Source organism: Oncorhynchus gorbuscha, linkage group LG14 (genome assembly GCF_021184085.1).
Source record: "Oncorhynchus gorbuscha isolate QuinsamMale2020 ecotype Even-year linkage group LG14, OgorEven_v1.0, whole genome shotgun sequence".
In the NCBI taxonomy this organism is placed as follows: domain Eukaryota; kingdom Metazoa; phylum Chordata; class Actinopteri; order Salmoniformes; family Salmonidae; genus Oncorhynchus; species Oncorhynchus gorbuscha.
The window spans coordinates 23,480,152-23,754,395 of record NC_060186.1 but is presented as its reverse complement, the minus strand read 5'-3'; the positions used below and the strand labels follow the sequence as shown (position 1 = coordinate 23,754,395).

General features: G+C 43.3%; 12 protein-coding genes, 1 long non-coding RNA gene and 1 pseudogene across 39 annotated transcripts in view; 5 read left to right on the top strand and 9 right to left on the bottom strand.

Moving 5' to 3' along the window:
- The first annotated feature begins 34,191 nt into the window (after window positions 1-34,191).
- On the top strand, window positions 34,192-38,444 carry LOC123995324. Its single transcript, XR_006831810.1, has 3 exons — window positions 34,192-34,350; window positions 37,970-38,076; window positions 38,354-38,444. It is a non-coding gene; the product is annotated as an uncharacterized LOC123995324 (long non-coding RNA).
- Window positions 38,445-40,072: 1,628 nt separating this feature from the next.
- Window positions 40,073-45,156, bottom strand: LOC123994667 (aldo-keto reductase family 1 member B1-like). Its single transcript, XM_046297549.1, has 10 exons — window positions 44,905-45,156; window positions 44,254-44,421; window positions 43,807-43,923; window positions 43,664-43,741; window positions 43,419-43,541; window positions 43,195-43,301; window positions 42,840-42,921; window positions 42,090-42,173; window positions 40,780-40,862; window positions 40,073-40,683 (listed from the first exon to the last, which is right to left on the bottom strand). The coding sequence occupies exons 1-10, from the start codon at window positions 44,974-44,976 to the stop codon at window positions 40,641-40,643; spliced, it is 957 nt and encodes a 318-aa protein (XP_046153505.1). The 5' UTR covers window positions 44,977-45,156; the 3' UTR covers window positions 40,073-40,640.
- A 3,465-nt stretch (window positions 45,157-48,621) lies between these two features.
- LOC123994666 (short transmembrane mitochondrial protein 1) lies at window positions 48,622-51,048 on the top strand. Its single transcript, XM_046297548.1, has 3 exons — window positions 48,622-48,768; window positions 48,921-48,974; window positions 50,463-51,048. The coding sequence occupies exons 1-3, from the start codon at window positions 48,754-48,756 to the stop codon at window positions 50,535-50,537; spliced, it is 144 nt and encodes a 47-aa protein (XP_046153504.1). The 5' UTR covers window positions 48,622-48,753; the 3' UTR covers window positions 50,538-51,048.
- A 2,075-nt stretch (window positions 51,049-53,123) lies between these two features.
- Window positions 53,124-88,527, bottom strand: LOC123994665 (striatin-interacting protein 1 homolog). 3 transcript variants are annotated; one of them, XM_046297547.1, is made up of 22 exons: window positions 88,406-88,527; window positions 84,912-84,981; window positions 84,109-84,183; window positions 78,906-79,040; window positions 76,519-76,639; window positions 69,509-69,577; window positions 67,790-67,896; window positions 66,058-66,185; window positions 65,600-65,788; window positions 65,059-65,109; window positions 64,001-64,233; window positions 63,205-63,270; window positions 63,022-63,085; window positions 62,471-62,542; window positions 61,974-62,048; window positions 61,708-61,805; window positions 61,384-61,510; window positions 59,608-59,708; window positions 59,329-59,395; window positions 59,035-59,139; window positions 58,668-58,872; window positions 53,124-56,108 (listed from the first exon to the last, which is right to left on the bottom strand). In XM_046297547.1, exons 1-22 carry the CDS (start codon window positions 88,424-88,426, stop codon window positions 55,858-55,860), a joined length of 2,430 nt encoding a protein of 809 aa, XP_046153503.1. In that variant the 5' UTR covers window positions 88,427-88,527; the 3' UTR covers window positions 53,124-55,857. The 3 variants fall into 3 exon arrangements, with proteins under 3 accessions (XP_046153503.1, XP_046153501.1, XP_046153502.1); XM_046297545.1 differs by having other exon boundaries at window positions 88,310-88,489; XM_046297546.1 differs by lacking the exon at window positions 65,059-65,109 and having other exon boundaries at window positions 88,310-88,489.
- A 2,072-nt stretch (window positions 88,528-90,599) lies between these two features.
- Window positions 90,600-139,599, bottom strand: LOC123994664 (putative adenosylhomocysteinase 3). Of its 7 annotated transcripts, none has more exons than XM_046297538.1 (17): window positions 139,209-139,598; window positions 109,627-109,738; window positions 107,523-107,666; window positions 106,258-106,358; window positions 105,927-106,029; window positions 105,739-105,833; window positions 105,510-105,616; window positions 105,155-105,271; window positions 104,972-105,035; window positions 103,965-104,053; window positions 103,797-103,867; window positions 101,798-101,892; window positions 100,162-100,260; window positions 95,168-95,236; window positions 94,870-94,948; window positions 93,875-93,995; window positions 90,600-93,175 (listed from the first exon to the last, which is right to left on the bottom strand). In XM_046297538.1, exons 1-17 carry the CDS (start codon window positions 139,527-139,529, stop codon window positions 93,169-93,171), a joined length of 1,794 nt encoding a protein of 597 aa, XP_046153494.1. In that variant the 5' UTR covers window positions 139,530-139,598; the 3' UTR covers window positions 90,600-93,168. The 7 variants fall into 7 exon arrangements, with proteins under 7 accessions (XP_046153494.1, XP_046153495.1, XP_046153500.1 ...); XM_046297539.1 differs by having other exon boundaries at window positions 109,627-109,735; window positions 139,209-139,597; XM_046297544.1 differs by lacking the exon at window positions 139,209-139,598 and adding an exon at window positions 125,805-125,988 and having other exon boundaries at window positions 109,627-109,735.
- A 1,017-nt stretch (window positions 139,600-140,616) lies between these two features.
- Window positions 140,617-145,725, bottom strand: LOC123994663 (transmembrane protein 209-like). The gene is made up of 14 exons (XM_046297536.1): window positions 145,586-145,725; window positions 145,416-145,474; window positions 145,016-145,147; window positions 144,634-144,860; window positions 144,204-144,396; window positions 143,635-143,810; window positions 143,443-143,514; window positions 143,242-143,338; window positions 143,024-143,149; window positions 142,721-142,818; window positions 142,512-142,626; window positions 142,328-142,425; window positions 142,128-142,201; window positions 140,617-141,715 (listed from the first exon to the last, which is right to left on the bottom strand). The coding sequence occupies exons 1-14, from the start codon at window positions 145,723-145,725 to the stop codon at window positions 141,661-141,663; spliced, it is 1,662 nt and encodes a 553-aa protein (XP_046153492.1). The 3' UTR covers window positions 140,617-141,660.
- LOC123994662 (PR domain zinc finger protein 4-like) lies at window positions 145,458-157,865 on the bottom strand. 4 transcript variants are annotated; one of them, XR_006831689.1, is made up of 14 exons: window positions 157,776-157,865; window positions 157,003-157,059; window positions 156,768-156,883; window positions 156,461-156,649; window positions 155,591-156,325; window positions 155,218-155,367; window positions 154,134-154,252; window positions 153,902-153,987; window positions 153,250-153,800; window positions 148,094-148,262; window positions 146,806-147,825; window positions 146,540-146,675; window positions 145,586-145,707; window positions 145,458-145,474 (listed from the first exon to the last, which is right to left on the bottom strand). XR_006831689.1 is itself a non-coding variant. In XM_046297534.1 (11 exons), exons 3-11 carry the CDS (start codon window positions 156,880-156,882, stop codon window positions 147,477-147,479), a joined length of 2,463 nt encoding a protein of 820 aa, XP_046153490.1. In that variant the 5' UTR covers window position 156,883; window positions 157,003-157,059; window positions 157,776-157,865; the 3' UTR covers window positions 146,665-147,476. The 4 variants fall into 4 exon arrangements, 2 of the variants coding, with proteins under 2 accessions (XP_046153490.1, XP_046153491.1); XR_006831690.1 differs by having other exon boundaries at window positions 146,540-146,635; XM_046297534.1 differs by lacking the exons at window positions 145,458-145,474; window positions 145,586-145,707 and having other exon boundaries at window positions 146,665-147,825.
- Window positions 157,866-162,180: 4,315 nt separating this feature from the next.
- On the bottom strand, window positions 162,181-164,586 carry LOC123995942 (suppressor APC domain-containing protein 1-like). Its single transcript, XM_046299599.1, has 4 exons — window positions 164,138-164,586; window positions 163,051-163,233; window positions 162,651-162,815; window positions 162,181-162,468 (listed from the first exon to the last, which is right to left on the bottom strand). The coding sequence occupies exons 1-4, from the start codon at window positions 164,237-164,239 to the stop codon at window positions 162,373-162,375; spliced, it is 546 nt and encodes a 181-aa protein (XP_046155555.1). The 5' UTR covers window positions 164,240-164,586; the 3' UTR covers window positions 162,181-162,372.
- An 18,567-nt stretch (window positions 164,587-183,153) lies between these two features.
- Window positions 183,154-195,357, top strand: LOC123994661 (cyclin-dependent kinase inhibitor 1-like). 3 transcript variants are annotated; one of them, XM_046297532.1, is made up of 3 exons: window positions 183,154-183,303; window positions 190,923-191,425; window positions 192,067-195,357. In XM_046297532.1, coding segments are annotated over exons 1-3 (564 nt in total). In that variant the 5' UTR covers window positions 183,154-183,301; the 3' UTR covers window positions 192,126-195,357. The 3 variants fall into 3 exon arrangements, with proteins under 3 accessions (XP_046153488.1, XP_046153487.1, XP_046153489.1); XM_046297531.1 differs by lacking the exon at window positions 183,154-183,303 and adding an exon at window positions 184,356-184,597; XM_046297533.1 differs by lacking the exon at window positions 183,154-183,303 and adding an exon at window positions 184,977-185,290.
- Window positions 195,358-207,664: 12,307 nt separating this feature from the next.
- Window positions 207,665-221,422, bottom strand: LOC123995621 (sugar phosphate exchanger 3-like). 3 transcript variants are annotated; one of them, XM_046299258.1, is made up of 15 exons: window positions 221,297-221,422; window positions 221,025-221,160; window positions 220,489-220,603; window positions 219,682-219,796; window positions 219,203-219,295; window positions 218,878-218,961; window positions 218,535-218,680; window positions 216,755-216,851; window positions 216,422-216,506; window positions 212,478-212,689; window positions 211,930-212,071; window positions 209,861-209,962; window positions 209,375-209,574; window positions 209,195-209,260; window positions 207,665-209,044 (listed from the first exon to the last, which is right to left on the bottom strand). In XM_046299258.1, exons 3-15 carry the CDS (start codon window positions 220,563-220,565, stop codon window positions 208,952-208,954), a joined length of 1,512 nt encoding a protein of 503 aa, XP_046155214.1. In that variant the 5' UTR covers window positions 220,566-220,603; window positions 221,025-221,160; window positions 221,297-221,422; the 3' UTR covers window positions 207,665-208,951. The 3 variants fall into 3 exon arrangements, with proteins under 3 accessions (XP_046155214.1, XP_046155215.1, XP_046155212.1); XM_046299259.1 differs by having other exon boundaries at window positions 221,029-221,160; XM_046299256.1 differs by lacking the exon at window positions 221,025-221,160 and having other exon boundaries at window positions 221,297-221,395.
- A 75-nt stretch (window positions 221,423-221,497) lies between these two features.
- On the top strand, window positions 221,498-224,584 carry LOC123994659 (dnaJ homolog subfamily B member 9-like). The gene is made up of 3 exons (XM_046297528.1): window positions 221,498-221,644; window positions 222,106-222,345; window positions 223,134-224,584. The coding sequence occupies exons 2-3, from the start codon at window positions 222,129-222,131 to the stop codon at window positions 223,574-223,576; spliced, it is 660 nt and encodes a 219-aa protein (XP_046153484.1). The 5' UTR covers window positions 221,498-221,644; window positions 222,106-222,128; the 3' UTR covers window positions 223,577-224,584.
- Window positions 224,585-225,025: 441 nt separating this feature from the next.
- LOC123994660 lies at window positions 225,026-238,532 on the top strand (annotated as a pseudogene).
- Window positions 238,533-243,212: 4,680 nt separating this feature from the next.
- LOC123994658 (troponin T, cardiac muscle-like) lies at window positions 243,213-255,727 on the bottom strand. 3 transcript variants are annotated; one of them, XM_046297525.1, is made up of 14 exons: window positions 255,601-255,727; window positions 252,990-253,025; window positions 252,846-252,853; window positions 248,495-248,512; window positions 247,963-247,981; window positions 247,786-247,849; window positions 247,556-247,672; window positions 246,860-246,937; window positions 246,640-246,753; window positions 246,396-246,508; window positions 246,058-246,148; window positions 245,282-245,322; window positions 244,947-244,984; window positions 243,213-243,427 (listed from the first exon to the last, which is right to left on the bottom strand). In XM_046297525.1, exons 2-14 carry the CDS (start codon window positions 253,007-253,009, stop codon window positions 243,246-243,248), a joined length of 903 nt encoding a protein of 300 aa, XP_046153481.1. In that variant the 5' UTR covers window positions 253,010-253,025; window positions 255,601-255,727; the 3' UTR covers window positions 243,213-243,245. The 3 variants fall into 3 exon arrangements, with proteins under 3 accessions (XP_046153481.1, XP_046153483.1, XP_046153482.1); XM_046297527.1 differs by lacking the exon at window positions 245,282-245,322 and having other exon boundaries at window positions 255,601-255,719; XM_046297526.1 differs by lacking the exon at window positions 244,947-244,984 and having other exon boundaries at window positions 255,601-255,716.
- Window positions 255,728-256,000: 273 nt separating this feature from the next.
- The window catches only part of LOC123994656 (caldesmon, smooth muscle-like), a 53,440-nt gene continuing 35,196 nt past the window's right edge, over window positions 256,001-274,244 (bottom strand). For 6 of the 10 annotated variants that reach the window (XM_046297524.1, XM_046297522.1, XM_046297519.1 and 3 more), the window contains 12 exons: window positions 270,888-271,278; window positions 270,763-270,792; window positions 269,707-269,780; window positions 269,005-269,272; window positions 267,880-268,020; window positions 265,789-265,832; window positions 265,596-265,671; window positions 265,269-265,403; window positions 264,966-265,058; window positions 262,707-262,775; window positions 259,272-259,308; window positions 256,001-257,915 (listed from right to left, as the gene is read on the bottom strand). In XM_046297524.1, coding sequence (XP_046153480.1) covers window positions 257,896-257,915; window positions 259,272-259,308; window positions 262,707-262,775; window positions 264,966-265,058; window positions 265,269-265,403; window positions 265,596-265,671; window positions 265,789-265,832; window positions 267,880-268,020; window positions 269,005-269,272; window positions 269,707-269,780; window positions 270,763-270,792; window positions 270,888-271,278 — 1,378 coding nt within the window. In that variant the 3' untranslated portion in view covers window positions 256,001-257,895. Of the gene's footprint in view, window positions 257,916-259,271; window positions 259,309-261,114; window positions 261,181-262,706; window positions 262,776-264,965; window positions 265,059-265,268; window positions 265,404-265,595; window positions 265,672-265,788; window positions 265,833-267,879; window positions 268,021-269,004; window positions 269,273-269,706; window positions 269,781-270,762; window positions 270,793-270,887; window positions 271,279-274,244 lie in introns of all 10 variants that reach the window. The other 4 variants (XR_006831688.1, XR_006831687.1, XM_046297520.1 and 1 more) reach the window with 4 other exon arrangements.

Genomic DNA, 274,244 nt, shown 5'->3' with positions numbered 1-274,244 from the left:
TAAGGATGCAGTAGGTGATATAGAGTACAGTATATACGTATGCATATGAGATGAATAATGTAGGGTATGTAACATTATATTAGGTAGCATTGTTTAAAGTGTCTAGTGATATATTTACATCATTTCCCATCAATTCCCAATATTAAAGTGGCTGGAGTTGTGTCAGTGTCAGTGTGTTGGCAGCAGCCACTCAATGTTAGTGGTGGCTGTTTAACAGTCTGATGGCCTTGAGATAAAGCTGTTTTTCAGTCTCTCAGTCCCAGCTTTGATGCACCTGTACTGACCTCGCCTTCTGGATGATAGCGGGGTGAACAGGCAGTGGCTCGGGTGGTTGTTGTCCTTGATGATCTTTATGGCCTTCCTGTAACATCGGGTGGTGTAGGTGTCCTGGAGGGCTGGTAGTTTGCCCCCGGTGATGCGTTGTGCAGACCTCACTACCCTCTGGAGAGCCTTACGGTTGTGGGCGGAGCAGTTGCCGTAACAGGCTGTGATACAGCCTGCCAGGATGCTCTCGATTGTGCATCTGTAGAAGTTTGTGAGTGCTTTTGGTGACAAGCTGAATTTCTTCAGCCTCCTGAGGTTGAAGAGGCGCTGCTGCGCCTTCTTCACGATGCTGTCTGTGTGAGTGGACCAATTCAGTTTGTCTGTGATGTGTATGCCGAGGAACTTAAAACTTGCTACCCTCTCCACTACTGTTCCATCGATGTGGATAGGGGGGTGTTCCCTCTGCTGTTTCCTGAAGTCCACAATCATCTCCTTAGTTTTGTTGACGTTGAGTGTGAGGTTAGTTTCCTGACACCACACTCCGAGGGCCCTCACCTCCTCCCTGTAGGCCGTCTCGTCGTTGTTGGTAATCAAGCCTACCACTGTTGTGTCGTCCGCAAACATGATGATTGAGTTGGAGGCGTGCGTGGCCACGCAGTCGTTGGTAAACAGGGAGTACTGGAGAGGGCTCAGAACATACCCTTGTGGGGCCCCAGTGTTCAGGATCAGCGGGGTGGAGATGTTGTTGCCTACCCTCACCACCTGGAGGCGGCCCGTCAGGAAGTCCAGTACCCAGTTGCACAGGGCCGGGTCGAGACCCAGGGTCTCGAGCTTGATGACGAGCTTGGAGGGTACTATGGTGTTGAATGCTGAGCTGTAGTCGATGAACAGCATTCTCACATAGGTATTCCTCTTGTCCAGATGGGTTAGGGCAGTGTGCAGTGTGGTTGAGATTACATAGTCTGTGGACCTATTTGGGCGGTAAGCAAATTGGAGTGGGTCTAGGGTGTCAGGTAGGGTGGAGGTGATATGGTCCTTGACTAGCCTCTCACAAAGCACTTCATGATGACGGAAGTGAGTGCTACGGGGCGGTAGTCGTTTAGCTCAGTTATTTGAAAACAGTGTAATGCTACACTGCTCTATCTCTGTGTTTACATTTTCCTCTGTTAGTTTAACTTGTTGATTTATTTGAGGACAGTCCTTTACCCAATGGTAAGTGCTTTGACAAATAGCACATTTTGATCTCCTTCCATATTTGTCCAGTGGATTTGTGCTGGGAAATGGCGCCCTCTTCTGGTTGTCTTGAGAACGTGACTTGTTGGCGCCTTTAAAAAATATATATTTTATGATACATTTATTTTATTCATAATACATCATTGTTGGTGCCTTTTCTCTGCTGCTCAGTGTATTATGCTGCGTCGCTCACTTGCATTCCATCTGTTATTGGCTCGACAGATGTCTTTTCACCAAAAATGATTTTTAGTGCCGACTCCATTGATGCAAAAGTCAGCACAGTACAAGCAGTCAAAGCAAACTGCTTCTCCCTACCATCTAGATAGGCAGTATCTAGCAACTTGAAAGCTAACACTGTATCCGGGAGAACCGTGTCGTACTTGCGCATCCTATTGTACCTCTGTTCGAAATCAATGATGTAGTCCGTCATTGCAACCGAAATATATCTCATAACACTGTCAGTGTTATGCCTCGTAGGCTCGGTCTTTCTCTTCTTTAAGAAATACAGAATCCAGTGCTCTTATCAAAGTTCCCATACCATCATCCTTGTTCAAATCCTCAACAGATATTTCCAGTGCTGTATCTCTCGCTCTTTCGAGTCCAGATTCCAAGTTCATTTTTCCAACTTTCGTACGACCTCTTCTCGTTGAAGCGAAATGGCACATTGTAGTTATTAGCCATCCTCTGCTACCAATGTTAACTCGAAATGACACAACGACAAGGTTGCAGTTTAACAAAGTTTACTATACCGTATGAACACAATACAAGGTAGCCATTACACTCAAGGCTAGGTCCATCAACAACAAGGCTCCCTGCGCATGCGCACTCTTGACTGAATGAATTGAACATTTAATACCGGCAACTAAATACATTCACTATAACCTATATACTATTTTGAAGGTGTTACTGTGCATACCCCGTACAGAATTTCAAAGATTTTCTACATTCCCACCTTTACAGCACCTTCTTTTGACTTAAACAAATCAAATAGTGTTGGTGTATATTCGTCCAGCTTCTGGATAAAGGTGGACTCAAGAGAGACAATTGTAATTCTTCTGAACTCTTCCTTAATCTGAGAGAGAGAAAGAGAAGGGGGAGGAAACATCTTCTGAACAGATAAGGACAAAAGATGATCTGAGAGCCAGAATGCTATTGGGAAACCCCTCCCAAAGCATGTGCAGAGTGAGAATGTTCAGACTAGAGGTCGACCAATTAATCGGAAATGGACGATTAATTAGGGCCGATTTCAAGTTTTCATAACAATCGTGTTGGACAACGATTAGGCCGATTTTAAAAATATATATATATTTTTTACACCTTTATTTAATCTTTATTTAACTAGGCAAGTCACGTAAGAACACTATTTTCAATGACGGCCAAGAAACAGTGGGTTAACTGCCTTGTTCAGGGGCAGAACAACAGATTTTTATCTTGTCAGCTCGGGGGATTCAATCTTGCAACCTTACAGTTAACTAGTCCAACTCTCTAACCACCTGATTACATTGCACTCTACGAGGTGCCTGCCTGTTACGCAAATGCAGTAAGCCAAGGTAAGTTGCTAGCTAGCATTAAACTTATCTTATAAACAACAATCAATCAATCATAATCACTAGCTAACTACACATGGTTGATGATATTACTAGTTTATCTAGCGTGTCCTGCATTGAAAATAATCGATGCGGTGCTTATCGTTGCTCCATGAACATCAATGCATTTCTTAAAATCACCTCTTGTGACTAGGGGGCAGTATTTTCATTTTTGGAAAAATAACGTTCCCAAAGTAAACAGGATATTTTGTCAGGACAAGATGCTAGAATATGCATATAATTGACAGCTTAGGATAGAAAACATTAAAGTTTCCAAAACTGTAAAAATATTGTCTGTGAGTATAACAGAACTGATATTGCACGCGAAAGCCTGAGAAAAATCCAATCCGGAAGTGACTCATGTTTTGAAAGCTCTGCATTCCGATGCGTCCCTATTGAGCAGTGAATGGGCTATCAACCAGATTACTTTTTCTACGTATTCTCCAAGGTGTCTACAGCCTTGTGACGTCGTTTCACGCCTTTATGTTGAAGAAATAAGCGGCTATATTGTGTAAGTGGTCACCTGATGGCTCTCAGAGTGATTCTTGTGTAAAATACAGAGGTAGCCATTTTTCCTCTCGGTCCTACTGAAAAACCAATTGTCCCGGTGGATATATTATCGAATAGATATTTGAAATACACCTTGAGGATTGATTATAAACAATGTTTGCCATGTTTCTGTTGATACTATGGAGCTAATTTGGAATATTTTTCGGCGTTGTCGTGACCGAAATTTCCAATCGATTTCTCAGCCAAACGTGAAGAACAAACAGAGCTATTTCGCCTACAAAAATAATATTTTTGGAAAAAAGGAACATTTGCTATCTAACTGGGAGTCTCGTGAGTGAAAACATCCAAAGCTCATCAAAGGTAAACGATTTCATTTAATTGCTTTTCTGATTTTCGTGACCAAGTTACCTGCTGCTAGCTGGACATAATGCTATGCTAGGCTATTGATAAACAAATGCTTGTCTTTCTTTAGCTGTAAAGCATATTTTGAAAATCTGAGATGACAGGGTGATTAACAAAAGGCTAAGATGTGTTTCAATATATTTCACTTGTGATTTTCATGAATAGGAATATTTTCTAGTAATATTTATGTCCGTTGCGTTATGCTAATTAGTGTCCGTCGATGATTACGCTCCCGGATCCGGGATGGGTAGTATCAAGATTAATATGGTCGAATCCGGAAACTATCATCTCGAAAACAAGACATTTATTCTTTCATTGAAATATGACCATTCCGTATTTTATCTAGAGGGTGGCATCCATAAGTCTAAATATTCCTGTTACATTGCAGAACGCAAGAGCGCAAGAGAAGTGACACAATTTCACCTGGTTAATATTGCCTGCTAACCTGGATTTCTTTTAGCTAAATATGCAGGTTTAACAAATGTATACTTCTGTGTATTGATTTTAATTAATGACCTAAGGCTCATATTTCTGTGTGTTATTATGTTATAACTAAGTCTGTGATTTGATAGAGCAGCCTGACTGAGCGGTGGTAGGCAGCAGCAGGCTGGTATTCATTCAAGCACTTTCGTGCGTTTTGCCAGCAGCTCTTCATTGTGTGTCAAGCATTGCACTGTTTATGACTTCAAGCCTATCAACTCCCGAGATTAGGCTGGTGTAACCGATGTGAAATGGCTAGCTAGTTAGCAGGGTGCACACTAATAACGTTTCAAACTTCACTCGCTCTGAGACTTGGAGTAGTTGATCCCCTTGCTCTGCCTGGGTAACGCTGCTTCGAGGGTGGCTGTTGTCATTGTGTTCCTGGTTCGAGCCCAGATAGGAGCGAGGAGAGGGACGGAAGCTATACTGTTACACTGGCAATACTAAAGTGCCTATAAGAACATCCAATAGTCAAAGGTTAATGAAATACAAAGGGTATAGAGAGAAATAGTCCTATAATTCCTGTAATAACTACAACCTAAAACTTCTTACCTGGGAATATTGACGACTCATGTTGAAAGGAACCACCAGCTTTCATATGTTCTCATGTTCTGAGCAAGGAACTTAAACGTTAACTTTCTTACATGGTACATATTGCACTTTTACCTTCTTCTCCAACACTTTTGTTTGCATTATTTAAACCAAATTGAACATGTTTCATTATTTATTTGAGGCTAATTTGATTTTATTGATGTATTATATTAAGTTAAAATAAGTGTTCATTCAGTATTGTTGTAATTGTCATTATTACAAATAAATCAAATTGTTTAAAAAATCGTACGATTAATCGGTATCGGCTTTTTTGGTCCTCCAATAATCGGTATCGGTGTTGAAAAATCATAATTGGTCGACCTCTAGTTCAGACTAATCTTTAATGCATATATCTTCGATATCTCTGCCCATTCTGCCCGACTCTCTGCCCATTCATTGCCATTTTACCTGTTGTTGTTTTAGCTGATTAGCTGTTGTTGTTGTCTTAGCTAGCTCTCCAAATCAACACCTGTGGTTACTTTATGCCTCGCTGTATGGCTCTCTCATATGTCAATATGCCTTGCATACTGTTGTTTAGGTTAGTTATCATTGTTTTAGTTTACATGCGGTGACCTCACCCATTATAACCAGCTTATCCAGAGATACAACCTCTCTTACCATCACTCAGTGCCTGGGCTTACCTCCACTGTACCCGCACCCCACCACATCCGTCTGCACATTATGCCTGAATCTATCCTACCACGCCCAGAAATTTGCTCCTTTTATTCTTTGTCCCCAACGCTCTAGGCGACCAGTTTTGATAGCCTTTAGCCGTACCCTCATCCTACTCCTCCTCTGTTCCTCAGGTGATGTGGAGGTAAACCCAGGCCCCGCGTGTCCCCAGGCACCCTCATTTGTTGACTTCTGTGATCGAAAAAACCTTGGTTTCATGCATGTCAACATCAGAAGCCTCCTCTCTAAGTATGTTTTACTCACTGCTTTAGCACACTCCACCAACCCTGATGTCCTTGCAGTGTCTGTATCCTGGCTTAGGAAGGCCACCAACAATTCTGAGATTTCCATACCCAGCTACAACATTTTCCATCAAGATAGAACTGCCAAAGGGGGAGGAGTTGCAATCTACTGCAGAGAGAGCCTGCAAAGTTCTGTCATACTTTCCAGGTCTATACCCAAACAGTTTGAACTTCTAATTTTAAAAATGAACCTCTCCAGAAATAAGTTTAGGTAAACTGGGATATGCTTAACACCCCGGCAGTCCTACAATCTAAGCTAAATGCCCTCAATCTCACACAAATCATCAAGGAACCCACCAGGTACAACCCTAAATCCATAAACATGGGAACCCTCATAGACATTATCCTGACCAACTTGCCCTCAGTGCCTATATCTGCTATTGGTCCGCGGTCAAACAACCACCTCTCATCACTGTCAAACGCTGCCTAAAACACTTCTGCGAGCAGGCCTTTCTAATCGACCTTGCCCGGGTATCCTGGAAGGATATTGACCTCATCCCGTCAGTCAAGGATGCCTGGTCATTCTTTAAAAGTAATTTCCTCACCATCTTAGATAAGCATGCCCCATTTAAAAAATGCAGAATTAAGAACAGATATAGCCCTTGGTTCACTCCAGACCTGACTGCCCTTGACCAGCACAAAAACATCCTGTGGCGGACTACCATAGCATCGAATAGCCCCCACGATATGCAACTGCTCAGGGAAGGCAGGAACCAATACACGCAGTCAGTCAGGAAAGCAAAGGCTAGCTTTTTCAAGCAGAAATTTGCATCCTGTAGTTCTAACTCCAAAAAGTTTTGGGACACTGTAAAGTCCATGGAGAACAAGACAACTCCTCCCAGCTGCCCACTGCACTGAAGCTAGGTAACACGGTCACCACTGATGAATCCATGATAATCGAACATTTCAATAAGCATTTCTCAACGGCTGGCCATGCCTTCCTCCTGGCTACTCCAACCCCGGCCAACAGCTCCGCCCCCCGGCAGCTGCCTCGCTCAAGCCTCCCCAGCTTCTCCTTCACCCATATCCAGACAGCAGATGTTCTGAAAGAGCTGTAAAACCTGGACCCGTACAAATCAGCTGGGCTAGACAATCTGGACCCTCTCTTTCTAAAACTATCCACCACCATTGTTGCAACCCCTATTACCAGCCTGTTCAACCTCTCTTTCGTATGATCCGAGATCCCTAAAGATTGGAAAGCTGCCGCGGTCATCCCCCTCTTCAAAGGGGGTGACACCCTAGACCCAAACTGTTACAGACCTATATCCATCCTGCCGTGCCTATCTAAAGTCTTCAAAAGCCAAGTTAATAAACAATAATAATCACTGACCATTTCGAATCCCACCGTACCTTCTCTGCTGTGCAATCCGGCTTCCGAGCCGGTCACGGGTGCACCTCAGCCACGCTCTAGGTACTAAACGATATCATAACCGCCATCGATAAAAGACAGTACCGTGCAACCGTCTTCATCAACCTGACCAAGGCTTTCGACTCTGTCAATGACCGTATTCTTATCGGCAGACTCATTAGCCTTGGTTTTTTAAATGACTGCCTCGCCTGGTTCACCAACTAGTTTGCAGACAGAGTTCAGTGTGTCAAATCGGAGGGCATGTTGTCCGGACCTCTGGCAGTCTCTATGGAGGTACCACAGGGTTTCATTCTCGGGCCGACTCTTTTCTCTGTATATATCAATGATGTCGCTCTTGCTGCGGGCGATTCCCTGATCCACCTCTACGCAGACGACACCATTCTGTATACTTCTGTCCCTTCCTTGAACACTGTGCTAACTAACCTCCAAACGAGCTTCAATGCCATACAAGACTCCTTCCGTGGCCTCCAACTGCTCTTAAAATGCTAGTAAAACCAAATGCATGCTTTTCAACCATTTGCTGCCCACACCCACCCACCCGACTAGCATCACCACCCTGGACGGTTCCGACCTAGAATATGTGGACAACTATAAATACTTAGGTGTCTGGCTAGACTGTAAACTCTCCTTCCAGACTCATATTAAACATCTCCAATCCAAAATCAAATCTAGAATCGGCTTTCTATTTCGCAACAAAGCCTCCTTCACTCACAGCACCAAACTTACCCTAGTAAAACTGACTATCCTACCGATTCTCGACTTAGGCGATGTCATCTACAAAATAGCTTCCAACACTCTACTCAGCAAACTGGATGCAGTCTATCACAGTGCCATCCGTTTTGTTACCAAATCACTTTATACCACCCACCACTGCCACCTGTATGCTCTAGTTGGCTGGCCCTCGCTACATATTCGTCGCCAGACCCACTGGCTCCAGGTCATCTATACGTCTATGCAAGGTAAAGCTCTGCCTTATCTCAGTTTACTGGTCACGACATCAACACCCACCTGTAGCACACGTTCCAGCAGGTACAGTGGGGTAAAAAGTATTTAGTCAGCCACCAATTGTGCAAGTTCTCCCACTTAAAAATATGAGAGGCCTGTAATTTTCATCATAGGTACACTTCAACTATGACAGACAAAATGAGAAAAAAAATCCAGAAAATCACATTGTAGGATTTTTAATGAATTTATTTGCAAATTATGTGCAAGTAGAAATACTGGTGTGAAAAAGAGCAGAAAAGTAAATAAAAACAATATGGGGATGAGGTTGGTAGATTGGATGGGCTATTTACATATGGGATATGTACAGCTGCAGCGATCGGTTAACCTCTCTGATAGCTGATGTTTAAAGTTAGTGAGGGAAATATAAGTCTCCAATATCCTGTGTATCCTGTCCGAGGGGGTACCTGTATTGTTTACATTTCTGGATTCCATAGGATTCCGTCTGAGTTTTCCGCAGAGTGGAAATCATGGGGCCTACAAGCCGTTATATAAATTACAATGAACATATTTAAAATGTATTACTATTTAATATATTGACATACCTTGTCAATGTGTTCTGGAAAATATGGTCTGTCCAGTACTCAGGAATGTCTGAATATGTGAATACCTATACCTAAAGAGGAGAAGTTGTATTAAAATCTATGACAATGTCAGGAAAATAACACTCAAATGACTACAGCTTTAGATAGCTAACGTAAACTCACCCCCTTCCGTACAAATGTGCGCAACCGCGACATTCAAACGAGGCTGCAAAGAAAACTAATGGGACTGTAGCGACTGTGTTGACTTCAAAATCTGGGGTGTGAACTACGTTTCTATTCAAGCGTTGATCGACATGGTAATGGCTCTATAATTTGGAGAAAAGTTGAAAAAACGGACCCTCCCTTACATTGTTACATTCTCTCATTGTTTAAAAACAAGAAATGGACAGTGACGGGGATAAAGGGGAATACCTAGTCATATTTTGTGTCATCACTGCATGTGATCATAATAATAATAATAATAATAATATATGCCATTTAGCAGACGCTTTTATCCAAAGCGACTTACAGTCATGTGTGCATACATTCTACGTATGGGTGGTCCCGGGGATCGAACCCACTACCCTGGCGTTACAAGCGCCATGCTCTACCAACTGAGCTACAGAAGGACTCTCAAAGCCGCTATTTACTTCTGAAGATCACTTTAACACCGCCCTAAAAACACGATTCAAATTCGACACAAACCTTCAAATATGTATGTAATGACACATTATATAAACTCTTTATGGTGTTTTATTTACATTTTAGAGGCGATAAATTGGACAGATCATTTTCCCAACTGTCCTTCTCACTATATCACGCATTAGTTTCGCTTCCCAACACGCCATTTTTAAAAAGACCCGACGGAGCTCATTGCCTTCTTGAATTATGCAGAAACGGCCATTGTTTAGGTCATGTAATTGATTATGTTGCAAAGGGGAGAAATTGTGCTTTACAATGGTATTGACATTACAGTTGATCTGTAAGTATTATGTTTTTGGGGCGCTAAAATAAGGTCAATTGTACGGACCATGGCGATGTACAAAAGTGAGTGAGTTTACGTTAGCTAGCTAAAAAAACGTAAAAGCAAGCTGACTTGGAAGAGCTGCTTGTTATCCATTTTACTAGCCAGCCCAATTATTTAATTTCGCTAGTTTGGCTGTTAGATATTGTAGAGGACTGCTAATTCCTTATGTAGGTGACATTACACTACTATAGCTGGGACAACGTATTTTCATAGTAAAACAGGTTGGGCCCCATACAGGATACTCCTAGCCACAGGTGCTGGCCGGGAGTTCGGCCATAACTCCTCTGAAGATAGGGACGCACACACATTACACACTGACTCCTCTGAAGACAGGGACGACGCACACACATTACACACGGACTCCTCTGAAGACAGGGACGACGCACATACAATACACACTAACTGCCGAGGACACACAGATAAGACATACACCCACACATTGGGAAGAAGAGACACAGCCTTGACTTGCAGACAAACTAGCACACACACATAATCTCCCTCCCAGCCGAACATTGTGTGACTGAAGATAGCGCACACACCAGATCCCCTTTTCAGCTGAACATGGTGTGACGACCAAGAACAGGCATGGCAGGATTCTACGATGAAGGACAGACAACAGAGCCAATGCCGGACGACTACACCCCAGCCTGATCCAATCCGAAGATCCGATCTCCTAGAAATCAACCTACTTTATGTTGTGTATATGAAGCTTGTACTCACTGTTAGCAAGGTGCCCTTTTTTGCTAGTCTCTGATGAGCTAACAGAGGGGCCCGTATATACGTGTACCAGATATCTTTACTCTTAATAAACCTGTCGCTTGTCGTACAATCTACCACCTTGTCTGAATCGATCCTTAACCGGCTCATCCTTCTACATATCCTTTTATCAACAATATTGACTAGATAACTACTACACAATGTCAACGTTTGCAGTGCTGCTTGAACATGTTGTGGATACCGGAACAACAAGGTTTCTGCAATGACAGGTGTTGTTAGCTAGCTAGCTACGTATTGTTCCTACCCGTCTCTTCCTGGGTAGCTTGCCTAGCAGGCAAACATGACCTTGTAGGGGCACATGTGTTCAGTTCTACTGTAATGTTTGCTGACGATGCATTTTTTTTGGTAAGCTAGGTAGCTAATATGTTACATAGCTATTTCGGTTAATATAAAACGTACACATAAATGACAACAGCGCTGAGGCGAGTAAATGCGCTGCTAACTTACTAGCTAGTTGCGCACCCACCACTTGCTAACTAATGTTATACAGACATCATGACCGTTAACGAGCTAGCTTATCAACGTGCAAATATATAACGTACTCTGGCAATATAGCTAGTTAAAGTATTTTCGTACTTGAAGAATATTATTTAACGAATATTTTTTTACATTTCGTTGACAATATGTGTAGAGAGATCCAAACTACTTTCCAAGTTATAATTTGGTCCTTACCTGCCGCATGGCCGAAATTTTAAGTAAAAATCATTGATTTTCTTTTGCAATATTTACTAAGCCCGTGGGTCATTTTTTACAGTGCATGGTAAAGGGGTGAACTAAGTATTCTGAGAGGTTCAGAGTGGTCCGTTTATGGATCATTTGATAAAGTTAAGGTTCAGTATTATATGACTGGGTAATAGTCTCAGAAAATAGTTGGCGTACTTCCATTTTTGGCATGGGAAACTGATTTACCTCATCTAAATGCTTATGGGATTTTCTCCGTCTGGGTACTACCCATACGGCCTGACATTTTTATTTTTACGCAGTATGAGAGAAGATACTGAATTTAAAAAAAAATTCATACAGTTGCAGCGAATTAAGATGGAATCTCGACGTCATTTATAACATAGTACAAAGCCTAACTTGTGTTTTTTTCATAAAACAAATTATCATTGCGGAGTTAATGTGATGTCGTAAAGTAATTTAAATATGTCGCATGAGAAAACAATCCGCTTGTATTAAAAGGCGCTAGATCTGTGATAGAGGAATTCCCTTATGTTTTATTGCCAAAACCAATTTAATTCGCACTCATTTCTAATTCATGATAAGTTGTAAGTTTATCATTTGCATGAATTAGCAAGAGACCAGTCTTAAAAAACAAGTTCAGCATTTATTCTTGATGAGTACTGAATGCTCACACACATTACCACAGGTTATAAACTGAAAATGACGTCAGCGTTTTCCAAACGTTCCGTTTCACAAACAGAGGGCCCCTCTAATTCTCAAGCCTCCGCGTTATCAGCACGAAGTCAAGGCCAGTCAGCATAAATCAACATTCCCGACCATTTTGGAGATGGCCCGTTCCCACCACCTAGAGATTTGTACAACTGAATGAACTTAAAGAACAGACCTTCATTGTTACTTAACTTCCTGACTACATTATATACAATTGTGAAAGGGAGCAAGAGGGACAGTACATTATAGCATTTGGACTAGTCAGTTTCTGATTGGAATGTATACATAATTAGTCATTTCAAACATATTTTCCTCTATCAATCCTCCCTTTGATCAAATATTATACATTCAATTCTACATCTAGTTTTATTTAATCATAAAAAATGAAAGTATAAACGAACTTATCTAACCTTTTTATAGAGGTTTATCAGATTATCATATGAATAGACAAATAATCAACAAATCAATTATAAATGTTTATCCAACTCTCCACATTTCATTAATCAATTCTAACCTTAACTCCAACTGTTTTTAAACCTACATCAGAATCATAACTCCTCCTTCCAGGATTCTTTTTTTTTTCTTTTTACAAACTTTATCAAAAAACAGTTTAATCATTGAAACAAATTACAATCTAATTCCCCTTCATCTCAACACTATTCTCATCAAACATAAATTCCCCACAAATGACAGATCCGGATTCGTCCACTTCCTCTGTAGACATGCCTTCAGTCCTCCACAGGTCAGAATCTGGAATCGGCCCATAACGCACCATCCGTTGGGTCATTGATCTTTCCAGAGTCCTGGAAACAAGGCCTCGCACACAGGGAATTAGACAACTGCCGCATAAAATTAAAACAGTCATACAGGTTGATACAGCCCAAAACACCACATTTTTCCATAAATACTGTCTACCCAATTTAGTTCAGAGAAGTATCCACCCCAGAGTTTCTGCCAACCCGTGAGCCAGGGTGGTCAAACCAGCTGAGGCTTCGGGCACTGATTCGTCCGGAGCCGTGTTACCCGGGATGTAAGACATGGTCCTGATTACCACGCCCACTTCCCCCTTTTATCTAATGCAATTCTATTCTGTCAGGTCTTCCAGCTGGTTGCTTCAGTCTGTTCTACAAAACCTTTAACAACACCTTTGGTATTCCTGCTAAAGCGCTGTTGATTACCATAACTATAATTACACACCTCGTGGAACCCCAATGTTATCAATATATACTCTGTCGTCAAAAGACCCAGATGGAGCATCTCTCTCGTTTTGGCTAACTTCACGTCTTGGTGTTGTATGAGTGTAAAAGGCATTCCTAACCCGTCCAATCAGTCAAACTCATTCCCCCGCACAACCACCAGATGGCGACACTGGCCCATTTTATTTCATTGAAATCCCCAGAGTTCAACCAGCCTGTCAATTCAGACATGGTCTCGTCAGTGGTCATTCTCTCTGTCTTATTGCAGGTACCAACTTCCCCCACGTATTTCCCGTGTGTACTGTATCTGGCCAAACAGTAATATTCTCCTCTCATCACGGTAAAGGGAGGAAGTCTTGATTTAAATGGAACCTGGGGATGTAAATAGTGTAAATCAATACAGCTATCATTACTTGGCATTCCTGCTTTCATGAACAGCTTTTTCTGTTCGCTGCTCTGGCTCCCCAATGGTGGAACAAACTCCCTCAAGACGCCAGGACAGCGGAGTCAATCACCACCTTCCGGAGACACCTGAAACCCCACCTCTTTAAGGAATACCTAGGATAGGATAAAGTAATCCTTCTCACCCTCCCCTCCCCCCCCTTAAAATATTTAGATGCACTATTGTAAAGTGGCTGTTCCACTGGATGTCATAAGGTGAATGCACCAATTTGTAAGTCGCTCTGGATAAGAGCGTCTGCTAAATGACTTAAATGTAAATGTAAATGTTACTTAACTTCCTGACTACATTATATACAATTGTGAAAGGGAGCAAGAGGGACAGTACATTATAGCATTTGGACTAGTCAGTTTCTGATTGGAATGTATACATAATTAGTCATTTCAAACATATTTTCCTCTATCAATCTGGTTTTACGTCAAAAGTTGTCGATTTAATTTGTTTGACTGCAATGATTGTGAATACATCCCCTTTTATCACGTGAATATTATTAGGGTTGCGTCAATTGGAATCTGGTATCAGGATAAATATGACAACGAGTCACCCCATTGTATGCTATGTATTTTTTATTAGCTAAGCAATAAGTGGTAAATGCAATTATCGTATATACGGGCTCTCTGTCCCACCTCGCAGGGCAAACAGAGAACTGACCTGTTCTTGACAAAGATATTATAAATATACTCTGACATAGGTAGTACCTGCTTCCGAGCCGGCCTGTCACAGAGTAGAGACTGGGCGTGGTTTAGACTCACCCAGCCTATCGTTGATTGTTGGCGCAGAGGCTGGTCCCAGCCCCTTAAGTGCTTCAGCGGTCAGTCGCTGTAGCTGTGTAGAATATACAGTTATCAGGCACCTGGCTCCTGTTATCAAACAAAAGACTGTTTGTTCTCGCAACACTACATTCTGAATGTGCCCCCCCAACTCATTGCACAGTTCCTGTCTTCATGTTATTCTGTATTTTTCCATCATGAGAAAGGCCGATGGCCCTGAAACTGTTAACAGTGTTTCAAGTCAGCTATGTTGCATAACACATACAGTGGGGCAAAAAAGTATTTAGTCAGCCACCAATTGTGCAAGTTCTTCAACTTAAAAAGATGAGAGAGGCCTGTAATTTTCATCATAGGTACACTTCAACTATGACAGACAAAATGAGAAAAACAAATCCAGAAAATCACATTGTAGGATTTTTAATGTATTTATTTGCAAATTATGGTGGAAAATAAGTATTTAGTCAAGAACAAAAGTTATCTCAATACTTTGTTATGTACACTTTGTTGGCAATGACAGAGGTCAAACATTTTCTGTAAGTCTTCACAAGGTTTTCACACACTGTTGCTGGTATTTTGGCCCATTCCTCCATGCAGATCTCCTCTAGATGATGTGTTGGGGCTGTTGCTGGGCAACACAGACTTTCAACTCCCTCCAAAGATTTTCTATGGGGTTGAGATCTGGAGACTGGCTAGGCCACTCCAGGACCTTGAAATGCTTCTTACGAAGCCACTCCTTCATTGCCCAGGCGGTGTGTTTGGGATCATTGTCATGCTGAAAGACCCAGCCACGTTTCATCTTCAATGCCCTTGCTGATGGAAGGAGGTTTTCACTCAAAATCTCACGATACATGGCCCCATTCATTCTTTCCTTTACACTGATCAGTCGTCCTGGCCCCTTTGCAGGAAAACAGCCCCAAATCATGATGTTTCCACCCCCATGCTTCACAGTAGGTATGGTGTTCTTTGGATGCAACTCAGCATTCTTTGTCCTCCAAACACGACGATTTGAGTTTTTGCCAAAAAGTTATATTTTGGTTTCATCTGACCATATGACATTCTCCCAATCTTCTTCTGGATCATCCAAATGCTCTCTAGCAAACTTCAGACGGGCCTAGAAATGTACTGGCTTAAGCAGGGGGACACGTCTGGCACTGCAGGATTTGAGTCCCTGGCGGCGTAGTGTGTTACTGATGGTAGGCTTTGTTACTTTGGTCCCAGCTCTCTGCAGGTCATTCACTAGGTCCCCCGATGTGGTTCTGAGAATTTTGCTCACTGTTCTTGTGATCATTTTGACCCCACGGGGTGAGATCTTGCGTGGAGCCCCAGATCGAGGGAGATTATCAGTGGTCTTGTATGTCTTCCATTTCCTAATAATTGCTCCCACAGTTGATTTCTTCAAACCAAGCTACTTACCTATTGCAGATTCAGTCTTCCCAGCCTGGTGCAGGTCTACAATTCTGTTTCTGGTGTCTTGGCCTATTAGAGTTTGGCGTGTGACTGTTTGAGGTTGTGGACAGGTGTCTTTTATACTGATAACAAGTTCAAACAGGTGCCATTAATACAGGTAACGAGTGGAGGACAGAGGAGCCTCTTACTTATTTTCCACCATAATTTGCAAATAAATTCATAAAAAATCCTACAATGTGATTTTCTGGATTTTTTTTCCCATTTTGTCTGTCATAGTTAGTGTACCTATGATGAAAATTACAGGCCTCTCATCTTTTTAAGTGGGATAACTTGCACAATTGGTGGCTGACTAAATACTTTTTTGCCCCACTGTATATCCACACAAGCCAACAGCAGATAATATTCATTCACATATATGGTAACAGGCTATATTGCATAACACAGAATGCTCATAATCCCCCCTTTTACACCCCCAAGGGGTGTAACCATACCATCCGATATACTAGGTTGCTGATGAACCCAGGAACTTTAAACCTTTATTTTGTGAATGTATGAAGTGATGCACGTCCCTTAGTGGATTAATATATATATATATAGCATTTAATGAAAATCATAAAAAGTTTTTTTATTTTTTAACAGAAAAATGGAAAATCAACAAAGAAAAATAGAAATAAAATCAGCAAATGATATATGCTTTTGTCTCCCCCTTTTGATACCCACAAGGGTGTCACTTACCAAAAATAGAATAAAACTGTATTGTTTATTGACATGTTAGATATAGGATAAAACTTTGGTCATGGAAAACAGAGTAAAGCAAAGCAAAGCAAAGCATTATTATAAACCATCTGGTCCTCTCAGCTACTCCTATCCTGTACCAGGTGGGCTCCTTGCCACCCAGGGACTCTAAACCTTCACATAAGAGAGGACAAGTTATATCGTACACATTATGTATTTAAGAAGTTATCATTCCACGACCTCACCCACAGCAAACCAGGGGTCATCCTCAGTCAGCCCCACCTTTTTCCGGAAGTTAGATTCCGTATCTGCATCTCCTTCAGGAGCATCAAGCAAGGGCATCATACCTGAAGCCTGTACCACATCTGTAAAAGATTTCTTCAAACAAGGTATGATGCAAGCAGCACAACACATCAATAATAAAAATACAAGAATTAGGGTCAGAAATCCAGTAACCACCAGTGATGCATACTCAACAAGCTCATCCAAGACATACAGCCAGACTCCTCCACCCCAGCCACGCCATTCATTTCTGCCGAAAGCTTGTCCAACCCAACCAATGCTTTTGATATACTCCCAACAGGACTGGTATTATTAGGTATAAATGTACAATATTGTTCAAACATTTTGCAAACCCCTCCCTGACTGGCCAGGATCATATCTAAAGTCAATCTATTCTGCCTGGCGGTCCTGGTAGTAGCCTCCAATTGCTCAGCCATACCAGTAAGGGCAGAGCGGGTATAGTTAACAAAACGTTGTTGATTATAGTATATATAATTTATCCATGAGGTCTGTTTGGCATCCACAATAGCAGGGCCAAGAATTGGTAGTAGATGCCATAAACCATCATTCCTGTTGGAACCTACTAGCACACCTGGTAGGTTGAAATGTATATTATCTGTTTCCTCAGACCAAGGTGTATCACGCTTATATCTGGAGTACTGGTGAACATCATTAGGTGCATTCGTTGTTATACGATAAGAGCGATCGATCAGTTCAAAATTGCATTTACCACTATATATTCCTTATGATCCTTTACCAATATAAATTAATAGAATTTGGTTACTTACATCAAACAGTTGTCTCACAAAACTACATTTGGATAACGCCAATATGCAGAACTTTAGTTTTTCCACAACAGGTGTCTGCTTACCTTTTTTAGTTGACCGGTCAGGATTTGTGAGACACACCGTCCGACTACAGTACTGGCCAATCGGCTGGCACACCAATGTCCAGCGATGTCCTTCACCAGATCACATCGGGGTCCACAATTGTTAGGGTTGCGTCAATTGGAATCTGGTATCAGGATAAATATGACCATGAGTCACCGCATTGTATGCTATGTATTTTTTATTAGCTAAGCAATAAGTGGTAAATGCAATTTGCGCACTGTTTCTCTATGTCCTGTAGCCTGGGTTCGTGATCGACTGTCCTCTGCTCAACCTCATGCACCCTTCTCTGAGTTGCCTTCACAGTTTCCGCCAAAGTCCCAATACTTTGTTCCACCTCGCAGGGCAAACAGAGAACTGAGCAGGAAAGGGATAACTGCAAACAGTATTATCCAAAAGAAGACATTCTAATGAATGTTATAAATACATTTGATTGATTGATTGATCAGGTTGTTGATTTTGGCCTGTGGAATGTTGTTCCCCTCCCCCCCCTCCTCCCTCTCTGCAGATGACTTCGTCAACCATTTTGAAAAGAAGGTCGACGACATCCGATCCTCGTTTGCTAAGTCAAACGACACCGCTGGTTCTGCTCACACTGCCCTACCCTGTGCTCTGACCTCTTTCTCCCCTCTCTCTCCAGATGAAATCTCGCGTCTTGTGACGGCCGGCCGCCCAACAACCTGCCCGCTTGACCCTATCCCCTCCTCTCTTCTCCAGACCATTTCCGGAGACCTTCTCCCTTACCTCACCTCGCTCATCAACTCATCCCTGACCGCTGGCTACGTCCCTTCCGTCTTCAAGAGAGCGAGAGTTGCACCCCTTCTGAAAAAACCTACACTCGATCCCTCCGATGTCAACAATTACAGACCAGTATCCCTTCTTTCTTTTCTCTCCAAAACTCTTGAACGTGCCGTCCTTGGCCAGCTCTCCCGCTATCTCTCTCTGAATGACCTTCTTGATCCAAATCAGTCAGGTTTCAAGACTAGCCATTCAACTGAGACTGCTCTCCTCTGTATCACGGAGGCGCTCCGCACTGCTAAAGCTAACTCTCTCTCCTCTGCTCTCATCCTTCTAGATCTATCGGCTGCCTTCGATACTGTGAACCATCAGATCCTCCTCTCCACCCTCTCCGAGTTGGGCATTTCCGGCGCGGCCCACGCTTGGATTGCGTCCTACCTGACAGGCCGCTCCTACCAGGTGGCGTGGCGAGAATCTGTCTCCTCACCACGCGCTCTCACCACTGGTGTCCCCCAGGGCTCTGTTCTTGGCCCTCTCCTATTCTCGCTATACACCAAGTCACTTGGCTCTGTCATAACCTCACATGGTCTCTCCTATCATTGCTATGCAGACGACACACAATTAATCTTCTCCTTCTCCATGTCTGGCAGACATATCAGTGTGGATGACGGATCACCACCTCAAGCTGAACCTCGGCAAGACGGAGCTGCTCTTCCTCCCGGGGAAGGACTGCCCGTTCCATGATCTCGCCATCACGGTTGACAACTCCATTGTGTCCTCCTCCCAGAGCGCCAAGAACCTTGGCGTGATCCTGGACAACACCCTGTCGTTCTCAACCAACATCAATGCGGTGGCCCGTTCCTGTAGGTTCATGCTCTACAACATCCGCAGAGTACGACCCTGCCTCACACAGGAAGCGGCGCAGGTCCTAATCCAGGCACTTGTCATCTCCCGTCTGGATTACTGCAACTCGCTGTTGGCTGGGCTCCCTGTCTGTGCCATTAAACCCTTCAACTCATCCAGAACGCCGCAGCCCGTCTGGTGTTCAACCTTCCCAAGTTCTCTCACGTCACCCCGCTCCTCCGTTCTCTCCACTGGCTTCCAGTTGAAGCTCGCATCCGCTACAAGACCATGGTGCTTGCCTACGGAGCTGTGAGGGGAACGGCACCTCAGTACCTCCAGGCTCTGATCAGGCCCTACACCCAAACAAGGGCACTGCGTTCATCCACCTCTGGCCTGCTCGCCTCCCTACCACTGAGGAAGTACAGCTCCCGCTCAGCCCAGTCAAAACTGTTCGCTGCGCTGGCCCCCCAATGGTGGAACAAACTCCCTCACGACGCCAGGACAGCGGAGTCAATCACCACCTTCCGGAGACACCTGAAACCCCACCTCTTTAAGGAATACCTAGGATAGGATAAGTAATCCCTCTCACCCCCCTTTAAGATTTAGATGCACTATTGTAAAGTGACTGTTCCACTGGATGTCATAAGTTGAATGCACCAATTTGTAAGTCGCTCTGGATAAGAGCGTCTGCTAAATGACTTAAATGTAATGTAAAATGTAAATGTAATGACAAATAAATCAAATCAAATCAAATTTTATTTGTCACATACACATGGTTAGCAGATGTTAATGCGAGTGTAGCGAAATGCTTGTGCTTCTAGTTCCGACAATGCAGTGATAACCAACAAGTAATCTAACTAACAATTCCAAAACTACTGTCCTATACACAGTGTAAGGGGATAAGGAATATGTACATAAGGATATATGAATGAGTGATGGTACAGAGCAGCATACAGTAGATGGTATCGAGTACAGTATATACATATGAGATGAGTGTGTAGACAAAGTAAACAAAGTGGCATAGTTAAAGTGGCTAGTGATACATGTATTACATAAGGATGCAGTCGATGATGTAGAGTACAGTATATACATATGCATATGAGATGAATAATGTAGGGTAAGTAACATTATATAAGGAAGCATTGTTTAAAGTGGCTAGTGATATATTTACATCATTTCCCATCAATTCCCATTATTAAAATGGCTGGAGTTTGGTCAGTGTCAATAACAGTGTGTTGGCAGCAGCCACTCAATGTTAGTGGTGGCTGTTTAACAGTCTGATGGCCTTGAGATAGAAGCTGTTTTTCAGTCTCTCGGTCCCAGCTTTGATGCACCTGTACTGACCTCGCCTTCTGGATGATAGCGGGGTGAACAGGCAGTGGTTCGGGTGGTTGATGTCCTTGATGATCTTTATGGCCTTCCTGTAACAACGGGTGGTGTAGGTGTCCTGGAGGGCAGGTAGTTTGCCCCCGGTGATGCGTTGTGCAGTCCTCACTACCCTCTGGAGAGCCTTACGTTTGAGGGCGGGAGCAGGAGTTGTGCATCCGTACCAGGCGGTGATACAGCCCGCCAGGATGCTTAGGTTTCTCACCATCAGATTGTGCATCTGTAGAAGTTTGTGAGTGCTTTTGGTGACAAGCCAAATTTCTTCAGCCTCCTGAGGTTGAATCCAGGCGCTGCTGCAACGTTCTTCAAGATTTCATCTCGCTGTCTTAGTGTGAGTGGACCAATTCAGTTTGTCTGTGATGTGTATGCCGAAAGGAACTTCAAAACTTAGCTTTTATGTAAGTTTACCCTCTCTTGCAAGACAAACTACTGTTCCATCGATGTGGATAGGGCGCCGACTGAGATGGCCGCCTCGCTTATGCTCAGAGATGTAGTCAAGAATAGAGAATAGGTCAGGGAAATCATTCATATTCCAAATCATAATTACCAACGCAACTATTTAGCCAACCAAAATGTAGAATGAAATTCCTCAGTGATTCAAATTGGTCTTATCACTCAAAGTAAAAACCTCAATTTAACACACAAAAATACTAGCAGAATTTGCATTCAGTATAATTATCCTATAATTCTACTATTAACTTTTTTAATCATGATTATAATACAGATCAGTATCTCAATGCATTCTTAATCTAAATGACTATAATTTTACATGGTGTAGACCTCTACAATCAACCTAATACCACAAAAGTATAAAACAATTTTATTGACACAGTTGACCAACCCCCCCTCTCAGGCACTGATTCTTCTGGCGTCCTTTTCGTTCTACTTCAGATAGACCCATGATAATGTCCCAATTTCAATGTCTCATCTTTACCACTCATGTCTTGTCCATTCTTCAACCAATATACCAGCATCATGAGAAAACAGATCTGGACTCTTACACTCCTGAGAGAAACATGAAAGAAAAGCAGTTGATAGCTTAGATCGGATACTACACCGATTTCTGGCTTGGTTCCTTTCTCTCGGTGGAAGTGGTTCAGAAGGGCCTTATTCAACGCCTTTGTCACTCCTCTTCAGCCAGTTAGAGGGGGTTTTGAGGAACACACACTATTCGGTCCAATTATCTCTTCCATGCATTAAGATACCGTCTGATGTCACTTTTCATGATAACCTCGATAGAACAGATCAGAACAGCAGTTTAGTTCAGTTCATTAACTACATGATAAATTATTACTTTTACCAATTATTCTTAATACACATATTTAAACATATTTCACAGAGAATATCAACACATTCCATGGAAACTATTCTTTCAAATTGGTTTATACTCCCCATCTCACTGTCAACTCCATCGTAGAGCCAAGGATCAAAAAGTTAGACCTATACCCCTCGGGAATAGAACAAAACAAACACGACAATACAATACACTCAACAATACAATTCACTCCTTCACATATCACTCAAGGTGTATAACTTCAATTCAAAACTTCAAAAAACTGAATCCTCCCCAATTTTTTTACACATATCTCTCCGTATGAGAGTAATGTAAAACTAAACTGGAAAAAATATAAAACAATATTTCAACTAACCTAATCAAATTAAAATCACTAAACTAAAAAAACTCCACAAAATAAAAATTATTTAACCCATGTGGTCATAGGAAAATAGACTTAAAGAAGCATACCCTTAGTTAAAAGCAATGCCCTCTCCTTCTTCACAGTGGTCTAAATTACAAATATGGCTAAGAACTATAAACTCAAACATATTTACCAATTACACAAATGATCTTGAAAGCAGTATTACAAATGACCATAAATTCATTATCCAAATGGCTTCCCAATGCGGGTGATCAAGCCGCAACGGAAAGTCATCATAGAGGTCATAGGACATACAAATCCCTTCAAAGAAGTGTTTTTCACTATACTAGACTAATTGCAAACAACAGTCAAATAGTTCCTACATGTTGTATCCCAGGTTCCCAGAACATTAATTTATCAAAAGAATTGACGTGTGTAATTAAAACTCAGAAAATAAAAACTCATTTTTTATTTTTTTATTTCACCTTTATTTAACCAGGTAGGCTAGTTGAGAACAAGTTCTCATTTGCAACTGCGACCTGGCCAAGATAAAGCATAGCAGTGTGAACAGACAACACAGAGTTACACATGGAGTAAACAATTAACAAGTCAATAACACAGTAGAAAAAAGGGGAGTCTATATACAATGTGTGCAAAAGGCATGAGGAGGTAGGCAAATAATTACAATAATGCAGATTAACACTGGAGTGATAAATGATCACGTACAGGTAGAGATATTGGTGTGCAAAAGAGCAGAAAAGTAAATAAATAAAAACTGTGGGGATGAGGTAGGTGAAAATGGGTGGGCTATTTACCAATAGGTTATGTACAGCTGCAGCGATCGGTTAGCTGCTCAGATAGCTGATGTCTGAAGTTGGTGAGGGAGATAAAAGTCTCCAACTTCAGAGATTTTTGCAATTCGTTCCAGTCACAGGCAGCAGAGTACTGGAACGAAAGGCGGCCGAATGAGGTGTTGGCTTTAGGGATGATCAGTGAGATACACCTGCTGGAGCGCGTGCTACGGATGGGTGTTGCCATCGTGACCAGTGAACTGAGATAAGGCGGAGCTTTACCTAGCATGGCCTTGTAGATGACCTGGAGCCAGTGGGTCTGGCGACGAATATGTAGCGAGGGCCAGCCGACTAGAGCATTCAAGTCGCAGTGGTGGGTAGTATAAGGTGCTTTAGTGACAAAACGGATGGCACTGTGATAAAATCCCATGTGTGTGTGTGCCCCTTTAAGATACCTTTGCACTAAAACAAAAACTTCCAGGCCCTTTTCAATGTGGTAGTTTATGGCCTCAATCTCACTCACTCTCCCCAAGAGTATAGTCCCTGGAAACATTCCAAAGAGGGACAATGAAACACCCATTTTCCCAGAAAAAAACACAAAATATTTTGTAAATATTCATTACACTATATCGATTCAGAAACTCAAAAGTGAACTATAAACCAAACCTAATGATAATTCCACTGTACCTCAAATCATTAATCATAAGTTTTAATCAACATCAATGTATGTGTATGCTTAATTGAACATGTTACCCTTAGATACAATAATTGTTACTATCTAAATACTTTTTCCTCTGTCGCAAACGTAGTACATTTCTCAGCGTAAGAAATCAGTAATTTAATCCCAGGCATTTAATAAAAATGTAGACGTGTTCTCCTATGGCTCCTTCAACTTACATATTTAGATAACTTCCATCCATCCCGGAATAAAGAATCCTACTCAAACACATCAGAATACAATGTTTAATTAAGTTAAATCAACTCCTAAAATAAACAATAAACAGTAACCAAATAAACAAACCACTTTAATCAGCAAAAACAAACTACACAATAACTCACTACTATAATGGTTCAGATGACAACATTTCTCAGAGACTCATGTTTACATCTCAATAAAATAAAACACAGTCTGCATGTTTTAAAAAACAACAACAACTGATGCCCCTGAGACAGATGTCTAAGTATCAGTTGAAAAGCACAAATAACCAAATTCAACCTAGCTAATTTCCCAAAACATATGCAATTGTTTTTTATGATAGAGGTTGCTTTTCAACATTAATACCCTGGCATTCTTCCACATAATGGAAACAGATTATAATGTTAGACTACATTAACTTTCCTGCTCAAATTAACTGGTGTTACTTAAACAATCAAACCAAGAATCAATAACCATCAGAATCCATTATCACAATGTTTACGATTCAAACATTCAGATCTCCCTTTCTTACAGCCAAATATAGCCCAATGAACATAGTTGGTCACAAATGTTTGATCTTGAACAGAATTTACAACAGCAATCAACATCTCTCAATCAAAATTGTACTGCCAAAAGTACAGAAATTAGTGTACCTGAACAACGGTCAAAACAATTTGAGTAATGTTATTGTATATTCAACGTAATGACGCAGTTTTACGTTATTCTACAACAGTCTACCTGCCTCTAGCAATTTACCCTGAAAATTAGTAGGCAACACTGCAACTAACTCTCTTCCTTACTTTCAGCTCAGCATATCCTATTCCTTTTTTCCCAGTGGGCAAAAATATATAACCCCTCTCATTTCAACATTTTTCCTTACCTCTCTCGTAAGATTAAAAACCAACCTTTATAACGTCCTCTTCTCTTTGCTCTTCACACTTATGAAATGTATCCTATTTCTTTAAAAATAACACACACATCGCCAAAATTATAACATGTATCAGTCAATCTATAAGAAAGAAAAACATTTCAGTAAATCACTTTCTATCGCCATTATTCTCAGCTATTAATTCAGAATTGATTTAACTTAGGTAACTGTCTTCTCTATTGATACAGTAATTTAAATACGACTCAATTCTAAATACATTATTCCAGTAGATAATTTAGTGAACAGACATCGTCTTGCATCGCTACGTTATTATTTTAAGTTGAATTAGTCTATCAATTTAACCTAAACAATCTATTAAAAACGTTCAATTTATCCCTTCTATCAATTTGAACCAAACAAGCTATTAAAACGTTCAGTTTATATCTTATTCAAACACTAGCGACCATAACTTTCCAGGCTACACAACAAATAGATTAATTACAATCAAAAACTGAAAAACTGATTTCAGTTAGCGCAATGGCTGGGAACAGAACCCGAAGCTCCAGCTTGGAAGGCAGTTATGCTCACCACTACACCACCAAAGCTATGTAAATAACAAAAATTCTCAGCAAATAAACCCACTTTACAAGTCAAATCAGGACACGTCACTATCAGCAATTCCCAGAGAAATAATAGCCCAAGTTTAATAGTACAAACGTTACTCCAGCTATGATTCTCATATGCCAAATGAATAAATTAGCAATCAAAGAATGAAATCGACATTTATTGACTAGGAAACAGATCTTGCGCCTTTTAATAAAAGTAGATTATGTTTACTTATGCAACGTATTTCAATTACTTTACTACATCACATTAATCACGCAATGATAATTTGTTTGATGGAAAACCTTAGGCTTTGTACGACATTATAAATTACGTCGAGATTCCCTCGAATTCTCTCTAACTTTATGGAAAACAGTTTATTCAATAAATCCCGCAACTTCTCTCATACTGGGAAGAAAAAAATATAACATTTTCAGACCTTAAAGGCAGTTTTATTTCAAAGGTTGTACCCAGACGGAGATAATCCAATATGCGTTTTATAGTTACATCGTTAGGGTAAAATGGACACACTCTAATCCGTTTCTAGAGCTCAATTTCCCAGATTTTGTAGACTAGTTTAATAGTGCTTAAAAACCTCATCTTTATCAAATTATCCATTTAAGATACCAACTCAAAACTTACGTACGTCTACGAATGGGTGGTTTAAATTGTATCTAATTATATCCCCAGCATTACTTTATCAAATCTTCCTTCCTTACACAGGAATTCACGCTCAGAGTATACGTTACAGGCATATTTTAAAAACAAACTCGACTTCAAATCTGTGTGTTGTTCGCTCACCTTTTTCATAAAAGAAAAACTCAGTTCGAGATGTGGTATCCACTCGGCTCTCTTATTGGCACAGTTGACCAACCCCCCCCTCTCAGGCACTGATTCTTCTGGTCCATCTGCTTCGTTCCCAAAGTGTGGTTTCCCTAAGATCCCAAGTTTGGGGGATTCCTCGTGCACAATTTATTTACCTAGATCGTCTGGAACGGTCACCGAGTGAAGATTCACATTCCATCCTCATCGCCAAATGTAGTGGACATTTCCTGTATTACCAAATATTGAGAGAGCAAACCACACACAAGTCAGAGTTATCATAAAGTCCATCTTTAATTATATGAGCTCCATCACAACCCTGTGACTCTCAGATCAATTCAGTGTCTATAAATGAATTCTCTGAGAATGTCAACATAATGGCAACTGAGAGCAAAGATCCACCCCCCTAGACGACATGACAAATAACAGATCTTAAGAACATTATACAAAGAAAGCCACCAATCTGATTCCCCATTTATCACACCATCCCTTCACATGGTTTAGGAATAGTTTACAGACACATTCACAGATAAGACTAACCTTTCCCCTCTCTGGGGCCCAATGTAACTTAGCCCTAGCAGGAAAGGGATAACTACAAACTGCAAACAGTATTATCCAAAAGAAGACATTCTAATGACAAATATCTCACATAAGCAGTAATAAACAACATCTTATTTATAAATGTTACCTAAAGAATTCTGATTCTGCCACGACAAGGGTGAGAATCTGTTTCACTTGTTCTTTGAATGTAAATTTGTGTCAGAATTTTGGGAAAACCTTGCAAATTCTTATTTACCATTGTGAATACTACCAATGTTTTTGACATGAAATATATATGTTACTAATCATGACACGACCACTGAAATTATTGTGATTTTTTTTATTATTGTTGCCAAATACTTCATACACAAACAAAAATTCCAAAATCTATACCAAAATTACACTTTTGTTGATTGAATTTAACTATTTTATTAAAACATTAGCCCTATGTCTTGTTTTGCACGCTTTGTACAAAATAATAAAATGCAGTACTACAGGATATTTCTTAACGTAGCTCTTTATTAGCTAGCTACAACTTTTTTTAAATGTTTAATTTTTTTTATTAACAACAAATCAATACATAAAGCACATGAGGGAACACAAGCATACATAGATTACAAACAATGGACAATCGAGCTAGGGGGTACAATATCACATTACAATTACACAAGGACCTTAAGGGACATGCATATACTTACAATTCTAACAGCTTTTTTGTTAGTAGAGCATTTAACCGTCTTAAAATACAGTTCAATTTCTTTTTGTAGGATACGAAAATGTGGTTTTCTGTTTGTAAATTTACATTTGTGTATATGAAATTTGGCCAAAAGAATAATGAAATTAATTACATAAAAATGATTCCGCTTATTTCTATTGTATGTAAAGAATCCAAACAGTACATCTCTCCACAATAGTGTAAAATCTTCATAAATGTGTTCAATTATAAACCTACTGATGTCTTGCCACAGTTTTCTTACATGCATACAATGCCAAAAAAGATGCACAACTGTTTCTGGGTGGTCATTACAAAAGGAGCAATTTGAGTTGATGTTTTCCTTAAACTTCTTCATATAGTGGTTGGCAGGATAATATTTATGAATAATTTTAAAGGAAACTTCCTTAATTTTGTTAACAAGTAGGTATGTTTGTGGCAACATCCAAACTTTTTTCCAACAGATATTATCAATAAATCCATTCCAATAAGGCATGACATAAGGTATAGATACAACATCCTGCTGAAACAAGGATCGTATCGCTCTGTTGTTGAATGGACCAAAAGAGAAACAAATCTTTCCTACTGATGAGTCAACAGGGTCAATAGAAGGTAGGCTCTGAGGGTCAGGTCTTGACATGTTCCTGAATAACATAGCAACACCTGAGGGAATGGCATCTAAAACAATTGCAAAATCTTTAGGTGTTACAGGGACCTTGTAAAGTGATAAGAATTCTTTATAACTGAGTAAAAGACCCTCTGCATTTACCAGTTGGCTCACCAATAGGATATTATTTCTGAACCAATATTCTAAAAACAGAGAGGTATTTTTATACAATATATCCCGATTATTCCATATATAATATCTGTGTGGAGAAAATTTGTGTTTATAAATTAAGGACCATGACAAGAAAACCTGCCGATGAAAAGCAGAAAGTTTCTGTCATGTTTGTCATTTATTATCATGTCTTGTCCCTGTGCTCCCCATTCTGTTCGTTTCCCTCTGCTGGTCTTATTGGGTTCTTTCCCTCTTTCTATCCCTCTCTCTCCCCCTCCCCCTCTCACTCTCTCGCTCTCTCTTCTCTCTATCGACTAGTTCCTGCTCCCAGCTGTTCCTATTCCCCTAATCATCATTTAGTCTTCCCACACCTGTTCCCGATCCTTTCCCTGATTAGAGTCCCTATTTATTCCTTTGTGTTCCGTTCCTGTCCCGTCGGTTCCTTGTTTAGTATTCACCGTGCTGTGATTGTGTTTCGCCCTGTCCTGTCGTGTTTTTTGCCTTCATCAGATGCTGCGTGTGAGCAGGTGTCTCTGTCAACTACGGCCTGCGCCTACCCAAGCGACCTGCAGTCTGTGGCCGCTTCTCTTGTTATTCCCCTCTACAGACTAGAGGATTTCTGTTATTCCCTGTTTGGACTTGAATAAACTCTGTTTCTGTTAAGTCGCTTTTGGGTCCTCTCTCACCTGCATGACAGAAGGAACCGACCAAGGAATGGACCCAGCGACTTCAGACGCTCGTTAACTGCCGTCAAGATCCAAGGAGCCATGCTCGGCAGACACGAGCAGGAATTGTCTGCTGCTCGCCATGCCGTGGAGAACCTGGCCGCTCAGGTTTCCGACCTCTCTGGACAGTTCCAGAGTCTACGTCTCGTGCCACCTGTTACTTCCTGGCCTGCCGAGCCTCCAGAACCTAGGGTTAATAACCCACCTTGCTACTCCGGGCAGCCCACTGAGTGCCGCTCCTTTCTCACGCAGTGTGAGATTGTGTTTCTCTCCAACCCAACACATACTCTAGAGAGAGCTCGGGTTGCTTACGTCATTTCACTCCTTACTGGCCGGGCTCGAGAATGGGGCACAGCTATCTGGGAGGCAAGGGCTGATTGCTCTAACAAGTTCCAGAACTTTAAAGAGGAGATGATTCGGGTTTTTGACCGTTCATTTTTGGTAGGGAGGCTTCTAGGGCCCTGGCTTTTATGCCAAGGTGAACGGTCCATAACGGATTATTCTATTGAGTTTCGCACTCTTGCTTCTAGTGAGTGGAACGAGCCGGCGCTGCTCGCTCGTTTTCTGGAGGGACTCCACGCAGTGGTTAAGGATGAGATTCTCTCCCGGGAGGTTCCTTCAGATGTGGACTCTTTGATTGCTCTCGCCATCCGCATAGAAACGGGTAGATCTTCGTCACCGGGCTCGTGGAAGAGAGCTCGCATCAACGGTGTTTCCTGCTCCGCATCGCAACCATCTCCCTCCTCTGGCTTTGAGACTGAGCCCATGCAGCTGGGAGGGATTCGCATCTCGACTAAGGAGAGGGAACGGAGGATCACCAACCGCCTGTGCCTCTATTGCGGAGTTGCTGGACATTTTGTTAATTCATGTCCAGTAAGAGGCCAGAGCCCATCAGTAAGCGGAGGGCTACTGGTGAGCGACTACTCAGGTCTCTTCATCTAGATCTTGTACTACTATGTCGGTCCATCTACGCTGGACCGGTTCAATAATACATGCAGTGCCTTGATTGACTCTGGGGCTGAGGGTTGTTTCATGGGAAGCATGGGTTCGGAAACATAACATTCCTTTCAGACCGTTAGACAAGCCTACGCCCATGTTTGCCTTAGATGGTAGTCATCTTCCCAGTATCAAATTTGAGACACTACCTTTAACTCTCACAGTATCTGGTAACCACAGTGAGACTATTTCTTTTTTGATTTTCCGTTCACCGTTTACACCTGTTGTTTTGGGTCATCCCTGGCTAGTATGTCATAATCCTTCTATTAATTGGTCTAGTAATTCTATCCTATCCTGGAACGTTTCTTGTCATGTGAAGTGTTTAATGTCTGCCATCCCTCCCGTTCTTCTCTCCCTACTTCTCAGGAGGAACCTGGCGATTTGACAGGAGTGCCGGAGGAATATCATGATCTGCGCACGGTCTTCAGTCGGTCCCGAGCCAACTCCCTTCCTCCTCACCGGTCGTATGATTGTAGTATTGATCTCCTTCCGGGGACCACTCCTCCTCGAGGTAGACTATACTCTCTGTCGGCTCCCGAACGTAAGGCTCTCGAGGATTATTTGTCTGTGTCTCTTGACGCCGGTAATAGTGCCTTCTTCTTCTCCGGCCGGGCGGGGTTCTTTTTGTTAAGAAGAAGGACGGTACTCTGCGCCCCTGCGTGGATTATCGAGGGCTGAATGACATAACGGTTAAGAATCGTTATAAAGCCCCTTATGTCATCAGCCTTCGAGATTCTGCAGGGAGCCAGGTGCTTTACTAAGTTGGACCTTGTAACGCTTACCATCTCGTGCGCATCAGAGAGGGGGACGAGTGGAAAACGGCGTTTAACACTCCGTTAGGGCATTTTGAGTACCGGGTTCTGCCGTTCGGTCTCGCCAATGCGCCAGCTGTTTTTCAGGCATTAGTTAATGATGTTCTGAGAGACATGCTGAACATCTTTGTTTTTGTCTATCTTGACGATATCCTGATTTTTTCTCCGTCACTCGAGATTCATGTTCAGCACGTTCGACGTGTTCTACAGCGCCTTTTAGAGAATTGTCTCTACGTAAAGGCTGAGAAGTGCTCTTTTCATGTCTCCTCCGTTACTTTTTCGGTTCCGTTATTTCCGCTGAAGGCATTCAGATGGATTCCGCTAAGGTCCAAGCTGTCAGTGATTGGCCCGTTCCAAGGTCACGTGTCGAGTTGCAGCGCTTTTTAGGTTTACTAATTTCTATCGGCGTTTCATTCGTAATTTAGGGGTCAAGTTGCTGCTCCTCTCACAGCTCTTACTTCTTCAAGACGTGTTTTAAGTGGTCCGGTTCCGCCCAGGGAGCTTTTGATCTTCTAAAAGAACGTTTTACGTCCGCTCCTATCCTCGTTACTCCTGACGTCACTAGACAATTCATTGTCGAGGTTGACGCTTAGGTAGGCGTGGGAGCCATTCTATCCCAGCGCTTCCAGTCTGGAATACAGGTTCATCCTTGCGCTTATTTTTCTCATCGCCTGTCGCCATCTGAGCGCAACTATGATGTGGGTTTGAACTCTGCCATCCGCTTAGCCCTAAATGGCGACAGTGGTTGGAGGGGGCGACCGTTCCTTTTGTCGTTTGGACAGACCATAAGAACCTTGAGTACATCCGTTCTGCCAAACGACTTAATGCCCGTCAAGCTCGTTGGGCGTTGTTTTTCGCTCGTTTCGAGTTTGTGATTTCTTATCCGGGTAGCAAGAACACCAAGCCTGATGCCTTATCCCGTCTGTTTAGTTCTTCTGTGGCTTCTACTGATCCCGAGGGATTCTTCCTTATGGGCGTGTTGTCGGGTTAACAGTCTGGGGAATTGAAGGACAGGTTACTGATGCACTCACGCACTGCGTTTTCTTTGTCCTAGTAACCTCCTTTTCGTTCCTGTTTCCACTCGTCTGGCTGTTCTTCAGTGGGCTCACTCTGCCAAGTTAGCTGGTCATCCCGGTGTTCGAGGCACTCTTGCGTCTATTCGCCAGCGCTTTTGGTGGCCGACTCAGGAGCGTGACACGCGCCGTTTCGTGGCTGCTTGTTCGGACTGCGCGCAGACTAAGTCGGGTAACTCTCCTCCTGCCGGTCGTCTCAGACCGCTCCCCATTCCTTCTCGACCATGGTCTCACATCGCCTTAGGCTTCACTACCGGTCTGCCTTTGTCTGCGGGGAAGACTGTGAGAGCCGCCAATAAACGCAGGATTAAGAGTCCAAGGTATTGTTGCGGCCAAGAGTGTGGCTTTTCGCAACCTTCCTCTTACGACAGCTTCTCGTAAGTTGACTCCGCGGTTCATTGGTCCGTTCCGTGTCTCCCAGGTCGTCAATAAGGCTTCCGCGACATGACGTCCATCCTGTCTTCCATGTCTCCTGTGTTAAGCCCTTTCTTCGCACCCCCGTTCGTCTTCCCTCCCCCTCCCCCGTCCTTGTCGAGAGCGCACCTATTTACAAGGTACATAAGATCATGGACATGCGTTCTCGGGGACGGGGTCACCAATACTTAGTGGATTGGGAGGGTTACGGTCCTGAGGAGAGGAGTTGGGTTCCGTCTCGGGACGTGCTGGACCTTTCACTCTGATGATTTCCTCCGTTGCCGCCAGGGTCCTCAGTGCGAAGGAGGCGCTCGGTGAGTGGGGGGTACTGTCATGTTTGTCATTTATTATCATGTCTTGTCCCTGTGCTCCCCATTCTGTTCGTTTCCCTCTGCTGGTCTTATTGGGTTCTTTCCCTCTTTCTATCCCTAAAGTGATGATCTCCCCCTCCCCCTCTCACTCTCTCGCTCTCTCTTCTCTCTATCGTTGCATTTCCTGCTCCCAGCTGTTCCTATTCCCCTAATCATCATTTAGTCTTCCCACACCTGTTCCAATCCTTTCCCCTGATTAGAGTCCCTATTTATTCCTTTGTGTTCCGTTCCTGTCCCGTCGGTTCCTTGTTTAGTATTCACCGTGCTGTGATTGTGTTTCGCCCTGTCCTGTCGTGTTTTTGCCTTCATCAGATGCTGCGTATGAGCAGGTGTCTCTGTCAACTACGGCCTGCGAGAACCTGCAGTCTGTGCTTCTCTTGTTATTCCCCTCTACAGACTAGAGGATTTCTGTTATTCCCTGTTTGGACTTGAATAAACTCTGTTTCTGTTAAGTCGCTTTTGGGTCCTCTATCACCAGCATGACAGTTTCACTGGAACTTTGTCAATATTATAATTGCAAAACAACATGAAGTTAAGGCCACCAAAAGTTAAGAAGACATGACGAGGAATAAAATTCCAGATAGAAGTGGGTCTTCTTAGGAATTGTTTTATCCAATTGATCTTGAAAGTATTATTTAAAGTAGTAAAATCCAGAAAATTCAGTCCACCATTCTCATAAGTGTTCATTACAACAGTTTTCCTAATGTAAAGGGGACGGTTTCTCCAAAGAAAGTTGAAAAGCATCTGGTCTATCTCCTTGCTTATTTTACGGTCAAGATATAAAGATAGAGCACCATATGTTAGTCTAGAGATACCTTCAGCCTTGGTAGCTAGCTACAACTTGCATGTTCACTTATCTCCATGACCTAACCATCTGGGTGGTCTTAACCAATAATAGCACAGTATGATACGGCGGTAAAATGCATCCAATTAGAATTCAGTATGTTTACACATATGAATATTACACCCTCGTGAACAATAACAAGAATAACATTTTACTACATAATTATAATAAGATGTTTTCAGAGTGATTACAATGGCACTAGATTTTTATTAATTTATTTTTGATATACTATTTGTTTGTTCCAATATTTTCTCATTAATACCTGCGTTCTGTTTTGATGTAAGAATGTACATTGTTCTGTATTTTGATGTATTTTTTTAAACATTTTTTTTTAAAGATAGGCCTTTTCAAAAATATATATATATTTTTAAAGATGAGACCTTTCAAAAAAAATGTTTTTGTCATTATCCGTTCTCAATGGACATTGTTAAATGGGGTGCTTGGTAAATTCATTCTGACTTATTGTACCAGAGCGCAGAATAACTGATGAGTTTACGAACGATCAAGGGTGTCAGTAAGCGTTAGGGAAAATAAGAATTTAAATTATTGCCAGCAGCACAGTTAATCACCAACGTTTTGAATAACATGAAAAAAGCCTAACCAGCTTTGCTTGGTGAGTAGAATGGTCTGAGTGATGATGTGTTCTCCTGTTTATATCTGGAAGTAGCTAGCAAGCCAGCCAACTTTAGCCAGTTAGCTTGGGTGCTTAACCCTGCTCCTTGGCCTATTTTGGGGTTGAATAATCATTGTGAGAATCAAGGAGAGTTGATATTAGGTAACATATTCAAATTGACAGTATATATGGGTGAGAGCACGAATGATGTTTACAAATAGTCAAACTTTGCACCACGCCGCATTTAAACAATCGCTAAAGGGCGAGGGTTCTGTGTTGATGTAGTGAATTTGTTATTGGTGTAAAAAAAGACGAAGAAACTCATATGCCAAACATCACCACATTAGTAAACTATTTGGTAGAGCAGGGTCACAAGACATCATATGGGAAAGTACAACCAGCGAAACATTGTAACACAACAGCAGGGGAGCAGGTGTCGAACTCTCGACCTTCTAGCCCGAAGTCCAGCGCGCCATCGACAGTGCCACAAAAGCATGCTCCAGCGGCAGAGTCGATATCAGCGCTTATAAACCCAGTGTTGTTAAAATAGTAAGTAAAGCCTCCCTGTGAACAGAAGTTATGATTATTTTGACTATAATTGTTTTATTCTTCACCTGGTAACATAACGTTAGACGAAACGACAGCGGTATAGTAGAGGTCTTTCTGAGTTTAAGATAACAGAGATGGAGACTAGTTTTTTTTGTTATTTAACTAGGCAAGAACAAATTCTTACTTACAATGACGGCATAGGAACAGTGGGTTAACTGACTTGTTCAGGGGCAGAAACGAGCGAAAATATTAATCAATTCAATGGCCTTGGAGTAAGTCTCTTTGTCAACATGAATATTAAAAATCGCCCAACACAATGATTTTATCATAGTCCTCAAGGACAATAGACAATAGTTCAGAGAAATCAGTAAAGAAAGTGGGGCAGTGTTTTTTGGTGGTCACCAGTGCTGGCTATAACCCTATATAGCCAGCACTGGGGGCTGACATTTAAACAGTATAGCATGATAAATGAAATGTCCTTACAGCTAAGTGCATTAGTAAAATGCTCAGAATGATGCATTACACACAGATATCTACACAAAGTCCACAGACCGCAATACCCTGCTATGTGCGGATAGTATGCATCCTCTTCCCCTCAAGAATGGTCTACCATATAGCCAGTTATGCAGGTTTAAACAAATCTGTGACAACCAGACGGATTTTGACAGCAATGATAAAACAATGACAAATTCAAAATGAGAGGCTACAAGGACAAAACTCTTGACACTGCAATGATGAAAATATCTCATCCAAGAGAGGAATTACTAAAAACTCAACCAAGGAAGAAAAACAACGCAACTGTCTTTTGCACTAAGTACACCAAGGGTTCAGAGAAAATTAAAGCAATCCTGAAAAAGCACTGGCATATTCTGCAATCAGACAACAACAAAAATCGCACACCTCTTCAAGAAACCCACACTCGTGGTTTATAAGCGTGGTCGTAATATTGGAGGTTACTTGGTGAGATCTGACATTACCCCTGAGCCCACTCAGACACTCTTGACACCCATTCCAAATGGGAACTACAAATGTCGCTCATACGCACAGTGTAATAGCACTATAAAAACATCCTTCTTCAGACACCCACATATGGGTCGAAAAATCCCTGTTAGTGGTATCATCTCATACAAGACCAGGGGAGTAATCTATCTCATCACCTGTTCGTGTGGAAAAGCCTACGTAGGACAAAGGAAAAGACAATTAGAACAACACATAGCTGAACACCAGAGCTCAATCAGGTGTAAGAGCGTTGACTATCCTGTAGCAGCTCACTTTGTTGAAGCTAACCATCCAATCTCCTCCCTCGAATACACAGGCATTGAGAATGTTGCTCTACCAATGAGAGGAGGTAACATTGAGATCCTACTACTACAAAAGGGAGGCTTACTGGATATCCTACTCTGCAAATATTGACCCCTAGTGGTCTGACTATTGACTTTGATCTCAGGCCTTTCTTATAAACAATTATTTATTTTATGAACAAGTATCGTAAATTGATATATTCTCTCTACAGCTTATTAGCATACACCTATGTTTCTATATGATAACAATAGCCTAATATATTTAATATGCCATAAACTATTGTTTTTTTTAACAGTTTCACTAATTCATTCTAATAAATGTCATCATTATGACACACCCCTCACTATTGTCATTAGTTGCACTAATTGCACTGTTTGTCATAACCTGGGTCAAGTACTCATGACATTGCCCTGAAGAAGGCACCGTGATGCCAAAACATTGGTAAATACCCAATAAATTACTGGGAGTTTATATATGGAGTCTGCGACTCTTTATTTCGATAGTTAATAGTTTATTCACCGCTAGTCAGCACTTCCAACAAACTACTTTTTTCTGGGTGTGTGCCAGCTGATGTTTAAATGTTGAAAATTCTAAATTAATTTGCTGCATTTTTCCATCCAGTTTTCTTTATTTTTGTAATACACTGAGTTTTCAAAACATTAAGAATACCTGCTCTGACCAGGTGAAAGCTATCATCCCTTCTTGATGTCACTTGTTGAATCCACTTCAATCAGTGCAGATGAAGGGGAGGAGACAGGTTAAAGAAGGATTTTTAAGCCTTGACATGGATTGTGTATGTCTGCCATTCAGAGGGTGAATGGGCAAGACAAAAGTGCCTTTTGAACAGGGTATGGTAGTAGGTGCCAGGCACACCGGCTTGTGTCAAGGACTACAATGCTGCTGGGTTTTTCACGCTCAACAGTTTCCCGTCCACCATTCAAAGGACATTCAGGCAACTTGACACAGCTGTGGGAAACATTCGAGTCAACATGGGCCAGCATCCCTGTGGAACGCTTTCGACACATAGAGTCAATTCCCGACGAATTGAGGCTGTTCTGAGGTGCAACTCAATATTAGGAAGGAGTTCATAACATTTAGTATACTCAGTTTATATTACACTTGATCGTTCTTGAGTAAGCTTCTCCAGTTCTTTTTGTTTTACTCTGTGCCTCTATGGTAGTGTTTTTATTTACATTATTTGTTGTTATTTTTGTACTTTCCCCCTTTTTCTCCCTAATTTCAATCATGTCTCATCACTGTAACTCCCCAACGAGTTCAGGAGGCGAAGATCAAGTCATGCATCCTCTGAAACATAACCCACCAAACCGCGCTTCTTAACACCTTAACGCCCACTTAAACCAGAAGCCAGCCGCACCAATGTGTCAGAGGAAATACTGTTATTAAACTGACGACCAGAGTCAGCTTGCAGTCACTTGGCCCGCCTCAAGGAGTTGCCAGAGTGCGATGAGCGAAATTAAGCAAAGTAAAGTAAAGTGGACAGACCCTCTTGTGCTTTCTATTGTCACCACACTGAACAACTTCCCAGGCTTCCCGAATAAACAGCAAAACTTTATTGGGCTTATTTGAACGTAATACACAAAGGGTCTTAATTAAAATAGATGTTTTTTAATTTGTAATTCACCATATAATGTAATTATTTCTCAAGATAAAATACCACCACTAATTCACTTATAATACAGTACATCCCGTGTGTTGTAATAAGAACTGTAGGTGAAGTTGAATAACCTCACATTCTTTCTACTGCCAGATTGAATGCCACCCCTATCTGAACCAGGAGAAGTTGATCAGCTACTGTCACTCTAAGGGCATCTCTGTGACAGCCTACAGCCCCCTGGGTTCCCCAAACAGACCATGGTGAGGGTGTATACTTCAACGAATAATACCTGAGAGATATACACTCAGCATACAAAACATTAAGAACACCTGCCCTTTCAATGACAGACTGATCAGGTGAAAGCTATGATCCCTTATTGATGTCACTTGTTAAATCCAATATTTCAACTCGATATTAGGAATGTGTTCCTAATGTTTGGTAAAGTCCATGTACATTCACCTTGTACATGAATTCTGAACATACACAGCCATTTACAGTTGTCCCTGTGAAAAGATTGTAACACTGTGTCAATATCAGGGCCAAAGCAGAGGACCCTTCCCTACTGGAGGATCCCAACATCAAGGCCATCGCTGAGAAGCACAAGAAGACCTCTGCCCAGGTACTGTACTCCCTTTTCACCTGCGCCGCTTCCTGTGTGAGGAGGTGCGAGGTTCGAAAGCAGCCAACCCGAACCGTACTGATATTTTCTTTAACCTGGGATCCCATTTACATGTCCTGGTCATCAGAAGGGGGAAAGGAGAAGATTAATTGTTTCGTCTCTCTCCGTCATCCTCACTTCAGGTCCTGATCCGCCTTCCATATCCAACGGAACACGGAGAGGGTGGAGAGGAGGATCTGATGGATTCGATAGATCCAAGTCTATCAGCGCCCCCAGAGGAGACACATATCCAGGAGAATTTCAAGAAGGTCATTTATCTCCCAAGAGTTTTGGAGAGAAAAGAAAGAAGGGATAAATTATCCATTATTTGAAGAGGGTGTTGTCATCTGATTTAGGTTGTTTCATTTCGATGAGGTGTGGCTGTGGGGTAATTGTCTTTTTGAACCATGCAGGTGTTTGACTGTGTTGAGCGACGAGGAAATGAAGACCATTCTGGGCTTCAACAGGAACTGGAGAGTCTGCCCAATGACAGGGTGAGGCCCCATGTGGTTTATTTTGACCAATGGGCTGTAGTTTACAGTATACACTCTCTCTGCAGAGGCTCAAACTGTTTAAATAAGTATTATGAAGTCAAATCATCATTTTAATGTGATGACAGCTATGTGTATTATGCTGTTACTTTCCTTTGAATTAAAATATACTTAGTGTTCAATTGATTCCTGAACATGTGTACAACTGTACTGTCTCTCTGAATGGTGTTTTTTGTTTTTCTTTTGTCACCCAGGAGCATGAAGCACAAGGATGCTGCCCTTCAATGCTGAATTTTAAGGAAACGGTGGATTTGCAAAGTTCCATCTCTGGTGCTGTGACTCGCTTGAGATGTCTGCCCTCTTTCTGTTCTCGTTTAGATTCATTCTTATTTCTCCCTTTAAGACAATGTGCAGAAATACCCATACATACTGTGATTTAGTATCTGTGTGTTGCAGTATTGTATTTCTCACGAGATATACACCCTGACCTATATAATTGCCTTCTTTCATAGCACAATGGTCATTATTTTTCAACAATCATGGAAACATCATTTGACATAGGATCGATATTAGTGAAGTATAAAAAAAGCTTTTGGTTCCTGGTTTGATACTGTAGCAAATCCAAGGTGCCAGGCTTCCTAACGCGCACAATATGGTGTTTCTGGCTTCTCACATGACCCAGTTTGTTTGTTTCTCTTTGGTCACTCGCAAGCTTTTTCATCAATTAGCATCCACATATAATCGTATGACTTTAAATAATTGATGTTAACCATAGGAATTCATAGTTCAACCATAGGAGCTGGGTATGTCATACCTGGTCTTACTGAAGTAAGTTACAGAAATATCACATGGACATTGGTGTGTGTGATGTACAGTATTACATATCAACTGTGAGCTGTTTCCTCCGTTTCCTTTTTGTTTCAGAGATTAAAAAATGTAGAATATAAATAGTATCGAAATAGCTGATCCTCATAGTACATTGACCTATGACCTATGTTCATGAAGATGTGTTGTTGAACACTCCTTCCCTCCAATGCCTAGTCATAGGAGCCTAGAATGAGTCATCCACACTCTTTGCCTTACAGGATGATAAAGCACTTCTACTCATTGACATAGTACTGTGTTCTTTATTATATCTGCAGATGAGGAAATATTCATAGATCAAGGTAGTCGGCAGTTTATATTTCAGGATTAGAATCTTGTTTCAAATATGTAGAAATGCATAATATCTAAGGGCAGAACATTGAGGCATTCTGGAATGAGTCACATTTGACTGTGTATGTTGTCAATGTTAACATATTGTTTGAGATATATCTCTAAAGAGCTGTCTAAGGACTGATTTTAATATAATTTCATATTTGAACAAGACGAACAGCATGTGTATCATGCTTTCAAAGGCACTTTCCAACATGCAAGTTAACTTACAACTATGCAACATGTTTAAACTTTGAACAAGTAAAGGCACTATTTGCCACTTATTACATTACACTGACACGTTCTGTTCGCCTCCTGAACTGTTCGGTCTCATGAACAATGTTAATGTAGTGGTTGAATCTATATACAACTACTGTATGTCCCCAGTGTTTTTCACAGACAGGAAGACGGGCGTTACAGTATAGGAATGTGGGTGTCAGTGTCCGTTCTCTGTCTTTAGCTCCAGTTCCACGCTGAGGTTTCAGTACTCTGCATGCAGAGGGAAGTCTTTGTGCTTGTTGCCCCTGCAGTGAGGAGGAGGAGGGTACGTCAGGGAAGAACAGGTAAAAGAGATTGAGTTGAAGTCAGCATCTAGACACTCTGGAACTCCGTGGACTCACCATTCCATAGCGAATCCTCTCCAGTTCCTGTTGAAACCAAGGATGACTTTCATGTCTGCGGGACTTAACTTGAAGTCCAACACCTGTTTTCGAAGGTGACAAAATAATAATTTAGGAGTGTGAAGGAAACAGTGGCTCTGGGGTTATATCCCTGCCTTGAAACCAAGAGATTGTGGGTTCAAATCCCACAATTTCTCTTTTTGCATGCAACTCTCAATGTGAAATATACAAAAAGAAAAGGTAACGGTGTCAGTGGCTCCCAGGTTAAATCCTTGCCTTGCATGTAGGTTCAAAACTACTCTTGCCTGTTTGTGTACGACTTTCAATATCATATACACTGAGTGTACAAAACATTAGGAACACCTGCTCTTTCCATGACAGACTGACCAGGTCATCCCTTATTGATGTCACTTTGTCTTGCCCATATTTAAGTAGTCAACATGGGCCAGCATCCTTGTGGAACGCTTTCGAACACCTTGTAGAGTCCATGCCCCGCCGAATTGAGGCTGTTCTAAGGGGGGGTGCAACTCAAATTAGGGAGGTGTTCCTAATGTTTTGTACACTGTATACAAAGAGAAGGGTAACAAGTGTGAAGGGGTCTGTGGCTCTGGTTTAAGGATCTTTCTCCCCCCCCAAAGCACAAGGTTGTAAGTTTGAACTCTTGTGCTGGCTCTTGAGCATGTTTGGCTACTGAGGACTCTGCTGGTCAGTGAGTCATGGCCACTTCAGGGAGTGGCTGCCACACATTTGATGCCCGGAGGGCACTGGCATTGGCTGGAAGAGCGTGACAAGCGGACGGGCTAAACCACTCCTGGAAAAGGTGGGCACTTAGTTTTAAATGAAGACGTGCCTATATTTAAACAAAGTGCCCACTTTTTCCAGGAGGGGACACCAGGTATTTACCACCATGAGTTGTGACAGCCTTCCAACTATCCCAGAGTGAACGCAACTACATTCAGGAGCTGAGCCTGGGATCGAACCTACAACTCTGTACATCGAGGTAAGATTCTTACCAGAGCCAACAGCTCTTCCACACTTAGAACACTGCCCTTTGTATATTTGACATTGAAACAGAGAAGAGAGGAAATTTAAACCTAGAACCTCTAGGTTGGGAGGCAGGGATTTAACCTCTGAGCAACCAACTCCTTCAGGATTCTGTGTAAGCACGCCCTTAGAATGCACTTAGTGGCTTCCACATCTCTACCTAGGCAATTATGTTTGAATGGAAAAGACACTGTCAAAGTTCAATGAAGTGAAACATTTTATTTATTGAATCGCTTCCAGTCACAATTGTAATTGTCAAAAAATACCTGGAAATTTTCCTTGATCCGGGAGGGCGTAGCCGACTTGGGAATGACGATCACATTCCTCTGGATATGAAAGCGGATAAGGACCTGTGGAGAGGACAACAACAGGGATTGGTCATTTGACTGACCCTAGACCAAGACTCCTTTTACCCAGCCAAAGAATTTAATGTTACCATGCGAGTGTTGGACCCACACCCCGACGACGTGGTTTCAAAACAATGATTCTTACGTTAGAAGATACATGTCTTGGAAAATAGCAGCCAAAACCTTGACAATTGATTGTCTCCATTCTAACCCCTAGCCATTTTCTTTCAAATCTACATAAGGGACCAATATCCAATTTCATACATAGGCTAATCAATGTTTATAAATCTATCAGCATATATAATTGTACTGTTCTTTGAAGAGTGGTATATAAGCCATGTTAACCTCAACTTGAATGGACTCTTGTTGAAAACTCAGAACTTCACAGGAGTAAGCATGTTTGAGAACACTGTTTGTTCTGTTCTTTGTATTCCCTATATCTAGGACCATGTGTTTGGTGCAGTCATGTGACATGCCTGAATTTGAACCTTTTCATCAAAAGTGTCCTCTTTTCCTATTACGTCAGATGGTCCAGCACCATTCTCAGACGATTTCTTTCATTTTCGGTGTAATTCAATATTTCTGGATAAGGCTTAAAATACAGGATCAAATCTTGCTACAGTATGTCACTAAAGGCAGAATTAAGGGAAAGTGTTGACTCTCTCATACCTGTGCTGTGGTCTTATTGTGCTTAACAGCGATGGCCTTTATCTTTGGGTCCTCCAGCAGGGACGGCTCACCAGGTTTCGCCCTGTTGAAAATGTAATTTATTTTATGTTGACGTGAAGTCAAACACACGTCATTGTTTGTGGTGGGTGTGGCCTGAAAAAAAATCTAGGGAAAGAGTAGGGTCCGACACTGAACGCACTCATGGAAACGTTGTCTATAACAAATTCAACACAATACATGTTTTGGATCATTTCAGTGTACAGGTTGGGTGTATTTTAATTCTAGAACCTTCTATTTGACCCAAAGTGACTGTATACACATCAGGAATATCTTAGAAAAGTGTGATCTGTCTCACCATGGTCTGTCTGGGGAGCCCAGGGGGCTGTAGGCTGTCACTGAGATGCCTTTAGAGTGACAGTAGTTGATCAGCTTCTCCTGAGTCAGATAGGGGTGGCATTCAATCTGAAGGGACAAATACAAAGATGAGCCGTTGGTAATAAAGAGAGATGGGGCCATAATGCCTTGATACAAACTGTACGGACTTGTTTTGTCTGTCTTGATCACCACAGGCTACAGTACCTGGTTGTTGGCAGGTTTATACTTGAGGCCTGGCTTGTTCAGGATGGATTCAATCTGCTCTTTGTTAAAGTTGGAGACACCGATAGCCTTGACCAGTCCAGCATCCACCAGGTCCTCCATAGCCTATACAATAGGTCAAGATCTAGCTCAGTAACCTGTCAAATATCTTACAGTATAATGTTGTTCGCTGGTGTCCGGGGGATGTTTTGTTTTGAAATACAGTATACAATTTTTGTCTTCCTTACCTCCCAAGTGTCCAGGAAGTTGCTGTCACCTGCGATTACTTGTCCGTCTTCACCAAAAGGAAATAGATTCTCTCCAGGCTGCATTGACAAACAGATCAGTCACAGGGACAATGGTCCTTTATTGACAGAGACACACACAGTACCTGAAAGCACATCGGGGAGTGTATTAGGTAGAGGTCCAGGTAGTCTAGTCTGAGGTCACTCAGAGTCTTCTGACAGGCTCCCTTCACCATAGACTTCTGATGGAGGGTACACCACAGCTATTTGGGAGAAACAGTTATATTAGACTGCTGCAAGTGCATGTTGAAATACAACATTATCCTGTGGACAAATTGAAGTGTCACGGTGACGTGTGGCAGTTGAGTAAGAGTACGCCCAGAGGAAATGATAGTACTAGCATGACATTGGTGACTATACAGAGCATGCGCATGCACATGACATCCCTTCAGCCCGTAATGGAGCTCTTTGTCTGCCTGGCGTCTAGTGGGAAATCATATGACCAAATCTACAAACATGACTAATGAGTCTTGTGATTCATGACACGTTTTCCACTTTTTGACACAGTGACCCAAGTCGATAATCGTCCTCACCTTACTGACGACGAAAAGCTCCTCTCTCTTCACCACCCCCTGGCCAATCATGGTGTGAATGCCATCCCCCACCTCATCCTCATTCTGGTAACAGTAGGCTCCGTCTATCTGTCTGTAGCCTGCAGAGATGGCCGCTTTCACTGCCTCTGCCACCTTGCCCGCATCTGCCTGCACAGGGATTCAGAGGAATTACAGAGTAGGGCCTGGATATTGTGTTCTATTGTGGTTACCTCACACTTGATTTGAGCCTCTGTCGTGAAAGGTTACAGAATACTGTAGAAATACTAATCATGATAGATGTATGATTACACTGTATAATATAATCATCATCATCAATATCACAGAGTTAGGCTATAATTTTACCTATGTGGGTAAATTCAAGTGTAGGCTAAACCACAATTCCAAGTGTGACATTAAAACATTAGTGCAAAAAATATGCTGCTAATCTTGGCCATCATCATAGTTCATTAAAACTCCCAGGATATATGGCAAATGAGAAGACTGTCATTTATTTGAACATAAACATACCAGTAGCTGCCAAAGGAAATAAACAGTTAACTGCCTACTGTTGATTCCATGAGTTTAGTTCAACAATGATCAATGCCATCCATGCAAGAGGACTAGAAGAAACATAATCACACTTTATCTTACCCTCCATGTCCCCAAGCCTACGATAGGCATGCTGGCCCCGGTGTTGAGAGTTACAGTTGGTGTGGGTGTCATCTTTAAAGATCTGCTGTAGTATCAATCCTAGGATCCTGGGTTGTGAGAGGAGAGGATCCCTGTATTCAGAGTGGAAGGAATAAGGAATCAGTATTCTCAGTGCAGCACACAAAGAGCTGAAACACAGATGCGAGGAGGGTTTATGTAGAGGGAGAGCGCCTGTTTGTTTGGTTACGCCTGCAACCCTACATCTAAAGCAGTGAATGGGGACAGAAAATGGGCAGTGAAGGAGTGGCTGAATGAATCAGCGTGTGTACGTGCGAAAGAGGGTTTGCTTGTCACAATGACAAGGGAAACGTTTGTTTAAATCATTCCGGATGTGATGCAGGAGGCAATTCATGCTAATGTCGATTGAGTTGAAGAACATATGATATAACAAGGTCAAGTATACAGCTTTTTGTTGGTGTTGATCAGTATTTGTAGGTTGCCTAGAGGCAAATCATCTTCCTTATACAAGGTAACAAATAGGCAAGGTTTTAAATACAATATTGGAGTGATTTTTGACCTTGCAATCAATGATTGTGATAAAAAGGGCAAGTCATTGGGATTTCAGCAGTCAGAGACTCATGGTACAAAGCTGACTGTTGAAATCAGCATCCTGTGCATACAGTTTTGTATGCAGGTGTGACTAGCATAAAAACACAATAGATTAAACGCAACAGACGCAGAACCACAGACTCCATATTTTGCTTCAGATCTGCAACACAAGCCTCAAACACATAGCTTGTAGGTTCACATTTAGTAACCTAGCTATCTAGGTTAGGCATACTGTTAGCAGTGTGGTTAAGGTTAGGTTTAAAGTCCAATTTTAAGAAGAGAAATTGTAGAAACGGGCAGGGTGTAAGACTTTGACAACTGCTGACGGGCCTGAAGAGCCTGTCTGGATGTCTCTGGAGCCACAAACTATCTAGCTAGCGTCTGCAGTCCACACATTGTTTCATGCACGTTTATCTGAACTTGAGAAAAGTGGAAATGTACAAACAAAGGATGAAAAGCTGAGGGCGGAGGATAAGTATTAGCGTTACTTTAAATTATTAGGTACGTACAATCCTGTTACTCTGGTTGTGTAAAATGCCTTTTGTCACCAAACTCTGTATCTAAATCAACCACGGCGGTGCACATCTCGTGCTCTTGACCTCACCCCCTGTAAGTCTGAAACGTGCATGTTCGGAATGAGGTCTCTCTGTTCCGAACAAGTCTCTTCTTATCCTCTACTCTAAGGACAAAGTAGTGCGAGAACACAGGAGACAATGGGTTGGTTTGACACATTGAGACAGTTGTAGTGGATTAATGTAAATGTAACAAGGTTGGGCTATATAAGGCAAGTCCCAACTCAGAATCATTAGGCTTTCACCCTGTCTACGTCTGTGTGTGTATTGTGACCAGCCCCCTTTATCAATACATTTTTAATAAAGTTCATATCCTGATAGACCTGGTCTCTCCTCCTTATTGGTAATTTAAAATATCCACCACACACCTTTATTTGCCAAGGTAGAGTACATGATCAGTGAATATATTCAATGTACTCGCTACATTGTGGGGATCTCATTGTATGGTAATAACTACATGTATATACGACTTGCATCCTTGGCACAAAATTATTATATTCTACTCAATCCATGTGGTCCTTCTGTAGCTCAGTTGGTAGAGCATGGCGCTTGTAACGCCAGGGTAGTGGGTTTGATCCCCGGGACCACCCATACGTAGAATGTGTGCACACATGACTGTAAGTCGCTTTGGATAAAAGCGTCTGCTAAATGGTATATATTATTATATATATTATAAGTTTCATTAATGTCATTCAGACTGTTTTGAGGTTGATACAATCGGCTATGAGAGCTGAGGTTCACAGCTAGGCTCTGAACTAATATTTATACCAAACGTTTTAAGGTCCATTCACAGATCGGCTACATAGCCGATCTGACGGTTGAGCTAACATATGCTAATCAGATTAGCCTGAGGTTGTAAGAAACAAAAAAGAAATCCCAGGACATAGACATATCTGATATGGGCAGGAAGCTTAAATTCTTGTTCATCTAATTACACTGTCCAATTTACAGTAGCTATTACAGTGAAATACTACCATGCTACTGTTTGAGGAGAGTGCACAATTATGAACTTAAATTAATAAACCAATTAGGCACATTTGGGCAGTCGATACAACACTGAACAGATATGCAATGGTTCATTGGATCAGTCTAAAACTTTGCACATACACTGCTGGCCAAAATCGAAATTGCGCCTGGGCTCGCATAATACATTATGGCCGTTCTCTTGCATTTCAAAGATGATGGTACAAAAAAATACAAAAAACATGTTTTTTTCATTGTATTATCTTTTACCAGATCGAATGTGTTATATTCTCCTACATGAATTTCACATTTCAACAAACTTTAAAGTGTTTCCTTTCAAATGGTATCAAGAATATGCATATCCTTGCTTCTGGTCCTGATCTACAGGCAGTTAGATAGGGTACGTCATTTTAGATGAAAATTGAAAAAAAGTGTCTGATCCTTAAGAGATTTTTAAACAACCAGATTTACAATGTCATACTCATGTCACAACGCCCATAAAGCTAACCTGCTAGATGACTTATGTTAGCCAGTCAGCTAGCTTGCTAAATAACTTAGCTTTGACAAAAAAATATGCATAATCATTTGTCTCTACATTAACTAACAAATTAACATATTCCTCACAACTGTCAATTATTTAAGTGATAATGCCCGAGAAGCCGGTGTTTGGAGGATATATTGGCACGGGTGTTGTTAGACCCCAACTGTTGTCACCCAGGCGAAGGATATTACAGTCGTGGCCAAAAGTTTTGAGAATGACACAAATATGAATTTTCACAAAGTCTGCTGCCTCAGTTTGTATGATGGCAATTTGCATATACTCCAGAATGTTATGAAGAGGGATCAGATTAATTGCAATTATTTGCAAAGTTCCTCTTTGCCATGCAAATGAAGTGAATCCCCCAAAATCATTCCTACTGCATTTCAGCCCTGCCACAAAAGGACCAGCTGACATGTCAGTGATTATCTCGTTAACCGGTGTGAGTGTTGACGAGGACAGGACTGGAGATCAAATAACAGACTGGAAGCTTCAAAAGGAGGGTGGAGCTTGGAATCATTGTTCTTCCTCTGTCAACCATGGTTACCTGCAAGGAAACATGTGCCGCCATCATTGCTTTGCACAAAAAGGGCTTCACAGGCAAGGATATTGCTGCCAGTAAGATTGCACCTAAATCAAGCATTTATCATCGGATCATCAAGAACTTCAAGGAGAGCGGTTCAATTGTTGTGAAGAAGGCTTCAGGGCGCCGAGCAGTTGAATAGAGATACTAAGGGCATGCATGTATTTCAAGTACAGAGGAAAGTCGGGGATACAGGAAATTAGTTTAAAACATATATTTAGAACTTCATAAAATATAGTCCATCATATTTTAGATTTTTTAAGAGCAACGGAGCTGGCAGGTAGGATTTAATTTATCAGTCTCTGGTCCACACTCCAGTACAGTAGGTGGAGGTAATGCACCATAACTTTGTATGTCACCCTCCGCTCAACCCCGCCGAAGAAGAAGTAGCGGGTTTGATCACACAGCGCCCCGCGTAGATGACAGAAACCTTACAGACAGGAGTCGTGGCCAATGAAAATGCTTTTTGAAGGCGACATGACATGCGCATTATACACTGTTGATGACTTCGCTAGCTGTATCGACCGAGGTTTGAAACAGGATCGCTAAAATATATTAAACAGTCTCCTTCGTTAGACACGACCATGCTACAGTTTTTGGTGAGTTGATATCGAAATGAAAACAATGTATTACTGTTTACTGATGGGCTAATTCTGGTGTATGCTAGCTATATAACCATCAGTGCTGCTGACCTAGCTAGTAAAAATAACATGTGTTCCGTCTTGATTAACACTTATTTATAATCTTGCAGGCTGGGTTTACCTTGGGAAACGTTGTTGGGATGTACCTCGCTCAAAACTACGAGGTACTAAGAGGAACAGCTATCGCCGCGGACTAAACTCCACTACCAACCGAGCAGAGTAAGGCTTTGGAGTCAAACTACATCGACAAGGTCAATACTTAAAAATATATATTATGAAACATCTACCCTGTACCAATGTTTGTCCTCTGTAGTTGCGTGCCTTTATTGTTTGCTGAAATCCATACTTTTCCAATTAATGTTAATCAAATACAACCACCGTCTTTCCTTGTTGAGATTCAATGGGCGGCATTTGCGCAGTTGCCATCTTACAGGCTGACCACACCGCTCGTTGCAAAATAAATTTAGAAATCTGTTATTCAATTATTGCGCACCAACGAGCGTTGGCAAGGGATAAAATATATAAATCAGTTCTATTTCTAACGCAGATCGCGCTGCAAGTCCTGCCTCTCCCATCTCCTCATTGGTTTATAGAAGCAGGTACCCATGTGCCATCTCCTCATTGGTTATATCCATGTGGGTGACTGAAAGATGAACAGGTCAGTGGTGGTAATGCACCTAATTTATAAAGTTCCTAATCGCAATATAAAGTCAAGAGAAGAAAAGGCCTGGAAGGAAGAGAGATGACTGGAAACGATTCGGTTGACCGTTTTATGTGTGGATTAATTGGCAGAGTAGAGGAACTTGTGCATTTCAGGTAAAATAATAACTCGATGTTTATATCCCAGGACAAATTAGCTAGCATCAGCAAGCTAGCTAAATAGGACAAATTAGCTAGCAAGTACTAGCTAAATTTCCATAAATGTTTAATACTTTTTGACCTGTCCCCAAATTAATGTAATTGGTACAGAGTTTGTTTTTATATTTTATCCTGCGTGTCGTGATCGCGTTTGGTCTGGGGGGGACAAAATAAATGTAGGCACGATGGCGCACGCGAGCAGCCTGTTTGGGTTCTGTGTTAGAGCAACAACAATGAGCAAACAGTCGGTTGTAGTGGGTTAACTTTGATTGAAAGAGTATGGTATTCAGAAAAAGAAAAGCATGCAACCAGGACAAACATAGGTAATAATAATAATATAATATAATAATAATAATATAATATAATAATAATAATAATATATGCCATTTAGCAGACGCTTTTATCCAAAGCGACTTACAGTCATGTGTGCATACATTATACGTATGGGTGGTCCCGGGGATCGAACCCACTACCCTGGCGTTACAAGCGCCATGCTCTACCAACTGAGCTACAGAAGGACCACAAGGTAGGCATTTCATAATTCACATTTTTTTTTAAGTATTGACATTGGGTCGAATCGATGTAGTCAGAGATATTCCAAATAGCCAGATCTCTGCTCCAATTTCCTGGACGGTGGAGTTAAGTCCGCTAGGAAACAACCCACTATATATGTCAGTCGGTGTCAATGTTTCCCCTGTGTATTTGCCAAAACAAAAAAAACCACAATAGGCCTATGCCATTGAACTCTTTCCTTCTTTGCCCACTTCTCTGATTACTCCACTTCCGTTTTTAAGGTCCCCAACATTTCCAAAAAGATAGAAGCCTTCAAAAAGGACGTGGAGGCAAAGAAGAAACCTCCAGCAGAGTGAAGAAGAGAAGCTCAACAACATGGAAAGAAAGAACCGGGCAGATTTGAAGAGGTGGGGGACTATTGGAACAGCAAGATGCACACTGCAGAGGATATATACCAAATGTTAATCTCATTTAATATTTTCTATCAAAAGCAGTATGTGTACTAAGGTTACACTGGCAGAGGAATAAATGGTAAAAATGTATTCTCTAAGCAGGGTTTTCACAGTGCCTGGACTGGACCAGTGTTTTTGTTGTTTTGTGTTCTTAAAGTAATTGGCTACTTAACATTATCTTGACATGATGGTGCTATTTATGAGTGTATATGCAAAGATGACTAACTGCTGTGGGACAACATCTACACTTCAGAAACCTTGGCCTTATCCTTGCAAGAAGCTTGGCAGGGCAGGCCTTAGCGTTCATGTCTGAACATGGCATTTTTACCACATGCGCTTGGCAATTTTGACAACTAAACAGAGTGCAGTTACTGCTTTTGAGTGATGTTATCATATAAATAGAATTGAATTGCGAGGCCTGGTCTATGGATTGTATTTCTGTGGGTGTTATGGTATTGAGAATGAGTAGCTCATGTAAATGGCGTTGTTTGCAATTCTAATCTAAATGCTGGTCTCTTAACATTGTAGGCCTCACTCAGATGTTAATACATTTTCTGAATTTGGTTCTGTCATAAATTGAAAATAGGTGTTACATCACATAAGATAGTGTTGTCTAGCAAGGGACCGATCTCAATACTTCCTCACCATTCAGTAACATAGATTATTTTGTAGGGCAGTTATTCTAGCTCGCCATGTTTTATTCTTAACATCCATTATCCAGAGAAGCATTCTTTACACACGTCACAGAACTCTTTCCTGGGAGCATCAGGGTATGGTGCGCCAGTAGGCCAGCAGAGGTCAATGTATTCCCATGTTTTCTTTCCACTGTTCTCTGGAAATAACAACCAATCCATCAGAGGTAACCAGAGTTCTATTTTGAATTTGAACAGACTAGATCAACTAAAATATACATTATAATTAGGGATTTATTCAATCTGTAAAGCTGAAGCGTTACAGATTCTGCCATAGAAATGTAAAGGTCATTTCCGATTTAGCCAACATAAGCAGTGTTTAGCATGAATGCAGTCTGATAAATCTGGAATAGTGGTGTTTGCTTAGGGCTGGAATGAAGAGTAATTGTTGGAAGGGAGTTAATGCAATGGTATCAAACGTGAAACCAGTCCATTCTGGCCATGTATTATGAGCCGTCCTCCCCTCAGCAGCCTCCACTGATCGGGAACAGCGCCTTAACATTTATATCACGCTGAAAAGCTGGATTTCCACCATGTGGATTGAATAGAGCCGTACTAAACTGACAATGTTTGCTTTGGTCTTGGCAAGGTTTGTGGTAGAGTCACTTTTTGTTTTTTGGTTTCTTGCCCTTCATTCCTCCTGTTTTCTTTTGAGTTGACTTAGGCCATCCAAAGCCTCGGAACGCCAGACAGTCAACTGCATTGTGGGAAATGTAGTAAACGTTCTGCATGGCTGCTGGACTGAGAATGTCCACTTCTGATTTGGTGGCTTTGGCACTGACTGATCCATTCTTGGGTGACCTCCTCTCGGCCTTTTTGACAGGCCTTTTTGACCTTGATTTTCTGGATTTTGTTGATTGCGTAGGCTGCGGACAAACCATTTGATAATCACTATAGATAACATGGGAAAGTTCATGTTAAGCAGTATGTTTAGTAATGTAGGCTACTTGCTCTACACTGCACCCTAGACCAGTGATCAATGTATGCAACAACTGCATCAATGCTTCAAAAACTACATCCAATTTACTGTACCATTGTGTGGACATTCCTCTCCTATTTGATCTGTGAGATCATCTGTTCATTCTCTGCAAATGTGTCACCGAAGAAACCTGGAAATATCAGGGACATCACACGAATAGGTTACTTTTCAAGTAAAGAATGCACACCCCAAAACTTACCAAGTGGCATTTTTATATTAGGTCCTTGTGAACAAGTGAAAACACTTTTTTTTTTAATGTCAAATGAAATCACACCAATATTGAAATAACCTAGAATTGTAATCGAAATAGTTACGCTTACCAACCTTTCAGTGTAAACGTCTGGCAGAGAGACGACTTCCCGTGCGTTTGTATCCCGTTGCCGTAGAGACTAGGCTTGTTCTTGGTGTTTGAATAGGCAGCGGCTTTAACAAGGTTGTCCTCCGTCTCTGTGCTGCTGGGCATGGCGTTAGTTGCTGTCTCACATGTCCTTTGTCTCCCACAAAGAATGTCTGTTTACATCACCATGGTAATCTGCTGATTATCTCCTGGCATCATGAATATTATATTACAAAAACACCATTCCTTATTCACAATCAATAAATTGACCTATACCAAGGGGGGGGGGGGTATTTTGCTTACCTTTAACTTCGGGATTAAAAAAATAAACACTTTCAGACAATAAATCCTCATGTATTCTCACACTACCGGTTCTCCAGGGAAACTATGTGGAATGCACATAAGTCAGACAACACTATCCTGAATAGTGGATTAAGAGTCAAGAGAGTCGACTTCCTAAACATTAAACATAGAAAAGGGTATACTAATTAAAACCATTCATCTCTTTATTTAGAAAATACAGTATAATGAAGGACAGAATTATCTTACAAGTTTCAACTCTGATGTCTTTCAACGGAATAATGCTGCTGTACAGGACAGTCATTTCACATACCCCTGAACAAAATCAATATTATTATTTTTACACTCCTATAATTATGACACAAAAAAAAACCACACAAATAGCAATATCCAAACACTGTAAAACACATCTAGGAACACATCCTCCAACTGCCAGAACTCATACATACATGTACTGTAGAGTATTTCCAGTGATTTTATGTAGAAAAAGAGAGATTGCATTGTTTTGAATGAGAGGTGCTCTGAGTAAGGCATTCATTTATAATCAAAAACTGGCACTCATTACATTGGCACAAGGTTATAGGGTTTCTGAAACAAAGTCAGGAGCAACTGCAACAAGTGTAAAGAAATTATCAACATTGTGTTAGGTTACTGCATGTGTCAATCAAAGTATAGACTACTTTTCAATGCTTAGATTGTGATTGGATCATATTATTGCTATTCCAGCAGTTCCACTCGTACTTACATACTGTATAGGTAGTGAGGAGGAAGCCATAGTTGTTGATCTTTACAATTATTGTACATTCTGAACCTGAGAATCCTCAAGATAAGCAGTTATTTTTGAAAGCTTTTGCATTCAAGAAAACTCAGAAAGTCAAATGACTTTGTCTTCACCTGTGTGGGACAAACTTGACATGTCTTTTGAGACATGGTGCTGACTCGATAGACATTTACCAAAACACCCTACATATACCAAATCATGGGTGAGAGTACATTTTGAATTTGTGTTCTAAAAACGGAATTTCAACAAAAGTCACATTTCGAAATATTGTATAAAATTTCAGAATACAGTTTTAAACATGACATATTCAAACAGAAATATAAAACTGCAGCCATGCACACTTAGATTCCACAAAGAAGCACAACACAGTTACACAATCATCATCGTTCAATACAAATATAATACAACCAAGTACATCTCGGCCGCCTACACAAATTCCCCGGAGAGAAACACTAAAGACTACACTAGATAATATGAAAAAGGATGATGTCTTATGTGCTTGTGTCATCAGAGAATGTTCTATAACCTTAAGAGAAAGTTACAGAACACTCAGAGAATACTTAATGGCCTTGACAGCCCACGGTAGTTCTGCTTTACAATGAAAGAAATTGACTAGACAACAGATCTCGTAAAAAATCAGCACCATTGTGTGACAACTACTGTTTATTCAGCGAGGGAGATCAGCCTCACGAGGTCGCGTGTATCCCTTCAGCTGTTATTCAAGGTTAGCTGCTGTGGGGAGGTGGATTGAGGGCTAAACCAAGGCAGCCATGACACCTTTGGGAGGACAGAGAGTGAAGCCCACAGGACTCGTTGGGTTCCCAGAGGGAGTCAGGGACACTGCCCTCGACTTACCCAGAGACAGCCTTCCCACGTTGGGCCGATGAACCCCCTCAAGCCTCCAAACCCTGGTCAAACCCTTCAGATCAGCCTCAAAAAGGTTTTCCACGGCCGGGCCGTGGGTCGAATTTGGCCCGCGGGTGATTTAATTTCTTGTCATTGTTGGACATAAAAAATAAAGTTTTAAACACCAGGAAATCAGCTCCATGTGACTTTAATTGTGGAAATCTGTTCCCAAGTATTCCCACGCATAATAGAGACAGGATCGCATACAAATGTAAGCAAGTTTGGAAGTTATTATCTTTGTCAAACCCTATATGTGTTTGAGGTTTTTGCAGTCAATTTTATGTATACAAATGATTTGCAATTATGTTGTTTCGGCCCCTTGACCATCCGCTCAAGAAGAAAAAAACATCCCGCGGCTGGATCTAGTTGATGATCAATGACTTATAGGAATATCTGTGTGATTACATAAACTAAAATACTATTAACCTAGGAAGGGGAAATGTGGTTCAATTCTCCCTTAAAGCTCAGTGCAGTCAAAAATGTGATTATCCTGTGGTTTATACACATTTCCACACTACGAGGTTGGAATAATACTGTGAAAATGATGATAATGCCCCTTTCAATGTATGTGCTGTTTCTTCCTGTTTCTTTGGGATGGAGTTATGGTCTGCCTAGCGACATCCGCAGGCGGGGAACATGAGTTAATAGACCCATAAAAGAGTTCAAAACCTGTCTGCCAATAACAGCTACTTTTCCCCTCCCTACTCAGACCACTCCCAGACAGTCTTTCCAAAAATGCCCTTTTTTTCTAGAAATATACAGATCAGCCACAATATCATCTGCACCTATGAGATTTACGAACTAAAACATAATGGCTGTGATCATGAATAAATACACATGCAAAACATTACAACATAAACTAAGAACAGTGTCAGTGCTTAATTCGTTTAAAGAAAGGACATGCCACGGTTTTAAAATGAATTATTCCACAAAGCACAGAAGCGAATCAAATTGAGTGAGAGAAGAAAATGAACTGGTGGTTTGGACATAGTGGTTGGATTGGATGTTGTGACTGACAGAATAGTGACAGTATTCCACATAGCTTGTACTGTAAGAGCCTGCTCCTGCCAAGTTGCCATGACATCGTTATTACTGTCTATACCATTACTGTACAATTTCTGCATGGATACAGGTGACTACAAACTGATGTTCTATTTCTGCCACATATTTACATGAAGATCACAGTAGTCGTAGGCTTGTGTCCCTGGTATGCGTGTCCTCCCCGCTCATTAGGCCTGTTGTAGTAGACCCTCCCATTGGATAGGCTGTGAAAACACCTCTCTCTCCAGCCACATTTCATAGCTGTAGTGGAAGTCCTCCGGCAGCTCAACACGCTGGCCCAGAACGCTTTGCAGGCAGTTGTCCACCGGGGCGAACTCGCCGTTCTGGTTCTTGTCGTAGCGACGGCTGTTGAACTTCTCGATGCTCTCCCTCAGGGCGCACTCCTCCGCCTGGAAGTCCCACGGCCGCGCGTCGATATCTGGAGGACAAAAAGAACAACAGAGTTTTATTCTCAGGTCTATTAACTCGATGAACAGCACCACATAACCCTATCCACTGTCTCTGTCGATTTTCTGTTCGGGAAAATACGTTATACGGTTGTTAAAGGACAATAGACCTCAATGATCAATCAATCAATACAGAGAAAACAGTGAATTCTGGGATTTAAATGACATCAGAGGGACATCCTGTCGGTCTGTATCGCCACCGTGGAAGGCCAACTGCACCGTCCTCAACCGCAAGGCTCTCCAGAGGGTGGTGCAGTCTGCATAATGCATCACCGGGGGCCAACGACCTGCCCTCCATGACACCTACGGCGCCCGATGTCACAGGAAGGCCAAAAAGATTATCAAGGGCATCAACCACCCGAGCCACGGCCTGTTCACACCACTACCATCCAGAAGGCGAGGTCAGTACAGGTGCATCAAAGCTGGGACCGAGAGACTGAAAAACAGCTTCTATCTCTAAACAGCAATAACTAACTTAAAGAGGCTCCTGCCTATATGTTATATTTATTTAACTAGGCAAGTCAGTTAAGAACAAATTCTTATTTTCAATGACGGCCTAGGAACAGTGGGATAACTGCCTGTTCAGGGACAGAACGACAGATTTTTACCTTGTCAGTTCAGGGATTCGATCTTGCAACCTTTCGGTTACTAGTCCAACGATCTAACCACTAGGCTACCTGCCGCCCCATTGAGACCCAATCCCTGGCAACTTTAATAAATGGATCACTAGACACTTTATACAATGCCACATTAATAATGTTTACATATCTTACATTACTCATATCACATCTACAGTTCAAGTCGGAAGTTTACATACACCTTAGCCAAATACATTTAAACTCAGTTGTTCACAATTCCTGACATTTAATCCTCGTAAAAATTCCCTGTCTTAGGTCAGTTAGGATCACCACTTTATTTTAAGAATGTAAAATGTCAGAAAAATAGTAGAGAGAATGATTTATTTCAGCTTTTATTTCTTTCATCACATTCCCAGTGGGCGAGAAGTTTCATGGTTGGGATGATGTCCTTCGGCTTGCAAGCCTCCCCCTTTTTCCTCCAAACATAACGATGGTCATTATGGCCAAACAGTTCTATTTTTGTTTCATCAGACCAGAGGACATTTCTCCAAAAAGTATGATCTTTGTTCCCATGGACAGTTGCAAACCGTAGTCTGGCTTTTTTATGGTGGTTTTGGAGCAGTGGCTTCTTCCTTGCTGAGCGGCCTTTCAGGTTATGTCGATATAGGACTTGTTTAACTGTGGATATAGATACTTTTGTACCTGTTTCCTCCAGCATCTTCACAAGGTCCTTTGCTGTTGTTCTGGGATTGATTTGCACTTTTCGCACCAAAGTACGTTCATCAATAGGAGACAGAACGCGTCTTCTTCCTGAGCGATATGACAGCTGCGTGGTCCCATGGTGTTTATACTTGCGTACTATTGTTTGTACAGATGAACGTGGTACCTTCAGGCGTTTGGAAATTGCTCCCAAGGATGAACCAGACTTGTGGAGGTCTACACATTTTTTTTCTGAGGTCTTGGCTGATTTATTTTGAATTTCCCATAATGTCAAGCAAGGAGGCACTGAGTTTGAAGGTAGGCCTTGAAATACATCCACAGGTACACCTCCAATTGACTCAAATTATGTCAATTAGCCTATCAGAAGCTTCTAAAGCCATGACATAATTGTTTTGAGTTTCCCAAGCTGTTTAAAGGCACAGTCAACTTAGTGTATGTACACTTCAGACCCACTGGAATTGTGATACAGTGAATTATATGTGAAATAATCTGTCTGTAAACAATTGTTGGAAAAATTACTTGTGTCATACAGATGCCCTAGATGTCCTAACCAACTTGCCCAAACTATAGTTTTTTAACAAGAAATGCGTGGAGTGGTTGAAAAACAAGTTTTAATGACTGTAAATACTGTATTTTATACCATCTATTGCACCTTGCCTGTGCCGCTCGGCCATCGCTCATCCAATATACTTACATGTACATATTCTCATTCACCCCTTTAGATTTGTGTCTATTAGGTAGTTGTTGGGGAATTGTTAGATTACTTGTTAGATATTACTGCACTGTCGGAACTAAAAGCACAAGCATTTTGCTACACTAGCATTAACATCTGCTAACCAGGTGTACGTGACCAATAACATTTGATTCAAAGAACCAATGGAGCTCTCTCCTCTCTTTCCCTCTGTCCATCTGGTCCATTGAGAATAGAACCTGAGACATGTGATGACAGACAGTCGTCTCTTTTTCTCGGAGGGCCTCTCACCCCTAGCTGGTCCCTGGTTTGGTTGCTATGGCAACACGTCCTTAGTTACCGGCCTTCATCTTACAGCAGTTGGCTGATTGGACTTTCCGTTACGGAGATCAATAATCAAAGGCACATAGTGTGTACCTACCGCATTTCATTTCACATTCATCATCACATTCTGATCCATTGCATAGCTTTCACATCTCCTACAGACCAGTGAATTAAGAGTTGACTTCAGGTATGCGTTCAAAAGTTTATTTGCATCTTACCGTTGCCATAGGCCCAGTCGTCATTGAGCCTGTGTCGTACTTTCTGGTAGATGGCTGACATGGTCTTCATGTTGCTCTTCCTCCACTGGCGGCCCAGGTACTTGGTCTGGATCTTGAGCAGCTTGAGGACATACAGCTGCATCATGGCCTGTTTGACCTTCAGCGCCCTCTTCAGGATGGGAGCAGACTTGAACACCACCAGCATCTGAGAGAGGAGGTGGAAGAGAAGGACACAGTGGATCTCAAAAATGTTCCGTCACAAATCTTTTTCATTCTAAACTGTCCTCTAGCCTGTACACCCTAGGCAAGTTGGTACTGAATAAGGGACATGTGATCATAAAGAGACGCAGGACCAGGTCTCTCTCACCATGGTCCTGGAGTGTTTCCACTTAGTCAGCTTGTTGAGGATCCTCAGCAGGTTGATGCAGGAGAAGAGATTACGCCAGCAGAACTGATTACTGTCTCCAGCTTCCTACAAATCACAGGCAGCAACAGGGTTTGGAGAATTGAAAACGCCCACAAAGAATACATGTATAACGGCCTAGTGTTTAGGATGGGTAGCCGGACACGGCCAGTGTCTAATCACAGCCAACAGATTAACCAAACCCATTAACATGCGAACAGTCTGATGTAAACACATGGGTTTGCGATCTGAACTCACCAAGCTCTCAGCCGTGAGCTCAGGCATCTCGTGGACCACACAGTGAGGGAAGTCCAGCACACATATACTACAATGAGAGCACAAACGAGAGTATTTACAGCCCATCTTTGTGTCAACAGTGGCGTTACACCTGTCATTGAGGTGAGAGAGACACATTTGCCAACCACACCTGAACCCCCCCCTCCCCTCCCCCACCCCCCGCCTTTATGTCGGTGCAGATGCACCTCTGGCACTGTGGCAGAATCTAAGTGGTAGTCAGTTGTAGTCAGTGAGTCCTACCTGTTTTTGGCACTGATGTAAGACATGATGTTCTGGTTGAAGAACTTGAGGATGAGTGGGATGCAGTTAGCGAACACCAGGTGTTGAGAGACAATCTCAAACTGGAGGGAGAGAGAGAGAGACAGGATGTACAAGGTCACTGCAAAGTCACTGACTGTCTTTAGTGCACAGGAACCATGGTGGACCAGATAAAGCACAAAGGCCCACTAGCCCTTTAACTCCTAATAATAAAAAATCATATCCATTAAATAATAAAAGATTAATCCTCCAACCCCGAGTCTTTTTATATTTTATGAGCAGCCTGCAGAGTTCAGGAATAGACCGATTTCTTTTCTACATTCTATGCAATCGTTTACGATCATCAAAAGACCGTTCAAGACCACTTTTTGTTAGCACAGCTACTATTACTGCTGTGTGCCTATGAATTCAAAGCAGGAACAATGATGAGCATTCCGTCATCTGACTTTTGGGGTGTAAAAGACACTCTGAAATGACAACCCCTTTACACTCTCACGATGGGAATGACGGGGGTTCCAATCAGAGGATTTAGCCAATCTGCTCTCCCTGGAAGTACTCAGCTCTGCGGCACGGCCGTCTAAGAGCCAGCAGGATAGGAGCCATAGGCAGACTCATTTAACCCTTTCACTCAGCTGGGTTCTGCCGTTGCAATAATGCATCTTTGTAACAAGCTTCATTTGGCAGTAGGTCATGGGAAATAAGAGTGAAGGTAATCATTTTGGGCAGTAGATGGCGCTACTATAATTTTACATCCAGCTTTGTTCATCTTTCATCCTATTAAATGGGGAACTAGCTCCTTTTTCATGTAGGATTTGACAGAACAGTCCTGACCTGCTGCCAGGTATAAGCACACTATTGTCAAAAGAGCAGATGCTCCATTTCTCTCTGAAGACGATTCACTACCTATCAATAGTGGTTGCGTGCCAAAAAGTCAACCTTGAACCAATCCCTTTTAAAAAAGGTACATGGTTTCGTGTGCTGAAGAGAGACACACTCTCTCGTCTCAGGGAGAAGCAGCAGTAGGACGACGATACATGAAGCTAATAGGCCCAAAATAGGAATTATAATCCTCCTTTACAAGAGCAGATTTTGGAAGGAGCTCAGCTTTGCATTTTGGAAAATGGATTGGGCGGCTATGTACCCATTTCTTGTCTGATGGTACTTCTCCAACCCTCCTCCTCCTGCCTCCCTCTATCCTGCCTCCCTCTATCCTGCCTCCCTCTATCCTGCCTCCCTCTCTGTGTGCAGGGGGATGTATGAACCTTTGACTGTGTGCCTATCATTCCAGTGCAGGATCTGTGTTGTCGGCTGCCAGGAGCCAAATGGGTGGGGGATGTGAGAGGAGATGAAGACAGAAAGCGAGAGAAATGTGGTGGTGAATGTGGAAGGCAGGGAGATGAGAGAGAATGGAGGCTGACTTAGTGTGTGAGGGTGGGAAAGGTGTGTGTGTGTGGGGGGGGTGGGGTAAACTGTTCGCCTGCTATGGTGTAAAAAAAAAAGTAATGCTTCCTATATTTTCAATGCATTTTTCTGCAAAAGTGGTTAAACTGTGTTTACCCTCCACTACCCCACTGGAAGAGATGAGAGCGAGAGAGCAGCGGCAGACCTGAGGGGGCGGGGGAGAGAAAGGGATGGAGAGCGAGAGATAGTGGCTGACCTGGGGTGTGAGGGGGGGGGGGGGGGGGGGGGGGGGGAACAGAGAAAGAGAGAGAGAGGTAGAGAGAAAGAACGACCGGTAGGGGTGGTAGGTGGGCTTACTTGGTAGATGTGATTGAGTTTCAGGTGCTTGAGGAGCAGCAGCAGAAGTGCAGAGATGGCCTTGACAATGATCTCCTTGTGTCTGTTCACGTCAATACCCAGCTTCATGCTCTGGAGGACCGTGATTCTGCCATCACACACACACACACCTTTTATGTGATTCATAGCAACAAATTCCCTTGACATGACAAATCTATAGTCATTGACTTTATCTATGAACAAAACTATATTACATGTCCTCCTTATCGCCATCACTCAACTTTAGCATGAACGGCAAAGATGGCCGTGAGGGAACAAGGAGAGGCACAAGGCTATTACACTCACGGCATCTCCTCTGGCAGCACGTCAGCCAGTATGTTGATGGAGTCCGTCTTGGCCTTGGAGGTGGGTGCTGCAGCCAGCAGCAGCTTCAGAAGGGCAATCTGAGAAATACAACGTGGGTTTTTAGCTTTCAACCTCTCAGCTCGGAAACACGACAGGTCTAGACAGCAACTACTTAGTAACAATCTATGATTTGTGAGATGCAAAGTAAGAGATGATGCCATGTGAAGTGTCTTGGTAGAGCAGAATATAACCGTAGATGTCCTCACCACATACTGAGACAGGTTAGGAAGCATTCCCAGATACAGGATCTCTGTTGGGGTCTCATCCACATCCTCTTGTCCCTGACACAACACAACACCACACCACACGATATGAGTTACACACCGTCTCTAGTCATCTTGTTTCCAATCACAGAGCCCTGTTCCAACACGTAGAAAATGAAAGATCATATTTCTATTTGACCAGGTTAGTCTCATTGAGATTAAGAATCTATTTTAGAAGAGAGATAGAATTCAAATGTTATTACAAAGACACATTCACAACATAAAACACAAAAAGACCTACAGTTTTAAAATGTAAAAATGTAGACATTGAGCAGACATGATGCTTTTGGGAGGTGTGGTGCAACTAGGGGTCAAAACATTGACAGCCCCCCCCCCCCCCACTTCATTTTCCAGTATAGTTTTAGCCTAGCATTAAACTCATTCAAATAGAGGAGTTCCTGTCATTTCATATAAAGTAAACAGTGAGAAGCGTCACCGACCAGGGTCATGGGGCACTGTTGAAGCTCCTCTTCCCTCTTGATCTGCATCTCAGCTATAGAGACATATTTGTGCTGGAGGGAAAAGAGAACATGGTGTTGGATAGGGTGAGTTAGCCACAATACAATATAAAGCACTAGGAGAGCCAGCGCAAAGCACTTCATAACCACAATCCATTCTATTCCACTTCACACCTTTTCAATGAGACATCACCATCACCATATACCATAGTATTCCGACATTATCTCGTCAGGCAGCGCCCGGTGTGTAAACAGAAGCGGCTTTGAACGGGCGTTCATTAGTATTCACAGGTTGACACACAGAAGGGCATTCCTCAGTGTAACGGTGTTTCACAGTCAGTTCAAAACACACAATTAGATGTCCAAGTGGGATGTCAACGTCCAGGGATATTGACCAGCTAGGTCAAATAAACGGTCAATGCTTCGTCACCGGTGTAACACTCGATCCTGGTGGAGCGAGAGCGACGGAGGGATCGAGAGGAGAGGGAGAAAGGACAGAAGAGGAAGGACAAGAGAGATTTATCTCCCCTTACCTGTTTGAGGGTCTTGACACTCTCGTGTATGGGCCTAGGAAGACCGACCAGTGTCTCTGTGTCACTAGAAAATAAAATAAAAACATTGCAGCCGAGAGAGAACAGTCACTGGCACTGCAATAACTAGGACTACACATGGCAGTATACTAGCCTGTCAGACAATACAGTGAAAGCGACACTCACTTTCCCAGAGTGAAGCCGATGAACTTGTTCCTGCTGGTCTCCAGGAAGTGCTCGATGTCTTTCTCTCTGTGGAGACAGACCGATAGATTCGATAGAGGCCTGCTGCCCCTCACTAACCCCCCCCCCAGATTCACCTTCTCACTGATCACACTACGAGACCTACTGTGTTTCCTAGTCTGGTTTCCCGGGCTTGTCGAGATACTATCTCAACAGACCGATCAAAGACGTTCGGCTGCTAACCAGATGATGCATCTCCTCTCCCACAGACATCCATCTTAAGAGTGTTTGCACACACACACACTTTAGGGTGCCGTGTTGGCTGCTTAAAGCCTCATCAGTCACACTCGATGCTGCCTCTGTACACTGTGTGATATTGGGATCTGGAACTCCACCTCATGTGCTAAATTATTATTCATGTCGCCAAGCCCGCCCGCCCACGCACACACACACACACACGAGAGATAGGCCACTGTCACTAATGTGTAGACAGAGGCCATCTTGCGAGGGGGAGCTGGCTGTTACTGTATGAGTGACTGAGGTGGGTTACTTTGAGTCCTCCTAAACAGAGGGGGCACTATCAGCAGCACGAGTGTGTAGAATAACACAACTAGAACCCAGTGTACATTTGATTTTGTATGCTATCACTTGAGTTTTCAGGCCTGAGGTAAGAAATAAAGTGATCGATCCACCCTGCCTTCTGATGGTTTCAGATCCCTTCAGACCTGCAAACACAGAAGGGTTAAGAGTTATGGCGAGGGGCGAGAGGTTTGTTTGGAACTGGGCGTTCCAGCCTTACCTGACTTTGGGGGCCCAGGGCAGACCCTTGGGGAGGGACGCTCTCTCAGTGGGGGGTCTGAGCGGGGGCGGTGGGGGTGGCGGCTGGATGATGACATCACGGTCCAGGGGGTCCACCTCGCCCTCGATGCCACTGTCGGCTTCCTCGCCATCCTCCTCCTCGTCGCGTGCGTCGTCGTTCTTAAAGGGGTCTCGCTCGTTGTACGTGTCTAGGCTGTCCTGCTTTACCAGGGGCTGGAAACCAGAACAACCAGCAGGGGGCATGAAAGAGGCCGTCCCCTCACACACACGCACAGGGTTAGGCCCTGGCTTCCCACTCCAACCCCAAGCAATACTCAAGATTTACCTACCATAAGGCTGCACTCCAAAACAAAAAAGTTACAGAAACTCCCAGTAAAAAACCTGAGGAACCTTTGGGCCCAACTCCATATTCAAGTGTTAAACATTCCACTTACAACCATAATGAGTCATACAAACACAAACCCCAATAATCTCAAACCACTTCCATAGTTTTAATGAATGACTGCGGCATCATCAATGCAACAAGCATCAGGCAAAGGGGGTTGCATTTAGTAGCAGCGGAGCGCCAGTGCAATGCAACGTATGGCGGTGTGGTGGTAGTAAGTAGTCGTCAGGTCGACTGTGTGCTGGCGAGGAGAGCAACAGAGGTAACGGAAGCAGTGTGACCAGCATAGACCTACATGACTCATATCCCATGGAGAACAAGACATTCAGCTGCGTGGTGGGAAAGAAGCTGCAGTGAACTGTTGTTCTACAGCGATACGCTGGCGGCCGAACAACCCGGTGGAGATGGAGACGAGAGGAAAGCTCCCGTCATGTCCGCAGGGACCTCGACCACAGCCAGCCCCGCCTCTGTACCCACCCATACAGTGCAGAGCGCAGTGAAGGAGGAGAAAAGGGGAAGGAGGAAGAGGAGGAGGAGGAGGACAAGGAATAAAAGGAAGAGGAGAAAGAAGAGGAAAAGAAAGAGGTGGAGGAATAGAAGGTGCAAGAACCAGCCCGAGGCAGAGAAAATGCAGAGGGAAAGTGGGTAAAGACCTGCTTCTTGGGAAAGGGACTGTCTCCTTCCAAGCTATCAACAAAGGCACTCTGCAGGGACACAAGGAAGAGGAGGTTGAGAGCCTGGTGAAGTCAGAGCCCCAGTCTAAAAACAGCACAGTTGGGATTAGAGGAAGAAGTTAAAAGAACAAACGTGTCAGGGGAATGCAGTACACCGAGGGTGTGCACATAGCTCCTAGTCACATTCTCTACTGCTACAGTCAGGCTGAGCAATCCATGCTTGTTAGAGGGCGTGGCGCGTGAGGCTGTGACTGCACGGGTTTAGTTAGGCTCGCTGTTAGAACACATCAGGTGTGTATTCAGTCAAGTGAGTCTAGCGCACAGGTGTGTGTTTGTGTGTGTGTGTGTGTGTGTGTGTGTGTGTGTGTGTGTGTGTGTGTGTGTGTGTGTGTGTGTGTGTGTGTGTGTGTGTGTGTGTGTGTGTGTGTGTGTGTGTGTGTGTGTGTGTGTGTGTGTGTGTGTGTGTGTGTAAAGCTCCAGGAACAGTATGTGCATGATATAATGGCTGTATAATACGTACCCTGCGGCTGCGGCGTCCTCTCTTGGCCTGCTGTTGCTGTTCGATGAGCTCCATTGCCGAGGCTGGAGGAGAGGCTGCTCTCATGCTCCGGATCACCTTGATGCTGTCCTCAGGCAGGGGGGGCAGGCTCAGCCTCTCTCTCCCTCGAACCTTCATCTCCTGGAGCTCCTCGAAGCCCCCCATGGTGAACTGTGACACGCAGAGAGACAGACGGACACAGAAAGCCACAGAGATGTACATGATCACGCGGACAGAGCTCTGTGCAGCTATTGGCAAACCGAATTTTACGAACCCATCGATTCCATTGTGGGGAGCCAGTCGAGCATGACACTCCGGTGCCAACGTCATTCGAGCAAGTGTTTTGAATTTACACTAGTGGTGGATGAAATACCTCTGTTACGGAGCGGCTAGCCTACTAAACGGACAGGTAAATGGTGTCGGTGCTGTAGCTTACTGACCAGGATGGTCTTCCAGAGCAGGAGCAGAACCTTCTTCATGGGAAAGTGTGGGGCGTTCATACTGCAGAACTTGGTCACCATGGTGAAGAGCAACAGGGAAAATGGCTCTCCGTTGTACAGAGGAGAACCTGAGGTTAGAGGAGAGTGTCAACAGCCAGCACACACATACAGTGTACACACTAAAACATTTCCTGTATAATTTACAGTAACTTACTGGCAGCAATTGGCCAGTAAGTTACTGTACTTTCTTTTACAGTACAGCTACTGTAATCCATTTTACAGTAGCAAAACTGTTACTGTAATCTAATGTACACTACCAAGTCGGTTACTGTAATCTAAATTACAGTACCAATAACAATTACGGTATAAATCTGCAATCACCCAGTGTTCTTTGCAAGTTTTGATTTTTACATTTGGGTCATTTAGCAGGCACTCTTGTCATTAGCAACTTACGGTCTGTGCATTCAACCAAAGTTGAGAAAGAAAAAAAAACACATATCAAAGTCGTAGCATGTAAAACCGTTTCTGAAACCGTTACTGAAAATATTGTTGTAGTTAAGGAGACACTGGTCTTCAAAATGATAGTTATTGCAGCAAGATATCTTATGATATCTCTCTGACTATCTCTGGATGGTGCCAAAACATTACTGAGATAGTCACGGTAGCTTGACGTCTCCTTCCTGCTTCCTGTAAATGACTATAATGTCAAAGAAATGAAACACAGTCCAATACAGTAAAGATGCCTAATAAACTGTAAGAAAGGCATTATTGCAGTATTTTACTGTAACTACAAGGGATTGGAGCGAGAAGGTTGGCTGCTAGGTATTTGAATAGGACATCATATTTATGAACATTTGGTGTTTTATATCACTTGCCCTTCTAGAGGCCTAAACAAAGGCTTCCAAACTGGCTGTTATTACAGGGCGAAACAGATTGAATGGACATGGTTACATATTCAACCATTAAAGGTGTAAGACTCACTGCCACTCTGATCTAGTCTGGCAGAGGCCAGCTCTCGAGCTGTGTCGTCACGTGGGTCACGTCAGCCAGGCTAACTCTGATCTGTTCCCTATGTACATTTCATTGTTAGGGAACTACTATCACATATCAGTTCAATTCGTACAGCATTCTCACTAATATAGCCTCTTAAAAGACAACAATACCATGCACCCACTACTGCTCAAAAGGTTTTTGGCACTCCAAAGATGCAGTTTGGTACTGTATTCTGAATTACAGTCAATTACTGCCAGCAATTGGCCAGTAAGGTCCTGAAAATCTACTGTAAAAGGTTTGTAGAATTCCTAAAATACAGTATATTGCTGTATTCTGGGTGGGTACAGCATTCTCACTCACGGGTGCAACAAATACAGCCTTTACAAGGCACACATTAACATACAGCATGTTAATGAGCAAGACTCTTTCCCAGCTCACAACATTAACCCCCAATGCACCATCATTAATCCTGTAAAACACATTTAAGGTATTTTACTGTGCATTTCACGGTGTTTTGCTGTTGAAATTAAAGTCTTGATGTGTTGTAAAACACATGTGGCATTTTACTGCCTTCTACAGTGTTTTACTGTTGAAATTACAGAAACGTCTTACAATGCGCACACACACACACACACACACACACACACACACACACACACACACACACACACACACACACACACACACACACACACACACACACACACACACACACACACACACACGCACAAACACAAACCCAGTTCAGTCTTGAAGGCCTCTCTGGCAGTTCTCCACTCTGGCCTGTCGTCCTCTGTCTGCAGACGGATGGTCTCCACCATCAGGTACATGATGCTTAGCAAGACCCTAGTGGAACATCAGAGGTCAGAGGTCAGAATGAACAGGTGTGTGCATGCATGCATCAAGACAAATAGTCTGTAAGCTACTGAGGTAGAACAGCTATCCACTCCAAAACACATAACTGTGTGTGCTTGTGCATACATTATGTCTGCCTATGTGTAGTTTGTACATGTGTGAATCTGCAAATGTGTGTGTGTGCACACTTAATGCTCTTGTACACGTTTCCACATGCACTTGCCTCGCTAATGCATCAGCCTAAATCACCCTACAGTAATTAGACAATGTTAGCGAGGCAGTGTCCTGTGCATTAACGCCTTGATTCAGATGGAAAACAAGCCATAATGGCCTCCATTTTCTACAAGCTATTAGGACGTGTTATTTAGTTTCCCACCTTATTGTCCCTAGAATTTGTAAGCAAACAGCTGGAGGCAGGGCTTTCTCCTATAGAGCTCTATTTTTATGGAATGGTTCATGTGAGAGACGCAGACTCGGTCTCAACCTTTAAGTCATTACTGAAGACGCATCTCTTCAGTAGGTCCTATGACTGAGTGTAGTCCGGCCCAGGGATGCAAAGGTGAACGGCAACTGGAGCGACGAACCTCCCTTGCTGTCTCTGCCTGGCCGGCTCCCCTCTCTGTCTCTGCCTGGCCGGCTCCCCTCTCTGTCTCTGCCTGGCCGGCTCCCCTCTCTGTCTCTGCCTGGCCGGCTCCCCTCTCTGGCTCTGCCTGGCCGGCTCCCCTCTCTGGCTCTGCCTGGCCGGCTCCCCTCTCTGTCTCTGCCTGGCTGGCTCCCCTCTGTCTCTGCCTGGCCGGCTCCCCTCTCTGTCTCTGCCTGGCCGGCTCCCCTCTCTGTCTCTGCCTGGCCGGCTCCCCTCTCTGGCTCTGCCTGGCCGGCTCCCCTCTCTGTCTCTGCCTGGCCGGCTCCCCTCTCTGGCTCTGCCTGGCCGGCTCCCCTCTCTGGCTCTGCCTGGCCGGCTCCCTTCTCTGTCTCTGCCTGGCCGGCTCCCCTCTCTGTCTCTGCCTGGCCGGCTCCCCTCTCTGTCTCTGCCTGGCCGGCTCCCCTCTCTGTCTCTGCCTGGCCGGCTCCCCTCTCTCCACTGGGATTCTCTGCCTCTGACCCTATTAGGGTGGGCTGAGTCACTGGCTTACTAGGCCTCTTCCAAGCCGTCCCTAGGAGGGGTTTGTCACTTGAGTAGGTTGAGTCACAGATGTGATCTTCCTATCCGGTTTTGTGCCCCCTTGGGCTCTTGCTGTGGAGGAGATCTTCGTGGGCTATACTCAGCCTTGCCTAAGAGTAGTAAGTTGGTGGTCTGTTGATATCACTCTAGTGGTGTTTACTCCTGAAGTACTGACCTGTTGCATCCTCTACAACCACTGATTATTATTTGACCCTGCTGCCCATCCTTGAACATTTGAACATCTTGAAGAACAATCTGACCTTAAATGGCCAGGTACTCTTATAATTCCCACCTGGCACAGCCGGAAGAGGGTTCCTTCCTTACTAGGGAGCTTTTCCTAGCCATAATGCTTCTACATATGCATTGCTTGCTGTTTTGGGATTTTGGGCTTGGCTGATTGGGCGACTGCTGTAAAAATCAGTGAGGTGGAAGGATGGTCACCTGAGTTCTGTGCTGTCCGCCAGAGAGATGGCAGGTTTCCTCACTGCACTGCTGCAGGCTTGGTTGTTACTGCAGAGTCAAACACAGAAGCAGTTCAGCATGTATACAGTACAAATCATACCACACCACAGCTAAACACAACAGACGAGAGGTATCGCTCATGTCTAGGCTCTGGTCAGGTCATGGGGTCAGGAAGTTCTCATTTCCTATAATTAAAGTGACAAAGACTAGAATGGCAATGGAATGTATAGAGGCCGCTTTATGAGCTTTTCCATGCATCAGCAGGACAGAACGGCAGTATCAGGTAAGCTCAAGGGGGTGGTGGGTGTCGCTTTCTTAACAACAGCTAGTGCGCAATCTCTAATATTAAAAGGAAGTCTTGAGGTTCTGCTAAACTGTAGACCACACTATTTACCAAGTTTTCAGCTATATTTTTCATAGATGTCTATTTACCACCACAAACCAATGCTGGCACTAAAACCACACTCAATGAGCTGTATAGATCCATTATCCAACAAGGAAATGCTCATCCAGAGGCAGCGCTCCTAGTGGCCGGTGATCTTAATGCAGGACAACTTATCTCATTTCTCCCAGCAATTCACATGTGCAACAAGAGGAGAAACAACTCTAGATCACCTTCACTCCACACACAGAGACACATACAAATCTCTCCCTCACCCTCCATTTTGCAATTATGACCATAACTCTATCCTCCTGATTCCTGCTTACAAGCAAAAACTCAAACAGGAAGTACCAGTGACGGAAGTGGTCCGATGAAGCGAATGCTAAGCTACAGAACTGTTTCGCTAGCACAGACTGGAATTTGTTCTGGGAATCATCCTATGGCATTTTCAGAGATTACCACATCAGTCACCGGCTTCATTAATAAGTGCGTTGACAACGCTGTCCCCACATTGACCGTACATACTTTTCCCAACCAGAAGCCACGGATTACAGGCAACATCCACACTGAGCTAAAGCTGCCACTTTCAAGGAGAGGGACACTAACCCGGACGGTTAGAAGAAATCTCGCAACACCCTCGAAAAACCATCAAACAGGAAAAGTGTCAATAGAGGACTAATATCGAATCCTATTACACCGGCTCGAACCCTTGTCGGATGTGGCAAGGCTTGCAAACTATCACGGATTACAAAGGGAAACTCAGCCAAGAGCTGCCCAGTGACGTGATACTACCAGACAAGCTTAATGCCTTCTATGCTTGCATTGAGGCAACACTGAACCATGCGTGAGAGCACCAACTGTTCCAGACGACTGGGTTATCACCCTCTCCATAGCCGATGTGAGGAAAATCTATCAACAGGTTAACATTCACAAGGCCGCAGGGCCAGATGGATTACCAGGACGTGTACTCAGAGCATGCGCTGACCAGCTGGCAAGTTAATTCACTGACATTTTAAACTTCTTCCTGACCCAGTCTGTAATACCTACATGCTTTAAGCAGACCACCATAGTTCCTGTGCTCAAGAACGCCAAAGGTAACCTGTCTAAATGACTATCGCCTTGTAGCACTCACATCTGCAGCCAACAAATGCTTTGAAAGGCTGGTCATGGTTCACATCAACACCATCATCCCAGACACCCTGGACCCACTCCAATTCGCATTCCACCCCAACAGTTCCACAGATATCGCAATCTCTATTGCACTCCACACTGCCCTTTCCCACTTGGACAAAAGGCACACCTACATGAGAATGCAGTTCATTGACACCATAGTGCCCTCCAAGCTCATCATTTTTTACATTTCCATTTTTTGTCATTTAGCAGATGCTCTTATTCAGAGTGTATACATTTTCGTACTGATCCGCCGTGGGAATCGAACCCACAACCCTGACCTTGCAAGCACCATGCTCTACCAACTTAGCCACACTGGACCGTCCATCACTGAGCTAAGGACCCTGGAGGGTTGTGGGTTAGTGTGTACGGCCCAGTACATCACTGGGGCCAAGCTCCCTGCCATCCAGGACGTCTATACCAGCCAGTGTCAGAGGAAGGCCCTACAAATGGTCAAAGACTCCAGCCACCCAAGTCTGGAACCAACAGGCCCTTGAACAGCTTCTACCGCCAGGCCATAAGACTGTTAAATAGTTAACCAAATAGCATTGACCCTTTTTGCATTCATTTTTCTGACTCGTCACATACGCGGCTGCTACTAACGTGTCACTTTGTTTCTAGTTACAGGTACTTATCTACCTCAATGACCTCGTACCCCTTCACATGGACTCGGTACTGGTACCCCTTGTATATAGCCTAGTTATCGTTACTCATTGTGTATCTATCATTACGTGTTTGACTTTTCTGGTATATCTCTATTTTCTTTCCCTCTGCATTGTTGGGAAGAGCCCGTAGGCATTCCACTGTTAGTCCACACCTGTTGTTTACGAAGCATGTGACAAACTTGTATTTGATTTGAAGTGGAAAAACCCCCCCAGCGTAAATCACAACTGAGAATGAACACCAGTGCAGGCAGGATAAATGGCAGAGGAGAAATACAGACAGAGATCATTCTCTGTGTGTTGGCTCCGCAGCTTAACAGGTGCTACGAAGTCATAGGAGGCGGCTGCTTGCTTGCTAAGCCGTAGAATCAGAGGTCAATAAGAGACCAGGACAGAGGAGCACATAGACTAAAGGAAGGAAACAACGCCTTGAAGGCTCTGCCGCCTCGCCAGTGAGCTGTGACGTGTGAATCGCAGAGGCCGGTGCTCTGTCTCCCTCTCTGTCTGCTCTCAACCTGCTCTCGCTGCTCTTGTCCCCCTCACTAAGAGCCAGTAGGTGCCTCATATCCTAGCTGAAGCGAAGAGGGATGGATGTGGGAGGTAGGACGGAGAAGAGAAAGAGAAAATGGTGTATTCATGAATTAACATTTCTGGTGTGTGTGTGTATCTCTCTGCCGGTCTGTGAACGTGCATGTACACGTGCCTGTGTGTGTTTAACTCCACACTGTCCAGGGTCCCTCAGCAACACTCAGCAGGGATTAGACTTGCCTGGCGGTGACTCTCTCGTTAAAGAGGAGCCAAGGGGATGGACAGAAATACCCAACAGAAGAAACAGAACAGGAAGCCATTCCTGGACACTGAGTCATGATCGAGCTGTCTGTCTCCTCTCCACACACACATAGACCACGGCCTGTACCACCTCCCACCTCCCCGAGTCACTCCCACCAGGAGAATAATTAAAAATAGATGTTCAATCCTGTTCAATTCCCCACACACACACACGCACACGCACACGCACGCACACGCACACGCACACGCACACGCACACGCACACACACACACACACACACACACACACACACACACACACACACACACACACACACACACACACACACACACACACACACACCCTAGCCAATCAGCTATTATCAGCACCATCTCTACCAGCCTCTCCCATTAGGTAGATTAGTCCATGGCTAAGGTTGGTAGAGACCCAAAATAGTGAGGCAGCAGTAGATCTTCCCTTAGGGAGAGGAGGAACCTCAGGCAGGCAGGTGACAGAGGAATTGACTCAGTGGGGACATTTAATATACCTACTTATTGATTCAGTGGTATGCTTATGGGATGCCCTTTAAGTGTAGGAGCTGTTTGAAAAGACCACCTGAAATTGTACAGTGTTCAAAACATTAAGAACTGACTGAGTGAATCCGGGTGAAGGCTATGATCCCTTATTGATGTCACTTGTTAAATCCACTTTAAAATCAGTGTAGATGAAGGGGAGGAGACAGGTTAAAGAAGGATTTTTAAACCTTGAGACAATTGAGACATGGATTGTGTATGTGTACCATTCAGAGAGTGAAAAATATTTATGTGCCTTCAAACCGGGTATGGTAGTAAGTGCCAGGCGCACCTATTTGGGTCAAGAACTGCAACGTCACTGGGTTTTTTCATGCTGAACAGTTTCCTGTGTGAATCAAGAATGGTCTACCACCCAAATTACATCCAGCCAACTTGACACAACTGTGGGAAGCATTGGAGTCAACAAGTGCCAGCATCCCTGTAGAACGCTTTCGACACCTTGTAGAGCCCATGCCCCGATTAATTGAGACTGTTCTGAGGCCAAAAAGGGCGCTGCAACTCAATATTAGGACGACTGTTCTTAATGTTTTATACACTCAGTGTATAGTATTTGACTTATTGATGAGTCACTTTGAAATATCCTTGTTTTTTAGATAATTAAAATAACATCAAATTGATCAGAAATACAGTGATAATTGATGTTGTAAATGACTATCGTAGCTGGAAACGGCAGATTCTTTTATGAAATCGGCAACCATCACTCCTGCAACCATCACTCCTGTGTTCCAATGGCACATTGTGTTAGCTAATCCAAGTTCACCATTTTAAAAGGCTAATTGATAATTAGAAAACCCTTTTGCAATTATGTTAGCACAGCTGAAAACTGTTGTCCTGATTAAAGAACAATAAAACTAGCCTTCTTTCGACTAGTTGAGTATCTGGAGCATCAACATTTGTGGGTTCGATCTCAAGGCCATCCGCCTGTTAAACAGCCATCACTAACATTGAGTGGCTGCTGCCAACGTACTGACTCAAATCTCTAGCCACTTTAAACATTTTAAATTGGATATAATAAATGTATCACTAGCCACTTTAAACAATGCCACTTTATATAATGTTTACTTACCCTACATTACTCATCTCATATGTATATACTGTACTCTATACCAACTACTGCATCTTGCCTATGTCATTCTGCCATCGCTCATCCATATATTTATATGTACATATTCTTATTCATTCCTTTACACTTGTGTGTATAAGGTAGTTATTGTGAAATTGTTAGATTACTTGTTAGATATTACTGCATGGTCAGAACAAGACGCACAAGCATTTCGCTACGCTCGCATTAACATCTGCTAACCATGTGTATGTGACAAATAAAATTTCATTTGATTTGATGGAGGCAATGCGATGGTCTGGGGGTGCTTTGGTGGTGGTAAAAGTGGGAGATTTGCACAGGGTAAAAGGGATCTTGAAGGAAGGCTATCACTCCATTTTGCAACGCCATGCCATACCCTGTGGACGGCGCTTAATTGGAGCCAAGTTCCTCCTACAACAGGACAATGACCCAAAGCACAGCTCCAAACTATGCAAGAACTATTTAGGGATGAAGCAGTCAGCTGGTATTCTGTCTATATTGGAGTGGCCAGCACAGTCACCGGATCTCAACCCTATTGAGCTGTTGTGGGAGCAGCTTGACCGTATGGTATGTAAGAAGTGCCCATCAAGCCAATCCAACTTGTGGGAGGTGCTTCAGGAAGCATGGGGTGAAATATCTTCAGAGTACCTCAATAAATTGACAACTAAAATGCCAAAGGTCTGCAGGGCTGTAATTGCTGCAAATGGAGGATTCTTTGACGAAAGCTAAATTTGAAGGACACAATTATTATTTCAATTAAAAATCATTATTTATAACCTTGTCAATGTCTTGACTATATTTCCTATTCATTTTGCAATGCATTGCATGTAAGTTTCTGAAAATGTAGCTACTAAGATGTTCTAATAAGCCTAAACCTACAGCAGTACATTACTTTAGAGCAGTCTCTTTCCCCCACTGTGTCTCTTCCCCCCCCACTGTGTCTCTTTCTGTGTCTCTTCCCCCCACTGTGTCTCTTTCCCCCACTGTGTCTCTTTCCCCCACTGTGTCTCTTTCTCCCGCTGTATCTCTTTCCCCCGCTGTGTCTCTTTCTCCCGCTGTGTCTCTTTCCCCCGCTGTGTCTCTTTCCCCCACTGTGTCTCTTTCTCATTTACATTTACATTTGTGTCTCCCCCGCTGTGTCTCTTTCCCCCGCTGTGTCTCTTTCCCCCGCTGTGTCTCTTCCCACTGTGTCTCTTTCCCCCACTGTGTCTCTTTCCCCCACTGTGTCTCTTTCTCCCCACTGTGTCTTTTTCCCCCACTGTGTCCCTTTCCCCCACTGTGTCTTTCCTTTTTCCCCCACTGTGTCCCTTTCCCCCACTGTGTCTTTCCCCCACTGTCTCCCTTTCCCCCACTGTCTCTCTTTCCCCCACTGTCTCTCTTTCCCCCACTGTCTCTCCTTCCCCTACTCCATCCAGCGAACAACTAGTGAGAGTGAATGAAACTGTGTACCAGCACTGTAGCATTAAAGGCCCAGTGCAGTCAAACACATGATTTCCCTGTGTTTTCTATACATTTCCAACCTATGAGGTAAATTAGTTAATAAACCAATAAGAAACAGTTCCAAGAATCTCTGCCAACAACAGCTACTTTCCAGTTTTCTCCTCCCCACTCACACCACTCCCAGACAGTCCTAGCAAAATTCTTGCTTGAGAAATTGTACTTTGCTAAGAAACTAATTTTAACATTAAGGTACTTAATTGTTACCCTGTAAATTATTTGGACCATTAATCAAGGCTCACCAACTTTAAACATCAGCTATCTGAGCAGCTAACCGATCGCTGCATCTGTACATAGTCCATCTGTAAATAGCCCACACAATCTACCTACCTCATCCCCATATTGTTTTTATTCACTTTTCTGCTCTTTTGCACACCAGTATCTCTACTTGCACATCATCATCTGCTCATTTATCACTCCAGTGTTAATCTGCTAAATTGTAATTGTTTGCTCCTATGGCCTATTTATTGCCTACCTCCTCATGCCTTTTGCACACACTGTATATAGACTTTCTTTTTTTCTACTGTGTCATTGACTTGTTTATTGTGTTATTGGCATGTTTATTGTTTACTCCATGTTATTCCCTGTGTAACTCTCTGTTGTTGTCTGTGTCACACTACTTTGCTTTATCTTGGCCAGGTCGCAGTTGTAAAGGAGAACTTGTTCTCAACTAGCCTAACTGGTACATAAAGATTAAATAAATTAAAAATTAAAAAGGAGGAAGTAAGCTCTAACCACAGTGGTGCTAACACTTGTTGAGAGACATAACAACACAGTCATTACGAGACATTGCAGTGATGTTGTGGTGCGGTTGTAGCAATGTTGTCCTACTCACTCCATCTCCATGCTCAGCAGCTCCAGGAGAGCGGTGAAGACGCCCATGTCATACAGCAGGAACACGTTGTGGCGAGACCAGTGGATCACGTCCGCGTCCGTGTCACACTCATCAAACACCCCTGGGGAACGCCACACAACAGACACACATATAGGGTTCAACAGATGCTCCCTCACCACACAACACTCTCCCTTCCCCCCGCTTCTCCTTCACCCAAATCCAGACAGCTGATGTCCTGAAAGAGCTGCAGAATCTGGACCCCTACAAATCAGCTGGGCTAGACAATCTGGACCCTCTCTTTCTAAAATTATAAGGCCGCCATTGTTGCAACCCCTATTACTAGTCTGTTCAACCTCTCGTTCGTATCGTCTGAGATTTCTAAAGATTGGAAAGCGGCCGCGGTCATCCCCCTCTTCAAGGGGGAGACACTCTAGACTCAAACTGTTACAGACCTATATCCATCCTGCCCTGCCTTTCTAAAGTCTTCGAAAGCCAAGTTAACAAACAGATCACCGACCATCTCGAATCCAACCGTACCTTCTCCGCTATGCAATCCGGTTTCCGAGCTGGTCACGGGTGCACCTCAGCCACGCTCAAGGTCCTAAACGACATCTTAACCACAATCGATAACAAAGACAGTATTGTGCAGCCGTATTCATTGACCTGGTCAAAGCTTTCGACTCTGTCAATCACTGTATTCTTATTGGCAGACTCAACAGCCTTGGCTTCTCTTATGACTGTCTCGCCTGGTTCACTAACTACTTCTCAGACAGAGTTCAGTGTGCCAAATAGGAGGGACTGTTGTCTGGACCTCTGGCAGTCTCTGGGGGTGCCACAGGGTTCAATTCTCTGTATACATCAATGAGGTCCCTCTTGCTGCGGGTGATTCTTTGATCCACCTCTACGCAGACGACACCATTCTGTATACTTCTGGCCCCTCTTTGGACACTGTGTTAACTGACCTCCAGACGAGCTTCAATGCCATACAACTCTCCTTCCGTGGACTCCAACTGCTCATGAATGCAAGTAAAACTAAATGCATGTTATTCAATCGATCACTGCCCGCCCGTCCAGCATCACTACTCTGGACGGCCCTGACTTAGAATACTACAAATACCTATCAGAGAAGTAGTTGGTAAACCAGGCGAGGCAATCATTTGAGAAACCAAGGCTGTCAAGTCTGCCAATAAGAATGTGGTGATTGACAGAGTCGAAAGCCTTGGCCAGGTCGATGAATATGGCTGCACAGTAATGTCTCTTATTGATGGCGGTTTTGATTTTGTTTAGGACCTTGAGCGTGGCTGAAGTGCACCCATGACCAGCTCTGAAACCAGATTGCATAGCGGAGAAGGTACGGTGGGATTCAAAACGGTCGGTAATCTGTTTGTTAACTTGGCAATCGAAGACCTTAGAAAGACAGGGTAGGATAGATATAGGTCTGCAGCAGTTTGGGTATAGAGTGTCACCCTTTTGAAGAGGGGGAAGACTATGGCAGATTTACAATCTTTGGGAATCTCAGACGATACAAAAGAGAGGTTGAACAGGCTAGTAATAGGGGTTGCAACAATTTTGGCAGATAATTTTAGAGAGGGTCCAGATTGTCTAGCCCGGCTGATTTGTAGGGGTCCAGATTTTGCAGTTCTCTCAGAACCATCAGCTATCTGGATTTGGGTGAAGGAGAAATGGTGAGGGCTTTGGCGGGTTGCTGTGGAGGGTCCCGGGCAGTTGACCGGGGTAAGGGTAGCCAGGTGGAAAGCATGGCCAGCCGTAGAGAAACGCTTATTGAAATTCTCAATTATAGTGGATTTATCGGTGGTAACAGTGTTTCCTAGCCTCAGAGCAGTGGGCAGCTGGGAGGAGGTGCTCTTATTCTCCACAGACTTTACAGTGTCCCAGAACTTTCCTCTACTGACGGGATGAGTCCAATGTCATTCCAGGATACCCCGGCCAGGTTGATTAGAAAAGCCTGCTCGCAGAAGTGTTTTAGGGAGCGTTTGACAGTGAGGGGTGGCCGTTTGGTCGCAGACCCATTACACATGCAGGCAATAAGGCAGTGATCGCTGAGATCTTGATTGAAAACAGCAGAGGTGTATTTGGAGGGCGAGTTAGTTAGGATGATATCTAGGAGGGTGCACGTGTTTATGGATTTGGAGTTGTACATGGTAGGTTCATTGATCATTTGTGTGAGATTGAGGGCATCAAGCTTAGATTGTAGGATTGGCGGGTGGGTTAAGCATGTACCAGTTTAGGTCACCTAGTAGCACGAGCTCAGAAGATAGATGGGGAGGCAATCAATTCACAAATGGTGTCGAGGGCACAGCTGGGGGCAGAGGGTGGTCTATAGCAAGCGGCAACAGTATGATGATGATGATGATGATGATGATTACCCTGTGCCAGGTAGAGGATGGCCCGGGCCACCTTCAGCCTTTTGTCCCGGTCAGTGACCTCCAGAGCATCTAGTAGTCTCATCACATAGGCCCTCTGCTGCTCCTGACCCAGCTCAATCCACCTCCTCCCCCGCACTGCAGAGAGACAGGGACAGGGTGAAAGAGACCAGGTGAGTCATGTCACTTTGTAGGACTGTGTGACCTTGTGACTCTGAGTTTGAACGTCTGTCGCTCTCTTACTCTCGCTCACTCTTTTCACTTCTTTCTCGCATTCCCTCACTTTTTATTTTCTTCCTTCATCCCCCCCCCTGTTTCTCTCTCTCCCTCACTCCCTCCCTGCCCTTTTCACACGTGAAAAAGATTAGCAGGGATCAGGTCTGGTCATTAAACTCACACTGACCCAGGAGCAGCTAGCGGTCTCAGAGTCAAAGTGTCCTGGCACCCAGCTCACATGCATGGTCACAGCAGGCTATTTCAGCCCTGGCCAGGTATAGCAGTACACCCACTGATCACTGATCACCCACTGTGATGCCAGGATCCGACAATAAGGCAGCAACGCCTTTTACTTCTAGGCTATGAGCGATTGATTCCTAAAAGTGAAGTATATTGTACAATTAGGATAGTTTCTGTCCTTTATTTTTTTTACCTCAACTCTTGGGATTCTTGTAGGACATCATGATCAATGGAATTCAAATAGCTAGTCAGTTCCCCTCTTTCAGTAGACATTTTCTGACATACAGTACCTTCAAAAAGTATTCATACTTATTCCACATTTTGTTGTGCTACAGCCTGAATCCAAAATGTAGTACATTTGTTTTTCTTCTCACCCATCTACACACAATATGCCATAATGCAAAATGCAAATGCATTGAAAATGCAAATGCATTGAAAATGAAATACAGAAATATCTAATGTAAGTATTCACACCCTTGCGTCAACACATGTTAGAATCACCTTTGACAGTGATTACAGCTGTGAGTCTTTCTGAGTAAGTCTCCACGAGCTTTGCATACCTAGATTGTATTATATTTGCACATTATTCTTTTTTAAATTCATCAAGCTCTGTCAAGTTGTTTGTTGATCATTGCTAGACAGCCATTTTCAAGACTTGCCATAGATTTTCAAGTTGATTTAAGTCAAAACTGTAACAAGGCCACTCAGGGACATTCAATGTTGTCTTGATGAGTAACTCCAGTGTATATTTGGCCTTGTATTTTAGGTTATTGTCCTGCTGAAAGGTGAATTTGTCTCCCAGTGTCTGTTGGAAAGCAGACTGAACCAGGTTTTCCTCTAGGATGTTGCCTGTACTTAGCTCAATTCCATTTCTTTATACCCCCCCCCTCCAAAAAAAAAAAACACTAAAAAAATCCTAGTCCTCGGCGACAAGCATACCTGTAACATGGTGCAGCCACAGCCAAGCTTGAAAATATGAAGAGTGGTACTCAGTGATGAGTTCTCCTATCACACAGCCTTTAATCTCTGAAACTGTTTTAAAGTGGCCTCAAGGTGAAATCCTTGAGCAGTTTCCTTCCTCTCTAGCAACTGAGTTACCTTTGTAGTGACTGGGTGTATTGATACACCATCCAAAGTGTAATTAATAACGTCACCATGCTCAAAGAGATAATCAATGTCAGCCTTTATTATTATTTTTTTTACCCATCTGCCAATTGGTGTCCTTCTTTGCGAGGCATTGGAAAACCTCCCTAGTCTTTGTGCTTGAATCTGTGTTTGAAATTCACTGTTGGACTGAGGAACCTTAAAGATAATTGAATGTCTGGCACAGGGATGAGGTAGTCAATTGAAAATCATGTTAAACTCTATTATTATACATACAACCGGTGACTTGTTAAGCACATGTTTACCCCTGAACGTATTTAGGCTTGCCATAATACAGAGGTTGAATACTTATTGACTCAAGACATTTCAGCTTTTCATTTTTAATTCAAAATGTCTAAAAACACAACTCCACTTTGAAAATAGGGAGCATTGTGTGTAGGCCCGTGACCCAAAATCTTAATTCAGACTGTAACACAACAAAATGTGTTAAAAGTCAATGGGTGTGAATACTTGCTGAAAGCACTAACTCTCTGACAAAACCTCCTCTGTGTGAAGTGCATCCGAAGTAACTTTTAATGCGCGGCTCTGAGAAGTGCTCTGATAATGGTCATTATGATAAAAGTGCGTGGAGAGTAGCGACGCAGAGGACATGGGTGCATAACAGATTTAGCAGTGATGGAGAGTGGCAGTCTGGCAGATGTGTTAAAACATTGATGAGGGGCCCCGTCACCGTTTGACATAGTTTAAAGCCCAGATACAGAGAGACAGCACATCTCCTATCTCTCTCCGCTGCACAGCCAGCCAAGCTTTCCACGGATCCAGCTATTCATTCCTATTGGCTTTATGGAAACAGAGTGGGAAGAACAAGACGTAGCCTAGCTCTCTTAATTTATGTAATATGCTGCAGCTGCAACAAAATTGCCCTTTGGGGACAATAAAGCTCTGTGGAATTGAATGCCTGGCGCTACACATGTATTGTTCCTCATTACGAACCTTCCTTTAACTCGGTAAGCTGCTTCTACACCTGCATTGCTTGCTGTTTGGGGTTTTAGGCTGGGTTTCTGTACAGCACTTTGAGATATCAGCTGATGTACGAAGGTTTGAGTAAAAATACAACCGCATTTACAGCACAGCAACGAACTGGGCAGAGTTTGAAAGAATGTGAGAGGGGTAAAATGAATGTGGAGATTAGACCAGCAAAATGGACACAGTACAATTCATCCGGCCAAAAGGATTCACATTAGGAGATAAAACGTATTCAACGAGCTGTTTAATAACAGTGCTCATGATATGGAACAGTTGGTCACGGTAGGTATGGCTGTTATCTATTCACGGCAAAACCACAGCTAAGGAAGCTCAGTTTGTCCTGGCGCTAAGAGAGGCAACGGCTGCAGAGCAGAGTTTGGCAAGATGTGCGTGTTCCTGTATGTATGTATGTACAGTTGAAGTCAGAGGTTTACATACACCTTAGCCAATTACATTTAAGCTCAGTTTTCCCAATTCCTGACATTTAACAATTCCCTGTCATAGGTCAGTTAGGATCACCACTTTATTTTAAGAATGTGAAATGTCAGAATAATAGTAGGGAGAATGATTTATTTCAGCTTTTATTTCTTTCATCACATTCCCAGTGGGTCAGAAGTTTACATACACTCAATTAGTATTTGGTAGCATTGCCTTTATATTGGTTAACATGGGTAAAACTTTTCAGGTGGCCTTCCACAAGCTTCCCACAATAAGTTGGGTGAATGAATTTTGGCCCATTCCTCCTGACAGAGCTAGTGTAACGGAGTCAGGTTTGTAGGCCTCCTTGCTCGCACACGCTTTTTCAGTTCTGCCCACAAATTGTCTATAGGATTGAGGTCAGGGCTTTGTGATGACCACTCCAATACCTTGACTTTGTTGTCCTTAAGCCATTTTGACACAACTTTGGAAGTATACTTGGGGTCATTGTCCATTTGGAAGACCCATTTGCGACCAAGCTTTAACTTCTTGACTGATGTCTTAAGATGTTGCTTCAATATATCCACATAGTTTCCCCTCTCATGATGCCATCTATTTTGTGAAGTGCACCAGTCCCTCTTGCAGCAAAGCAACCCCACAATATGATGCTGCCACCCCCGTACTTCATGGTTGGGATGGTGTTCTACGGCTTGCAAGCCTCCCCCTTTTTTCTCCAAACATAACGATAATGGCCAAACAGTTCTATTTTTGTTTCATCAGACCAAAGTATGATCTTTGTCCCCATGTGCAGTTGCAAACCATAGTCTGTCTTTTTTATGGCGGTTTTGGAGCAGTGGCTTCTTCCTAGCTGGGCGGCCTTTCAGGTTATGTCAATATGGGACTTGTTTTACTGTGGATATAGATACTTTTGTACTTGTTTCCCCCAGCATCTTCACAAGGTCCTTTGCTGTTGTTCTGGGATTGATTTGCACTTTTTGCACCAAAGTCTGTTCATCTCTAGGAGACAGAACACATCTTCTTCCTGAGCAGTATGATGGCTGCTTGGTCCCATGGTGTTTATACTTGTGTACTATTGTTTGTACCGATGAACGTGGTACCTTCAGGTGTTTGCAAATTGCTCCCACGGATGAACCAGACTTGTGGAGATCTACAATTTAGGTCTTGGCTGATTTCTTTTGATTTTCCCATGATGTCAAGCAAGGAGGCACTGCGTTTGAAGGTAGGCCTTGAAATACATCCACAGGTACGCCTCCAATTGACACAAATTATGTCAATTAGCCTATCAGAAGCTTCTAAAGCTTTTTCTGGAATTTTCCAAGCTGTTTAAAGGCACAGTCAACTTAGTGTATGTAAACTTCTGACCCACTGGAATTGTGATACAGTGAATTATAAGTGAAACAAATCTTTCTGTAAACAATTGTGTGAAAAATTACTTGTGTCGGTATCCTGTCCTAACTGACTTGCCAAAACTATAGTTTGTTAACTAGAAATTTGTGGAGTGGTTGAAAAATGATTTTAATGACTCCAACCTAAGTGTATGTAAACTTCTGACTTCAACTGTATGTGTGACCTTCTCCCAACACCTCCAGCTTGAAAGTGTCAGGTTAGAGCAAGCAATCAGACAAAACACACACACACACACACACCACTGGGCAGAACACTGCTGACAGTTCACTTGTATACTCTCCCTCCTTCTCTCCATCTGAACCACTTACAGAAAAAGGGAAATGTTACACCTGGGAGCGGTCAATTAATCAGCTCCCTCGACCCTCTCTCCCTTTCCCTCCGTCCTTCTCTCTCTTTCACCCCCTCTCTCCAGATGATTACCAGGGCGAGAATCCACTTCTACATACTCTCTCTCTCCGTAAATGCTAGATTAACAGGCAAACACATTAGAGGGTATGCAAACAAACAGTGTGTTCAAGGTGAGTCAGAAAGCCTTTTGGCACACTCGCTGCTTTAGAAAAAGAAAACATGCGTGCGTATGCGCAAGACCACACACACACACACACACACACACACACACACACACACACACACACACACACACACACACACACACACACACACACACACACACACACACACACACACACACACACACACACACACACACACACACACACACACAGTTGGCTGGAAAGACAAAATCCGCCACTGACAGACAAGAAGGTAACAGTACCATGGCTCCTGAAGTCCTCCTCAAAGTAGTCCCTGTTGAGGCCGAACTCGGGCTCCTCCGTGTAACTGTATATCTCTGTGGGAAAACAGGAGAGACAGGGGAACCATCAGACAGGATGACATACAGTACAGTACTGAAGGATTCAACAGAGGTAATGCCATGAAAGACATCACGGGGTATACTGTAGTGGAAGCCCTGTATGGCTCAGTTGGTAAAGCATGGGATTTACAACGCCAGGATTGTGGGTTTGATTCCTGGGGCCTCACATTTGTCAAATTCATGGAAGCAATGTGACTAAGTCGCTTGGGATAAAAGTGTCTGCTCAATTGCATATATTATAAGCCAGCTCTTTCACTAAGTACCTTTCATAAAGAATCTATTTGGCTCCCCGTTATCCTTTCTGTTGTGTTTTTGTTAGATTCATGACATCACTGACTAATCCTTCTTCAGCGAGTATACAGTAGTTAAATGTCAACTGTCACTCCAGCCTGATCGAACAGTCACAAGAGAGCAACGGTAGTGTGTGTTTGTGTAAAGCTAATGTCTCAGCGGGACTAGCGACCTAACCAATGCAGCTGCATTCAACAAGGGAAAAATATGACCTTGCATTGACCCAATCCCATGTAGCTGCTGACAGCGCAGCACTGTACGACAGTGATCACCAAAGCTACAGGGGTTACCTTGCATGATTTTGTTCCAGCAACTGTTCAATAAGGTGCTTGAATAATGTGCTTTGTGGTTGGAACAAAAGCCTGCCCAGGTCTAGGGTTGGTGACCGCCGGGATAGGGTTTAAAGACCTTACCTGAGAGTTCAGCAGTCAGGCTGTCTGTGTCCCCATACTCAAACTCCAGGTTAGGGGACTCCATGGAGCTCTGAAAACAGAAAACAACATTGATGTCTTGGCAGAATACACACACAGACACAGACACAGACACAGACACAGACACAGACACAGACACAGACACAGACACAGACACAGACACAGACACAGACACAGACACAGACACAGACACAGACACACACACCCCTGAATTCCTTTATAATTATTGCATGGCTATGCAAATACAGGGAACAATCAGAGTGGAAAAACTGAATGAGAGGTGTGCAGGAGTCAACATGCCCTGCATATCAGAATGGGTTAACGGACGTATCCAGTTAAGGATCTTTGATGGCACTCTGACATCAGCCTCACCCCCTGCCCTCTGGGCACTTTACTGCAGGACACCATAGTATACACACACACACACACGGTGGGAATAAGGACAGAGACAGGGCCCGCCTCTGTTTGCCGTCATAGCCACTTAAAGCATTATTTTCCCAGGTCGGAGACAGACTGATACAGTATGCACGATCTCACCAGTTATCAAAGCACCGCAGAACAACAACATTCTCATACTGCCAGCCAATACAAAAGGCCATAGCACTTGGACAGAGACAGACTGATACAGTATGCACGATCTCACCAGTTATCGAAGCACCGCAGAACAACAACATTCTCATACTGCCAGCCAATACAAAAGGCCGTAGCACTTGGACAGAGACAGACTGATACAGTATGCACGATCTCACCAGTTATCGAAGCACCGCAGAACAACAACATTCTCATACTGCCAGCCAATACAAAAGGCCGTAGCACTTGGACAGAGACAGACTAGACTTTGAAATAGGTTGAGACCGGCCGTTAGTCAGCCTTGCGAGAGTGTCTCTCAGCAGCGATTTAGTGACAAAGAAAATGACAGCTAATCACGGTCCTTAAATGGCACGTGTCAGAGCCTGAGCCTTTGCTGAAGTGTGAGGACTGTCTGTAGTTGTTTCTTCCATGCATCCTACCACAGAAGGGCAGCAATAGCCAGGGATAAGCTAACATCTGTAATTCACTGGAACCCGAAGAACCCAAAGCCTCAGATTAGGTTGAGATCCAATAGGAGCGATTGAAAACGTAAGAATCGTTTGGCCTAATGATTTGTTCACTCCAAATACATTTGGCACAGATCCCACTCCAGATGCAGACTTGTTGTGTCGTACGAGGTGATTTTCTAGACACAGTCTGAGAGCAAAGGCATTCTGAGTCAGTGGAACGGGTGTCCAAATAAATCATTCAGAAACTGGGCTGGACTCAGAATGACCACACACACACACACACTGTGCACCTCAGACGGCTGAGAGAGCAGGAGTCACAGCAGGCTAAGGAGAGAAGATGACGGCGTACCCTCTGACGGGGAGAATGACACATTCCCAGAGGATGAGCCTGGGGTTCAGGGGCCGATAGTCTCACAGTGTGACAGGGCGACAATGGAGGTAAGCTTTGGGGGGAAATCACTAGGGAAGATATTTTGGTCTTCAGAGAAAAAAATGGACCAGTCACGGTTTGATGTGCTACATCGAAAATGTGCTCTAGTTAGGTGTTCAAACTTTAGGTTAATTACACACTAAGCCACTGGCCCCGGGGATATACAGGGTGAATGCTTTCGTTCCAGCCCGGCACAGTATCATCACCACTAGAGAACGAAAAAAGAAAAATCGGTATCATATTTCACTCTAGTTAAAACCATGTCATGCCAGTCTAACCACTGACACCGATGTCACTGTGCTGACTGTGTTGACTGTGCTGACTGTACTGACTGTACTGACCGTGACACTCACATTGCCTTGAGTGCAGATAGTGATGTTTCTCAGAGACCAAGCTAAACCCTCAACCCCATTAACATTTCAGCTCATTATTGTTTGATTGGGATTATAATAAAACACAGGCCTCAATCCTAGTGTCTGATTGGCTTTGCCCCCCCCCCCCCACACACACACACACACACACATACTTAGTCCCCCCCACCGGAAAAAACGAAAGGTTTTTATTGTTATTGCTCTCAATAGAGAGCTCTTTCTTGTTTGTCTGAAGGAGAGTGGGGAATTTGGTGTCTCTCACTCAGCTACACATGGGCATCAACAATTCTCTCCACCCCCCCAACCAGCTTGCTATGAACACTGCGCTTCCTTCCACACTGGCACAGTGAACCCTGCTCTCCGCCGTCAGTGAGCGCAAACACTGGGCATCACGTCAAAATACCCACCAGCCCCCATCAACCCTCCTCTCACATGAGCATTTGTTAAAAATAACCTATGACCAAAGCCAGCCAGCCAAGCCAATGGGCCAATGCAATAATAAACGTGAACACAGATCACATGAGGAACAGCCTGGACAATGAAAGATAATTAAGTGGTTTGATCATATCTCATTTCGGCAATGATGACTTAGGCGTACATTGTGTGGCTTGCGCACTGATTCTAGTCTTAGATATTGACTACACCAGGTGTTGGCCGGGGTAGGCCGTCTTCGTAAATAAGAATTTGTTCTTAACTGACTTGTCTAGTTAAATAAAGGTGACATAAAAAATGAAGATGTAGGCTACCTACCACCGCAGTTCACCCACTAGCAGGGCTAGTCTGGATCTGGGTTGCACTGCCAAGACATGAATCCAAAATGCTATTGATTTGTTTTTCGCTTTTAACGGCTGAATTAATTAGTTATTAGAAAACAATATGCTGTATCATAGTAGTATGGAACATAATGTCAAGCGTGTTTACTTGAATGCAACTACAGGCCATTGGGGTACAATATAATTACAGAAGCATTTTGAAAACCTATTAGTGTGTTTTTGTATTTGATAAATATCCAGTTAGTAATTACATCTTAATATGTAATAATTAGGAAACGAGCTAATAGCCTATGCCTTATTCTATCCATTTCAAATCCACTCTTCCTGCACTGACAAAAAATGCAATTCAAAAATAATATTGAGTCACACACTGACATATTTACAGATAGGCTGCTGCTAGAGCATATGGGACACACCGAATTAACATCAATACGGTGTATATAAACCTACTGTATATTTGCCAATCTGACACCGGTCTACGATGCACAAATTCACAGGCGGCGGGTGCAAGACAAGACCCGACCACAAAACGGCCTGGACATTGACAGTCACATTAGCTACCTGCATTACCCACGTTCAGAATTAACCATAAGCTTACGGTATTTATAGCATCCACTTGCGCTGTCACCAAAATAACAACCCGGGCTGCAAGCTTTCAAAAGCGGCTCTGTAGCAAAAGGGCATTTAAAGCTCCCCAGCAACAACACACCACACGGACACCGACCCCTCTATACCGGCTCAATGAGTAGCTACAAACTGGCTTTACCTCCCAATCCTTCAGCAGATTCTTGAACACATCTCTCCCATTCGGCAGAGGCCTTTGATTGTTGCAGTTACTGTTAATGTTATTAATGATAGGTACCTCCATTTCGTCCGCCTGCATCTTTCTGTATCGGTTCGTTCACTTTCTCTGCAGCTCGTGCATTCCGGTAAGGCTCTCGAGCCTGTCAAATTGTAACAGATTTCAGTATTCCAAGTTCAGAAAATCCGTCCCCGTCCGTGTGATTGGTTGACTGGACGCCAGAGAGGGCGGGGTTAACTTCTACTGTAAATGGTGACTGGCGGGTTGGTCTTGCCCACGAGTGAATCAGTGGGGTAGATGATGCGAGTGATCTAATGCGGTCAATGAATTGGTGCTGATGCTGAGCATCCCATAATGGCACCTGCATGAGAAACATTGTCCGTTTCTGTGGATTGCATGAAACATGTGCTATTATAACAAAGTACTGACAGGCCATTCACTTGCATCTATTGCTTGAATGTAACCACATCGTGTTCACACAGCTGTGTGATCCATCTTGATCTGTCAGAATGACTGGAATGTGCATATGTTATCTGTCACATCGTGATTTCCTCCACACTTTAGTCAAAGCGGGTATTTCAATCAATCCAAGACCTGAGATGAGACACGAAACGTGTGAGTCAATAAAATGATGTCACACCGAGAGAGTAACAAAGCAGCTTAAACTAATCAAGAGCTTGATGACTATTTCGTCAAATCAGGTATGTTACTGCTGGGCCAGAACAAAAGCCTTGCACACCCTGTCAGGGCTTCCAGGATCATGATTGAAGAACACTGCTCTAGAGTGAATTTAATATTCCCCCAAAACATCCATCCCTTGAGGCAAGCTGTCACATTGAGTGTTGGTAATGTAGGGCTCGATAGACGAGACCGAGACCACTCAACAGTCACTCTCATCCCACCACCGCCGCAGTGAACGGGGTGAATTATTGATTAGTGACTGTAGAAGGAGGCTGCTTGGTGTAGATCGCCTGGCTCCCCTCTCAGCCCCCCGTAACAACCCCTGGCTGAGAAAAGCACTTAACATGATCTGATTGGAGTGTACAGATTAATGAAAGCGCAAAGGTCATATCTCTTTCACGGACGTGAACTTGACGCATGGTGGCTGGTTGGGTGCGAGGGTGTTTATACTGTGTGCAGGGATTTATGAATGAGGAACGCTGGTCAAAACAAACATGATTATGGTGTGAAACACCTGTGTTCATGTCATTCTGTTAAGTCCACCTTAATGGTGTTACTATTTAAATTGTTTTTTTTTTTTATCTGCGTTGTTGGGAAATAACTCATACGTAAGCATTTCACTGTAAAGTCCACACCTTTTTTTTGTATTCGGCGCATGTGACAAATACATTTGATTTCATATGGTTAATATTAGTGGCTGTTAGGGACCAAAACAACAGTTTAATAATGAATTCTTTAACTTGCGTTTTTGCCATTGTGTGACAACTCTTTCACATGAACTGAATGAAATTGATGTGTATGTGTGTAGCATGAACGGGATAATAGGCAGTCAACATCTGATTGTGTGTGTGCCTCAGAGTGTCTGTAGCAGAGTGGGTGCACTCTGATTAGGTCACTCGCGACAACTCTTGACTGAGTGGCAACAACAGCTGCTTTCGACTGCTCGAGACACACCCAGTGTCACCCCCCCCCCCCCCCCCATCAGTGTCATCTGGCAACACAGTAATCAATTTAATCTGAGCGCAGAGCCCAATTATAACCCCATGACTGAATAATCCAAATGTATAAATTCTGAGAACATAATTAAAATGGACACAGAATATATTGTTTGTTGAGTCACTGAATAACCCGTGTTAATGTTACAAGCATGTTCTTTCACAATTTAACTGCAGTCATATAAGTCTTATAGGACACATGGCTTGTTAATACCATTGAGGGAACATAACCTAAAGCCATCCTGTTAAACTTGGCCAAACACTGGTACCAGCACTTCGCATAACATCCTCTGTTCCTCTCTCAAGTGGTGTCATTATTGATGTTTGTCATTCTTTGAACTCAAGGTCATGGGAAATCAGTTTACACAGGCAAGCCCGATACTGATCTTTTGTCTAATAATTGGCAAAAGACCTGATCGGTTAAAAGCATTTAGTGGTAAAAGATCAGAATTGGGCTGCCTGTGTAAACGCAGCCATAGATGCCTAATAGACAGATAGGCATTGGTGGCAATCTAAATGTAGGTATATTCAAGGAAATACATGAAAATGAATACAAATACAGCACATAGACGACAAAGGTTGATACAATATTTTACATTTTTATTCTTTAAGATTACAGATGTATTATTGCTCATCTATCATTATCACTTGCAATGTTTAAACATCGTTTCGACAACTTAAAAATTTGAGAAGAATTTTCCATTTGTACTGACTGAGGATTTACAACAATAAATACAAGAGTTGATATGCTGTAGTTCCTATACTTTTGAGTTAACCATACAAGATGCTGGCGTTAACCCTGCCCATGTGATGCAGCTATTGGACCGACTAAAGCTCTTTCACCCCCGGAACACACAGGCTATGATCCTGAGACAACTGCATCGAAGCAGCCATGTCCTAACAACAAATGACACACACACACACACACACACACACACACACACACACACACACACACACACACACACACACACACACACACACACACACACACACACACACACACACACACACACACACACACACACACACACACGGGGAGGGGGGGTAATGTTCTAAAAGTCAGACAAACAGACATATGAGTAGTATGGATGGTCACACAGACGGGGTCTCTGACTTGGATGGTTATTATGGAGGCTGGGGGGGGGCATAAATGCACAAATGGTAGCTCACAAGTATGACATGAACACAGTGACCGTTTAGAATGTCGGATTGGGAGCATATGGGCGTATATTCTCATGGATTTAGTTCATTCTATGCCATGTATATAAAAAGGAAAAGCTGGATCCTCCCCGCTGGCTTGTACTATGGGCTTTTGGTTCAGGGGAAAACTTTAACAGCTGGGAATCGAAAAGTTCATCTAAAATGTTGAGTAAATGAAGTCGGACTAATAATCGTACCAGAGGACGTTTGGCCCTCAACAGAAAACCTCAGCAAACTAACGATGACACAAAATCTTGGACATTTATAAAAAGGTGACTATTACCCTTTTGTCATAAAAAGATAAGAAATTAGAACAACGAGGTAAACTGAAGCCTGAAGAGGTGACATTTTTTTATTTTTAGAACGTGTGAAATGTAGGTCCCCAACTAACTACAAGCATTATGTAATGATCCAGTCATCAAGCTATAGCCTCACTGCAGTTAAACACAACTAACCCCTGACAACGGCTATGTGTACCAATTGGTTTTGGAGCTGTAAGTACTATACAGATTTGCTTACTTATCGAGGACTCGGCCAAAGAAACAAGTACCAGCCTGGCTGTACATTCTGCATCTCACTGAAATAGTCTGTCACAGCATTCAAAAAAATCATCCAGAACATGCATCACATTTATCATATAACATTTAATTGCTTATCTTTAGAATGAGACAGATGTTTAATTTCAAAAAGGTAAGATATTAGATGGGTGGAGGAAAGATAGAAAAATCGACATTTCTACATAAATATCTAAATATATCCCCTTGTAATGATCTCCCATACCTGTCATGCCTCTAATTAAGCAATAAAGCACGAGGGGGTTTGTGGTATATGGCCAATATATCACTGCTAAGGGCTGTTCTCATGTACAACGCCGTGGTTTATTTGTCATACAGCACAAACCCCCGAGGTGCCTTATTGCTATTATAAACTGGCTACCAACGTAATTAGAACAGTAAAAATAGATGTTTTGTCATGGTGGTATAAGGTCTAATATACCACGGCTTTCAGCCAATCAGCATTCAGGGCTTGAATGACCCAGTTTATAATTCAGTATAATGCTTTGAAAGGAGAATCTAGATCCGGACATCGTGGATGTCATAAACTCTGGTTGGCGGAATACTTTTCATATAACTTCAACACTAGCATCATCGTGAGAGCAGTGTGGGAGCTGAGGAACAACGTTTATTATTGAGTGACTGTTGGACAGGCAGCTGAGATGGATTCCCTGTGTTTGAGTGATTGGTTGAGACCTCCCTCTCCCACCTATCACAGGGAAAGAACCCGGCCCCACGCCTGTCTCGGTCCAGTTTGATTGAGGGAGAAGGACAAACAACGCATTAAAACATACCTAAAAACAAGACAACGAAAAAATCTGAATCAAATGATCAAATGAAAGACAGGATATGATTGGACCCAATGACCCCCCCCCCCTCCCCCACCCCCACCTCTTCATCTAATCCCTTTCCATTTATCATTGAAAACAAAACACAAATCAAGAGTAGGAAAAGACAGACAACAGGACATGAACCACATGTCCATCACTAAATCTTCAGAGGTCATCGTTCAGATTTTTTGTTGTTGTACATTTCAGTTTTCTTTTGTTTTTCTTCATCAATAGTTTCTCCATCTTTAGCTTTTAAACGAACAATAAAAAGATCTCGCAAGGGAGTTTTTACGTACGACTGACTGACACACAAGTAGCTAAGAGAAAACCAAATGGTGGAAACTCCAGGAGACGCTAGCTAAGGAGCGCAAAATGGCAGGAGCAGCTCAAAAAAAAGGTTAGTTACACTATTCTAGCGTAAATAAATAAAACACTGCCAAAGCGCAGGTAAAGCCACGCCCTCCACTCTGACCAATAAGCACAGAGCTCCTCCTCTCGCCTTTCTTCTGGGTTCTGTATGATTTATGGAGCCTTGGTATTTTCTTCATTTCAGAGTTGGTTTAATACCTTGGGGAGGGAAAAAAAAATATGGTCAAATCATGTCGTTACTGTTATGTAACATGGGAAGAATGGAACAATCTTTCTATCAGCATAGCAGTCTCACAGTGCTTCTACATCTGCATCGCTTGATGTTTGGGGTTTTAGGCTGGGTTTCTGTATAAGCACTTTTATAAAGGGCTTTATAAATACATTTGATTGATTAATTGACTTCTAATTATAACTCTGATACACTGTATTTATAGCATCACACCGGAGTAATATAAGGCCATGAAACATGTAGACAAAACACCTGCTCTTTCCATGACATAGACTGACCAGGTGAATCTTGGTTAATCTCTTGTTAAATCCACAACCAGTGTAGATTAAGTTTTTTAAGCCTTGAGACAATTGAGACATGGATTGTGCATGTCTGCCATTCAGAGGGTGAATGGGCAAGACAAAAGATTTAAGTGCATTTGAACGGGATTTTCACGCTCAACAGTTTCCTGTGTGTATCAAGAATGATCCACCACCCAAAGGACTTCCAGCCAACTTGACACAACTGTGGGAAGCATTGAGTCAGCATGGGCCAGCATCCCTGTGGAACACTTTCGAACACCTTGCTGCAACTCAATATTAACAAGGTGTTCATAATGTTTGGTATAGTCCGTGTATGTGACATACAATGTTAGCAGGCAATCTAAGCATTCAGGCGTTAATGTTTACCTGTAGTAGTTTGGCTTGAAGGGCCCGTTCTTGTTCAAGCCCAGGTACTTGGCCTGCTCGTCACTCAGCTCTGTGAGGTGGGCATCGAACGTAGGCAGGTGAAGACTGGCCACATATTCATCTGGAGTGATACAGGAGGAGGGAGTGGGGGGGGGGGGGTCGAGAGAGAGAGAGAGACAAAGAGAACGAGTGAGAGCTCTAAGTTACTCTAGCTAGCAGGGACACAGGGCTGTTGGCTATTTACTAATGCATTTGTTTGTGATGAGCACATTGGGGCTCCGTCTCGGTCTCTCCCTCCCTCCGCCTCTCTCCGTCAATGATGGTGCAGTGAGCTTAGCAGCAGGCTCTGACAGGCTGACCTATATTGAGCCTCGTTTTTACTCTAGACGCTAGGGGGGGTGGGGGTGGGGGGTGGTGGTGCAGAGACCCGGCTACGCTGTCAGCTGCAGTCACACACACCAACGCATGCACACTCAGGCTCTCAATGAGATGTACTCTGCTGTGAATGAAGCACACCCAGACACACACCCCTTCTCTCCAAATAGAAGGCATTCTACCATGATTTACATATTTTCCTAGTCCGCGCCATGGCTGTAAACGAAAAGGACAAATGACTAAACACCACATACACACCCTGCTACACAAACACCCAGTGTTCGTTTGGTATCATGACATGGAACATCTATAACCCAATCCAAGACATGGCTGCAGGGGAGGAGTTCCTACCATCTTTATCCCCATCCTGGATATCTCGTGCTCCTCTTTGCTGAGTTGAGTCTTTGTTGTGCATTCTGGCTGATCCCCCTTTCAACTCAACGTTTTCTCCTAAAAGGCTTTTGTCAGAGGTTCAGACAGGCGGACGGGTGCTGTCAGGTCGCTACCGGCTGAGGCCTGAGCGAATAAGGATTAGGGAGCGTGTGTGTGCACGCGCGAGAGACCGAGGACAGAGGAGGGATGAAGGGGTGTGTGCGTGTACATAGAGCGCGGTCTCTTACCCATCTTCTTGGGCAGCAGGTAGACATCCTGTTTGTAGCGTCCCTCCGGGGCGTTGTACAGCTCTATCAGAGCCAGGGCCTGAGGTATGAGACAAGACCCGGATCGTCAATCCCACACATGGTGGTTACCACGGCAACGCCACGGTCGCTCTCACGACGCGGGCCTGGCGCCAGCGGCAGAGCAATGGACGAGACCCTAATCTCTATGATTACTGTACGAAGTGGCACACACACACACAACCCCGAGACTGATCCACCCCACTCACAAATCCCAAGCGCACACGGGCACGCACGGTACCTGAGTGGTGGCGGTGATGGACAGGACGAAGGTGGGGACCGTAGAGCAGCTCAGGTTCAGCAGACGACCCTGAGGACAGATAAGAGACACATTGGGTTAACAACCAGTTAACAGCACACAGAATCAGGGATTCTATACCTCCGTGTCAATGATAAGATTGTGTGTGTGTGTGTGTGTGTGTGTGTGTGTGTGTGTGTGTGTGTGTGTGTGTGTGTGTGTGTGTGTGTGTGTGTGTGTGTGTGTGTGTGTGTGTGTGTGTGTGTGTGTTTGACATCAAATATCAGAAAAAGTCCAAGGTCAGAATAACAGAAGTTGCCTGTTGTCCCAGACAGATGTGGTGCACACAGACATGTAAACAGAGAGAGAAAATGGGACAGGTACTGTTCCTGAGCGCAGACTGCTAACGAGGCAGCGTTCACAGAGGAGGAGGAACTGATCCGCATTTACTACCGCTATCACACACTCATTAGTCAGTCGAAAGCCTGCAACAATGTTCTCGTTTCCCAGAGAGCTGCAACGTGTCGTGTCAGTACGCAGAAATGAAGCTTTGGTGGTGCTGCTTCCGTTTCGACTCCCCGTTTGCTGCGAGTAGCAGTAACAGTATAACGGGGCGTACCGTTACTTTACGCAGTGTGCACACACTGCCTGGTGGAACTGAGACAGACCACACTTCCCTGTTCTGTCGAGAGTGGAGTGCGTCAGCAGAACAGAACACAGACTGCAGATGAGCTCTGCAGAACCAAACTAACAAAACAGACACTTCTCTTGGGAAAAAGCCTCTCGGATGGAGACAGCAGAGGAGAAGTGAGAGTCCAGGAGCGAGGATGGAGACAGCAGAGGAGAGTGAGTCCAGGAGAGGATGGAGACCAGGAGCGAGGATGGAGACAGCAGAGGAGAAGTGAGAGTGTCCAGGAGCGAGGATGGAGACAGCAGAGGAGAAGTGAGAGTCCAGGAGCGAGGATGGAGACAGCAGAGGAGAAGTGAGAGTCCAGGAGCGAGGATGGAGACAGCAGAGGAGAAGTGAGTGTCCAGGAGCGAGGATGGAGACAGCAGAGGAGAAGTGAGAGTCCAGGAGCGAGGATGGAGACAGCAGAGGAGAAGTGAGAGTGTCCAGGAGCGAGGATGGAGACAGCAGAGGAGAAGTGAGAGTCCAGGAGCGAGGATGGAGACAGCAGAGGAGAAGTGAGAGTCCAGGAGCGAGGATGGAGACAGCAGAGGAGAAGTGAGAGTGTCCAGGAGCGAGGATGGAGACAGCAGAGGAGAAGTAAGTGTCCAGGAGCGAGGATGGAGACAGCAGAGGAGAAGTGAGTGTCCAGGAGCGAGGATGGAGACAGCAGAGGAGAAGTGAGAGTGTCCAGGAGCGAGGATGGAGACAGCAGAGGAGAAGTGAGAGTGTCCAGGAGCGAGGATGGAGACAGCAGAGGAGAAGTGAGAGTGTCCAGGAGCGAGGATGGAGACAGCAGAGGAGAAGTGAGAGTGTCCAGATCCAGGAGCGAGGATGGAGACAGCAGAGGAGAAGTGAGAGTGTCCAGGAGCGAGGATGGAGACAGCAGAGGAGAAGTGAGAGTGTCCAGGAGCGAGGATGGAGACAGCAGAGGAGAAGTGAGAGTGTCCAGGAGCGAGGATGGAGACAGCAGAGGAGAAGTGAGTGTCCAGGAGCGAGGATGGAGACAGCAGAGGAGGAAGATGGAGACAGCAGAGGAGAAGTGAGAGTGTCCAGGAGCGAGGATGGAGACAGCAGAGGAGAAGTGAGTGTCCAGGAGCGTCCAGGATGGAGACAGCAGAGGAGAAGTGAGTGTCCATGGGAGCAGAGGAGATGGAGTCCACAGCAGATGGAGACAGCAGAGGAGAAGTGAGAGTGTCCAGGAGCGAGGATGGAGACAGCAGAGGAGAAGTAAGTGTCCAGGAGCGAGGATGGAGACAGCAGAGGAGAAGTGAGTGTCCAGGAGCAAGGATGGAGAGAATAGAGTCAAAAAGAGGGACGAGTGACAGGGGCAAACAAACAGCAGTGGAGGATTCTATTCTCTGATTAAAGCCTGGAGGAGATCAAATAGACAGACACACTGAAGCACCTGGCCAGCCTGTCTTTCTGCCTGGCTCTTCATTCTGCCAGAGACTGCTGCACAGACAGAGAGACAGAGAGAGCAGAGAGAGACTGCTGCACAGACAGAGAGACACAGAGAGAGAGAGAGAGACTGCTGCACAGACAGAGAGACAGAGAGAGACTGCTGCACAGAAGCGAGGATGGAGACAGCAGAGGAGAAGTGAGAGTGTCCAGAGGAGAGACAGCAGAGGAGAGAGTCCAGACTGGAGACTGCGAGGATGGAGACACAGACCCACAGAGGAGAAGTGAGAGTCCAGAGCGAGGAGAGACACAGAGGAGAGTGAGAGAGGAGAGATGGAGACAGCAGAGAGAGAGAGTGTCCAGGAGCGAGGATGGAGACAGCAGAGAGAAGTGAGAGTCCAGCGAGGACTGGAGACAGCAGAGGAGAAGTGAGAGTCCAGGAGCGAGGATGGAGACCCAGGACAGGATGGAGACAGCAGAGGAGAAGAGAGTGTCCAGGAGAGAGAGACAGCAGAGGAGAAGTGAGAGAGAGAGGATGGAGAGCAGAGAGAGAGAGAGAGAGAGACTGCTGCACAGACCCACAGAGGAGAGACTGCGAGGATGCACAGACCCGAGGATGGAGACAGAGAGAGGAGAGAGAGACAGCAGAGGACAGAGAGTCCAGAGAGATGGAGACAGCAGAGAGAGAGAGTCCAGGAGAGATGGAGACTGCTGACAGACAGCAGAGGAGAGAGAGAGGAGCTGACACAGACAGAGAGACAGACAGATGGAGACAGCAGAGAGACAGAGTCCAGAGCGAGGATGGAGACAGAGGAGAGTGAGAGAGAGCGAGATGGAGACAGAGAGTGAGACAGACAGCAGAGGAGAGAGAGTCCAGGACAGAGGATGGAGACAGAGTGTCCAGAGCGAGGATGGAGACAGAGAGAGAGAGTGTCCAGAGCGAGATGGAGAGCAGACAGAGAGAGGAGACACAGAGAGAGAGTGTCCAGACGAGGATGGAGACAGCAGACTGAGTGTCCAGGAGCGAGGATGGAGACAGCAGAGGAGAAGTGAGAGTGTCCAGGACAGACAGAGGAGAAGAGACAGAGCGAGGATGGAGACTGCACAGACAGATGGAGACAGAGAGTCCAGAGACTGCAGACAGACAGACAGAGACAGACTGTGAGGAGTGTCCAGGACAGACAGAGAGTGACAGAGAGACAGAGAGAGAGAGAGAGAGAGAGAGAGACAGACAGACAGATGGAGACAGAGGAGAGTGAGAGTGTCCAGACAGATGGAGACAGAGAGAGAGACAGAGAGATGGAGACAGAGAGACAGACAGACAGATGGAGACAGAGAGACAGACAGACAAGGATGGAGACAGAGAGAGAGACAGACAGAGTGGAGATTCAGACAGACAGACAGACAGACAGAGAGAGACAGACAGACAGAGAGACAGAGAGAGACTGCTGCACAGACAGACAGAGACAGAGAGACAGAGAGAGACTGCTGCACAGACAGACAGACAGAGAGACAGACAGAGACTGCTGCACAGACAGACAGACAGAGAGAGAGAGAGAGAGACAGAGAGAGAGAGAGAGAGAGAGAGAGAGAGAGAGAGAGAGACTGCTGCACAGACCCACAGAGAGAGAGCTGCACAGACAGACAGACAGACAGACAGACAGACAGACAGACAGACAGACAGACAGACAGACAGACAGACAGACAGACAGACAGACAGACAGACAGACAGACAGACAGACAGACAGACAGACAGACAGACAGACAGACAGACAGACAGACAGACAGACAGACAGACAGACAGACAGACAGACAGACAGACAGCACAAACCAGACACAGAGTGCCTTAGTTTGCTATGAGAGATGGAGTGCTGTACACACACAGACAGACAGAGAGAGAGAGACAGAGAGACAGAGAGACAGAGAGACAGAGAGACAGAGAGACAGAGAGACAGAGAGACAGAGACTGCTGCACAGACCACAGACAGAGAGAGACAGCTGGCACAGACCCACAGAGTGCCTTAGTTTGCTATGAGAGAGGGAGTGCTGTACACACACACACACAGAGAGAGAGAGACAGAGGCAGAGACAGAGAGAGACTGCTGCACAGACCCACAGAGTGCCTCCACAGAGTTTGCTATGAGAGAGGGAGTGCTGTACACACACACACACAGAGAGAGACTGCTGCACAGACCCACAGAGTGCCACAGTTTACTATGGGAGAGGGAGTGCTGTACACACACACACACACACACACACACACACACACACACACACACACACACACACACACACACACACACACACACACACACACACACACACACACACACACACACACACACACACACACACACACACACACACACACACACACAGAGAGAGAGAGACCGAGCGAGCGAGACACAGAGACAGCGAGACACAGAGACAGCGAGACACAAAGACAACGAGACACAAAGACAACGAGACACAAAGACAGCGAGACACAAAGACAGCGAGACACAGGGACAGCGAGACACAGGGACAGCGAGACAGAGACACAGAGACAGCGAGACACAGGGACAGCGAGACACAGGGACAGCGAGACACAGAGACAGCGAGACACAGAGACAGCGAGACACAGAGACAGCGAGACACAGAGACAGCGAGACACAGAGACAGAGAGAGACAGAGACAGAGAGAGACAGAGACAGCGAGAGACAGAGACAGCGAGAGACAGAGAGCGACACAGAGAGAGACAGAGACAGACAGACAGACAGAGAGACAAAGAGACCGAGAGAGAGACAGAGAGAGAGAGACTATGGACCAGTTAAGCCCAGTTATTCGGAAGTTGAGAGGATTTATAGATCCGATCATTGACACTTGTGACTGAGCAGTGATTTGAGGCAGTCATCAAGGAGAGCTTCGTACTAAGGTGACGGTAGATCACCTCAGCCAGCAACACTATCCGCTTGCCGTCGGGCCAGATGACATGGTCCACCTGTGACCTCACCCTCTCCCAGGTCAGCTCCGGGGTCCGCAGGCTCGCCTGGAGGAGAGGACAACAAAACAGACAGGAAACAGTTACCACGAAAGCAGTTTCACTATGACAACCAGGGACTAAATGAACCCCCGCGGGTCGACGTTGGTATTGGTGGGTAAAGATGTCCATTTCACCAGCTACGTTGGCGGGTGCTCATTTGCGAATAAAAATGGAGTTCGAAGTCTAGTATGAGCTCATGTATAGCTAAACAAATGTTGCAGTGGCTGTTTTCAAAGTATTTCTGTCGTTTTGTTTCATAGATGGCAGCTAATCACACAAAGAACTACAAATCCTATAATATCCCACCTGGCGACAAGTGCAGGAACACTGCCTGGCTGGGGAGCTGTGTGCATGGTGCTGAAGACCCGTTTTAGAACCGGTGCAACACAAATATATAAGGTGGTCTAATTGTAAAAAAATAAATAATAATAATGTTAGCCCTTTTTTTGCCCCAATTTCGTGCTATCCAAATTGGTAGTTACAGTCTTGTCTCATTGCTGCAGCTCCCCTACGGGCTTGGGAGAGGCGAAGGTTGAGAGCCGTACATCCTCCAAAACACAACCCTGCCAAGCCGCACTGCTTCTTGACACTGCTCGCTAAACCCAAAAGCCAACCGCACCAATGTGTCGGAGGAAACACCGTCCAGCTGGTCGACCGAGGTCAGCTTGCAGGCGCCCGGCCCGCCACAAGGAGTCGCGAGAGCGCGACGGGACAAGGAAATCCCGGCTGGTCAAACCCTCTCCCAACCCAGATGATGCTGAGCCAGTCGGGAAGATAAAGTTGGTCTAATTTACTTGAAAATATAAAGTGAGAGATTGTCCTTGTGTTTCTTGGCTATTTACATTGTTTTGTTCACAAGCTCGGTTGTTTTTCAATGTGAGAGTTTGCTTCAACTGCTAGCAAAGACATCGGCTGCTAGTCAGATTCTCTAGATCACAGGCACACCGTCGCTGATGAGTCCGGCTGCTCGACTCCAGAGGCGCAGTACCCTCATTGCCACGGTAACCTCCAGCCCTTAAAGGGGCAGCTGAACATTTTTGTCTCAGAGATATTTTGGTTAAAAGTTAAATAACATTGAGTAATATACCACTTCACTTCTTACTAGTAATACATGTATTGTTTTAGAAACATTACAAAGTGTGCTCATCCGTTTTGAAAAAAATATTATGGTGAAAAAATCTGAGTGTCTGGTAGATTTTTAAAAAAAAAAAATTGGTTTCAGGCCCTGATGACAACAGTCTCTACGAAAATGGTTTCACTCTGACCCTGGGATGTCACCGTAACAATATTAACTGACATGCATAGGCCACGGCAAGCCAGCCCGTAACTATGACAACGTCAGGTCAGGGACGTTGTTGTATCACAGCTTCCCCCACAGTGACAATAATGTGACAAGCATTGGTGACAGCAGTGTCTTCCACCCACACGATCAGTTAAGCTGTCGCGTGTCACAATAACACACCCACGTACATTCAAACCCCCACACCAATATGCACACACACACACACACACACACACTCGCTCGCGCACACACTTGACTCACCACGTCGATCTCGGTGTTCGAGTGTCCCATGTTACAGACGATACAGCCGTTCTTCATACGGTCCAGGTACTCTCTCACCACCACGTTCTTATTACCTGGAGGAGAGGGAACATCATAAACATACCATCAATTTGACACTCATCACGTTCACTACACGGAAACGTCAGAGAAGTTCATAAGTGGGCAGAGGAGAGAGGTGAACACTACCAGTAACTCCTGCTAGGTCGATACATGCTGAATGATGTTTAGATCACTTCAAAAAAGGAATCACGTTGCTGTCTACACTACACAAATGATGCTTGGAATAAATCTCCTGTAAAAGATTTAAAAAAAAAAAAAAAAAAATCTACTCAAAATAGCACCCCACATCCACTCTCCACATGGACCTACTGTATGAATTCGTGTCCAAATGGCATTGCACGCCACTAAGTCGGAGTGTGTGCGCACGTGCGTGTCTTGTGTGCACACTCATGCACACTCATGTGAGTGATTACGGCCGTCTGTCCCTTTTCAATTAACGTGGGTGAGGAACTGCAGCTTGTCAATAGGCTTCATGCTTAATTGACTAGGGAGGCATGCAGTTTGTCGCAATGAACTCTTCACTCAATCTGAATGTGGAGCACAAACGGACATGGCTGCCAGGTCGGAGTGATTGAGACGACTTCTGTAATGTCTCAAGTGGTCACCAACCTTGATCATTTGATCATCTGAGTCCAAATGCAAGCCAGTATTATTTTAAAAAACAAAAACATTTTGAAGTCATATTTAAAACATTTTAAATTAAGCCTACTCAACATTAACCAATTAAAAACATTTCTGTAGTAATGAGGTTTGTGGAGTAGGTTATAGGCCGAATACATTATCACTGCGTTTGGCGATTCTTGAATTGCCCTGCCAATGCTGTTCTTCTCAGATCATTTTGAAATGATATTTACAAATTGTAGGTGCATGGCCACACTGGTAATAGATCATTTGTTGTACTACTTGTTAGGAACAGAACTGGACTGACGGCCTGCATCTGATGGTCAGTCTGATAGTCCTATGACCAGAGAAAGTGAAATATTCCTCGATATTAAAAAAATAGACACGCCGCTAATAACAACAGCGCAAGCTTATCGGAACACTTTGCTACTCATTCATTAAAAGCTGCAGTGCTGGTTGCAACGTGAGTGGAAGTAGGGAGAATGTTCAAAACTTTTAGAATCCATAAAATGGACAAAGTGTTGACAGGGTTGAATAACAACTTAAAACATACAGCTCTCTGTTGTATTCGTTGAGTCTCTCTCTAGTCATGGGTTTAAAAGTTTAGAAAGGACTTTTTTGTTGTTGCAGTCTATGGCTCCAGGAAACTGCGCAGACACGGTGATCTGAGCCATCTGATTGCACCTATAGGCTTACCACTTGCTTATTGATTTGCTCTCTGGGCCTTTTGGGTAAGGCCGAGTTCTACTTTCAGACACATGAAATGGGAACAGAATGGGAACAATTTTGCCTTCCCGGCACTAGGTCTGCTGAATCAAGTGCACCTGCCGCCAACAGCTCGAGATGATTTATAGGAACGCAAGGATTTCTCATAGTTTGTTTTACAGAAATGTTTGGTGACTAGGAATGCCTTGGAGATGGAGACGGACCGGTTGTTGACCACTGGTCAATATCCTACTACCTAGTCACCCTCTAGACTGCTGGGGGAGAGTGTGTGTGTGTGTGTGTGTGTGTGTGTGTGTGTGTGTGTGTGTGTGTGTGTGTGTGTGTGTGTGTGTGTGTGTGTGTGTGTGTGTGTGTGTGTGTGTGTGTGTGTGTGTGTGTGTGTGTGTGTGTGTGTGAATAGAATGGTGCAGGCTGAATCAGTCAAGCGGTTAAAGCAGTAGGGAGAAGGTGGTTGTTGTTGTTGCTATGCCCATGCTGGAAAGGATGGGGGTATAGTGGTTCTCAACCACAAATGTGATTTTACAACGTGGCCATCTAGTGCTGACTGAGGGGACAAGGGAGAGGTGTTCACCTGTGCAAGTGATGACAATGTCCACTTGTCTGATCACTTCATTCAGCTTCACCAGTCTGAAGCCATCCATGCTGAACAGGGACGGGAAACAAACGCGTTACTTCCTCGTTCACCCTGCTGACATTGGCCGATCAGCTCATGTGCCATGCTCTGATTGGCTGAACTTACCAGGCCTGCAAGGCACAGATGGGGTCGATCTCTGTGACGTACACGATGGAGCCCATGGCCTTGAGAGCAGCACAGCAGCCCTTCCCCACCTATGGATACACAAATAAAACACACACATGAGTATAGGACTGAGGGAGGCTCTACTATAGACAAGGATGGTAAACAGTTTCCTCTGGTGGTCCATTTTGATATAATAAGGAGTTCAGATCCCATCCTGCAGGATTGGTCCTGGTCGGTCGCTGGATGGGAGACCAGATGCTGCTGGAAGTGGAGTTGGCAGGCCAGTAGCATGCATTGGGGACATTTCCCTGTGTAGGGACCAGTCTTCCGGATGAGCCGTTAAACGGGCGTCCTGACTCTCTGTGGTCACTAAACATCCCATGGGATTTACTGTAAGAGTAGGGGTGTTAACCCCGGTGTCCTGGATAAAAATCTCAATCTGGCCCTCAGACCATCACGGCCACCTAATCAACCCCAGCTTCCGATTGGCTCATTCATCCCACCCCCTCCTCTCCCCTGTAACTCTTCCCCAGGTGGTTGCTGTAAATGAGAACGTGTTCTCAGTCAACTTACCTGTTAAAATAAGGGTTCAAAAATGAGAAGTGCACCATATACAGTAGGGCTGGGAAATTCCAGGCACCTCATGACACAACGGTATCGCGGTGCTTATGTGCCGATCCTATACTTATTACGGTTTGATGTTCCAAACACATTGCTCACCAAATGTCTGCTGCAGGGAGACGAGAGAGCGTGAGAAAGCTAGTTTTGATCAGTCAGGGAAATAAAAAAAGTGCTGAGAACACGTTGGCTCCATTTAAAAAGGAGAAAAACAGCAGAGTTTTGGTGCAGGTGCAGCCAACGCTACCTACAGTAGCAAAAACATTATTGTATTATTTTAGCGATACTTGGGACTCAAATATCAATTTAATATCATCCACAAATAACATAGCGATATGCAACTATAGACCCCCCCATCACTAATTCACAGTAGGTAAGACGAGACTTACCTCTCCATATCCACACACCACCACCTGCTTTCCCCCAAACATTACATCAGTGGTCCGCTTCAGACTGGAGGGAGAGCGAAGAAACACAAAATCACCAGCACTTAGCATGACAAACGTTTAAGTCGCCCACAAGAAGGAAGTAATGTTCCGCCGTGTCTCTGCTTTGAACGGAGTTGTCCTTACCCGTCCAGGATGGACTCCCTGCAGCAGTAGAGGTTGTCAAACTTCTGCTTGGTCACAGAGTCGTTGACATTCATGGCCGGGACACACAGCTTCCCCGCCTTGGACAGCTGGTACAGCCTACACAGAGAGCAGCAACAAGAGGGGAGCATCATTATAAAAGCAGTATAAACTGACATTACCCGGTATGGCCACTAGATGGAGACATGTCCATAGAAGATAGACCAGCCACTTCGAAACAAAACCCCTGACGAAGGGGAAGCTTACTGGCAACAAAAAACAACACTTTCTTTTCTTCTTCAGTCTAGACAATGAGTCAACGTATAATGAAGTCGCGTGCGAGCAGTGATCCACCCACCGGTGTACTCCAGTGACGCTCTCCTCCACGATGCCTTTGATCTTCTTGAACATGTTGGGGTATTTCTTATAGATCCAGTGGGTCAGGTCTCCGCCGTCATCCAGGATCTGGAACAGGGGGGACACAACGCGTGTCTTTCTGACTGATCGGGATAAACGACGACGCCATTCACACCGCAACAAATGTCTGCTACTGAGAGACTGCGTTTGACGAGGGGACAGACACGTACCATGTTGGGCTGCCAGCCCTCCAGGTTGACGCAGCGGTCGATGCACCACCAGAAGTCATCCTCCGACTCGCCCTTCCACGCGAACACAGAGAACCCTGAGAGAGAGAGATATACATGATGGGCACTGAGAGAGCCAGCGGTCGTGAAACAGAAAGACGCTCAAATGAAGCGGCCCGGTTCACACTCACCTCCCTCGGCCAGAGCTGCCGCCACCTCGTTCTGAGTGGAGTAGATGTTACAGGCAGCCCACCTGCACTGAGCCCCCAGGGCAGTCAGTGTCTCCATCAACACCTGCGCGACACACACAGACCAGACCGCGCGCTCAGTTAGGATACAGACAACGGAGACGTTGGTGTTCAAAGCAAAGTCCTGCCGCTGAAAGAAGTGTACAGCTGGTTTAGGACGAGTAACATTCAGTATACCTGCGAGTCGTGGTTTTCTGAGCAGAAGCTGCAGACTCACAAGTGGACTGAGCGGTGGATGGTGGCGTGTGTGTTGGTGGTTGTGTGTGTAACTCACGGCTGTCTGAGCTGTGATGTGGGTGCAGCCCACTACTTTGGCCCCAGCCAGAGGCTTCTCTCCCTGGGCTCTCTTCCTCAGGGCCATGAGGGCTGGCATCTCTGTGAGGAGGAGACAACGTGTGAGGAGGGTATAGCGACTTATTCAAGTTGAAAGTGCTGTAGCCCGCAGTACAGACTGCGTTAGGGCTGTCTGGGGTCAGCTGTACAGACCGAGTCAGAGCAATGCAGCTCGCCCCCCCCGCGCTGTTGATCTCACAGGCTGGGAACATACGGCCACTGAGTACACGGCCCTGGAGGAGATGGGCCGTCACCATGGCACACACACACACACACACACACACACACATCCAACACAAAATCACACATGCTCTCACACCAGAGAATCACAGTCTCTCACGCACACATCTCGTCCCTAGCCCACCTTGCCACACATCGTCCCTAGCCCACCTTGCCACACATCGTCCCTAGCCCACCTTGCCACACATCGTCCCTAGCCCACCTTGCCACACATCGTCCCTAGCCCACCTTGCCACACATCGTCCCTAGCCCACCTTGCCACACATCGTCCCTAGCCCACCTTGCCACACATCATTCCTAGCCCACCTTGCCACACATCATTAGCCCACCTAGCCCACCTTGCCCACACATCATTCCTAGCCCACCTTGCCACACATCATTCCTAGCCCACCTTGCCACACATCATCCCTAGCCCACCTTGCCACACATCATCCCTAGCCCACCTTGCCACACATCATCCCTAGCCCACCTTGCCACACATCATTCCTAGCCCACCTTGCCACACATCATCCCTAGCCCACCTTGCCACACATCATTCCTAGCCCACCTTGCCACACATCATCCCTAGCCCACCTTGCCACACATCATCCCTAGCCCACCTTGCCACACATCATCCCTAGCCCACCTTGCCACACATCATCCCTAGCCCACCTTGCCACACATCATTCCTAGCCCACCTTGCCACACATCATCCCTAGCCCACCTTGCCACACATCATTCCTAGCCCACCTTGCCACACATCATCCCTAGCCCACCTTGCCACACATCATCCCTAGCCCACCTTGCCACACATCATCCCTAGCCCACCTTGCCACACATCATCCCTAGCCCACCTTGCCACACATCATCCCTCATCCCCCACCTTGCCACACATCATTCCTAGCCCACCTTGCCACACATCATCCCTAGCCCACCTTGCCACACATCATCCCTAGCCCACCTTGCCACACATCATTCCTAGCCCACCTTGCTCAGCGATCTCGATCTCCCTGCGTCCGAAGTCGGCCTGCTTGATGTTCTTGATGCAGAAGTCTCCGTTGCCCTTGGAGTTCTTCTGCTGCTTGTCCCGAGGAGAAGTCTCATCGTCAGAGCTGTCCGTGTACGACGCAGCTAAAAGAGAGAGGGGTCAGAGGAGAGGGGTCAGAGGAGAGGGCGCGACAACACGTCTACGCACAGTCAACAGCAGCACACGAGCTGCACACGCGCCCACACACTCACCACGTCCTCGGGATATAGACGTTAAACTAACAACACACGTAGTAACATGACCAGACACTAGGCCACAATCTACTCTGACGTCCAAAACAACTGCATAGCTCACATTATGAGCTACATCTGGGGACTGAGCCCCAGGGCAGAATACACCTGCACAGCATGGCCGTCTACATGCTCGGTGCGGTTTGATCCTAGCAGAAAGAACTTGGCTAGGTGAAGTGAACATCTGTGCCTCGCATGCTCCCTTAAAAGACTTAGTCTTGAAAAACAAGAAATATAGTGGCTATGGTACCGTTTGTCCATCTTGAGACGCCGTAGCCAGTGTACACTTCCTCAAAATAGTCTGAATTAGTCTAAGATGATTCAAGAAATCGGTCATCCATTTTGACGGTTTTTGCCGAGGAGATCTTAGTCACGCAATTTGACATGAACTTTTGGTTAGATGCAGTATTTCTCAAGTGCAAAAATGTGCATGAAAACGAGTCGCATCTCGTCGAATGACCGCAAACACTTAATTGAAGAATCCCTACAGTTGAGCAATCACCGACGAAGGGCCGTAGACGTCGGCTACCGGACGCCAGCGTGGCTCGAGAAAAAAATGTGCGCGCGAACAACCGGGGGGGGGGACAAAAAACACACAAAAAAAACAATGCTTAAGACGAATACAAAAACAAAATATCATAATATATTTACGAACTGTTTCGGATGGGAAGCATCAGGAATTACAGCTCTCTCACCGTGTGTGTGCGTTCAAGCCCCCGGGCTGGGACAATAAGGCTGGGACAGAGAGCACGTGAGAGAGAAAGAGAGGAATGTTTTTTTTTAAGGACAGAGAGAGAAGGGTCAGTGGGGACAGTCGGGACTCTCGCTCTGTTCACTCTTTCTTTCTGTGGGAATAGTTACAGCAACCACAGAGTTGAGGATTACAGTACAGGGGATCAGGAAAGAGAGGGAGAGCGGAAGAGAGAAAGAGGTGAGAGTGTGGGGGGGGGCACTTGGGTCGAAGCGGCCGGTGAGTGTCTGTGCATGACATTCAAAAAGACGAGGGACAGCCAGGTAGGCTGAGAGTGACAGAAGTGGCAGAATGAGAGGCCACAGTCACACCAGGGACGTGGCATTTCACACTTCTCTCCTGAGAAGAGACAAACATGTCTCCCTACCAGATTAACTCTGGTTGTAAAGCAAGGGTCACACCCTTTTCATGACACGCAGGACTGACGGGCCCCTCCTCGTTCTGCTACAGAGCCATTCCCAACGCGTCAGTGGAAATGTCACCTCTCCTCTCCCTTTCTCCCTCCCTCTTCCTTTTTTTCTCCCTCCCTCTTCCTTTTTTTCTCCCTCTCTCTTGAAAAGGGGCCTCCAGGAGCCCTGGGAACAACCAGGAGAGGGACAACCAGGTGACCATGACTACTAGTATCGTGGGAACATTGCCTCTCCTCTAGCATTCTCTCACCCTTTGACTTTCTCTCTCCCCCTGTCTTTTATGGACCCCTAACCTTACTTATTATTGTTATTTTTTAACAGCTTACACTGGCCTGCCTGCCCGGAAAAAAATACTGAGCTCAAATCTTCACAAGGACATTGGTGTGTGTGTGTGTGTCTGCAAGTCATTATTCACTGGAACACAGCGTTAGAAACTAGAGAGAACACTAGCAGCTCTCTGTGGCCTGTATCGTCTCCTCTTAATCCAGTTATACGTTACGGAGAACAGTCCTGCTCCCTACCTGTCTGGGAATAGACTGGAGACTGTACCTGGGCTGTGATTCCAGTTAGGCACAGGGGGTGTGGGGGCTTGTGTGTGTGTCAGATGTGAGTGCGCATGCCAGGTGTGTGTGTGTGTGTATATTCTCGGTACCTGAGCCGTAGCTGTCTGTGGAGGACTGGGAGATGGATCGGGACAGAGAGCGGCGGCCGATTTTGGTGGGACGTTTGTTGAACTCTTGTTTCTGGTCCGCAAACTGGATCTGCTGGCAGAGATGGGAGGAATGAGACCACAACGCCCACAGGCACCAACGTTCCAACCTCCAACACCCAGTCCAAAACAAAAAACTCCTTCCCCGATAAGACGTTTCCCTTTGTTGGCCCCCTGTGTATCCTGAAGGAAGTGTCGGATGGGTATATCCTAAGCAATGAGATAACCGTAGCACTCAAGGCCTTGTAGCGTTTCCACCATTTATCCACATCGGGTTCTTGCAAGATCTATAAGGGGCATCAAGTGTCCACGGGTCAGGGGCCAGTGACTGATTTTGCACAACAGTTCATCCCTAAGGTCTGAATTGAGCCGAGTCAGCTCACCACGAGACTCTATTCACAGTGAACAACCATTGGTTTAAAAAGAACGCGATTTATCGCATTATGTAAGACCTACATGACCAGAGCCAGGGAGGCAGCTTTGGTTAGGATGGAATACGCTGCTGGTAATATTGATGGATTACTTACTGGTGCCATATAACAGGCAACGAGGACACAACTTAAATGGGAGAGAAAAAAATGGAATAAAATTATGTGACCATGATAAAAAAAAAATCTGTTCAAATCACCACAAATATGAGCCCGGGAGATTTCACAGATAAAAAATGGATTTTTGCAGCACCAAAATAATAGAAAACCTTAACTACATTAACAGAAACATTTGTCTTTAATCCCATCCAGTTTTCCAACCACCTGGACTACACGGCAATGCGCGTAAACTTTCAAGCTTCTCATTCGGAGTGCAAAAACAAAGCGTAAACAGTCGAACGAGTGTGTGTGCGCGCGCAAAAACGCTGACACAGGACACAGTCACTCTGAAATAAGCCCCCTCCCAGAATGTCTGATGCACATCCAGAGTACGAGACGCGTCTGTTCACCTCTCCATACAGGAACTACGGCGTGACCACTGAAAGAGAAAGGGAGTGGGAGTGACTCATGGTTGTGCAATCTGAATGTGACACCACCAACCAGACAGATTGATTCAGACAAAGGTCTTGCATACTCACGATAGAGAGCCCCCCCCCCTCCCAAGAGTATCCACGTATCCACTCGTTTCCCTCATCATGGCTTCCTTCCCCTTCGCTCAGAGGGAGAAGCATGGCTGGTGGTAATGCTTTCTGATTGGATCCACATTAGCTGTTGCAGAAGCAACCATGCAGGGTACTGACCAAATGTATATACACAGTCCTCAAAACATCTCTCGCTCTCCTTCTCCCTTACACACCCACAATACAGTGCTCGGACACAAGTCTGCCTCTGCCAACCAAATACATGCAAATCAAGTGGGAAAAGTCACCGGGCAATGAGGCCCAAGACAATGTGATCCACAAACGCCTGTACACATACGTAGATTGAATTTCATTCATCTTCTACCGAAGCCTGTCAAGTCCCAACCTAATCCATCCTCCTCCTCCCATCTTACCTTTCTCCTACTGGGTTCACCTCCAGTGTCTTCATCCTTCTTCTTCGACAACATGACTCAGTGGACTGCTGTGAGGTGAGAAACTGTGTTTGGACTAGAGGGGGTGGGCCTGGAAAACTAGCAGTTGTGGGCCTGGTCCATTTATACCCTCTCTTTACCAGGCAGCTTTACCCCCCCCGATCCAGCCCCAACTGGTCCGGACAGTCACCCATGTGCTGTGCCTCAGAAACAATGCAGAATTGTTCCCCACTTGTGTTTATCCCTCTCCTCTCCCCTCTCTCTCTCTCCACTTGTTTAATTGTTAATTGTTCACAGGCTGGATTGGATTGGGGATACTTTATCACGGCCAACAACTCTGTGACCCTGAATGGCTCTTGGCTGAGGGACTATTGAGGTCACCCACCGTAGACCGGTGGACCCAGGGAGAAATGGTAGGAAGGTGGATTGCAGGCGGTGTTACATCAGAATCAGAGGGATCAAGACAGTGGGTTCTGCCAAGGAGAGACCCTGGGCTGCCACCACTGGGACAGACAATAGAGACTTTGTATAAGTGATTAGGCCCATTTTGTTTGCGTGAGACCAAGACTGCTGAACTAGAAAACATTATAGACTAGAAGAAATATAGACGTACAGGATCTCTATGGTGGCAGTTTACAACAACCAATGCCCACTTGCCCAGCAGTGAGATCACATAACATCAAAGGTTTGGCTTAATTTCTTACCAAAGATGTATCTGTCACATGGTTTAATCAAAGTTCAAACCAAAAGGTCAACGAGGGGCATCAGGAAACTGATTTCAAACTTGGCCATCCGACTTGGTCCTTATGCCAGATCGTCATGCTAGTGTGTGACGGAAACGGACTGCTTGGACATGTGCCTCCTGACCTTCTGAGTGTCCGGAGCAAACTTCTCTTCGACAGCCGACACACACACACACACACGACATCTGGGTCTAAGAGGTTTCATAGGGCAGGAGGAGAGGACCCAGGGTCAGTAAACAAGGCATTGATCCAACAGTCTTAAATCAAGGCTTTAGACCTGGGCAAACAGACACAGTGGCTGACTGATGACACATTCCAGGAGAGCTAACTGTGTTGGTTATCAATAGGAGGTAAGAGTGCCAAGAACGAAGAACGAGGCAATTGATCATTTCCTTTTCGTAATATGGCGTTAGACTAGGTCAGCACTGGAATAAAAAGGGAGGCTGACATGCATGATCACTGTTCGTACATTCAATGAACGCATGAGCAACCACAGGATTATGAATGAGCTCCATTCAGAATGCTGACATCCATCCACCTCTACATTGAAGAGACTGTTATTGCGAAGAATGTGAATGGATGTTACGCGACTCAAATCAACTCGTTTCCTCAAATGACCATATGTCGCTCTAAAAGCCTATCTGCGCTTGATCCGAAAATTTGGTTGGCGGCTTCGTACGGGGGGGGGGGGGTGATGTGATCGCGGAGCCTCCGGATGCACGCAGAGGCCAAATCAATCTCCGTACCGCGTCGCCGCACGCCTCTCAAATGTTGTAACAGGGCGGAGGGCTTCGTATAGCTGTGTGAACACAAACGCACTTCCTAGACAACTACCTCCACAATAGCTCTGCTCTGCTCAGCCAAGCACAAGAAGTATGAAAGCCCTGACGTCTGCGGAGGCTGCGCCACAGTTAAATGTTGCCACTTTAGACGAATGCTTGACCACGCAGAGCCATTAAAAGGCAGGCCTGCGTGCACAGTGCTCACAGCTGCATGCATAGCATTAGCTAACATGTGAGTGAGAGATGAAGGTTATGCAAGAAAGACAGGGGAGGGAGGGGGAGGACCACAGACTGCTAGCAGGGTACAGGGTAAACTGCCTGCCCTATAGCAGCATTCTGGCCCTGCACTAGGATTACCTAACCCGGTTAAACCAGACTGAACGCTGTGCCCACCGTTGTAGTGAACAGGAGAACGCGGGGGAAACAGCGTGGATTATCAGCAGAGGGTGATGAATGAACTACCGTTCTAGAAAACTGGTTAGCCTACATTTCCTGTGGACCAGTGACACACACGGATCACAGAGCAGAGGGAGGAGCTGTTCAAACAGATGACAGGAAACTATTATTGACTGTAGCGAGGAAGACCATTCATCTTGATCACTGACAAAGAGGGCAACCGTGTGGATCGCTCTCCAATGCGGCTAAGGCAATGCCTCATAGCCAGGCCTAACTGTCCATATTAGTGCATGAAACAGATACATCGGATTAATCCAGTAATGACGGAAGTAGGATTGGGCTGGACCAATCCCGCATCCAGGAGGAGACAGGGCAGAGATCACAGCCTTGTGGCTCACCACCAATGCCGCATAGTAGTGAATACTAGCCTTCTCTGTCCCTGCATCCTACTGCAGTCGGCATTAAAGGCATTAACCTCGCAGCACTGCACAGCACCACAGCCACATAATACAGACAGTATGCATGTTCAGTGATTGCGAGGCTAATGAGATGTAAATAATAGATGCTAACCCAACACACTGTCACCTCTCAATGGAGCTGGGCATGGCTAGTTGACTGTAGCCTAGAGAGGAACCAGGTCGAGGTTGGCCAGCCAGCCAGGCAGAATCACACGCACAAACATTGCCCAAACGACCATCCCGTGCCACATTTACAGTGTCTGGGGAGGACAGGTGCCCCCTCAGCCCAGACTGAGGTATCTGCAGTGGCAAGGTCACGTCACCAGGTGGCAGTGTATTCGCTTGGCATGGGGGGCTTTTGGTAGTTGTGCAACATGTCTGACTGGCCAAGACCACCAAAGGTGAGCTCTCATTATGCAATAAGGCCTGAGGAAGTGTGCTATATGGCTACGGGCTGTTCTTATGCATGAAGCAATGCGGAGTGCCTGGATACAGCCCTTAGCCGGGGTATATTGGCCATGTACGACAAACCCCCAAGGAAGCCTTATAGCTATTATAAACTGGTTACCAACGTAATTAGATCTGTTTTCATACCCATGGTATACGGTCTGATATACCACGGGTTTCAGCCAATAAGGGTTCAGGGCTGGAACCACCCGGTTTATAATTGTGGTTAGGTGTGTGTGTGTGTATGTATATTTTCAGCACCAGTTTATCAGATACACCCATCTAGTACTGGTTCGGACCCCCCTGTAGCAATGAACGGATGCATCTGGTCAGCAACAATGTTCAGATATGCTGTGGGCTTTCAAACGTTGCTCAATTGGAATCAAGGAACCTAACGTGTGCAAAAAAAAACACACAAAAAAATAAAAATAAATTTTAAAAAACTCCCCACAACATTACAACACCACCACTAGCCTGAACCGTTGATAATATATAATAATATATGCCATTTAGCAGACGCTTTTATCCAAAGCGACTTACAGTCATGTGTGCATACATTCTACGTATGGGTGGTCCCAGGGATCGAACCCACTACCCTGGCGTTACAAGCGCCATGCTCTACCAACTGAGCTACAGAAGGACCACCAGGCAGGATGGGTCCATGGACTCATGCTGCTTACGCCAAATCCTGACTCTGCCATCACCATGACGCAACAGGAACGGATTCGTCAGAACAGGCAATGTTTTTCCACTCCTCATATTGTCCGGTGTTGATGATTGTGTTTCCCTTGGAGCAGCTTCTTCTTGTTTTTAGCTGATATGAGTGGAACCCGGTGTGGTCGTCCGCTGCAATAGCCCATCCAAGACAAGGACCGACGAGTTGTGCGTTTCCCGAGATGCCGTTCTGCACACCGCTGTTGTACTGCACCATTATTTGCACGATACTTACCATTCTCTTTCGACCTCTCTCATCAACGAGCTGTTTTGGCCATCAGGACTGCTGTTGACTGGATGGTTGTGTTTGTAGCACCATTCTCGGTAAATCCTAGACACTGTCGTGTGTGAAAAGCCCAGGAGGCCGGTGGTTTCTGAGATACTGGAACCGGCACGCCTGCTACCGACGATCATACCTCGCTCAAAGTGGCGTAGGTCACTTGTTTTGCCCAGTCTAATGTTCAATCGAACAGTAACCGAATGCTTCGATGCCTGTTTTATATAGCAAGCTACAGCCACGTGACTGTCTGTAGGAGCGAACCACTTTCGTGAATGGTGTACCTAATAAATTGGCCACCGAGTGTATATTAGTCATATTACTATAGTAGTATCCTGAGGCCGGCATGTGCGTTTGCTCCAGGTCCAGCCTCACTAGGGTCGGCTGCAGGGTAAGCTGTTCCAGGGCGAAGCCACAGAGCAGAGTGATACCCACTGAGCAACCAGCCACCATGGGGCCAATCTCTGGAAAGAGTTCCAGGAGAACAGCGAGGAGAGAGGCTTCAAACAGCACAAAGCAATAGGCTACAGTCACGAGGAAAACAAACAGGCACAGATGTGATCAGATCTGATACTGTGAAATCCACACCAGGCAGAGTCCATGGTTCAACAGAGAGAATGGAAACAAGACAGGGAGGGACGTGCCGGAGACACATGGGACCAGTACAGGCCTGGGAGGATGATGAAGTGGGTGGGGTTATATCCTGCCTGTTTGGCCCGGTCAGGGGGTATCATCGAATGGGGCCACAGTGTCTCCTGACCCCTCCTGTCTCAGCCTCTAGTATTTATGCTGCTGTAGTTTGTGTCGGGGGGTTAGGGCCAGTCTATTATATCTGGAGTACTTCTCCTGTCTTATCTGGTGTCCTGTGTGAATTGATGTATGCTCTCTCTAATTCTCTCTTGATTTCTTTCTCTCAGAGGACCTGAGCCCTAGGACCATGCCTCAGAACTACCTGGCCTGATGACTCCTTGTTGTCCTGAGTCCACCTGGCCGTGCTGCTGCTCCAGTTTCAACTGTTCTGCCTGCGGCTATGGGACCCTGACCTGTTCACCGGACGTGCTACCTGTCCCAGACCTGCTGTTTTCAACTCGCTAGAGACAGCAGGAGCGGTAGAGATACTCTCAATGATCGGCTATGAAAAGCCAACTAACATTTACTCCTGAGGTGCTGACCTGTTGCACCCTCGACAACAACTGTGGTTAATATTATTTAACCATGCAGCTCATTTGTTGAACTGTTTGAACATCTTGGCCATGTTCTGTTATAATCTCCACCCGGCACAGCCAGTAGAGGACTGGCCACCCCTCATAGCCTGGTTCCTCTCTAGGGTTTTTTCCTAGGTTCTGGTCCTTTCTAGGGAGTTTTTCCTAGCCACCGTGCTTCTACACCTGCATTGCTTGCTGTTTGGGGTTTTAGGCTGGGTTTCTGTACAGCATTGAGATATCCGCCGATGTAAGAAGGGCTATATAAATACATTTGACTGATTGATTATTGGGTGGGTTGGAGGACTATGAGAAAAGGGTGAGGGAGCATGTGACAGAACGAGGACGAGGAAGAATGAATGGCCAGACAGGAAGAGGAATGAACCATTTGAGGGGGGGGGGGGGGGGGCGGAGGAGGTGAGTGAGAAAGTGAAAAATGAAAAGAAATAGGGGGGGAGGTAGAGAAGGAGTGAGTCCAAGATAAATGTACTATAAGAATACGTATTACGACACCAGCCTGTTGAAACACTCTGTATATGCAGTTGGAGGATGTGTGAGAGGCGTTTGAACTCTGTGCACTCTTTGTGCTGCCAACAGTAGCTACAGACTGTGCTCGACTCTGGCTAGAGGGCTCATAGCTGGATGGGGAGAAGAGGAGTCTCAGGCATGACTGCACATCAGCTGGATCAGACCAGGAAAGAGACACAAACCCCTTGAAGCAAAAAAGGGAGGCCAGGACATGTTGAGGGGAAATATTTGCACAATGTTAAGAAATGCCTTGTATTGACACATTCATTGATTTGCTTTTCACACTATTGAATTGGTGCCTCTGGGGCAATTCAACAACACTGACCGAGTACCTTTTTACTGGTTTCTAAGACTGTGTTTTGCTTTTTGTGTATTGATAGGTATATTGATGTGTATATTTGATGGGTACAGTGTACAGTGGAGCAAAAAAGGATTTAGTCAGCCACCAATTGTGCAAGTTCTCCCACTTAAAAAGATGAGGCCTGTAATTTTCATCATAGGTACACTTCAACTATGACAGACAAAATGAGAAAACAAAATCCAGAAAATCACATTGTAGGATTTTTAATGAATTTATTTGCAAATTATGGTGGAAAATAAGTAATAAGTATTTTTCTTCTTCTCATTTTGTCTCTCATAGTTGACCTATGATGAAAATTACAGGCCTCTCTCATCTTTTTAAGTGTGAGAACTTGCACAATTGGTGGCTGACTAAATACTTTTTTGCCCCACTGTATATTGAAGTGAAAGCATGACTCCCTGTCCAAAAAAAACGAGAGAAAAAAAACCTACACATTCTGTTTCTGGTTCCCACCCACAACAAGGTATTATCTATAGACAATTCTTCAGCTACAATTTAGGTTAGCCAACCTTGTCTTCACTACACATTGCGTCATCCCCTTTTCATTAAAGAAAATGTTTTTCCTCAACATCGGAAGGAGATGTTTGGCCAAATCCCCAGACCTGCGTGTGGAATCGCTCTGCCTCCGTTCTCGCTCTCCTCTTTCCCAGTCCACAAGACTTTCCTCATGGCGTCTTCTCCACTTCACAACGAAGGACTGTATTCAGAGGGCAAACACCAGTTCACTTCCAATCTCCTTTACTCATCCACAACCAGAACTAAATATGCATTCAGAGAGAGGTACCACAAAACAATGCACCCGGGAAGCATTGATATCAATAACGCACCAATCATTTTGGGCGGATGACAATGATAAGCTTGCATGTGGAGCCCACACTGGCATGACATGCAATATGGTTGAGTCAGTACAACGTGCTGCCTGGGGGGGAAGGGGTTTGAACACGGAGGAGCAGGTAACGGGAGCCTGGGAACTACCCCACATTGGCAGACATGAGATGGGCTGGCTGCTCACTGCTTAGACACTGGTCTGCAGAGTGTGTTTGGGCCTGGAGTTTGATTATAGAACAGATTCATTCACGAACGCTTCTCAAAACACTTTTGAGAAGAGGCGCCTGCAATGTAATGATTGACTGCATGACGACTCGGCCCACTGAAACGGGCCAGATCATAAGACGCTGTCATTTAGCTATTATTGAGGGAGTGAGGCATTTAAAATATCTCCCAACATCCCTCTGCCAATATCCCCCTCCATATCACGTTGCCAATCTTAAACACGGGAAGACAAAAACCCCAGTTACCACCCTCGGTGAAGATGTTTGATCTTTCAAACACTGAGGCAATGAAAATGACCAGAACAGAGCGCGGGATCGAACTGAACTGAGTGAACTTTGATGTGGTGGGGTTTTTCCGCTTCGGAGACACGAAGGTCAAGTCAGTTGACAAGCTAAAGGGAAGGGGAAACTCCCTAACAGAGTGTTAAGTAAACAGAGGACACTCCAATGGGCCGCTGTGGACGGTGACACGTCCTTGAGAGAGATGACATAGACTGATCGGCCTCTATGACGACATGGCACAGCCAGGACAGGCAGGCCTTGGGCCATGCCAACAGGAGCAGACAGGACAGGCCATTCCTACAGAGTACTTATCCTCTCGGAGAGCTCGCGGGTCAGTTCTTTACAGCAGAGGAACATTCATGGAAGATACAGTAGAGGGGAGTGAAAGACAGAGTGAAGGCTTGTCGTCTTTGATTCCAGTGGAGGGAGCATATCCCTGCGTGTGTGTGTGTGTGTGTGTGTGTGTGTGTGTGTGTGTGTGTGTGTGTGTGTGTGTGTGTGTGTGTGTGTGTGTGTGTGTGTGTGTGTGTGTGTGTGTGTGTGTGTGTGTGTGTGTGTGTGTGATCCATGCATGTGAAGTATGCATACTCCATTGTGACCCTTGAGCTGTACAGAGACACATCTAGAGCAGGCCCTGTGTGTGTGTGCACTCAGCAGTAGCGACAGTGGTTGGAGCCTGGACTGCTACAATGTGGATGGTGGGGGAACAACAAATAAAACCGACCCAGTCTTAACTGGGCTATTAGAGGAAGTATGTGATTGAGCTGTGCTTTGGTTTTAAGAGATCCCCCCCCAAAAATGGGTCTTTAGGACATGGGTTAACCTAGTATGGGTTAACCTAATATTAGTGTGTGTAAAATAAGACCGCAGAAGATAACGAAGGGTGAGATAATTAGGACTCCTGAGAAGAGATTGTCGACACCATAAGCCTCTCTGGCACAGTTGAGGAGAGTCTTGGCAGGGTGGGCTGAGGACAGCCTGGAATGAGTGTCCCATTGTTCTCATCAGAACAGTCTTCAAAACGATTGAGCCAATCTGCCCCTTACTGCCCATTTTAGCTGATACTGGTCAAAACTAACCATGATGCTACATCCCCCAGGAATATACCCATTAACTACAAGTTACTGAGTTTCCTTCAAGACGAACATCTCACCAACCTACTGCTGCAGACTCTTTCAGAGTCTTATCGGCGGTGGTTGTTGTGGTTAGAGAACCTTTGAAACCAGAGAACCACAACACAAACCTGATCAAACTAGGCTGTCTCAACTCATTCAGGGAACCTTCTGTTTTCTTCCTCGAAGTTGTACGTGGGATTCAGCAGCTGGCACAATGTGCGCATCCAACAAGACTGATGATCCAGTCATGACGCTGGCCTCATCCCGGCTTGAGGGCGTGAGATCTTGCACATTGTTTCTCTGAACGATGCCCATTATTCAAAGTAAATGGAGATGGGAAGGACACGGGGACAAGCTCAGAGGAAAATATAGCTTCGGGCTTTCATTGAAGGATCATAGAGTACATCTCCATCGGTACTTGAGTTGAAATGATACCCTCTATGATGAGCAGAGTTGATGTAATTATACAGGCTTCAGCTCTGTGCATGCTCCACTTTTCCACAGATTCTCACAAATCTGCAGAGTTAGAAGTTACCCTGGTTAGTTTCCATTAGAATTGTGTTTCAAGAGACCCATGGTTCATGAAACCTGCAATCGTCATCCACACAATATTTCATTGACTTGAGTCAGTCAGTGCAAAAGAGACATGCAAATTGTTGCAAGGTTGTCAGTAGTCAGCCAGAGGAAGGATGGAAGTGTCTCTATAGGGGAGCGATGACATGCTGTTAATCCTCTCAGACCTCACTCCAACTCTCCTCACAGGGAAGCTGGCTACCCTCTCAGACCTCACTCCAACTCTCCTCACAGGGGAACAAGTTCTTGGAACAGACCGTCCAGGAGTCAGATGCTTTGCTGTTAGCCGAGATTAAAAATTAAAATCAGGTCACTGTCACATGGTGGTGGCAGCCTTCGACAGCACAGAGATTGAAGGTCCATTTGATGAATTCCGGTTCTAAATGCTTAACATAAACAAAGGGACTGGCGAAAGATCGGGGTCAGTGATATAAAATGGAGAAAAGATTAAATGGTGGTCAGGGGAAAAAAAAAGCACATCTCACGTATCGACTGCAGCGGTGAGGTCTGACACTTCTAAATGGTACAACTCCAATTATAACAGACACACTCCACTGTGTCAACATCTCATGTTTCCATCCGCCACATCACTGGCAAGACAGGGTAGGCACCAAACCAATCACTGGCAAGACAGGGTAGGCACCAAACCAATCACTGGCAGGACAGGGCAGGCACCAAACCAATCACTGGCAAGACAGGGCAGGCACCAAACCAATCACTGGCAGGACAGGGCAGGCACCAAACCAATCACTGGCAGGACAGGGCAGGCACCAAACCAATCACTGGCAGGACAGGGCAGGCACCAAACCAATCACTGGCAGGACAGGGCAGGCACCAGAACCAATCACTGGCAAGACAGGGCAGGCACCAAACCAATCACTGGCAGGACAGGGCAGGCACCAAACCAATCACTGGCAGGACAGGGCAGGCACCAAACCAATCACTGGCAGGACAGGGCAGGCACCAAACCAATCACTGGCAAGACAGGGCAACCAAACCAATCACTGGCAGGACAGGGCAGGCACCAAACCAATCACTGGCAGGACAGCACCAAACCAATCACTGGCAGGACAGGGCAGGGCAGGCACCAAACCAATCACTGGCAGGACAGGGCAGGCACCAAACCAATCACTGGCAAGACAGTGCAGGCACCAAACCAATCACTGGCAAGACAGGGCAGGCACCAAACCAATCACTGGCAAGACAGGGCAGGCACCAAACCAATCACTGGCAGGACAGGGCAGGCACCAAACCAATGACTGGCTGGACAGGGCAGGCACCAAACCAATCACTGGCTGGACAGGGCAGGCACCAAACCAATCACTGGCTGGACAGGGCAGGCACCAAACCAATCACTGGCTGGCAACATTTGTGACAGCGAGGTTAATGTCTGTCAGCAAACGGGGAAAACGGAGGAACAGGGCACCACAGACTACTCCATAGAGACCTGGTATTGAATAGACTACTCAGCGATCCTGAAAAGACTACTTTCTATAAGCTAGTCTAGGCTTAACAGGACAAGAGCAGAGCACGGGCCATGTCAACAACTTATTCACAGACCAGAGTCCTTTTTAGGAGTGTAATTGAGGGAGAAACAAAGCTCCCCTTTGGGACCAGCTGGCCAGGGTGACAGGGCAGAGAACACCCACACACTGCCTGCTCCCCCTCCTCTCAGGGAGGGGAAAACACTGCTTACCCCTTACAAGAGGAAGTTCTTAGAATGTGACATTGTTCTAACAATATGGATCTCCAACGGGTAATAAGAAATAGAAAGAGAATATAGAATATGGAAATTTCTACGAGTCTGCGGGGTAAGCAGCAACTATTCACGGATCGCTGAGAGGACAAAACACGTCCTATATCAAATTTTTATTTTAGTCAGAATAATAAGCTGAGGCTCAAGGATACTGCGTACCCAAAGTGCTGTGTTTCCACGTACGTCATTCCCCGGTGCTTACCTAAAAAGCAGCAGCCCTCCTTTGCGCTACAGGACCTTCAGAGCAATCGAAGAGGCTGTTTCTTGGAGCTCGCCCACTAACACGGCCTCATACACACTCATTCACACACTCCTTTCCCTCATTCACTCCCTTACGCCAGCCACGTCTCGCCTAACACGACAGACGAGCGAGAGGCCAGGCCACACAGCAGTCTGCCCACTTTATCCAGCCCTGCTGTCACGAAGCAGCACTCCATTAGAGGACGACTGGATCAAAACAGACCCAGATAACGCAGGACAACGTGCCCCCTGATTATACTGAGACAAGATACAAATTACAAAAAAAGAAAAAAGAACATGGTGTGCTATTTAGAGAGACTAAATGTGGGGCTGAGTGAACAGATGTGTTAACAACAGAAATATCAAAAGCATAGCAGTCCTAGCTCTGGAAATAAATGTTTTTGAGTGAAAAATCCTCACAAGAAAAAACAAGATATGCTTGCAGCTACAAAATGAAAACAGTGCAGCTTTTCATTGTCTTTTACACTTTATCTTACCTTTCAAATATGGTTCTCACTTAAAAAAAAAAAAAAGGCAAATACATTGCTTACTAGAATTGACATTTAGACTTTGGATTGGGGGGGGGGGGGGGGTTGAGTTTTGGAGGTTCAGTAGAAGATGCAACAGAGTGTCTACTAGGGGCTAATTTTGGCGTTTGGGACAGCTGGTCAGGAGGGTCTGGTTTTCTGCACTTATCAGCATATCAGACACCCATACAGTTAATCATTCTATTTCTTCTGTGAGCAGGACAGACAGGCACTGACTGGGACAGTGAGAGAAATAAAGTTAACGTTGAAATCCGGATAGACAGCCAGCGGCTCACCCAGCTCAGCTACCATTTAGGAACAGCCAGCACGCCCTATACCCTGAGAGAGCCTCCCTCTCCTTCTCCCCACCCACTCCTCGCAGATCCGATAGAAGAAACCCACACAATGACCATGTCATACAACCCCAAATGGAAAAAGACCACACAGTCACAAGATTGGAACAGAGACAAGTGTTATATTAAAAGTATCTTTGGGGTCCTAAATGGTGGGAGCCTCCACACCATGGAACCTAGGGGGTTTGTCCACGGCTAGGCAGATGAGTATACGAGATGGATAAGCCGACAGTCTGGCACTGCAGCACCGGTACATTTAAGTTCACTCTGATTTCTGGAGTTCGGAGCTGCGCGAAAACCTCCATGCCAACGTCAACTTGGCTTGCGCTGCTGCGCGGGAATCACTGGCCACATTTCATCCATTCACCAAACTCTGAGCAATAATCCATTGGATGAATGGTGGAAAACGAGAGATCCAACAGGATCATACCCGTCAATGACAGATTAGAAGAGGGTAGCCTACGCACACTGAACCATGCACACACACACAGTGATGATGCAGAGAAGTGTCTCGTGCGCTCTTCCAATGGCTGCGGAGGAGGCTGGCGACGCGAGTCAGAGGAGAGTGCAGCGCCGCATGGCTGCCCTCGGGGGTGTGATGTAAGAAAAACAAAAGCGGTGCCCAGCTGATTCAGACTCACAGACAAGTGTCCCCATAAATAAAAGGACAATTAAGACACATTCAGAAACGCATCCTTTAGCACATGAAGCACAGACAACTGCTCTAATCACCAGCAGTTGGCTTCGTGTCACCCATTTCAACATGTCGCCATGAGAACGGACTCGGAGACACTGACAATAAGCATCTAAGTCTCTGTAAGACCAAGCAGGGAAAGCCAAGGCAGGGATTACATGTGGCTGCCTGCTACCTACCTGCACATTCAGGAGCAGATATACGTTTGAGTGAGACTCAATCGCTGCAAAAGGGGGCTTTCCCATAGCCGCACGCATATTGCCAACGCTCTAAAAGTCTATCAATTGATATGAGATAAACACAAAACATCATGAGAACAATGTTCCAACTCAACTGCTGGAGGGTCCTGTGTCACTTAGGGAAAAAAAGGTCACTGTCCCAATCCCTCGGGGTCGTTTTGAGAATCCAATCAGTCTAACCAAACGCCCACTGACAGCGATACCACCAACCAATCTCAATGACCATTCATAATGGGATCTGGTGTTCTTCAATCATTTCCCTGGTCAGGGAAACACGATCAATATACTAGATTGCCCCGTTCCCCAAATCCCAGCCACACACTCATTGATGGGGCCTCTCCCTTCATTAGCTGAGTGTCTATAAATGCAGCCGGATTAATGCTGCATTTATGCTTTTTTTGTGAATAAAGCTTTTAAGGATTTAGGCGTTTTAGCAACAACAACAAAAATTACACAAACACACAAAAAACGAAAAATACTCTATGTCTAGGGGTCAGTGACATTTGCAGAAAAAGTAACAGGTGGCTAGGCCTGTATCTAGCCTAAACCTGAGTGATAGAAAACAACATATACAGATGGGGGGAAATTTAGAGATCAGTTCCTCCCACAACAAAGCAAGGTTTGTAAGAAGTGTTCTGAAAATAGCATTGTCTCAATGGAAATGTACAATTACATAAAACATACTGGGGGCGGTTTAGTCATTTTTAGGGTCATGCTATTCTGAGTCGGCAGGGTTTAACTGCGACCGTGGAAGGAGTCCAACCATCTGTGAGCCCTGAAAAAAAAATACAAAATGTCTGCGCATGCATTTGTCAGCCTGACCGTAATGTGGCTTCCCCTGCAAAAGTCAGTGGTTGTGTAATCTGGGCCGAAAAAAACAGGCAGTGGTCAATGGAAGCAGGCGGTGTCAGAGGAAGGCCCTAAAAACTGCCTAAGAATCCAGCCACTGACTGTTCTCTCTGCTAGCGTGTGTATTATCTATCCTGTTGCCTAGTCACTTTACCCCTACCTAGGCTACATTTACATGTCTACTTACATATCTACCTGCACATGGACTTTAGTCTACACCGGTTGTTTATGAAGGGGGACATCTAGTCTGTTGCACAACTGAATGCATTCAACCCGAATGGTGTCTTCCACATTTAACCCAACCCCTTTGGATCAAAGAGGTGCCGGGGGGCTGCCTTAAAAATCAACGGCCATGTCCCAGGGAGCATTTTTTGTTGGGGGTTAACTGCTTTGCAGATTTGGCAGATTTTTCCACCTTGCCGGCTCAGGATTCGAACCAGCGACCATTTGGCTACTGGCCCAATGCTCTTAACTGCTAGGCTACCTGCCACAACAGCTGTGAGGCGTCAGGATTCATGCATGACAACCCAACAGATGCCAATAGTCAAAGCCAGTGCAACGGAGGCTGCAGGTTGAACGCAATGCAACAGAACTGATTGTAGAGTCAGGCTAATCCAGCTCATAGGAGTCCTCTACCCCTTCGCCACGGGAATGGTCTTTCCCAGTGCTGGATTAGCCTACCGCTGTTCGTGCCTTTTTAACTCTGGCGGGGAGGAAACCGGGCAGACAGAACAGTGCTTTTTCCTTTGTGAGGGACCTTTTGTGATGCCACACTTTTTGAATACAATGCTGGTTCTTTGTACAGGGGCCTGGTGTCAAAGTCTGAACGGAATTCCTTCCCTGTGGGGAGGCCTTTGTCAGAGAGATGTACTGTCTGGGGTCTTTCCGATGAACACTCAGCACTCTGACGCCACCTAGCCCCCCTTCACTGGTTCTTCATCGTCCTACTCTTCAACGTCACCATTCAAAATGTTTACCTTCTTCAGCTAACGGTTAGCTAATGTATAACTCAGAATATTCTCAGTACACTTACCGGGGCTGTGGAAACCAGTTCTGGCGACTTCAGAAGCTCCATCGGTTACATTTCTACCTGGGACGCTCTGAGCGTTTCACCTGACGGAACACACCCTCCGGGGCTACAGTACAAAGTGACGACAGGAAGGGAGAGGGTCTGAAGGTGGAACCCCAGACGCTGACACAAGGCCACACATGCACCTGACACCTTTGTGAGAATGTGTGCCTGGCTGCAGCACAGAGATATCCCAGGCCAGATCGAGCTGTAATGCGCTCTAAATATCCTCTGTCCTTGTGTGTGTGTCTAGGACTAATTTGGAGTAGCTAGCCTACATTTTACACTTCCAAAGCTTATTTGTGTGAGAGACAAATGACAAAACACGTGAGCCGAGTCCATTCAGGGTCTGGAGTCTAGCAGAGAGATTATTATCTAGCCGTGGTGCGAACAGCCAATTTCCCTGGTAATAAATCACAACACCACAGATGAAGGCAACGGAAGGTGCAGTAGCACTCCAGTATTGTGCTGTAATTACATTGTAAGGGAGAGTGAATTAACACCTTTCCAGCACACAATGACCATCAACCCACGGGAAGTGCGGTAAGTCAGCAGAAACGTCTTGGTTTGGTTCACACTATTGTTTGCCTACAGCAGAAGACTGAGGCATCGAGAGAGTGGGGCGACGTCGGGTGAACACAGCGTGAGTGAACGAGTGCGTGACAAAACATCTTTCTAAGGCCATTAACAACCACTGCGATAATCAGTCGGAGACTCGAGTGCACTGATTGGGCACCGTGCCAAAAACACACACTCGCATCCCTACTGAGTGTCCAAGGCAGGCTGAGAAACACGAACGCTAGACATTCGTATCGTTACGATATCTATTTTGGGAAAATGTATCTGCACCGGTGATCAAATGCGAGTTGTCCTACTGCGTGTGGCGGACAAAAGATAGTGTGTTGGTCACAAACGGCTGAAATAGAAAAGCCCTCGAGTGATGTCTTTCCTAGTGGTTTGACTGATGTGCATCAACAAACTAGTTCCAGGAGCTATTCAAAATCAGATGCAATAACAGAGGATATGAGAACCAAGGCTTCAAAACAAATAGGTGTCCATGTATGCCGATGACTCAAGTTTTGTATCAAGTCCGCAAGCTAGATCCCTGCAATGTCTCATTGAAGATCTAGATAACTTTTCTGGACTAAAAACCTAATTATGATACGTGTACAATATTACGCAGTGGAGCTTTAATTTTTAAAAAAAATACTACTTTTAAATTACCCTGCAGTTTACCTATAAAATGTGCTGATGGTGAAGTAGACATGCTTGGTATTCATATCACAAAATGTAGAAAATAAGCTCTCCACAATGAATTTCAATAGAAAACTTGTGAAAATAGACAAGATCCTGCAACCATGGAGGTAAATACCTGTCTATTTATGGGAAAATTACCCTGATTAAATCCTTAGTCATTTCTCAGTTTACTCACTTACTTACTTATGGAGTTGCCTACACCTGATGATTTGTTTTTCAAATCATATGAGCAAAAGATATTTTGCTTTATCTGGGATCCTAAACCAGACAGCATAAGGCGTGCCTATCTACAGCTGAAGTTGGAAGTTTACATACAATTAGATTGGAGTCATAAAACTCGTTTTTCAACCACTCCAAAAATTTCTTGTTAACAAACTAGTTGTGGCAAGTCGGTAAGGACATCTACTTTGTGCATGACAAGTAATTGTTCCAACAATTGTTAACAGACAGATTATTTCACTGTATCCAAAATGTGGGTCAGAAATGTACATACATTAAAATGACTGCGCAGTTAAACAGCTTGGAAAATTCCAGAAAATTGTCATTGTTAGGCTAATTGACATCATTTGACTCAATTGGAGGTGTACATGTGGTCCTTCTGTAGCTCAGTTGGTAGAGCATGGCGCTTGTAACGCCAGGGTAGTGGGTTCGATCCCCGGGACCACCCATACGTAGAATGTATGCACACATGACTGTAAGTCGCTTTGGATAAAAGCGTCTGCTAAATGGCATATATTATTATTATATTATTATTATATATTATTATTATATTCAAGGCCTACCTTCAAACTCAGTGCCTTTTTGCTTGACATCATGCTGGAGGAAAGAGATACAAAAGTATCTATATCCACAGTAAAAACAAGTCCTATATCGGCATAACTTGAAAGGCCACTCAACAAGGAAGAAGCCACTGTTCCAAAACCACCATAAACAAAAACAGACAAAGGTTTGCAACTGCACATGGGGACAGCGATTGTACTTTTTGGAGAAATGTTCTCTGGTCTAATGAAACAAAAATAGGAATGTTTGGCCACAATGACCATTGTTATGTTGGAGGAAAAAGGGGGATGCTTGCAAGCTGAAGAACACCATCCCAACCGTGAAGCACGGGGGTGGTAGCATCATGTTATGGGGTGCTTTGCAGCAGGAGGGACTAGTGCACTTCACAAAATAGATGGCATCATCAGAGGGGGGAATTAGGTGGACATATTGAAGCAACATCTCAAGACATCAGTCAGGAAGTTAAAGCTTGGAAAGAAAGAAATGCTGAAATAAATCACTCTACTATTTTCTGACATTTTACATTCTTAAAATAAAGTGGTAATCCTAACAGACCTAAAACAGGGAATTGTCAGGAATTGTGAAAAACCGAGATTAAATGTATTTAGCGAAGGTGGGTGGAAAATAGCCGACTTCAACTGTACAGAATGAATATGAATTGGGTGGGTTGAGATTATTAAATATAAAAGCACTAAACATCTGAAAGGTTCACTTACTCAAAAAGTTTTACTTGAACCCTAAATGGTTCTTCAGTAGATTACAAAAAAAAACTCCGTTGTTTAAAAATGGCCTTTTTGCAGATTGCCATGTCTCAATTTCATCCCTCTGAAAATATGTCATATTTGTTCTAACAATGATTATGGCTGAACTCAAATGTGCTGGTGGATAAAATACCTGTATTTATGGGAAAGGGGTATTTTGTTCTTAACACTACCATTCCAATTTACAATATAATTTATGTATTTCATGGAGTTGAACAGGAAGCTAGGTTCAATCCAAGAGCACAACCAATTGATTGCAGCATTAACCTCAAAATGGAGGAGGCGGGTGGTAGCGAGAGGAGGTAGGGAACTGGTCTGTCTGCCCAATATAAAGAATCAAAACTGGCGGAGGAATAAAAATAGCATAAATAGGAAAGTATACCAGCTTCATTTGAGGACCAGGATGTTGACAACTGTGCCATACAGACTGCAAAATAATTGGGAAAAGATTTTTGATGTACCAATTCCATGGTACGGGGTATGAGTTGATGTATAAAATGATGCAAGATTCAAGACTTCATGCTTTTCAGCTAAAATGATTATATAGAATTCTTGCCACCAACAAAATGTTGACCCTAGAAATAGTACTGTTGGGAGATTGAGAGACCGGGTCAATCAAATACTAATACTCTTAGTAAAAGTATTTATCTGTGGGTTCTATAGATTAAAAATTGTACGTTAAACATCACAGCATAGTTGAGAGCTGTGCTAACAATTAGCCTTTTAAAATGAACTTGGATAAGCTAACACAACGTGCCATTGGAACACAGGAGTGATGGTTGCTGATAATGGGCCTCTGTACGCCTATGTAGATATTCCATAAAGAATCTGCCGTTTCCAGCTAGGTTAGTCATTTACAACATTAACAATGTCTACACTGTATTTCTGATCATTTTGATGTTATTTAAAAAAAAAGGGGACAACATTTTTTTGCTTTTCTTTCAAAAACAAGGACATTTCTAAGTGACCCCAAACTTTTGAACGGTAGTGTATGTTCCGTAGCAATCCAAAGAGGGCGGGCGGCAGAGATCGGTGGGATGGGCTGAGGGAAGCGGAGGGTTGGGATGTGCAATGCGAAGACGCGTGTAGAGCGGAGATGCTGTGCGGGAAATAGAAGTGGTGGTCAAAGATAAGTCCAAATTAAAACATGGTAAAAAGTAAGTTGAATGACACTGAGGGGCAGCGTTTATACAGCTAATGCCGGGTTTGCCGGAGGCTGATGTCGTGCAGGTGTTTGTACACATTCAAATACACGCATACTCAGACACGTAATTGTGCCAAGACATGCACTAAAACATATACAGTTGGCATTGCTGTTATGATTTTAGTTGTCCTTGATAACCTTTGTTTGCTGTTGTCTTCTGTCTGTTTATTTTTCCACTTTAGTTAATTTTCTTGGTTGTTGGTGCATGGGCGGGGGGTTAATTGAATATTTATGTATTTTTTTCTTCTTGGTTTTCTTCTTGGACTGTGGGAGGGGTCAAATGGTTGAGGGACAGCTATTGGGGAACTGGGGGTGTGGGGGGGGGGGGGTCTTGGAGGGTTCAGGTTCACTTTGTTGGCCTGGTGGGAGATCTGTCAATGTGCCCTTGAGCAGGGCATTGACCCCGGATGCTTCTGTGTGTCGCTCTGAATGGGAGTCTGTTGTGGTGTAGTTGTCGAGCGGCTTCACTGCAAGTATAATTGTGTGTTTCGGATATTCAATCAATTCAATAATAAAATAAAAAATTCCAGGAGCTCCCGAAGACCGGCCTGAAGTGAGTAGGTAAAACCCATGAGGATCTTTCCAGCTCAGAGAGCTGACGTGAGCACTACACCAACAGATCTAGTCCCCATCCCCCACTTTACAGCTTTGTCCTCCAACCATCCTCCATGTTAATGAACACCGCATCACATGCACGGCTCTCCTTGAAGCCCCACTGGTGCGTGTCTTTCTCAACTGGGCCCTATCTTATTGACACAGGCCTCGATCTCTGGTTTCTGGGGGTGGCCCTGGCCAAAGACCTTTGCTGGATGTTCAATCTTATTCACAATCTTTAGCCAACAGTTAATGGATAATGTAGGACCAAGCACGAGTGACTTATCTATAAACTCTTTTCCACTAGAATGGCCAGGACAAGGCCTGATTTAGTGTGCAAGACAAAGAGATACTTACTTATGCCTCCAATCCATCCTAGTTTATGACTTTACTGTCAAATGGAGGCCCCCCGAGTAGGAGAGGCCCCCGAGTAGGAGAGGCCCCGAGTAGGAGGCCCCCCCGAGTAGGAAAGGCCCCCCCGAGTAGGAAAGGCCCCTTCATTGTGAAGTAACATCTTAACAGAAATGTGAAAAAAAAGACAGAAGCAGTCTCTCATGAGGCATGCCGTGCGAGTCAGCTTCAAACTTCACACTGTCGTGCTACCAAAGACAGTCCAGTATGACGGGCAGAAACAGCTTCTCCAATAGAAATCCCCAATCACGCTTGTAAGTATTGTCATGGCAATGTTGATGTGAGTGTAGCAAAATGCATGTGCTTCTAGTTCCGACCGTGCAGTAATACCTAACAAGTAATCTAACAATTTCACAACAACTACCTTATACACAAGTGTAAATTAATTAATAAGAATGTGTGTGTAACTGGTGTAACAGAATCAGGTTTGTAGGCCTCCTTGCTCGCACACGCTTTTTCAGATCTCCCGGCAAATTTTCTAAGGGATTGAGGTCAGGGCTTTATGATTGCCACTCCAATACCTTGACTTTGTTGTCCTTAAGCCATTTTGTCACAACTTTAGAAGTATGCTTGGGGTCATTGTCCATTTGAAAGACCCAATTGCGACCAAGCTTTAACTTTGGAAGGTATAGGAGGCAGCATTTTCACTTTTGGATAAATAGCGTGCCCAACTTCAACTTCCTGCTACTCATGCAAAGAATAGGATATGCATGTTATTAGTAGATTTTGATAGAAAACACTCTGAAGATTCTAAAATGTTTGAATCATGTCTGTCAGTATAACAGAACTTAGGTAGCAGGCAAAACCCCGAGGACTAACCGTTCAGAATTCTTTTCTTTTTTTAGGTCTCTGTCTGTTCACTGAGTTCTCATTAGGAAACGATATTTCTTAGGAACTTGTTTTCAGTTCCTACCGCTTCCACTGGATGTCACCAGTCTTTGGAATTTGCTTGAGGTTATTCATTTGTGCAATGAAGAAGTACGGCCATTTAGGAATTACGTAACACTGTTGAGAGTTGCGCAAGACTTGAAAAGTAGCTTGGTTTGTTGTCTTCCTGTATTGAACAGATAGACCAGTCTTCAATTTGATCGATTATTAACATTTAAAAATACCTAAAGTTGTATTACAAAAGTAGTTTGAAATGTTTAGGCAAAGTTTACAGGAAACTTTTGAAATATTTGTAGTGACGTTGCGCAATTTGGAAGCTGTTTTTTTCTGTATCAAACGCGGCAAATAAATGGACATGTTGGATATATATGGACGGAATTAATTGAACAAAAGGACCAATTGTGATGTTTATGGGACATATTGGAGTGCTAACAAAAGAAGCTCGTCAAAGGTAAGGCATGTTTTATATTGTATTTCTGCGTTTTGTGTAGCGCCTGCAGGGTTGAAATATGCTACCCTCTGTTTACTGTTGTGCTATCATCAGATAATAGCTTCTTATGCTTTCGCCGAAAAGCCTTTTTAAAATCTGACATGCTGGCTGGATTCACAACGAGTGTAGCTTTAAATTAGGATCTTACATGTGTGATTTAATGAGACTTAGATTTTTATATAAATTTATTTGAATTTGCTGCGCTGCATTTTGCCTGGCTTTTGGCCAAGTGGGACACAAGCGTCCCCTATACCATAAGAAGTTAACTTCCTGACTGATCTTTTGAGATGTTGCTTCAATATATCCACATACTTTTCCTTCCTCACAATGCCATCTATTTTGTGAAGTGCACCAGTCTCTTCTGCAGCAAAGCACCCCCACAACATGATGCTACCACCCCCGTACTTCATGGTTGGGGTGGTGTTCTTCGGCTTGCAAGCCTCCCCCTTTTTCCTCCAAACATAACGATGGTCATTATGGCCAAACAGTTCTATATTTATTTCATCAGACAAGAGGACATTTCTGCAAAAAGTACGATCTTTGTCCCCATGTACAGTTACAAACCGTAGTCTGGCTTTTTTGGAGCAGTGGCTTCTTCCTTGCTGGGCGTCCTTTCAGGTTATGTTGATATAGGACTTGTTTTACTGTGGATATAGATAATTTTGTACCCGTTTACTCCAGCATCTTCACAAAGGTCCTTTGCAGTTGTTCTGGGATTGATTTGCACTTTTCGCACCAAAGTACGTTAATCTCTAGGAGACCGAATGCGTCTCCTTCCTGAGCGGTATGGCGGCTGCGTAGTCCAATGGTGTTTATACTTGCATACTATTGTTTGTACAGATGAACGTGGTACCTTCAGGCGTTTGGAAATTGCTCCAAAGGACGAACCAGACAAGTGGAGGTCTACAATTTATTTTCTGAGGTCTTGGCTGATTTCTTTTGAGTTTCCCATGATGTCAAGCAAATAGGCACGGAGTTTGAAGGTGGGCCTTGAAATACATCCACAGATACACCGCCAATTGACTCAAATTATGTCAATTAGCCTATCAGAAGCTTCTAAAGCCATGACATCATTTTCTGGAAATTACTTATGTCGTGCAGAAAGTAGATGTCCTAACCGACTTGCAAAAACTATAGTTTGTTAACAAGATATGTGGGGAGTGGTTGAAATACAAGTTTTAATGACTCCAACCTAAAGAGTATGTAAACTTCCGACTTCAATTGTACATGTTTACCTCCAATACCTTGTACCCCTGCACATGGACTCCGTACTGGTACCCCTGCACAGCGACTCAGCACTGGTACCCTGTGTATACAGCCAAGTTAACGATAATTTATTCCTTGTTTTATTATTTTTCTTTCTGCATTGTTGGGAAGAGCCTGTAAGTAAGCATTCCACTGTTATTCTAAACCGGTTGTTTACAAAGCATGTGACAAATCAAATTTGAAGTTGTTTTTGACGAAAATGTAAATGTCAGTGTCACTTTAACGAGGTTGGAGTAATAACATGCTCAACTCCTTGGCTAGGTTGTGCCTTTAGATTGAGAAAATGAACTACTAAAAGGAAGAATTTTACACATCTCTCATTGACTTCTTGCTGCGCGAGCATTCCCAGAAGTCTCGTGATGTTGCGCCTCTGGGTTTAGAAACTCTGTGCTGCTACATTCTCCCCATCACAGGCCCCAGCTCTCAGGTGATAATCTCAGCAGCGTCACACTAGGGAATGAAGTCTTCATGGACCCAGAGTAGAACACAGTGGCTGATTGAACACAGGGATCAATGGATCTCCTAGTCCTTGAGCAAGGAGAAAAACAAGAGCCAGACATTCCCATATTACAGCCAAAATAGGCTACAGTACAAATGGTATATAGACCCAGAGTCCTCCTTTATTGTAGGCTACATTTGGGAATAGTGGTCAAATAACTGGGCAATGTCAAAAAAGCAATTGAAGTACTGGAGCCTGCTAGCCTTTTATGTAAGCATAATAAAGCATCTGCCAAGATATCTGCATTTTTATGACACAGGAGTGTTTGCCCTGTCGGTTGCTGCCCTTTCAAGGTCATTGTGATAATCCTCCTTCTGGCTACTCCTCCTGAATCCCTAGCGACATCATTGGAGCAGGCTGGGCTCTTCTCAGAGGGACAAAGCACTCAGGCTGTTAATCTGATGGAAGCGACGCTGGTGTCATAGAGCCCGTCTCAGATGAGGAAGGATCCCCGGGGTGGCTGCCAATGACCAGCACTGTCAGGGCCATGTCACGGCAGCCATGCCCAAAACTCATCTTCCTGACAGCAGAGGATAGATGGGCAAAAAGAGCAGGGAAAACACACTTCCCCGTGTATTTATTTATTAGGTAGAGACAGTATTATGTTTCCTTCTCCTACACTTTGGAACAGCAAGAAGCAGTAGGCTACAGGTCGTAATCCACAGGGCTAAAGAGAATCCTCTCCACTCAAACTCTCCCGGAGTAAGGGTCATGCCCCTTTTGATGTTCCAGGTTCAGAGGGTCAAAGGGCTTGACCTAAATCAATACCGAACGTCAGGTAATCAGGTTCCTGAGCCCCCCAAAAAATTATCAGAACATGTCTCCAAGACATTGGACATGCCTTGTTAACGGTGTTCCAACTCAATTCAAGGTACCAACTGCCCATAAACCCAGACGCTTTGCATTGAGTTCTTTACGAACCTGAACAGAACCCTTTTCGATACAGATCTGTCGGCAAGCCATTTAACCTACAGGTCTTGCCCAGCCCACAGTAAGCTCGTGACTCCTGTTAAGACCTCCACTTGAATTAAAATACCTTATGATGCTGGCGGACCTTTTCCTTGGGTCAGAGAGCAGGGCAGCGGGTGACCAGGGAGATTGTCCATGTAATCCGTGGCAGTCGTCAGCACCTACCCGTGGCAGTCATCAGCATCTGTAACTGGGCACTGCTTGTGTGTGTGTGTGTGGCGGCGAGGACGGGAACGTTCATTAGCAGCAGTTTTAGCCACACATGGCGCCGAAAGCTGAAACCTACCGCTGCTAATCCATTCTTCCTGGCAGGGGGCAGCGTATATTTCCCTGCTCCTTCCAGGAACATCATGATAGGTTGGCAGAGTCCATTGGGGGGGGGGGGGTTACGCGAATCACTCAGCCGGTCCGAAGGCTAACATCTGCCCACCTAGAGTGGGAGGCAAGCTGCTTAATCCCCCATGTGGTGACATGGTAAGGCATGGATTAGAACCAGCCGTCCATGCCACATACCATCAGCTCTACTGCTGCTCTCCATCTCAATGCCCTTTCTGCACTGAGGGATTCAACAGACCCAGCCTATATAACCATATATAAAAGCACACACATGCATTCAGCCTATAAATAGGCCTAAAACTTTGCATGCACGTTCCTGCTCCAATGCATGGCTACTTAGATGATTGTGAAGCGAGAGGACACAAAACAAGCTTATTGGCCGGTACAAATCTGTTTTCCCCTTCTGAAAATGATTTTGATGTTCAAGATGCAGTCTAAGTAGCTCACTTCATGTATAAAACGTAATACGGAATCTGTGCCATGGCGGATGGCACTAAATATTCACATGAAGGGTATTGCCGGTGGTCCCTTTAAGGACAGGTCACCACAACGAGCCAGATGCCATGCCGCAGCGGCCTCCTCTCCCTGCTGCTCGTAGGGTTCCTGGTCCTGCTGTTCTTATCAGACACAGAAGGCTGATGGACCATCTGTCATAAGCCAGTCCACTTTCCCTCCCTCTCTCGCTCGCTGTGTGACTGCTATTTTCCAGTCCTGTGTTCATAGTCACTGGGTTGGTGGCAGAATAGTGGGAGGGTGTTTTGTCAGATCTGTTGCCTATTTGGGGACAAGGAATTACAGTCGTATGAAAAAGTTTGGGCACCCCTCGAGGCTGCATAATAATTTACTCTGTTGTCACAGAAAATGATCACATTGGCATGCCATTCATTGTCTCATAAAAGCTGAGTACCGGGGGTATTGTCCAGACAAAGATTTTTAGTGTAGCAATATTAAGTTGTATGAAATTAAATCAGATGTGAAAAATAGGCTATGCAAAAATGTGGGCACCCTTGTCATTCTGTTGATTTGAATACCTGTGACTACTTAGCACTGATTAATTGGAACACACAATTGGTTTGGTGAGCTCATTAAGCCTTGAATTTCATAGACAAGTGCATCCAATCATGAGAAAAGGTATTTAAGGTGGCAAATTGCAAGTTGTTGTTCTCTTTGACTCTCCTCTGAAGTGGCAACATGGGGGCCTCAAAACAACTCTCAAATGACCTGAAAACAAAGATTGTTCAACATTCTGGTTCAGAGGAAGGCTACAAAAAGCAATCGCAGAGATTTAAGCTGTCAGTGTCCACTGTGAGGAACATAGTGAGGAAATGGAAGACCACAGGCACAGTTCTTGTTAAGGCCAGAAGTGGCAGGCCAAGTAAAATATCGGAGGCAAAGGCGAAGGATGGTGAGAACGGTCAAAAACAGCCCACAGACCACCTCCAAAGACCTACAACATCATCTTGCTGCAGATGGTGTCACTGTGCATCGTTCAACAATTCAGCGCACTTTGCACAAGGAGAAGCTGTATGGGAGAGTGATGCGGAAGAAGCCTTTTCTGCACACACGCCACAAACAGTCGCTTGAGGTATGCAAACGCACATTTGGACAAGCCAGCTTCATTTTGGAATAAGGTGCTGTGGACTGATGAAACAAAGATAGAGTTATTTGGTCATACCAAGGGATGTTATGCATGGAGGCAAAAGAACACAGCTTTCCAAGAAAAACACTTGCTACCCACAGTAACATTTGGTGGGGGTTCCATCATGCTGTGTGGCCAGTGCCGGTACTGGGAATCTCGTTAAAGTTTAGGGTCGCATGGATTCCACTCAATATCAGCAGATTCTTGGGAATAATGTTAAAGAATCAGTCAAAGTTACGCCGGGGCTGGATATTTCAACAAGACAACGACCCAAAACACTGCTCAAAATCTACCCGGGCATTTATGCAGAGGAACAAGTACAATGATCTGGAATGGCCATCCCAGTCCCCAGACCTGAATATCATTGAGAATCTGTGGGATGATTTGAAGTGGGCTGTCGATGCTCAGCAACCATCAAACCTAACTGGAGATGTTTTGTAGGAGGAGGAATGGTCCAAAATACCTTCATCCACAATGCAGACACTCATTAGAGGCTATGGGAAGCGTCTAGAGGATGTTATTTTAGCAAAAGGAGGCTCTACTAAATATTGATGTGATTTTTCTATTGGGGTGCCCAAATTTATGCACTCATCTCAATTTGTTTTGATGCATATTGCACATTTTCTGTTAATCCAATAAACCTAATTTCACTACTGAAATATTACTGTGTCCATCAGTTCTTTGATAGATCAAAATGAAATTGCGGATCCAAACACCCAATTATTTATAAATGGAAATCATGGAAATTGTCGGGGGTGCCCAAACTTTTTCATACGACTGGTTTATAGCAATGATGTACAATCTATGCTTTAGGGAGGGTCTGCACAAACATGGACACAAAAGTATGCATATGCTGTAATGTTGTATACCCAGTTATGACCCTACTTTATATCCTGAAGAGAGCACATCATTTTATTGCCACCTGTACATGAACTGCCTTACACAAGATTGATTTGAACACCTTTGATTAATAGCTTTATGACAGTGAGCACAGGCCATAAATCCTAAACAACCATTTATAGCGAGACTTCTTAGGCCTAGTCGACACCAGTCTTTTCAAGGAACTCTACTTATCAGAGAAGTTCTACTTTTCCTTGAACCTTGATCCCATTCTTCTCTTCAGATCAGAACTTTCCATGAGGCTGACGAGATAAGATTAATTGACGAGTGAGCTGAGAGCTTTGCCAACCTGTCCTGAGGGAGAGGTGTTGATACAGAACACACACAGGCCTAAATCTTCTGGTGATGTATAGCCACAGGAGAGCCTAGCAGAGTAAGCCTGAATGATGGAAACTCCCTTAAGTAGTCTATGTGATCTATTGCCAGGCTGAACGAGACAAGAAATAGGTGACAAAGGTGTGACAGACCCGCCAGAGGAGTCTGCTACTGTTGTGGTGAGGTTAAACTGGAGCGGTGGCAAAATAACAGTCATTGATAAAGTGATGTAGACTAGCTACCCACCAGAACGCTGCTTCCTTTCTGATCACACACACACACCACTGCTGTGCTCTACAGCTGAGCACCCCATGCAAATTCAGATCATCTCACAACAGCATTTAAAATCACTTCTTCAAACAGTCTTGGTTGAATGCATTTGACTACCATGACCACGATTTGACTAACGCTATTTTAGCTGTATTGTCATGGTCGTAAATGTGTGTCGAATGTCCATGAGCTACAATAGGGTTACAAAAACCAACATTTTGATGAACATGTGTGGACATCACATTATTACGTCGTCAGGACAAAATTGTGGCATGGGCGTGAGTGAGACTTGAAACGCGTTAACAAAACCTTCACCAGGTAGAATGCAGATGCCATTAAAGTTCAATCTGGACCAGCTACTTTGTTCACAGCTTCCTTGCTAGTTTACCTACACGTAGTTGTTCCAACATCGGCATCTCACAGCGCCACGACAGCGCATCGTTAACGTTAAATTATAGTTAGTGGGTAAGTTTAGACAGCAATTTGCTAGGGTCTGTGGCTGCGCCCATGAACACAATATCCTTTAAAATATGATAACTAACGTTGCCGTTACTTGCTGATACGATTTTATTTAAAAAAAAAACTTGTCTGACTAGAGAACAAGACTAGTCAGGTAACAGCAAAAGTGCTTTTTATTACTCGCTTAAAGCTACAGCCATCGTCACACAATGCCAGGTTTCTAGCTGGCTGGCTAGCTAGTTAGCATTGCAAACAAAACACAAACCTCGCATCTGCCTGGAGCAGAATACCATAATATAATACCAACATCCCATTTACGTTCGCCCTCACCTTTTTCAATCTTGGGGCCTCTGCCACCGTACCGTCGCGATTTACGAAAGCTTCTCCACCGTTTTGTTGGGGATCTGTCCGTTTCATCGCGGACGCCTGCGGCATCTTAGTGTTCGGGGTGAGAAAACCAGGACTCGTGTCCCCGGTTTTTACCATCGGCTCCATCGTTGGGGTAGTAGCCGAAGTAGCTTTTGGTTCGTTTTCAACCATCCCTTTGTCATCTGCCTTTGGTGTCAGAGGCGATTCGGGTGTTAATTCTTTGTCGGGGACGTCTTTTAATTCGACCTCGGCCATTTTCGCTGCCAAAACCTGGACTGACATCGCTGCTATTTCGCGAAGTCCTTTTCCCAACACATAACAAGGCGACGGATTGTGAGCGGCGGAGTACTGATTAAAAGCAAGGCATTGTGGTCTTCGTCGTTTTCAAGTCTCAAATATTTAGTGGAAATATTAAAATGATCAATGCCAATGCCAGACAAGCACTATTAATGATACTATCAAAATAAAAAATTTAATAAATAGACTAGCTACATAAAATGACTTTAACCCCGAGCCTTATCAAATAATTTGACAGAAAACACTACAGAACTACATCTCCCAGTAAGTATTACATTTTCAAATGCATTATGGTAGATTACGTTTGTATTTAACGGGAACTATACAGTGCAGTACTTAAAACAGTTACTTATGTGAGGGATGACATTTTACATTTGATTCAAGTCTTGTATCCAAACCACATTGACGACATCTGGGAGAAAAAAAAACAGTATGATCATTCATAAAGACATTTGAAGATGTCTCACGTGTAGTCCTCTAAGCAAGAATACAAAGTAAACGCACCAGTGACAAAATATTATTTTAATGTATTTACTTTAACTATTTACAATGATGCTGTATTCTGATATGAACGCAATGTAAATGTTTGTAAATTGAAGCCTTTCAAGTTCTGCATCGCATTGCACAATGCCATCTGAAAAATATTAATACTTCATTAGTGGAAAACTTGGAAATTGTTGCTTACATCCTTTCATTTGACAACCCCCTCCGCACATCTGTATATAGCCATTTTGCTCATTTAATGTGTGGCTTATAATTCTTTAACTTTAGTTTATTTTGTGAATATTTTCTTAACTGCATTATTGGTTACTGCTTACAAGCACGCGTTTCACGGTTACAACGGTAACACCTGGTGTGTTCGGCACGAGACATATACAATTTGATTTGACATTTCATGAGGTCAATCTAGAGAAAATACGTTGTGGGAGCAAATAAATACTGCCACCATGGGGTGGGTTCTGGTCATGTAGAGCTCTTGCACCTAAATCTAGTCACATTGATAACAGAGTAAGGACTAAAGAGTAACTAATAAAAATATATGGAAACAAATATGTTTTCAACCACAGACAGATGAACTCAAACAATGATGTTTATTTCCATGTCTCAATTGAAAACCACATCAGTATAAACAATTCAAATTTGATTGAATGAGGGGGGTTGGAGTGCATTGGAGTTGCCCCATGAGCCCATACAAGTCCATGCAGCCTGTTACCATCTTTGAATTAGCTTCTTTTTTTATTTTATCAAAATAAATGACATTCTCACAACCTATCATAAAAAGACACCTCTTTGACCACTATACATCATAATTCTCCAAGTAAAGTCTTTGGTAATAAAAATAACAGCAATTTACTTGGAACCTTCCATAATATTGACTTTCTAAAAAAGGCATACCATGTGCATGGCTTTGTATCTATCAAGCATTTGAACCGTGGAACAAACGTCTAGTTAGAATAGATATAATATGCATGCCAATGCAAGTAACTGCAGCCCTGGTAAACAAAGCCATGCATTCGTACGCAGGTAACTTTCTACCACTCCAAACCCTGTCATTCAACATAAAAGGAAGAACTCAAGCATCCTAGCTGCAATATTCAAGCTCTCTCAAACAATTCATACAAAAAGAAAAACTCACTGACATGCATTCAAGCCAGGAGGGTTCAACCCAATGGTATACTATTTACAAGGACACTATCCTGATACATTCACAGAATATTTCAAATAAAGCAAGTAAATTGTGGACGTCTCGGGTTAAAATACAGTACGGTTGTTTTTGATGCAACATAATATCAAACTAAGTCATGGTCTTTGTAATAATTTGATTTAAAAGTGTCACAAATGACAATAGCTACTTTCAAGTGAAAAATGTGGTCTGCTGTTGCTCAGAAAAATGACTCAAATGTACAACAAAATGTTACTCTCATAAGTGCTTCCTTATGAACCTAGATCTGAGGACAGTTATGGTAACTAACATCTACAGAATATTGTTGTTATCAGAAGCTACGATGCATTGTTTCACAAACAAACCTTGAGGTGAAAAATATTTGAGGAAGTATTTGCCCTCTAACATCCTCGGTGACACTGCTGTGAAATACTCAAGGAGGGAGAGATTGCATCAGTCCCCAAATATCCACAGGATGTTCACGCCTGAAAGGCCCAGATTTACTCTCCTGTAAAAAGACAGACGAGTACAACTTATGTGCAATTAAAACACAAATGTTTTACATAGAGATTGAGTGCCAATGTGGTCTCGACAAGTTTACTTTATTAAAGTGGCATATTATCACAAAGAGCTGATTACAGTGCCCATCTGGAGTCAGTGATGGCACCCTGGCCTGGGAAGTTTAAATGCAGATTCTTATTTTATTTCACTTGGCAAGTCAGTTAAGAACAAATTATTATTTACAATTACGGCCTAGGAACAGTTGTTTAACTGCCTTGTTCAGGGGCAGAACGACAGATTTCTACCGTGTCAGCTCGGGGATTCGATCTAGCAACCTTTCGGTTACTGGTCCAACACTCATCACTAGGCTACCTGCCACCCCATGTTAGTTATACAGTGGAATAATTGGGAGTACTCACCCCAGCATCCCAGACTCCTTGGTTTTGATGACGAAGAGGAACATGAGAACTGTGTGGAACAGGTTGTTCCTTCCCTTGGAGCACAATCAGAGGGGACTCGAATGAATGGAGCACATGTGGTTTTTGACAGATACATCTCACTCACTGAGGCATGTCCAAAAAGGCCATCGGGACAAAAGAGGCAGAAATTTGGTTCTTACCTTGGGCAGGCTGTAGACATGGCCCTGGTAGATAAGTTGGTAGTGCGGGGGATTGGTGCTACTTTGGTGAACGCAGAAGAGGTTTTCATTCGTCACGTCTACTTAAGAAACAAGAACAGGGTATCAGTAAAGAATAGAAGAAGAACCATGTCCATTATGTGTGTGTTGTGCTGCTCGGCCTTACCAGGTTTGTCTGGCGTCTGGGTGAAGTGCTGCGAGGTGAAGGTCTTTCCATCGGGGTACTTGGGGTGAGGCGGGAGGCGGGAGTCCAGGTATGTGCATAGCACATGCATGAGGATCTAATAGAGAAAACACAACACATATTTGAAATTCAACCATGTAGTAGATGACTACTTTTTTTGGTCGAGACTAGGGGTGATGCATGAGACTCACAGCACAGTCTGAAGGAAGGTCTGTGTCCCACTTCCTGGCTTTGAGATCCCCGCCCCTGTTCCAGCGGAAAGAACTCATGCAGCCACTATGGGCCAGCTCTGACAAGGGGAAACAAACAGTGTCAATGATATGTCAATCTCTGCTTTCATCAAGTCTTCTGACCTTGGACTCAAATCTCTCTAGAATCTTAGCTGCTTTGGCTCTAATGTATTGGACCCTCAGTTGTGGACACATATAGTATATGACAGGAATATAGCACAGTCAATAAGCAAGGAGTCAAAACGTAACCTCTCATAGGCCTACCTTTGATCCTCTCCACTAGATACTCTTGATTAGGGGTGATGTCCAGGTACTGCACCATAGCAGGCATGGTGGGGATGACTGAAGCCTTCAAAACAGCAGCCTGTTTTAGACTGGCTATACTGGCTTCTGTTGAATAGGGGGACAGACTGGGTAAGTATAACTGGGTCGGTGTAAACCACATTTCCCATTTTGTCACATTGCATATGGGCAGTAAATACCTCCAATCTGGAGCTCAGAGCAGCCCATTCTCCTTAGCTGGCCATTTACTGAGTCCATCTCCTTCACAAGTGGCACTAGAATGGTGTCATTTATCCACTGAAAGAAAGAGAAACTACATGCGTATCAACCACTTTTTCACACTAAATTTCAGATTTTACCAGAGCTTCAATGTTACTTCTAAGCTTGTTATATTGTCTTACATTTCTGAGCTTGGCCGTCCAGCTGTCTATGCTGTCAACCACGAGACGACTGGTTGTGATTCTGGCCCAAACCTGCAGATCAAAAAGAACGGTTACAGGAGAATGTGTATTCATGCTTGGAAAACCAATTCCCCTCTGGTATAATAAAGAATAGTTATTTTATTGATGAATCGAATGATTTATCCCTCAAACCTCCTCTGCAGCCTGTTTGGAGCCCAGGTCTGTCTCGTCCTTGCTGGCTGAGGGGGCCTGGGAACGGCAGGCCGGCTGGTATTGGAACTTCCGCAGGCTCTGGGCGTAATCCCCCACCGAGCGGCTATAGTTCCAGAACGTCGGGCTGTGGGAGGGTGACACAGACTCTGGGCTCCCTGAGAAACAGTCAAAGGATGCATACAGGATATTACAATAATGCTCTTCACAGTTGAGACAAAAGCTCAGTTGGAGTTAATTATAATTTGTTATTGACTTGTTAATTGTTTACTCCATGTGTAACTCTGTGTTGTCTGTTCACACTGCTATGCTTTATCTTGGCCAGGTCGCAGTTGCAAATGAAAACTTGTTCTCAACTAGCCTACCTGGTTAAATAAAGGTGAAAAAAAATCCTTTATTTAACCAAGAAAGTCACATTGGGATTGACAGCTCTTCAAGCGAGCCATGGTCAGATCATTTTTATTTATTTTTTATCTAGTAGTTTCACTAGTAGTACTGCATAGTGAAAATGGTAATAAGGCCAGGACTAAGCTACATCGTCAGACTCTTACCTAACTGACTGCGGTGGCTCTTCTCCTCCTCGGTGCGGAGGAACCTGTCCAGGGTTTTCAGGGACTCCATGTAGTCCTCCTTGCCCCCGGGGGAGTTGAACACGGAGGGAGAGGTACGATAGCGTGCCCTCAGGCTGGTGCCATCCACTGGGCCAATGCTGCTGGGGTAGGATGAGGGGGGGCTGAAGTTCAACTGAAATCAACAGAAAGCTGTTACAAATGGGAAAGCATTATCTCCCTGACTTCATGCAAGTAGATTTCAGACATGACAAGGAAAACCAAAAAGTGATAGCTACAACACAGGAAACGTGAAAGGATAATGGTAGCTAAATAGTGCCTTGGTTACAGTACCAGATTAATTGACAGACACCCAACACAAATGCATCAGATTGATAGCTAGATAATAAAGAGCATTGAGAGTCTGACAGACCTTCCCAAAGGCCAGGGAGGGGGAGAAGTGTCCCCCGCTGCCCGGGGTGGACGGGCTGCTCAATAGGGGGCTGTATCCGGGAACACAGCTGGGGGAGAACTTGGGGCTGGTGCTGGCCGGCCTGGAGGGACTGAAGCTGAGCACACTCTGACCCTGGAGGGGTGACGACTGAGCCGGGGCTTGAGCCTCCTGCTTTTCTTGCTTCAGCGGGGGTGATGCCTGGATACCTGAGTAGAGATGAAGACCAACATAGTATTCATTGATTTGGGCAGTTTAAATAGACAAACGTACAAGAGGGATAGACTACATTTGGGGTTCATAGAATATACATCAAAACACGTACAACACCGTCACCTTAACCACTCTGCAGCCAATGACTCACTTGAGTTTCTGAGGCCAAGAAGACGGTGCTGTTCAGGGGTAACAGCAATGGTAGAGGGGGCCATGGTGTACTTGAAGTACTTCCAGAAGTCAAACAGGGCGTTAAGGCTGAAGACTGAGGCGAAGGCCAGCTCTGTGGGAAAGGAAAAGGAAGGAGAGATAATATGAATGACAAGTTATTGCTCATCTGTAACCAGTGTGCATCAGTGCCACACCTGGGCGTTCCCTCCCAAAACAATGTTGTAACGCCAGGGTAGTGGGTTTGATTCCCGGGACCACCCATACGTAGAATGTATGCACACATGACTAAGTCCCTTTGGATAAAAGCGTCTGCTAAATGGCATATATTATTATTATTATATTAATGTTTAACTTCTTTCCACAGCAACCAGAGCACTCACCTATGTACCAGATAGGCCAGTAAGAGATGCTGAAGTACAGTCTCAGCAGTTTCCCTGACCTGAGAGGACAATGTACATATTACTGTGAGAGGCATTGGCACCACTTGCTTCCAGTTAGGCATCTGCAACAGGCTACTACAGTCAGCCGTTGACAAGAAAACACAACCTACATCTCTGTGTAGATCATGCCAGCTAGCGACACATTGAGGACTGCCCAGGCGAGGACCACCTGGCGCGCCTGCTCCTCCCTCCTCATCCTCATCGTCCTGTCGATAAGAGTAGACATGCCCTCCTGTTTCATCGGAGACATGTCCACATAGCGTTATCACACTGTTGGCTGCTTAATTCAGACAGAAGGGTTAACTAGTTTCTAAATAAACCAGTGTGTCTGACACTCGACGGCAATGGGGTCGGAACGCAATCATGGTTAGTTTCATTAAGACACTGTGGCGCCGGCAAAAGATATGGGTCGGAAAACGTACCTCAATGCAGGGATAGGATATGCCACTGTTCACCAGATTGGACCTTTATCCACACTGCTCCACCGAGAAGATGTAAATACTATTTTCGTCCTCAGGCTAGTTGGCAGTAGCCATTATGGAATGGCACATGTTGAACAACAAAAGGAGCTAATTGCCTGTCACTACAATTCCAAAATGGCTTTGATCGATTGCTGCTGCTGCTAGCTGGCATGAAGCCAATAAAACGAGCAATTGTTCAATCTTCTCAATGTATCATTGTGGGCAATAGTAAAATTTGGAGTAGTGTCACTGGCATATCCCATCCCTTCATCGAGGTACGTTTTCCGACAAATATCACGCCGGCTCAAAGGTGTCTTAATGTAACCATGAATGCTTTCCGACCCCAGTGCAGCTCAGTGTAAACAAGGATAACGTTATGGTCAGTATCTTCTGGCAACCAGTTGGCTGGCTAGCATAGCATGCGAACGTCAGCAGTTAGTTAGCTAATAAAACCACTGAATCACTGGCAAAGTATGACTTTTGTTTTTACCAACTTGTTTAACTTATTTTTTTTTAACTTATTTTTACTTAGTCATTAATACCACCAATAAGTGTAATTGAATAGAGTAAATACAGCTAAATATAAGTACATTTCATACATACCCCGTTAGCTCCAACGGCGCTGCACAAATTTTGTATTTCAACCGGAAGTGTAATGTCCTAGAGCAGTCTAACTACTTCCGTTCTGTACACCCGCCCCTTTTCAAAACATGACACTGAGATGTGGATCGGGTAATACCTTGTTACAGATGAGATGTGGAATGTAATTTTTCGTTACATTATCACAATCGATAAGGAATTCAGACGTTTTACATCATTCATATATTTGTACATACATACAAAAGGATGTGACCGACACATCACAATACCTCTTCAACATTCAACCAGCAGCAGAGCCAGCATCTAGCTAGCCGTCAGCATCCAGAGACTCAAACTCATTATCTATTCCATAAAGAGATGACCACTGTTAAAAAAAAAACATAACTATTGTGTGTTAAAAGGCCATGGCTTTTGAGTTAAAACATAACTTTTTCTAGGATGATTATTGCCTGGCTACCCAGCCACATCGCTCCGGCCAAATGGCACACCAGCTAACGTTTGTTCTCTATGATGAGTCTGAATTTGCTTTCCTCCCCGACTCTTTAAGAATGCAAACACATTCAGATTGGCCCCAGTGACCAATGGGTTGGGCCAAAGCCAGGCCTACATGAATCACGTCACGTCGGCACAAACGACTTCTAGGATGGCAGTTTCATACTGATGTATGTATGGAGCGATGATAGAGCAGCGGGAAAACAATTGATGTTTAGCTGTTAGGCAAGGGAAATGTACCTGAAGAAATAAAACATGAAGCCTAAGCACATACACTACCTCTACATCAAAATCTGGATGATCCTTGTTTGATTGTGCCCAATGTTAAACTGATATTTGAAAATAAACCTTAACCTGACACAACAAATGAGATTTTGGCAAAACAAACTAACAGTTAAAAATAAGTAAATAAATTAGCATTTCTAGTAATGGCACATTGAGGTCACAGTCAATTGTGTGAGGACAAAGGTTTCTCAGAATCATATCCCTCTAACCCACAGTCTTCTCTGCTATCTGGATCTATCAGTCTCTCGACTTCCTCTCCTTCCTCATCATCATCATCATCTTCTTCATCATCATCATCCTCTTCCTCCCCCTCCTCTTCCTGGGCCCCACGGTCAGTCTTGGGGCCTTTGCAGATCTTGAGGTGTCTGGTGAGGTGGTATTTGGTGAGGAAGCCCTTCTCACACTTCTCACAGATGTAGTCCCGGCGGCCCTCATGGGAGTTCATGTGCTTCTTCAAGTGGTTGGTCCTCAAGAAATGTTTGTCACACTTGGGGCAGTGGATCTGTCGCTCTCTGTGCGTTGGGAATGATGACGGGAAAGGGGTGGAGAAAAGAGTACAGAGGGAGAGAAGGGGAAATGGTGATAAAAACAGAGGAAAATAGACTTGATGGAAATCCAGACACTTCATAAAATGTGTTTACCAATATGTCTTATGTCCAGGAATTTTCCCTGGCCACGTGACCCGGGCAGAAACTTTGGGCCCTGGTTACAGGCTATTGACTGGAACCAATACTTTTCCCATACCACTCATGTCAATAGCTTGCTAAAGTTTAAACTTACTGTGTATGTGTGAACATGTGCTGCTTGAGGTCCTGCTTCCTGATGAACATCCTGTCACACAGGTCACACTTGAAGTTCTTGGCCCCCGTGTGAATCACCATATGAGACGCCATGTGGGCCTTCTGAGTGAACGACTTCTCACACACATTGCACCTGTAGTTCTTCTGACCTGTGGGAGCACCTGAGGTTAGAGTGAGTAAAACCTATGCGAGAAGCATATGTAGACCATATAATCACCTTATACAGTACCGGTCAAGTTGGGACACACCTACTCATTCAAGGGTTTTTCTTTGTTTTTACTATTTTCTACATTGTAGAATAATAGTGAAGACATCAAAACTATGAAATAGCACATATGGAATCATGTAGTAACCAAAAAAAGTGTTAAAACAAATCTAAATGTATTTTATATTTGAGATTCTTAAGAGCAGCCACGCTTTGCCTTGATGACAGCTTTGCACACTCTTGGCATTCTCTCAACTAGATTTTATTTTTACTTCACCTTTATTTAACCAGGTAGGCAGTTGAGTACAAGTTCCCATTTACAACTGCGACCTGGCCAAGATAAAGCAAAGAAGTGCGACACAAACAACAACACAGGGTCACACATAGAATAAACAAACATACAGTCAATAACACAATAGAAAAGTCTATAAACAGTGTGTGCAAATGAGGTAAGATAAGGGAGGTAAGGCAATAAATAGGCCATAGTGGCGAAATCATTGCAATTTAGCAATTAAACACTGGAGTGATAGACGTGCAGCAGATGAATATGCAGGTAGAGATACTGGGGTGCAAAGGAGCAAAGATAACAGTATGGGGATGAGGTAGTTGGATGGGCTATTTACAGATGGGCTATGTGCAGATGCAGTGATCTGTGACCTGCTCTGACAGCTGGTGCTTAAAGTTAGAGAGGGAGAAATTAGTCTCCAGCTTCAGTGATTTTTGCAATTCGTTCCAGTCATTGGCAGCAGAGAACTGGAGGGAATGGCGGTCAAAGGAGGAATTGGCTTTGGGGGTGACCAGTGAAATATACCTGCTGGAGCGCGTGCTACAGGTGGGTGCTGCTATGGTGACCAGTGAGCTGAGATAAGGCAGGGCTTTACCTTGCAAAGACTTACAGATGACCTGGATGGCCAGTGGGTTTGGCGACGAATATGAAGCGAGGGTCAGCCAACGAGAGCATACAGGCCACAGTGGTGGGTAGTATATGGGGCTTTGGTGACAACATTTTATTTGACCTTTATTTAACCAGGTAGGCAAGTTGAGTACAAGTTCTCATTTACAATTGCGACCTGGCTAAGATAAAGCAAAGCAGTTCGACACATACAACGACACAGAGTTACACATGGAGTAAAACAAACATACAGTCAATAATACAGTATAAACACGCCTATATACGATTTGAGCAAATGAGGTGAGAAGGGAGGTAAAGGCAAAAAAAGGCCAAGGTGGCAAAGTAAATACAAAATAGCAAGTAAAACACTGGAATGGTAGATTTGCAGTGGAAGAATGTGCAAAGTAGAAATAAAAATAATGGGGTGCAAAGGAGCAAAATAAATAAATACAGTAGGGAAAGAGGTAGTTGTTTGGGCTAAATTATAGGTGGGCTATGTACAGGTGCAGTAATCTGTGAGCTGCTCTGACAGTTGGTGCTTAAAGCTAGTGAGGGAGATAAGTGTTTCCAGTTTCAGAGATTTTTGTAGTTCGTTCCAGTCATTGGCAGCAGAGAAGTGGAAGGAGAGGCGGCCAAAGAAAGAATTGGTTTTGGGGGTGACCAGAGAGATATACCTGCTGGAGCGCGTGCTACAGGTGGGTGATGCTATGGTGACCAGCGAGCTGAGATAAGGGGGTTTTAACTTTACCTAGCAGGGTCTTGTAGATGACATGGAGCCAGTGGGTTTGGCGACGAGTATGAAGCGAGGGCCAGCCAACGAGAGCGTACAGATCGCAATGGTGGGTAGTATATGGGGCTTTGGTGACAAAACGGATTGCACTGTGATAGACTGCATCCAATTTGTTGAGTAGGGTATTGGAGGCTATTTTGTAAATGACATCGCCGAAGTCGAGGATTGGTAGGATGGTCAGTTTTACAAGGGTATGTTTGGCAGCATGAGTGAAGGATGCTTTGTTGCGAAATAGGAAGCCAATTCTGAATTTAACTTTGGATTGGAGATGTTTGATGTGGGTTTGGAAGGAGAGTTTACAGTCTAACCAGACACCTAGGTATTTGTAGTTGTCCACGTATTCTAAGTCAGAGCTGTCCAGAGTAGTGATGTTGGACAGGCGGGCAGGTGCAGGCAGCGATCGGTTGAAGAGCATGCATTTAGTTTTACTTGTATTTAAGAGCAATTGGAGGCCACGGAAGGAGAGTTGTATGGCATTGAAGCTTGCCTGGAGGGTTGTTAATACAGTGTCCAAAGAAGGGCCAGAAATATACAGAATGGTGTCGTCTGCGTAGAGGTGGATCAGAGACTCACCAGCATCAAGAGCGACATCATTGATGTATACAGAGAAGAGAGTCGATGAGGATGTGGTGATTGACAGAGTCGAAAGCCTTGGCCAGATCAATGAATACGGCTGCACAGTAATGTTTCTTATCGATGGCGGTTAAGATATCGTTTTAGGACCTTGAACGTGGCTGAGGTGCACCCATGACCAGCTCTGAAACCAGATTGCATAGCAGAGAAGGTATGGTGAGATTCAAAATGGTCGGTAATCTGTTTGTTGACTTAGAAAGGCAGGGTAGGATAGATATAGGTCTGTAGTAGTTTAGGTCAAGAGTGTGTCCCCCTTTGAAGAGGGGGATGACCGCAGCTGCTTTCCAATCTTTGGGGATCTCAGACGATACAAAAGAGGTTGAACAGGCTAGTAATAGGGGTTGTAACAATTGCAGCGGATAATTTTAGAAAGAGAGGGTCCAGATTGTCTAGCCCGGCTGATTTGTAGGGGTCCAGATTTTGCAGCTTTTCAGAACATCGGCTAACTGGATTTGGGTGAAGGAGAATTGGGGGAAGTATGGCAAATTGCTGTGGGGGATGCAGGGCTGTTGACCTGGGTAAGGGTAGCCAGGTGGAAAGCATGGCCAGCCGTAGATTCCTGAGGTAGTCACCTGGAATGCATTTCGATTAACAGGTGTGACTTGTTCAAAATTAATTTGTGAAATTTCTTTCCTTCTTAATGCGTTTGAGCCAATCAGTTGTGTCGTGACAAGGTAAGGGTGGTATACAGAAGATAGCCCTATTTGGTAAAAGGCCAAGTCCATATTATGGCAAGAACAGCTCAAATAAGCAAAGAAAAACGACATTCCACCATTACTTTAAGACACGAAGGTCAGTCAATGACAAAAATTTCAAAAAGTTTCTTCAAGTGTAGTCGCAAAAACCATCAAGCGCTATTTTGAAACTGGCTCTCATGAGGACTGCCACAGGAAAGGAAGACCCAGGGTTACCTCTCCTGCAGAGGATAAGGTCATTAGAGTTACCAGCCTCATAAATTGCAGCTCAAATAAATGCTTCACAAAGTTCAAGTAACAGACACATCTCAATAACTGTTTAGAGGGGACTGAGTGAATCAGGCCTTCATGGTCGAATTTCTGAAAAGTTTATTAAAAGGACACTGATAAGAAGAGACTTGCTTGGGCCAAGAAACAAGAGCAATGAACATTAAACCGGGGGAATTCTGTCCTTTGGTCTGATGAGTCCAAATTTGAGATTTTTGGTTCCAACCGCCGTGTCTTTGTGAGACGCAGAGTAGGTGAACAGATGAGCTCGGCATGTGTGGTTCCCACCATGAAGCATGAAGCAGGTGGTGTGATGGTGTGGGGGTGCTTTGCCGGTAACACTGTGTGATTTATTTAGAATTTAAGGCACTTAACCAGCATGGCTACCACAGCATTCTTTAGCGATACGCCATCCCATCTGGTTTGCGCTTAGTGGGACTATCACTATCATTTTTCAACAGGACAATTACCCAACACACCTCCAGGCTGTGTAAGGGCTATTTGACCAAGGAGAGTGATGGTGCAGCATCAGATAACCTAGCCTCCACAATCACCCGACGTCAACCCAATTGAGATGGTTTGGGATGAGTTGGATCTCAGAGTGAAGGAAAAGCAGCCAACAAGTACTCAGCATATGTGGGAACTCCTTCAAGACTGTTGGAAATGCATTCCAGGTGAAGCTGGTTGAGAGAATGCCAAGAGTATGCAAAGCTGTCATCAAGGCAAAGGCTGGCTACTTTGAAGAATCGAAAATAGAAAATATATTTTGATTTGTTTAACACTTCTTTGGTTACTACATAATTCCATATATGTTATTTCATAGTTTTGATGTCTTCACTATTATTCTACAATTTAGAAAATAGTTAAAGTAAAGAAAAACACTTGAATGAGTAGGTGTCCAAACTTTTGACTGGTTTTGTATACAGTAGAACCATCTTGTGTTTTAAAACGCTTTCAATAATATTGTAACTCATCTAAAAACACCCAAGACTGACACAGAAAATGCTAAGCTGCTATGTTGAGAGATCCCATGTCAATGTGTGTAACTGACAGTTAGACTTACAGGTTATGTCGTTGTCTTTTGTTTGAATTGTTTATGTGTCCGCTGTGCGGGGGAAATGATAATACAAGCGGAACTATGTAGCTAATACTGTTGTATCGGGGATCCTTATTGTAGCAACACACTTTTGGAAGGAAGGCAATCCTGCGCTGCGTTAGCTAAGTTTTCATGTCATCGGGTGTAGTTCATAAAGGTTGCAGAGTGTATGTTAGGATGAAGTGTGAATTCATGCCAGGAATAATAAGTGTGAAGTTTGATTTCCTCCCTTCTGTAATAAGCAGCCAATGAGTTATTTGTTCCTTTATTCATGTGTTTAATCTGAACCCGTTATAACGCCGGTTAAACTGTTATGTATGTAAGCACTTCAGAGTTATACCAAGCTAATAAGTCACTCATAAGATAAGGTTGTAAGAGTGTGCTTAACTGTATTTTTCATTTACTTTATAGTTCTCACGGAAGGTGATAATTCTGACTAAAACTACAGAATAAAGCCGCCAGTTAAAATCAAGGAACGGTTGTGCTCGTGGTTACTGAAGGGAGCTACAATGTGTATGTGTGCACGTGTGAGTGTAGGCCACGCCACCCATCCCCTACCTGTGTGTATCTTGAGGTGCATCCTCAGGTTGCTCGGATCACTGAAGGCCTTGCTGCAGTATTCACACTTGTGCGGCTTCATCCCCACGTGTCCCATGAAGTGCACGTTGAGCTTAGTGGACGTGGTGAATGCCCGCGAGCACATACTGCACTTGTACTTCCTCTCAAGCGAGTGTCTGTGTGTGTTGGAGCCAGAGTTGTTCGTGTTATGAGAGAGGCTGCTGTTGTGGGAGTGGCACGCCCAGGGGGATGAGGAGGAGATGGAGGTACCGCTGGGCAGCTTGCCCTCCTGGTGGTGGTCCTGGCTGGGGCTGTGGGAATGGCCGTGGTTGTTGTGGCTGCTCAGGTGGGACTTGAGCTCGGCGAAGGACTGGCACTCTTTGCCGCACTGGCACACCTGGCCCTCTGGGACCTGAGGGACCCCCATCTGCCTGCAGTAGTCCCTGGTGTAGTAGAAGAGCAGCTCCTGGTCTGGGAGGATCTCAGTGGACGTGCAGAAGAACAGCTTCCCGTTGTCAGGGTAGGCCACCAGGTTCTGCTCCTCTCTGGTCCTGCTCACAGAGACACCACATATCTGAGTGGCAGCCATTTTGGATAAAAAATAATAACACCGAGCCAAATGCATGAGATTGCTTCACTAAGTGATAATTACCTTGCCTTGCGGACAAACATCATCCAGTTGCATTCATTCTCATCTGTGGTCACGATACAGAACTCCAGCACGTTGTTGTGGAACATCTGAAACAACACCGCCATCTACTGGTCAGAATGGTGCCTCCCTTCATCCAAATAATTGACATAGCATTTCATTGACTCACATGCAATTCTACGATAAGGTCATCTGAAATCTAAATGAGGAGATGTGGATGTTGTAAGCCACTGACCTTCCATATCTGAGGGGTGTCCTTGTCTGACCAGTCTTGCAGGTCTACGTTGCTACAGTGCTGACCCACCATGGGTCCAAAGCAGGTCCTGGGAGGTATGATGTCCCGAGCAAACACTCCTTAGAGACACACACACACACACACACCCATATAGAGATATTAATGATGGGCAAACAAGCTGTAAGTTGTTTTTGGATGGGCAATTCCACAGTAACGGAATAGAGTAACGCTGAGACTCAGATGTTTCACTTAAAATGTGTGGCAAACACAGTAGAGTACATTACAGTACAGTCGAGCTCAGAGTAGAGTAGAGCACAATACGGTAGAGTTCAATACAGAGTTCAGTAAAGTATAGTAAAGTTCAGTACATTAGTGCACTCAAATCTAGTGTTCACTGAACTATACTTTCCTGTACTGTACACTACTGAACTATATATATATATATTATGGGTCCTTTCACATGGAAATGTCCAAATCAATATACACTGAGTGTACAAAACATTAAGAACACCTGCTCTTTCCAAGACATAAACTGGCCAGATGACTCAAGGTGAAAGCTATGACCCCTTATTGACACCACTTGTTAAATCCACTTCAACCAGTGTAGATGAAGAGGGTGAGACAGGTTAACAAAGGAGTTTTAAAGCCTTGAGACAATTGAGACATGGATTGTGTATGTGTGCCATTCAGAGGGCGAATAGGCAATATAAAAGATGTCTGTCTGCCTTTGAACAGGGTATGGTAGTCGGTGCCAGGCGCACCAGTTTGTGTCTACAACGGCAACGCTACTGGGTTTTTCACGCTCGACAATTTAACGTATGAAGAATGGTCCACCACACAAAGGACATCGAGCCAACTTGAAACAACTGTGGGAAGCGTTGGAGTCAACAAGGGCCAGCATCCCTGAGGAACACCTGACACCTTGTAGAGTCCAGGCTGTTCTAATCACTCAATATTAGGAAGGTCTTCTCAATGATTTGTACACTCGGAGAATAAGCAATACAATTGAAAGGACACATGAAAACAGATGGAGAGAAACAGGACATTAGAAGCGAACTTGCATCTTCCACAGCGGTTTCCATACCAAAAGGCTCATCAGCTACAGAGATGCGGAGGCAGAGCGGGCGAGGAAGGGACAGTCGGGCTCTGCTCTGGATGGGCGTGTCAGGGATAAAGGTGACTGGGCCGTGCTCTGGGCAGTCGGAGGGATACGAGCGCTCACACAGCGTACACCCTGTTCACAAACGCAACGTGACAACAAGTTAAGAAAGATGAACAGATCAGAAGTTCAAAGACTTCCAATGGATGACAAGAACAGAACAGTAAGCTTAGAGAGCTTTATACATTACCAAGCTAAAATTTTCCTTACAGACCAAAAATGAGCCACCGTGCCCAGCAATAACTCAGCGCAAGTAAACACAAAACAAAAATGTCTGCCATTTTTCCCTCTTACTCACAGATGGTGAAGGCAGTGACCATATTCTCCTTGTTGGAGGTGGAGTCCTCCAGCTGCAGGGTGGAGTTGACCAGCAACAGGCTGTTCTCTGACCCCATGGACACCTCTGCCGTGATGGGGGACACGTTCACCGACTCTAGGCCCATGCCCGAATGACCATGGAGGGACACAGGCTCCAGCTGGGACTGGGTGAGCACCACACTCACCACCCCAGAGTTCAGCTCCCCTGAGCTGTGTAAAGACTCCCCCAGACCGCCTCCCCCTGAGTTCCCCACCCGGCCCCCTAGGTGCTCTGGCTCCATCCCCACAGGAAGCTCCAGGCCAGGCCCGTGCAGGGGCATCACGCCCCCAGAGGACTCAACTCTTCCCAGGCCCTCGTGATTCTGGCCCCTCCCTCCCAGCTGCTGTTGGTTCTCAGCCCCCACCACCCCCTCCATGTTGGCCAGGTCCTCTCCCATCCTGTCTGGGGACATGGGGCTGCTGACCCGGGACTCCATGTTCAGCCCTGTGGAGTTCATCTGCACCTCGTGGCCCCCACCCTGGTGGAGGTCTCCCTGGCCACTGACCTGACGGGAGTCCAGGGACACCAGGCCCTGTTCCAGAGGGCCTCCAGGGCCACTGTAAGGGTCCAGCCCTGAGGGGTTCTGGCTGGACACAGAGAGAGTCCCGTCCATGTTCAGACTGCTGGGGTGAATGTACTGAGGGGGAGGCCGGTCTGCCAGGTAAGACAGAATACCTTGATAGAGAGAAAGAGAAATCATATCCAATCCATGTACATATAGACCAGCAATAATGCCATGAATCCTTAAGATATCCATGAGAGATACAATGGAGATAACAGACCGTGGTGAAGAGAAGTGCTTCGCCCTACCTGGCAGTATGTGTCTGAAGTAGCTACTCTCCAGGTGTGGGTAGGGGGGGGGAGGTAACGAGTAGTTCCTCTCTGGAAGGCCACACATGACCCCTCGGTCACCAAGAGGACCCATTGGCAGCATGAGCGACAGAGCAGAGGGCAGAGACCCAAGAGAGGGCCCCAGGCTGGGTATAGCCACAGACATACCTGAAGTAAAGGGGGACAAAACTAATGTTTCGACCATTGTATCAACAACTATAATTGCCATAAATATGTAAACAAATTAATATAATGTAGTTTCACCAGATAAGTGAATGTGTTTTACCTGGTGTAGTGATGGGGTTGTGTGTTGGGGAGGTGGGTAGACCCAGATGACTGGCACTCCCAGCGGGCACACTTAACTGGTCCATCCCAACAGGGCTGAGGTTCATGTCATTCATTCTAGAGAGGAATCAAAGAAAGTCTAAGGTGTTAGAAAACGCTGTGTGATATCCCATTTGAGGCTGACGAAAGAAAAACATTCAAATGTGTGTGGAAAGTCTATCACAGTGGTTGGATACCTGACTTCGGCAGTGTGTGCTCATCCAAGATAGTGTGAAATGTGTGCATTCTGCTGGCTGGAGAGGATAGACACATATACCAATCATCAATTTGCTTCATGTCACATTCACCAAAACATGTAGCAAAATATGACAATGCATAAGTTAGCTAGCTAATAACAAGGTATCTCTTTCATAGAACATGTTACAGTCCCAAATCAGAGCCACTGCCCTGAGACCCTATCAACAAAGTAAGCAATATGTAACTTTTTGGGGGACCTGACCAATTTCACATACAGTAGCTGCAAAATGTAACTTTTTGGGCGACCAGACCAAATTCACATAGACATGTGACTTATAGATCTGTCACTCATTGAAAGCGAGTCAAACAGCAGAAAGTACAATATTTCTGGTTTAATTCATATATATTTCACAGCGATTTACATGGGAAAATTATTCTCTACACGATCCCTTGTTTGTTTTGTCACAAACTTAAATTAGGCCAACTATTAGGTAAAGGCGGAACGATTCCCGCATATTGCACCCTTTCGCTACACATGAATACCATTGGCAATGTAGTTAACTGACTATCTAGCTAGCATGCTAAGAATAGCGTTAACGAGAATCAAGAGAAACTAACAATTTGACCTAAAAAAAAACGTTACGATCCCCATTTGAGCGTATAGCTCACGTTGACGATTCAAAGACAATGCTGCGATGTTGTATATTCATGCAATATATAAAAATGGAGTATACAGTAAGTTAAAATTGTATGAAAACAAAAGCTAAAATACCAAAAGGCTTCCTCTTCGGGTCCATGACAGCGTGACACACTGAGCATGCGCATGCTCATGCAGGAAGCTGCGCTGCGGGATGAACATCTGATCTGAGGTCATTTGCCAAAGCCTCTCTGTTTTTTTTTATCACGGACCATAACAAAAAGGTTTTTAGGCTGCACAGGTCCACAACTTTGTAAATGTAACTTAAATTAAATTACTTGGATGCTTATTAGATATGCAAATTAGACTTGGCTTTTGTTTGACAGTTATATCTCCCATTGGCCCCACTTATCCTTTTGCTGTCAAAAGTAAATCCCCAATTATTTTTCAGTAATACATGTCTACTCATATACATAGCACACTGTAGTTTTGTCTTGAGAGAAAGGGTTACATATCTCTTTCTCCCCGCCCAGTTTAAGATCACACCCACCTGGCATGATAACCAACAAAAACTAGAGATTGTCACAGACAGAGGGCATGGGGATGTGGCAACTTGTTTTCTAACAGGTTACAATTTCACCTGCATACTTCAATAGACAAACATAAACGGGGAAAGGAGATAACGCACGATGAGAGATGATTATGAAGACTCTGTGACGAGGTAAACTCAGGTTATGAATTCAATTGTGGAATTAATGGGAATGTTCGAGTCTGTGCCATGTATTTAACACTGTAATTTCGAAGGCTTTGGGTGTTGGGAAAATGAAGATGCATGAAAGTTAGAAATAGCCTATAATTTCTAATTAAACCATGGGTGGGATGAGTTTAAAAGTTTCCATGATGATAGGCTAACCTGAGAGTTTTATGTTATAATGAATAGCCTATATAACCAGCATAAATCAACCCTAAATTATTTTTTCCATTGCAGAGAGATGTCGGACCACAAGAAGGGATTATTTGAGCGCATGCCATATGTCAGACCCATAGCGCTCGGCCTCTCCATGGATCACCAGATAGCGCATTACAAGGGCACGCGTGGACTGCCCTTTCCTCTGGACACAACAACCTACCTGGATCCTGTGTACGGTCAGAGATTCGCAGGGTGTCTCTCGTATTTCCCATTCCACAGGCACATCGGTGTCTATGACTATTCATTCGAACCAGCGTTCATTCGGAAAAGGAACGAAAGGGAACGGCAGCGGGTGCGCTGCGTAAACGAGGGTTACGCACGGCTCCGGGAGCATCTTCCCCAAGAGTTCGAGGACAAAAGACTCAGCAAAGTGGAGACACTGCGTGCTGCAATATACTACATTAAACACTTGCAGAGTCTGTTAGATGTCAACGTGTCCAGTGGTGGTGGGATAGTTGAAATGTCAGCTGGAGAGATGCGCAGCCGTGCGCCCGTGTCAAAGATGACAGAATGCTACAGCGACGGCGAGTCAAAGAACAGCGACAGTGGAGAGTTGAGTTTCTAGAACTGTGTAAAACGAATAAATTGTCTTTACTTTCACTTTGTTGCATCCTTGTTGAGGTTTGTTCCAGAAAAAATGACGTGAAAGGTATATCCATGAGCTGTGTACTCTATATCATTCATTTCATTGAACATGTTGATCACTTGATTTTGACAAAAAGCCACAAGACAGTGCATTTTGACAACGAACACCGTGGACTCTGTAAAGCCTGCTATCAGATGCTAAATCAGGTTAAAAGTTGCACTGTTTCTGCATCCCAGGCCAACCCCAGGGACGAGGGTATTGTTGTTTGCCTTTGTAAACCAGTGTGAGGCACCTTAACCCAAATATCTTTTGCATAGGTACAGTACGTGGTTTGCAATGCATTGCACATACAGTGTCATCTCATCACTCACAGGTGAAAAACAGGTCACTAGAGATACAATTGTGTGGGTCTATATTCCTTTTGACACGTTCCGTTGTGTCAGTGTCTCAGTGAAAAGATGATTGGAGAGAAGAAACATCTCCAGACTTTTTTTGGTTGAGAGAATTAGTCAAGTTTAATCCTGAACTATTTGACACTGATGTGATGGACTGAAAGCAAGTGGATTTGAGTCATCCATCCTTTCAGCATTTGAACTCAGTCCAGGGGAGTGTAGGCCCGAACATCAATGCCTTGTGGACAGGAGAGCCTGGAGTGACGTATCCATCGGAAGTGTGTGTCTCATGTCTGTTTACACTCTACACTCTGACTAATAGGTTAACATCTATCACACTTTATTATGTGTGGATGATTGACACTTTTTCATTAATTTTGAGCATAATCTTTGGCAGTGATGAAAGGTGACACTTGTTTTCTTTGTATGGTGCCCTTTTGGGACACCATATTACAACAAGTATTACAATAGGACGTACAGTATTTTCAGTATCATTTTGTTCATAAAATGGACACCATTATCCAGTTGTCACAAACAAACACATCCATTATCTGATATTGCCAGGCAGCCAAGAAAAGAAAATACACAGGACTTTGTTGATGCAAACACAACACTACTGTTTTACTGTATAATTCATCTTGGAAATAAAGACATCTTGGAGATGATAGAAATTCATTTTGACCCCCTGTGAAGTATATTTGGACTTCCTGAGAACTTCAAAGCTAGTGACCATCTGAGGGTGCCATCTGAGGGTGTGTAGGAAGTTCTCCATCCTAATAGTCTGTGGGAAGCATTAAAAACCCTCAGCACCTGAGAGAAAGCCATCCAGCTATGTATCTGTTTACATTTCACACCTCTACAGACCTGCAGGGAAGTAGGTGCACGTACATCCCAATTCTCCTTAAGAGGAAAGCCATAGATTAAAATCAATACATCTCTAGGAAAACCACAGAATAAGAAAACAAATCCCAACAGGTACAGGGTAGATTAAGTGGGAGACCAGCAGAGTTGATAGTCAATGAACCATGCTGGCAAGGAAGAATGATTGTCAGTGTCATAGAAGCGTGACATCCTCAATAAAAGGCTGTTTGGCTCTGCGGTGTGAATTAGAACCAATAATTAGCAGAGTGCTGGTACCCAGGGCCTCGCTGGTTCAGTGGCAGCCTGTCGAGAGGGAACAGGAGCTACTCATATGAAAGCACGTTCCGTAACGGATGTTTTCTTTTTCCCACAGAGATTTTAATCACAGTCAAACACATTCCTTGGTTGCTCAGAGACGTGCAATTATTATTATTTTTTTTCTTTTCTTGTCGTTACAAAAGGTTTGGATGTGGTTGTATTTATGAACGCAATCCAATGCAAAGCAGATTTTATCAGTATCGTTTGGCCAAAGAAATGTACACCTTTTGTGCAACATACTGTATTTGATGTGTTGGTGTGACAATTCAACAGCATTAGACTTTCCTTGTCCAAGCTGACTGAGCAAAGCCTCCTCTCTCAGTCCAATAGGTGCCTTTCAAATGTGAGTTTCAGGCGGTCGTCATAATCTGAAAGCTTTGGCCAATGACAGCACATGATATGTGCCTTGGTCAACGTGCAGTGCATGGGTATGTCCATCCCGGTAACATGCTTCTCTCGCTCTCTTCGCGGGAGAACTATAAATCTTTGGTGGGATATGTATAATTCCAAACACAGACAAACAACTGCAACATGACTTCTCTGGGCCAAACAAATGAGCAGAGACACTGGGCCGGTATCGGTACAGGATAAACACTCTCTGGGGGACAATGACACCGCCATTCTCTCTATTTGATGAAGATCACCCACAACAAGATTATTGGTCCACATCTAGGAGTAGGAAGAAAACAAAAGGAAGTACTAAAACGTTAGATAAATAAGGCTGCTGCCATATAGTAGACTGCACTAGTATTCCCAAAGCAACATTCCCAAAGCTCCTCTTCATGATAGCCCATAAAAGCCAGAATGGGGATGATATTTAGTCTGATAGTGTTTGTGCAAATAGATGGACTGCAGGGCATGGCTGCCTAAGTGTGTTTATCCTCATGAGGTGTGTGTGCGTGCGTGCGTGCGTGTGTGCGTGCGTGCGCGTGTGTGTGTGCGTGCGTGTGTGTGAGCCAGACATGTGTCAGTGATAGAGAGGCTAGATAAGTCTTATCAGCTGAGGCAACATCAGTGCGGGACCACCAGCGGAGGAGCGGTAACGTGTATCGACAGAAACCTCACAGGCTTGTGGTGGAAATGTGAACTGTGATGAACGATGCCAGAGGAGGGTACAGGGTGCTGGCTGGGTACTGGCTACTGGCTACTGCTCAGAGACAAATCTGGTGTATCAGATTGCAGTTGAGGGTCTACTGCCCCCTTCTGGGGATATTTGGTTTTGCTCTGTGTTTCACAGGTGGTACATGTCCAATAGACAGACCTACATAATTAGGCTAAGACCACTTGACATTTGCATATCAGTTTGGAAGGTGAGGACCCGAGCCTGAGGTGATGATCCTACATGTCAGTCTGGCTATTCAGCAAACCATTCCACAGGACTGAACAAGACAAAGAAACAATAACACACTCATAGTCTTTGTACATACAGTATATTGAATGATTATTTTCAAACATATTTACAGTGGTGAGAGACAATGAAATCATGACATTGAAGAACTTTAGTCGAAGAGTTATGAGGCAGTGCTTAGTCACGTGTGTGTCCATGTGCGATAGCAGTGAAATGGGCTTGATAGCAGTGTACAAACAACTCAGTCAGGATGACAACTACACTTCAACACCCAGACGCAGACTCAGCTCTTGCAAAAGGCTGTCTCTCTCCCGCTCCAACAGGGAGATTTTAACATTCTTCTCACTCACCTCCTGCCAAAAATAAAAACATATAAAAAATGGCCTCCTCCACCTACCAACCAACATGAATCAAAAGAACTGAAGGAGGATGCTTTAGTGCTGGGCTGTGAAATAAACACGCCAGCACACCCGTTAGCTCTCCAAGACCAGGGTTGGAGATCAAGGATAAAGATACTGAAGGGCTTCTTTCTCACCTGTACCAGCACCGTGTTCTGCCACCGTAGCTCACTGTCTGATACTTCCACCCCGTTCCTCTTTGGAGAGGAGGGACAGCTGATTACGTTGGGCATACTCATCAGACTACCCAGAGATCCATTCACCCTCTGGATCTGAGACCTCAGGAGGCACGATGACGCCCCCTGTACAGAGTGTTGAGAAGTGAGATGTTTAAGATCAACAGGAGGGTTCAACGACCTTTGCACGCTTGTAAAGTCATAGACATTAGCTCAGCTTGCCAAGGCATACAATTCCTAGATCAAATTCTAGTTAGACTACTCATTTTTACTGTTGGTGCTGACATGGAGAACAATTTGCCAAGTTCTGTATCTATGTCTATCTGTGTAAAACGGTCTCCATCTCGCTGTAGTAACTCACCGCTCCTCCCCACACCTCTCCTCCCCACTCCTTTGCCCTAGCCCCAGCCCTGGTGCACACGTTAGCCTGCCTGGCTCTGTTGTCCTCCAGTATGCATCGGTACCAAAGCCGGGCTTGCTCCAGAACCTGCAGCCCGGCCCACAGGGAGTCCTTCTCCCTTTCCAAGTCCTTCAGCCTCTTTATCTGAGACAACGAGAAGTGAAATTTAGGCAGCATTCAAATTCAATTTTCCATTTAGGAGATTTGTGTTGGAAAGGGACGTTGGTGCGGCTACAAGTATGTTCTGTTGGACATGGAAATAGAGTGTAGATGAGTAGCCTACTACTATGCGACTGTAATACTATTTTAGGCTTTTGCCAGGAAGCTGTGAGGAGCTGGACTAAACATGTGGGAATTTGTCATCGGGGTGGCTGTTGCTGTGGAGTCGTGCTGCTCTGCCGTAGAAGACAAAACATGGACCTGTATCCATGAAACTAGAACTATCTCGTAGAAACAAGGAGTGAATAGAGTCATTTTAAGCAATGGCAAAATGTAATTGTGTAGGCTTCTGTGTGTAAATGGAGCTTCAGATGGAAGCTGGGGGCTAATATAGCTGTTGTCACCCAATACAAACTCGACACAATAGCTTGTGTTTACAACGTTTGGAAGTGATTAGCTCACTGTAACTCCCTCTCTCGTTTCATGTTGAACAGACACTGAATATCTATAATCACAACTGCAGTTCTCTACATAATCTTATGTAAAATAAGGCCATGTGAAATGCACACAACGTCATTCCTGTCTCGATACACTCTGGCAATATGCAGAATGTACTGTACCGTACAATTGCTAAGTCAGTCAGTCAGACAGAGACACGTTGTGCACGTCTGTCGCACGCACGCACGCACACACACACAAACACGCGTACGCACACACACACACGCAGGCACGCACGCACACACACACACACACAAACACGCGCACGCACACACACGCACGCACAAACACACGCACACACACACAAACACTCGCACACACACGCACGCACGCACACACACACACACGCACACACACACACACACAGATCTAACCCACAAACAGGTCTCACCCATAGGTAGAAGCGTAGGGCGTCAAGGCTATAGAGGCTGCTCCGGAGAGGGATGATAACCGAGGTGTAGGACCCAGGCGCCGGGCACTGCGGGCAGGCCATGGGAGAGCCCTGCCTCTGCCAGCCCAACACAGCCCTCGTGCCCTACACTGCCCTAACAGAGCCCTACACACAGCCCTAGACTGTTCTGCGCGGTCATACGCTGTCCTACTCAATCCTACACAGCTCTAGTCCTCCCTTAACAGCAGCACAGCCAGCTAGGGAACACAGCAGGCTTCGTCTGAACAGGACAGGAACAAATAGAGAGGGAGAGAATCCGAGAGAGAGAGGGTGTGAACAGGAATGGAAAGAGGCATGGGTAGTGAACTACACAGTGCCCTGGGGAAAGGTAATGAAAAATTCCATGTGTCATTGTCATGACTGGCTTATTGACAGATCCAGTAGAGGGGACTGAACAAGGCAATGGGAAAAGAAGATGGCAGCGACAGAAAACAGGAATTGGAAAAGTGAGGCTGACGTATTTTTTGACTGGGGGGGTGACACAGGCATGGAGACAGCAGCCTCTGTTCCCCTGTTCTACACACTACATCAAAAACATTCCCTATTGAAACAGAGGAGTGCAGACTGAATGGGTGTAGCCATGTAGGGAGGAGTTATCCCTGGTTTCAGGCAAACAGTTTCAGGTTCGTTCTGTTCCAACATGTTATGGAATGTGACTTCAACTGAGCATAGAGATCACGCAATGCAAAGTACCGTAAAGGAGGGTACAGGTGTGTACAGTACGCTTAGGTCATTGCCTGCTGTCAAACGAGACTGACAAAAAGCCTCAGGCTTACATGACTCTACGCTCCTAGAGAAAAAGGGTGACAAAAGGTCTCTTTGGCTGTCCCCATTCGGATGACCTTTTTTTGGTTCCATGTAGAACCATTTTGGGTTTCATGTAGAACCCTCTGTGGAAAGGGTTCTACATGGAACCCAAAATGGTTCTACTTGGAACCAACAAGGGTTCTTCAAAGGGTTCTCCTATACGGACAGCCAAAGAACCCTTTTATGTTCTAGATAGCAGTTTGTTTCTAAGAGTGTACACTATTATACTAGTATAACTGGTTATGTTTTTAATGTGTCAATTTGTTTTTGAGAGTCTGGTAAGCCTGGTTGAAATGGAAAATAGACACGCAACACTCTGTCACTGACATAGAGAAGACAATTAATGATTACATTGGGGTTTTGCTGCAGATGCCCATGGCAAAATGTAACCCAGGTCAAAATGTAACCCTGGTCAAAATGTGACCCTGGCTAAATATAACCCTGGTCAAAATGTGACCATAGCGCAGAGAGCAGTTTGGCCCCATTTAATTTGTTCAAGGGTCAAAAAAATGTAGCCTACTGTAAAATCAAATCAAATGAAATTTGATTTGTCACATGCGCCGAATTCAACAATACAACACCTTACAGTGAAATGCTTACTTACAAGCCCTTAACCAACAGTGCAGTTTTAAGAACATTGCTAGAAAAGTAAGAGATAAGAATAACAAATAATTAAAGAGCAGCAGTAAATAACAATAGCGGGGCCATATACAGGCGGTACCGGTACAGAGTCAATGTGTCAGTGTGCGAGGAACATTGGTGTCAAGGTAATTGGGGGGGGGTGCAAGTAGTCAGGGTAGCCATTTGGAAGTTCCATAACTACAGCAAGGGAATGTGTGAACAGGCGAACTCAAACGAGAAATGCTACAGAAAACAGAACTATGTGTTCCCAATTTTCAGATGGGTGTGGGGCAAAAAATCTGACTTGACGCCTCCCTATATCATACATAGAGTCAATGGACCACTCCCTATACCATACACAGAGTCAATGGACCCCTCCCTATACCATACACAGAGTCAATGGACCACTCCCTATACCATACACAGAGTCAGTGGACCTCTCCCTATACCATACACAGAGTCAATGGACCCCTCCCTATACCATACACAGAGTCAATGGACCACTCCCTATACCATACACAGAGTCAATGGACCACTCCCTATACCATACACAGAGTCAATGGACCTCTCCCTATACCATACACAGAGTCAATGGACCACTCCCTATACAATACACAGAGTCAATGGACCTCTCCCTATACCATACACAGAGTCAATGGACCACTCCCTATACCATACACAGAGTCAATGGACCCCTCCCTATACCATACATAGAGTCAATGGACCACTCCCTATACCATACACAGAGTCAATGGACCTCTCCCTATACCATACACAGAGTCAATGGGCCTCTCCCTATACCATACAGAGTCAATGGGCCTCTCCCTATACCATACAGAGTCAATGGACCACTCCCTATACCATACACAGAGTCAATGGACCTCTCCCTATACCATACACAGAGTCAATGGACCACTCCCTTTTCCATACACAGAGTCAATGGGCCACTCCCTATACCATACACAGAGTCAATGGACCACTCCCTTTTCCATACACAGAGTCAATGGGCCACTCCCTATACCATACACAGAGTCAATGGGCCACTCCCTATACCATACACAGAGTCAATGGACTTCTCCCTATACCATACATAGAGTCAATGGGCCTCTCTCCCTATACCATACACAGAGTCAATGGACCTCTCCCTATACCATACACAGAGTCAATGGGCCTCTCCCTATACCATACACAGAGTCAATGGGCCTCTCCCTATACCATACACAGAGTCAATGGGCCTCTCCCTTCCATTCGCTCATCAGATGTCGGTGGAAAATGCAGTGAAGCATTGTATCCAGCAGATAGAGACAAAGCTACATGTTGTCACAGTAGTGCCTGTTCACTGCTGGTAGCAGCTGATTCACATATGACATTTTCTAACTTTCTAAACAAGGTTGTTCCCTTTTACAACCACGTGGGGGCAGTATAAGAGTAAAATTCAGTGCAGTCTGGTTCAGTAGGTTCAATGCCAAGATTTTCCAGGATAAAAAAAACACAACTGTCTTCAATCACCAAGTATTGCAGCGACATCATGGGAGATTCCTAAATCTATATGACAGGATCTAAATCAACTCAGGAGGACTTGTTCTGGAGGTCTCCAGGACGGGGTCTTTAATCTCCAACTCACATAACACAATCCTCGAACTAAAATCAACCAGAGTCAGTCTAGATCAAAGCAGCAAGGCATAAACTGACACGTCACTGGGCCACGCGCTAAAATCTTTGAAATGTCAGGCGAAAGAGAAGCATTGACTTTGCGTCACGCTACGTGCTGTAGGACTCCAGCAAGATAAACAACATAACTCTGGTCTGCCCCAGAGATATCAAATCAAAGTTGAGCGTACACAGATTTGCAGATGTTATCGCAGGTGTAGTGAAAAGCTACAACGGTGTAGTAATACCTAGCAACACAAGACAACACACACACACACAATCCAGCACTCTAAAAAGAAAGAAATTAAGAAATATCAGAATGAGCAATGTCAGAGTCCGGAATATACAGTACATATACAGTACCAGTCAAACGTTTGGACACACCTACTCATTCAAGGGTTTTCCCTTATTTATACTATTTTCTACATTGTAGAATAATAGTGAAGATATTAAAACTACGAAATAACACATATGGAATCATGTAGTAACCAAAAAAGTGTTTTAGTTTCTTAAAAGTAGCCACTCTTTGCCTTGATGACAGCTTTGCACACTCTTGGCATTCTCTCAACCAGCTTCATGAGGAATGCTTTTCCAACTGTCTTGAAGGAGTTCTCACATATGCTGAGCATTTGTTGGCTGCTTTTCCTTCACTCTGCGGTCCAACTCATCCCAAACCATCCCCATTGGGTTGAGGTCGGGTGATTGTGGAGGCCAGGTCATCTGATGCATCACCATCACTCTCCATGGTTAAATATCCCGTACACAGCCTGGAGGTGTGTTTTGGGTTCAATGTCCTGTTGAAAAACAAATGATGGTCCCACTAAGTCCAAACCAGATGGGTTAGCGTATCACTGCAGAATGATGTGGTAGCCATTCTGGTTACGTGTGCCTTGAATTCTAAATATATCACAGACAGTGTCACCAGCAAAGCACCCCCACACAATCACACCTCCTCCTCCATGCTTCCCAGTGGGAAACACACATGCAGAGATCATCCATTCACCTACTCTGCATCTCACAAAGACACGGCGGATGGAATCAAAAATCTCAAATTTGGACTCATCAGACCAAAGGACAGATTTCCACCGGTTTAATGTTCATTGTTCGTGTTCTTGGCCCAAGCAAGTCTCTTCTTATTATTGGTGTCCTTTAGTAGTGTTTTCTTTGCAGCAATTCTACCACGAAGGCCTGATTCACACAGTCTCCTCTGAACAGTTGATGTTGAGTTGTGTCTGTTACTTGAACTCTGTGAAGCATTTATTTGTGCTGCAATCTGAGGTGCAGTTAACTCTAATGAACTTATCCTCTGCAGCAGAGGTAACTGGGTCTTCCTTTAAAACTTCTTGAAATTTTCCACATTGACTAACCTTCATGTCTTAAAGTAATGATGGACTGTCGGTTCTCTTAGCTTATTTGAGCTGTTCTTGCCATAATGTGGACTTTGTCTTTTACCAAATAGGGCTATATTCTGTATACAAACCTTACCTTGTCACAACACAACTGATTGGCTCAAACACATTAAGAAGAAAATAAATTCCACAAATGAACTTTTAACAAGGCACGCCTGTAACTTGAAAAGCATTCCAGGTGACTACCTCATGAGGCTGGTTGAGAGAATGCCAAGAGTGTGCAAAGCTGTCATCAAGGCAAATATAACATATATTTTGATTTGTTTTAACACTTTCTTGGTTACTACATGATTCCATATGTGTTACTTCATAGTTGTGATGTATTCACACTACTATTCTACAATGTAGAAAATAGTAAAAATAAAGAAAAACCCTTGGATGAGTAGTGTCCAAACTTTTGACTGGTACTGTGTATATATATATATATATATATATATATATATATACAGGGGCGCAACTTTCGCTGAGGACTGGGTGGACATGTACATTGTATTTTTGTTCCCCTCCCAGTTTTATCATTGGAATGTGATACAAAACAAGGCAACGGTGTGCTTTAGGACCATGCGGATGCCTCGGAGCAGTCGGGTAGGCTGTTTGGAGTGTTGATCTGACTGGATAATTTAAAAAAATGAATTGAATAATAATGTCCCACCCACTTCTAAAACCAAAGTTGCACCTCTGTGTGTGTGTGTATATTCTGTATTCTAGTCAAGGCTGAACTGTTGCTGTACACACCTCTTCTATTAATTTACTGTCCATAATGTCTATACACATCATTATATATATATAATGATGTGTATAGACAGTATGGACAGTAAATTAATAGAAGAGGTGTGTACAGCAGTAGTTCAGCCTTGACTAGAATACAGAATATACATATGAAGTGTGTAAAACAGTATGTAAACATTATTAGTGGCCAGTGTTCAATGACTATGTATATTGGGCAGCAGTCTCTAGGGTTCAGGATTGAGTACCAGGTGAGGTAGCCGGCTAGTAACAGTGACTAAGGTTCAGGGCAGGGTACTGGGCGGAGGCCGGCTAATGGTGACTGTTTAACAGTCTGATGGCCTGGAGATAAAACCTGTTCATCAGTCTCTCTGTCCTAGCGTTGATGCACTTGTACTGTCTCTGCCTTCTAGGTGCTAGCGAGGTGAACAGGCTGTGGCTCAGGAGGATGAGGCCCTTGATGATCTTCTTGGCTTTCCTGTGACACGGGTGCTGTAGATGTCCTGGAGGGCAGGCAGTGTGGCCCCCGATAATGCGCTGGGCTGACCACACCACCTACTGGAGAGCCCTGTGCTTGCAGATGGTGCAATTTCCGTAATAGGGGGTGATACAGCCTAACAGGATGCTCTCAATTGTGCATCTGTTTTAGTTTGGGAGGGTTTTAGGTGGCCAAGCCAAATTTCTTCAACCTCCCGAGGTTGTCTTCTCCACCACACTGTCGATGTGAAGGGACCATTTCAGTTTGTCAGTGATGTGAACGCCGAGGAACTTGAAGCTTTTGACCCTCTCCACTGCTGCCCTGTCGAAGTGGACGAACGCATGCTCTCTCTGCTATCTCCTGTAGTCCATGATCAGCTCCTTCGTTTTGTTGACGTTGAGGGAGAGGTTCATTTCCTGGCACCACTCCACCAGGGCACTCACCTCCTCCCTGTAGGCGGTCTCGTCATTGTTGGTAATGAGGCCTACCTCTGTTGTGTCGTCAGCAAACTTGATGATTGAGTTGGAGACGCGCGTTGCCACGCTGTCATGGGTGAACAAGGGGTACAGGAGGGGGGCTGAGCACGCACCCCTGTGGTGTCCTATTGTTGAGGATCAGCGTGGCGGAAGAGACCCCAATTAAATCATAGCCTCAGGGCTTAAACAGTTCTCTCTTGCCCTAACGCTACAATAAAAACAATAGGATGATGACTTATCCTTTGGCTTTGTAGGCTTTTTCTCTGGCTTTCTACTTAGATGGGGTAAGGACTTCACTTTACTTGTTACCAAACATTATTGTTACCAAACCCCAAAATGTTTTAAACATGTGATGTTTGTTGATGATCGCTAATGCATTAGCAATGTAACAAACCACTGCTCCCCATGGCCTCATCATAGCAGCGACTTCTGTCCACTTCCTCCACTTAGTGATTTAGAAAGGGACCCTGCTTCCTGCATTGCTCTCTCAAACAAGCACATACAGTTTTCAAACCTCTCTCTGTCATGTTTTGTCTTATATTGTCTTGTCATTATGCTTTCCCTTCTGTTCGTTTCCCCCTGCTGGTCTTATTAGGTTCGTTCCCTTTTTCTATCCCTCTCTCTCCCCCTCCCTCTCTCTCCTCTCTCTATCGTTCCGTTCCTGCTCCCAGCTGTTCCTATTCTCCTACTCACTCATTTAGTCTTTCCACACCTGTTCCCTATCTTGTCCTCTGATTAGAGTCCCTATTTCTCCCCTTGTCTTCCGTTTCTGTCCTGTTGGATCCTTGTATATTGTTCGCCGTGCTGTGTCTTGTTTCCCTCAGATGCTGCGTGTGAGCAGGTGTCTGAGTCTGCTACGGTCGGTGCCTTCCCGAGGCAACCTACAGTTTATGGTCGAGTCTCCTGTCTGTCCTCGTCACTACGAGTGGAATTCGTTTTTTATGTTTTGTTTTCTGCTCCGATTTGTCTAGGAGTATTGCCTATTTTCCTTTACTGGAATAAAGACTCTGTTTTCGCCAAGTCGCTTTTGGGTCCTCATTCACCTGCACAACAGAAGGATCCGACCAAGAATGGACCCAGCGACTATGGATTCTCTCTACTCTACTCTCGAGTTCCAGGGAGCGATGCTCGGCAGACACGAGCAGGAATTGTCTGCTGCTCGGCATGCCGTTGAGACCCTGGCCGCTCAGGTCTCCGACCTCTCAGGACAGTATCAGAGTCTTCGTCTCGTGCCACCAGCTACTTCCGGGTCTTCCGAGCCTCCGGAACCTAGGGTTAATAACCCACCATGTTATTCTGGGCAGCCCACTGAGTGCCGCTCCTTTCTCACCCAGTGTGATATAGTGTTCTCTCTCCAACCCAACACATACTCAGAGAGAGAGCTCGGATTGCCTACGTCATATCACTCCTTACTGGTCGGGCTCGGCAGTGGGGCACAGCTATCTGGGAGGCAAGCGCTGAGTGCACTAACGATTATCTGAACTTTAAAGAGGAGATGATAAGGGTTTTTGATCGTTCAGTTTTGGGAAAGAAGCTTCCTGGTCCCTGTCTTCCCTATGTCAAGGTAATCGATCCATAACGGATTACTCTATAGAGTTTCGCACTCTTGCTGCCTCCAGTAACTGGAACGAGCAGGCGTTGCTCGCTCGTTTTCTGGAGGGACTCCACGCTAAGGTTAAGGATGAGATTCTCTCTCGGGAGGTTCCATCCAGCGTGGATTCTTTGATTGAACTCGCTATTCGCATTGAACGACGGGTAGATCTTCGTCACCGAGCTCATAGAAGAGAGCTCGCGTTAACTGTGTCTCCCCTCTCTCCGACACTACCATCTTTCCCCACTGACTCTGGTGTTGAGCCCATGCAGCTGGGGGTATTCGCATTTCGACTAAGGAGAGGGAACGGAGAATCACCAACCGCCTCTGTCTCTATTGCGGTTCCGCTGGTCATTTTGTCATTTCATGTCCAGTTAAAGGCCAGAGCTCATCAGTAAGCGGAGGGCGACTGATAAGCGCTACTAGACGGTCCTCTCCGTCAAGTACCTGTACTACCTTACCGGTCCATCTACGCTGGACCGGATCGGCAGCTTCCTGCAGTGCATTAATAGACTCTGGGGCGGAGGGCTGTTTTATGGACGAAGCCTGGGCTCGGGAACATGACATTCCTCTCAGACAGTTAGGGAGCCCACGGTCATGTTCGCCTTGGATGGTAGTCCTCTCCCCAGTATATTATGTGAAACCCTACCTTTAACCCTCACTGTATCTGGTAACCATAGTGAGACCATTTCTTTTTTGATTTTTTGTTCACCTTTTACACCTGTTGTTTTGGGTCATCCCTGGCTAGTGTGTCATAATCCTTCTTTTGATTGGTCTAGTAATTCTATCCTTTCCTGGAACGTTTCTTGTCATGTGAAGTGTTTAATGTCTGCTATTCCTCCTGTTTGTTCTGTCCCCTCTTCTCAGGAGGAACCTGGTGATTTGACAGGAGTGCCGGAGGAATATCATGATCTGCGCTCGGTCTTCAGTCGGTCCAGAGCCAACTCCCTTCCTCCTCACCGGTCGTATGATTGTTGTTCTGATCTCCTCAAGAAGCGTTTTGCATCCGCTCCTATCCTTGTTGCACCTGACGTCACTAAACAGTTTATTGTTGAGGTTGACGCGTCGGGGCTGGGCGTGGGAGCCATTCTGTCCCAGCGCTCCGATACTGACGATGGGGTCCACCCTTGTGCGTATTTTTCTCATCGCCTGTCACCGTCGGAACGTAACTATGATGTGGCTAACCGCGAACTGCTCGCCATCCGTTTAGCCCTAGGCAAATGGCGACAGTGGTTGGAGGGGGCGACCGTTCCTTTTGTCGTTTGGACTGACCAAAAGAACCTTGAGTACATCCGTTCTGCCAAACGACTGAATGCGCGTCATGCTCGTTGGGCGTTGTTTTTCGCTCGTTTCGAGTTCGTTATTTCTTATTGCCCGGGTACTAAGAACACCAAGCCTCATGCTTTATCCCGTCTCTTTAGTTCTTCTGTGGCTTCTACCGATCCCGAGGGGATCCTTCCTGTTGGGCGTGTTGTCGGGTTGACTGTCTGGGGAATTGAGAGACAGGTTAACCTGTTAGTCCTACCCACACCGTATTCGGTAGTGTAATCATAGCCTCAAGCTCATTACCATAACGCAACGTTAGCGATTTCTAAAAATCGCAAATGAAATGAAATAAATATGCCTATCCTCAAGCTTATCCTTTTCTTAACAATCCTGTCGTCTCAGATTTTCAAAATATGCTTTAGAACCAGAGAAAATAAATAATTTGTGTAAGAGTGGTGATAGCTAGCTTAGCATTTAGCGTTAGCATTTAGCACGCAACATATTCACAAAAACCAGCAAAGGGATCAAATAAAATAATTTACCTTTGAAGAACTTCAGATGTTTCAATGAGGAGACTCTCAGTTACATAGCAGATGTCCAGTTTTTCCTGAAAGATGCTTGTGTAGGACACAACGTTCCGTTTTGTTACTATGCATTTGGCTACCGAAACTAACCGAAAATTCAGTCACCTACACGTCAAACTTTTTTCCGAATTAACTCCATAATATCGACTGAAACATGGAAAACGTTGTTTGAATCCATCCTCAATGTGTTTTGTCATATATCTCTTCATTGAAATGCCATTCCTGGAAGCCTGCATTGTTCTCAGATTCGGATGGAAAAATACTGGTACCTGACTTTTGCGCACCAATTTCCACACAGACACCGTGCGGGACCCCTGGTAAATGTAGTCTCTTATGGTCAATCTTCCAATGATATGCCTACAAATACGTCACAATGCTGCAGACACCTTGGGGAAACGATAGGAAGTGTCCGTTCATTCCTGTCGCATTCACAGCCATATAAGGCGATCATGGAAAACGTGCCATCAGAAATCCTGTTGATTTCCTGGTCGCTCAAACATCTTGGTTTTGCCTGTAGGTTTTGTTCTAAGGCACTCACAGTGAAAATCTTTGCAGTTCTGGAATCGTCAGAGTGTCTTCTTTCCAAAACTATCAATTCCAAGCATAGTCGAGCATCTTTTCGTGACAAAATATTGCGCTAAAAACGGGCACGTCTTTTTATCCAAAAATGAAATACTGCCCCTAGAGTCTTAACCGGTTAAGCAAGCACTCACGCACACTGCGTCGCCGCGCGCTTGTCCTAGTAACCTCCTTTTCGTTCCTGTTTCTACTCGTCTGGCTGTTCTTCAGTGGGCTCACTCTGCCAAGTTAGCTGGCCATCCCGGCGTTCGGGGTACGCTTGTTTCTATTCGCCAGCGGTTTTGGTGGCCTACTCAGGAGCGTGACACGCGCCGTTTCGTGGCTGCGTGTTCGGACTGCGCGCAGAATAAGTCTGGTAATTTTTTTTCTGCTTCTGCTCCTGGTCTTGCTGGGTCTCAGTCTGTTCCCTGCCATCGCATCTCTCCTGTTCTTGTTCCTGCCCTTGCTGTGTCTCAGTCTGTCCCTAGTTGTTACTCTCCTGGCCTGTTTGGTCCTGTTTGCTCTAAAGCTTTCAGTTCTCTACCCGTGTCTCATTTTTTTTTTTTTTTTAGAGTAGTACCCTAGTTTCCCTTTTTATCGTTTTTCGTTACGGTCCTGAGGAGAGGAGTTGGGTTCTTTCTCGGGACGTGCTGGACCGTTTGTGATCTATGATTTCCTCCGTTGCCGCCAGTGTTCCTCCTCGAGAGCGCCAGGAGGCGCTCGGTGAGTGGGGGGTACTGTCATGTTTTGTCTTATATTGTCTTGTCATTATGCTTTCCCTTCTGTTCGTTTCCCCCTGCTGGTCTTATTAGGTTCGTTCCCTTTTTCTATCCCTCTCTCTCCCCCTCCCTCTCTCTCCTCTCTCTATCGTTCCGTTCCTGCTCCCAGCTGTTCCTATTCTCCTACTCACTCATTTAGTCTTTCCACACCTGTTCCCTATCTTGTCCTCTGATTAGAGTCCCTATTTCTCCCCTTGTCTTCCGTTTCTGTCCTGTCGGATCCTTGTATATTGTTCGCCGTGCTGTGTCTTGTTTCCCTCAGATGCTGCGTGTGAGCAGGTGTCTGAGTCTGCTACGGTCGGTGCCTTCCCGAGGCAACCTACAGTTTATGGTCGAGTCTCCTGTCTGTCCTCGTCACTACGAGTGGAATTAGTTTTTTATGTTTTGTTTTCTGCTCCGATTTGTCTAGGAGTATTGCCTATTTTCCTTTACTGGAATAAAGACTCTGTTTTCGCCAAGTCGCTTTTGGGTCCTCATTCACCTGCACAACACTCTCTCTTCTCTCTCTCTCTCTCTCTCTCTCTCTCTCTCTCTCTCTCTCTCTCTCTCTCTCTCTCTCTCTCTCTCTCTCTCTCTCTCTCTCTCTCTCTCTCTCTCTCTCTCTCTCTCTCTCTCTCTCTCTCTCTCTCTCTCTCTCTCTCTCTCTCCAGACCGGAGCAGAGCCCACTTGACCCAGTCACATTTAACATTTACATTTAAGTCATTTAGCAGACGCTCTTATCCAGTCACCATAGCTCCCTTAACAGTTGAGCATTCCCCAGCACAGGGTCTCTCTGCCCACCTCCCTAATGTTTCCCCTTACAGGAGACACTCACTTATCTGGACATCTACTCTATTACTTTAACCCCGGGGTGTCAAACTCATTCCATGGAGGACCTTGTGTCTGCTGTTTTTGGGGTTTTCCTTTCAAGTTAAGACCAGGACAACCAGGTGAGGGGAGTTCTTTCCTAATTAATGGTGTTTATTAATCAATTAAGTACAAGGGAGGAGCGAAAACCTTGATCCCTCCGTGGAATGAGTTTGACACTTGCTTTAACCCATCAAGCCTCACAATCACAGTTGTCCAGCAGTTCAAGCAAACTCCATCCAGCTGGAGGGTGAGAGGCTCCTTGCTAGTTGCACGCACAACCTCACTCACGTATGCTCACACACTTACGCATTCACACGCAGTCCTGGGCCCTATACACTGTGACCAGATGTAAACCAGATGGGGACCAGATGAAGATAAGGATACAAACACACCATAGGAATCATAACAGCATTTCACCTTACCTCCAAAAGACAATGAACAGACATGCTATTCAAGACAAGCATGGGTCTGAAATGTACAAATTTAGCTCAAAACTTTACCTTCAGTATGTTGGATTGCATAGGTAAAGTAGAACATGGGCTATTGGTGTGGTTTAGGGTGTCATTGAGAGAGGGCTGGAGTCACTTTCCGTCATGCACATACGTTGGGACGAAAACAAAGGACACAGTTAACTCCTTGGCCCAACGACCCAAATATATTTTATGGAAAGACACCTTTCAAAGAGCAGGGATGTCATCACCTTAAACCACAGACACACTCTGAAAATAACAGACGACTCTGTACCCTCACACACACACACACACACACACACACACACACACACACACACACACACACACACACACACACACACACACACACACACACACACACACACACACACACACACACACACACACACACACACACACACACACACACACACACACACCTGTATACACACACCTGTATACACACACACACCTGTATACACACACACCTGTATACACACACACACCTGTATACACACACACACCTGTATACACACACACACCTGTATACAGTGCATTCGGAAAGTATTCAGACAACTTGACTTGTTCCACATTTTGTTACGTTACAGCCTTATTCTGAAATGGATTCAATCTTTTTTCTCTCTCATCAATCTACACACAATATCTCATAATGGCAAAGCAAAAACAAGTTTTTATAAATTTTTACAAATGTATAAAAAAATATATATATACAGTGCCTTGCGAAAGTATTCGGCCCCCTTGAACTTTGCGACCTTTTGCCACATTTCAGGCTTCAAACATAAAGATATAAAACTGTATTTTTTTGTGAAGAATCAACAACAAGTGGGACACAATCATGAAGTGGAACGACATTTATTGGATATTTCAAACTTGCAGACTCCATCAGGTTTTCTTCCAGAATGGTCCTGTAGCTGCCATTCAGTGGGGATGGTGTGTTCAGGGTGTTGCTTTCGCCAAACATAACCATTGTTTAACTCCCAGGTCAAAACTTTAACAAATCAAAAACTGAAAAATTGGACTCAGGTCTTTTGCAGTGGTCCTGTGTAGCTCAATTTTGGTTTCATCTGACCAGAGCATGTTTGGTGTGTCTCCCAGGTGGCTTGTGGCAAACTTTAAACAACAGGAAATCTTTAGAAATGGGTTCTTGCCACTCTTCCCCAGATTTGGACCACCCATGGACAGAGTCTAGAATGTAGATGCACACATGACTGCTGCATCTCTGATCAGTCTTCTCCTTGGATGAAAAGTCTTGGTAGATTTGCAGTGGTCTGATACTCCTTCCATTTCAATATTAAATGTGCTAAATGGCTTGGGAAATGGCAAATGGCATTATATAAAGTGCCTTGTTCTTCTTGAAAGTTTTAACGGACCTCTGAGACTATCACAGTGAATTTTGAGACGATTACACACAGGTGGATTGTATTTATCATCATTAGTCATTTAGGTCAACACATTTCAGGCTTCAAACATAAAGATATAAAACTGTATTTTTTTTTGATTTGAAGAATCAAAATTTACACATGTTTTCAGACCCAGTTTTTTATTCAGTTTACTTTGTCAAAGCACCTTTGGCACTTTATATAACATTTACACATGTTTTCAGACCCTTTACTCATTACTTTGTCAGCCTTGAGTCTTCTTGGGTATGACGCTACAAGCTTGGCACACCTGTATTTGGGTTTTTCCCATTCTTCTCTGCAGATCCTCTCAAGCTCTGTCAGGTTGGATGGGGTGCGTCGCTGCACAGCTATTTTCAGGTCTCTCCAGAGATATCCGGGCTCTGGCTGGGACATTCAGAGACTTGTCCCAAAGCCACTACTGTATTGTCTTGGCTGTGTGCTTAGGGTCATTGTCCTGTTGGAAGGTGAACCTTCACCCCAGGTCTGAGGTCCTGAGCGCACCAGAGCAGGTTTTCATCAAGGATCTCTGTGTACTTTACTCCGTTCATCTTTGCCTCTATCCTGACTAGTCTCCCAGTCCCTGCCGCTGAAAATCGTCCCCACAGCATGATGCTGCCACCACCATGCTTCACTGTAGGTATGGTGCCAGGTTTCCTCCAGATGTGAAGCATGGCATTCAGGCCAAAGAGTTTAATCTTGGTTTCATCAGACCAGAGAATATTGTTTTTCATGGTTTCAGGTGCCTTTCGGCAAACTCCAAGCAGGCTGTCATGTGCCTTTTCCTGAGGAGTAGCTTCCATCTGGACACCATCTGGACACTACCATAAAGGCCTGATTAGTGGAGTGCTGCAGATATGGATTACTTAACCTATCCTAGGTATTCCTTAAAGAGGTGGGGTTTTGATTGACTCCGCTGTCCTGGCGTCGTGAGGGAGTTTGTTCCTTCTGGAATTTTCTCCCATCTCCACAGAGGAATTCTGGAGCCATATTATAATGACCATCAAGTTTTTAGTCACCTCCCTGACCATGGCCCTCCTCCCTTAATTGATCAGTTTGGCCTTGCGGCCAGTTCTAGGAAGAGTCTTGGTTGTTCCAAACTTCTTTCATTTAAGAATGATGGAGGCCACTATGTTCTTGGGGATCTTCAATGCTGTAGAAATGTTTTGGTACCCTTCCCCAGATCTGTGCCTCAATACAATCCTTCTTCTGACAATTCCTTCGACCTCATGGCTTGGTTTTTGCTCTGGAATGCACTGCCAACTGTGGGACCTTATATAGACTGGTGTGTGCCTTTCCAAATTATGTTCAATCAATTGAATTTACCACAGGTGGACTCCAATCAAGTTGTAAAAACATCTCAAGGATGATCAATGGAAACAGGATGCACCTGAGATAATTTTCGAGTCTCATAGCAAAGGGTCTGAATACTTATGTAAATAAGGTATTTCTGTTTTTTTTATTTAATACATATGCAAACATGTGCTTTGTCATTATTAGGTATTGTGTGAAGATTGATGAGGGAAAAAAATATTTGATCAATTTTAGAACAAGCTGTAATGTAACACAATGTGGAAAAAGTCTGAATTATTTCTTAATGCACTGTATACTGTATCTAGACATGTCTATATTGTATCTACACACACACACACACACACACACACACACACACACACACACACACACACACACACACACACACACACACACACACACACACACACACACACACACACACAAAAGCATATACTGTAGCTCACTCCAAAGAAAGAGAGTGTAATTGACAGTCTACACTCTACACCACAGAACCCCCAGCTCCCCAAAAAACAGTCCTGCAAGCTCCCCAAACAACAGTCCTGCTAGCCCCCCAAAAAGTCCTGCTAGCCCCCCAAAAACAGTCCTGCTAGCAACCCAAAAAACAGTCCTGCTAGCAACCCAAAAAACAGTCCTGCTAGTTCCCCAAAAACAGTCCTGCTAGTTCCCCAAAAACAGTCCTGATAGCTCCCCAAAAACAGTCCTGCTAGCCCCCCAAAAAAACAGTCCTAAAAACAGTCCTAGCTCCCCAAAAAACAGTCCTGCTAGTGTAACAAAACAGTCCTGCTAAGCTCAGTTGGTAGAGCCCCTAAAAACAGTCCTGCTAGTGTAACAGTATAACATGAGTGTAGCTTTGGTCCCCTAAATGGCCCATACCCGGGCGCAAACCAGGGACCCTCTGCACACATCAACAACAGTCACCCACGAAGCATCGTTACCCATCGCTCCACTAAAGCAGCAGCCCTTGCAGAGCAAGGGGAACCACTACTTCAAGGTCTCAGAGCAAGTGACGTCACCGATTGAAACGCTATTTAGCGCGAACCACCGCTAACTAAGCTAGCCGTTTCACATCCATTACACAAGCAACCCAAAAAACAGTCCTGCTAGCTCCACAAGAAACAGTCCTGCTAGCTCCCCAATAACAGTCCTGCTATACCCCCCCCCCAAGAACAGTCCTGCTAGCTCCCCCAAACACAGTCCTGCTAGCCCCCCAACTTTTCTTTCCTGCTAGCTCCCCAAAAACAGTCCTGCTAGCTCCCCCAAAACAGTCCTGCTAGCCTCCCCCAAAACAGTCCTGCTAGCTCCCCCAAAAAACAGTCCTGCTAGCCCCCCAAAATAGTCCTGCTAGCTCCCCCAAAAAAGGCCTGCTAACCCCCAAAAAACAGTCCTGCTAGCCCCCAAAAAACAGTCCTGCTAACCCCCAAAAACAGTCCTGCTAACCCCCAAAAACAGTCCTGCTAACCCCCAAAAACAAGCACTCTCTCCCTCGCCAACCTACCCCCTACACCCCCACCAATCCCCACCACCGCTTTGCATTCACCACTCATCCCCCATGAAATAGAACCAAGTCCCCCTCTCCCCTCCTCACCCACCTGCTACTCCTACATCTGGAGGACTACTAATCCCCTACAGACACCTCCTTTTCCCCTCCTTTACTCAAACATGGGGGAGATTGGAGGTGTGGGGGGTCCGTCATGGTTTGCTGCTTGTTATTGCCATACCATTATTGCTCTGCACAGCTTGGGTTGCAATACATACTATGTGGCTGAATTTTGAGGGAGTATGATATTGAGCCTTAGGGAGACAGAAAATGGGAGGTAGTAGTCTTTTAGTACTCTTATATTTTCAATTAATTGACGGTAGAAGCAGGCATGTCACTACTGGAATCTGAAAGCCTGCCTCCCTTCTTTCCCTGTAGCCAAAGTCTGATGATATGGTATTACTATCAGGACCACACAAGAGCTAGCAAAGGCAGTGAATGTCCTCATTTCTAGGAGAATCTTGAGAACTTCCTGAAAATAGTGTGATGAACCATTTTAGTATTATGGGGTGCCCTGCATTGTTGACAACCAACTAATGAAACCCCATGTGCTTGTGATACTAGCTTGTGGGACATACTTTATGGTCTCCATGAGCGTATGAACTGATACTTTCTGTAGTATCTGTGAGCCTTGGTTCATTCTGTCAGAAGGGCATGTGAAACCCCCTACACCTGTGAACCGAGCTCTTTCTCTCTGTGGTTCTCCACTTCCTCTTACTATAGACTTCCTGTAGACATGAAACTGTGAACTGTGTCCTCTGCAGTCCCTCCTACGCTCTGTGCACATTTACTACCTTGGGGCATATAAGCCGGCGAGTATTTAATTTCAGAGCTTCCTCACACTCAGAAGCCCATTGACAAGATTGCTCCCCTTTTTTCCTTTTAGAAAGTTGTGGTACATGCAGAGTTTGACCAACAGGATTCTGCGTGGGACATTCCTGCAGTGATAGCAGAAAAGTGATTACTGATTTCTGTTGTGTTTTTACAAGACCAATACATATTTATGAGATTGTTCTGAAACATCTTCCATGTCAAACCAATGATAGCTATCATCCAACACATAATAGGGCCCACTCAGTCATATAATACAATATACTTTGTGCCAGTTAGGGTATTGGCTCTTGTGCTAAGTGTGTGTTTCTAAAGGGACTGTACTCTGTAGACATCATGGGTCAATGTGCTAATGTGCTGTCCTTAGCAATACTGTGATGTGAACAGAGGAATCACCAAACATTGAGGTTAAATTCTATTGCAGACAGGCAGGAGGATTAAAGACTGGCCTGGAGAACAATAGACATTCAGTAAATAAGGACAGGGTCGAGGGAAAGCAACACATTTCCCACACACACTGAGGAGCTTCATGGTCTGCTGATGATAATCCAAACATTACAATGTGTACAAACCACTATGCACCAGGGTTGGGCTCAATTCCAATTGAATTTGAATTCCTAAAATGTTAAAACTTTTGACATGAAGAACTTCTCCTTTTCAGTTAATTAATAAGCCATTCAAAATAGATGCTCCCTTTTTCAATCATTTCATTTTAATTTCAGTTTGCTCCCTGAATTGACTGCCTTTAATTCCAATTGAGCCCAACTCACAGACTGATTCGTTCTAAAATGGTACCAGCTGAATTCAGAGAGTCATGGGCACTGTCATGGGCACACTCTCAAGAGCGGGAACAGTCATTGAGTGAGTCAACCCATTACTCTGTCATAAGACAATGGTCGCCATGACTGAGTTGAAATCAAATGGAGACGCCCAGTCATTCTCTTCTGGAAGAATCCTGCCTAACCCTTATCTGATAATGTGCAACTAACAAAGTGCACTCTAACCAAAGACCATATCTCAAACACATCCTTGCCAGCTCTACAGATCATGATTACCTGTGTTTTAAACACGTCTCGGGGGGAGAGAGAGGGGAGAGATGGAGAGATAGGTGAAGAGGGTAGACGGCCTGGTGCTTTTACACCTGCATTGTTTGCTGTTTGGGGTTTTAGGCTGGGTTTCTGTACAGCACTTTGAGATATCAGCTGATGTACGAAGGGCTATATAAATAAATTTGATTTGATTTGATTTGATTTGGTCGGCCAACTGTGTTATGATTCCACCAGAGAAGTCGGTATCAAAGCATCAAATCAACTTCCGAGTCAAATGTTCAAAAGTGACCTCTAGTTGGCATGTTTGGGATGCCAATATACAATTCAGTGGGAAAGTGATACTTTATGTCGTATACATTACATCAGCTGATGTGTATAAATAGCAATAGCCGTTGTTCTGGAAACCTGGGACAGACTGAGGAGTGGTGTTGGGTGTTGGCCCCTGAACAAACAGTCCCTATGACATCACCCCACAACCATGTAAGAACTGAAAGAGGAAAAAGGACCTATGAGGGAGGACATCCACTGGTATGTAATAAAGGAACAAGGAAGGAGAAATGACCTTAAGAGGTTAATAGTGACACCATATACATTACTTTAAAACTGGACTGTGTAGCTTAGACTTCATGTCACTCTTATTGACAGATAAGCCTTGAATCACAAACATAACGTTTATGGGATAAAAAAGAAAAGGATTGGACTGAGATGTAAGTAGCCTATACAAGGACAACTAGATATATCTATTAATTATGCAGGCTATAAACCAGGTTAGTTCATTAAATGTACTTTATGTAGGCTTATGTATCATATGTAGGAGATATGTGTTGAAAGGGAAAGGTGGATACCTCGTCAGTTGTACAACTAAATGCATTCAACTGAAATGTGTCTTCTGCATTTTACCCAACACCTCTGAAATGTTTATAGGCTGAAGATAGCGCATTAATTAGAACAAAGATGCAAATGTCATTATCATATTAATCACTAATCTTCCACTCAGTTATTCACTGGAAATGGTTAATTACTTTGTATAGCCTAACCAAACATTTTTTGAAATATATGTTTAATCTTATTGACATAATTTAACCCTCTGTGAGAGTGTAAGAACATGATACTAAACACATAAATTAAAATGTATAACAAGACATAAATCATCAATAATAATATGACACTTCAGCTGCAGTTTACACAGGCAGTTCAAATCTGATATTTTTTCCCATTAATTGGTCTTTTGACCAATCACATCAGGTCTTTTCACATCAGCTCTTTTTCAGAGCTAATTTGATTGGTCAAAAGACCAATTAGTGAAAAAAAGATCAGAATTGGCTGCCTGTGTAAACGCAGCCTTGTTGTTGTCCATATGTGGGCCTACTATAATAGTGTATTATTAAAGCTTTGTACATGTTTTAATACATTTTCATTAAATATTAGTTTATTTACACTAACATTGTAATTCAAGTTAGTTAGAATAATTAATTAATGTTAATTATGACTAATACTAATAGATAGCCCAATAGACTAACTAGACTAACATAATAGACTAACATAGGCCTTATGCTTGATCTGTAACCTACTGTTCTAAATAGTAATCTGACTGTCTCAAATATAGGTCAAACTTTAAGAAAACAGCTCAAAGCAACAAAAAAAAACATTTTGTGCCTAGTAAATCCCATTGAGAACTTTTCGAGCGGGAGATGACTGTACCTAAATGAAACGTAGGTTATATAAACTGCGGGAGAAAAACAAAAACAAAATGGAGTAGAAGGTTGACTAGATCACGTTGAAATTCAACGTGACTTATGGTCTTGGAACGCAGCCTTTGCAAAACGTGACGCAATGCCAACATAAGAATGTGTCACATTCAGAAGAGCTGGGAAAATGGGTCCTACGTGCCAAGATATTTTACTTAGAGAGTATAACTCTGGCACAGTGCAGCAAGTCTTTGCGCGCAGTTCGAATCTTACCACTCACGGAACTTCAAAACTTTCTTATGATGAAAACGAGGTAAGACATCTATTGAAAAACTCATAAAACGTTTCTCGATTTCAAGAAAGTAGTCCATACCAATGTATTTTTATTGTATGCCAGATTTTGCATTAGCCTACACTCTTAGAAAAAAGGGTTCCGTAACGGTTATTTGGCTGTCCCCATAGGATAACCCTTTTTGGATCCAGGTATAACTATTATGGGTTCCAAGTAGAACCCTCTGTGTGTGGAAAGAGTTCTACCTGGAACCAAAACGGGTTTTCATATGGGGACAGTCAAATAACCATTTTCGGTTCTAGATATAGCACCGTTTTTTCGAAGTGCACTGAAGAGTGCAAGGCCAGGGTGCACACATTTACCAACCCTTTGCGGCATATGATGACATTTATTTAAAGACATCGGGAATGACTGATTACATCAAGGTGTTTTCCTTGGGCATTGTCCAAGCTCCAAACCCCCGATTGTTATGATGATTATCACGTGATTAAGTCTTCTGTGGCGGTAGGACGTCCCATTGCCTTGTTGGAACAAACAAGTCACATAAGGGAACAAGGGAGCGCAATAACTGGGAGCTTTTAAAGTTATATTAGTTCATCGTGGACAGTGAAGAGTATCAGTCTATACTTCGGTGAGGCGCCTCGTTTAATTTTTTGAGAAACAACATCAGGAATCGCAACATTGCACATTTGAGTGCATCATTGGACACTGCTGGTAAGAGAAGTCGCATATTGGCAGCATTTGAGAAGTTTTTGCATTCTTATTCAGACTCTGCAGAGGCAAATCTGTGCTGTTTCGGGTTGTTATTGTCCATGTGTATTTTTTCTGTTGCATCGCATTGCTCAACATCTCATGTAGTATGCGAATGTAACTGCGTCATCTGTGATGTATACTTCTGCTGTGCTATCTTCAATAAGGCTCATTTGAATCTATTTTGACATCTGGCAATGATTTCGGGTGCCGTACTCTTAAAATGTGTTTCAAACTTTTTCTCATCTTATCGCCTATTTGGAGAAGTTGGACATAATTATCATCGGAGGTTGAGAATGTTTGTGTGGGTCTGGGGATTCCAGAGAGTTGTAAAATGATCTAGTTACCGCGCCCACTTTTTCGACGCAAACAAACTTTCACTCGCAAGAGTTGAGCTGTTGCTGTTGAAGGGATGACAGTTTCTATTCGTTTAGGATAATGTTGTTATTTTCATTAAAAAATATGTTATTGGAAAGAATACTTATTTCAATCAAAGGATTTAACGTAACACTTGTTTTCAAACCACGTTGAAAATATTTGTTATTCAATGAACAGGCTAATAAGAATATTCTCAAACTGCGTCATGAACGCAGTGTAGAGTATGGGCATCTATGGCATAGTAGGACTAACGTATATCATACAAAGCCTACTATAATATTTATGATTAAGCTTTATGTAAGTCATTCAATATCTATAGCTAAAGAGCAACGAATATAATGTACATTTGTTTTAACACAGTTGACAGGCCATGCTCAACCCCATCAATTCCCTGTCTCTCGCTCCTGTTTTCCTCAAGATTCTTACACTCAAACAAATGCTGGGTTAAAAACAACTCCATTTGTGTTATTTGGTAACTCAGCACAAGGTAAATATTGGACAGAACACATGCTGAATTCTTACTTGAATAACCCAACATGTTGGGCTTACCCCAACATGGGTTCATTTAACCATCAATCATGTTTTTATTTACTTTCAGCAACTCGGTCTTTTTTTTACAATGTTCTTTTCAGGAGGGGCGTGGCTTTCTCTGACGTGGCCAAAAGTAACTATGTGTCATTCTTGTTCATGATATGTTTGTACAGTGCAAAATAAAATGTTCCTAGAATATTTTTGCACATTACATATTTTAATATAAAATGAGTAACATTACTATTTCCATATTGTAACAAAGTGCTAACTATCCCAACAATAGGCTCTTGAGGAACTCATACAGTTGTGTAAGCCTCATTAAAGCTATAAAAGTGTCAGTGTTCAACCTTAAAATGTGTTAACCATGACAAATAGTAAACCATAATGTTTAAACCTCCATTTTTTTTAAATCAGTTTTCCGTTGAAACACTATGACAAATTCATAAAAATCTACTTGAATTCATAATGCAGATGCGCTGCTGCAAACAACTATTTGGGGTCTCACGGGGTTGCCTTTTCAGGTGGTTAAGCATTCCACCCAGTGGTGATTTTAGCATGAAAATCTTGGTGGCAGAAAAAAAGATTTGGGGTGGCTGACTTGCTTAAACAAATGTGATTTCTACTGACAATTGAGATGTACAAACTATGGCATAAGGGGACGACAAGCGGATGAGATGCAATCCGTAATTTCGATTAAGACATTAATGAGGGAGCGATGATGGACGTAGTCAATATAACTATTTGTTCAGCACTTTTGAAATGTACGGCGACAGAATTCAGAACAAGGGCTGTTCTTACAGTGTACATCAAGTCAGAACCGTAGGATAAATAAAGGGGGCATATAAACAGACAAAAAAAGCTCTTACAATATTCAATGTTTACATTTCTCTAAAACAGGTTATAGGTGCACCACCAAGTTAGAAAAGTAGGCAAAAATAAGAGTTTTTTTTAAATAGACCAAATTATTAAGGTAAGGCACATTGAACGCTGTTTGGGTCTTTGTGTGTCAAAAAAGATACGTCCTATAACACTATTTATATGACAAATTAAATAAGCTTTTAAATTGACACATCAAATAACACAAATATGTAGAATGTTGTGTGTGTGCTGAATTTGCACGTGCAAGCCAAGCGTCACCACTACTATCAGTAGCACTGTCAAAGCTGTACAGAAAAAGTTAGTAAACAAGCAAACACTGGCCAGGAACGATGTGTTTACAATACCGCGTTGGTGAAAATAGACCAAATTATTAGCGTGAGGCACATGGGCTATTAACAGCTTACTACACAACATACACTTAGTATTACTTTCTTCTCTATAGTACACATATCTCTCTTGCATCCTACATCATTTATCAAGCAGCATAAGACATTTTTGGACTCACTTTGTTGTCATTTGCTTTCCTTTGTGGGCAAATGTTGTCAAAGAGAAAGATGCCGAATTTACAATTTGCGAGTTGAATGACCGTGCAAAATGCATTTTCCCAGTTTGAGCTGTTTATTCCAGACTTCCCAGTTGCAATGCTTGCAGTTAGCCACTGTCACTGATTCCTTACAAACCACTCATTGTTGAATTTGCGATCTCCAAATTGTTGTGTAATGTTTATATCCAATGGTCGATGAGCACCGGTACGTTTTATCTATAGTTTCTCTTCATTATTTCTCTTCAAATGACAAGGATTAAAAAGGATTTGCCAGTAGATTGTCAACTTGATTCATGATGATGACTGCTAGCTAAGATTGTGAAAGTAAGATGTTGACATGATCAGTCCAATCAAAGCTACTGTACATATAACGTGATTTGATTTCATTTCTGTGGCCAATGACCTTGAGCCTTCTTGGAAGGGCACTTATATTATAACTCTATGGAAGGACCCAAAGGGCTGAAATATTAATGTCTACCTGTTCTAAGGACTTAATCTTGGGAATTGCATAAGGTTCCCATGAGTGACAGAACACTGAGCCAGTCCTATTTTCTGCTGGCCAGCCCCGCCACCACAGAAAGCACTGAGCTAGGCTGAAACACCTGCATTTTGGAGCTGCGGCTTTATTAACTCAATTATATACTGTATATATATTTGTACATTGTTTGCAAACTGATGTGACACGTATTAATACCAAAATAACATGCAAAGCAGGCAAGAGTTCCCCCCAAAACATTAATATATATATATTTTTTTTTTTAAACAAAAAACAAGGGTCTCAAAAAAGGTGGGTCTCTGCCCTGAAACACAGGTCACCACTGATTATACCTGTACATCCATTACTGTACCTCAATTCCACTTCAAAGTTTGCATTTCCTTCTCATTTAAGTATTGCCATACAGGACTTCACTGCTGTCGCTTGCCTTTCTCTTGCCATTTTCCCAACTCTTAACGACGATGACATAGGGGCGGAGAGTCGACTCCAAATTAATATATTCCTCCACTCCTTGCACGTTGACTCCCATTTCTGAGTGCAAGACTTGACTCATAAGATTTGGTCATTTTGGAATGGAGGAGACCGTCAGAGAATGCAAATACTTGCGTCTTTCATAGTGAGCTAGTGAAGGACGGAGGTAGAGGGATGGGCACAATATAGGCAGGTCGGCCACCATGCAGACAGATTCCGAACTGTGCACTCGGCCTATCTATCGACAATCAAGAGCTGCAACTTCAGTAAAGCAGGGCGTATCGTCAATGAATAGGCTACGATATTCTACACGCAACAAACCAAACACTGAACACAAGCTCTCCTCATTAGGAAAGGAGGGGGAGAAAACAACCCAGCATCAATAACCCATCAGTTATTAAAGAAAACAACCCAGCATCAATAACCCATTAGTTATTAAAGAAAACAACCCAGCATCAATAACCCATCAGTTATTAAAGAAAACAACCCAGCATCAATAACCCATCAGTTATTAAAGAAAACAACCCAGCATCAATAACCCATCAGTTATTAAAGAAAACAATCCAGCATCAATAACCCATCAGTTATTAAAGAAAACAATCCAGCATCAATAACCCATCAGTTATTAAAGAAAACAATCCAGCATCAATAACCCATCAGTTATTAAAGAAAACAACCCAACTAATAGACCGAATGCCTGCAAACCAGCAGTTGAGTCATCCAAGCAACCCAGCATAGTGTATGCGTCTCTCAAAGTATAACATCCAAAAATTTGATTCAAACATTTATTATTATTTATTTTTTGGTGTGTTTTATTTTCAATTTGGCTGTTTCTTTGAGTTTTCTTTATAGATGAACATCCTAAAAGGCTGTCCATCTGATCCATAAAACCTAATGTTCTCAATGTGGAATAATGGTTTCTTTTACTCAAGCCCTTTTCTTTGTATGAGGGGGCTGGCATTTTAAGCCAGACGTTTTAATAGTTGCATCCCAGACGCTGTAAAGTTTGCCGTGTAACGATTTTTTGGGATGAGCCAAGGCGCAGGAATGGCCTGTCTGGTGCACCTTTTTCAGTGTGGTTCCTTCCAATTCACTGATGCTGATAGTGGGTAACTGACTGTTACACCCTGGCGGGTAACACTGTATTTCAAGGAGGCAAAATAATACAAAAAAAAAGAAGATCTAAGATGTTTCAGTGAAGGGAACTTTTGAGGGACTTTGTCATTATAGGACCTAAGATGGACTCAGCAAGGCAACTCCGACCAACCGAACAGGTATTCATTTCAGGAAGTCCGACTGTTACATGTGATCTATTGAATATGAATGAATATTTTCTAGACTTTGGAAGTCGTAATGTAGGCTGAATACTCTTACTTGCTGTCACATTTTGAGTATAATCGCTGTGGGGAATTATGTGACTTTGAACATTTGAACAAAAAAGCTGATCAGTCCACAATGAGTCTGAGTAGGAGTGCTGATCTAGGATCTGTCCATATAATCGTTTACATGATGATCTAAAAGAGAAAACTGATCCTAGATCAGCACTCCTACTCTGAGAGGCTTTGTGGATACAGGGCCAGGTTTCCTTGATGGATAGAATATTTGCATGTCACAAAAAAAAGGTGGGAATTTATAACACTAGTTTTGGACGGTTGTAAATAGTAAACTACAACAACGTGTAACATTCCTGAAGTTCAGAATGTATCCCTGCAATTACATGGGGTTACTAGAAGAGCACATGAAACATTCTCACGTGAGGTGAAACATTCTCCATACGTTTCCCGGTCCGCACCATGTGACCTTTCCTCCTGACCTCTCACCTCTGGCAGCCAGAGACCAGAGCAGGTTCATTTTTACCTACTTCATGTGTTCTTCTATTCTGATTCTGTGGATGTTGGAGATTTATTTGGTGTGTGGGTCTCTTACCATACGGTTAATTACTAAGGGCAGGGGTACTCAACTCTTACCCTACAATGTCCGGAGCCTGCTGGTTTTCTGTTCTACCTGATGATTAATTGCACACACTTGGTGTCCAAAGTCTAAATCAATCCCTGATTGGGGGGAACAATGAAACATGCAGTGGAACTGTCTTCAAGGTCCAGAGTTGAATGTGACGGAGGTAGGGCATGTGTGTTTGATAACATTAAACTCAATGATGTCCCAAAAGGTCAAACGCTGGTATGAGTATATGTGTGTTTGTGCGTAGCCTAAACCTAGACCACACCAATAGTGACCTGGGTCACACCTCATAGAAAAAACCGACACCTCACCTCTAACCATCTCCCTTTCTCTCTCAGGGACATTAAGATGGCGTCATCATCATTATCATCTGACGGGGCCATGCTGGTCTGTCGGAGTGTAGAGGAGCTGAAGCGCAGAGCCCAGGGCCCGGTGAGGAGGAACCTGTTTGGGCCTGTGGACCACGAGCAGCTGCAAAAGGATTTCCAGAGGCACCTGGGTATGAGCGTGGAGTCGGCCAACAAGCGCTGGGACTTTGACTTCAACACCGGCCAGCCGGCCGCCAAGGGCGCCAGCGTGGAGTGGGAGGAGATGAAATTCCAGGATGTGCCGGCGTTCTACCGCAGCTGTGTGTTGAGGAAGCCAGTGATTGGCATCGACGGGCAGAGGGCGGGGAGAGAGAATGTCAGGTTGGCCCGGGCATCGTCTCCAGGGTTGTCCAGCTGTGGTGAGGAGTACCTGGAGGTGACCACCAGGGAGAGCTATACGATCCAGAGGCCAGAGAAGAAGACGGCCAGCCAGAGGGTAGGAGCAGTCAAACGGAGACAAGCCGCCATAACAGGTCAGTGTCAATGAACAATCTTTCCTCCCTCCTTTTTCCTTCTATTGGGCTTCATACAAAAGCCGTACGAAAAAAAGCAAGAGAGTTAGTAGTATACACATTTTCTGACACAAATAGTGAGTCCAGAGGTTAACGTGACTATAATTATGATGATAATAAATAAATAATAGTAATAAATACAGTTGTACATTTTGTATTATTATTATTATTATTATAACAACCGTAAGCCCAGAGGTCTTCATTTAAAGAGAGATAATATACGTTTCCAGGTTGTTTTGAATGTCAAAGGAACCTGTTATTAACCTTTTATTAACCATTGAGTGACAGTTGTGAATACCTCAGTGTGCTGCCAAAAGCACTGTATGTGAACTATGTTAGGTACAGGCCATGCAACAACACTGTTACCTGTGCTATGTCTCTAAACAGTTTATATAACCCTGTTATAATTATAAGCCTTGATGTGTGTGTCACAAATTGCACCCTATCCCCTATATCAAGTGCCCTACTTTTTACCCTCTGGGCCCTGGTTAAGTAGTGAACTATAGGGTGCCATTTGGGATGCACACATTATTTCCCTGATAGAACATTACTGGGACTGGGAACTAACACCTGTTCTCTCTCTCTGTGCTGGTCATCCACAGAATTCTTTGTCGTGAAGAAGAGGACAACCATGCATCACAAACGGCCCTATCGGCAGTAAACACAGCCCAGGAAAGAGTGCAATTCAGTGGGCATGCTCCGTTTGGAAATCACCTCATTAAGATGGATATATCATTTCTGCAGCGTTCTGTAGCGACTCTGACGGTCGAAGAGCTCATAGCTACAATATGTCTTAAAGGAAGTGGAAAAGGAAGTGGAAATGACGGATATGTTTGTATATATATTTATATAGCTGTATTTCATCTATATTTTCTAAGCTTGTATTATTGTCTAAGCTTTAGATTATACTGTGAAATAATTCAAATGCACTCATCAGGAAAAAACCTAAACGGCTCTGTTGTAAGAGATTTCTTCCAACAGTACCCTTGGTGTAGTATTTAACCCCCAACCACTCCGACCCACACTCTAACTACCTCTCTAAGAGTAGTTCAACTATTCCTGACCTCACTCCACGTGTCGTCTTCAGTTTCACCACGGCTGTAAAAGTATCAGCCACGCGAGTAAGAGGCCCCGGGGTCACCTCAGGTCAAATTGGCAATGTGACCATGATTAGCCTAGGGTGCAAAGGTCAACTGTGAAGTTCCAGCACTTAGGCTATCAGGCATCGGTATGATAATGATACATCTTATTGAGCAGTAGTACTTCTCAGTAAATGTCTATTATTACGGTAATTGTTTTATTCTTAAGCCTTTTGGTGTGAGTATTATTACAGAGTGATATTTGGTGTCAGTAGGAAACAAGCTTAAATTAGCTTAAGTTCATTCTCAAATATTGTTATTATGGCTAGCATACACTTCACCGTTGGCACCACCGTCTCTGTACAATTTGGCAAAAATCTCAGTGCACAACTGAATAAAATAAATCGTTTTGATTTTATTTAGCTCCCTTTGTCTTTTTAAGGTAGTAAAACATATTCTTGGAAACTTTTTGGTAACAAAACTGAATATACCTTGTATGTTTGCTTTGTTGGCTAAATCCTTTTAACAACATTGCCTTCTCTACTCTTGTCTTTGTATAATGGCAGCCTCTAGGTTTTGAACTCTTTCCTGTATGAAGGAATGTAGCTTTGACATTGTTTGGAATTGAAGTTAAATGGTGTTGCAGTTCACAAAAGTACATGAATCCTTAATGCATACGGAACATTCCAGGTTCTGTCAGTAATGTTTTTTTTTTAACGAGGAGCTGAGCTGCAACACATTTCCATTCCTTTGCTAGAATACAAGACAGTTGTGACAACTGAGGCAGTTGACCAAAAAAAAAAAACATATTATATGTGAGTCATCTGTAAGCGTTGGCCTGAGTCAAGGGACATAGAAATCCACATACCTTAAGCATCTCCAAATCCATCTCAGATATACCTGTGATTAATATACAGTATCACAGATTCTGTCCGTTGGCATTGCATTCCAAACGTTATGCCGCTCATTCTCCATAGCCAGAGTCACATCGCAATACTGTAAATAATAGTGGCAAAAATAGCAGTCCTACAGGGAGGGCCTTTCCCTAAATGTGTCATGTTCGAACAAATAGATATCATCTGGATTACCTACCTCATTGAGTGATTGACAAAAATAATAGAAAAAATGATATACAACATTTAAAAAAAAAGTCAAATAATTCCAAAATATTTGTTGGAAACTACAGGAGATGATTTGTTATTGCTGTTCATAGCTGGTTCAGTGGGATAGCGGGTTCAGACCATAGGCTTTAGTTACACATCAGGTAAAAGTGTGTCAGAGTGATAGGACCCATTCCAGCTCAAAGCAGGACGGAGGAAACTCAAGTCCTCTGGGAGTCCTGAGCGTTGTTATTTTTATTTATTTATTTTATTTAACTTTTATTTAACCAGGAAGGGCTCATTTGAGATTAAAATCTATTTTTCCAAGAGCACCCTGGCCAAGATAGGCAGCACCAAGTCATTACAAAAAAACATGACAGACATGAAAAACTACAAGTAATCTAGTAGAAACCATTGAATTCACAAGAGTATAAAACAGTACATTAAAAACATTGACAGGTCAGGTAATCAGCCTCAAAAGTTCTTCCAGTTTAAAAGTATTTTATACCAAATTCACCAATCGGGACAAGTTCTTCCAGTTTAAAAGCCCTTTACCAATTTCAGTTGGGACATTTGGAACAGTTAGCAGGATAAAGTCCAGCGAACGAAGAGAGTACTTTATTAACAGACCGCAACAGAATGATGTCCGAGACCCTGAATCAAAGTGGTTCTAATAGCCAGACGAGTGGCCTGTGTTCTAGAGGGCTTTTGTCTGGATCCAAAGAGGTTCTTATACCACCGCCCTCTTGACTTGCCAATGTAGAGAGTCATGTCAACAGAATGATGTGATTTCTGTTTACACACTTCACCTCACCAATGGAATCAATTATCAGTTTTTTATTTAATCATATTTGATGGTGTTTTTTGTGTGTGTGTTCGGACTTGAGTCTGTGTGTACGTTGGTTTATATGCGCCCGTCTTTCAATGTGTTCAAAATAAAAACTTTAAAAGTCTGTTAACTTATTTTTAACGATGTATCTTGTTTTTGAAGGGAAATCATTCTAAATGCCCTTTTGGTAAAACTAACAGATTATGTGTATTGCACTAAAACATTGACAAGATATTTCTGATTTTATAGAGCTACTCTCATGGAAGGGGAAGTGTTTAGAAAAACTAAACCGTCACTGCTGAACTGGGACACAGACTATGGGCTCATCATAGTTTGGGTCGGACACAAAATGATAAATATATATTAGGTGCTTTCTTGGTATTACAACAGTGTTAAAACAAGGCCATCCTCATCCCTGTACTGGTTTCCCCAGAATACCCTTTGCAAGCGAACTGTGATAAGTTAATGATCAAAGATCTGCATACAGCTACTGGGCTGCTCTATCCTGCCCCCCCCCTGCACCCCCCCCCCCTCCCTGCCCAGTGTGTCCCACAGTGGCAAAATAAACTTTGCTCTAAATCGAATTCACCTTTCTATCGCAGGTATATCAAAACATAGTATTGCATGCCTTATATGCATAAATGAATAATATCCTCATATGTTTTTGATAAGATAATGGCTAATGTATTGAAAGTGTACTACAATGTAATTACATGGGAGCAGAATATTAACTTTGATTTGGTAATAGTTTGAAAATAAAACGACAAATGTTGAAATTGTGGACATATTTGTGGAAGATTCATTGACCGGTTTTTGGTGCACTGTTGACTTTGATGTTAATTTGTTACAGTATGTTTCCGATCATTATTAAATGTTATAAATATACACAAAGTATTGTTTTCTTAGACTGGTCTTCATTCATAATCTGCTACGTCCTTATACATTCATATGATCTTCAGTGTCAACAGCTGGAAAATCTAGTAGGCCTACTAATTCAACACATATCAGGCCTACTAATTCAACACATATCAGGCCTACTAATTCAACACAATCAGGCCTACTAATTCAACACATATCAGGCCTACTAATTCTACACAAATCAGGCCTACTAATTCTACACAAATCAGGCCTACTAATTCTACACATATTAGGCCTACTAATTCAACACATATCAGGCCTACTAACTCAATACATATCAGGCCTACTAATTCTACACAAATCAGGCCTACTAATTCTACACATATCAGGCCTACTAATTCAACACAAATCAGGCCTACTAATTCAACACAAATCAGGCCTACTAATTCTACACATATCAGGCCTACTAATTCTACACATATTAGGCCTACTAATTCAACACATATCAGGCCTACTAATTCAACACATATCAGACCTACTAATTCTACACATATTAGGCCTACTAATTCTATTAGGCCTACTAATTCCATTAGGCCTACTAATTCTACACATATTAGGCCTACTAATTCTATTAAGTCTACTAATTCTATTAGGCCTACTAATTCAACACATACATGTGTATTAGGCCTAATTCTATTAATCCTACTAATTCTACACATATTAAGTCTACTAATTCTATTAGGCCTACTAATTCTATTAGGGCTAGTAATTCACCACATATTGGGGCGGAAGCGTAGCCTAGTGGTTAGAGCGTTGGACTAGTAACCGGAAGGTTGCGAGTTCAAACCCCCGAGCTGACAAGGTGTCTGTCGTTCTGCCCCTGAACAGGCAGTTAACCCACTGTTCCCAGGCCGTCATTGAAAATAAGATTATGTTCTTAACTGACTTGCCTGGTTAAATAAAGGTAAAATTAAAAAAATACTAATTCTACACATATTACATTTACTAATTATATTAGGTTACTAATTATATTAAGCCTACTAATTCTACACATATTAGGTCTACTAATTCTATTAGGTCTACTAATTATATTAGGCCTACTAATTCTACACATATTAGGCCTACTAATTCAACTCATATTAAGCCTACTAATTCCATTAGGCCTACTAATTCAACACATATTAGGCCTACTAATTATATTAGGCCAACCAATTCAACACATATTAGGCCTACTAATTCTATTAGGCCTACTAATTCTGTACATATTAAGTCTACTAATTCTATTAGGCCTACTAATTATATTAAGTCTACTAATTATATTAGGCCTACTAATTCTACACATATTAGGCCTACTAATTATATTTGGCCTACTAATTCAACACATATTAAGTCTACTAATTCTATTAGACCTACTAATTCTACACATGTTAAGTCTACTAATTCCATTAGACCTACTAATTCTACACATGTTAAGTCTACTAATTCTATTAAGCCTACTAAGTCTACATTTAATAAGTCTACTCATTATATTAGGCCTACTAATTCTACACATATTAGGCCTACTAATTATATTTGGCCTACTAATTCAACACATATTAAGTCTACTAATTCTATTAGACCTACTAATTCTACTAGGCCTACTAATTCAACACATATTAAGTCTACTAATTCTATTAGACCTACTAATTCTACACATAAAGTCTACTAATTATATTAGACCTACTAATTCTACACATATTAAGTCTACTAATTCTATTAGGCCTACTAATTCGACACATATTAAGTCTACTAATTCTATTAGACCTACTAATTCTACACATAAAGTCTACTAATTATATTAGACCTACTAATTCTACACATATTAAGTCTACTAATTATATTAGGCCTACTAATTCTACACATATTAAGTCTACTAATTCTATTAGACCTACTAATTCTACACATATTAAGTCTACTAATTATATTAGGCCTACTAATTCTACACATATTAAGTCTACTAATTCTACACATATTAAGTCTACTAATTCTATTAGGCCTACTAATTCAACACATACATGTGTATTAGGCCTAATTCTATTAATCCTACTAATTCTACACATATTAAGTCTACTAATTATATTAGGCCTACTAATTCTATTAGGGCTAGTAATTCACCACATATTGGGGCGGAAGCGTAGCCTAGTGGTTAGAGCGTTGGACTAGTAACCGGAAGGTTGCGAGTTCAAACCCCCGAGCTGACAAGGTGTCTGTCGTTCTGCCCCTGAACAGGCAGTTAACCCACTGTTCCCAGGCCGTCATTGAAAATAAGAATATGTTCTTAACTGACTTGCCTGGTTAAATAAAGGTAAAATTAAAAAAATACTAATTCTACACATATTACATTTACTAATTATATTAGGTTACTAATTATATTAAGCCTACTAATTCTACACATATTAGGTCTACTAATTATATTAGGCCTACTACTTCTACACATATTAGGCCTACTAATTCAACTCATAATAAGCCTACTAATTCTATTAGGCCTACTAATTCAACACATATTAGGCCTACTAATTATATTAGGCCAACCAATTCAACACATATTAGGCCTACTAATTCTATTAGGCCTACTAATTCTGTACATATTAAGTCTACTAATTCTATTAGGCCTACTAATTATATTAAGTCTACTAATTATATTAGGCCTACTAATTCTACACATATTAGGCCTACTAATTATATTTGGCCTACTAATTCAACACATATTAAGTCTACTAATTCTATTAGACCTACTAATTCTACACATGTTAAGTCTACTAATTCCATTAGACCTACTAATTCTACACATGTTAAGTCTACTAATTCTATTAAGCCTACTAAGTCTACATTTAATAAGTCTACTCATTATATTAGGCCTACTAATTCTACACATATTAGGCCTACTAATTATATTTGGCCTACTAATTCAACACATATTAAGTCTACTAATTCTATTAGACCTACTAATTCTACTAGGCCTACTAATTCAACACATATTAAGTCTACTAATTCTATTAGACCTACTAATTCTACACATAAAGTCTACTAATTATATTAGACCTACTAATTCTACACATATTAAGTCTACTAATTCTATTAGGCCTACTAATTCGACACATATTAAGTCTACTAATTCTATTAGACCTACTAATTCTACACATAAAGTCTACTAATTATATTAGACCTACTAATTCTACACATAAGTCTGAATAATTATATTAAGTCTACTAATTATATTAGGCCCTACTAATTCTACACATATTAAGTCTACTAATTCTATTAGACCTACTAATTCTACACATAAAGTCTACTAATTATATTAGACCTACTAATTCTACACATATTAAGTCTACTAATTATACTAGGCCTACTAATTCTATTCGACCTACTAATTCTACACATATTAAGTCTACTAATTCTATTAGACCTACTAATTCTACACATATTAAGTCTACTAATTATATTAGGCCTACTAATTCTACACATATTAAGTCTACTAATTCTACACATATTAAGTCTACTAATTCTATTAAGCCTACTAATTCTACACATATTAAGTCTACTAATTATATTAGACCTACTAATTCTACACATACTAAGTCTACTAATTCTATTAGACCTACTAATTCTACACATATTAAGTTTACTCATTCTATTAGGCCTACTAACTCTATTAGACCTACTAATTCGACACATATTAAGTCTACTAATTCTATTAGACCTACTAATTCTACTAGGCCTACTAATTCTATTAGACCTACTAATTCTACACATATTAAGTCTACTAATTATATTAGACCTACTAATTCTATTAGGCCTACTAATTCTACACATATTAAGTCTACTAATTCTATTAGACCTACTAATTCTATTAGGTCTACTAATTCTATTAGACCTACTAATTCTACACATTAAGTCTACTAATTCTATTAGACCTACTAATTCTACACATATTAAGTCTACTCATTATATTAGGCCTACTAATTCTACACATATTAAGTCTACTAATTCTATTAGACCTACTAATTCTATTAGGCCTACTAATTCGACACATATTAAGTCTACTAATTCTATTAGACCTACTAATTCTACTAGGCCTACTAATTCTACTAGGCCTACTAATTCTATACATATTAAGTCTACTAATTCTATTATACCTACTAATTATATTAGGCCTACTAATTCTACACATATTAGGCCTACTAATTATATTAGACCTACTAATTCTATTAGGCCTACTAATTATATTAGACCTACTAATTCTATTAGGCCTACTAATTCTATTAGACCTACTAATTCTACACATTAAGTCGACTAATTCTATTAGACCTACTAATTCTACACATATTAAGTCTACTAATTATATTAGACCTACTAATTCTACACATATTAAGTCTACTCATTCTATTAGGCCTACTAATTCTACACATATTATGTCTACTCATTCCATTAGACCTACTAATTCTACACATGTTAAGTCTACTAATTATATCAAGCCTACTAATTATATTAGACCTACTAATTATACACATTAAGTCTACTAATTCTATAAGGCCTACTAATTCTACACATTAATTCTACTAATTCTATTAGACCTACTAATTCTACACATATTAAGTCTACTAATTCTATTAGACCTACTAATTCTACACATAAAGTCTACTAATTATATTAGACCTACTAATTATATTAGGCCTACTAATTCGACACATATTAAGTCTACTAATTCTATTAGACCTACTAATTCTACTAGGCCTACTAATTCTATTAGACCTACTAATTCTACACATATTAAGTCTACTAATTATATTAGACCTACTAATTATATTAGGCCTACTAATTCTACACATATTAGGCCTACTAATTCTATTAGACCTACTAATTATATTAGGCCTACTAATTCTATTAGACCTACTAATTCTACACATTAAGTCGACTAATTCTATTAGACCTACTAATTCTACACATGTTAAGTCTACTAATTATATCAAGCCTACTAATTATATTAGACCTACTAATTATACACATTAAGTCTACTAATTCTATAAGGCCTACTAATTCTACATATTAATTCTACTAATTCTATTAGACCTACTAATTCTACACATATTAAGTCTACTAATTCTATTAGACCTACTAATTCTACACATAAAGTCTACTAATTATATTAGACCTACTAATTATATTAGGCCTACTAATTCGACACATTAAGTCTACTAATTCTATTAGACCTACTAATTCTACTAGGCCTACTAATTCTATTAGACCTACTAATTCTACACATATTAAGTCTACTAATTATATTAGACCTACTAATTCTATTAGGCCTACTAATTCTACACATATTAGGCCTACTAATTATATTAGACCTACTAATTCTATTAGGCCTACTAATTCTATTAGACCTACTAATTCTACACATTAAGTCGACTAATTCTATTAGACCTACTAATTCTACACATATTAAGTCTACTAATTATATTAGACCTACTAATTCTACACATATTAAGTCCACTAATTATATTTGGCCTACTAATTCAACACATATTAAGTCAACTAATTCTATTAGACCTACTAATTCTACACATAAAGTCTACTAATTATATTAGACCTACTAATTCTACACATATTAAGTCTACTAATTCCATTAGACCTACTAATTCTACACATGTTAAGTCTACTAATTCTATTAAGCCTACGAATTCTACACATATTAATTATACTAATTCTATTAGACCTACTAATTCTACACATATTAAGTCTACTCATTCTATTAGGCCTACTAATTCTACACATATTAAGTCTACTCATTCCATTAGACCTACTAATTCTACACATGTTAAGTCTACTAATTATATCAAGCCTACTAATTATATTAGACCTACTAATTATACACATATTAAGTCTACTAATTCTATTAGACCTACTAATTCTACACATATTAGGCCTACTAATTATATTTGGCCTACTAATTCTACACATTAAGTCTACTAATTCTATTAGACCTACTAATTCTATTAGACCTACTAATTCTACACATATTAAGTCTACTAATTCTATTAGACCTACTAATTCTACACATATTAAGTCTACTAATTATATTAGACCTACTAATTCTACACATGTTAAGTCTACTAATTCTATTAGACCTACTAATTCTAGACCTACTAATTACACATATTAAGTCTACTAATTCTATTAGACCTACTAATTCTACACATATTAAGTCTACTAATTCTATTAGGCCTACTAATTCTACACATATTAAGTCTACTAATTCTATTAAGCCTACTAATTCTACACATATTAATTATACTAATTATATTAGACCTACTAATTCTATTAGACCTACTAATTCTACACATATTAAGTCTACTCATTCTATTAGGCCTACTAATTCTACACATATTAAGTCTACTAATTCTATTAGACCTACTAATTCTACACATATTAATTATACTAATTATATTAGACCTACTAATTCTATTAGACCTACTAATTCTACACATATTAAGTCTACTAATTCCATTAGACCTACTAATTCTACACATGTTAAGTCTACTAATTTATTAGACCTACTAATTCTACACATGTTAAGTCTACTAATTCTATTAAGCCTACTAAGTCTAAATTTAATAAGTCTACTAATTATATTAGCCTACTAATTTACACATATATTAGACCTACTAATTCTATTAGGCCTACTAATTCGACACATATAATTAAGTCTACTAATTCTATTAGGCCTACTAATTCTACTACCTACTAAATATCAAGCCTACTAATTATATTAGACCTACTAATTATACATATTAAGTCTACTAATTATTAGACCTACTAATTCTACACATATTAAGTCTACTAATTCTATTAGACCTACTAATTCTATTAGACCTACTAATTCTACACATATTAAGTCTACTAATTCTATTAAGCCTACTAATTCTACACATATTAATTATACTAATTATATTAGACCTACTAATTCTATTAGACCTACTAATTCTACACATATTAAGTCTACTAATTCTATTAGGCCTACTAATTCTACACATATTAAGTCTACTAATTCTATTAGACCTACTAATTCTACACATATTAATTATACTAATTATATTAGACCTACTAATTCTATTAGACCTACTAATTCTACACATATTAAGTCTACTAATTCTATTAGGCCTACTAATTCTACACATATTAAGTCTACCAATTCCATTAGACCTACTAATTCTACACATGTTAAGTCTACTAATTATATTAGACCTACTAATTCTACATATTAAGTCTACTAATTCTATTAAGCCTACTAAGTCTAAATTGAATAAGTCTACTAATTATATTAGACCTACTAATTCTACACATTAAGACCTACTAATTCTATTAGACCTACTAATTCTACACATATTAAGTCCACTAATTATATTTGGCCTACTAATTCAACACATATTAAGTCAACTAATTCTATTAGACCTACTAATTCTACACATAAAGTCTACTAATTATATTAGACCTACTAATTATACACATATTAAGTCTACTAATTCCATTAGACATGTTAAGTCTACTAATTCTATAGACCTACTATTCACATGTTAAGTCTACTAATTCTATTAAGCCTACGAATTCTACACATATTAATTATACTAATTCTATTAGACCTACTAATTCTACACATATTAAGTCTACTCATTCTATTAGGCCTACTAATTCTACACATATTAAGTCTACTCATTCCATTAGACCTACTAATTCTACAAATGTTAAGTCTACTAATTATATCAAGCCTACTAATTATATTAGACCTACTAATTATACACATATTAAGTCTACTAATTCTATTAGACCTACTAATTCTACACATATTAGGCCTACTAATTATATTTGGCCTACTAATTCTACACATTAAGTCTACTAATTCTATTAGACCTACTAATTCTATTAGACCTACTAATTCTACACATATTAAGTCTACTAATTCTATTAGACCTACTAATTCTACACATATTAAGTCTACTAATTCCATTAGACCTACTAATTCTACACATGTTAAGTCTACTAATTCTATTAGACCTACTAATTCTACACATATTAAGTCTACTAATTCTATTAGACCTACTAATTCTACACATATTAAGTCTACTAATTCTATTAGGCCTACTAATTCTACACATATTAAGTCTACTAATTCTATTAAGCCTACGAATTCTACACATATTAATTATACTAATTATATTAGACCTACTAATTCTATTAGACCTACTAATTCTACACATATTAAGTCTACTCATTCTATTAGGCCTACTAATTCTACACATATTAAGTCTACTAATTCTATTAAGCCTACGAATTCTACACATATTAATTATACTAATTATATTAGACCTACTAATTCTATTAGACCTACTAATTCTACACATATTAAGTCTACTAATTCCATTAGACCTACTAATTCTACACATGTTAAGTCTACTAATTCCATTAGACCTACTAATTCTACACATGTTAAGTCTACTAATTCTATTAAGCCTACTAAGTCTAAATTTAATAAGTCTACTAATTATATTAGGCGTACTAATTCTACACATATTAGACCTACTAATTCTATTAGGCCTACTAATTCGACACCATATTAAGTCTACTAATTCTATTAGGCCTACTAATTCGACACATGTTAAGTCTACTAATTATATCAAGCCTACTAATTATATTAGACCTACTAATTATACACATATTAAGTCTACTAATTCCATTAGACCTACTAATTCTACACATGTTAAGTCTACTAATTCTATTAGACCTACTAATTCTATTAGACCTACTAATTCTACACATATTAAGTCTACTAATTCTATTAAGCCTACGAATTCTACACATATTAATTATACTAATTATATTAGACCTACTAATTCTATTAGACCTACTAATTCTACACATATTAAGTCTACTCATTCTATTAGGCCTACTAATTCTACACATATTAAGTCTACTAATTCTATTAAGCCTACGAATTCTACACATATTAATTATACTAATTATATTAGACCTACTAATTCTATTAGACCTACTAATTCTACACATATTAAGTCTACTCATTCTATTAGGCCTACTAATTCTACACATATTAAGTCTACCAATTCCATTAGACCTACTAATTCTACACATGTTAAGTCTACTAATTCCATTAGACCTACTAATTCTACACATGTTAAGTCTACTAATTCTATTAAGCCTACTAAGTCTAAATTGAATAAGTCTACTAATTATATTAGGCGTACTAATTCTACACATATTAGACCTACTAATTCTATTAGGCCTACTAATTCGACACATATTAAGTCTACTAATTCTATTAGGCCTACTAATTCGACACATGTTAAGTCTACTAATTATATCAAGCCTACTAATTATATTAGACCTACTAATTATACACATATTAAGTCTACTAATTCCATTAGACCTACTAATTCTACACATGTTAAGTCTACTAATTCTATTAGACCTACTAATTCTATTAGACCTACTAATTCTACACATATTAAGTCTACTAATTATATTAGACCTACTAATTCTACACATATTAAGTCTACTAATTATATTAGACCTACTAATTCTATTAGACCTACTAATTCTACACATATTAAGTCTACTAATTATATTAGACCTACTAATTCTACACATATTAAGTCTACTAATTCTATTAGACCTACTAATTCTATTAGGTCTACTAATTCTATTAGACCTACTAATTCTACACATTAAGTCTACTAATTCTATTAGACCTACTAATTCTACACATATTAAGTCTACTCATTATATTAGGCCTACTAATTCTACACATATTAAGTCTACTAATTCCATTACACCTACTAATTCTACACATGTTAAGTCTACTAATTATATCAAGCCTACTAATTCTATTAGACCTACTAATTCTACACATATTAAGTCTACTAATTTTATTAGGCCTACTAATTCTACACATATTAAGTCTACTAATTCTATTAGGCCTACTAATTCTACACATAAAGTCTATACTAATTCTATTAAGCCTACTAATTATATTAGACCTACTAATTCTACACATATTAAGTCTACTAATTCTATTAGGCCTACTAATTCTACACATATTAAGTCTACTAATTCTATTAAGCCTACTAATTATATTAGACCTACTAATTCTACACATATTAAGTCTACTAATTCTATTAAGCCTACTAATTCTATTAGACCTACTAATTATACAAATATTAAGTCTACTAATTCTATTAGACCTACTAATTCTACACATTAAGTCTACTAATTCTATTAAGCCTACTAATTCTACACATATTAAGTCTACTAATTCTATTAGGCCTACTAATTCTACACATATTAAGTCTACTAATTCTATTAAGCCTACTAATTATATTAGACCTACTAATTCTACACATTAAGTCTACTAATTCTATAAGGCCTACTAATTCTACACATTAATTCTACTAATTCTATTAGACCTACTAATTCTACACATATTAAGTCTACTAATTCTATTAGACCTACTATTACCACACATTGTCCTGGTATTATTTCTGCCTTAAGGGCTCCTCCTGGTGGTTCTGAAGTGACATAACACATCTGCAACAGGATTGAGCAGAATTGATCCACTACACCTCTACAGGATATCTATCCCATTAATAATTTACCAAATCCTTCTGAACGAATCCTCTTCATTTGTGTCCATTTTATAGGTCAAAATAAATCATCTTGCCAAGTATGCTAATTCAAGGTTTCTAATTGCTGGTTTCGTTGCTTTATGAGATCTATACAAAAAAGTCAGTTGTGTGAATACAGTTTAGGTCATTTAAATTCAAATTCATTGAAGTGGTTTCCCAAAATATATCGTAAATTCCCTTGGGAACGATAAAAGATAGGAGTCAACAGTTTTGAAAAAGACCACTTGCTTTTCTTGAAAAAAAATAAAAACATAGGCTCATTAAAACATGAATTTAAAGTGCACATACGGAAAAAAATGAACATTTACCACAGATTAAGAACATACATTCGACAATGATAAAATTAAATACACATTCCATGTCATCAAGTTTAGCAGGCCCTGGACGAGCTGAAATGCACTTGTGGCCTTGGTTAAAACCACTACAGTAATTTAGCAACTGATACCAATACAACCAGAATAACTACTTGTACCGTTTTAATTTATGTAACTACAGTAAATAAAATCAGTATACCTTTAAATAATTTTGGTAAGGAAAATATTTCAGAGGCGTGCAGTTAATGTTTGTTAACTGACTGTTAAGACTTAAAAAAAGCCGCTTCAAAACATTTTTGGGGCAAACGTACCGTTTAGTCTGACCACGTTTACATGCACACCAATATTCCGTTATTATTCGGGGTACCCAAGTACTCTCTTGAGTTGACACACGTAAACATCATATCTCGTTTACAATAACCCGAAAACCCGGATAAAACGCCTTGGATTTGCTGATCTTAGATGGGATACTGTGGCATGCACACATCTTATCCCGTTTACTGTTATTTTTCGCAGTCTGCCATGCTGCTGCTCCAGTTTCAACTGGCCTGGGCCCTGGACCATGTCCCAGGACTACCTGACATGAGGACTCCTTGCTGTCCCCAGTCCACCTGGCCATGCTCCTGCTCCAGTTTCAACTGTTCTGCCTTACTATTATTCAACCATGCTGGTCATTTATGAACATTTGAACATCTTGGCCACGTTCTGTTATAATCTCCACCCGGCACAGCCAGAAGAGGACTGGCCACCCCACATATGCTCTCTCTAATTCTCTCTTTCTTTTTCTCTCTCTCGGAGGACCTGAGCCCTAGGACCGTGCCCCAGGACTACCTGACATGATGGCTCCTTGCTGTCCCCAGTCCACCTGACTGTGCTGCTGCTCCAGTTTCAACTGTTCTGCCTTATTATTATTTGACCATGCTGGTCATTTATGAACATTTGAACATCTTGGTCATGTTCTGTTATAATCTCTACCCGGCACAGCCAGAAGAGGACTGGCCACCCCACATAGCCCGGTTCCTCTCTAGGTTTCTTCCTAGGTTTTGGCCTTTCTAGGGAGTTTTTCCTAGCCACCGTGCTTTTACACCTGCATTGTTTGCTGTTTGGGGTTTTAGGCTGGGTTTCTGTACAGCACTTTGAGATATCAGCTGATGTACGAAGGGCTATATAAATAAATTTGATTTGATTTGATTTGTGGGCTCAGTTTCAGGTATAATGGGTGTTGTGTGATGTTTTCATCCAATTGTTAAACAAATCACTTCAAAAAGTAGGCAAACTGCTCAGTTCCAGCCACCATAATAATTTATTTTGCCGATACTTCATCCTGGACCGTGTAGCGTAATCTAGACAACTTTCTGTTTACAATTTCCGACATTTGGAAGGACATTTGTTTGTCAACTATAGTTAGATACATGCAGCTTCTCTTCTGTCATAACTTGTTGCCCCAGAAGACTAAATAAAGTAGTGCTCACCAGAATAATGTCTTACATTGACAGAATGAGTGCATTAGTATTCTAGTTAAAACCGGTAAAGTTATCTGTTTCGTTTAGGGACCCAGGGAGAACAGTGAAAAGATTTGGTCTTTGCAAAATTCCCAAATGTCATCAGTTTGACTGGTTTTAGTGAAATTAAAAGCTGAGAAAACGATGAAATTGGTTTATGATAAGACTTTAGTCTGTCTTGGGTGCATATTTTATGTGGTTGAAATACTGTCTGCTTGCATAATAGTGTCAACGAGAACACACACACTTGCATTTCCTCAAGAGATGCTGAAATAATTCTTATTTCTCCACTCTTGTTTCCGAGACTAAATTAACATTTGTTGCGTAATTTCACTGCAATAAATGCATAATTCTGCAAGAGTTAATATTATATTACGCTACATGTGAAAGGTTATAGGCCATATTTCAGTTAATATTTAACCCATATCAATTTAAAATGAGGAATAATCCGTTTATTCATCGGTACAGGGATACTTGTGAGCGGGATATCAAAAGTGCATGTAAATAGCTTAACCCGAATAAGACCTTCTGCGGGATACGAGCTACTGTCCACAATACCTTGCACATGTAAACGTGGTCACTGACTACAGTGTGTGCTACAGGCAATGACTAAAAATCCTCAGAGTCGACTTGTGTGTGAGATTCTATGAGTGAGTGATGGAGAGTTGTGTGTGAGATTCTATGAGTGAGTGATGGAGAGTTGTGTGTGTCTTTGAAATCTGATCTCTACTAAGCAAATGAGCAGATTCAATCATTCTATACAAGTAATCATTATACACTCCAGTAAACTGGTAAATGAATTGGAATAATCGTTAGCTGCTTGGAACTTCCTATCTCAGACCACAAACATTGAGAGGGCCCTGCCCCCACTCGTAAAAGGCGCTGAAGTAATATCTTTAAAAAACACAAAAAAACGCGTTTCTGACCAAATATATACATAGACTGGACACATTCATAGACATGTTGTACATACGTCTACAGTAGTGATCAGTGGACATAGTCTGACTGACAGGCAGTAGGCCCCATAGGGAAGGAGTAGGAAACAACATGGCCGCCCGTGAGGAAGGCTTCACAGCTCCTGTGTCCGTGCCCGTCTCTCCCTCCACATGGCCCGAATCTCAGTCACGATCAGCGGCAAGATGAAGACTATGCTGCAGCCGGTCTGTGAGGCGATCAAATAACAGGAACAAATATGTCACCAACAGGGACAACACAGTGCCTTATGTAAGATGCTCCTGAGGAGAATGAGTGACTCATTTCTGGAAGACGTGAACATTGTCTCACATTATGGGGTTAGACATGATGATATTACCATGACGATGAAGAAGTAGAAGACAAACATCCAGCCCAGCTTGCTCTCGATCACGGATACCAAATACTGGAAGACAACGGAAAAAAAACTCAAGATTAAATCACTGGAAAGCACATATTTCTGTGTGTATGCATGTACTGTATGTATGTGTGTACTTTCTCGGTCTCTAGTGTGTGTTACCTGTCCCGCTGCAGCTCCAATACTCCCAGTCCCGTCCACTATGCCGGTGACGGTAGCCAGAGCCTCCTGACTGCCCCTGAGGGCCTCCTGTCGCCCCAGGTCTGCAGAGATGGCTGAGCTGATCATGTTGGACGGTCCTCCTATGAAGAAACCTGTGGTGGCCAGGAGAGCTGCATTCACCACCTGGTCCGGAGGAGAGTCTGGGGGGTGGACAACACAGGGTTAATTCACACGTTGGTTTTTTTTGTGGATTGTGTATGAGACAGCAAGGGATGTGGTTCTATTTTTCTTTTTCCGCCATCATGGTCTCCCCTTTGGTGGTCTAGAATTGGCATAAAACACAATAATGAACCATTTCCATTTTTTTTCATGAAATAAATTAGATCACATTAAAATGGAAAATGCTTTTGTTGGCCTGAATAATATACTGAAATGTTTTGGGCTAGAAAAAGGAGGACGGCAGATGAAAGAAGGAGGAGTACTCACGGCTGTAACCCACCAGGGCTCCCATAGCCAGCAGCAGACTGACGGCTAACACTGGAGCCCTCTTCCCCATGAAGTCTGAGATCAGGCCCTGGATCGTACCACCTGAGAGAGAGAGAGCGAGAGAGCGCAGAAGATTAATACACAGTTTCCTGTACCGTCTAAAGGGGTCTACACAGTCTATGCAAATGGAGCCGACGGAGGTCCGTTTGCGTTACGTTCCAAAAATCCAGTCGCACAACTGTACGTGAAACTACAGTGCCTTGCGAAAGTATTCGGCCCCCTTGAACTTTGCGACCTTTTGCCACATTTCAGGCTTCAAACATAAAGATATAAAACTGTATTTTTTTGTGAAGAATCAACAACAAGTGGGACACAATCATGAAGTGCAACGACATTTATTGGATATTTCAAACTTTTTTAACAAATTAAAAACTGAAAAATTGGGCGTGCAAAATTATTCAGTCCCTTTACTTTCAGTGCAGCAAACTCTCTCCAGAAGTTCAGTGAGGATCTCTGAATGATCCAATGTTGACCTAAATGACTAATGATGATAAATACAATCCACCTGTGTGTAATCAAGTCTCCGTATAAATGCACCTGCACTGTGATAGACTCAGAGGTCCGTTAAAAGCGCAGAGAGCATCATGAAGAACAAGGAACACACCAGGCAGGTCCGAGATACTGTTGTGAAGAAGTTTAAAGCCGGATTTGGATACAAAAATATTTCCCAAGCTTTAAACATCCCAAGGAGCACTGTGCAAGCGATAATATTGAAATGGAAGGAGTATCAGACCACTGCAAATCTACCAAGACCTGGCCGTCCCTCTAAACTTTCAGCTCATACAAGGAGAAGACTGATCAGAGATGCAGCCAAGAGGCCCATGATCACTCTGGATGAACTGCAGAGATCTACAGCTGAGGTGGGAGACTCTGTCCATAGGACAACAATCAGTCGTATATTGCACAAATCTGGAAGAGTGGCAAGAAGAAAGCCATTTCTTAAAGATATCCATAAAAAGGGGTCGTTTAAAGTTTGCCACAAGCCACCTGGGAGACACACCAAACATGTGGAAGAATGTGCTCTGGTCAGATGAAACCAAAATTGAACTTTTTGGCAACAATGCAAAACGTTATGTTCGGCGTAAAAGCAACACAGCTCATCACCCTGAACACACCATCCCCACTGTCAAACATGGTGGTGGCAGCATTATGGTTTGGGCCTGCTTTTCTTCAGGAGGGACAGGGAAGATGTTAAAATTGATGGGAAGATGGATGGAGCCAAATACAGGACCATTCTGGAAGAAAACCTGATGGAGTCTGCAAAAGACCTGAGACTGGGACGGAGATTTGTCTTCCAACAAGACAATGATCCAAAACATAAAGCAAAATCTACAATGGAATGGTTAAAAAATAAACATATCCAGGTGTTAGAATGGCCAAGTCAAAGTCCAGACCTGAATCCAATCGAGAATCTGTGGAAAGAACTGAAAACTGCTGTTCACAAATGTTCTCCACCCAACCTCACTGAGCTCGAGCTGTTTTGCAAGGAGGAATGTGAAGAAATTTCAGTCTCTCGATGTGCAAAACTGGTAGAGACATACTCCAAGCGACTTACAGCTGTAATCGCAGCAAAAGGTGGCGCTACAAAGTATTAACTTAATTAAGGGGGCTGAATAATTTTGCACGCCCAATTTTTCAGTTTTTGATTTGTTAAAAAAGTTTGAAATATCCAATAAATGTCGTTCCACTTCATGATTGTGTCCCACTTGTTGTTGATTCTTCACAAAAAATACAGTTTTATATCTTTATGTTTGAAGCCTGAAATGTGGCAAAAGGTCGCAAAGTTCAAGGGGGCCGAATACTTTCGCAAGGCACTGTACGTATAGAGCGTTGCAAATGGACGTTCGTCGGTTCCGTTGGCGTAGACTGTGTAGACCCCTTTAGACGGCATAGATAAATGACTCCGCATAGCTAGCTAGGATGTTACGACATCTAAACCGTAGTCAACAACACCAATGTCATTCATATTAACCAGCCAGCGTTAACTAGGCCTGGGCCGGAACACTCACCTATGATGCCTCCGACGTCGTACCACACAGAGAGCCTGTCGGCCTGGGCCTCCTTCCAGCCAAAGTTCCTGCTCAGGTAGAAGGGCAACCAGAAGAAGAAGGAGTAGTTGACCAGCTTCAGACAGGCGTACGCCAGGGAATACTGGGGAGAGAGGATGACAGTCACCAGTCACTGGATGAGTCATCTCAGAAAGGCAGAACTAAAATATTCAGATCGTCAGATGCTCCATAATACAATACTTGCTTTATTGGTCCATTTGTTCAGAGAAAGATACTAATGCAACTAGCGACGTGTTCACCCCCTCCTAAAAACTGCCAGCCAAAGAATTGAGATAGAATGGAAACTCATATACCGGGAGGGGCAGATAGCAGAGAGGATGATAAGATGAGAGAAATCGATAAGGATATAGAGAGGGGGGGGGGGTGAATGAAAGAGGGCGATAGGAGGGTGATTGCAAAAGAGAGAGTGGATGACCGCCGACCAGAGTTAGTGAGGTCATGCGAAAGAGACAGAGACAAAAAGAGAGCTCTAGTAATATCCCACTCACAGGCAGCACTCCGGGAAGGCAGAAGGCCTGGCAGAATCCGATGGCTTTGGGTGTTTCCCGCGGCTCCTCATCCCCCTGCCGGATGGTGTAGTACCCTCCGTCACACACCTCCTCCGATCCCTCCTCGTCCTCTTCATCACTCATCAGAGGCCTGTGGCTGTCTGCGTCTCTTTCCACTGGTCTCAGACCTGTTTCTGACTCCAAACACAAACCTGATGGGACAGTGAAACACCACTCTTCATCATAAGAGTCAAAGTACATTGTAGCTAAACTCAGCAAAACTAAATGCGTTTATTTTCAGCAAACGTAACGTGTAAATATTTGTATGAACATAACAAGATTCAGCAACAGACATAAACTGAACAAGTTCCACAGGCATGTGATGGACAGTGTCCCTGAACAAGGGGGAAGGGGTCAGTATCTGGTGTGGCCACCAGCTGCATTATGTACTGCAGTGCATCTCCTCCTCACGGACTGCACCAGGTTTGCCAGTTCTTGCTGTGAGATGTTACCCCACTACTCCACCAAGGCACCTGCAAGTTCCTGGACATTTCTGGGGGAAATGGCCCTAGCCCTCACCCTCCGATCCAATAGGTCCCAGATGTGCTCAATGGGATTGAGATACGGGCTCTTCGCTGGCCATAGCAGAACACTGACATTCCTGTCTTGCAGGAAATCACGCACAGAACGAGCAGTATGGATGGTAACATTGTCATGCTGGAGGGTCATGTCAGGATAAGCCTGCAGGAAGGGTACCACATGAGGGAGGAGGTTGTCTTCCCTGCAACGCACAGCGTTGAGATTGCCTGCAATGACAACAAGCTCAGTCCGATGATGCTGTGACACACCGCCCCAGACCATGACGGATCCTCCACCTCCAAATCGATCCCGCTCCAGAATACAGGCCTCGGTGTAACGCTCATTCCTTCGACGATAAACACTAATCCGACCATCACCCCTGGTGAGACAAAACCGTGACTCGTCAGTGAAGAGCACTTTTTGCCAGTCCTGTCTGGTCCAGCGATGGTGGGTTTGTGCCCATAAGCGATGTTGTTGCCGGTGATGTCTGGCGAGGACCTGCCTTTACAACAGGCCTATAAGCCCTCAGTCCAGCCTCTCTCAGACTATTGCGGACAGTCTGAGCACTGATGGAGGGATTATGCGTTCCTGGTGTAACTCGGACAGTTGTTGTTGCCATCCTGTACCTGTTCCCGCAGGTGTGATGTTCGGATGTACCGGTCCTGTGCATGTGTTGTTACACGTGGTCTGCCACTGCGAGGACGATCAGCTGTCCGTCCTGTCTCCCTGTAGCGCTGTCTTACAGTACGGACTTTGCAATTTATTGCCTTGGCCACATCTGCAGTCCTCATGCCTCCTTGCAGCATGCCTAAGGTGTGTTCACGCAGATGAGCAGGGACCCTGGGCATCTTTCTTTTAGTGTTTTTCAGAGTCAGTAGAAAGGCCTCTTTAGTGTCCAAGGTTTCATAACTGTGACCTTAATTGCCTACCGTCTGTAAGCTGTTAGTGACTTAACGACCGTTCCACAGGTGCATGTTCATTAATTATTTATGGTTCATTGAACAAGCATGGGAAACAGTGTTTAAACCCTTTACAATGAAGATCTGTGAAGTTATTTGGATTTTTACGAATTATCTCTGAAAGACAAGGTCCTGAAAAAGGAACGTTTCTTTTTTTGCTGAGTTTATATTACAGGTCAACTGATTAATCGGAATGGCCGATTAATTAGGGCTGATTTCAAGTTTTCATAACAATCGGAAATCTGTATTTTTGGACGGCGATTTCTTCTTTATTTAACGAGGCAAGTCAGTTAAGAACACATTCTTATTTTCAATGACGGCCTAGGAACGGTGGGTTAACTGCCTTGTTCAGGGGCAGAACGACAGATTTTCACCATGTCAGTTCTGGGATGCAATCTTGCAACCTTACGGTTAACTCGTCCAACGCTCTAACCACCTGCCTCTCATTGCACTCCATGAGGAGCCTCCCTGTTATGCGAATGCAGTAAGCCAAGGTAAGTTGCTAGCTAGCATTAAACTTATCTTATAAGAAACAATCAATCAATAAATCATAATCTCTAGTTAAACTAGTAATATCATTAACCATGTGTAGTTATCTAGCGTGTCCTGCATTGCATATAATCGATGCAACGCTGGGGGATGATTTAACAAAAGCGCATTTGCGAAAAAAAGCACAATCGTTGCATGACTGTACCTAACCATGAACACCAATGCCTTTCTTAAAATCAATACACAGAAGTATATATTTTTAAACCTGCATATTTAGCTAAAAGAAATCCTAAAAGAAATCCAGGTTAGCAAGCAATATTAACCTGGTGAAATTGTGTCACTTCTCTTGAGCTCATTGCATGCAGAGTCAGTTTATATGCAACAGTTTGGGCAGCGTGGCTCATTGCGGACTAATTTGCCAGAATTCTACGTAATTATGACATAACTTTGAAGGTTGTACAATGTAACAAGAATATTTAGACTTGGGGATGCCTCCAGTTAGATAAAATACCGAACGGTTCCGTATTTCACTGAAATAATAAACGTTTTGTTTTCGAAATGATAGTTTCCGGATTCGACCATATTAATGACCAAAGGCTCGTATTTCTGTGTGTTATTATGTTATAATTAAGTCTATGATTTGATATAGCAGTCTGACTGAGCGATGGTAGGCAGCAGCAGGCTCGTAAGCATTCATTCAAACAGCTCTTTTGTGCGTTTTGCCAGCAGCTCTTCGCAAGCACAGCGCTGTTTATGACTTCAAGCCTATCAGCCTAACGGCTGGTGTGACCGATGGGAAATGGCTAGCTAGTTAGCGGGGTGTGCGCTAATAGCATTTCAAATGTCATTCGCTCTGAGACTTGGAGTAGTTATTCCCCTTGCTCTGCAAGGGCCGCGGCTTTTGTGGAGCGATAGGTAACGCTGCTTCGAGGGTGGCTGTTGTCAATGTGTTCCTGGTTCGAGCCCAGGTAGGGGCGAGGAGAGGGACAGAAGCTATACTGTTACACTGGCAATACTAAAGTGCCTATAAGAACATCCAATAGTCAAAGGTATATGAAATACAAATGGTAGAGAGAGAACTAGTCCTATAAATACTAAATACCATATTAACTACAACCTAAAACCTCTTACCTTGGTATATTGAAGTCTCATGTTAAAAGGAACCACCAGCTTTTATATGTTCTCATGTTCTGAGCAAGGAACTTAAACGTTAGCTTTTTTACATGACACATATTGCACTTTTACTTCTCCAACACTTTGTTTTTGCATTATTTAAACCAAATTGAACATGTTTCATTATTTATTTGAGACTAAATAGATTTTTATTGATGTATTATATCAAGTTAAAATAAGTGTTCATTCAGTATTGTTGTAATTGTCATTATTACAAATAAATACTTTTTAAAAATTATTTAAATTGGTCATTTAAATCGGTATCTGCTTTTTTTTTTGGGTCCTCCAATAATCGGTATCATGTTGAAAAATTATAAATCGGTCGACCTCTGGTTTATATGTGCTTTATATCATATTCCACACACACACACACACACACACACACACACACACACACACACACACACACACACACACACACACACACACACACACACACACACACACACACACACACACACACACACACACACACACACACACACACACACACACACACACACACACACGTTTATTCTATTCTACCGAGCCATTTACTTTATGCTCGTACTCTTATCTTGTATTATTTTCGAGAAGGAACCAGCAAGTAAGCATTTCATTGGACGATGTGTACCATGCGTATCCTGTACACACGACTAATAGAACTTGAGACTTGAAGTGAAAGAATGTACAGTATGACACAGTGATAGGGAGACAATGCCACACCAATGAGGGAAACTGGACATATGCGGACCTAATACTCACCCACTTCTTTAGGGGAGGTGAGCAGACCAAAGAACACTACCACCCCACCAGCAAACTGCAGCACTGAAGTGACCAGGAAGGCATACTGCAGAAACACAGCATAACACTGGGGTGACTTGGATTGGGAATTGTGCTGTTCGTGCTATGTAGCAAACTATGTAGCAAGAGGTTGAGAGAATGTAGTGACATTTTCTAGAGACTTACTAACTAGACCATACCAGGTATTGTCTATGCTACATAGCATGTCCGTTTTTCATCTAGACTTTATTTAAAAAAAAAGGTGAGTCCCAGAGCGGATCTGTAATAGGTATATCTGTGTGTGTCTGCACTCACCTCATAACCGTACTTGAGAACACTGGATGCCAGGAAAGCGCCCAGGATGTTCCCAACAGAGGCACAGGCACTCCACAGGCCAAATACAAAACCTCGCCTGGAGGGAGGAGGAGACATACAGCGGTTACTCTCCAGAACACGCACAACACACACGACATGCTCAACACAATACTCAATTAGAACCTTGTCTTCTAGAATACAACAGAACCAAGAATAAAATTGGTACATCACAGGGTCGTTCCGTATGATTTCAATCACTTTCTGACGGCACCCCCTTTGATGTAAAATAAAGTCTTAGATTATGTAAAATAGGGTCTAAACTACAACATTTGTGAAAATTAGTCAAATCTGAGGTCACTTGTTTTTAGATAAATAACATTTATGCATAAAAAGTTTCTTAAAATTAAAAACTTAAAAATGAAATCATAGAATAGACTAAAAACCCTGTTTCTAAGCTTTTAAATTATATCAAACTCAACCATTTATCTTTATCTGTGCTAAAGACATGGATGTCTCATGGTAGGGTGGGGAATTGTTGCATGTTTTTTTTTCCCATTTATGTTTTAAGGTTGGACTTTAGCACGTATAGCTCGTTAGCACGTAGGGCGCACCGATTGGTGTCACCTCGTTAGTCAGTATTGGATACACCATTGCTGGTTGCCATCTCTTTAGTGGGAAGGCGTTAACCTGTCCTGGCCCAGGCGCTATTTAAGAGCGGCTGGCCCTTTGCTCCAGTTGTCTTGATAGACACAGAGGGTTAACACCTTCAGTTGGCGCACCCGATTTTGATTTCTAGACAAAAAAATCCTTTATCTGATTTTGTTTTGCTCCACCTTTTTGGTTTGCTTCCTGTCTTTAACCTCGGGTTTTTCTTTCGTTTTTGCCTCTTTGGCAAATTTAGTGGGCGCCAATGGTGGACATCTTTTAGGTTCCAGTTGTGGTTGCTAGTCAACTTTCAGTGGACACGCCCGTGTCTTTCAGAACCTCTCCTAAAACCACCCCTTTCATTTTGGCTGTTGGTCATTGACTCTTAGTTCCCCCTTCTGTTTGCGTGACATTTTTTGGTTTTCTTGTTGGAGAACGTAACAGTATGCAAAAATAGGTCAACCCTGAACACCATCATCTCCTGAATGTTTTGGCATTCAGGTCCAAATATAAAAGTTACTTTCTGACCAATTTCACCATATGGGCAAACATGTACGACAGGTTTCAGGCAAATCAAAAGGGGTGCTGTCAGAAAGCGATTGATATCATATGGAACGACCCCACAGTTAAAGCAATCACCCAAGGCTACTGTTTGTAAGGACAACTTCTGATTGTGGACATTCAAGGACCTTTACTCAATCTGTGAGTGATCTGCATTGATCAGTAGTGATGGGGAAAACAAACACAGTTACAGATGAGGAGATTCTTTTTGACGATATTGCAATATTATTTTGGCGCTAGGTTTGCTGTACCGACACCCAAACTCCAGTATTTTCCCTTCGTAGCTTGTTCGCCATCTTATTTTTTAGGGTGACCGTTTGTTTTCAGCCCTTTTATTTCCATGACTGACCAAAACTAGTTCTCATGGCTCTCTCAGACATACAGTGAGCAATATCGTTTGGAACACCGAATCGCAATAAAATCACAATATCGAATCACAATACATATAGAATTGTGGGAATCGCAATAAATATTGTATCGCTATCATATCGTAAGGTCCCTGGAAATTCCCAGCCCTAATGATCAGTGTTGGAGTATACTAGTGTCATGGCAGAGAGAGTGATATGATACTCACCCCGACTTGCCAAACCAGTTCCCCATGACTGCCACCACACAGGGCCAGACAGCAGACTGCAGTAGGCCGTTCAGCACCCAAAGACCACAGTACAGGTAGATGTTATAGAACTGCAGCCACTCAGTCAGAGTACCAAACACAAACTCCTGGGAAGTGAAGGAGGGAAAAACAGAAAGTGATATTGGATTACGTCACTAAATAAACACAGTGAAATATAATGGGATCAAAATGTAGAATCTGCAGTATATATGACTATTGTAGTAATTAGGTTTTCACTAAGTACCTATTGTATAAATCTGTTGTAACAACTGTGTAGATGTATATGAAATATAAAAGCACTTACCACTATGGCTGAACCACACAGACCAAAGGAGAGGACATATCGGAGGTTCATGCGATCTCCAATCACTCCACTCATATATAAGCCCTGCATGAATATTGAACAACACACGCATGTTTACCCTGTCCTCCTGTTTTGACTACGCATCAGTGTGCTTGTTTCCATGTTGATAATGAAAGATGACATTAATGAATTAGCATACATTAGTCTAATGTGCATATTAGCATGTGGCAGGAGAGAGAAGTAAATCTGATCTGACTGATAAGGTTACATTGAGTCACTGTTGCTAGACTACCAACTAGTAGGACCCCCCCCCCCCGACACTCACCGCAGCGTAGGAAAACAGGAAGATGGTGTCGAGGACACCCAGGAACAGAGTGGCTCCATCGGAGTCTGCAAACAGGTTATTCTTCTCCCATGTCTGGAGGAAGATACAGAATAGACAATCAAAGATACATACAGTAACACAATAAATCAACTTTAGATCATTTAACACAAAAACGTTGTCAGAGTAACTGAGTAAAGGGATTTATTTAACCATTAGTATTAGCTGTACTTCACGGTCTGTTTCAACATTATGGTCACGTGCAGAGCACTCGTCAGTAGCTCCACACCTGATAACACTTCCCCATCCACTGCACACAAAGTAAATATTGAGGATCGCACGTGACCAAACCCAATGGTGCAAACTGAGGCAAAACAGCAGACATCCAGGACTTAAGTCATTGTATCAGAGATCATCATTCAGGGCAGGCGAAAAGGAGAGATAATTCAAGGAGGAGAATCCACATCCTCCCGAGTACGTACCTCCCCGGGTGAGAAGGCAGGAGAGCTGGCATTCTGCACAGAGGGAGTCCACTGGGCTGAGATGCTCACTTTCACATTACTGAAGGTCTTCCTCGAGGCGTGCAGGAGGACATAGCTGGAGAGAGAGGGAGGGGAGACTTAATAAAGCCCTGTTATATTCCTAGCACAATAGGGGACCAGAAACACCCAGGGTCTTCCAATGCTGTGTGTAGCTGTTTAAAGCAGCTGGTGTGCAGTACTCAGCCCATTTACAACTACTAGAAATTCCTCAAGACTATAACCTGTAAATAAGAACTCCAGGCTATACGTCACTTCCTGATGACAGGGCCTGGAAAGCAAAACCACAACTTCTTTGGCACAGCCGAGAGGGGTCAAAGGTCAGGGCTCAGAGTGCGGAGGTCAGGATAGGGAATGTGAGAAGAACCGATTCAGCATGAATCTGATTCTTACTGCTCAACTGTCTGACACGTTCACTTTCTCCTACTCTGATAACAACCAGTCTGACCAGGAAGCGAAGGAAGCATTTTTTTTTACAGTGTAATTACAGTGGAGAGCTTTAGAAGACTGTGAGTACTGTAGCTCCAGTCCAGGTATTAGCACTCGTTGGGGCCCCTATTTACTTAAGGAGGATGTCGGCCTATATGAGCACAAGTGAGCCTGTGTATCAAATGCGCATGTATGCTCTGGTATAAGTGCTTGTGTAGAGAGCATTTGGGCCAAAGAGAACTGGAATGAGAACTCTGAACATTCAGAGGGTCTTATAGCAGATCCCTACAAGGCTGGTGGGAGTTCAGGAGTTGAGTTTACCTAAAGAAGGTGAGGAGGAAGGCGACCAGGTGATGGTGGGTGTACTGCGCCAGGAAGCCACAGCACGGGGACGACATCACAGGGGTCACCAGGAGGGATGGGAGGGGGTGGAGGTCTTCAAGGGAACAGCAGAAGAAGCAGGCAGGAGAGGGGGGCGGGTTCAGAGAGGGAACAGCACCACACTAGTTTATTCAACACTACAGCCTAGGTCAAAAACACAACTTTGCCTGAAAAGAGAGAACTGGGGTTTAAAGTCCTATGAGACCAGGTGGATATTTTTCACCATAGCAAATGTAGGTAAAAGGCCAATGATATAAAGCCACAAACAAGTCAAAGGTCTTGGTCAGCCTCTTCCAAATAAAGAGAACCATAAGCTTGTTATCATTAACCTACTTCTCACCATGGGACCTGACTGTTAGTCCTACAGCCAACAAACCTTGGAACCTGGCCTGAAAGATGTATCTGGTGTAAACACCCTCTGAATCACATTCTGTCAATAAAGGCAAAACCCCCCAAAAAGATTGAGATTTCCTTACCTACTTTTTCCGCAAACGTGTACTCGTTCTAGATAGGAAGAATTTAGCTATGGACAGCAATAAATAGCATTGGGAGCTGTCTTCTTTCTGTCTGCTTCTGTCGCTGGCTAGCAGTGCAGCACTGAAGTGACTCACTCTGGTGATATGTAAAAGCATATGAAATACACTTGCTCGATACTTCTCTTTCACTAAAGATACATTAGGCATCGGATAACACTGTATGGAAATACAAATATGCAATCAACGTCGAGGTCAAACGGATAAGGACTTACCTGTTTTATTTACATAAACATCGACGCTAGTGTGAGACCACCTGTCTACAGTCCAGTCTGCTACACTGTAGCAATCGGTTTTCTTCATCTGTGGTTTCACGTTTCCTATTGCCACCAACAGGGCTGGAGCGTACCGGAAGTGAATGCATGCAAATAAGGGCCACATGCCCCTAGTTTCAGCCAATCGTGGTGTTTCGAGTCAGTAGGTGAAGAAATTAACCAATAGTATTGCGAGTCGTGGAGTAACAGCTCCGGGGGATGCAACCCGCTATAGTTTGTCACCTACGGATCAGCTGTGCCAGTGTCGTCTGATAGAGAGCCAGGAGGCTGTTGTTAGTGCATCTCAAGGTAAATCCTCTCTTTTATTTTAATTCGACGCTTATTTGAGTTTAGAATTAGCATACAGTTCAGAACTGTGTTTCAAGTAGTTTTCACAGTCTCTACGTGCTTGTCATTCTGACACTCTTTTTCACACCCATCCACTTTCACTGATTCAAACTGCCTTACCAATTGCTTTAAATGCAATGTAAACGGTTGGGTCATTCTGTGGCTGATTCAACCATCTGTTCACTAGAATAAATACATTTGTAGATCATGTCCCTAGCTAAAGGTATTTTTTATTTTAGAAACAAAAAGAAAAGCTTATGTCACACAGCAAGTTTTACAGATGTACCATGCCGTGCTTCCTTTCTACAGTACAGGTTAAAACATGCTTACATGGTTATACTTTTGTCAACCTTGCATTGTAATTTGCTTGTGTCAGTAACAAACTGTCAACTAACTGTCAAACCTCTCTCTTTCCTGGGCAGGGAGGCAAGAGCTAACCACCAATATGGCCACAGCACAGTCAGTCTTAATGTTAGCAGTATGCATTCTCATGATAACTGAGTTCATACTGGCCCAGAGGGACTACTATGACATCCTAGGTGTGCCAAAAGATGCCGCCGAGCGCCAGATCAAGAAGGCCTTTCATAAGCTAGCCATGAAGTACCATCCTGACCGAAACAAGAGTCCTGGCGCAGAGGCAAAGTTCAGGGAAATAGCTGAGGGTGAGTGCTGTCAACTTCTGTGTTAGGTAGATGGGCACTCCCTAGTCCTTTCCATTAGGGCTCGTTACATCAAGTCCACATCAAATGTATTGGACGGAGTGTTAATTATTCATCCTGTAGTTGTATTAATACTTTTGTAAACATTTCAACAAGTAATGGGTGTTTTTCCAATCTTTAATTTTGTCAGTGTAATGGACATTATCAGTTGAACAAGGAGAGCAGTCGTTGATAATATCAATTTAAAAAATGTATCTGGTTTTATTACAAATTTGCAGGGATAACAATAGCCCGGACAGGAACAGAGAATGTCTAACTGGCCTTCACCGAGAAGACTCAATAGCCTAATCAGCAACGCGAAATGTACTGTTAACACCAGCCGAGAAGCTTGTAGGGAGTCAAAAAGACCAGTGACTTTGTCAGCTACTACAGAACCACAGTGTTCACAGACAATACCATAATAATCAGTGTGTCCTCAGTCCTTGTACCTCCAGTCTGGTGTCAATCACTATCAACAGATGTGAGTTTAATCCATAACAGTCAGCATCGAGTCTAGTGACCAGCAACCCGAGTATCTCAAACAGAACACTGGAAATCATGTGTGATACAGAAAGGGAAAGCGTGTAAATATGCTTAACATTGCGTTAATCACTCTAAACTGAATATGAACTTTATTGATCTTATTAATATTCCCATTACAGTCAGTTATGACATTTTTAAATGTTAAAGCATTTGTTGTTTTTCTGATGTCTGTGGACACCAAGAGACTCATGTTTCCTTTCCTTTGCCAGCGTACGAGACGTTATCAGACGATAAGAGGAGACTGGAGTATGACCAGTTTGGACATGGCCCCTCCCCTGGTGAGCCAGGCACAGGAGGTGGGAGGAGTGGACAGCATTTCCACCAGAACTTTAACTTCAACTTTGATGACCTGTTCAGAGACTCTGACCTGTTCGGTCATAACCAGCACTCCCATCATGCCCAGCACAAGAGGGCCTTCAACAGCCACTTCCAGGCCCACCAGGAGGCCCAGAACAGGCACAAGAGACACTTCCAGGGTTCCTTTGGTGGAGAACACTTTGATGACGTGTTTGAGGACATGGAGAAGATGTTCTCGTTTAACGGACACACGGGCGGGGCGGACAGCCGGTTCCAGGCCTCAGCAAAACAACACTGCAGGACAGTGACACAGCGCAGAGGGAACATGGTCACCACATACACAGACTGTTCTTGATTTATTATCACCAGAAACATATTCCACTACTCACTGGGTATGAGTTTAGCTATCGCGGGTATTTTGGAATTACTGTTAATTTAACACTTTGTGGAACATGATTTTGGGTGGTTTTGGAAAGAAAGAAAAAAGTGTGCTATAAATGTGTTGATGCCTATGGGCCATAAAACAAACTGTTCTCAAGCAATACCTTTCACTCATTTTGGATCTACATAAGCCCAGTTTAATTATTAGGTTCTTACTTCTGGATAGCATTGCATGTTACGATGCCTCCATTTGGATTTCAATTGACTTTGTTTACATCGTGCTAAGCACCGGCTCTCCCATTTCTCAGGTTCTCTATTGGCTTCCATCTTTGTTTGAGAGTAGCAATTGTGTTGAGTTGAAGAAGAAAAGATAAGCATTTTATTTCCTGTCCTTTCTATTTTCCTCCTGGAGCATTAAAATTGCTATGCAAAACCAAAGCAATTCTCTCTTTCAGAAAGAGTTCTTCCAATATCATGACAAATTCAGTGTTATAGCACGTTTATATTGCTTATGCCTTGTATTTTTAGAGCTGTTTCAATTGATTGTGGACTTATTACTTCATTCTCCCCAGTGTGTTAAGTTGCTGTCACTTACTTCAAGGCCCATCTTTTAAACCTTTCCCGGTTAGGAATAGAGCACATGAGTTGAATCTCATCGTGAACTTGAAGAGAACCTAGCTATATACATGTATTTAACATGGTTATACACCATTATCAACTGTTACCTCTTGTTTTTGTTTCTGCAAAGTGTGCCTCTTCTGCCATTTTATTATGTGCAATATTTGCAGTAGGCACCTTTTGTTCTCTGTTCTGTTGTCTCTTACCTCGACTTTGCTGCCTGATTGTCATTTTGTGTGAAACCAATGTTCAGTTATTGACTGCTGTCTGCACTTTGTTAATCCTAAAGATGATCTATTTTTAAATATTGAAAGGATGAGGATTAGTACTTGTTTAGAAATAAAAATGTGTTTACTCTAAGGTCCCTGCAGACTAAAATGTATTTCTACAATTCCTATCATTCTATCCTATCATGTTCTATTCTCTTGGTCCATGGATTTAGATTACTGTAGTATCTTCTAAATGTGTGTATTCTATTCATGCTCTGACATTCGATCAATTAATGTAAATCTCAGAATAGGTTCACAAAACACTATGTATATTATCATCTGCAACTATAATGTGGCTACTATTTTAGCCTAGCGGTTTGAGAGGCGAGCATACAACCGGAGGGTTGCCAGTCCTCGGTGTGACGGGAGCTGATAACTGGATTGTTGACGGTATCAAATCAGAGGCTTTTGCCTGCCGTTGTGCCCTTGAGCAAGGCACTTAAACCCCCACAAAAGCTCCCCGGCTGCCCAGTGTGTCTTTTGGAGGGGTTGGGTTAAAAGAGGATGTCAAATTTCCGTTGGAGCTTGTGTGCAATTGACCAGTAAAGTGATCTTACTCATACGCATCTATCGAAAAACTACATTACAATATGTTTTTGAGCAGCGGCCTAATCTTGGGAAATGCAGTCCTATTTTGAAAATTCAAGCAGCATTTGAGAGCGTTTGGAATCTGGAAGACTACAAGTCCCAATAAACACCACGCAGTCGCAGACTGGTGGGAATGGCTTATTTCAATGGTCTCTATGGGACGTTGAATGACTTTTAACAGAGCTGGTGGACCATGTATATATATGTTAATATACATTGAAAGTCAATATATATAAAAAACGTTAAAAAAAAAGAAGTTCTTAACAGGGCATGTTTTTTTTTACCCTCGCAGGTGTCGTCTCCTTCAGACATGAGTTTCATTAGTTTATCTCTCTAGAAAGGTGTCAATTTAGCTTGAACATGGAGGCCCTAATCCCCGTTATAAACAAGCTTCAAGATGTCTTCAATACGGTGGGAGCAGACATATTACAGCTGCCGCAGATAGCAGTCGTTGGAACCCAGGTAAAACCCTTCCCCTTCGTAGCTGTCAAAATAGGGCTATGCTGCTAGTCTCTTCACGTGACACTGGAAGATAGCTAGCTACATACATTGTTGTCTATCCAGCTATTTTGTGTTCGAGGTTTTCATTATGTTCGGCAAAACATCAGGATTGCTGAAAATGGGCTATTGAATTTGAGTGAGCGTGGTGCAGTTAAAAATAATCCTCTTTCTGTCTCTGTTTGTGCATGAGCCAGTTGTGTGGCTATTATTGGTGTGCATGTGTTGGTGGACAGCTGGCCTGTTCCATTTGACCCGGGCGAAGCCTGCTTTTTGTCAGCAGCAATTATGAAGAACTCTCTGTCAATAACTGTAGGACAACCTTATGTGCCATATTATTTGGTAACACTGCTGTTCTCAGATCTGTCCTTATGTGAAAGCTGTTAACCCAACTCCATGATGTGACATACTGTGATGTCTGTTTCCAGATCAGTGGGAAGAGCTCTGTGTTGGAGAGCCTGTTTGAAAAGGCATGCTGCCCCGTGGGACAGGTGTAGTGATCCACCGGCCACTCATCCTACAGCTAGTCCACGTGGATCCTGGAGATGGTAGGAAAATGATAGATGAGAATGGTACGTAGGCCTACCTGGGATGGAATGCCATAATATGTGACCACACTGACCACTAACCGTGTGTGTGTGTGTGTGTGTGTGTGTGTGTGTGTGTGTGTGTGTGTGTGTGTGTGTGTGTGTGTGTGTGTGTGTGTGTGTGTGTGTGTGTGTGTGTGTGTGTGTGTGTGTGTGTGTGTGTGTGTGTGTGTGTGTGTGATTCCTCATTCTGCTCTTTGGGTATTTTCAGACCACTTTGTGTCATTGTTTCTGACCTGCCACTCATGTTGTTATTTCTGACTCAGCGTTTTGCACCCCTTCACACCAATTGTACCAGCCTATTTCAGCAAGTCGTGAAGATCACACGCTTGCCACTGTGTCATGTTAAACCCAGAGAGAGCTGTTTTTGAAATGAACACACTTTCGAAAATAGGAGCTGAAACGTTCTCTATCTCTTTGACTGCCGACCCCACAATGTGGACACACACTCAGCTATGTAACGGTCTTGTCTGTTGGTGTTTTGTGTTTTCCTATACATTCCTCCCTTGACAGTTATTAGGGACCTGTAGACCAGACCGTCCACACCTTAACAAGTAGTCTATTTAGGGTTATTCCTTAAATGGTTGTGATCTTATTAATATAATATTCTAATTATATGACTGTAATCCTGTGTGGCTCAGTTGGTAGAGCATTGTACTTGCAAAGCCAAGAGTTGTGGGTTTCGATTTACACTGGGGCCACCCATATGTTAAATGTGTATACCACATGACTGCAAGTTGCTATGGATAATTTCTGCTAAATGGCATGCATGATACATTATATTATTGATACATCTCCCATATTCCATTACCTTATTTTGGTCAGGTGAAAATGTATATCTAAACCGTGTGTTATTGTATTCCACAGGCGTGGAAGGAGATGAATGGGGCAAGTTCTTACACACCAAAAACAAGGTATGACTTATCTCAAACATTGATACGTGTTGCTACTCATGACATTCTGTTTTCTGTGCTGTTGATTGGAGAAAATATACATTAACAAAGCTGCTCTTTTCAGATCTACACAGACGTCAGTGAAATCAGGCGGGAAATCGCAAATGAAACTGAAAGAATTTCAGGTACTGACAAGGTAAGACGATCATAGTGTAATTATCTAGGACTTTATAAATTGATCTCCTTCACATCATACATCCCTAACAATTTCAACAAGGCTAGTCATTGTTTGTCATTGTATTTCCTACAGGGGATCAGTCATGAGCCTATTCACCTGTAGATCTTCTCTCCTAATGTGGTGAACCTCACTCTGGTGGATCTACCCGGCATCACCAAGGTAACAGTGGGCGACCAGCCTAAAGACATAGAGGTACAGATCAGAGAGCTGATCCTGAAGCACATCTCCAACCCCAACTCCATCATCCTGGCTGCGACCGCTGCCAACACAGACATGGCCACCTCAGAGTCCCTCAAAGTGGCCCGCGAAGTCGACCTCGGGGGGGTCAGTACTGGGTTGGAGTTTTTTTTTCTCGCTTATTTAGTTGATGGTGACAGTTTGGATGTCAGGGTTTTTCTGCTTTGACCCTCATTTGAGTTTTGACATCAATGTAAAAGGGCTATAATGCTCATTTTCATCCACAGTGTTTGGGCAGCCACTTATCTCTCTCTGCGACTGGTAAAAGTGTATGGTGTGTACAGTATGGAGGACACTGGCGGTGGTGACCAAGCTGAACTTGATGGACGCTGGTACTGATGCTATGGACCGTCCTAATGGGCCGGGCCATCCCTGTCAAACTGGGCCTCATCGGAGTGGTCAACAGGTCTGGCGTTATACTCTACATACAATGAACATCAGCTGAAATCCGACACGTCTCTGTCTGGTTCACGCAGGAGTCAGTTGGACATCAACAATAAGAAGTCAGAGAGCGATGCCATCCGAGATGAACATGCTTTCCTGCAGAAGAAGTATCCCTCTCTCGCTAATCGAAATGGAACCAAATATCTGTCCAGGACTCTGAACAGGTGAGAATGTTATTGTTTCCTCCATAGGGCAGTTGGGTATTACATAAGCAATGGTAGTGGTAACTACAGTAGTGACTTGTAACCACACTTGCCAGTCAATGTTCTTAGCTCTGGTCAGCCAAACAACCTATGAATCACAAAGTGCAATCTACTTTATCTTATGAAACTTTGAGATCTCTGATATTGTGCCCATAGAATTGCAATTACTAGCATGGAGTTCTGTAATAGGAATTTCAAGGTGAACAAAAGAGAATGGCAGTCACAGTCAATCAAAACTCAACCTGATTTATCACGAGTTGCAGCAGGAAGACCCCTCCAGCACAGAAAATGTCTAACTGGTCATTGCTGAGAAGGCCTTTACGGTGCATTTGGAAAATATTCAGACCCCTTGACTTTTTCCACATTTTGTTACGTTACAGCGTTATTTGAAAATTGATTAAATTGTTTTTTTCCCCCTCATCAATCTACACACAATACCCAAGTGGTGTAAAGTATTTTAGTAAAAATACTTTAAAGTACTACTTAAGTTGTTTTTTGTGGTATCTGTACTTTACTTTTATATTTTTGCCAACTTTTACTTAACTACATTCCTAAGGAAAATAATGTACTTTTTACTCCATACACCCAAAAGTACTCATTTTTACTCCAATTTACGCACAAATCAAGAGAACATCCCTGGTCATCTCTACAGCCTCTGATCTGACTGACTCACTAAAAACACACGCTTTGTTTGTAAATTATGTCTGAGTGTTAGAGTGTGCCCCTGGCTATCCGTCAATAAAAATAAAATGGTGCTGTCTGATTTGCCTAATATAAGGAATTAGAAATGGTTTATGCATTTACCTTTGATACTTAAGTACATTTTAGCAATTCCATTTACTTTTGATACTTATGTATATTTAAAACCAAATACACTTTTACTCAAGTAGTATTTTACTGGGTGACTTTCACTTCTATTTGAATCATTCTCTATTAAGGTATCTTTACTCAAGTATGACAATTGAGTACTTTTCCCACCACAGCAATACCCCATAATGACAAAGCAAAAACAGTTTTAGACATTGTTGCTAATTTATATATTTTTTAAATATTACATTTACATAAATATTCATATTGCATTGTTGAAGTACCTTTGGCAGAGATTACAGCCTGGGGGCTTCTTGGGTAAGACGCTACAAGCTTGGCACACCTGTATTTGTGAAGTTTCTCCCATTTTTCTCTGCAGATCCTCTGAAGCTCTGTCAAGTTGGATGAGGTGTGTCGCTGCCCAACTTTTCAGGTCTCTCCAGAGTTTGAGCGGGTTCAAGTCCGGGCTCTGGCTGGGCCAGTGAAGGATACTTCAGAGACATGTCCCGAAGCCACTCTGTTGGAAGGTAAACCTTTGTCACAGTCTGAGGTTCGGAGTGCTCTGGCGCAGGTTTTCATCAATGATCTCTCTCTACTTTGCTCCGTTCATCTTTCCCTCGATCCTGACTAGTCTCCCAGTCCCTGCTTCTGAAAGACATCCCCACAGCATGATGCATCCACCACCATGCTTCACCGTAGGGATGGTGCCAGGCTTCCTCCAGACTTGAGGGTTCAATCTTGGTTTCATCAGACCAGAAAATCTTGTTTCTCATGGTCTTAGTCTTTAGTTGCCTTTTGGCAAAATCCAAGCAGGCTGTCGTGCCTTTTTACTGAGGAGTGGCTTCTGTCTGGCCACTCTACCATAAAGGCCTGATTGGTGGAGTGCAGCAGAGATGGGATAACCTTTTCATAAGGACAACCATCTCCACAGAGGAACTCTGGAGCTCTGTCAGAGTGACCACCGGGTTCTTGTTCACCTCCCTGACCAAGGCAATTCTCCCCTTATTGCTCAGTTTGGTGGTTTCAAACTTCTTCCATTGGAGATTGATGGAGGCCACTGTGTTCTTGAGGGCCTTCAATGCTGCAGACATTTTTTGGTACCTTTCCCCCAGATCTGTGCCTCAACACAATCCTGTCTTTGAGCTCTACGGACAATTCCTTTGACCTCTTTGTTTTTGCTCTGACATGCACTGTCAACTTTGGGGCCTTTATATATACAGGTGTGTGCCTTTACAAATAATTTCTAATCAATTGAATTTACCACAGGTGGATTCCCATCAAGTTGTAGAAACATCTCAAGGATGATCAATGGAAACCGGATGCGCCTGAGCTCAATTTAGAGTCTCATAGCAAAGGGTCTGAATACTTATGTAAATAAGGTATTTCTTTATTTAAAAAATATATAATTAGCAAAAAAATATAACCTGTTTTTGCTTTGTCATTATGGGGTATTGTGTGTAGATTGATGGTGGAAAAAAAACAATGTAATCCATTTTAGAATAAGGCTGTATGTAACATAACAAAATGTGGATAAAGTCCAGGGGTCTGAATACTTTCTCAATGCACTGTATCTCCTAATCAGCTGACAACTGTTCTGTAAACACCAGCCAAGAGGCTTGTAAGGAAGTCAAAACAAAAAGCCAGTGACTTTGTCAGCTACTACAGAATCACAGTGTTCACAGACCATACTACAATAATCTGTGTGTTCTTGTACCTCCAGTCTGGCGTCAATCACTCAGCAGATAGTTTAATCCATAACACACTGCATCGAGTCTAGTGACCTTCAACCCGAGTGTCACGAACAGAACACTGGAAATCATGTGTATTACAGAAAGGTAAGTGTCACACTTAACTGAACATGAACTTTCTTCATTAGAAATATTCCCATTACAGTTACCTACTGTATCTAATGAAACTTCAAGGTCTCAGATACTGTGCCCATAGAATTACAACTACTAGATTGGAATTCCCATTCAAGTCCCATTCAAATCAATGTTCTGTAAGTTCTATGATTCTAATTCTCCTGTCCCTGCTAGGTTACTGATGCACCACATCAGAGACTGTCTACCGGAGCTGAAGACTCATATCAACGTGCTGGCGGCCCAGTACCAGTCTCTGTTGAGCAGCTACGGCCAGTCCGTTGAGGACCAGAATGCCACCCTGCGCAGCTCATCACCAAGTTCGCTGCGGAGTACTGCCACACCATCGAGGGCACGGCCAAGTTCATTGAGACGGCTGAGCTGTGAGTAGTAGTATCCTCTATTCCACAAGGAGGTGCCAAGGTGTGGGCAAAATGCCTGTGAAAACCCAGAGATGCACTTCATGTAGTATTACCTGAGATTTGAATGTTGGCGCTATTCCTTTGATTCATAGTAGTACATCATGTTTGTCACAACATGTCAACTTCATCTATCCTCTTGTTTTGCAGATGCGGTGGTGCCAGAATCTGTTACATATTTCACCAGACTTTTGGGCAAACGTTAGAGTCAGTGGATCCCCTAGGAGGACTCGACACCATAGATGTCCTGACTGCCATCAGGAACGCCACTGTGAGTAAAAGTACTGAGAGTTTCTTCTTCTCTCCTTCTAACAGTATTTACTAAAGAGTGGGCATACCTTCAACCCGGGGGGAACAGATATATAATCATCTGTCTTTCTCTTAATGCTACTTTGTCTGAACAACACACGGTACATGTCTGTCTCTCTCTCGCTCTCTCCCTCTTTCTGTCTCTCTCTAGGGCCCTCGCCCGTCTCTGTTTGTGCCCGAGGTGTCGTTTGAGCTGCTGGTGAAGAAGCAGGTGAAGAGACTGGAGGATCCCAGCCTGCGCTGTGTAGAGCTGGTCCGTGAGGAGATGCAGAGGATCATCCAACACTGCAGCACACAGGTAGACACACACACACACACACACCAACACACTGTCATGTATAACTACCCCAGTTCTTCTCAAATAGTGGGGCGCGCCCCCTGGGGGGGCTCGGAGCGATGCCAGGGGGGGCGTGTGTGACCCCGGGGAACAAGCTTTTTTTTTGCCGCAGGGAGTATGTTTTTTTTGCACCGAACAAGAGCACAGAGCAGGAGATAGGAAGTGCAGATAACAAACCCTTAAGAGACACCATGGAAAAAATATTTAACAGGGATGAAAAGAAAGACTGACAGAGACTGAGATAATGAGGCAAACGGAAGTCTCCCGAAAGCTAAGACAAGGATATATGAGGAAGCGTATGTAGCGCTTGGCTTCACTGTGACTACGGTGGGAGACAAGGAAATATGAGGAAGCGTGTGTAGCGCTACTGTGACTACGGTGGGAGACGAGGAGATATATGTTTACGAAGAGTATGTAGCGCTTGTGTGGCTTCACTGTGACTACGGGGGGAGACGAGGAAAGAACGGAATGTTTACTGTGTCTAAAAATGTTGGCAGCGGACAGCATGAAGCCAAATAAATTAAGGCGTCACTTAAAGACAATACACCCCAATCCGCTTGAGTTTTTTCAGCGAAAACGTGCCGAATATTGCCAACAATCGTCCCGCTTTGTGAATGCTACTTCAGTAAACCAGCGAGCACTGTTAGCATCATATAAGGTGGTGAACCAAATTGCTCAGTGCAACAAAAAAAACACTCTATAGCAGAGGAGCTGATACTGCCTGCAGCATTAGACATGGTCTCTGTCATGCTGGAGGTCGCAAGTGCTGCAAAAATAAAAACTATCCCTCCGACTAATGACGCTGTCGCCAGATGTATAAATGACATTGCTAACGATCTTAAAGAACAGCTGGTAGATAAACTCAAAGACAAACGTTTTGCCTTACAGTTCGATGAAGCAACTGACAGCAACAAAGACTGTTTGTTTATCTCTTATGTACGTTTTGACATGACAAACTCCCTGTGAGAGGATCTACTTTTTTGTATAAATATGTCAGAGACAGAGCCACAGCTGAAGAGCTATTCAGAATGCTGGACTGCTTCCTGACTGAGAATGGTCTAAAGTGGGAGAACTGCATTGGTGTTTGCAGTGATGGTGCACAGACCATGGCAGGGATGAGAAAGGGACTTTGGTCACTCATCAAGAAGGCCTCACCTCATGCTGAGTGGACACACTGTGTTATACACAGAGAAGCACTGGCATCAAGACACCTTTCCTCTGAATTAAGTGAGGTTATGACTGACATTGTAGGTGTAGTCAATTTTATAAAGACCAGACCACTAAAAACAAGAGTCTTCTCTGCTGTTTCACAGTGAAGCAAGGTGGCTGTCTCGAGGAAAAGTCTTATCCCAAGTTTTTGAGCTCAGAGAGCAGAGAAGAATGTTTTCGGAGCAGGAGCACAAGTGTGACCTCGCAGAAAAACTTTGTGATGAGAACTTCATGGCAAAACTTGCCTACCTGAGTGACATATTTGGAAAGCTGAATGAACTAAATCTACAGCTTCAAGGGGAAGATAAACACCTTCCTCAGGTCACAGACAAGATCAGCTCTTTCACTCGAAAGCTTGCAATGTGGGGCAGGCGACTTGATGAAGGAAATGCTGATTCATTCGAGAACCTGCATGAATTTGTTGACACTACTGACTATTATGCCACCTCAGTGATTCCATATATTAAGGAACATATTTCATCACTGATGGGATTCTTTTAAAAAGTACTTCCCTGAAAGCAGTTCCCATTATGACTGGGTGAGAGATCCTTTCAATGCACCAGCTCCAACTGGTTTCAGCTCTGCAGAGGAGGACCAGTTCCCAATATGACTGGGTGAGAGATCCTTTCAATGCACCAGCTCCAACTGGTTTCAGCTCTGCAGAGGAGGACCAGTTCCCATTATGACTGGGTGAGAGATCCTTTCAATGCACCAGCTCCAACTGGTTTCAGCTCTGCAGAGAAGGACCAGTTGCCATTATGACTGGGTGAGAGATCCTTTCAATGCACCAGCTCCAACTGGTTTCAGCTCTGCAGAGGAAGACCAGTTCCCATTATGACTGGGTGAGAGATCCTTTCAATGCACCAGCTCCAACTGGTTTCAGCTCTGCAGAGGAGGACCAGTTCCCAATATGACTGGGTTAGAGATCCTTTCAATGCACCAGCTCCAACTGGTTTCAGCTCTGCAGAAGAGGACCAGTTCATTGATATGACGTCTGACTCCACATTGAGACTGAGGTTCACATCACAGACACTGAGTGAATTCTGTCTGAGTGTAGAGAGGCAGTATCCACTCTTAGGGCAGAGGGCCATGGGCATTCTTCTTCCTTTTGCAACATCTTATCTTTGTGAGACTGGCTTCTCTGCTGTTGCTGCACTGAAGACCAAGTGCAGGTCCCAGCTAAACATTGAGCAGGAGCTGAGAGTTGCAGTATCATGCTTCGAACCTCGCTTTGAAAAGCTGTGCTCTACAAAACGTGCTCATTGCAGCCATTAATCCTGACTTCCTCATTTTGATTTTTAAAAATCAGCAGAAATTGTTTTATTCATTTTTGTTTTATAGGTCAATGTGTTTCATATATTGTGCTCCTGAGTTAATGTTGCTGATCAATTTGAATTTATTATTATTTATTGATTATATTTTATTTTTCAGTATCAAATGGTCAAAAAATAATTACAGTTTAAATTAAGAATTGAATTTTCTTTTTTAATATTTCAGACAAATGGATGCACTTGAAGTATTTTCTGTTACAGCCTAAAAAACAATGTTAATAAAGTTATTCTTTGTTGTAAGTTTGTCACGACTAGTCAAGGTGGGTGGAATCAGGCGCAGAGAGCAAATCATGAATAGAGGCTTATTCTCCGGTGAACAACAATTAACACGGACAACCCAAGGTTGTGAAAAACAGGGTGAAAAATATCCAAAACAGGAAATAACAGACCAACTGGAGAAATAAAACACAAAAACACCGACAGCCGAAACGAAATGACAAAAACAAACAATCCCGCACAAAACAAGGGCGGGACAACCTACATTATATACAGATACTAATTAACTAACACACAGGTGAAAACAATCAGACAAAACCAACAGATAACCGAAAAGGGATCGGTAGTGGCTAATAGGACGGTGACGACGACTGCCGAGCACAGCCCGAACGGGCAGGGGAGCCAACCTCGGCGGAAGTCGTGACAAAGTTGATCTATATTTCTTTATTTTTGTCTTTTTTTCTTTTCTTTAATGTTAATAAGGATACAATGTTATGCAGAAGTGTACTTATAACAATTATATAGACAAATGATACTATTTACAGTCGCGGTGGCGAGTTGGGGGGCGCAAAATGTTTACTTCTTCCTAGGGGGAGCGTAACAGAAAATAATTGAGAAGCACTGAACTAACCCAAAAACCTAACCATAACTCTAAACCTAGCCCGAGCTCCTAACTCTAAAACGAACCCTAATTCTCTAACTTTAACCCTAAACCCCCTAGGAAGAGCATTTAAAATGGCCCTAGATTTTGTTTGTTTACTATTCTTGTGGGGACTTCTAGTCCCCACAAGTATAGATAAACACGTCTATGCGCACACACACACACACACACACACACACACACACACACACACACACACACACACCTGATGCCTGTGTGTTTTCCATAGGAGTTGTTGAGATTTCCAAAGCTCCATGATCCCATAGTAGAAGTGGTCACCTCTCTGCTCAGGAAAAGGCTGCCTATCACCAATGAGATGGTAAATTCAGGTTCAATCGGTGTAATCTGCACGTGGATTATTTGTATGCCAACTGCATCAGGTTATTGTATCACATCACATAGAACTCTCCTGTTCCAGGTGCATAATCTGATGGCCATTGAGCTGACTTACGTCAACAACAAACACCCTGACTTTGCTGATGCCTGTGGGGTCATGAACAACAACATAGAGGTGACAACCTTTTCTGTTGACATGAATTCTGTAGGATAGTAGTTGGGATGTAAAAATAACATGATGATTGCCATTTAGTAGACGCTTTAAGCCAAAGCGACTTAGTCATGCACGTTTACATTTTACATATGGGTGGTACTGGGAATCAACTGAGCAACAGAGGACATTGTGTGTTGTAAAAGGGATGCAACCTTCTTCTGTGCTGTCTGTCCTGTAGGAGTCGAGGAGAAACCGAATGAGAGAGCTGCCCACTGCAGTCCCCAGGGATAAGGTAACTAACTAACCACCATACTCTGAATCTCTTCTATAATACTCCAAATAAAATGGCTCCCAAGATCAATCTCTCCAGCTCTCTTTAAACGCAATATAATACCAATTGTCTCTGGTCTTTTTTTCTTTACTCTCCTGACTTCACAAGTCCCTTCTCATTCCTCCTCTCTTCTCTTCCTTTTAGTCAGTAGTTAATGGTCCAGTCGGCCAGCTTCCCATTCCTACCGAGCCCCCTGCCTCTGTGGACGCGGAGGGTGCCAAGGTGGGGCATGAGATGGACATGCTCCGTGCTTCCTGCTGTGCCCTACTCAGTCTGCTCCCCAGTCCTCATGCCCTCTCTTAACAATGTCCTCTCTGCCTTCTCCCTCTCTGTGAGTTTGAGTTTGGCTCTGAATTAAATAGATTGGTTTGCATTGTGATTCTGCAAAGCACCTTGAGGCACAAGTTGCTGTAAGAAAATGGCTTTACATCTGATTGTTTGTGTTGTGTGTGTAACCTCAGGCTCCCGGAGCAGGGCCCCAGGGGGACCAGGAAGGGACAGGGAACTGGAGAGGCATGCTGAAGAAAGGGGACGAGGGGGCCTCCACCTCTGGCCCCTCCAGCCCTCATTAGGGTCTTGCTGTCAACCTTCTGGATGTGGTGAGCAAATAATAAAGTTATTCAATTTCAAAATGCTGTGTGGGACTCTTCAGTGATTGGCTGATGCTGTTGCTCCTCCCGCAGCCTGTTTCCGTTGCCAGGAAGTTGTCTTCTCGGGAGCAGCGTGACTGTGGTCATCGAGAGACTCATCAAGTCCTACTTTCTCATCGTTCGGAAAAACATCCAAGACAGGTGCTTTCTGACGCTGTCCCTCTCTCTTTGGGAAAGAGGATACCTAGTCAGTTGCACAACTGAATGCATTGAACCCAACCACTCTCCCTCTCTCTTTCTCCCTCCCTCCCTCTTCCGTACAATAGCGTGCCCAAGGCAGTGATGCACTTCCTGGTGAACCATGTGAAGGACAGTCTGCAGAGTGAGCTGGTGGGTCAGCTCTATAAGTCTGGTCTTCTCAACGACCTCCTCACTGAGTCTGAGGACATGGCCCAGAGACGCAAGGAGGCTGCAGACATGCTAGAGGTTGGTACCTTAACCATGAACAGAGAGGATTGACACACAGATTTTTTAAAAAGCAACCACTAAAGGTAGAATTATTCACAACAAGCTTCATAGTCAAGTGTATCTCATTGTGTGTCCACAGGCTCTGCAGAAGGCCTGTCAGGTCATTGCTGAGATCAGAGAGACTCATCTATGGTAAGGAGGAGAACTCCACTGAAGTCAATCTGTAATCTACTCATCATGTCTGGAAGACTTGGGATTTGCCAATATTAAAGTGCACTGTTGCGGTTCATGGAAGTGTGTTGATACATGGTACTGGCTCACAGCTATGTTAAGGCTAAATACATATCATCGCTCACCTGTGTAAGAAACCGATACCTCATTAAGACATATCTGTACTGTGTAGTTATAACCAAGAATGTTTGAAGGCCAACCTTGTCCTATCTTCAGCTGTCCGTGTGTAACACAACAGGGAGAGATTGATGGATCGTTCTTTCTGTAGCCTAAATCAAAGCTGAAACTCAAACCTCAGTTTCAAACCCTCTCCAGTTCCCGTGAATTTGATACTGCCATCCCACATTGTTTATGAAAATGTATAACACTCCAAAATATACTGTAACCCTGAATATCTTTATTTGTTAAATGTATTTTAAGTTCTAATGTCAAAAGCACTGGTGCCGCTTACTATGTAATTTTATGTCTACAATGTGCGGGGCAATATGTGGTGCATCCCTTACGTGAAAAAACACAGGAATTTCACATGTGATCTCATGCGATTTTTATCTGAAGTTAATGTCATAACGTGACAACCTACGAAGTGACGTGATAACAGGAAACTACACGTGACCATGTGACAACGTCAGCACATGTGAAAACATGATCTCATGTTAAATACATGTGACAACATGGGGATGCAAAATGTGAATGTGATACCATGAACATTTTCGCATGTAAAAACCCAAGTGTCAAATGTCATTGAGAATATTTTTGCTTTAAAAAGCATTGACATTGAAATTAAACAGTTCCTGGTTTGCTCCAGAGATTTTTTTACTGCTAAGTGAAAGTGTTAACATTAAAGGGCAGTATGCTTATTACTTGGGAATCAACCTCACCTGGGATTTGAACTCACAACTTTTTGGTTGATAATTAACTGAAGTTTGTGCTGCACCACCAGGTCTGTGGACCTATGGGAGATTGACTATGCATACACGGAGTATACAAAACATTCGGAACACCTTCCTAATATTGAGTTGCAGCCCCCCCCCCCCTTTGCCCTCAGAACAGTCTCAATTCGTCAGGGCATGGACTTAGTGATGCTGGCCCATGTTGACTCCAATGCTCCCCACAGTTGTGTCAAGTTGGCTGGATGTCCTTTGGGTGGTGAACCATTCTTGATACACACAGGTGTGGAACCCAGCAGGGTTGCAGTTCTTGACTCAAACCGGTGCGCCTGGCACCTTCTACCATACCTTGTTCAAAGGAACTTAACTATTTCCTCTTGCCCATTCACCCTCTGAAGGGCACTCATACACAAGCCATGTCTCATGTCTCCTTTGTTAACCTGTCTTGTCCTCTTCATCTACACTGGTTGAAGTGGATTTAACAAGAGACATCAATAAGGGATCATATCTTTCACCTGGTCAGTCTATGTCATGGAAAGAGCAGGTGTTCTTAATGTTTTGAAAACTCAGTGTATATTGGCACGAAAAATGTGTTGCACTTTGCCTATTTGTCGAACAACTTGAAGGTGTTATTTCTAATAAAATGACAGTATGCGGCTGTATTCTGATTTCAATTATTGTAAAACCAATGTATTGTGACTACACCTGAAATGCCCTGCTTCATCACTATGTCTATGAGCCTGAAAGAGCCATGGTGACCGATTTTATTTGCAAGAATACATTTCTGGAGTTTTTCTAAACTCTGCCCAGAATGAAGTCATTAATTGTCCAATTATCACAACCAACATAACATCAATGTAAATCGTGCAGTGCTCAAGGACATTTGGTATTGAGCATACTTGAATGCTTATGGGATTTGAATTTGGAACCTCTTGGTTGAGTGCATCAATGTTTCTGCAGTTCCACCACATCTGTACCTATTGATTGGAATATCTATTAACATACTCAAAGAATAAGGCTGTGGTTAGGGAACAGTGTTGTTCCACAAGGTACAAAAAACTCAAAATGTAATCTTCACAGGTACACATATGATCTCACATGGTACAGTTTGGTACCTTGCAGGTATAATGGGACATTTTTCCCACCCAAAATTTTGAATATAAGGTACAATCATTGTGCTTTGATAGATGGGAGAATTTCATTGTAGGGGTCACTTGCATATTTGGGTTGCATGGTCAAATATATATAATATATGTATTTGTGGCAACCATCAGTAGAAGTTTAAATGTTTGATGGTTATGCCATATCAAGTTGAGCACCTCTAACATTGTCTGCCCTGCAAACTTTGTAAGAGAACGTGTAATGACCTGCACTGCAAAGAGGTTAGTGTGCATTTTGTTGCCAGAAATTGCTCTGAATTTTCATGTCTTATCTGAAAACCATTTGTCAGTAAGTTATTGTAAGATTCACAATAACTAACTGGCAAAACATTGTCAGTAGCCTACAGGCAACTTGCTTTCACTAGCAATACATGCTAGTAACCCACTGTGTATTCACTGACTTCCTGTTGACAACATGACAAACACTTGCTGATTGGCAGCATACTGTAGCAGTGGCAGAATATTGCAGACATGGCTTTCAACTAGCTCTCTTTGGTCTCCCAGGAGAGGGAATGTAGTCCCAGTTCATGTGGTCTGTTGTATTCTGTTCATAAACACTGAGTTTATACACTGTCGCTTATCCAGTCTTATTAAAAGCTAACATGAGTGCATGTGATGCCAAAGAGACATACGATATTTCATTTTTAGCTAGTCACCATGCCATTGTAATACCCACTTTCCTACCAGACCACTAGGTCAGTGAGTGTGACAGATTAGCGACAGTAAGTTACTGTGAATCTTACAATAACCCATCTGCAGCTAGCTGCCAGTAAGTTATTGACAATGTAACTTTCTATGAACCAGCTGCCATTATGCTACTGGAAAGGCACAGTAACTCCTTAACAGCGCAGCTCTTGACTGTCAGCTGTTCTTACAGAGACTGCAGAATTGAAAGTGTCAAAAGAGGGGCTCAACCATCATCAACACAATGATAAATCACTGAAACTGGTACAACATTTCCACTGACGGTTGGCACAAATATATCAAATTGCTCAACATATGATAATGAGCCCCCGCCAGCACATTGCCCCACCTACATTTCAAACCGCAGTAATGATTGAATATATTGGCAAAATCATATTTGTGTTTTATTTGTACCCCTTATTCGTGGCATCCAACAGTATTGTCCCATCGCTGCAACTCCCGTACTGACTCGGGAGAGGCAAAGGTTGAGAGCCTTCCAAAACACACTCCAGCCTCTGGGCCAGCCACACCAATGTGTCAGAGGAAACACCATACACTTGGCAACTATCAGCATGCTTTGTGCATGGCCCACCACAGGAGTAACTAGTGCTCAATGGGATGAGATCATTCCTGCCGACCAAACTCAGACAACACTGGGTCAATTGTGCACTGCCCCATGGGTCTCCCGGTCACAGCCAGCTGCGACAGAGCGTGGACTTGAACCAGAATCTCTAGTGACACAACAATGCAGTGTTTTAGACCACTGCGCCACTCAGGAGGCCCTGAGTAAATATTGTTTTAACCATTTTACTAGATTATCCGCACATGTACCTTAAAAGGTACCGACCAGTATCATGTACCTTTGACCTTTTTGTAAACCAGGGAACAACATTGTACCGTAACCATACTCTTATTTTTGAGAGTGTGTGGATATACAGTGGGGCAAAAATAAAGTATTTAGTCAGCCACCAATTGTGCAAGTTCTCCCACTTAAAAAGATGAGAGAGGCCTGTAATTTTCATCATAGGTACACATCAACTATGACAGACAAAATGAGGGAGAAAAAATCCAGAAAATCACATTGTAGGATTTTTAATTTATTTATTTGCAAATTATGGTGGAAAATAAGTTTTGGTCAATAACAAAAGTTTATCTCAATACTTTGTTATATACCCTTTGTTGGCAATGACAGAGGTCAAACGTTTTCTGTAAGTCTTCACAAGGTTTTCACACACTGTTGCTGGTATTTTGGCCCATTCCTCCATGCAGATCTCCTCTAGAGCAGTGATGTTTTGGGGCTGTTGCTGGGCAACACGGACTTTCAACTCCCTCCAAAGATTTTCTATGGGGTTGAGATCTGGAGACTGGCTCGGCCATAAATCGCACAATTATTGACTTGATTCTGTGCAACTTCTAGCAGTGCAAAAATGTATTCTTGACAATAAATCTGTGGCCGATTTCTGTCATGGCCACAGAGCTGGTGGTGTAGCAGGAAATTCAGGTTTCTGGTGTTCCCCTTATGGAAATCCCAAATGATTTCATAGGTGAAATATCACGTGAAAGCGTGTGTAACATTTCATATGTGAAAATGTGTTTTTTGGAACATTTCACATGTGAAATCATGTGCAAGTGAAATTTCACATTTGAAATAATTTGAAATCATTTGCAAACTTATTTTTGGAACATCACATGAGATCATGTTTTCACACGTGCTTACATGTTGTCATTTGTTGTTTCATGTTTTCACATTTTGCTTTACATAGTGCCATGTTATCACGTTAACTTCACATATGATCACATGCGATCTCGTGAAATTCATGTGGTTTTTCCTTTAAGGGTGAAGACCATATTAGGATGTTTGTGAGATGTTCTCAAGGCATGTGTTTTACCAGTTGTCAGGACATCACGTAATGGTCCCAAACCATCCCAAACTATTTATAAGTAAAGTAATGAAAAGGTATGGTGGTTTTAAAGTGAGTGGTTCGCTGTTCAGCTAAAATATGACCTAGGATTTGAGGTGTGATGATATTTCTGCTGTGCCACAAAGTCTGTAGTATTCCCCTACTCATTCATTACCTATGCACTTAGCAAAAGAGTGCCAGGTGCACTGCTATTTTAGTTATCATTTAATCTGTGTATTTTCACATCATTGATTTAATTGAGGTATTTCAGTCATTTGAGGGTTTTCTGTATATATATCTAATGTTGATGGGGCATACTATTCTATTTCAGTGTTACTCCTGAATCACTATGATACATGCAGTTTTTGAATGTTATTTTGAACAAAAATGAGATAAGTCCAGTGTAGGAATACAGGTGACATCAGTTTTTGACACAGACATGGTGGGGGTAACAGGACGATCGGAATGCCGTTCAAATCCCAGGTGAGGACAAAATGATTATTAATAACTGTAGAAATAAACACACACAATATAATCATGTGTGTCAAATATGTAAATCGAAAACACTATGATAAAAGCATTGTGTATCATTTCTGTTTGCACATGTGCAGTGTTCCAAAAACCCGATTTCACATGTGAAACATCACGTGAAATGTCCCTAAAGCACGTTGTCAAGTGAAATGTCTTATGTGAAATCGTGATTTTCTACACGTGAAGTCGTGTTCTTTCTGTAAGGGATTGCACTATTATGTGTTATGTTGTACTGTGGTATTATACGTCTGGTTAACAGATAGATGTATTTATTTCAATCACTTGTTGCCAAGTCTAATAATACCAATTGATTGGATTTATATAACGCTTTCCCCAGATGCTCGAAACGCTTTACGTTATGTTAAGTTATCAGCCGGAGGTGGAGGGAGAGAAGGAAGATAGATTTGAATTCACCACCCCCAGGGAATTGAGACGAAAGCGTCAGCGCTACTGGAGCCACAGTATTGTACATTATATAATAATATATACAAATTGGCAGACACATTTATCCAAAGCGACTTGCGTGCATTTTCATATGGGTAGCACCAGTCGTGTATATTTTGTTTCGGCCTCAAACTTTTCATTATTTTTCTTTGAAATTAAATCAGACACAATCAAGAGCAAACATCTTTTTATTGTTTCTAGCCTCATGCACAGCAAACAGTGACCGTGACAACAGCACATTTCCATAGTAATTTGCATGCGCACTGATAACAAGAAGAACAACAAAACAATCTTCCGTCATCGTCTGGCGTCCCAGTCCTGGAGACTTCATCCTGCCAGGTCTCATTACCTCCTGACCGCCTTGGCCTTGCCTCTGCCCTTGGCACTGTGAAACCACACAGCGTAGACAGACCAGTCAAACACCTCTGTCACTGTTTCTATCTGACCAGTAGGTGGCGCTATTATATTGATATACTTAAGAACAATACATGTAGTTATACTAAGAGCTAAAAGGAATAGTACAAGTGATTATTATGCTAATGTAGGTGAATACATATGACCAACAAAACATTTTAAATATTGAGGACATGTATATGGAGGCCATTCAAAGGTTCTACCAGCAACATCTTCAGCATATCTATCCTCGACGTTTTCTATAATGATTACAGGAGCAGAGAGAGAGTTGAGTTTTGAAAGAATGAGTCAGAGATAGATAGACTGATGCATGAAATTGGGGAGAGGGGAGATGGGAATGGAAACAGAGACAGTTCTGTGAGAGTTGGCATGCGTCACAGGATGAAAGGGAACATAGAACTTTCACCAACAGGGGTTAGTGAAGGACGAGGATGAATTAATAAATGACATGGCGATCGTGTCCTATCTTCAGCGGTCTTACCGTGATGTTCTCTTTGGGTCAAATCCTAGCTTTCATTTTCTCGTAGTTTCCCATTGACATCAGTGCATGACTAAGTGAACATTTGACTGAATTGGAAGTTAGAATTTCACCCACAATGCACCATTTAAATGTATAATTTATCATAGGCTATCAATCTATCATTCCTAAAGTCTGACATATGAGTTAAAAAGCTATAGCCAGCCAGTCTATCTGTAAAATTCAACTTACCATCAGAAAACAGTGAGACTTCAGATAGTGGACAGGAGTCAACCCAGACATCTTGGATTCTGTACTTTAACTTACATATTTTTTTTCCAGAGGTCATTTTTTGGAGGCATTACATATTGTATGCACTGCAATACATACAATTTAACTAAGTTTCTTAGCCTACAGAGAATCTAATCTACTGTCAATTTTGATGATGACACAATGTTCTGAGGCCAATAGTAGGCTGCTGATTAGGATCACGATCTTCCCAGACTACTGGGGTCTATTCTAGATGAATGAAGAGGGATGGATGGAATGGAAGGAGCCACTCAAAAGACTGGTCAAATTAGGATGCAGCACTACGATCCTAATGTTTTCTCCCAGGTTGAATCATATGCGCCCAGCTAGTTCTCTTCAAGCAGGATCATGTGACTTTAAAAGGCCTTGGGGTTAAGACAGTGAACAGTGAATGGGTGAGGGACAATTGGTGTATCTCAATGGTCTAAAGTAGCTCCTTCACCTTGTCTCCTTTCCTTCGTCTGCACTGATGAGAATAAAAGCAGGAAAGGTTGCTTTCACACACCCTGTGTCTTCAGATCAATACAGATTAACGAGAGGAGACAAAGAGAGGAAGCCACTTCAGACTTTTGAGACACCCCTGAATGTCTTGATAGTACTCCAACACTGGGCTTTTATTTTAGTTTTGAATGAGTAGCATTCAATATAATTGCTTGGTTGGTTTAGGCTCCCCAAGCTCTTTTAAATAGAGGGGAAACTGACCAGTGTGGCTCTGGGTACTTACCTCTGGTGGTCCTGGACACGGGCCAGAAGCTGATTGATCTGTGAAGGGACACACAGTGGAGGCTGCCTAAGCACTGAGACAACACACTGACTGACACCTGTAGGGAAACCTGGGATCCTGCAGTTTGGAGCCATGGCCTGGCTGCACCACCACCTGTCTGAGGAGCGTGTGGTTCACCTGTGGTTCACCTGTGGTCCACCACCTGACCTGACCCGGTCGCCCGGTTGAGCTTCCCTGAGCCCCGAGTGTAAAATAAACAACGCTCACTCTGACAACAACGACTGACAGCGGACTACACAACAGTGAGGTTGACGCCCCCACAGCCCATTACTCACAACTTCTGCTGCTCATTGATTCGGGTCTGGAGAACATTCATCTGGAAGCAAGTCAGAGATTTAGACAGCTGCGCCCCTCGTAGGGAGTAGGATTAACACCACCAGTTTCAGAATAGGGGATGTGGCTTGTTACCCATGTATATATTTCAACTGCTTTGTATTTCATGAGTGTAAGTTACTTTCAGTGAAATGGACTCCATTTACAGAATGTTAAGGGACACGTATAATGCTTTGGTATAGAGCACAGGCGGCTGGTGGCACCTTCTTTGGGGAGGACCGGCATATAGGAATGGCTGGAACGGAATAAATGGAATGGTATCAAACACGTGGTTTCCATGTGCTTGATACCATTCATTTCACAGTAACACTTGAGTCATTTAGCAGACCCTCTTATCCAGAGAGACGTACACAGTCAGTGCATTCATTTTAAGGTAGGTGAGACAACCCTATCACTGTTGTAGTAAGTACATTTATTCTCATTTCACTCCCATGATTTGTTATGAACAGTCCTCCCCTCACCAGCCTCCTGTGGTATGCAGTCATTGGATGACAGAGGAGATGATAAGGAGTTCAGAGGAGATGATGTGGAGGTCAGGACACAAGAAAAAGACCCAGACCCATTTGAGGTAAAATATCACAATCTTGCAATCATCACCGTACTATGCTGTCATGTCATTGGGCACGACCAGTGATCTTGTTCTTTCCCTGTGGATAACAATGCACAGTACAGCCACGGGTATTATCACCATAGCTTGGACCTGAGTGAGAACCCTTACGTCGTATTTCTGCTTCTTCAGTTTCTCGCTGAGGTCAAACTTCTCCGCCTCCAACTCCATCATCCACTGCCACAGCTCATTGGCCTTCTCCCTGCAGGATGACAACCAATGGGAAGCCAGTGTTCAGTCAGCGCATGCGGTTCTACTTTTGGTCTCTCTTTCACAGGAGACTTTCTAAGCAACCATATGTATTTATGTACAGTAGATCATTTCAACAATGAAATAGAGCTTTCAACGTGTGTCCCTGAAAAGTGCATAACTTTTGACCAGAGCCCGGGTGCCATTTGGGATTCAGCCATGGACCCGTGAGTATTTTGGGGTAATTAAATACATCATACTTGAGTTTGTCCTCGTTGAGATGGTCGATGATCAGAGCCTTCCTTCTGTCAGCCAGAATCTTCTTCTTCTTTTCTCTCTCCGTCTGCTTCTTGGCTCCCTTCTTGCCCTCTTGCTGTGGATGGACATCACCGCAGCACAGCGAGAGGGCACGCAAGTGTCAAGATAACCACGAGGGGGCAGCAAATCTGATGCGAATGTTGTAATCGTGAGAGAGACCGAGTGAGTGTTGGTGCTAGCGCTGACCTTCTGTTGGATGCCACCGTAGGTGTGAGTCATGGAAGTGAGGGCCTTCTTCTTCTTAGCGTCATCATCTTGCTTCCTACGCTGTTCATCTTGCTCCCTCCTCTCTTTCTCTTCCTGTGTCGGGGAGTGAAAAACAGAAGGTTAAACAAGAGAAGAAAACAACTTGGGCCGCAGTTGGCATTGATATCACAATGGAAACATTACACAATGAGAGACTCACGGCGAGACGGGCCTGTCTCTCTTTCTCTTGCTCAGCACGAATCCTCTGCTGCTCTGCCCTCTCGGTACGACGCTTCTCCTGCACACACACACACACACACACACACACACACACACACACACACACACACACACACACACACACACACACACACACACACACACACACACACACACACACACACACACACACACACACACACACACACACACACACACACACACACACACAGATAAGGTATCCAACTTGATTCGTCTGTGTACGTCAAGATTATGTTGGCACACTGAGCCTGGGCTTAAGCTATGGAAGCCAGCCAGAACGTCAGGCTTGCAAATTCACTCATTACGTGTGCAGTTCACCAACACGCCCATGTAGTGTTCCAGCAGTGTGTGAGCAGTGTGTGTGTGTGAGCTCCAGCTGTGTGTGAGCAGTGTGTGTGTCTGAGCTCCAGCAGTGTGTGTGTGAGCTCCAGCTGTGTGTGAGCAGTGTGTGTGTGTGATCTCCAGCAGTGTGTGTGTGTGAGCTCCAGCTGTGTGTGAGCAGTGTGTGTGTGTGAGCTCCAGCTGTGTGTGAGCAGTGTGTGTGTGAGCTCCAGCAGTGTGTGTGTGAGCTCCAGCTGTGTGTGAGCAGTGTGTGTGTGTGAGCTCCAGCAGTGTGTGTGTGTGAGCTCCAACTGTGCCACAGTAGAGGACTTACGATCCTGTTGACGAGACTGATGAGCTCGTCTTCATCTTTCTTCCTCTGGACGAAGTGAGACTCAATCAGAGAGGTCAGCTCAGCCATGTCCTTCTCTTGACGCTTCCTATGCAGGTCCTGTAAACCGCACACACACACGCACACGCACACACACACACAGTGTGATTAGTGAGTTGGGCACTCTTATTGCTATATTCAGATGATCTTGCTGGTAGGATTACATTACTCACGTCAAAATCGACTTTACCATCTCCCTCTGGTAGCTTTGGAGGGGCAACATTTGGCATAAAACTTCTGAAAAACATTAGAGATGATTCCATCAAATACTCTCCATTCAATTACTTTGATTCAGTGACACGGCAAACCACAAGAGAAAGTTATTGGCCGAAATAGAATCAAACACTTACTTTGGTTTGGCTTTGGAATCTGTAAGTCACAATGATATATGATATATTATATGATATATTATATTACATTTTATTCAAAGTAGAAATAAGAAGTGATCAAACTCAATATAAATCTGATTGGTAAAATTGAAATGTTTTGAAATGACTCTTAACCAAATTTAGAAAAAGGTTTGAAAATAATTTTAAAACATAAAGACCTTTGAAAATGTTTCAACAGACGTTTTTCAAAACTTCAAAACTTCTAAAAACGAAATCTACATGTGACTTATGTACGGTCTTGTTTTATAGCAAAAACAATCCAATATTATTAGACTGAGACGCATGATTTTCTGAAATTCTCAAAACACATACAGTGAACTTGACAACTATACCCAGAACTAGTTACATAGAACAAGACTAGACCTAGGACTAGTTACATAGAACAAGACTAGACCTAGGACTAGTTACATAGAACAAGACTAGACCTAGGACTAGTTACATAGAACAAGACTCGATCTAGAACTATAGTTACAAAGAACTAGACAGCGCTCACCTTGAGTCTCTCCACCGGCTGTTGGTGAAAAACATACAGAAAACGAAGGGATGAATACACACAGAGCTTTCAACAGAACAGTCACACATTTATGGTAACAAATTGGATTATTTACGGCAGGGTATTTCAGTGATAGGTCTTATCTATTGAAACCTACTGTATGAAAGTGTGTATTACGCAACCAAAACCAATGCATTATCACATAGTGATGGCTCAATGTTCTGACAGGCAGCGGAATGGAATCAAACACAAGAGTATTAGATACTAAGGAATACAAAATAACATTCACAGCAGACCGTCACAGTCTATAGTTATCGGTCTACACTTCATGCATTCTGTACAAGACAACAACGTATTAACAGGCACCTTCTCCTGCAGGCGTTTCTATGTGAGGGACATGAGAAGGATTCGTTTAGTAGTCGATAAGACTGAAATGTGGATCAGTGACGTGTGAGAATATGACGTTGTAAAAACAGATGCTGTAAATGTCTATTGATATTGAATCAGTACATATGAATCAGTAATGGGGGTTATCAATATGATACGTTTGTTCGCTGGGTATGCTAAAGGGGCCCAAATGGTACCAGTGAAAGGTGTGCTATTTAAGCAATAAGGCCAGAGGGTGTGTGGCATATGGCCAATATACCACGGCTAAGGGCTGTTCTGTGCCTGGACACAGCCCTTAGTCGTGGTATATTAGCAATATACCACAACCCCCCAAGGTGTCTTATTGCTATTATAAACTGGTTACCAACATAATTAGAGCATTAAAAATACACGTTTAGTCATACCTGTGGTATACGGTCTGATATACCACGGCAGTTAGCCAATGAGCATTCAGGGTTCAGGGCTCAGTTTATAATACAGTTTATAACATGCATACATCTGGGATATCAAATGCAGCTCAAACTAAGTTAATTTGAAGCCAAGAAACGCGTTTATCTTCTACTACTGCGGGGGGTCGGCTCTGTGATAAAAGCATCATCAGACTGATTAGCAAAGATAGGAAGGCGTGAAGCGAATAATAGAATATGAGACGATGTACTGTACATATTTGTAAGATGAAGCCAAGAAGCTTTACCTACTACAACAGGGGCACTGTCGCAAGGACACATGAATGAATCAATAAAGCATGAAGCAAATAATTACAAAAATTAATGTGCAAAAATATTTTGTTGCGGCTTTGACAGTACCCGTGGGACAGATTAGCTGCATGCTGCTGTCGTGCCTAGTTAATATATTATGTTACTACTGCAGATAGAAGGTATAATCTATGCAGGGGAAAACTTCGTAATGTCGAGGTAAAATATAAAAATGACCTTCTACTGCAGTGGGCTCTTTTGTAAGGTTAAGAGAACGAGGAGTGGATCAGTTGAGTGTAAAAAATATGAGGTCGAGAACAATAATATATATTATAATATATATACAAATAAAAATAACTCAGTCAGTGTTGTGAAAATACGTATGTACTGTATGCTACATTAATATAATGCCGATTGCTCATCTGTCTTCGATTACTTCACTGGCATTATTGTATGTGTACTATTAGCACAAATATACATATATACTAGAAACTAAAAGACCTTTAAGGAATATGGATAAAGTAATCCTTCTCACCCCCAAAAATTTAGATGCACTATTTAGTGGTTGTTCCACTAGATGAACCAGAGCCTGCAAAAGACTTAAAGAAGGTAAAGTGAAGCAAAAATGGCCTTTACCTTCAATATGAAGATATATTAGTATGTGAATAAAGCTTGAAGCAAACAAGACAGATTTACTCTAAACACTTCTCTCTGGCAAGACGGAAATGAAAAGTATAATCATGATGCCGTAGCTAGGGCGCATCCTAACGTGCAGCAGTGATATTCAATGTGAAAAGCAAGAAAGCGTCACCTGGTTCTAGGTCTAGTGTGGTCTCTATGGTAACGGTTGGGAAGGATTAGCAAGGGGATCAATTATTATTATGATTCAATCATAATAATAATGTGCAAGAACAAGAAGCATATCAAGCCACGACACGGTTTTACCTACAACTGCGGAGGCAGGTTCTGTGGTAAAAGTCATGTCGTTGATTAGTGAATTTGCAATGAGTGAAGCAAATGACTTGAAAAGGGGATAGTTCAGGGTGTTTTACATATTTAGATATACTGCAGATAAATCACTTAACTATCCCTTTGATAAAGATGATCACTTTTTTGGTAGTAAGCCAATAATAATAATAATAATATTAGCCAAGGAAAGCTTTACCTTCTACAGGTTCTCGGGCAGGTTCTGTTATAGCTAAAAGCATACGTTTGTTTAGTGTCAGCCACTGTTATGCTAAGGCAGAGACAATAAGGCAGAGAGAAATACAGTCTTTGCTCTAATTAGGAAGCCAATATTATTTTGCTGCTCCACGAGGAGAGATGATATATATATATATATATATATATATCTGCTAGACAACTGCTTTCAACTTGATTGACTACAAAACCACTGTGCACATACCAAAATATTTTTCTAAATGTAATTATAAATGTAACATATTTGGATACAGTATATAACTTGTATGTGGGGTATATTACATGTGTATTAGCATGCAGAATCTCTACATATGAAGCATTGAAGATCATGACCTTCCTCTGCAGGAGCAGCCTCTATTGTAAGGACATCAGAAATATGAAAAAGCGCATGGTTTTGTTCATTATTAATACAGCCAAAATCATGAATGCAGCGCTAACTATAGGAATACTGTATGCCATCTGAAATGAAGGTACCAGTGACTTGAGCCAAAATGTTACAATGCATTTTATGAAACTGGTATGTATAACCTAGGAATATAGATGATTTCAACCCTGAAGAAAACTGAATCTCTAGCTGTACACTATGCGTATCTTGATAATATATAGACCTGTTTCCATGCAGTTCACAGCACATGGGAAGCTTTACCTTCCTCTGCTGGTACTTCAACCTCGACTGATGAGTGGACAGAAGATTGATTATTGGATCTATATAAAGCAATGAGTTGGCAGAAGTTGGCCCTAACCACTGACCTAGGGTCAGCTATTGTTTAAGGATAATAATGATTGTGGTTTAGAATTCTGTCGTCGGGGCCACTTCTACGATAAGATCAAGGCAAACTGTTTATTACACGATCAAACTGGTATGAAACTCATTTTCATACATAAGGATCAGCTTGGATCCAAATGTTTAAATCTGATTCAGTCTCAGCGTGATTTGCATACAGTACATACAAACATGTCATGCAACCCTTTGTCAGAACATTGAGAATCATTCTGGAGTGAACAACACTGTCTAGCTATAGGATGGAATATGGAGATGGACGCATGAAAAGGGTATAAGTCTCATACTCATGAATTGGATGTCGATGTAAGCATACACCACAGAGACAGAAGGGTAGGAAATCAGTATACAAATTATATGCAAATTCCACATGTTTATCTTGACAGACAAAACGGAGACATAGCATTTTAAATTTCACGTGACAAAGATCTCACTTAACGTGTATTTTGATCAGGTACACGAAGCATGCTTTTTTGAAATTCACGGAGAATTTGAGTGTAAACAGTAACGAATGGCCTATGACAGGCTTTGACAATGACACAAGAAGCACAATAGACTTGCTACAGTATATCTATCATGCGCTCCATCAAACAATGTCCAAGTAACGCACGGAGCCATGCAAAGCTTTTACCTTCCTCTGCGGGGGTTTCTGCGACTGCGCAGACATAGGTGAAGTCAGCTCAGCAATATAGCTAATATAGTCAATCTTAGCATTATATGTGCAATTGAGTGTACAAAACATGAGGAACACCTTCCTAATATTGAGTTGTAAACCCCTATTCCCCTCTGAGCAGCCTCAATTTGCCGGGGCATGGACTCTACAAGGTGTCGAAAGCGTTCCACAGGGATGCTTCCCACAGTTGTGTCAAGTTGGCTGGATGTCCTTTGGGCGGTGGACCATTTTTGATACACACGGGAAACTGTTGAGCGTGAAAAAAAACTGCAGTGTTGCAGTTCTTGACATTCTCAAACCGGTGCGCCTGGCCCCTATTACCATACCCAGTTTCAAAATATCTTGTCTGGCCCATTCACCCTGTGAATTTGCACACACAATTGTCGCAAGGCTTAAAAATCCTTCTTTAACCTGTCCCTTCATCTACACGGATTGAAGTGGATTTAATAGGGGACATCAATTAAGGATCATAGGTGTTCACCTGGATTCACCTGGTCAATCTATGTCATGGAAAGAGCAGGTGTTCCTAATGTTTTGTACACTCAGTGTACAGTGGCTTGAAGCATATTTTGTTCAGTCAAAAAGTAATAGTAAATTCTCAAAGTCTTACTGTACCTTCCTCCCTGAAAAGAAAACAAACAAAAAAACATGAGACATTTTGTTGGAAGACATTGTTTTGGAAAACATTTTCATCACTGGATACACTGGCTGTCGTTTCTATAGTTTCTGAGATGACAAAGATAAATAGGCTACACTTACTCATTTTCTTCATCCGCCATGTTTAGATTGGATTACCTGGACATGAGAGACAAGAGTACTGAGGTTTTCTGTTTCACACAAATAAGCGCAGGGGGGGGGGGGGGGTAGATTGGTGAACTGACAGGATGCATGGATGGATTGCAGAAATACTTGATAAAGACCGAACCCTTTGAATCTTTCCTCCCCACACAAAGCTGTGTCTAAAATGGCACAGTTTTCTTGCTTCTTTAATTAGGACAACAGTTTTCAGCTGTGCTAACATAATCGCAAAAGGGTTTTCTAATGATCAATTAGCCTTTTAAAATGATAAACTTGGATTAGCTAACACAATGTGCCATTGGAACACAGGAGTGATGGTTGCTGATAATGGGCCTCTGTACACATATGTAGATATTCCATAAAAAATCAGCTACAATAGTCATTTACAACATTAACAATGTCTACACTGTATTTGTGATCAACTTGATGTTATTTTAATGGACAAAAAATGTGCTTTTCTTTCAAAAACAAGGACATTTCTAAGTGACCCCAAACTTTTGAACAGTAGTGTATGTGGTGTTCTTTCACCACTGGCACTGGCTGCCCCGAGGCCCTCAGCTCTAAACAGCTCCAAGACTAATCCTCAGCCATTTCCTCTTGGCATGGAGGGCCTCTCCTCTCTTCTCTATGGGCAGGATAACCTGATGTCTGGATAACACACTAACCATTACACTGGGACTGGGACTGCAATGGACACTTTGAGGGCCACATTTAAGCATTTTTGCAACAGGCACTAAAATGCACTGTTACTTTCCAATACTTTGTTTATAGATTTCTAGTTTAAGGCAAACAGATAACAGTAAATTCCATTTTTATTTATTTAATTCTTTACAACCACTGCCCTGCCATCCCAATCGTAAATCAGTGCACTAAACGTGTTTACTCTATACCTAGGATAGGATAAGTAATCCCTCTCACCCCCCCCCCTTAAGTTTTAGATGCACTATTGTAAAGTGACTGTTCCACTGGATGTCATAAGGTGAATGCACCAATTTGTAAGTCGCTCTGGATAAGAGCGTCTGCTAAATGACTTAAATGTAAATGTATTCTAGAAACAGAAGGTGAACACGTTGCACATGTGCTAAGGAATAGCAGATATCTCCCAGATATGTACTGTCCCTTTAATTCAACTCCAACGTCTTCTTTCAAGCTGATGGCCTTGTCATACCACATTCGGGGCATTTTAGGGACAACGTGAAGGTTATCATTACCTTTACAGACAGGAACAGATTCCCGAGGTTATATAGTCCTATATTTAACTAACAAATGTCAGAATGCTATTGTGTGGATGAATCATTTGAGATGACACCTTTCCGCTTGAAAGACCAATCGTCAGATCATAAAACTAGTGTCACTCCGTTTATATTCAGAGGGGTTATTTTTAACCATGATAAAGCACAGTTCATCAGCAGGTGTTAGGTGCTCTTCCAGACAATGAAGTTGGCTGAGCTTATTGAGTGCCTGCGTGCTCGTACTCACACACACAGTAAATCAATGAACAACATGCCAGTCAAGGCCAGCTTATTTTGGACAACAGGGGTTGGCCAGCCATCTAGAGCTTTTACATACAACACCCACCAACTCCACAGCTTTTAGCAACATGCATTACATTCCCAAGATGATCCCATTATGAAACTATCAGAGGAGATGGGAGTCAATCTTAACATTGACCATATTTGCCATGAAGGTAAAACTGAAGCAACCCTAGAGACCTGGTTTAGAAAACCATTACCCCTCACCTCACCCATCCCTCCCTCCCTCCTTCCCTAACCCCTTTTCTGTCCCTTCCTGTGCCCACCGTCTGACCTTACATGTCAGTTCATGTGACGTGTATTTGGGACACACTCCTATGCATAACATACATTTGGACTGAAGTAGCTAGCCTACATTGTAGCTCTTTAACACAGACTTTCAATTCAGTTGAGGACAAGTGTCCCAGTCCGACCCCCAAATGGTTACAACAGAGAACTCTAGCTAAGAGAGGTGGTGAAGTAGAATATAGACCATCTGTTTAAAGAGCTGTCTCAAAACGTATTAACTGAAATCCACCGAGAATTCACAGGCGACGAGACTTGTTTCCCTGTGGAATTAAATGTGTTTTGCTTTAATGCGTGTGGTCAGTATTGGATCCTGGCTCGATCGCTGGAATAACACGGTCTGACAGTGGCAGGAATGTTGCGGGTGCCGCTTTCAGCATTAAGTCAAAGCCCAAAGCATGCTAACACCCAGTTCCCCCTACAGAGGACGAGCTTAGCGCCCACTGACAGTCTGTCTCTGTCCAGTCTGAGCCATGAGAAGCAAATCAAACAAACGGGGGGAAAAAAAACAAACAGAATCCAAACTTTTCTCTCTGGCAGTGCCTGAAATGTATTAGTTCAGCATTTGTGAATGCAAAAAAAAAAAAAAAAAATATGGTCCCTCTTGCCCAGAGAACATTTATTCCACATCCCCAGTGCCCGGATTGACACGGGTTATGAGGCATAGGTCCAGCCTCAGAGCAGGCATTCATGCATGCATCCCTGTAAAGTGTTACCATCACAGTCAAGTCAGGGGTCACAGTTAATAGCCTTACCTCCAAACCCCACGGGGAAGAGAGATGGTAAAGTAGTGCTGGGCCGGTCTTATTCGTTGAGATCCAGAAACAGACAAGTTCAATGAGACTCTTAAGGCTCCCATAATACAGCCCTGCCACCAATGTCACCACCTCTTATCTCTGATTGGCTAGGGCAGTGAAGTCTATTGCTGGAGCTAGAGAAAAGCCTGGTATATATCTCAACCATTAGTAAAGGAGGAACAACGACTTGACAGGGGCTGATCTAATAGCTATAGTCATGTAATGTCATACTCACACAGACTTAACATTAATTTGGTTCCGAGTTCCAAGATAGGTAGAGGTTGAACGGTCTAAGCAGCCAATGATATTGTGAGTTCAGTGTTAAGAGAGAAAGAGGAAAATAAACTAGACAAATTGGAACAATTTATATCTCTTTATTGCAGTTGTTGAGTCAGCGGTACAAATATTTCAGAACATTTATTCTGTAGGAAAAACTACCATCAAAGTTTGATCTGAAACTGCAGATAGTGTGCCTTGCATAGTTAACTCTACACAATAAATGAGGGTGTTTGAAATAAAAAGCTAAATTACCAAAATATGAAATAACAGCAATGTAAAATAATGTCATATATTTTGGTCAGACTCCATTGCTTGTAGTTCTAAGGAGTCATGGGATGTGATTGTCAAGGTTTACACAGAACAATCTTTCAATGCCCCTGATAACCTTTATTTAATACCCATATCAACAAAGCATGTCATGCAAAAATGAATGAGCGAAACGTGAAACACATAAACCTCAATAATGAAACGGTAAAAGAAGAAGAAACAGCTGAAGTCAAATTGAGTTGGCAAAGTGGAAGGTACAGTTTATTCGGTGCCTGCAACAACAAGGCCTTGAGACCATTTTGGATGTAAAGGATTTGTGCTGGAAACACGATCTTACATAACGCAAATGCAACTTTAAGAAAACTCAAAACAAGCGTCAAGTGCAATTGTCGTCTGGAGTCAAAATGTGTCTTCTGTTGACTGACTCAACCCTCGATCATTGTCCACATCTAAATGTGCACTTTCCCTTCTTCCAGAGTCCGAGAGTTATTAGTACATGGGATTTGGGCTTAAATGGCAAGGCGGCATACGGCTTAAAACCGATGCCGTCTCAAGGTACAGGCATGGTGTAAAAATGTGTATCTGGCCTGCTATATTCAGACAACCTCACTGACAACGCGGAGGTCCTTAACATCCTGGATAGAAGCCATTGGAGCATGCATGCGAATAAGCCCGGCGGCGGTGTGCTTAGTGGTGTGGGAATGTTGTGGGTCAGAGAGTCCCTAAAATGAGGATGTAACTCTTAAGTACACCTGCTGCATTATGGGTTGTTAACAAAGTGAATTTAGAGATTCAAAACAGCAGGTACAAAAGCCACAAAAACAGCCAGTGACAAAACACGTTAAAAAAAGAAAAAGAAAAACATAAATAAATTGAAACGAGGATAATAAACGTTATAAAAGCCGTCTTAATATACAACTTTCCTTTCGTTGCTTGCACTGCCTTTCATTGCCTCTTGTCGGTTGGTAGTCATTTAATTTTAGAGTACAAAAGCGGAACAAATCTAGAGTATAAAGCTGTAATAGAAGATACAGTATAATATTCATAACGACGTGTACTTCTGTGCTAACACATCAGACCGTTGTTGCACTATTGGTAAGACAAAATAAAGTGAAATAAGCCAAATCTACGGAGTGCTTATAATCTCTCTCCTGAACTGGTGAACATGGATAAAATAGCCACGTGTGAAGCTTTGCTTTAAATATAAATAAAAAAAGAAGTGAGATGGACGACATGGACAGAGCATCGATGGTAGATATCTCTCTTTGGAACACGGAGATGATTGTGGAACTGGAAACCTCATAAAAAACATTTCTCTACTATATCAAAAGTACACACGTACTGAAGAGCGTATGGGAAATACATCGAATCTCAATTAGTATTTTTTTCTTCTGCAAGTTTTTGCTTATTACATATAAAACAAAATCACCATACCATAAAACATCCAAATTTCACAGCATATTATTTTGTTTGTTGAGAAAGTAAAATCATAGCAAATTCGTTGTGCAACAGGCACTACACTGTAGATACGAGATGGTGGCTAATTTGTTTCAGTACAGTGGTTATTAAATAAAAATCTCCTGTTTCTCTCCATTCCTTGGGTTCCCTCAGGGTGGTGGTCATATTGTTTTGGTATAATTCACATAGAAAAAGGAAGAGTCTTGGGTTGTCTTGGTCCCCACCAGCCTTCAGAAGAAGCTCTTCGTATCATTCGTGTCCCATACCTGCTGAGGGACAGAGACAAGTCTATCAGAGCTACAGTCAAAATCTAAGAGTTGAATACTCTAACCTCTAACCTATTTCAGATGGGTTAGACCCACACATCCTTCCAGCTACCCACACATACTTTTGACATACACCTTTACTTAACTACCGTATCTATTAGAAAGAGGTGTAGGATGTCTAGCCGAAGGACAAAACCATTATGCCTTTACACACACAGTCAGTCAAATTTAGCCAGCTAAAGAGACCTCGGTCTTGGTAGTAATCTTGATCTGGTGTTAAGTCTTTGCAGTATGACTAGAGCCCTCGGGGAAAAACAGTCAAGCAGGCCTTTCTGCATGAGACTGGGGTTGTTGCATGCTGTTCGATGTGGTGTCAGAGGTCCCTGCCTGCCTACCCGTCTCTACTGATATTTAAATAACGGACTCCTGCCATGTTGCCATTTGCCCTTCTCTCAGCGACAACAAAGAGGGGGAGTGAATACAAGGTGTGTGTGTGTGTGTGTGTGTCGAGAAACGTTGGACATGTGTAGCTATTTCAAGCGTCTCGCTCTACTTTTCCACATTCACCATTAAAAAGTAGAGAGACACAGATCGTCTGGGGTCGAGATTTTCAGAATGCACCAAATATGGAACCACACCTTGCCTGAATGGTGAAGTGAGCTTGTTACATTACGTTTGTCCCTCCTCTGCTAGCCCCTGACAAAATGAGGCGTATGGCGTGATAATCTTCCACCACACGAGCTAGTAGTGTGTCAACCCAACAGCTGTTAATTTGTCCACAGCCTGGAAGGTCCGACCCCAACAATAGTATCCATGTCGGGGTAAGGAGGGGGTTGAGGATGGGGGGGGGGTGGGGGGGGTGGCACATTTCACAGACACGTCCGACATCCCTGAAGGCCAGTTCTCTCTACTGGGACAAAAGAGTCGTGGTGGACAGGCCACTTTGGAAATAGAACACAATGCGAAAGTGGCATCTGAAACCGCCATTTGCCAGAGCCAAACAGCAAACAGAGATGATTTACAGCTGGCACCAGGTCCCAGGGGCGATGGGGTTATAGGGAGGGAGGGAAGGAGTTATGGGAGCTGGGGAAGGAAGGGAGGGAGTTATGGGTGCTGCCGGGCCACATAGTCATAACTTACAACAGGCTCCTTTCCCTGTCCTTTTTCAGACGGAGCAGTCCCCTTGAACCTCACTGACTCTGGGTGTGTATTGTCAGTAGAGCAGACTTATGACTATTGTAGATACAAAGACATGCATAGGCCCAAACAAGATGGGCACAGATACACACACAGTCAGTCAACTTTGACCTCCGCATAAGGCTTAAAACGATGTTGGTTATGGTAACAGAATGGACTCACCATTGGCAACAGATTTATTCTCCCCTCTACCAGTCACCTGAGAGAAGATAGATGGAGAGAAAAGTCAGAGAGAAAGTCATCCGAGGTAGCAGTCACTTCAACAGTCCATTTAGTCAATGCTGCCATACCCTGAGAGATACTGTGTGCACTGGAACCTTTCAATCTCAGGCTGTGGTTCGACCAAATTGATCTCTTCTACATTAATAAGGAAGGTTTTATGTTAATTTGAGAATGATTTCCATTCTTTTTAGGGCCTTCAGTTTGAGACAGAGGTTTGAGACAGAGTGCATTTAAAAAAAATATATATATTTTATTTTATTTATTTTAGTAGGCAAGTCAGTTAAGGACAAATTCTCTTCTGTAGCTCAGTTGGTAGAGCATGGCGCTTGTAACGCCAGGGTAGTGGGTTCGATTCCCGGGACCACCCATACATAGAATGTATGCACACATGACTGTAAGTCGCTTTGGATAAAAGCGTCTGCTAAATGGCATATTATTTATATTATTATTATAGGAACAGTGGGTTAACTGACTTGTTCAGGGGCAGAACAACAGATTTCTTTCAGTTACTAGTCCAACGCCCTAACCACTAGGCTACCTGCCCGAACCAAGAAGATTATTCCAGCCAATCGGGGGAATTGGGAAACAACAGGAACATCCTGCCCAACACATCCAAACCCTGCATCTACAACAAAAAAAAACACACAACCACGCTAAGTCTATCCAGTACAGCCTGGTCGTGGTGGTTCGTGGACGACATCTCCCACAGTTCCCTGTGGTAACACTGTCCTGTCTGTGTCGCAAATACCATCCTATTCCCTACAGTGTGCACTAATTTTGACCGGGGCCATTCTGGACGCAAACACCGATACCCCGCCCGCTTCCATGAACTCATCCCAAGTCCATCAGGCCCCTACGTCCCCTATCCCCTCATACAGCTCTCCTGACATCACCACAATGTGTGGTTAGTTAATAACACAGCTCATAACCGCCAGCCCCCTACCTTCCCCAGCTCCACGCCTGGTTTACGTCAGCACTAACCAGCAGTCTAGTGGCCCTCCAGCTCTATGTGGCTCGCCACAGCATTGGACTGCACTGCTGGCAGGTTGCTATACTCTGTCTGTGTGTTTAGCTATCGGGAGACTGCAGAGCAAGGCCTATTTCACAAGCCTCTCCGCTCCAGGGGCCAAATTTAGAGCCATTCCATAAATAAATATCATTATTGGTGTCTTTTATCAGTGAAATTTTATCCTCGTAAATAACAGGAGGCCACATGGTGGGGTTGTAGCCAACACTGTGGTCATTGGAGCGCCATGGGGTCCTGTATTACGAGGGTCACAGTAGAGGTTGGAGATAGCTGTCCTTACAATTGCCTGTTCAGAATGTGGTTAAAAGGACCCACACATACAGTAGCAAGTAATGGTTCTGCTAGCAAGGCCAGAGTTGTGTAAAATGAAGTGTACTTCTACAACAACATGAATTGAAATATAGAGCAAAGTAGAAAGGACTATACAGGAAGCATGGCTGCTGCTGTGTCAAGAGAGGCATAGAAATGAGAGGCTGGAAAAAAACATAGAACAGACGTTTTGTGAAAGGCACTTGAGGCTCTAATTACCTATAGAATAACAATAGCACAACACAAAGCCCTTAACAGTGCAGCTGGTTCCAGATCTGTTTGTGCTGACTTGCCAGCTCCTATTGTCATTGCTACAAACAGATCTGGGACCAGGCCTGAGTGTGATTTTTACCAATAAAAAGAGAAGACCTGACATTGTAGTAGACTTGAGGTCATTCCAGTGATAATATCAGTGCAGCGAAGTTGACATCTTTAAAACATCTTTACCTCTCCAGGGTTTCCAGACTAGTTAACGGTGAAGTCAACTAGCTAAGAGAGCTCTTCTTCAGAGCTCTTCAAACAGAAAGAAGACAAAGCAACAAGCCGTTGTTATCCCCCTAGCTGGCAAATGTACATCATATGATATTATTAACTAACAGATGAATACTACAGGGCCTCAAAACACTCCCCAGGTATAGTTTTAGGTGTACTGTTGTTGTGTGACATCATGTGAATGTACTGGGGAGTATACTGTATGTGTGTCCCAATTGGCACCTTACACCCTATGTAGTGCACTACTTTAGACCAAGACCCATAGGGCTGTAGTAAAAAAATAAAAAAAAAAAAAAAAAAAAAAAAGTGCTCTGTGTAGGGAGTAGGGTGCCATTTGGGACACAATTGTGTGAGAAAGTATGATGGTACAAATTCCAGTAATTTTGGGGATTTTTGCAAACTTTTTGCATATCTGTAACTATACTGAACAAAAATATAAAACGCAACAAGCAGGAATTTAAAAGATTTTACTGAGTTACACTTCATATGAGGAAATCAGTCAATTGAAATAAATTCATTATGCCCTAATCTATGGATTTCACATGACTGGGAATACAGATATGCATCTGTTAGTCACAGATACTTTAAAAGGGCCTCAGGATCTCGTCACGGTATTTCTGTGCATTCAAATTGCCATTGAGAAAATGCAATTGTGTTAGTCATCCGTAGCTTAAGCCTGCCCATACCATAAACCCCACCACCCCCATGGGGCAGTCTGTTCGCGACATTGACATCAGCAAACCGCTCACCCACACAATGCCATACACGTGGTCTGCGGTTGAGGCCAGTTGGACATACTGCCAAATTCTCTAAAATGACGAAGGTGGCTGATGGTAGAGAAATTAACATTCAATTCTCTGGTAACAGCTCTGGTGGGCATTCCTGCAGTCAGCATGCCAAATGTATGCTCCCTCAAAATTTGAGACATCTGTGGCAATGTGTTGTGTGACAAAATTGCACATTTTAGAGTGGCCTTTTATTGTCCCCAGCACAAGGGGCACCTGTGTGAATGATAATGCTGTTTAAATCAGCTTCTTGATATGCCACATCTGTCAGGTGGATGGATTATCTTGGCAAAGGAGAAACACTCGCTAGCAGCGATGTAAACAAATTTGTGAGATAACATTTGAGAGAAATACGCTTTTTGTTGCTATGGAACATTTCTGGGATGTTTTATTTCAATTCATGAAACATGGGAACAACACTTTTTACATGTTGCGTTAATATTTCTGTTCAGTGTCCTTTCTTCATGGCATTAGCCATGGTCTAAACTCAGGTATGTGTGTTTATGTATGTGTGTGTACACTCTTCGAGAAAAGGGTTCCAAAATGGTTCTTCGGCTGTCCCCATAGGAAAAACCTTTCCAAAACCCCAAAAGGTTCTATCTGGAACCAAATAGGTTCTACCTAGAATTAAAACGGATTCTTCAAAGGGTTCTCCTATTGGGACAGCTGAAGAACCCTTCAAGGATCTAGATAGTACTTTTCTTCTAAGAGTGTTTGTGTGTGAGTGTGTGTACTAGGAAGAGTTCAGGTGGGCCAGGTTACCTTGGCTGGGGAGGAGCCCTTGTTTTCCCAGAGACTTCTCTTGTTAGTCACATCTCCTGGCTTCAGATCCTGCAGAGAGAGACGGGAGGGATGGAAAAAGGAAGAGGGGGGGGGTGCATCAATGTCTGTAGTCCTCGTCAACTCATATTCAAGTCACGCAATTCCAACAATGGCTGCAGTATTTGAGTTGAGGAAACAGAAATGCGTCAACAGTTGGGTTGTATTACTTTACAATACCTGAGGTGCTGAGAAAAGGGATGAGAGGAGAGGAGGCAGAAAGAGAAGTCCAGTGGGGGGAAGAAGGGGAAAAAAAGAAAGAGAGAAGGACTACCAGGCAGAGAGGTGCTGATCTCGCAGAGGAAATGAGATACAGTCAGATTGAAGAATGGAAGAAGCTTCTAAAGGAAAGAAGACAAGAAAGAGCGACAGTCAGTAAAATATTTATTTCAGAAATGCAATTGTGTTATGCTCTGTTTAACCACAAGAGGGAGACACAGGTGTTGCAGTCACTTCAAGACATTTGTCAGCAGGCAGAGGCAGACCAGAGCGAACGTTCCCAGAGAGCAAGTCAATCACCCATATCAGAATCTATATCGGAGAGCGATCACGATTCAATCAATCAAGTCTTTTACGAAAATGATTTAAGAGACAGTTACTTTTAACATCCGTGCAAAACTACAGGGGTTCATAGCGGTCGGCAGCAGGTATCATGTTACCGGCCCGTATAACCTGCCACACCACACACACACCTCACAACGCCCTGACCTTCTGCACCACTTCTTCTCAACGCCGCGTCACCATGGCAACGGCCCTCTAGTGGCCACATGGCGTATCACTACGTCACCATGATCTATGACTCCTACAGTGGTTATGGCAGTGGCTACCGTATGCAAGTTTGCATTCATATCTAGTGCTGCCCCTCACACTGTGCACCTATTCGAAAACAGGTCTGGGTGCCTGAACGTCTTAAAATAAGCACCGTCTGAAGTTGAAATATAGTCCAGGAGTGGGACCACAGTGATTAAGGGACTGTAGTGCATTCAAAATGGCACACTTATTCCATGCACTATTTTTGATCAGAGCATTATGGAGTACTCTACAAGCGCTTTTCCATTGAGACTTACCCCCCACACCAGCGGGGTTGTCAGTGTTTTATGTTAATGCCAGGTCTTTTGAGTTATCATCAGTGTGACACTACATTTGAGTCATTTAGCAGACACTCTTATCGAAAGAACGACTTACAGAAGCAATTAGGGTTAAGTTCCCTGTTCAGGGGAACATCAACAGATTTTTCACCTAGTCAGCTCAGGGATTCAGGCCAGTGACATTTTGGCGAGTGGCCCAACACTCTTGACCATGAGGCTACCTGCCGCCTAAAGACTTGGGGCGAGCAGAATCAACGACCGTTGCATCATTTAATTAAAGCAGGTTCACCATAGCCATGACTCAGTGAGACACGGGTACCAGGCCCGCGTAGATAGAAACAGAAAAACCTGAGTCTTTTGGGTAAAATAATGGGATAAATGCTGAGTATGGGCCCTGGTCAAAAGTAGTGCACTACGTAGGGAATAGGGTGCCATTTGAGATGAATGACTGGTATGTTGGAATGCATCCACACAGCCCAGCATGGGAAGCAGCCTGTCTGACTAAATCTCTAAGTCCTTCTGATAACCTGCATGTGATCCACGGTAGGAACCGTGCCACATTTCATATTAAAACTAATACGTACTCTGACAATGTGTGATATGTGCTTTTACAACACAAATAAATGACTGCTGTTAAGTGCTGTGTGTTTTTTTCCCCCTTCATGACTTCATGGTTATAACTCAACAGCTCATCCACTTTGCTATGATTTGTATTTCAAATGCCCCGGGTGACGCTAGACTATTTTCTCCCAACACGGCACATCATCTCACTACTGCTTACAACCATTATTTGCAGGCAATTATTAATACATATACAAAAAAAGACATGGTAGCTAAACAGCGCTTCTCAAAGCTATTAGTAAATACTGTATAAAACATTAAGGACACCTTCCTAATATCGAGTCCGGTCTGATGAATACTCGCTTATACTACAGCCGAAGTGCAGGAGCAACACAGAGTTGGGGGCCGAACACATATAGTCTGTTTCGTAATGAGTGTCTGTTCGCTGTCTCCCTTGAAAAAGACGTAGTTCATCTCAATGAAGGATTAGATGAAGAAGTGCAAAGAGGACAAAAGCACTGTACAGTAAGTGGTTGCCGTGGAGACGACCTACCGCGGGCCTTCCTCCCGGCGTTTTGCTCTCGGGGGTTTTATTCAGCCAGTCGTTGATGCGGCCCGCCACACCTATCTTCATGCCAGCTGCTTCCTGTGTGGAGAGGGGGAACAGACACGGACAAAGTTCAACTTCAGCAGAACGCCCTGGGCAGCTCGTCATCGGGGACGAACAGGAAGTGGCAGTGAAACGAGCCCCTTCCTCTCTCTCAGCCCCCCCCCCCCCCCCCTCCCCGGTCCTGACTTCCTCCCAAACCGCTCCCAAACGGAGTTCCAGAGTCCCCGTTGTTAATCCGGTCCCCACCTTGTACGTGCCCCCGCCGCCCCCGGGCGAGTTGAACACGTTGCCTTTCTCCCACATGGTCTTGATGTTACGTATCCCATCTGTCACCATTGGCAGGTCCACGGCACCGGAGCGTGGGGACCGCATATCCTTGTTCTGTGTGTATACACAGAGACAGAGAGCGAGAGAGAGAAAAGGGAATGGGAAACGGTGTTAGTGCTGGATTCAGAGTGGGAAATGATCCATGTCGACAAAGGAGAGAAAAGAAATGTCTCATTTTGTTCTCATAGGGCTCATTGGTAACAGTAGGTCTAGTCAGGTGATTTGTGTTGATGCGTAACCTCTGACCTGCGCAACAGAGGTGTACTGCTCCAGCCTGTTGTCAATCTTAGAGACGACAGGAGAGTGAGACGTCTTCACCGTGCTGCTCAGAACATAGAACAACAGAATTAGCCAAAGGGTCATTTTATTACTGAACTGTATGACTTCACACTGAAAGCACCGGTTGTGATTCAAACAATAAATGGAAATGACTGTTCACCTTTTCTGTGCAGACTTGTTCAGAAACTCTGCCCTTTCACCAATCTGTAGACAGATCAGTGAATTATGCATCCACCATTTATTAGGCAGTAGCCACACACACACACACACACACACACACACACACACACACACACACACACACACACACACACACACACACACACACACACACACACAAACACAGCATCACCTTCCTTCTCCTCCTTTCTCCTGTTCTACCTTTCTCTTTTTTTTTTTACCAGACCCATTACATCCCTGTTTAGACTGGGCCTTTCCTAGCCCAGCGAGACAATGTGACTGACTGTTCTGTTCTCCACAACACTAGCTACAGCTACTGTCACCCAGCCAGGAAAAGCATCGAGCAGAGCAGCACAGGCCTTTTTCAGACCCTGCGCTGTGGGAACCTCGCTCCGACTGCTGTTTATGATATACGACAACAGGGCTGGGGGGAGCGTTCCTGAAAAAAAAAAAAAACAACCATCCATCCCTGCTCCCTCTAAAAAATGAAATAAAAAAGGACCCTGCTTGGTCTCTAGCTCAGCTCTGCTACCGAATGTGGGTGTTCCTAAAATACTCCTCTCGACAGGAAATACCCCATTCTCAGGCTGAAGCAGCACATTTTAAAGAGCTCCCATTCCAGTGCGGGTACACTAATCCTATTAACCTAATCGGTTTCCTGCATCCTCCGAGTCTGACGTTCTTGGAAGGGTGCAGCCCTCTTTATCTAGCCAACTGTGTTGACTCCCATTTGCAGCTTCTGGAACGTTGCATCCTAGCATCACTACTCTGGAATACTTCTGGAACGTTGCATCCTAGCATCACTACTCTGGAATACTTCTGGAACGTTGCATCCTAACGCCACTACTCTGGAATACATCTGGAACGTTGCATCCTAACGCCACTACTCTGGAATACATCTGGAACGTTGCATCCTAACGTCACTACTCTGGAATACTTCTGGAACGTTGCATCCTAACGTCACTACTCTGGAATAGTACAAGAGGATCAGAGTATGTCCTCCTGTGTCTTCGTTACACTGGAACTACAGGAAATGTTGTCACAACTACAGGAACAGCACACTGGAGGATTCAATTAAAATAAATCAAACTACTATTAAAATGACGTGTGTGTAAGTCTGAATCAAACAAAAAAAGGTACACAACTCAATCCACTGTAAAACAATAATGTTAACACGGACACTGGAATGAGTATAACCTCACAACAATGCATCACACACACATTAGCTATGAATAGAACAACGTTGCCCATAGACACTGATCTAGGGTCTGGTTTTACATTCCTCCCTCCTAATGGTTCAGGTTTAGATATGGGGAAGGGTAATCTGATCCTAGATCTGTAACCTATGGGCAACTTCTACCATCAGCTGTACCTACAGTGAACATGATGACAAAGTAAAGCTGTGGAGAGGAATGGAAGGATGTTAACATTGACCAACAGACCAGACCACAAACGACAACAAATGGAAATAGATTATTACCTCAAATGATTTTAAAAAACAATAAAACACAAAGTAAGACTATTTCAGGGCAGGTTTCAGTGAGTCCAGCCTGTGAGATGGGTATTCGCTAAACTTGTAGTAATTAGATTTTCTCCATTGGCAGAACAGTGAAAACCCCCATGGACATTCACTGCATGGGAGTTTATTTCCACAACACTGGAGCGTTTATTCACATAAGTTGATTAAACACACTACTCCATGACAAATATTATCTTTATGGTGATAAGTTGTGGCGTTTCCAGTTTCCAGTTTCCATGCCTTGTACGCAGTAGCAAGACAACAGAACAGAGACACTTATTGTCAACAACAATGACGCCGTAATGTTCCCAGTAAAACTAGAATGAGGTGAAGTAAAATAAGGTAGAGATTATGCCACCAAAAAGACTAAGAAGTACAAGCTATTATATGGGAGCCAACTGTTACAACTTGAGTAGCTTTAAGGATCCCTGCAGTGTACTTGCTAGATTGATGACAGGGTTAAATCTATGTGACAGTATTCGAACATGGTCATAGATAGACAACACAGAGGGAGGTGACTGAGAGGTCAAAGGTCAGAAGTTGTTGACTGACCTTGAGGGAGGATCCTCTGGGGCTGAAGCATTTGAAGGGTTTGGCCTCTCCGTCGACAGTCTCCACCCCCATCTGCTGTCTCTTCTCGGCCGCCTCCGCCCTCCTCCTCTCTATCTCCTCCTTCATCCTCCTCTTCTCCTCCTGGGAGATGCGGAACACAGCAGAACGCTCAGTTATTCAAACGGTCACACACGCACAACCAGGAATGTACGCACGCAAACGATAACTAAGCGCGGGTATCTTCCTCTAAATTGAACTTTGGCCTAGTCTATAGATCAAAGCACCACTCCTCCAGTGAAAATACCTCTTTACAGTTCGTTACTGTAATACAGTCTGTTTCTTATTGGTACTGTACAGTGCAGTAGGGAAACACTATTTATATTTGATGTCCAACTATATCCAGTCTTCTCCCGCCCCGACACCAAACAGTCTCTCATACACCACAGCATGAGACAACCCCATTGGTCAAAGCCAAGCCAAGCACAGCACAGACCTGAGACCTGTCTGGAAATGACAGAAGCCGTGTCTGAAACGGCATCCTATTCCCTATAAAGTGCACTACTTTTGACCAGAGCCGTATCCGCAGAGCCCCGATCGAAATTAGTCCACTTTATAGGGATACGGCGCCATTTGAGATGGAACCAGAGAAACCTGTCGGGATAAGACAGTACAGCACAGTAGACTAGGTAATTGGACAGTGAATGGTGCAGTGTCAAGCGCAAGTGTGAACAGGCAAATTATGGACTGACTATCATAGCTTAGATATGTTAGGGTGAGGTCATATAGCAGGGGAAGAAGAATGATGGCCTATAAATGAATTATTATTGGGATTCAAATAGGGGTGCGCCGATAACGATGCAGTATAATAAGATCATGTCATGGTGAAGCAGGCAGGAATATGACATATAGCTTGTTATCTTCAACAGGTGGTATGACTACATCAACGGAACAGTCTTGAGATGAGGGGAGGGAGAGACGGAGACAGACAGAGAGAGAGAGAGAGAGAGAGAGAGAGAGAGAGAGAGAGCGCAGAACAGTGAAGGAGAGCGGCACAGAGAGAGAGAAAGAGAGAAAGAGTGACATCACTGCTAAAGAGACACTCCCCTTGTCCACTTCAAACCCCACCTCCTCTCTGTCCTTCTTCTCGGCCTCCTCCTGTTTCTTCTGTCTCTCCTCCTCTTCTATGATCTTCCTCCTCTCCTCCCTCTTCTTCTTCAGCTCCTCCAGCTCCTGCTCAGCCTCCTGCTGCTTCCGTCTCATCCTCTCGAACTCCTCGCTCTCCGCATCGCCACGGCGCCGTTTCAGCTCCTCCAGCTTACGCTCCGCCTCCAGGTTCGCCGCGTTGTCCTGCTCCTCCTCCGCCCCCGCCTCCGGGGAGCGCACGCTGCCGCGGCTGCGGGTCACGCACAGGAGGAGAGGTTTATGACGTCACACAGGTAGAAAGACAGCCCACACGCACAAGCACACAAATGCACACGTACACACACACTAAGCCTCAGCCTGGCGCTGTCTAAGGTAACAGTGTGTCTAAGGTTTCACTCCAGTGTGGGGAGCTAGGATTACATGACCCATGTCAAACACAGCAGCTCTGCTCTAGAAACAAACCATGCTAAGCAACAGTGCGTTTGTGTGCGCTGGGATAAATATGCCTTTCAATTACCTTACAGACACCTTGGGCAAGACTCTCCCACCTCTCTCCTCCCCCCATATTTTGAATCATGACCAATGTAAAGCGAAGACCACAGAGTGCGTGTGTGTGTGTACGCATGCGTGCATGTGTTGCGTGTAGCATTAAACCATTAGAGCACGTAGGTCTCTGGCTCCTACCTCAGGGTCCTTTCTGTTTTTTTGTGTTTTGGAGGAGTCTCCTCGTGCAGACCTCCATTCTGCTTTTCATTCACCTGCAGGCACAGAACACACCCTGAGCACACTGAACTCTGGGAATGAAGGAATGCTCGTGTCTGTGGTTGTGTGCTTCTATGTGACATCACACCATTCCAACCAGGACCAGTGACTCCACTCTGTGACCCTGGCTTTGTCCAAAATGACACCCTGTCCTCCACTGGACTACTTTTGGCCCAAGTCTTCAGAGTAGTGCACTATGTAGGGAATAGGGTGTCATTTGGGACACACACCTGAGAGCAAAACCGGGGGTTGCGGAAAGTGAGTCGACATGACAACAGATGCAAAACAGGGGTTTCACACACAACCTCTTCCCCACAGAGGCAAACATGCAGCTGAACACACAGTGACCGTATTGTGACCACTCAGTGGATGGCATGGCATTAAACTATATTAAAGATAATCACACGACTGGTGACCACAACCACACCTTATAAGGTGCAGCTCTGTCACCGTGGATGCAAAACCACACTGTGACCACATTTAGCGTCTAGAGAACTTCAATGTCTGGGGAAACATTCATTTAGGCTACACCTCTACTCTGCTCCATTGACAAAGGCACGAGGAGTTGTCTTTAGAGTTATGATACAGATTGATTTCGGATCAGCTAGACTATTATTTCGGAGACATTTGAGTTATCCAGAGATTTTCACGCGCCCGTTTCACACCTCTATGTTAAGGTCTTTACCACATCCAAGCCGTTTTGGATTGTTGGTATGTCACAGTCTTCCTCAGTCTCATTGTTCGGTGTCACTGTCGTGCCCTCTACCTCTAACGGATCTGGTTCCTCTACCTTATCACTTCATTCAGCGTCTTCTTCAACCTCTGCCTCTGAGTTGACCGATTCCTTAACCTCATTTAAAACCACCGCTTGTTCTCCTGTATCTTCCCATGAGAAGGAATGGGAGTGTCACGTTTTTATCAAAATCAGATAAACGATCAGCAAACTCCAGCCACCAATCAATATATCCATGGTCATACCTCGTTTCTAGTTCTCTCGTCAATGGATTCCTATGGATAAATAAGGTACATTTTATGAATGAAAACATGCTGAAGGAAAATGAAGTGAAAATGGACAGAAAAGTATGAAATAAGAATAGACTGACCTGTTCTCTCATATAGGATCGTCTCGGTTTCTCCTCCACCACCTCTTCCTCCTCTTCTTCTTCTTCCTCTCCCTGCTCAGCCTCTTCCTCCTCCGGAGCAGCCTTCCCCTCCTCCTCCTTCTTTCGGCAGTTCCGCTCTTCCACCTCTTCTTCATTGTCTTGGTAACGGCCCCTGCGGCCGACGGACCTCTCATCCACACTATTCTCCCCGCTGCCGTGGTTACTGGCATTGCCGGGGTTCTGATCCTTCTCTCGCTCCAGAGCTTCCATCATCCTTTTCTGCCTGCGCTCCTCTCGTTTGGCCATGCGCTCCAGCAGGGCCTGCTCATCATCGTCTCCTCCACCCGAGGAGGTCACAGAAGAGGAGGACACCGACACAGTCTCGGTCACACTGAGAGAGCGAAAAAGAGAGAGAGAGAGAGAATGCCACAGTCAGTTACACATTCAATCAATATCACACTGAGGGACAAAAACAGTAAACCACTGAATTCGCTATGTGGTCACTGCTTCTGAAGTTAAACTACCCCTCTCTGCTGAACAATCCCCAGGATCAGGGCACCACGACACAGTCAATATGGATTTCTAAGAGGCTCATATGGACATCAACAACAGGGGAAATAGCATTTCAGCTCCATTTCCAGTTGACATTTCTGATCAATTTACCTCACTGAGTCTTCTGGCTTCCTAGCTTGAGGTTGTTCTTTTATCCACATGTTAGGTCCAACAGCGTAACTTAGGCCGACACGAAAGTTCATGGCTGCTTTTTTCTCCTAGCGATTAGCTACCTCCTTTGCCGAGCCTCATAGCAAGCTGACAGGATATCCATACAACACAGTACGTTGGTCTGCATCCAACCCACCAACCACCTCACACATACCCACAGAGTTGAACACAGGCTGACAACACCGTTTGGCAGATGTTAGCACAGAACCCAACGCAACCAACAACGGGCCGGGTTACGTATGATCACAGGTCGAGACAATCCCTGACTTGTTCAATACCCACAGGATATGGCTGTGACCTCACAGAGAGAAACCATTCTCCACTACAACAGTGCATCTGTACTGGTGGATGTCAGAGCAGCCCACTACTTCCAGGGTCGACAGCTGCACGGACCTCGACTGGACATGGTATGGGGGCGGACAGTAGGGTGAGCTATTTATGACCGATTGGTAGACAAAAGAAGAGGGCCTCTGTCTAAATGATGGAAGTCTACGATGTCTGGGTTTCTCTACTGTAAGACGTATTCAACGCTATAGAAAGGCTACTAGCCGACAGTATGACAGCAACCCACCGTGCATCTATTCTATTGAGAGTATACTGTATAAAAACACAAACAGAAGAGGATAGGAAAGGACAGCTGACAGGAAACCTGGACAGGAAACTTCCTCCAGGGATGGCCTGAGCTGCATTCCAACAGCGGATGAGATCAGGGTTACACGCCAAGGTTGTTATAGTTTTGTTATTTTCTATTCGTTTTTATTTCTACTAGATTTAACATGTTTATCTGGTTCAAGTTTGCTAAAAACATTTTTACAAAATTTATTTTCTGTTTCAGTTTAAGGGACAGAAGAAAGCCTATTTGTGGGAGGCTGGGAGCCATTTACGTGTTTAGTGTGTGTGTTTTGGGATGTCACTTATGCATAAGGTGAAGGGTCAGGTCATGGGTTAGGTTTAAAGGTAGACTCAGCGAGATGACGTACAGTTGAAGTCGGAAGTTTACATACTTAGGTTTGAGTCATTAAAACTGTTTTTTCAACCACTTCACAAATGTCTTGTTAACAAACTATAGATTTGGCAAGTCGGTTAGGACATCTACTTTGTGCATGACACAAGTAATTTTTCCAACCATTATTTACAGACAGATTATTTCACTCTATCACAATTCCAGTGCGTCAGAAGTTTACATACACCAAGTTGACTGTGCCTTTAAACAGTTTGGAAAATTCCAGAAAATTATGTCATGGCTTTAGAAGCTAGACTAATTGACATATTTTGAGTCAATTGGAGGATGTATTTCAAGGCCTACCTTCAAACTCAGTGCCTCTTTGCTTGACATTTTGGGAAAATTGAATGAAATCAGCCAAGACCTCAGAAAAAAATTGTAGACTTCCACAAGTCTGGTTCATCCTTGGGAGCAATTTCCAAACACCTGAAGGTACCACGTTCATCTGTACAAACAATAGTACGCAAGTATAAACATCATGGGACCACGCAGCCGTCATACTGCTCAGGAAGGAGACGCATTCGGTCTCCTAGAGTTGAACGTACTTTGGTGCGAAAAGTGCAAGTCAATCCCAGAACAACATCAAAAGGACCTTGTGAAGATGCTGGCAGAAACCGGTACAAAATGATCTACATCCACAGTAAAACGAGTCCTATGTCGACAACCTGAAAAGCCGCTCAGCAAGGAGGAAGCCACTGCTCCAAACCCAATATAAAAGAGCCAGACTACAGTTTGCAACTGCACATGGGGACAAAGATCGTAATTTTGGGAGAAATGTCCTCTGGTCTGATGAAACAAAAATAGAACTGTTTGGACATAATGACCATCATTATGTTTGAAGGAAAAAGGGCTTGCAAGCCAAAGAACGCCATCCCAACCGTGAAGTACGGGGGCAGCATCATGTTGTGGAGGTGCTTAGCTGCAGAAGGGACTGGTGCACTTCACAAAATAGATGGCATCATCAGTAGGAAAATGATGTTGCTTCAATATTTCCACATCTCAAGACACCAGTCAGGAAGTTAAAGCTTGGTCGCAAATGGGTCTTCCAAAAATGGACAATGACCCCAAGCATACTTCCAGTTTTGGCAAAATGGCTTAAGGACAACAAAGTCAAGGTGATAGAGTGGACATCACAAAGCCCCGACTTCAATCCAATAGAAAATGTGTGGGCAGAACTGAAAACGCATGTGCGAGCAAAGAGGCCTACAAACCTGACTCAGTGACACCAGCTCTGTCAGGAGGAATGGGCCAAAATTCACCCAATTTATTGTGGAAGGCTGCCCGAAACGTTTGACCCAAGTAAAACAATTTAAAAAGGCAATGCTACCAAATACTAATTGAGTATGTAAACTTCTGACCCACTGGGAATGTGATGAAAGGTATAGATGCTGAAGTAAATCATTCTCCCTACTATTATTCTTCAAATAAAGTGGTGATCCTAACTGACCTAAGACAGGGACATTTTTACAGGGATTAAATGTCTGGAAACGGAGTAAAAATGTATCTGACTAAGGTGTGTGTAAACTTCTGACTTCAACTGTAGATGCACAAAGAAAACAGTAGTAGTGGGTCAATTCCCACAACAACAACCAGGAACCAGTTGTGGTCCCGCAGCTCCCACGCTGTAGCCG

Excerpts from the sequence above, each read along its gene's own strand:
- LOC123994666 (XM_046297548.1), top strand. Across the intron at positions 48,975-50,462 it reads ACCTCGCTCAAAACTACGAG|GTCCCCAACATTTCCAAAAA; the intron begins GTACTAAGAGGA and ends TCCGTTTTTAAG.
- LOC123995621 (XM_046299256.1), bottom strand. The coding sequence starts at position 221,384 with ATGAAGAAAACCGATTGCTACAGTGTAGCAGACTGGACTGTAGACAGG. Across the intron at positions 219,296-219,681 it reads CTGCCTTCTCACCCGGGGAG|ACATGGGAGAAGAATAACCT; the intron begins GTACGTACTCGG and ends ATCTTCCTCCAG. Across the intron at positions 209,261-209,374 it reads TTGGAGCTGCAGCGGGACAG|TATTTGGTATCCGTGATCGA; the intron begins GTAACACACACT and ends GTTGTCTTCCAG.
- LOC123994661 (XM_046297531.1), top strand. Across the intron at positions 191,426-192,066 it reads GAGACAAGCCGCCATAACAG|AATTCTTTGTCGTGAAGAAG; the intron begins GTCAGTGTCAAT and ends GGTCATCCACAG.
- LOC123994659 (XM_046297528.1), top strand. The coding sequence starts at position 222,129 with ATGGCCACAGCACAGTCAGTCTTAATGTTAGCAGTATGCATTCTCATG. Across the intron at positions 222,346-223,133 it reads GTTCAGGGAAATAGCTGAGG|CGTACGAGACGTTATCAGAC; the intron begins GTGAGTGCTGTC and ends TTCCTTTGCCAG.
- LOC123994665 (XM_046297545.1), bottom strand. The coding sequence starts at position 88,426 with ATGCAGGCGGACGAAATGGAGGTACCTATCATTAATAACATTAACAGT. Across the intron at positions 63,271-64,000 it reads CCCTGGGCCCCCAAAGTCAG|AGAGAAAGACATCGAGCACT; the intron begins GTAAGGCTGGAA and ends CTGTCTCCACAG. Across the intron at positions 61,511-61,707 it reads GTGCTGCCAGAGGAGATGCC|AATCACGGTCCTCCAGAGCA; the intron begins GTGAGTGTAATA and ends GTGTGATGGCAG.
- LOC123994663 (XM_046297536.1), bottom strand. The coding sequence starts at position 145,725 with ATGTCTCCGATGAAACAGGAGGGCATGTCTACTCTTATCGACAGGACG. Across the intron at positions 144,861-145,015 it reads TCTTGGCCTCAGAAACTCAA|GTATCCAGGCATCACCCCCG; the intron begins GTGAGTCATTGG and ends ATCTCTACTCAG. Across the intron at positions 144,397-144,633 it reads CCTCCCTGGCCTTTGGGAAG|TTGAACTTCAGCCCCCCCTC; the intron begins GTCTGTCAGACT and ends TGTTGATTTCAG.
- LOC123994667 (XM_046297549.1), bottom strand. The coding sequence starts at position 44,976 with ATGACACCCACACCAACTGTAACTCTCAACACCGGGGCCAGCATGCCT. Across the intron at positions 43,924-44,253 it reads AGCTTTTCGTCGTCAGTAAG|CTGTGGTGTACCCTCCATCA; the intron begins GTGAGGACGATT and ends TCTCCCAAATAG. Across the intron at positions 42,922-43,194 it reads GGCTCCCCAGACAGACCATG|GGCGAAACCTGGTGAGCCGT; the intron begins GTGAGACAGATC and ends CATTTTCAACAG.
- LOC123995942 (XM_046299599.1), bottom strand. The coding sequence starts at position 164,239 with ATGGCCTGCCCGCAGTGCCCGGCGCCTGGGTCCTACACCTCGGTTATC. Across the intron at positions 162,816-163,050 it reads GAGAGGTGTGGGGAGGAGCG|GGGGCGTCATCGTGCCTCCT; the intron begins GTGAGTTACTAC and ends CACTCTGTACAG. Across the intron at positions 162,469-162,650 it reads AGAACACGGTGCTGGTACAG|GAGGTGAGTGAGAAGAATGT; the intron begins GTGAGAAAGAAG and ends TATTTTTGGCAG.
- LOC123994664 (XM_046297538.1), bottom strand. The coding sequence starts at position 139,529 with ATGTCAGTCCAGGTTTTGGCAGCGAAAATGGCCGAGGTCGAATTAAAA. Across the intron at positions 105,272-105,509 it reads AGCGTCACTGGAGTACACCG|GCTGTACCAGCTGTCCAAGG; the intron begins GTGGGTGGATCA and ends CTCTCTGTGTAG. Across the intron at positions 94,949-95,167 it reads CCATCACCGCCACCACTCAG|GCCCTGGCTCTGATAGAGCT; the intron begins GTACCGTGCGTG and ends CTCATACCTCAG.
- LOC123994658 (XM_046297525.1), bottom strand. The coding sequence starts at position 253,009 with ATGGCGGATGAAGAAAATGA. Across the intron at positions 246,938-247,555 it reads TCAGTCTCGTCAACAGGATC|GAGAAGCGTCGTACCGAGAG; the intron begins GTAAGTCCTCTA and ends GTGTGTGTGCAG. Across the intron at positions 244,985-245,281 it reads ATCAATGAGCAGCAGAAGTT|ATCAATCAGCTTCTGGCCCG; the intron begins GTGAGTAATGGG and ends GTCCCTTCACAG.
- LOC123994662 (XM_046297534.1), bottom strand. The coding sequence starts at position 156,882 with ATGAATGACATGAACCTCAGCCCTGTTGGGATGGACCAGTTAAGTGTG. Across the intron at positions 153,988-154,133 it reads ACACCCCTCAGATATGGAAG|ATGTTCCACAACAACGTGCT; the intron begins GTCAGTGGCTTA and ends GTGTTGTTTCAG. Across the intron at positions 153,801-153,901 it reads ATGTTTGTCCGCAAGGCAAG|GACCAGAGAGGAGCAGAACC; the intron begins GTAATTATCACT and ends CTCTGTGAGCAG.